This window comes from Thermobia domestica, chromosome 5 (genome assembly GCF_964235325.1).
Source record: "Thermobia domestica chromosome 5, izTheDome1.hap1.1, whole genome shotgun sequence".
Classification (NCBI taxonomy): Eukaryota; Metazoa; Arthropoda; class Insecta; order Zygentoma; family Lepismatidae; genus Thermobia; species Thermobia domestica.
This window is the reverse complement of record NC_137458.1, coordinates 160,254,318-160,514,496: the sequence shown is the minus strand read 5'-3', so window position 1 is coordinate 160,514,496 and position 260,179 is coordinate 160,254,318. Positions and strand designations below refer to the sequence as shown.

General features: G+C 35.6%; 2 protein-coding genes across 2 annotated transcripts; one reads left to right on the top strand and one right to left on the bottom strand.

Annotated features, from left to right (window-relative positions):
- Positions 1-20,157: 20,157 nt before the first annotated feature.
- Positions 20,158-154,054, bottom strand: LOC145686212 (E3 ubiquitin-protein ligase SHPRH). Its single transcript, XM_081759265.1, has 23 exons — positions 152,996-154,054; positions 145,315-145,509; positions 140,398-140,607; positions 137,338-137,570; positions 125,504-127,153; positions 115,093-115,208; positions 111,006-111,140; positions 95,819-96,006; positions 90,279-90,442; positions 86,742-86,915; positions 85,756-85,933; positions 78,528-78,643; positions 71,458-71,592; positions 66,628-66,833; positions 50,710-50,883; positions 48,661-48,824; positions 46,984-47,084; positions 44,095-44,295; positions 35,320-35,493; positions 33,806-34,093; positions 25,492-25,599; positions 22,117-22,277; positions 20,158-21,467 (listed from the first exon to the last, which is right to left on the bottom strand). The coding sequence occupies exons 1-23, from the start codon at positions 153,615-153,617 to the stop codon at positions 21,296-21,298; spliced, it is 5,865 nt and encodes a 1,954-aa protein (XP_081615391.1). The 5' UTR covers positions 153,618-154,054; the 3' UTR covers positions 20,158-21,295.
- Positions 154,055-212,997: 58,943 nt separating this feature from the next.
- Positions 212,998-256,938, top strand: akirin. Its single transcript, XM_081759264.1, has 4 exons — positions 212,998-213,410; positions 221,193-221,350; positions 237,224-237,386; positions 255,819-256,938. The coding sequence occupies exons 1-4, from the start codon at positions 213,221-213,223 to the stop codon at positions 255,827-255,829; spliced, it is 522 nt and encodes a 173-aa protein (XP_081615390.1). The 5' UTR covers positions 212,998-213,220; the 3' UTR covers positions 255,830-256,938.
- The last annotated feature ends 3,241 nt before the right edge of the window (positions 256,939-260,179 follow it).

Genomic DNA, 260,179 nt, shown 5'->3' with positions numbered 1-260,179 from the left:
ATAATTGAGTATCATTGATATAGCAAGCAGCAAGAGCAAGGAGTACTTACGGACTTTTTGTCAAGGGTGCATTTTGACTTTCCTCGCCTTCTGCTGATAGCGGCATTCTTCACCAGTGCTACTGTGGGTGTGATTCACAACTAGAGGAAAGAAACGAGCTTGAGAGCCTTGACTGTACTAACCATTCATCCTACTTTATTTTACTTCACAACAACAAATTTCCAGTAGATTTTATGAACAAAACACCACCTAGAGTACGACGTCATTACTTAATATGTTGACCCCGTTCTGCTCAAAAACACAACGCGCTTTGTCGTGTGTTATGCTATACTAAAGGACTAACTATTCCCAAAATTTCAATTTTTTTTTTTATCCAGTCCCATTAGAGATATTGGACAGCGAAATGTGCTAAATTGGCATAATTCCCCAATTTTACGATTTTTTTTTTTCTTCAGGCTTTGGGAGCAGCTACAGGTCTGTAAATTTTTGTATAATAACTTATGACCTCAGAGTACGTGCACATACAAAAAAAAAACGAACAAAACACCTAGAGTATGATGTAATTACTTGATACTTTGACCCTCTTCTGCTCAAAAACACAAAACGTGCTTTGTTGTGTGTTATGGTATACTAACGGACTAACTATTTCAAAAATTTCATTTTTTTTTATCCAGTCCCATTAGAGATATTGGACAGCGAAATGTGCTAAATTGGCATAATTCCCCAATTTTACGATTTTTTCAGGCCTTTAGGAGCAGTTATAGGTGTACATTTTTCTGTATTAACTTAAGATCCCGGACTACATGCTCACGCAAATTCAGACCTCTACGGCAGTTGTTTCCTCTTCCGAAACATGTTTTCAATGTCCAAAAAATATTTTATGAACAAAACACCTCCTAGAGTATGACGTCATTACTTAGTACTTTGATCCTCTTCTGCTCAGAAACAAAACGCGCATTGTTGTGTGTTATGGTATACTAACGGACTAACTATTCCCAAAATTTCAGTTTTTTTTTTTTTTTTATCCAGGCCCATTGGAGATATTGGGCAGTGAAATATGCCAAATTGGCCTAATTCTCCAACTTTACGATTTTTTTTTCAGACCTTTGGGAGCAGCTACAGATCTGAAAACTTTGTGAATAAACTTATGATCCCGTACTTCATACACACACAAATTTAGACCTCTATGTCAGTTGTTTCATCAACCCAAATATATCTTAAATGTCCAAAAAGGTTGCTACTGTAGGCCCTGATTTTACCCCTTTCAATTGGTTTTAGGCAAATATGTTAAGAGATCAAAGTTTTAGCTCTGCACGAGTTGGAGACGTCCAGCAATTTTCAATTTGGTAGGATAAATACATACTGAGATATTCAAAACAACGTAAACGCCTAAAATCGAAAAAAAAAAATGGCGACAGCCGTTGCGTCGCCATGAGATATTGTAAAAAATAATTAATTGTGGTTTTGAAGTACCCTGATATAGTATAAACATTCATGAAAAAATTAGATTTTTTGGAGATGGTCGAGCGGAAATTTTTCTTCTTTCTCGATCACTTTGCATGGATTGACTCTGTGGTATATCTGTAGTACCGAAAAACGACGTAAGTATCAGATTGAGGAGTGTGAAGTACACAAAACTCTGGGTTGGTGTTTTTAATGCAATTCCTGTGTGGGTTATAAATATAAGTGGTTCGAAAATATATTGTATGCTCCATCTGTCATAAATAGACATGTAGTTGTATCGCTATGATGACGTCAGTTTTGGTGTAAAACATCACAAGTACAAGTAAATTTTATTATTTTAATATTAAAATCGTAATTTAAGCAGGGAAAGCTGGATTTGTCAGAAGATTGTATTATATTATTCCTATATGCATTGAATTGAAGACATACCATCTATACGTTTCAGTATAGACTATGTTCAGAATTTAACTAGTATGTCCTTGAAATTTGTGCCGGTTTCTTTGCGTATATAATAAATAAAAAATTAATGCATATTTTATTGATATAGTACGTTCCCACGGTTACCTAAAAATAAAAATTCATTTGTGTTTTCAATTGTAGACTGATGTTCGCAGAGGTAAACATGATCCCGTGCTAGTTCTCTAAACAATTTTCCGGTAGTTCCAGTGTTAACTAATACCTATAATGTACCCTAGAATCCTAAAAAGGATTGTTACATTCGTGCTATGATTTCACCAACCAATTCTATTGCCTTCAACAGCTAGACAATAACGAAAACCTTTTGAATATTATTTTATATTGTGCTCAACTTACAAGGAGAAGGCACACTTTGATAAGTGAACTTCAGGGCCATTTTTTGCGAGGAGGTAGTGCACATTTAAAGAGTTAATATTACAAACTGGGAGAGCGCAATGGGCAAAAATGACGGAGAAAAACCGTCTTAAAGTTTTCTACTCCACGCATACAGCGTACGACGCGCAAACTTACCAACTGACGGCGTGGCAGAGTAAGAAGAATCAGCGATTCAAGTGCAAAGGGTCCCGGGGTCGATTCTCGTTCGAATCAAACCTTTTTTTTTCTTGTTTTTTGCTTCAACCAATAAAGTGGGCATTTGTAACTATAAGTAAAATACTAATTCACCATATCTTTATAATGAAAAAAACAATAGAAATTTTCAATCACTTGCAAATTTTTTGATGTTCCATGTTAACTAGGAACAAAATGTAATCTCTTCCGTAAATATTATTGTTACTGCAGTCGTTGTGTAAAAAATGTTCTTGAAGCTTCGTGTCTACATCTGTTGACAGTGTGAGAATTACAAGAGGAACGAGGGGGAAATCTGCTTTGGTTACCACACACTGTCAACAGATGTAGACACGAAGCGTCAAGAACATTTATTACACGACTGTCGTCAAGGGCGCCGATCATTGGGGTCGTTGGGCCCGTCCCCCCAAGCTCATGTGGGTCCCATGTATTTCTATGAATATGTATTTTTTATTGTTACATGTATTATTGAATGAATTTTTTATGAATGGGCCCCCCAAATTTACAGAGAAATCGGCACCGTTGACTGTCGTAACCGTAATACAACTCGTGATATCAGTATATTTACGGAATAGATTTAAATTTTCTTGCTAGTTTACATAGAACATTGATAGATTTTACAAGTGATTTTAAAATTTCTATTGTTTTATTCCTTATAAACATGTGGTGAATTAATATTTTATTTATAGTTACAAATGGTTGCTTTATTAGTTGAAGCAAAACACAAAACACAGATTGAATCGAACCCGGAACCCTTTGCATCTGAGTTGCACACTTTACTCACTCTGCCACGCCGTCACTTGATAAATTTGCGCGTCGAATAGTATATGTTGCGAGTAGAAAACTTTTGAAGACGGTTTTTCTCCCTTATTTTTGCCCATTGCGCTCTCCCAGATTGTAATATTAACTCTTTATATGTGCACTATCTCCGCAAAAAATGACCCCGAAGTTCACTTACCAAAGTCTGCCTTCTCCTTGTTAGTTCTTTTTCTACGCAAAACATTAAAATCGACAATAAGTTATTTAAACCTACAAAAAGTAACGCCGTAGTTTTGTTTTTATTTTGGTATCGCCAAGTTGTGAGTTAGTAGCAACCTCATGCATTTCAATAACTTACTGCCGAATATAGTGTTTTGTGTGGAAAATAGGACTAAGTTGCACAAAATGTAAAGATTTGTGAAGCCGAAGCTCCTCATTGCTGTGTAGCTGTTGAAAGCAACATGATTGAGTGCCAATATTATACTAAGAATTTAACAATCCTTTTAGGACTCCAAGAGTACATTATAGGTGTGTTAGTTAACACTTACCGTACTGTTTTTGAAGTCAATAGAATAGGCGACACTGTATTTCCACCTCTGACTCACTAAGTCCGGTGAGAACATAGGATTTTCGTTATTTACTTATAAGGTAGCTGGGGAGTTACTCGAAATAGATAGTTGCGAACTAGAAAATCAGTGAGTTTAAATTGAACTTACAGGAAGAACGTAAGTTAACCAGTATTTGCTGGTAATATCAGGAATTACAGTCTATACATTTGCATGAAGATTTTAAAGAAAGGAGATAGTTCATGTTTGTATTTGCTGTATTTGAAGTCTCCAAAGTGATAATTAAAAGCTGAAAAAAAATCTTACAAACTGAATCCAAATAATTTTATTGTCTGGTTATGGAACGTAGGTTTCTACGTTGATACTTGACAATCATGTTCATATGTTCGCAGTCAGGGTAGTAAAACGAAGACTTCTGATTAATAATAAATTTTCATGAGACCATAATAGGGGAGGAGGATGGAGCAAGAGGAAGAGAGAATATTAAACAGGGTGACACCTTGTAGTGCTGGGAATACGACGTCTCGAATCTACGGATGATGTGTGTACACATGTATACAGACACATCCTCAAGCCCAAATTTTCAATGTATGATGCCCTCCTGTGCAATCATTTATTTTACACTCTCTCTTCTCTCAGTTAAATTTTAGCATGACTATCGTTTACGGACTACCATCAGTAAGTTTGGAGTTATTTATTTCAGTTTTAAATTATTGAAGTATTTAAAAACTTCACTGAATACAAAATACATAAAACAAATGTGCTTGCAAATTTATGGTAAACACAGAAAATAATCATTACAGTTTAATAGCTCGTGTAAAAATATCAGAAACCCCAGGGTAATCAGACAAACTACTATGACAAATTACTACATTAAAATCACTACAGTTTAAATAAGCCCATAAAAAATTACTCGTATCTCAGAAACCTTCAATTTAGTCTGTCAAAAGTATAGTATATGGTAGAAACAGTACAATTTAATAATCATTTTGCGGAATACTTTATTCTCACTTTACCAATTGTGAATATATTTACCATGTCCTTGAAATCGAGACTGATTGACTGATGTCTGATTCCATATCGAGCTCTCCGAAACTGACTAATATTCTTTGAAACTAATATCTGGCAGAAAAATGAAAAAAAAAAATTCATCATCTTTCTTCATAGATAACAGCTTCGAAAATGGATGCATTTTCGCCAAAGCTACTCTCTATATTGGAATCGTAAGTGGCTCAGAGTTTCTCTGCAGCCTCAACTTTGGTGATATTTGAGATAAATAAAGGTATTAACTTACATTAATTGTAGAAATTTGCCCTCTTCTGTAACTCACGTTCGTATGTAAAAAATAGCATTTCTCTGCGACAGGTATGCCACACAGGGGTATGGGATAGAGGCCACAATGTCGCCTGGTCAAATGTGACGAAATTATTCTGGCCAAAACCTCGCCATAGCGACTTCTTTAGTGTAGAATGTCCAAAATATTGCTGTATGTACTAAATATAGCCATAGATTTGAAAACTTACACAGTAAAATCTCATTAGACACACGTCTATAATACTGTCTTTTTTTTTTTCTTGCTCCGGCAAAATACGGGACATACCCTATATCACGGACAATCTTCTCCCAAACATTTTACCATACCAGACCGGAACTATTCTCAATTCAACGTATTTACAACAGTAGTTTCAAAATAAAGCTGAGTATGGTAGACAGAAAATTCATTTGCGCCGTTTTTTTCCGTGATGATGATGATGGAATAGATGGCGTCGATTTGAATGTGCATACCCCCTTTCCCAATTACAAGTGAAATTCTCGAAAAGCTGGAATACGGATTGACTTAGTATTTTTAATAAGTTTGTGAGGACTAGTTTCATCATCTTAACTTCAGGATTTGTCAGATACAGACCTTTGGTGTAAATTTTGCAGCCCGTTAGGATACGAAACAATTTAATAGAATAGATTCGATAAGGGACGTCATTTGAGACCACAGGGTTCTTTGCCACCTGAATTTGGAATATATATATTTTTCAACTTCCGAGCTTTTTTTTTTTTTTTTTTTTTCATGCTCTTAATATGGTATTGTAGAATATTAAATGATGCCCCAAATAACTTCTAATTTTCAATGCACTTATAGTGTGTGAGGCAAAGGTACCTTGTACGTTTGGAACGGATAAAGGGAGTGACACCATACCTTGGATAGGGGTAATGTCGGTAGAACTGGATCTGTTACTGTATAGCACTATCATGGCGGTCATCTTGAAATCCGCCATCTTGGATTCAGATTCAAAATTTTTCACAGAAAGGGGATCATATGACATCGCTTTGGTGTAGCTCTCTACAACAAATACACAGTTGGATGAGGAGACATGTGCTGCGACTTAGTCTGCCAACTCAAAGGAAAACCCAGTGAAGAATATAAATACGTTTCTACCTTACGCGGTTTGACCTGGATGTTCATATCTTAGAAAAAAAAAGGCAAAATTAGGTCTTTGTAATCTTATTGGATAATAATTAATACATTATGTCAGTGTCGGATTGCAAAATCTTAGCAAAAAGACAAGCGAAACTTCAATACAAATTTGTAAAATATCTAAAAGAAAATCAACGAAAAGTATAATATACAAATTCTCTCAACTGCAAAGCGCAAGGACAGAAACATTGAACAGTTCCAGATATAAACAACTGTGTAAATTGTGATAAAAGTGTTATTAATGAACATTAATGATCTTCAAGGTGAAATAAATTTAAGATGACCAACGCTTTCTCACGAGGTACCATACCTTGCACAGAAGTTGTAAAGCGAAGCATTGAAGTATCACACCACCCACCCTCAGTGATAGTTTTTTCTAAGTCTACAAAAGAGAGAACCTTACAAGTTAGTAAAACTGTTGAACTAATATCTACAACAAACTAAACATCAGGAAAACAAAGGTAATAATTAAACAAAACAGTGTCCCAGAAAAAAACAGTAAGAACAAGGACAAAAGTAATGTGTATGTTGATCCGTAACCAAAATAGGGAATTACCAAATTCCAAAAATTGACATTGATTGGCCAAGAAACAGAGAAAAAGGTAGATTAGGTGCAAAATGTAAAATCCATGGAGAAGGCACAACAGTATATATATTTAGATAGCCATGGAAGAGACATAACTAGATTGCGAGAATGGATACCATTTATGGAAATTACTGGTAAAGTTAAACCTGAAGCTTTAAGCAGGGAAGTCCTAAAAAGTGTTTCGAATGTAAGTAAACGTAGCGAAATTGCGGTATTAATATGTGGTGCAAACGATGTTGCTAATAACAATGCAGCAGCAGTTATTTCTGAAATACAAAGATTATTTGAAGGCAACTCAGATTGTAAATTCATTGTGATGTCGGCACCTCATCGTTGTGACTTAATGATTAGAGTAACTATCGTGTGACTGAAGAAGTGCTAAAAACCAGTGTTAAGATTCATCAACTTTGTATGAAATTTCAAAATGTATACTTCTTGCATATAGGAAAACTAAACAGAGAGAACTGCTTTACTCATGGGTTACACCTAAATAGTAAAGGATCAACTATCGTTGTTTTCCAAATAGTTAAGCAAAAGCTATTCCTCTATCTTGGTTAGATCTGGGAAACTAGTTGAATATTCTAAATGTGACGAATTCATCGATTTGATTCAGAATATCTGCACTACAGTCATAAACAATAGATTTGTAAGAGAATTTCAAGATCGAGGTTCATTCACATAAAGAAGTGAAAATAATATGAAAATAAATTTGATTAGCAAAATGGACAATCGGAAGAACGTAACAATACAGAAAAATAGTACAAAAAGTGAATGAACACCACTAAATATCCAAGGTGTTGAACACGAAACAGTAGATCTTGCAATAATTCTTAACGAATCATCAGTTGAAATAAATATTTTGTGTGTCTGTGAACACTGGCTTTGAAGTGATGATTAATAATTTCATAAATTAGGGAAAACTTTAAACGTGGAGGTACACACAACGGTCATCCAGAAAAAAGGCCGTTTAGTTATACAAAATGAAAAACAATATTTATTGGAAAAACAATTCTGTTATATACTTGAAGCTTCCCTCACTTCTCTACATAATTAGCACCTTCATTTAAACATTTGTCGTATCATATACATGTCCCCTTGACAAGTCTTGATCGGGTTTAATATTGTTATATATATATATATATATATATATATATATATATATACAGATGGTGATCAGAAAAATGGAAACACCTGTAGTTGGCAACACGTCAGATGTATGGGTTGGCAGTGGTGTCGTGGCGCCCGCAGCGCCGGACCGCTGGTGGTGGTGTGTTAGGTCGGTCTCCATACTACGTCAGGCGCAGTGGAACAGCAGTATCCAGTGGCTACAGCAGACGGAGGTAGTGTAAAATGGGAAACCTCTCAGATTTTCAAAGAGGGCAAATTGTTGGTGCGCGGTTATGTGGAATGTGTGACGGCAGTGGCTACTGTGTTAGGTGTGTCGCGTGGAACAGTGTCGAAGGTGATGACGGCCTACACAACACACGGGAAAAACACATCGGGGAAGCGGAACAGTGGGCGGAAGAAAATCATGAGTGACAGGTCACGCCGGGTATTAAAGCGCATTGTCACGCAGAACCGTCGTGCCACTGCGGAGCAAGTGACGGAGGAACTCAATCAGCACCTCCCCCACCCTGTTTCGACAATCACAGTCCGCCGCGAATTACATGAACTTACGGGGTCGTGTTGCACGGGCCAAACCGCTCATCAGGGACCATAACGCTTTCGCACACCGCAAATGGTCCCGCGACCATGCAACTTGGACCGTTGAGGACTGGAAACGTGTGATATGGTCGGATGAGTCATCCTTCACCCTATTCCCAACCACGGGCCGTGTTTATGTGTGGAGAACGCCCAAAGAAGCTTATGATCTGCAGTGTCTCCGCCCAACTGTGAAACATGGCGGCGGCTCGGTGTTGCTGTGGACCGCCATATCATGGTTTTCATTGGGTCCTGTGGTCATACTTAGCGGACGAATCACTGCCAACGATTATGTCGCAATTTTAGGAGACCATTTGCATCCTATGGTCCAGATGTTGTTCCCAGACAATGACGCCATCTTCCAGGATGATAATGCACCCATTCACAGAGCTGGCATTGTTGCAGCGTGGTTTGAGGAACATCGGGATGAAGTTCAACACCTCCCCTGGCCCGCCCAATTCCCAGATCTCAACATAATTGCACATTTGTGGTCCGTCTTGGAAACACGACTCCGGAGACGATTTCCACCTCCATCCTCTCTCATAGAACTGGCCAATGCCCTGCACGAGGAAATGGTGTAAAATTCCACTTGCTACCATTCACGACCTCTATGCCTCCATCCCACGTCACATCAAAGCTGTTCTGAAGGCGAAAGGTGGCCCGACACCTTATTAATCTGGTAAGTTGCAATTTCGTTCAGGTGTTTCCATTTTTCTGATCACCATCTGTATATATATATATTAATAGATATACATCTTAACTCTTGGAAATTGGTGTCATAAATTTCTTAAAATTGCTGAAATGAAACTGATCAATTTTCTAATATTTGTAAAAATGATATTGAATATTATTAGTTACATAATCAAATTAATCAATTCTAAAATAGTACATCTAGATTGAAATATTTGTAATGGGCTATCTATACAGTTAAATTTTTAGAATAAAAAGATTACTGCTAAAGATTAGGGAAAATACTGGTATTATTATTATTATTATGAGTAGTCAGTCGAATTCTCTCTCCATAGCTCAGGATCCCAACGATTCCGAATCGTTTCATTCCTTTTTTGCTCTCAAATGGCTTTTTTTTTCTAGGTTCCATACACAGAGTACACAGTCACGTGAGCAACAATTACAAAGTAAAAATGAATGAAAATATCTTTGATATATCACAACGGTAAACACATGTTCAGTTGGTTGTCCGCACGTTTATACCTCACGGGGTTGGTGTCCGGAAAGACCAGTGCTGGACATCGATAATGTGCTCATAATGTGCTGGACATCTGGTACACAGCTGATATACGCAGAAAAGCTTCTTTTTTTTTTCTTTCTTTCTTTCTTCATTGTATTACGAGACGAATTATCGTACTAAATATTCATAGATCTCAATAAGAATTTGAAAAACAGAATAAAAGTAATTTCATAATAATCTTCGTCCTATTCGCTTCCTGAAAGAGAATGTAGAATTTTTAATTTTTTTTCTCCATAAATTTATGTGTAACAATAGTCCACCTGTTAAGTGAGGTACAATTAATTTAATAAAATTCAGTCTCCAAAAAGGTTAATTAAAATAGTAATTTCTAAGTAAAATGATAGCAAACTAGTAGATACAAAAACATTAGTTTGAATCTGATTCACTTGGAATTCAGAGTTTGTACTCTATTATTATTATTATTATTATTATTATTATTATTATTATTATTATTATTATTATTATTTATTTTTATTTTGTATTAGCAGCTACATAATGTATTTTTGAACTTTTTTTTCTCTTTTAATATTTTATAAACTGTTACAACTACATGGTTAATAATAATCTATTTTTGAATTTTACACTGTATACTTATCCTATATGATATACCTTTTCTATATGCATGTTAATTATTTTTTTTACTATTGTTATTTTTGTAATTTCTAGTTTGTAACAGATACTGCATGTTTTTATATTATTTTTCTGAACTAATATTTTATCCATTTCATCTATTTTTGTATAATCAGTTGTATGCTGTTAATTCTATTTGCATTCGCCCTATGCTTGTAAAAACATTTTTTTTTTTCTTAGAGGCACCTGTGGCTGTAATGCTGTTTGCTTCCAATAATCATATTTCAAACGTTATTATTATTATTATTATTATTATTATTATTATTATTATTATTATTATTATTATTATTATTATTACAAAAAATACAGCCTAACACGGAAACAAATTGTCAAAATTACTTTTATCATCTAAAATTTCCTAAAAATCAAGGTTTTCAGGTGATTATCAACAAGCGTTCTTAGAGTGATTACAAAAATCTAAATCACTAGGTAAGGCAACAAGTGTATTTAATCCCAAGGTAAGAGCTTGATTAAGTGATTCAGTAACACAGAGTGTAAGGTTAACATAAACATGATCAACCTGTTCTGTGTTTAAAGTATAACCTCTTAACTTTTCTTTTTATGAATCCACTGAAATCTATCAGAAAAATTTAAGTGAAATAACATCGGTACTGATTTTTCTCCATAAACCTAAACTCATAAATGATACTTCTGAGCCTGAATCACACAGATATTCCACTTCAGTGTCATTGACTTTTTTGTAAGTCATTGATTGTACTTTTGAATTAACAAAGTGATCGACAGAATCGGTGTCTGACTCATAACCACTGCTAGCTAATTCTTCATTTTTGCAGTTAAAAATACAATGATAAGCGATCGAAAAATATTTCTTTGAACTTACATAAAAAAATTTCTGTATTGATTGATGCTCGGTTCCCAGCACAGCTGCTTGCGGTTCCTTGAGTTTTTATAATTTGGTGATTTCTGGCCAAATGTTGATTACTATTTCTACTATGAGAATTTCAATTGTGCGAACCATTATTTTGATTTTGGTTACGTCTTCCCTGATTTCTTTGGCCTCTAAAATCCTGACAAGGAATGGATATGAACCTGTTATCCGAACATCCGAATCAAACCTAGTCCATTCGATAAACATAACAAAGATATGTTCATGCACAAAAACTTAGATGCCATGGACAACGGAGTAACTCCCTGGGGTCCCTGTTAGTATAAAGAAAATATTAGACTCGCAGTGAAATAGCTATTGCATCAACACTGTTTATTGGAAAGTCGTGGTTTATATAGTTCGTTCTCTTCAGCATGAAACAAGCTTTCCAGAGGTGCTATGTATTGTAGCCCATACCATACTTGAACCGGGAAAATTGTGAGAATGTCGGAAAAATTATCTCCAAATCCCTCCCATCAACTTTGGACCCCTCTGGAGTGACCCCGGGTAAAAGTACACAATCCAAATGTATCTTGAAAGATACTATAGGAGATAAGCAATGAGTGTACCAAGTTTTGTATTGATAGATGGAATATATATGAGGGAAAAACTTGTATACCAATACGCTTTTCCCTCATACTTATTCTGTCTATCAATACAAAACTTGAATACTCGGTGCTTATCCCCTATAGTATTTTTCAAGATACATTTGGATCGTATACTTTTACCCGGAGCTACTCCAGAGCAGTCCAAAGTTAATGGGAGGCATTTTTGGAGGGAATTTTCCCGACATTCTAACAATTTTCCCGGTTCAGGTACGTTATGGGTTCTAATACATAGCACCTCTGGAAAGCTTGTTTCATGCTGAAGAGAACGAACTATATAAACCATGACTTTCCAATGAACAGTGTTGATGCAATAGCTATTTCACTGCGAATCTACGATTTTCTCTATACTAACAGGTTAATGGGACCCAGAGACTTACTCCATTGTCCATGACATCTAAGTTTTTGTGCATGAACATATCTTTATGTTTATCGAATGGACTAGGTTTAAATCGGGTGACAGGTATATATCAGTTCTTTTTGAGAGTTATTATGATTATTATTACGTGGTGATGATCGATTGTTGGAATTCTGAGAACTTTTTTTTATTTATTTATTTTTATTTTTTATCTGTATTAGCTTGTCGTGAGATTGCGAATACGAATGCCTATTGTTACTGTTTTGTCCATAGTTATTATGATTAAATCGGTGGCCTTTAACAGTTTTGTATTTTTCCTAGCCTGTGTGTGATTCACTCTTTGATTCGGGTATTTATTCTGAGTGTTGTAATTGTAATTGTTGGAACGATAATAATTTTGGTCATTAGCGGTTATAATTATTTTGCATTGAAGTGTTTCGATTCTCACGTTCACTAGTCTGTCTCATACAAAGGGTACTAGGAATGTTTTGTAATACTGTTGTATTTATATATATATATCTATATCTATCTATCTATCTATATATATATATATATATATGTATGTATATATATATATATATATATATATATATATATATATATATATATATATATATAATAATAATAATAATAATAATAATTTCTACCACATTCAGTACATCTCCCCAATCTCCCCATCATGCAAAACCAATCGTTGAACCAGATTTTTTTAAGTTTCATTAGGGAGTAAGGCCTCAGATCATCACTCGTTGTACCAAGCTCTCAGATCATCATCACTGGAAAACTGCATCCCTTTCAGTTTCATTTTCACATACGGGAACAGTGCACATTCGCAGGAAGTAAGGTCTGGACTGTAAGGAGGGTGCTCAAGAAGTTTCATGTGGTGGTCAAATATTCGGTGCACGCTTTCGCGTGATGAGGTGAAGAATTATCATGATAGAGTAACCAAGAGTCCATTCTTGAATTTAGTCGTAGGTTCTTCATAGATTCGATGATTTTAGGCAATCACTGTTCAATTTACCACTTAGCTGTGACTGTTTTTTTGTGTGTCAAAAACGACACGTTCTACAATTCCACTCGATTTGAAAAATACAGCTATCATTTTCTTCTTTACTGATCGGGATTTTCTGACAGCTCTAGGTGTATCCTCATCATCAAAGACCCAAACCTTGTTCTGAGTGTTGGTCGGCACATCATAAGAGTACAACCAAGTCTCGTCATCTTTCACAATGTTGTTCATATATAGAGACTGTCCCTGAAATAAAGAATTTTTTGTATATCTAAGTCGAGCACACTGGTAAGATGTTCGAAGATATCAGACTGATATACTTGAAGTCAAAAATTTTCTATATAATTTTTTGTTATTGTTTTAGCACGTTAGAACTTGTAGGGACTAATGATATTGACAGAGAGACTACGTATTGAATAAAGTACTGCATTGAATTGATTGTATTTTTTTCTTTTGTGTGTGCATATATATATATATCCACTTATTTGACACCGCAAATATTCCAAAAAAGCCCAGAGATCATTGGTGTTCATAGATGGATGAGGAATACTGTGCTAAATATTCCTGAAACAAACAATAAACAGAAAGGGAAAAAAACAGCTACAATGAACTATTACTCTTTCTAAGCTTCATGGAATGCAAATGTTTTAGAAAGTAGGAAAAACTTATATATTACTTACGGAATGATGACGACAAGTTCTAGTTTGAAAATTGTTTTATTTCCAGTTTCTTCGTTTCCAACATATATATAAAATAAATTTGAAAGTAGTAGTATTCGCAGATATTTTCATTTCCAACACTTTAACAAATGTTGAATCTATTCAGAGTTTATATGACATTTTTATATTTATTTCTATTCAACTATACAACTACACAAAAATTAAAAAAACAAAGAAATCTCTTTAACAATATTCAAAATCTAAAGCTTTCTAATACTGTAGCATCCTTATTGCTTAATCAAAAAGACTACATCAAATATTGTCTTTAATGATTATAGTTCTATGATCTAGTAATGTTTGTACAGAAAATGTAACGAAATACAGTTAATAAAAAGATACCTGGGTCCTGTTTTCTAAATACAAACTTTTAATATTACTATAGAACTAACTGGTCTTTAAAAAAAATAATCACGTTTCATAACATTCAAAATATAATAAGACAAGTTACAAGCAACATCATTTATATTTACAAGTGGTTTCCATTATTTTCTGTTTCATGGATTTTACAAGTTCTAAAGAGTATTTGTGTACTTTAGTTTCACATAAAAAAACAGCCACATAAAAAAGAAAAAAAACAGAAATTTAGACTAGATTAAGTAATTGTGTAATCGATAAAAAATATTAAAGCATACTACATATCACACACACACACATAGGCTTACCGATCTGAATACAAAATAAATTCTTTTCACAAGAATATTGTATGTAGTAATAATTCACACTTTTTTGTAATACATTGTTTACTTAAGATACCAATTAGCCTTAGAAATAGACATTATATATTTATATCTTTACAACAAGATTATACTGAAATAATATTCTGCACTTAACTGAAAATGCACGAACTGCTCAGTAATTATAGTAACTTGTAGATTCTCCAGAATGTATATTTAACATAGAAAAGACTCATCTTGTATCCAGTGCTATTTTATCTCTGTTGAATAGCATGAGGTTTTAACAGAGATATAATAGCACCGAATCTAACTTGAGTCTTTTCTATACTGAATAATTACTTTCTTATTACCTTTCTTTATATTTTTCAGTTGCTTTAATTAATTTTTATAGTATTACTTTCAATGCGATACGTATGTCGTTCTTATTACCAGTTATTGATGTTTCTAAGTAATGGACTGGGGAAATACTACTATGAATTTCTCTGAGATTATCTGCCATTTCCTGAAAATCATTTCTTCATAGTTTCCATGTGCTATATTCGTTTTTACTGCTTGCTGAATACGAATATATATATATCAATTTGAACCTTAAACCTCAGTAACTCAGCCCTAATTAAGCTAGGAAGATAATTTTGGTATCAGTGTGTTCCTGAAGGACTAAGTTTTCCGCCGATATACTCTTTTTTTTTTTTTTTTTTTTTTTTTTTTCAAGATCATATGACCGTATGTCGGGCCATTCAGACGCCTGATGGTGTGAAATAGTCACATTCTGGTCGCCCCTTAATATGACTCAATTTAAACCTAAACCTCAATAGCCGCTATGGTCCGCCGTGGTACCTCCCAACATACATCAAATATCGGCCAAAAGTTTCCTCCCCCAAGAGCACATTGATACCATAATTATCTTCCTAGCTTAATTATGGGCTGAGTTATTGAGGTTTAAATTTAGTCACATTAAGGGACGACAAGAATGTGGCTATTTCACATCGTCAGGCGACTCAATGGCCGTAACTTTGTAACGATGCATTTCCCGACCTATGGTCATATGAACTTTTCTGCTTGTCTAACCATAAGGAATTCACTTCTGAAATTTCACCGTACCATTTTGTTACATCCTGTGTATATATATATATATATATATATATATATATATATATATATATATATATATATTATTTCTACCGCTTCCAATAATATAGATTATATCCTGAAATACAGTTTATTTAAATTTTACTCCAGACAAGAGGGTAGATCTACAATACTGTAACATTTGTATTCACTTACGAATTGTACAATACGATTGTATACGATGAATATACAAAATATTATTTTAGATTAAGTCATTAAATAGAATAATACAGAAAACCTTCAGAGATATTTTTGTACACATATATTTCCATAACGTAGAAAACTTCACAAGATGCCAATATCTAAATGTTAAAATGCTTTACTATATAACTACATATTCTTATTGCTTCGTTGCCTTTTATAAATAAATTTCATTTTGTTATAATGGTAACTTCTCGATTAAAAAAGAGAAACTCTGCTCATCTAAGATCTAATATGTGAGTTATGATGGTTCAATGGTACAGGTCACGTGATGTTTGTGATAGACAAACGCATGTTCGCAGTATATTCGTCTCTCGAAAAGGATTTAGAAAGTTATATTTGTTAATAAAACACACATGTAATCGAATCAGCAAGCTAGCCAGGCAAGAGCGTTCCACAGAGCCACAGTGTGTATTCCATGTACTGAACCCTATCACACCTTTGTTAAGTTACTTCTCAGAAATATTCACACAGAATATAGTAATCAGTGAGAGCTATAATATACTCTCTTTAACGTGTTGCCAGTATTTCTACTTCCAAATAACTTCTGGTTCCTATATTTCTATCCACGGCTTTTTTCTACATGTAACTACAAAAATAATTGACTACAAGTAATAAAACTCTTGATTGTATAAAACAAAACAAAAAAGTACATAAAATATTTAAAGGAAGTTCATTAATACACTCTTTTTATGATTTCCTTTTGCAGAAACCACATTCTTAATTTTTGATTTATTTCGTAATATTTTACGAAATTACTTTATTACATTCTTCAAATGTTTATATATGTAACAATTCATCATTACATATTTCAAAATAGTAATTTCTGTACGTACATTGAAGCCTACCAAAACTGACACCTTTAATACCATAGGAAATGGTGAAAATTTATTTAACTGAGTGACCTATTTACAAATAACAACACATGGCTACTATAAATACGACTATAAGTTACAGATGTAGTCAACTTAATAGGTTTTGCGGTATATAGTTATATGACATATACTCGTTTTCATATGCAAATCTTCATTTTAATTTTTGTTTCTGGAAACCAAGCGACATGCAAAAATTTCTACAAAGGAATTCGTTATGGGAGAGTTATAGATAGCAATTACCGTTAACTTCAAAGTCTCTAGATATATCTCTGATAAGCTACAAGAAATCAAACTGAACGAAAATCATTTCCTTGCTTTTACTGATAATTGGATATATATATATTTTTTAATTCTTTTCCTTAATTGAACCTGTTGGCACAGCGAAGTTTGGAATTTAATACTTTTTCCACATTAAGATTTATACGCAAAGTACATACATTTTACTTACAGATTTTCCGTTATTGACTAAAGTAAAGGCATAAAGATTTCTTCATCAAATATGCAATCAACGACCGAAACTTTTAATGAAATGCCTAATATGGGAGGCTTATGATTAGTACTTGGAATTTTCTGACGTGGGATGACAAAATACGATTGCGATTACATAGGGAAAGACGGGGTTATTTTGAAAGAATGATCATATCTGCAAAGAACTGCATTGGATATAGTGCATGAACGCCTGCCGTTCCGTAATGTAATGTTGTATGGCTTAGGTTCCGCGTTAACTCATGGACAAACAGAAGAATGTGGGCATGATAATTTCGGTATGTACAGGAAGGCAACATCATAATGGATGACAAAATATGGTTATTCCCTGAAAAGCAGGGTCGAATTCACTGGGTGGGACACATTTGTCTTCTCCTGCGGAAAAAGAAGTTTCAGACGTCACCAGAAGCTCCAAAAGTGATAGCTACAATTTCTGATTTTATGACAATCTTTCATGTTGAATTTATCCCTTTCCTCCCAGGAAACACCGTAAATGCTACCGCTATACGAGACTCTACGAAAGCTAAGACAGAACATTCGTCATAAAAAGTAATTTTAAACTGGGAGCACATCTTTTGATGACAACAAACTACTGTGGATGTTTCAAGCTAGTTATATTAGAAAATGCTGTTCCTCGCATACAGCACTGATTTAGCCCTGTCGGATTTTCACCTTTTCCCATATTTCAAGAGATATCGTTGTAACTGGATCAAAACAGACTCCTACATGCAATTATGTAAAGGGAACGAATTTTATCTATAAATCATTTTCAAATAATGTAATTAAGAATGTTTGCACATTATCTGTCTGTTTATGAACTTGCTGAAGTATAAGGTTTTAAAATATTACAATTATTGGCATCTTTACAAGCCTAAGGTACTTTTTCCTTCAAACGCTTAATACTGAGTGACTGCACTATAACATAAAATATTTCACTATTTCAACAAATGAAACACAATAGATTCTGTAAAGCATATGTCACAACCCGTAAGTATATATATATAGTACGTTTTATAATAATAACTGCGGTACTCTGCACGTCGTTGTTTGCTCTGTGTACAGAAACGTATTTACAAAATCTATGCCTCAAACCTTTGAAGCTGCATAATTAGGTGGTTTGCAATTGGGGCCATTGTTACTCAAGCGGAAGATTGATAAACAAAAGGCAAATTATCCTAAAGCTGATCATTCTGTTGTCCAACGCCAATCAAATGACAATGCAGTTCGAAACAGCAAAACACGAAATTGTTAAGAAACGTTCAGGTCGACCTGCACCAACAGCGTTAGCAAGTAAAGGATGCAAAACGAAACATGAAAGGTAATCGTCTTTCCAAAGCTACAGACGTGATAAAACATTTTTAAATGAACTCTAACACAGCTGTAAGATATTTTTACTACTAGGCTATCAGGCAAACACTGCCAGACGGAAACCACTCAGAGCTACTATTGCACAACGTAAATATTATGAAACGAAACGATAGGCCACCTTTTGGCGTCTCAAGATCATATCGCCTTTTCAGATTAAGCCGTATATACTCACTTGTTAATTATGGATCTGTCAAAATTCCCACGAAGAATTCAACAGGAACATATGCAACCAATCATAATTTAGATATTTTCCATTGTAGTATGGAGTATCATTTCGCGTAGAAAATAATCAGATCTTCAAAGGAACTTGAAGACAATGTTAATAGTAAAAAAATATATCCCCATATTGGAGAAGTACCTTCTTCGAATATTCTTAGGTGGGCTACTAGTCAAAGCAGTTCCTTTGTTCGTTTAAACAAGAAGGAAAAACTGAAATTCTTTCAGAATTATGAGAAAGACTATAATATGTATAATTTGAATTTGTATCAACAAAATGCTATGAAGTAAATAAAATGTACAAAAGTTAGAATATCTGTTTATATACCTATACTCCATGATTTCGCAGATTTGGGATTACCATTGAAGGAAATGTGATCGATCATAAATCTAATTCCACTCCACTTCAGAAAAACTGAGAAAAATGAAGTTTCATAATGAAAAAAATATATTTCTTAGAGATTTAAATAAAAAAAAAAAAAAAAAATCAGAGGGGTTTAAAAAATCAAACTGCTGACGAGTCAGTTTAATAGAAAAATCAGTTTAACTAGAAAATATATGAAAAATAAAATTTATAAATAGTATACGCAAATGAACATTAGAATATGAATGGAAAGTTCTTGTTTTATAAATGAAACGTCGAGCAAGTATGTTAGGACACTATTATTGTATAATTATTACCCAAAATGAGTATTTACGTTCTACACACTATTCTGTCAATAACTTTCGAACGAATTCACCACGCAACAGTTTTCTATATGATAGGAAATGACGTTCTCGCTATTGTCAGTAACTTCCAAAGGAATTGATCAATTGGAACAGTTCTCAGTATGATACACAGTTTCATTCCATATAAAGACCACTGAATGAAAAATGATCAATTCGTTCAGAAGTTTTTGACAAAAGAACATGTACAATATGCACATTATTTTTGTTACTAGTTGTACAGCTTTAAAAATTCTTAAAGCTGACAAATATTTCAGTTTGTTTCTTCACTTTATTTAGCTTGAGGTATAATGTGTTTGCCCTGAATTTTAATAGATACTGTGGTTTCATCGGCAATCCAACTCTGGGACACATCTACAAAATAATTCTCAAGAGTTTATATATATATATATATATATATATATATATATATATATATATATATATATATATATATAAGGATACTGATATGCATTATTCAAATAATCTTCAATTTCCATCAACTTTCTTGGTTAATTCATTTTTTATACCAAATTTGATTCCAATGCAAACCATAATGAATATCCATATAACTAAGCGTAATTTCTATTAGTTAAAAATAGTGCTGCTGGCAGTGACATCAGGCAGTATTTATTTGATATATGATACGTGATAGTTTGTTTAATAGACACTATTTTCACACACAGTATAAAACGTGACAGAATTCAAAATTTCGCGAAATGCAGATGTTGTATCTTACAATAATTATAATCTAAATTAATTTGAATAAAACTAGAAACGTTTTGATTTAATACAGACAGTATATTTTTCTCACTGTATACACAGTAGCTTTCCTTAAACGTTTTGTATGGTACAAAACTGTATTTTCTTTATACCGTTTTCAACTCTTACGGAAAACTTATTGATCTTACTTTTAAGTAAAAATTCAAGTTATGATAAATTCACTAAATTAATTTTTAAATGACTCTGTAAATGTCATTTATGTGTGCGCCCATTACATAATTTCATTACTACTACTTCATTTAAATCAGCAGATGTTTTAACACTGTTTAAGAGAAAGTTCAATCCAGCAATACAACCAATGTAATTACTGGAACTGGAGTAACAAAGAACTGAACAAACAATTACATATTCAAATTGTACTATTTGTTTCAGCTATAGATATTAGAAAGAGAATTGTAAATCAAATCTGGTAGAAGTTCTATAATATTACACCTTCAAATATTTATTGGTGCCCTTTAAAAATCCAAAGAAATTTAACGTATCTGAAACGTTCATGGAAATCGGCAGATATAAAAGTATTATTACTACACATAATGTTTCTGGTACATTTGTGTGTTTAGCACAAATTGTTTCAAAAACAAGAATTTACAAAGAAATTCATACGCTTTCTTTCCTTACTAGCGTATACCACTTCGAGTGAAAAGAAAAACATGCTAAAATACATTACATACAAAAATAACTATTGTCTCATTGTATACAGCGCAACCCACATATAAAAGTTAAAACTGTTTATGTAAGATTCTGATTGTACGTACATTCGTATTGATCAAAAATTAACTATCGTATGTCATGCATCTAGTCTCGGTCGGAGTTTCATTTAGAATCTTGATCACCTGTAAACAATTCTTTTAGATCTCTCAACGTTAGTGTATTTTCTTCAGTACTGTGGCTACTGTGCATCTGTTGTGTCTTGTGAGTTTTGAGAACCTCATGCATTCTTTCTTCGATGGTACCTCGGACGAGGAAACGGTGCACCCATGTAGATCTATTTAAAACAAAAATTTAGGGAAAAAAATATGTTGAAAACAGTTTATATTTAGAAATATTTAAATAAAGCTATATGAGTTCTTGGTAAATAATATTGATCTGATATGAAAGAGCCATTAAAGATTAACGGTACAGAAAGAAAGTACCTATTCGCTATTTGAGAGTCAAAAACCTAGTAGTAGTAGTAGTAGTAGTAGTAGTAGTAATAAATAATAATAAAATAATTCTTAAGACACGTTTTCCTTCGAGCAAATACTCTCTATTAGAAAATGCATACCCATTGATCTTTTACATTCCTTATTCAAACTCGTATATTAAAAAATCTGACAATGAAGACTATAAAAAAGTGAAAAATGTATATACGTTTAACAAATTTAAACAAATAAGAATATCAGCTTTTGATAGTGAGGTGGATACAGAGTTTTCAAGATGCATGCACAACAAATTTTTCTTCTGCAAACTAATTAGAATTTAGATTGATACTAGTAGTGTTTGAAACTCATTAATTTCAAGCTAATAATCAGTGGAAATAAAGTGCCTCTTTATCAAATGAACTAAATAGGAAGTAACGAACTTAGTATTCAAAATATTGTTAATGGCTCATTAAAGCACAATAATTGCGTGCAAAGAGACGACTAAAAGCTTACTTTATTTGACCAATCCTATGAATTCTTCCTATAGCTTGCAATTCGCTTGCTGGATTCAGTATTGGTTCGACTAGCAGCACATGTGTAGCCTCTATAAGATTTAATCCGTTAGCTCCCAAGCGTACAGGAAGTAAAAGAGCTGTCACTCCCTTATTTCTGTCCTAAATTATTAAGAGAAAGCAAATAAATAATATTCCTGAAAACTAAATACTGCACATAATTGTCTGCAAATGTATTTCAAAATAAATATACGAATGTCCTATATTTGCTTCTAGTTGCTCGTCTGCTTGAATGGATAAAAAAAAAAAAAAAAAAAAAAAAAAAAGTTGGATTTCTAAATAGCTTTGCTCATCTGGCGATTCTAAATATTTTCTCTTGTGCCTTGCTAATTGTCGTTAGAAAAGAAAGCCTAACAACATACTGTAGTCGCTTTAAGGAGATAGCACACTTATATGGAATAAGTAGCATTCTTGGCACGTAGACTTCCTTTCCTGAAAATTTCGACACGCGCTAATTGCTTTAATTATGCTTGCCAGGCATTTAAAATCGGCAAAAGCAAAACAAAACATTAAAAACAAAGCACAAGTAATGGCAAAATTAAAAACTTCTTGCATCAGCCAAGCTCACGTGCCACTTTCCATTGGAATTCAATGAACACTTTCGGTGGTAAATTATCTAAATTAGGAATTAGAAATTAGATTTCTGGGCTGTCGGCATCTAAGGTCATTTAGCCCGTCACGTTCCTCGACGAGCACACTATCCGATGAAAGGAAAGGAAGAAAGGATGCGGCCTGGGACCATTATGTTAGGTACCATCCCAGCATTTGCCTGGTGAGAATGAGGGAAACTCAGGAAAAACCTCACTCAAGATGGCTGGCCTGAAAAAGCTGTTACTCTCTTTCGACCGAGTGCCCCCACCGGGATCGAACCCGGGCCCTCTCGCACCAAAGGCGACAGCATTAGCAACTGTAAATTATCTAAAGTGGTTTGTTAAAGATCTCGAAGAACACATTGAAGCTTACCTAATATTATAGTACCACATACTTATTCCGTGCCAAAAAATGAGTAAGTAGTACATAATACTTTTGACGTATATTTCAAAGTAATACTTCTTCCCAGGATCCCTAATCACACACTCCCTCCTTTTCCTCTTACACAGTTAATCCACGATATTAGTCCTCTTGTAAACTTGATAAACTAGGCAGACTTAAAAACATCAAATTAGTTTGTACAACAGAAAGTGGAATGCTTATGCAGCCTATGATTATAGTAACAACCTAGTGTAGAAGACAATAGTTCCTAATTATATAGTACAGACATTCGCGTATTATAACTAAATAGACTCCTCCATTTATAAACTTTTCCCGTTAATTGAACTGTACTCACCTGATAAGGAAACGAAATGGTAATCAAAGAATACAGATTAATGTCTTGTTGATTGACCTTTAACCTGAATCAAAGTTGGGGAATGGAATTAATGAGTTCCGTGAAAATCCGTGTACCCACGATTTCTTGAACAAGACTGTATCTTGATAAACACAAACAAATCAAGATACTTTCTCCTAGTTTGAAAGAGAATTAGAGGCAGGCACTCCTATTCTGGCCATCTCATACCTAAGGGGATTAGATATCGAGATTTGAGAATTAGGAAGACTTGAAAAAGATCATTAGAACAGCGTTTGCAGTGCTTAAGCAGAGAGATTCTCTCTCACATTGGAACATCGAAGGTCACAGTTCTGTTCTGTTATCATTCCTTATTTGGTGTTGCCAGGTGGTTGTTACTTAAAGCACTATTGAAATGCTATTTCGCGATAGACTTACCGAAAATTTTACTGCTGAATTGTTGTTGTTATAGGAATGTTCGAAACATTGAGGTTTTCTTGCTTGCACATGTTAACCCTTTCGGCCTGACGGTAACATACGTGTACACATATTTTAAGATTAATATAATTACTCTGGAGGATTCAAAATGGCTGGGTTTTCATGTCAGTATTCTTTGAACTTGTCTAAATTACTTATCGCTATTTATTTGGTGCCAGCCATTTTGAATCCTCCAGAGTAATTATATTAATCTTAAAATATGATGTACACACATATATATTAAGTTCTGCTAGGAATAAAGACGTTGTATATAAACTGAGTATGGTTCGCACTTTGTTCGTAGGTCTTGTCCTTCATTACTTCGCTGTTACACACAGATCTACAGAACTAGCCACTTTTATCACGAGGTGTGATCAAAAAATACAGTGAATAATCTTATTAGAAACAAATGAATAAGCTTTTATGGAATTTGATTTAATCTTCTTCGAAGTACTGACGTTGGCTAGCAATGCACTTATCTCAACGTTGAATCGGTGACTGGAAGCATTCCTGGAAGGCTTCTTTTGGAAGGGCATTCAGTTGCTCTGTCGTGACCCTTTCAATATAGAAATGTCAAAACGTTTTCTTTAAGCATGGTTTTAATTTTGGTAAAAAGCCAGAAGTTGCATGGTGCTATATCCGAAGAATACTGTGGATGTGGACAAACACCAATATTTTTTATCGACCAAAAATTCCTGTTCGTCAGTCAAAAGTCGGGAAACGAATTTCGCACTCACTCTTCTCATTTGCGAATTGGAGATTAAAATGCTTTGCACGGACCAGTATGAGATGCTAAGTTCTTCGGTAAGCTCTCGAATAGTTATTCGTCTGTTTGAACGAACAATTTTTGCCACTTTTTGCACGTTTTCTTCTGTTTTTGAGGTTAATGGACGTCCCGAACATTGCTCGTCTTCTACCGACTCATTTCCGCTTTTAAAACGATCATACCACTTGTAAACAGTCTTCACAGTTACAGCATTATCGTAAAACACCAATTTCAACATTTCATGAGTTTCTTTGGCACTTGTTTGCAACTTGAAACAGAACTTAATGTTCACACGTTGTTCGAAATCCATGATGCACGACAGACACGGTAAACACAACCTTACTCTAGCCGCTCTGGAGGCTGACTGGTAAGTCAAAGCGTGTTCCAACTTGAAGCTGCCTATCTCAACATATCAGGCTATTGGACAAATTACATCGAATGGTTGTTGGTGCTTTAAAAAAAAATCGCCGTATTTTTTTATCACAACTTTATAATTTAGTGTGCTTTATCTTCTTATCACATTCTCTGTCTAAATAGTTTCATGCTCGTCTAAATTTAATTGAATTGTGTTTGACTACTAAAAAATCAAGTTTATTAATCATAATGTCATACGAAATATAATACAGTTCTTATAAATATATGTATATTTTTCTTTTTCTTTAAATCCCTCACGGAACTTTCTATTAGGAAAGAATTTTCATTTTGCAATAATTACCATTTTGAGCAAATCTTTACTTTGTAATCTTTACCTTGAATTCATTTAACCTCTCTTTAAACATTCTTCCCGCTTGCAGCTGAACACAAGAAATGTTATTATCTCCGCAAGCTTTGGCCAAAACATTCAGAACATCCTTCCACTGGAAAAACAAGAAACATATAATCAAATGAAGAAGTTGTACTGAATTCTCTTTTTAAAATTCATATCTAAAACATCTGATTTCACAAGCTGTCAGTGCAGTGTCTGATACACTACCTTGTCCGTATCACATGAACTTAATGAACAATTATGACAAAATCTAAGAGAAGTGCATTTCTGTACATCACTTAAATGAACGTACACTAACTCTACTTACTACCCATATAATAAAACTAAAAGAAAAAAAAAAGTTTCTAAGTGTTAAAAATATCTACATAATTTCTTACTAAAAAACATAAAACAAAACAAAGGATCACATAATTTCAGTAACAATTATTGGCAAGAGCCCTCTTGTGTATTAAAATATAAAGTAATAAATTTATTCAATATAATACATCATCTATCATATCACATCTATAATATACAATAAATTTTACGTACTTACGCAGCACACAAAAACAGAAATTAAACCATCTATATACATTACAAGAAAGAGTGTCTTGTCTTCTGTATTTTTGTGACATATATACCAGAAAATAATGAAAGCATTATTACACAAGACTTCAATAATAATGATAATAATAAAAGTGAAAAGGTGTAAAGTTGTACAATGGGGTAGATTTTACCTTTTTTACTCCCTCATTCTTGATGAATTTCAACCCCACAGGCTTATTTCCTAAAGTTGGAGGAAAGCACGTGTAAGTCTCTTTATAATCGGATAGATCACTTATATATGTGTTATCATGGACGAGTGTTATCATGGAATACACACGCGGGGAATGGACGAGGGGTGCGCACGTATGTTGAGTCGAAGGGCACAGACTTGTTTACGCTCACTTCAACTAGAAATGTCGTGAATTTTACATACAAGCAACTGGTGAAATTTACCTTAACCTTTTCCACGTCAAATTTTATCGCCAACGAATATAAGGAAAATTGTTTTTACGGAATTTATTATGAGACGTTTTTTGAATTTAGAGATGGACTGAGCCTTTCTTTCTGTCAACCTCCAGCAATAGGCACTATTGGATAGCCTCGAAGCACGCACAAATCATGATCTATGAAAATCGAATAATTTCTACGAGACATACTACTCTCATAACGAAAACAGATACCCAGAAAATAAGCCTGCAGTCGTTGCTACGTACCAGTGCACAGAAGGAACCATTCCTGCTGGAATTAGTACTTGGTGGAGGTTTCTGTGGCAGTACATAAAACTTCAACCGTACGTGGCATGGTATAAAGTAAGTCATCGATGACATCCTGTGACATGTTGTACCATTCGTCACAGTGTATCTCAAGCAATTACGTTTTGTTCACGGGTCTTTGCAGCCGTTTGTACAATTTTAGTTGTAGAAGATACCAACATTTTCTATAGAATTCATATCGAGAAACTGTCCAGCGCACATTAGAATCTGAACAACTTTTGCCTCTTTCAAGTCTGTCCCATGAGATGGTATCCCGCCATCCATGAATTGCCTTGCGTCCCGGACAGTTGGTCTGTTTCAAAGAAAAGTAGCAATTCATCTTGTATTACTTCAATGTATTTCGCAGTGTTGATGTGTACTCATTGGAAAAGAGTTACTAGGACCACCCTTCTCAATTACACTCCATACTGTAACACTTACGCGGACGTATTTTACCGTAGGATGATGGAATTGTGTTGAATCGATTGCTTCCACACTCACCATTGACCGTTGTCAAGAACTGCAATATTGTTCCAAAACTGTTGTGGCTTTTTGCACATAGTAGAGGGTAAAGTTTTGCCTCCTTGTCAGTTGTGGTACGGTTCATGCTTATCTGTTAACTTCGGCTGAGATGTCATTGGTTGATTTGGATAGTTAAATCCCTGTACTCCGAATGATCGCATGTTTCAGACGTGTCGTTGGTCCCGGAAGACTCGATCTCGAGTCTACGATTATCTTACTCAGTGGCCGTTTACATTCGTTCGATGAAATTGTATTGCCCTCTGGGATCTATTTAGTTATGTCAAGGTAGTATATCTAAATATATTCTTTTTCTAAGGTGGCATGAATCCACCCCTATATCCCTAATTTTATCCCCAAGTGAAAGAACCAACTAACAAGTCTTTAGGAAAGCATACGCCATATTTAACGAAAACTTTCGTTTTTTGAAGTTATCGATGAGCTTTATTATTATTATTATTTATTTATAGAAGGGCTGAATTTATTTCTTTGTTTCTGGTTAACTTTAACTCAAAGTAATATGTACACTATCATCCTATCCGCGAACCGCTCTCCTTACTTAACCGTCTACACTGACTCCATTTCTACAAACCTATTTTCATCCTTGCAATTTTATTTTATTTATTTATTTGTTTGTTTTACTTTAATTTTGCATAAATACTGTGTTATCTCTCATAATTTCATTTTTAGTTTTTATTCATAAATTTTTCTTTGTTATCAACCTGTATTTTTACTATGACTTTCCTACTAATTAACATATAAATTTATTTCCTGATGTTTTTTCTCTCATGCTATTACCATGTAACGTTCAATTTCACGTCATAGCAAAATCTTAGATTGGATACAAAAACATTCAAAGTATTTTAAAGATTCAGTAGCTTGACTAACTTAACCCAATATAAAAAAAATTTCAGAATGAAGATCAATAATGATTTCTAATTTACATGCGCAACGAGAATTTAACATTTATCACAGGTTCTTGCTGTAGCGGTGGACCCTCAATGAGATTTTAGTCGATGTGCAACCTAGCACATGTTCGACACAATCTTAAAATGTACCTTATTACTATCAAATAATCTAGATATTTAATATGAATTTCTGGAATGGAATTATAGATTCAAAATTGAGATTATCATTTATTGATTCAAAGAAAGAAGGTTAAAAGAAAGAAAAAAAATCGAATTACAATTTACAAAGGTCATTGATTCTGGAATATATTAGCTTTCAAATATCTTGACTTTGTATTGTTTCGGTTTTCACATTTTATGACTACATAGATTTCAATAACCACGTTAGTATTGTAACAAAATTTACATATTCATAGCTTTCCAGTACAAGGAAGAAAAGAACAAAAAAATAAACAGATACATGATACATTATTAATAGCGTCTTCTGGCAGGTCAAACATATCAATATAAGTTAATATTTTAGGTCAAACATATCAATATCAATTAATATCTTTTAGTGAGGCAATATTCATGCGATGTTTGGATACTACTGTTTCATAGTATTAGGCATTGATCCATTTACGACTCTGTTAACTCAGGAGAGTACAAAGGAAGAATTAGAAATAACATGATAGCATAAAATGTTCCTCGCACGTGCCCATACGTATACTACATCATCATTCCACTTTAGGAATCATTTCATAACTCAAATATGTGTAGCATATTATAATACTGGCTCCTATGCCATGGGTCACATTTTACAAACACTACATTGATTATCCCTATTAATGAATATGTACTATATACAAATGAAGATGAAATAATAAAAAAAAAAAAAAGTTTAGTACCTTCCTGATCATACTATTAGTATTTCATTTAATTATACGGATCAATTGATACATCGCATCAGTTAGAAAAAAAAAAAAAAACGACAAGTTAGTTGACCATACCGAAGCTAACCTAAACTTTCGAATTAAGTCATTGAATTAAGCCGGTAAAATTTTCGTACTGGAAGCTAATTCTATAGTTGTACTAATGCATAATAGAAATTTTGATAATAATATTAGCGGATTGGCGATAATATTACGATGAGACTAGTAGATGCGTAACCCAATACGAGACACTATTCACACATAGCTGTCATGTCACTAACACGTACGAATGAAATTTCCCAGTAAATAATGTCTTCCAATATTCCAGAGTTTAAAACGGAATTGGTACCATGTATTAGGGTAGTTCAGTTCGGAATAATTCCCACTAAAGGAAGAAGGTAAACTTTAACGTTACCTGTTATGAGTTGTGTAGCAAGTCCAGACTGTCCTAGATCCTACCTCTCCGTGCAAACACAGGGGCCGGCTCCAGAATGCCTCGGCCAACAACACAACAAACCTACCAGATCCTTCCACGTTTATGGCGAAGAGATCATGGTAATAATGACGCTTCGTCGTTCCAAATCAGGTTATCAATAATTTAGATAGGACTTCAGGAAATTTCTTTTGTCTAATTTAGCATAGGTTAGTCCAAATAAGAAATTTTATACACGTTGGTCCTAAAATGCCAATTTAGGCTTCCAAATTTCGAATTTCTCCTGAAGTTTCTACGGCGTCATTAATCTTGCTTCAACACGTTATGGCAGAGCGTCATGCATTGCTTGGCCATTACAAACCCCACGATTCTGAAATATTCCCTATCGCAGAACGTAAACACTATTATAATTACCATCTTAAATTTTGAGAATCTAATGGATTATCAACAGATACAATATATTCAATTACATTACCAATTCTTCAAAATAAAATTCAAAATATTTATACCCATTACTTACTTCTGCCTAGTTGAGCAGCCAATCATATCTTTTCAACACTCCGGAGTGAGAATACTGCCACGCGCCATATTTAGTTTTTCTACCCATAATTCAACAGCACTCGACAAAGAAGATCAAATCACCGATAATCGATTGCGGAATGTTTACGATCAATGTTATAAGTAAGTTTTAGTTACTAAAAATTTAACACATTCATTATATGTTTTTACGTAGAAAATTTAGAAATATTCCAATTACTGTTAGAAATTAATTATAGTTAATATACGTTATATACGGAGATAGTGTACAGTTATTGAATAAGTGTGCAGTTATTGTTATTGAATAACCTTGTCCCCCGAAAGTTTTTATTCATAGTGAAGAAACATTTTAACAACTAACAGTAATAACTAACCCATAAAAACAAATAAAACGTGTACTTGCATTAATGGCACGATTATACCAAATGGGGGCCACTAAACAAAACAACAGCAAAACCATAACAATGTAAAGTACCGGAAAAAGGGGTATGTTACAACCATACAACCCAGGCTATTTATTTCAAGTTCCTCCATCTGAAATACATGAATCTTGCAACAATACTATTACATGACTGCATTCCACACTAGTGCCCAATTGGCGCAAAGCTACTTTTCTTTCTCTTTCTTTCCTTCCTACTTCTGCTTCTTCTTCCTATCTGATAAGCATTCAGCTACAGGGTGTCTACTAAAATTCCCAAACGAAATTTTGTTTTTCGTGATCCTTTCTTTACCAAATCGTAAAATTTCGTAACATTCAAAAACTAACAACAATACCTATATTCTTTAGCACTTATCTTTATCTTATCTCTACTTTCAAAGGCTGTTCCCTGGAGCGATAAACACTTGGTGTCTTCTCACAGTTGAATAAACTGGTTAGATGCGTAGGTGGTTTCGGCGATGCGATACGATTCGCAATAATGCCAGCTGAAGGACAATCTCAAGGGCGAACTTGAATGCAATAAGACCGAATTTTCCTGCAAGCGGTAGAACCGTGCTTTATTTGCAATTTGGTAGCGTCTAAAGCCGAGCATAGACATTTTTGGCGGAGAATTTTGACGTCTCATAGAGCAAAATTTTTCAGTGTCTACTTATATTTGTAGATTAAAAAAAAAAAATCGTGACAAAAAGGCTAAATTTCGTGATTTTTTTCTTAACTTTCATGACCATTTTCTGATTTCGTGATTTTTAATGACTTTCGTGACCGATAGACACCCTGTAATAATGTAATTTCTTAAAGATAAGTGATATGTTTTCATTACTTTCTTGTATAATTTGCCTTCCATGATCGCTTCCGGATTCCTTTCTTCCGGAATGAAGGGAGAAACATATCCTCTAAAAATATACATGGATATTGAAAGCGAATACTAGACTAATAAGCATAATAGCATTTATGTGTGAGGGTGTTTAAATTGTGTGTTTGCAAAGCTTCCCTCACAATAATAATCTGTTTTATTTTTTGTGTATATTATCTTTCTTTCCTTTTTTAAAATTACTTATTAGCGCAGGCCAATAATTTAGTCTAGCGATGACGCCTACATGATTTCTTTCCTTTCTTTTTAAGTGAAAATATCTATTGAATGAAGAAGAAATTAAGTTTAAGCGTATGTCATTGCTTTGTCTTATGCTGCAGTGATTTATCATCATCAATAATACGGAAAATGACATATAATCAGCACAAAATATTCTATTAATCTTTTTTCTTTCTTTTCTTTTTTTTAAATCATTTTTGGGATTTGGAAATAATTAATGACATCCCATTTAATTATTTTTAAAAAAAAGTAGTTGACGCATCTTTATTACTATTTTATAAAGTGGTAAGTGGACCTACTCTGTTAATTGCGTTTTTAAGAGTTTTCCTGCACTGTTGCAGTTACTTATTCTGATAAATGAAACCACTCACATGAAGATCGAATCACTTTATGAAAGTACGTTGCTCTTCTCTTTAGATGCAAGGGTTCTAAAATTGAAAAACTGAACAACTGAACCTTTGGAAAACTTATTTTCCGCGGAAAAACTCTTGCAGAGATTTCTTGATGAAAGTACTGGAAATTTTACTAACACTTCTGTATGAACTCCGTGTGGATCTCACTTGGCCACTATTTCTTCTTTTCTTGAAGATACCATTAAGAGGTTACCTACAAAAAACTGGTTTACAACAAATACTTATCTACCTTACAGATATTTAAAAGGCACTGATGAAATCAAAACATTACCTAATAAAATTACTTTGCAAAACACCAGAGAAAGAACAGAACAAGAAGAAAATTAACATTTTGGCATTGGCGCTCTAGATTTAGAAGAAACATGGAACTATCTTTCCACCTCAGGTCTGGCTTGTACGCATCAGTTTTAATTAAGCAGATTTTACAAGAAATATGCGCAACAGAAGAAGGAAAGAAAAAGATTTAAAGCCAAGAAGTTAAACACAATAATTTGAAGTAAATACAGAAGGTTGTCCACGATAAAAAATAGTCATCCGTAAACCACTTACCTGGTTAGTAAGTCCCCTTTTTGCACCACCGATTGTGTTTGATGTGACAGCTACGGGCCCGAATGATTGCTAGGCAGCATAATTTCCACTGTAGCGAACTCATGATAGAATGGAAAAGGAAATGTCTCCCATACCACCTTGATATCTTTCTGCAGATCTTGCAAAGTATGAGGCCGGCGTCGAGCAAGTGTTTGTTTTAGAAACTTATAGTAGGTCATTGGTGAGGTGTTCGTGGACTTCACAAGGAGGGATGAGACTATTCGAATTCCCGTCTCTTCGGCCGTCTTGCCTAAAACGACTGGGATAATCGAACGGTATGGCAGAAGGCTTGTTCATGTGGATTCATTCATCTGTGGCACCGTACAGGTGGGGGAATATGTGTGTCATACAGAGGATCAATGATGTTATTTTAGTGAGCTACGTTGACTTTGCTGTTCGAACAAGTGACAACGTTCCCCGACTGCCAAGTCATTCTACGATCAGAAATCTTTTGACAATCTCTTCCTTGAACAGCAACACAAAGTGAGAACGGTTCTTGTAATCAGTTTGACAGTATAAAATGGATCGAACTCTGTTGTTCTCATCTAGGTAGAGCCACCTATTATAACCCTTGCCAGGTATGTTTCGAACAGTTCTCTGGCGTTTGTAAAACTCTCCTAAATGTGACTGTGAAGTAGTATCCGCGCCATTGGTGACGCATTTCTAATGAGAGGTTCTTCCAGATGATGTTGGAAACTGTTTCTTTCGAGACACTGTGTCGTATGGTAAACTTTTCTGCGTAAGAGGACTGTCCTGTGACACTGCACTCCCAATTGCGCATATCGTATTGAGGGTTCGACCCTTTTCTTTTCACATTTTCCAGCCAACCACATACCGCAGGAGCGTGCTGGACACATTGTCGGATGATGAGAGCCGTTTCAGCTTTGCTGATGATTAAACCCTATTCTTTGTACTGTTTCACTATTCCTAAGTGTCTATAATGAGCGACGGAAAGTCCACAAATTAACCTCTCACTTTTACCCTCATTGTTCCAAGGATCATGCTCAACTGATATTGTTATCAAGTACAGGCCTCTCTGTAGCCAGCAATGTATCGGGACGTATCAGGAGTTAATTGCGCCCTTCGTAAGGATCTGTGAAAGCGGTTATTTTTTCATGGGCAACCTTCTGTATATGAAACACCACATATTGTTTTTTTATATGGTTTATCTTAGGGTCTTACCGTTGAAAATACAAGAACTTTAGCATCTGGATCTTCATCTTTTATTATCAGAAGAGTTCTGATAACTGCCTCAACTTTTGTAGAATGGCTTCCCCGCACTGAGAATTTACTCGAATTCTCTTCACCTTCTTCACCCTTGGTATTTACGTATGAAATTTCATTGTGGAAAGTAAATTCTCGGCATATTGCACACTTTACACTGTTACGTCGGCCGCCACGACTGTACTCCACCAACAAAATTTGCATACATTCCAGGCAGAAACAATGACCACACTGGAGAACAGCCCACTGCAAAACGCACGAAGAATATCACATAACATAAAGAAATTATTCGCAATATTTAAAAAATCTGCCTAAACCTTAATCTGACAGGCGTATTATGTTAGCAAATAAGGTGAATATTTTTTGTTGAAATAATGGTAACTACAAACTTTATACAATATGGGTAAGAATCCTGGAAGCAATGAATGTTCAGATCAATAAATCTTAAGTTTGATGATGTAATCTGTTACATGACGCTTGTCAGACCAGTAAACAGCAAAGTTCTAGAATTTACACCATGGTGTGTAGCCTATTATTGTAACATCATGAAGAAAAGAAAATAACATATTGTATATACAAACAGTAAATGCAGTGACGCTGTTTCCTTTTATCGCAGAATGTTCATTTCCATTGAAAAGCTGACTGATAACTGTAATTTCAATATTCAATAAACTAGGAATGCAATGGATATACCCGATTGCAATGAAATCAGCTGAGTGAGCTTAAACTACTCTACTAACTACACTACTTAAATCATGACTTTTTCCCCATGTTAAGTCTATGCAAGCGTTTTTCGGTGATTATTCCTCGATGGTACATCGGATTTTTTATTTCGACCTATGTTCTCACTCAGCACGACATACTCTATCAGCGTGCTAAGTTTGGTTGAGATCGGCCAAACGGTCTAGGAGGAAGCGTTTTTCGGTGATTATTCCTCGATGGTACATCGGATTTTTGATTTCGACCTATGTTGTCACTCAGCACGACATACTCTATCAGCGTGCTAAGTTTTGTTGAGATCGCCCAAACGGTCTAGGAGGAGTTCGCGGACAACCAAACGGCTAACCCGAGTATAAGAGCTTCGCTTCGCTCAGCTCAATTAACTTTTTAAGCTTAACAGCATCTACGGGACTCAGTAGTACAGTGCTCACCTATAGTGGGAGGGATCGCTGGTTTGATTCCAGGCCATGTGAGTTTGTGATGAACAACACTGTTTGTCGGTTCTTTCGTTTTCTTTCACATTGTAATTCCAAACAACTCTTCACAAACATTCACTTTCATTAATCATCCGTCTTTTTTAGCCTCAAGACCAAACATAAAATGTGAATTTTGAAAAATATTTTTTTCTGAACAAATTTGGACATAAATGTAGTTTTAAATAAAAATGATCTGCATTTAAGATGAAACGAACCACTGGTTTACAAATATCAATACTTCAATGCAATAATATATCAACAAATTGTTAAATCTACCTTATCATTAAGAGTTCGCTGGCATATGGGGCATGGTTCTGGATTCTGTCCTCCACGTCTTCCACTGTCAGCCTTCTGAAGATTTTGCAGATACAATAGCTGTCCAAGTTTCTTCCGTAACTCTCCTTGAGCCAGTATCTTTTCAGACTTCAATTTTGATTCATGGGGTGGCAACTATAAAGTCATGAAACATAATATATGAAAAAGAAAGATAAACGGTATAAACTTAATATATATCATTGGTTACTTGAAAAATGTATGAAACTTTTCATTATATTTTCAACAATCACTTTCTGTTCCCTGACAACAGATATTTGTGAATAATAATCTGCTATATACTGTACAGAAGCTGTTCTGCATATATGTGACTAAACATTGCTTACCAAATAGTTACGAAAATCTATGGCGTCAGGTGCGGTAGAGCTCGATATGTTTTCTTGGATCCGGTCAATAGCAATTTCCATTGTAGAAGGCTCTGCTGGAGAACCGCGAGGAGATTTTGTTCCATCCATCTTTGACAACTTTCCAGAGACCATTCAAAATCACACGCCTCTTAACAAAGTCTTTTCAAGCAGTCCAAATCCATAAAAGCCCATTGGAGCGTCTGGAGACATCATAGGTACCTCGTTGAAAGTTAAGGCTTATATTTCAATAATCTCCGTCCATATACTGATAGAATGCGATGGACGATCTTGAGGTGTGTGATGAAGCTTTGTCGTGTTGGATGCATACCATGTTAATCACGTTTCTGCACATTATCGGTAGTTCCCGCTCGTAGATCACGCCCTGGTACTACTACGAGTTCATTTTGCAATTCTTCTTCACCCTGTGTATCTTCAATTTGCCTCGGTGACAGAATTCAGCAACCATCAGAAACCCTTTCGGGAAAATCTCTTTGGGTGCTCGGACTCACTTTGTGAAGTGTTTGGCGCCTTTGTCTCTGAACATGATGGCTTTTGGTTTATCGCAGTCGGAAAATCAGGGTGTCTACTGGAATACCAGAAAGTAAATTCGTGACCTTTTCATGACTTTTCATGACCTTTTTGTTCAAATTTTCATGACCATGGTGATAAAAAATTACCATTAGTAATAATAAACCCCTACCATCAGTGGTGCATCGGTTAAGATGAAGATCACATTATGTTCTTATTTATCTAATGTACATAATGTCGATTAGCTGACAACTAATTTTAAAATGCAAGAGCAATTTAAAAGGCAGTAAACAAATTTTTAATTGCGGTTCAAGTATGGGTTTAAGGCTTACCAGGTTCTATAGATTTAAAAAAATCTTGTGAACAGTCCCGTTACATTCAGCTAGGTTTTTTTTTATCTGCATTTTATGTACTCTGAATATTAAATTTATAATTTTCGTTTACAAGAAAAGACTAATTACGTAAATATACAATTCTTTTCCATCGTGTCATATTTGAAATTAGCGTACATAAACATACTGATAAGACCTACTGAATTTGTTCATAATGGAACCTTCATCCTGGATGGGGTCTGATGCCTTCTTTCTTCTCTTTTTTCAAGGGTACTTTTACAAATATTTTTTTCTCACAGTCTGCATACTAGTATCACATCAAAACTTAAAAAAAAAAGTGAACACAAAAATGGACATCTTGATTGAATATCACATAATTAAAGAACTTATCACATAATTGAAGACTGAACTTATCACATAATTAAAGATCATAGTGAGTTTAGTAAAAAACATTTCATAAAGCTTTATATGTAAAAAATTATAGTTTACATAGAGTCTGGATACTTTTATATACTTTTAAGCTCTTTCCAAAGTATTCATAATTTTAGGGGTCGCTGAGATAAATAGTGACATTTTAATTCAATTCAACTTCAAGGTCATACTCCACTCTCTAGGAGTAAGGTTGGGAGGGGGCGAGATTTTAAAAGTAATCAAAAACGACCGATATTAGAGTTAAATTCATAGTTTTCGAGGTCTCTGAGTTTAACGATATCAGTTTTCATGATGTTTAAGTTCATCGTCACCTCTTGGGGTGGGGGTAGGAGAAGATGACTTTTTCAGATAAGATAGCTAATTAGTAACTACTGTAATTAGAGCGAATTAAAAACATTAACATATTTTCTCGTGCTTGCACGGAACTATGCGAGTTGCTAGTCTTAAATATCGCTTATTGTGAATCTTAAAGAAAGAATCTAAAATTCTGCCGCCTTGTGCTCGAGCACAGTAGCACTTATCTAAATACGGGCCTGCTCTTACCAGTGAATCACTCTACACTGTATTTGAAGTTTTAATTCTGAGTATAATTATCCATCTAGCAGAAATTTATCTGAAATTAAGCACTCAGAGAACTGCCCAAAGACAAAACAAAGTATAAAAGAAACTCGTTTTAAAAAAATAGATCATTAAATTTAAAATCTGCAAACTCAAACGAATAATATTATTTGCATAAGTCTAAAGTCCCAAAAATACACAATTTACATTTCTTAGAAGTAAAGAAATAGCAGATCAGAAAGTTGGACAGTAAAAAGTTGTTACTGTATTACAGAGACTAGAAGATGAAATGGGGAGCAGCTAGGAAGACAGTAAAGTACCAGTTAGCCAGCACTAACTGGTGGGAGAAATTCTCACAATTACTGACCTGATACAACTGTTTCAGTACATGCAGTATGAGGTATAAAAGTATGAAGTATAAAAATATACTCTGAGATTTCAGATTTTCATGACCAGTTGGGTAAATAAAGGACTTTTTCATGGCTTTCATGACCACTAAGCAAAATATATGACTTTTTCATGACTTTCATGACTTTCATGACCAGTAGACACCCTGAAAATACACTCATGCCTCATTCAATGTAGCAACATACTGTAACGTTTGGTTTGCCAGATCCTGTTTGTACAACTTCCAAACATTACATTTACGTTCCCGTCAGTGGACATCGGTAAGTTGAAAAGATTCAGTCGTTTGTCCAATATATGTCTGTCAGTTACCAAAGACATACTTAGATGATTCACCATCTGTCTTTAAGTCAAGGTTCTCTTCCATGGCAATTCTGTGAGGTTTCTGCTGCATGCTTGTGGTGGCTTGCGTATCGGTCGTGCTCTCATCCCCTTTGTTGGAGAACCGGACACTAAGGCCACGGTATTCTTATCGATCATGTTCTTGATTCAAGTCAAGCTAATGTCACAACTCCTGCTCTTACACTACTACTTTCTGATGGATCAAACACAACTGTGTCGTAAAGGACTACAATAGCGACACAGTTTTGGCGGCAATTTCGCCCGTGGGAAAACATAAACTGTTGAGAAAGTTATACAACGCATTCCTTCTGAAATCGGCTCATTGGGGCGATATTTTTGGCCCAGCGAGAAAACACACTCTCTCACAGCCCACACACCACAATGACACACATACCTGACCAAAATCGGGCGAGTCTATTCTGTGCGCAAGAGGAAGGATTCACGTTTGGTGAAACATATGCTGAACAGCCTTCTGTGTTTCAAATATTAAACGGTCTTCTTCTAGTAGAAAAATACTGACAATGTTACATCTTCCTAAACATGCAGGTAAGTGTTAACAATATTAATATATCAATGCTAAAGTTAACTTTACTTCCCTTAGCTTCCGAACTTCCTAATTCAGGTTAAAACCACAGAATATGAAAAGCTACAAGCTACAGCTCAAAATGTAAATATTATGGGTTGATTATTAGTTGTATAAAGAGCACCGACTTCAAAAGTGAGAGAATGTATGGCTATTTTGGGAAGTGGACTGGGTAGCGCAGTGGTTAACGCATCAGCACGGTTCGCCGAAGATCCCGGATTCGAGTTCCGGTCCAGTCATCCACTTTCTCACTCTTTGTGTATCATTATGATTGATGACTATATATCTGTATGACTGTGGAACGCCTATAATCCAACTTTGATATTCTTACATTGATTTCTTTTAGTATTGAATCAATCTATAACCAATAAAAACCAATATCAAACAAAATACTCATTTAACCCATCATATTAATACTGAATAGAATTACTGTTTCTATATACCAACTTTTCTCAATAGCACGTTACTCTAGTAAATATATCAGGTAGTCAAAAAGGTAGTGAGTCTTTTGTGCAGAACATGGAGTTTAGTATCCCAAATTTCAGGGCATGAGTCGCAGCGGGTCAGACCTAACGTCATTCGACAGCTGACAATTGAAGCTAATAGACGTACAAAAAGGTGTTGGAATTCTTATAATCAGAGTAACGTATTGCACCATGGAGATGAATGAACTTTCTGCAAAACTGCGATACATTTGACAATTTTATTTCGATACAGAAGCAAATGCTGCACAGATCCGTGAAGAAATTTTGCTGTTTGTGAACAAGATACCTTACCAACAGCCAAAAGATGGTTCAGTCTGGAAATTTCGATGTTCGAGATGCTCCTCACAGTGGACGATCAACGCAGATGATACGCTGGCGAAAGTTGACTAAGACTGCAGCCATCGATATACAGGCCTAAGAGGTCCGACGTCCCGAGGCTCATACGTCATAACCGGTAGGAAAGTCTTATTAATATGCCATTCTTGCTTGTTTGATGTTTTATTGTAAATTGTGAAAATATAACACATCAATGTAAGCAAAATTACAGCAGTTGTGGCAAAAGCATTAGAAGATAACGTTAAAAATAAAAGGAAAGTCAATACACTTAGTTTAATCTATGAATATGAAATTCATAACTCCAGCAGCATCTTTGATTGATTTCATAGCTTCATCTTCAGTATAAATAGAAGGGATTAATCTTAATATCTTTCTGTCTTGCCTTTGTTGTAATTTATCGATAAGGATCGCAAAAATCATAAGTGATACAACAATTATTTACTCTTGCACCGGAAAAATAACAGAGTGAATGACATGTGTACTATAGCCTGAAAGAATGAGAGATTCATTATTATAGACTGTAAACAGCCAACATGAATCAGTTTTTAAATTGGCTTTAATTGAATATCGTACGTCAAAAAGTGTGCACAGTGAAACACTGCAAAGAATTTGTGTAGAATTTTTAATATAAGGTGCATTATGAATAGTGCATACAGCTACACCTTGCACAATACCTGTTCCATGCAATTATGTAAATGGTTTGAAATTAATCATTTTAAAATTACATGCAAGTTGTTGAAAAGTAGCCTTAATGTGGTGTATCAATTGTATCATGGTTATTTAGATTTGTGAGTGCGTATTTAGTTTATTTTTCTCATGGATGACTTGGCGGTAATCATTAAGTAACGTGCAGATATAGAACCTGGTTCCAAATTGACTAATTACTTACCCTTCCTTTTTCACCAAGAAAGACTCCTAGTACCTAAGATCGTATTTAATATGTGATGTTGCATTCCTTAATACAAATTCCTTCAGGAAGACATACACGTTATTACTTAAAAAATCGCTTTTATGCGAAAATACGCACGAACTTTACGAACGACGCAAAGTGACGAAGGTAGATAGTCACTTTGGGTAAAGTTCCGTAGCTGGTTTCCGGCATTACTTTCCATGATGAAATGGTGGCCGTGATTATTTAACGTAACAGAACCTAAGCTAATTCAACGTACTACTACCGAACTACTTATTAATACTATAGTATCACTGGAATAAATAATGATACATACAAATACATAATAATATAGTAATAATACATAGTAACCATAGAACATAGAACATAAGGGTTGTTAAATACTAATCACAGTGCAGATTGTTAATTACTAATCATTAAATTGTTTGTATAACACCACTGGCTGTAAGTACTATTTTTTGTATCTGTGGACATAGTGTGCGAATTGAACATTTTTTCCAGGAGGGGAAAATGAGTTTCATCCATATACGCACCCAATCATCACACGTAAACTATATAGAGAGAATGGGGAAAGTTATCCCTGCTAAGGATGAACATTGTCTTCTCCAGAGCGAGGATGAAGTTTTGCCAGAGAGGGGAATTCCGCTGTCAATTCGCACAGTGTGTGGAGGGGCCTGAAGAGTAAATTAAATTCTATATTGTATTAGGTTCTATATAGTACAGCAGGGAAATACGCAGGAGGTAGGACCTACAGGTAGTATTATATGCCGAAGTATTCTAGACAGATAATTTACGTACTTTGACCTTTCGAATAGCTTGCAGGCAAAAAATGGATTATTTTTATTTCATGAAGATTGTTTCCCGGTTTCCAAGCTAAAATTTTAGTACCCCCATAATGAAGTTCTAAAATGCCGTGAAGTTAATTTTTCGAGAGTTGGATGGGACTAAACTAAAACTATTTGTTGTACTCGAAGGGGTTTTACAAAATTTCATAATGAAGATGAGAGCTATTTTAACTTGAAATTTTGTCGCCTACAAATAATGCCGCTGGACTAATTTGAGGTATTTGAGTCCTAGCTAAATCGCTTTCTTGTACGCGTAAACGCATATGCACAAAATATCGTAAAGATAGTTTGTTCATTCTGAAATTAATTGAAGCCCCCAAGAAACTCCGCTAAAGTGATGCTAAAGTGATTTGTCGTAGTTGAGTTATAACTAAATCGCTTTCTTGTATGCTGCAACGCATTTGTACAAAATTTATTGAAGATCCTTTGTTGTTTTTGAAATATAAGGGGGGCACCCCAGATATGAGGCACTCGAAAACGCCGCTAAGCAAGTTTTGTCGAAAGTTGAGACTAAGCTAAATCTCTTTACTGTGCTCGAAAAATGTCGCTTCACAAAATTTTATGATGATCGTAAGAAATTTCTTAAGTTAATTTTTTCCATCTGCCAAATGAAGTTCCGAAAACTCCACTGAACTAATTTGAGGAACTTGAAACTCTGCTAAAACGCTTTCGAAAATACATTTGCGAAAAATTGCATTTACATAGTTTGTTCTTTCTGAAATATAATTGAGGTGCCCCTAAAGTGAAGCGCCCGAAAACGCCACTAAACTAATTGTAGGTAATTGATCCATACCTAAATCGTTTTCTTGTACGAGAAAAGCATTTTCACAAAATGTTGTAAACATTCTTTGTTATTTTTGTAATACAAGTGAGGCGACCCCAATTTGATGCGTCAAAAAACGCCACTGAACAAGCTTTTCGAAAGTTGAGACCAAGCTAGATCGATTTCTCGTATCAAGAAACGTTTTACCATCACATTTCATATAAATTGTTACAACCGTTTTCAATATAATGGGCTTTCAATCTTTCCTCCATTGTAACACGGAAGCCCTACCGATGATGACGTCACATTTTTGTCCACAGGCCTGTATATCGGTGGCTATGCTAAGACCGACATGAAACCAGTCATAATACCACCAAAGACCTAAACATCCATTACCAAACAGTGTTAAACCATTTGGAGAAAGCTGACTGCAAAAAAAGTTCTAAGTTTTTGATGTTACATAATCTGACTCAAAAACATTTAGTTGATCGAATTTCTATCTGCGAATGTTTACTGAAACACAACGAATTCGAGCCATTTCTGAAGCATTTGATCACCGAGTGATGAAAAGTAGATAACTGACGACAACAATGTGCGGAACAGATCGTAGTCGAAGAGAAACCTGCAGAGTTTGTGGCAGACCTCACACTGACATCCAGGAAAGTTATGCTATGCGTTTGGTGGAATTGGAAGGGCATTGTGCATGAAGAGGTATTGCTGCCGGGCAGAACGATAAGCTTGGGACATGTATTTTCGACAATTTAAGTAAATGAACCTAACAATTCACAAGAAATTGTCGGAACTGATCAACAGAAAGGATGTACTACGCTGACAACGCCTGACCGGATACGTCTTTAACGACCCGTCAGAAATCCAGAAAACTTGACTGGAAGATTTTAATATATGCACCATATAGCCCGAATCTAGCACAGTGAGACTATCATATGTTTGTCTTGTCTTTGCAGAACTTCCTGAATGGTATTAAGTTAGTTTCAAAAGAGGTCTGTGAAAACCACGTGTCACAATTTTTTGACCAGAAATCACAGAAGTTCTATAGCGACGGGATTATGGTGTTGCCGAAAAAACATGACAGAAGCTCACCGACAAAATGGTGCGTATGTGGTTTTCGTATTATTATTTCCAAATCACAATAAATAAATGTACTCTCAATTCTGACCTCTAAAGGCGTAATGCGTCTCAGGCAACCTTTTAACACCAAAATTATGAAAGATAAAATATCGGTGGTACTTATGAGAGTAAGAACCTCGACGACTTGAATCAAGCGCATTTGGAGGATGCACAGAACAGATAGATGCCATAGGTAATACCACTTCGCACAGAACAGGTCTATCCCGTCTACACTATATAATCACCAAAAAAGCTGGACTAAGGAACCATGCCACTTAGTCCAATCATCTATATTTTATCACTTTAAACTTATCCGGTACAATTATTTAGAGGTAAGGGAGTCGAAATACTATTTTTGTAGATAAACAATGTGGAACGCAAATGATTTTATCATATAGAAGGAAACTCAAGGAACAAAATACATTTTAATCTTAATAGTGTTACGTTCCATACATTATCATTACATCTATGAAAGGGATTCCTATTTTCTCTTTTCACTTTCATCATCTGTGCTTTAAAAACCCTCACCTTCTAATTTAACGTATACAACCAATAGTGATTACTATATAATCAGAGGCAAAAAACATATTTTTAACGTTTGTTGCATACCTGCTATAATTCAGTTTTTTGCACTTTTGTAATAACTGTCCATCGTGATTATTATTTCAACTAATACATCTTTTAAAAATAATTTTTCAGAAATTAATTGTATAATAGATTATACCTCATGCTCATCGATTATGTAAATAGTTTCAACTTTGCTCTCGAGGTTCGAGCTAAGATTGTTAAGAGGATTTCTCACGCTTTGTCGCTGACTGGGACGAGGCTCATCTGGAAACCTTAGTCTCAAACGGAGTTTTGCCATGTTGACTTCATCTACAGCAGAAACTTGATCATTTAACTGTCGCCAGAGGATTCTTAGATTCTGCAAATAAGAAATCACTGATAACAGGAACTGGTTTGATAAAAGAAAAATCAATTTATTTGCTTAAGGATTAATACAGTTTTAACTAAAGGACGTATCATTCTGTTATGAAAAAAATCTCTATCAATAAAATACGCTATAGATGTTTCGGGAGCTGTACTCTTTCCTTCAGTAGCAATTCTGAGAATACAGATATTGCCAATTTAATAATGCTGGCTACTTTAAGAGACATGTACTAAAAAGTAAAATATTGAAATAACAGAAACACAGAAAAACGTATTACCAAAAGAAACAGTATGTCTGGTAGTGCTTGATCTAGTCTTATAGTGTCTGACAGTCTAGTAAGAGATTTTCAATACCACACGTTAAGTGTCTAATCTCTTATACTGTGTCATTGGTTCTTATTGATTGCGACCACAGGGTACAAGTTAATTATGCATTTTCACGGAGAATAATTCAATGTTATCTTGAGAAAAACTGAAATCCAAATTATGTTAACTTGAGTTTTTTTTTTTTTTTAATACTTATGTATGGATGCGTGTAGATATCAAATACCCATTTCTTAGCGTGAAAGTTTTTTATTTTTTATTTTTATTTTTATTTTTATTATTATTATTATTATTATTATTATTTTAATGCGTTAGAAGATTGTATTATTTGGTCAAACTCTTTTAAATGTTTGGATAAACTAAAGAACCAACGTACAATGTTTCGCATCTGTATTTTGCGTCTCTTACATTTGTTATTTCAACATGTTTTTTCGCGGCACTTCTATGTAGTTATACACACATGGTTTGATACGTTCATGCAGCATCAAACATATTTGAAAGTACTTTTTCTAATTGTATAATGTTTCTACAAGTTAACATGGTGTACTACGGCTGTTCCAATACCGTATTTTCCACCTATATTCAGGTAAAGAAGGTAATCCAACCCAATATTATGCTCTTTTAGAATTTTCCTGGTTTTGATCATACTCTAATTTGTCTGTATTTTTGTAATATTGTAAAAGTTTGAACTCACTGACCGTGCTAATCCTGAGTGAAAACTTCAACTTCATTCTCTTATCTTTATTCTCTTGCAAACCTAAGTTTTCAAAATACTACCATTCATCTTATTCAAGTGTACTGATGTATACTGATTATGTATCTCAAGAATCATTCTGCAAACTTGGTCTAGAACTACTTCTTTCTTTCTATAAATGTGTACGTCAAGATAACTTACGCTGCTATACGTTTCCTCTTCTTGGTAATTATTAAACTGGAATATACTGAGAGTTCTTTCTTTTTTCTTTCTTTGCAAACGAACAAACTATCATCCACACTACTATTAGGAATTAGTTTAATGTTTTTTAATGAATGGACTGGAATGGTTTCTTTTCTAAGACTGTATCTAAACGCCTGGTTTACCTATGAATTATGGAGTATTTGGGTTGTTATTTGTACGTAAAAAATGGTAGTTTGAATTGAAGTTAGTAGTGCTCTTAATAATCGGATTGAAAGGGTTTAAATCTACGCTCATTTAAGTAATTGTTGATTGATTAATGTAACATTTAGAACATACGAATAAAGCTGACAAAGGACAGAGTTGTGAAACTGTGGACATATTAAATAAAAAGTTGCAAGTAATTGGGCTTATAGTATAAACACATTACTGATTAGCCAACAGTATAATATACAATGTTTTAGATAAACTGGAGTGGCACAGTCGGTAGGATTCCAACATATGCTCCCAAACTAAAGAACCTGGTGAATTTTGAAATGTCTGTTTCGAAAACCCAGTGATAGAAACCATATTTACGGAGATACTTTTATTTGTCAAGTGGAAAAATTGTGCGTTACAGTGAAATTTTAGTTATGTTGGTGGTAGTTCACTACAAAAACGATCATCCTTGCTGAATTGGTCATCTATGAATAGTGTTTTGGGAGAGTGCAGTAGTTCTTCCAGTAGTCAAGTTAATGGAAATCACGAAGATTGTTACAGCAACTTTGGTAGTAGTCTCATGGGTGATCAGAGTGATTTTAATAGGTAGATGAAAGCAATGGAAAGCTATCACAGCTTTGTCAATTTCTTTTATTTTTTCTATTATTATTATTTACATTATTTCTCCAACACATTTTTCATTGTGCTTTATTTCCGATTTTTCATATTTTCATATTTTCTATAAAACTTATTCTTGTTTCTGTTTACTTATTGATTTTCTAACATAAAGTTTCTTTTATCCTTTTTTCCTATATTATGCACATTTTTCTATTTTTTATTCCTTCGCTCTCCTGCATTGCTGCCCATTTTATTAGTTTTATCCTTCATTACGCCTGAACGTTCTTTTCATCTTCTTCTCTTCCCTTGTAGAGCTCGCTCGTGGCTAAGCGGTTAGCGTACGCGCCTTCGGCGTGAGAAACCCGGGTTCGAGTCCTGGCGGGAGCTCATGGGTTCGGATCCCACTTTAAATTCTAGTCCACGTCTTATATAGTCTCCTCGATCGCTAAACTAAAAATCAAATCAAACCCTTCCCTTATATCTAATAATATGTTTAGCTAAAGTGCTTCTGCGCTTATAGTGTCCTTTTTAATATTATGATTGTGTTTTTACTGATAACTACGTCATTACGTATCTGATCTAATTCTTACTTCCTTTGTTCCAACTACGTACACACATCAGTAAATTAAAAATATGGAAATAACGTACCTTAAATTCTTTCTTCATAGTATCTAATAGCTTGATATGATTATTACCGTCTTCGATCCACAAAGATTCAGCTCTCCTTCCCCTCGCAAACTGGATCAAAACTAAAACAATCGTTACAAGGAAAGTTAAGATTTATCTTAAGATTAAATATAATTATTACAACTTTATTTTTTATTATTATGATTATATTGATATAATTATTATGATTATTATTGATAAGGACTTACTTTACAAAAAGTTTAAATATATATATACGATTTACTTTTATATATATAAATCTTCTAAGATTTACTTTAAAAATAAATATAAATATTTATAAAAAGTACGAGAACAATCGAAGTCTTTTGCCTTTTTTCGAGCGTATGATACAACATAGAAATATGCGAGCGATGCTATAGGCCTTTATTGGAACAGCCCACTGTAACTTATGATTTCTTCTTACGATTGTTATTTGCCAAACATGATCGGAGTGCTCTCCGGATATCCATGCCATATGAGCAGCAAAATGTTATTCGTTTTCTATGGTGTCCGCACAGATTTTCACAGAGAAATAGAGCCAATGTATGGAAACATGTGTTTTGCAGTGCGAAGTGTGCAATGGTAATGCAAGAAGTTTGAAAATGGACGAGAAAAAGTACAGGACAATGAGCGATCGGGCTGACCTAGTTCCTCGATGGCACCGGGCAACATTACGCGTGTTGACGAAATGGTGAAAGTAGATCGACCTGCTCATCTGAAGGATTGCCAGAGCTTGACTTCTATGGTAGTATTTACGACACTGTCCACGATTCGTTGGGATACCGAAAGGTGTCACGTCGGTGAGATGTAAACTGATGCTCACAGTGTTTTGGGACAGTCGGGAAACACACCTATTGGATTTCCTGCCAAGAGATTAAACTATCAACGCAGAACGCTCCTGTCGCATATTCTTTCATCTGCGACCAGCCATTAAGAAAAATTATCAGGGCATTTGAGATGCTGACAACATAGTTTTCCTCCATGACAAAGCAAAACTGCACGTGACGAACACAACAATCGCCAAACTTCATTCTTAGGGGTAGGACATTATGGAACATCCTCCTTACACTCCAGCCCTTGCCCCCCGTGATTACTATCTTTTTTGGTCTACTGAAGAAGTTCCTCGCAGGACAGAAGTTCATAAACGACACCGAAGCGCACAACGTTGCTCGCTGGTTCCGTGATCAGCTGCCCGCCTTCTACGCAGCAAGCATCAACAAATTTGTGGTATGGTAGAACAAGTACTTCAACAGATGACGTAATTATATGGAAAAATAGACAAATGTGCGTAGCATATTGTGTATATCTTGCTTTTCATTTCTGGTTTGCAACCTGGCAATAAATCAGTACGCGCAAAGATTTTCCGATTTTCCATCGTACATAAAAAGGAAAATAATTCTGGCAAATTATGGTAATTAGTGTTAAATTATTTTACTTTGCCATCTTTTTGATTTAAAAATTAAATCATATCAAAATTTGTTTCTTTAACCTGTCAAAAACTTCAGTTAACTTCTGAAGTGCTTTCAATTAGAGTGGAATCGCCATCCTAATAACACTTTCTTTACTCATCTTTCCATTATTCATTGCATAACCAATAACGATTTAATACATTTTGGGTTTAATTTAATACATTATTATTATTAACTGTAAGCACTTTACCTTTTAGAACTCTCTCAATTTCGCTATCTGCCCAGGAGCCCCGCCGTAGCTCTCCTAGCACTTGCACATTAGTTACTATTGTATGTCTTAACTTTTTGTCCACAATTCGAAACAATTTCTCCTCATACGATTCAAGTATATCATGTACTTTACACAGTCGACATCTGAAACACATCAGAGATAGAATACTTTAACATTCTAAAACAGAAAATAATACACTAAAAATGTACATCTTATCTGATTTAAAATTGAAAGTAAATAATTTTTGCTTCCGCTTTATATTTACGAATGTCAGATTTTATAACTAAGAAACCGTTAATTAACAAAAAATTGTTTACTTATCAATATATCCTCCCGTGGGAAAATTAAATATTCTCCAGACGTATCGGAACAACAAGCTAGTCCCGTCTTCAGTGATAAGGTAACAAGGACAAAAATGAATGAGAGAAATATGGTATGGAAAAAAGAATACATACCACTAAATAAATATAATGTGAGAGATGGGTACTAAAACCGCCAGCAGAGAACAGTCAGCGAAAGAAACAAAGAGTTGACTTGAAAGAAGCGCGGTGCTTATGTTACGTCACTGTTGCTAGATTCAAAATATCAAAGGTAGTAGCCAAATATTACGCAAGTAAATACGGTATATATTGAATGTCAAATTCAAAACAAATTAAAAACATAAATGTTAAACATTTTGAGTAGCAACGAGCTTATACCAGTTAGTAATATACTTGCATTTCAAATACTATGATTGAAGACATTACTTCTTGTGTTTCTGCGTTTCTTAAATTTTTGAACATAGCAAATACTCACAAATTTCTTTTCATTTAAGAAAATGTACACCTTTGACTTTTTATTTTATTTATTACATTTTCTTAATTCACGAAAGCACTAATTCTTCCTAAGACTGATACGGACGCGAACATCTGCATATGCTTTGTACCTTCCATTTGACTTGTCGCTACTTGAAACACTATTGCGCGCTTAATATATGATAATAAATCGTATATACTCTTTCTTACTGTGCTGTATGGTTGCGAAACATGGTCGCTTACTCTGAGGGAAGAACACAGACAAAGTATTTGAGAATAAATTTCTCAGACGAATATTTGGACCCAAGAAAAACGGGAATGGAGAATGGTGGAAACTTGGTAACAAGGAAGTGCATAATTTATACTGTTTACCAAACTTGTTAGGGTCGTCAAGTCTAGGAGGCTCAGGTGGGTAGACCATGTAGCCAGAATGGAAGAAAGTAAGAACGCTTCCAAAATTTTAACTGGAAATCCAATCAAAAAACGACGACTAGGGAGACCTACGCGCACATGGGAGGACAATATTAAGATCGATCTCGCAGAAATGGGAATATAAAGTAGAAACCGGATCCAATCGGCTAAGGATGGACGTCAATGGAAAGTTTTTGTGAACGTGGCACTAAACCTCCGGGTTCCATACGCCATAGGGTTAGTTAGTTATACACTCATTCTCAGGCTACTGTTTATTCATTTGGAATTTCTCATATTAATATCTTTATTACTTTGTTTTTGCACATTTGGGTGTTTGCAAAGTGTGAGAAAACCTGTCCACTCGTTGTCTATTTATCACAAAACTCATATTGTGCACCCGTGATTTGAACAAAGCAATTTAGTGCTCAAGTGAACGGTACGCCACTGAATTTACATTTCAGTAGTAAGTAGATTCACGAAATGGAGCAGTTCAAAATACGGTGACTTCGAATGTAACGCGGGGGTAAGTATGTCTCCCAATTTATTGAAGCTTTAATAGAACTTTTTACTTTTAAAAGATGACTTAAAACAGTAAAAATCCTACTACGAGCGGTTCTGCAGTACAATTTTACCATTAGATTTAACTTTATATTACTCTATAAGATTGTGATTTATTAGTGACGAAGTTTCCAACCTTCGCCTTCATACACAGCTCCTGGCCTTCCGAAGATTTCCGAAGTTTTCATAGATAAAATTTCCAGTTAAAATCAGCCAACTAGCTGAGTATCTTAAACAGTGTACAAATAACAATAAAGTTACTCACTTCTTTTTCCTTGAGGTAGATGTACGCAGATGGCAGTCGACAGCACCATTGACCAAATTAATGGGAGCCTCAACTTCCAAGGCACGAAGCTCTTTCAACACCTTGTCCCTGTTAGTCTGTAGTTCTTCTGTCTTCAAGCATACAATATACTTCAGACCAGACACATCCCTGATTCTGATTAAGAAAAAGAAGAAAAACTTCAAATTGTATGTTCTAGTGTTATGTGTTTATGTTTCAGCATAATTGACATTGTGAGTACAAATTAATGACGATGGAATGTTTGGCAAAATGACAAGTGGGCGCAGATTGAAATATCCACCTCCCACAGAAAACATGGACATTCCGAAGATGAGTGTTTTGTCGCTACAGAAATTAACAGATATTTATGAATATCAAGGACACAGCGCGTAAGCGTTCAGCAGCCTCTACATTCAATTGTCTATATGCATACATTAGAGAAGATACCTGTACATGAGAGTTGTTCAAAAAAGGAATTTCTTTGACCCACTTCTGGTATTCGTAGGAGTAATGAATCGTACATGAAATTTAAAAAAAAAAAAAAAAAAAAAACTTATTTTTAAACGCTTTAGATATAATAAAAGATTGTAAAGAACGTATCTTCTGTGTAAGAGAAAAGGACCTGAAACCGGCTACAGTAATTAAAAAGGCACTGGTCGAAATAATCGTCCCACAAACTTAGAAAAATACGCAAAAGGCATGAATCATACATGAGCTTACATTTATCAATACATGAATAAATTTTACATATTTACATGCAGACAGTACAGGTTTTAACAATGAACCTAATAATTGTGCTTGTTTCACCGCTATGAAGGTATAGAAAGGTGTCAGTGCAATACAGAATGATTATGACGCCCTGTTCTTGAGTCATACATCATTTTTCCAGAAAATGGCCAGTTATGTAAATTATAATCCCCAACGTACAAAGTACATGTATCATAAAACACTGGTATCAGCCAATTTGACTGTAGCCGCACATCAGTAAACTGAATCTCACATATCATAAGATCATCAGATTATAGCACACAGCTACATAAAATGATAGGAAAAGTGTGTAGAAGCTCTGAAAAGGTCTGATATCAGTCGATGATAAATGTGACGCTGAAAATCTTTATTGAATCATACCCCTCTCCATTTGTACACCATTTGTAAATTATGCATACCGAAGACACAACGTTAGTTACTTATTCACGTTTGATATTTTTTCTCCTTGATTTAAAAATTTGATATATTTGAAGCTGAATTCATTGTTCAAATTATTTTTTGCAAAAAGTAAGAATTACAAATTACTTATTGAGACTCTTTAGCGTCAATTTATATTCGACTCCCTTCTTTAAATCAGATCCTTCCAGCACTCGTTTCACTTAGAACTCTTCCCGTTCCTAAAAATTTCCCTTTTTAAGTTACGACATTGCTTGTCGTAATAAATAAATAAATACATACATAAATAATTAATAAATAAAAAATAAAGCAAACTATTTTGAAAATTTCTCTGAGTTTGCATCACCGTTCATATTTCAACACAATCGCACACAATCTTTAAGATCTCTCTTGCAGAGTTGTCATTTACTTTACGGACTGCATGCCATCTATGATCAGGTTTGCTAGCTATTATCACAAGACAAAATTTTTTGAGTTTATCTACCTATCAACGCTACCAGCTTATTTATCTTCATTATTTTCCAATTTATTATTCAAATTTGACAGACCTTTAGTAGATACCATACATAATTTGTAATGTCCCGCTATCGCTGGTCATACAGTCTGTGTTATTACCTTTGGTTCTGTTGCATGCTGTTCAATTATTTCTTATAATGTTTGTATTAACCTTCCTATGTCTTGTCTATTAATATAGTGTGCGTACCAAAACTTACCTGTACTGGAATTCAATAGATCCAAAAAGTACCTGTGACTTGGATGTTCAGTCCGTACCATAATGATTTAAAATATATTTTGAAAAATGTCGAAATCAATATAGTGTGGAATTATCCTTACTGATTAACAACGAGTCTGAATATATTGATTCAATATATTAAAGTTACGTGAAATTTGAACATTTTACTGATAACTCAACTCCAAAACATAAATAACAAGTTTATATTGTAGAGTTACTGCACGTGAGTCAATACAGATTAAGAGAAAGTTCCAGCAAGGTAATTTAAATCTTTCTACAGCCTAACAGTTGTAAAATCATTGTTTACACAAGGCGCTGAAACTAATAAAATAAAATTTTAGGATAATTCTATTTCAGGGGATGATCCTCTGTAGCTGTACTTTTAACATGGGTTGCATCTACAGTATACCGAATTTTAGGCCCTGTTCGTCATACTTCGAATCTCAAACGGAACTGCCCATGTAAAATTGCTTACATCAACAAAATCTAAATTAATGCTTGGAATTACAACGAACAAATTAATTCAAACCAACTATTGCTAGCTCATACATTAATTTACCTAATATCGATAACCACAATATGGAGCCTATAACTATGCAGAATTAATCCAACCGTTATATAGTTCTTTATATACACACTGGATTCTTTAATTTCGAGTATCTACGCAAATAATATTATTCAGCTAAGCGAATCAACGACTTTAAGTAACTGAATGATTGCGTCGGTAAATGTAATATTAAGAAGTATATATCTAAAATGAATAATGCTACGAATAATTATAACGTAAACGAAGTAAATGAATAAATAAAGTAATCAAGTGAATAAAGCAAAGTAAGTAAATCATCATCATAGGTATTCTGCCATTATTGGCAGGTTACTTGCTGCAACTGACAAGCTTCCATGCTCCACGGTCTTCCGCCGATCTCTTCGTCTTCGCGAACGATTTTCCTACTTTGATATCGTCCATTAATTGTAGTCTCCTTCGCCCCTTCCCTATCTTTCTCGCCACCATACCCTCCAGCACGTCCGTATGATACAATTCCTTCTTAGCCATGTTCCAACTTGTGTTGTAAAGGTCTGGTAAAACATTGGAAATTTTGGGTTTAAAAAAAAAAAAAAAAAAAACAGTATTTTACGATTTCTTTTCCCGAGCTAAGGGAAAAAAAAAACGGAAAGTTTGGGAAAAATTAAAATTTTCGATTATTTTACTATATTATGCTTTTAAAATGAAAACTACAGGGCTCATAGTAGTCTGGTCTCTTCTGAATAGTTGAAAAGTAACCAAAAGCACATGAAAATGTGATCAAAAAGTGACCAAAATTTCATTAAAAAGTAACTTTAAACCTTCATCCCAAACTTGGGCACAAATTGAATTTTACATTTTCTTCCCAACGAAAATATCAGGCTGTATCATAGCTGAAATACGTAATGTTTTAGTATGTTAAGATTAAAAATTATTTTACTTAAGTTTGTCAGCTAATAAGAAAATTGAATTACTTGTGTTTAGAGGTTAATTATTAATTACATACTTTGCACGGTTTTATATTTCAACTTTGATCTGGATGGGGTCAAAATATTTTCATTATGTCCAATAATACAAAATCAAAGTATGTAATTAATACATACCATCTAGATTACCATTAACTGGTAATAACTTTTTTTTCTTGTACAATTGGTTTGTTACAAATTTTGTCTTGGTACCACGTAATTGATAAACATCTATTCGGCCACTGCAAAGACTTCCTGAGAAATTTTCAAGTTGAAGTAACCGCCACTCATTACTCAGTAAATCCAAGTCAATGTTGAGGGGAAGAACTTTTGCCAGATTTGTAATATACGTGACACACTCAAATGACTTTACATTTTCCGGATGAAGACAAGTATTTAATTTCTAGGGAAATTTCACGGGTTTTCACTGCGTGTTTATATACTACCACGTAGTGAGACTTTACTTTTTTTTTAAACTAAGCACATCCTTCTCCTTCCAGCTGCTTATTTGCTTCTCCACACTCCACTTCACCAACAGGTAACAGATTTTCCTCACTTTCATCCAGTTCACTCAAAGACGTAAGAACTTCTTTCTTCACAAATTGCATCAACAAAACTTGGTAACAGTTTGAAGTTTAGAGTACAGAACATGTACAAGGGGCTCCTTCTTCTGAAGCCATTCTGTGATATCTTTGAAAAGTTTTGCACTTAAGATGACAAAATTTAACTGCGCTTTCGTTGATGAGTCTTTCAAAATTTTTGAAACTGACTTGTATTTTCCAATAGCCATGAAGTTTGATTTCTTTAGAGGAAGAAACTTGAAATATTCCTGCAGAGCACTGAGGAGTTCAAGAACAATTTCACATGATTTTTCAAGTGTAAGCCACCTTGAACTCACACGTTTGATAAATCTATGTTTAGGCAGTCCTAACTTATTGGCAATCTTAGTGAAATCTTCCCAGCTTGAGGGCCAACCCTTGAAAAAATAGTACACATGACACACCGATGACAAAATCACTCATTTTAATTCCATATTCTTGGGAGTCCTTTTTGGAACGCGTTATGAACTTTGTGTGTTACATGTTCCTATATCAAGGAAACTCCTTTTTCTAAATGTTTCCATGTCCTCATTTATCTCTGTGAACCTTTTTATTAGTATTTGATCCATCACTACCTAATATCAACAGTTTCCCCTCTGGAAAAGTTTGCATTGTCTATTGCTAGATTTGTGTGTTTCACGAGTTCTTTTTCTGTGGTTCTTCCTAGGTAAAATGTCTTCACATGGCCAGTTTCAATACGAAAAAATGACTTTACCCCCAAAAAAGTAACTTTTAGTGGCAAACTTGAAAAAAGTAACCTTTAGTGACCAACTTGAAAAAAAAAAAAAAGTAGCTTTTAGTTAAAAAATTGACTCGCTATGAGCCCTGAAACTATTTTATATTTACTAGTTTAGAGTTAAGATAATTGAGTATTTATGTTTCTTATATTAGAATAGAGAAATTTTGTCGCAACAAATATATGTGCACAAGTCATAAAAACTCTTTTTAAAGTTAGCAGCGTGATAGAATGGAGTTATGGCTACAAAAGAAACTAAAATATAATCCTAGTTGGATTAATATAGATGCCCTTAAATTATCTTAAGCACTTTAGTTAATATGTTAAATCAAACATATGTATATTTTATAGAGATCATTCCTGTGTTATGTAAAATTTCCGGAAATCTTGAATCCATTAATAAAATCATCTGTTCGGAAATATTGGGAAAAACCGCAAAATATAATTTAAAAACTATTTCTTCGCCTGATGCTAGAGCTTTTATATTTCAAGTGTGCCCCTGCTGGCGCTCCTTTCGATGTGTGTTTACTGTAACCGAGATAATTCAATAGTTGGATGCGAACAGGGTTCTTTTCCCAAAGCAAAGGGAATGTTTTCTTCGTAAAAGGTGGGCGCGGGTGAGGACTTTTTTTTTTTTTTTTTTTTTTTTTTTTTTTTTTTTTTTTTTTTTTTGTTCCGAGGGAACACCTGAAATAGAAATCCTCCAATCACTTATCTGCAGCATATATATACGATGTGTTTCGCTAACAGGAAAAATACTCAAAAGCAACAAGTTTTAATTTTAGCTTTTAGTTTTCTGATTTCTGATAAAATCCCTCTTTATTATTTGTATATTTTTCAAATAACTCAAAGAGAGATATAATCTTATTTATTCATACACGCATACACCGCACAAGTGAGTAAATTTGAGCAGCGAGAAATATATTAAAGGGTTGAATATGTGAAACTTCCGTTCATTATTATTACAGACTAGCAGAATATCTATTCTTCGCACGGCGAGAATACGTTTCATTTTGGACATAAAAGACACCAAAACTGTCACCAATCAACTTATGGATCCCCAAAAGTATGAATTCAACACAAATATCTGTCATTTTCAATCATCTTTACATGTCACCATCCTCCCTTAGGAGTACTAATGGAGCTGAATTTGGACTTAAACGGTATTGGCTGTTTATCTCAGCGACTCCGAAAACTATGGATTCGACACTAATAACGGCCAATTTCGATCATTATATATATACCAGGTTATCATAAAATAAGTATCGTTGTTCAGAGAACTCTGGAGACGTTTGGCAGGAGTACATTTGGGAACATGCAAGAAGCGATTGGTGTAGAAAACAAAATTAGTTCCAATTTTCGCCACCAGAGGTAATTGTGGCGCTGTACAACACCAAGTAAGTGCAGCGTGGAAGAAAAATGACACTAGATGACACTAGTGATGCTAAATGATAAGAAAGGCTGTAATTACCCGTGCTGTGGGTCTGTGGTATTGATTACTAATGTTATTAATACCCTGTGGTCAGTGGCGGATTTACGGGGAAGGGGCCTTTTGTACTGAAGCGTCTCTTTAAACTTCTTGGATACCTTATAAGAACTAAATCAAATGTTGGTCTTTCCTGTGGTCCCTAAACTTCCTCCAAAATTCCAGGAAAAGTTTAGTGTCAAATCTCGACTCCTGGGTTTATTGTGTTTCCGTTCAGTGTTAAGTGCGGTGAGTATGGTATGGAAGACAAATGATATTGATATTCAATGAAAGAATGGCCGTAATTATGCGCCTGTGCGACGGGTGGCATTGATTTGTACTCCTATTGATAACCCCGTGGTGTAGCGGTGTGTTATGAGCGATGATGATGATGTGGAGGCCCTTGAGCAAGGAAAATGCATGGTGACTACTACCGTATGAGATGATGATGGCGTTCTAAGGACGAGATCTACAGGATAATGTTGGTTCTGACTCATGTGTGTCTTCACCGGAAATCGAACCCGGTACCCCTTGAATACAACGCAAAGAGTGTGGGAATAAAAAAAGAAGGAAACAGTCAATTCACAGTCAATTCACTTCTGGCACATAGTGGCTCTCAAACCCGTATCACTGAAACAAATGAAGGCGTGACGAAGCGCCTGGAGAGGTTAATTACAGTCTTTCTTATCATTTAGCGTCACTATTGTAGTTTTTCTTCCACGCTGCACTTACTTGTGTTGTACAGCGCCACAATTACCTCTGGTGGCGAAAATTAGAACTAAATTTGTTTTCTACACCAATCGCTTCTGCATATTCCCAAATATGCTCCTACCAAGTTTGGTTGCATTCTGTCGAGTGGTTACTTCTCCGGAGCTCTCTGAACAACGATATTTATTTTATGATAACCTGGTATATATTCAATAATTTTTGTTTGTCTCACTCTCCCCCAAAATTATGGATTCGACACTGATATATGTCATTTTCGATTTATCTCTCCCCCCCCCCCCCTCGCCTTCCGTCAAGTTGCATCTTCAAAGTGAAATGGTAAAAAAAAAAAAAAAAAAAAAATCCTGAACCTCATCTATGTTGAAAATTTTATTGAGGTCCGTCGGGTGGTTTACAAGTTATTAAGTTACAAACATAGTCACTTTCATTTTTATATATATAGATAATTTGTCGCACTAGAAAACAGGTATTTGTTTACATACAGGATTTTGTATCTAAAGTTTATATAAAAGTCTATATAGAATATTAAATAATATTAATTATACGTTTTAGTGCATGAGTATTAGTGTAATTTGCCTACTGCTCTTCAACAAAACGTCATCAGGTCGAAGGGCATATTAAGAACTCAGTTTCATTCAACAGACCTATTTGTTGCAACACAAACGTTTCATGACGGTAGGCTTGTAACAGTAAAAGTTCTGTAATTAATGGACACAGGGTTCCCACTCTCTTTCCCCCCAAAAAATCCAGGACATTTCCAGGACGTTTCCAGGACAAATCATCAATTATCCAGGATTTGGACACAGAAAGGTATAGCAGGGTTGCAACTGTAGGTACAAAACTCACAACAGTGAAATGAAAAGTACAATAGCTTATGCAGTGAATATTAATATAAGTACAGTATCAATACACAATAATTAAATACACATAAAGCGGAGCGTAATGTGCTTTTTTTTCTTTCCAATTCCCCTTATAGCCACTCGATCCACCCACATCCAGCACATGTATTTTCATTCTTTCTATATGACATTTTAATTGTGCACCGAACAAATTTACAAACAACAAAAAATATTTTTCGTACATGGCATCTTCATTGCGTGACAGTGTGACAGATATAATTAGGGGAACAAAAGGAATTATATTACAAGTTTTTAAACTGAGTATGGAGTTGTGTGATTTCCTCATCTATAGGCATAATTTCTTACTTCTTTGGCAAAGCTGCTTTACGGATAGCATTTGACTGTGTCGATAAAGTAAAGCAAGAGTTGTGCTCTGCTTCATGTGCAAGCTAGTTAGCTTCAATCTCCAAAGCTTCACTTGTTTCCATCAATTTCCTTTTCCTTCTCTGCAGCTGATGTACATTTTCACTTATCTCTTTCCTCTTGCTCTGTACTTGACTTTCTCTTTCAACAGTCCTTATTTTCTCCAGCTCTGCCATATAGTGCTGCCTTGAATGGAAGGCATGATGCAGCCTTTCTTTCGTGATGTTGATTGAAGTAAGGTCTTTAAGGGAAATGTCTGGAGGATTGATACTGGTACAAAGCATAGTTTCTGGAGGATAGTGCTAGTGAAGACAGCATCCAAAAATGGGTAGAAAGACTAGTGGATGAAAGGCGAAGAGAGAAGTTCTCCCTGTCCACCACCCTGTTGAGAGAAAGAAAGCCCACCAACCAACCACACATGCAGGATCATGACAAATTATTATTCAGCACAGAAACAGGAATAGCGAGCAAAAATAGCAATCAATTGAAATTTTCATTATAATTATGAAAAATCTGACATTCAGTATTTCTGTAAATTTCAAGGCTAGAACTGCATTTTCAAGGTCATTTCCAGGATGTTTCCAGTACAAAATTAATTCAAGGACATTTCCAGGTTTTCCAGGACGAGTGGAAACCCTGTGGACATCCACAATAAACGACTAAAAAGCACATAACGGAAATGAGTGCACACTATTAATTTTCAAGAATAATTGGAATATTCTTCGTTTTTTTTTTTTTAATATTTTTTTTAATTCTCCAACAAGCGCCATATTTTATCTGCAAACCGTATACACCTAACCATTCTACCTCCTGCTGAAATGTCGTCTTCATTTTGTGGGCTCTTTTTCAGTACTTCTTCTAGATAGATATTAAATAATGTAGAACTACCCTTCCAATTGCACTCTCCTCTGTCATTTCTTCCCTATTTTAACACTTAGTTGTTGGTTCATATATAAGTTTCTTATGAGTCTTTGATCTTTCCATTCCAACCCAACTTTCTTTAGAACTTCCAACAACAATTCCAATTTACACAGTCAAAAGCCTTTTCTAGATCAATAAATACCACATACACCTCTTTCTCTTTTTCTATAAACCTTTCACCGATCACTTCTAATAATCCAATTGCATCTCTTGTGCAAGTACCTCTCCTGAGCCCAAACCGTTCCTCCTCAGCTTTTTCATTTGTTCTTCCATATAACCTTCTGTTCAGAATTCGAAGCAAAATTTTTTATGCGTGAAATATGAGACTGACAGTTCTATAATTTTTACATCTCTTTGGGTTCGATCTCTTAGCCATCGGTACCACGATCGTCGTCAGGAAGTCTTTTAGCCACTCTCCTGTTTCATATATTTCATTGCTGAGTCGGAACAATTCTTTCTTGCCCTTAAATGCCATATTCTTAATGAATTCGATTGGTAAGTAAGTAAAAATATGATAATAATAGACGTCGATAATAGCTTAAGCTAGTAATACACTATTCTCATAGTTTAACTTACTACTGTTGGGTTAGTAAATGAAGTAGAATAATATTCAGCTACGCCATACTTTCGTCTGATAATTATCAATGTATTAACATTACTGACTGCTATCCATTTTCATGATAATTAGATTTAACAGGAACTGTTCTTATGCCTGTGGAACTCAATGTAGCAGATTGCTAGTATCATCAAATCACTCATCTGCCTCACAAGTGCCTTGTTTATTGAATCAAACCTATATTCGCTGTGTATCGTTCCTTTGCATGCATATGACGTTAATAAATGTAGTCATCAATTCTGTTACGCTGATGTATGTTCGATTTGATAATGTAATTTATACAAATTGCTACCTGATACTTCTACTGTTATGCTAATTAACCAATTGTTTATTTTATACCATTATCATACTTGTTAACTTATGTTATTTTGTGTTTATCTGTGTATGTGAAAAGTTAACACAAATTCTCTTACAGCTAATTTAAATTATTTTGTTGATAATTACGTCGTTGTTACTATAAATATTGATTTGGATTCATATCTAATATGCTTGCTCACGTCTTCTGTTTATTGCGCTTACTTCTTCTCACAGATCTGATGCGTTATCTTCCGATAAAATTTTCCGGAAGATTTCTGGTGGCGGTTATCTTTTATAAATTATTATAATTGTGCGGGTCAAAACTGCCGTCTTCACGAGGCACCAAGAGGTGACAAATTAACTGTAATAAAATTTATTCCTAGTTCAGGCATTGAACATAACAGTAACCGAGATAAAGTGTCTTTAAACACGATCCTCTGCAAGGAAAGGGGAAAAAAAAAGTTGTGTATTTTACATCTTGTTAGAATTTCTTCTTCTTTGTAATGGAAGCACTGTCTTCAACTGCTATTTTCTCGACCTTGAAAAATTACCGAAAGATATCTATTTTACAAAACTTCCAAACTTCTGCCTTATGACACAAACCCAAAAAATAAAAAATAAAAAAAGAACACAGAATAGAAAAAGCTTTCTAAAACTTTGATCTGCCTACTAAGTTGATTTTCCGCATATATTTTGTCAGAACTTTCCGTTTTTAACCTTTATCTCAGTTTATTTCTGGCTATAATTTAGATCCTTTTAATCCTATGATTCTCACAGATTCTCTTTGTGTTTATTTTCTAATACTACTTTTGTCTCCTGAATATTTCATAATAATTATTTTAGAACTTTAGATTATCGTTTCTCTCATTTTCAGTTTTCATATTCAATACGTGCTATTTAAAAATGATAGAAACAAATCTTTAAGTGATTCTAATGTATGTTTCCTGATATTCATACTGCACTTAGTAATAATCCATTTTCGTTGTATATGTTAAGAAAGAAAGAAAAAAACAATATAGTCACAGTCTTACATAATTAAGTGTTATTTTTAAACACGTATTATTTTATTTTATTTTTAATTTTAAAGAAGAGTTCCTTGGAGTTTAACATTTCCTTTCAATATCAAAAGCGCATGTCACATGAACTTATAATTTTACGTGTGATTAACCAAATCAATGTGGATTTCATAAGAGATCAGCATGCTTACGTAACTTGTACGAGGTGCTATCCAGAATTTTCGGGACTGGCCATCTGTAAAAAAGTAGTAGTAGTAGAGCTTTGCGACGATAGGTGGCAAGACTAGCATATCTGATGAGTGAGAGTGCACAGTTTCATGCAGCTGGGTTGATATGTTGAGTTTCCACAGTGCTTTTCTTGATACTCTGTGTGTGGTGTGTGGAGATTTTACGATGAATCGGAGAATAGAACAGAGCGTGTGTATCAAATTCTGTGCAAATCTCGGGAAAAGTGCTACGGAGACCTTTGCAATGATTCAACAAGTGTTTGGGGAACACAGCATGAGCCGTACGCGTGTGTTTGAGTGGCATGCTCGGTTCAGGGCAGGTCGTACAGACATCGAAGATGATGCCCACACTGGAAGGCCCGTTAGCCGCACAACGCCAGACATTGTTGCCAAACTTCAACAATTGGTTCGTGAAGGTCGACGTCGAACCATTCACGACCTTGCTGATGAAATGGGAATTGGTTACGGGACATGCCAACGAATTTTAACTGTTGAATTGGGCATGCATCGTGTCGCCGCGAAATTTGTGCCAAGGATTTTGACTGCTGATCAGAAGGCACAGCATGTGGCAGTTTGCACAGAGCTTCGTCAGACCGCATCTGATGATCCAACCTTTTTGTCACGGGTTATCACCGGCGACGAGAGCTGAAAAGCAAGTTGAAAGGCTGTCGGTTCGACACACTTGAGAGAATTCAAGAAGTATCGCTGACGGTGCTAAACAGCCTTAAAGAACAGTACTTCAAGGATACGTTTGTTGAAGTTTGGCAACAATGTCTGGCGTTGTGTGGCTAACGGGCCTTCCAGCGTGGGCATCGTCTTCGATGTCCGTACGACCAGCCCTGAACCGAGCATGCAACTCAAACACACGCGTACGGCTCATGCTGTGTTCCCCAAACACTTGTTGAATCATTGCAAAGGCTCCGTAGCGCTTTTCCCGAGATTTGCACAGAATTTGAAACACACGCGCTTTTCTATTCTCGGATCCATCGTAAAATCACCACACACAGGGTATCACGAAAAGCACTGTGAAAACAACACATCAACCCAGCTGCATGAAACTGTGCACTTTCACTCATCAGATATGCTAGTCTTGCCACCAATCGGTGCAAAGCTCTACTACTACTACTACTACTACTACTTTAAAGATGGCAGCACCAGTCCCGAAAATTCTGGATAGCACCTCGTATAATTTGTTTTGCTATACTTCATTTTTTATTCTCTATTTGTACTTCTTTATACCACCCATTCAGTGCTGCGGCGGAAAAAACTATACAGATTGCTCAAATTTTGCACCTTCTTATTTTTCTTCCAGCTGTTCATGTTTCAAGGAGATTAATCTTAACCTGTTAAAAAAAATATGAACTTCACCTTAATAACAGAAGCTCGCGTACAGTTCTTATATATATACTTTAAGATCCTTCTATGCGGTTAAGTTTTTTTTTTTTAAAAATAAACATTTCAAAATAACGAATATACTTACTAAAATGTCCGTTCTTCACACGGTTAAGTTTTTTAAAAAAATAAACATTTCAAAATAACGAACATACTTACTAAAATGTCCGTTCTTCACACGGGGAGAACAGCTTTATAGGAAATATTCGAATCCCCTTCCCCCTTAGAATATTTATTTCAATGAAAGTGTAACGATACAAATATAGATCATACTCTACCTTTGCCATAAATATTGGAACATCCTAACCTTACAGAATACGCCTTTACTAAAACTGATATAATTAGAAAACCCAGTTTTTCCAAAAGTCATTTCAAACTGATCGGCCGTTTTCCTGACCCGAAAACTAGGAATTCAACAGAAATCTCAGGTTTTTTTTTTCTTTTTTTGACATTTTCCTCCTCCCCTGTCCCTCCCGATGGTTCTGAATTTGGGCTTAAACGGCATTTTGAGCGTCAGTATTCATTTCAGCGACCAGAAAAACTATGGACTGCAGTTATAGTATGGGAAAAACTATGGGAAATATCAGTCGTTTTGTATTATTTTACATGTAACTCCTTCCAACTCCCACCCCTTGGGTGGGCTCTTACTAGCACAGTATTTTTTCTCAGATTCAGTTATATGCAGGGATGTAATGGGGAGTATACGGGAGTATACGGCGTATATCCGCCTAAAATTTTTATAGTCCAGCGTATACTCACCTTAAATTTACGAAAGAATGAGCGTATACGCCAAGTAGTCTTGCGTATACGCTATAGGTTTGAAAACGATCGAGCGTATACCTACCAAAAATTCCAGCATTACACCACTGGTTATATGACTACTAAGTTTGGCTGAAATTGCTCAAGACGTTTCAGTGTTACGCTGAAATATACATTCATGCACTACATCCAAATACATATAGATGTGCGAGCAACGCCTTCGACGTTGCCACTATACCTAGGTAAATTCCCAATCCAGTTGCAATGCCCGTTCGTGAAAAAAACTGGGATTAAGTATTATCGCGATTGTAACCTAATAGCTAAGTGAACCCGAAAACTATAGATTCACTCAGACATTTTATTCCCTCCCCCCCCCCTTTTCACCTTCCGTGCCATGGGGGCTGAACTTAAACTTTAGTTATCTGAAGTGTGACTATTAATGTCAGCGACACCGAAAATGATGGATTCAACGCTAATATCGGTAGTTTTCGACTATTTTACATGCCAACTTCTTCCCACCGTCCTAGGGGTCCTAATAGGTTTCAATGTATACTTTTAAACCTATTAGGACCCCGAATATAGGGTATCATCAATCAACTCAGCGACCCCGAAAACTATCGATTCGACACTAATTTCGTTTTCTTTTTTTTCTTTTTTTCTTTTTTTTCTTTTTTTTTTTTTTTATGTTACATTTTCCTCCCAGGAGCTTTGGGACTGTCGTTTTTCATCTCAAAGACCCCGAAAACCGTGGACTCAACACTATGTCACTCATTTTCGATCATTTTATATGTTACTCCGTCGCACTCTCCCTAAGTGTGCTAGAGAACTGTATTTGGAATTAATGGTATTGGCACTTTCACCAATCAACTTAGAGATCCCGCAAAGTACGGATTCAATACTATGCGCTGTTTAAGTTTATGAACATACTAAAACGGAAATGACGTTCAACGTGACGTCGTGTGGTGTGACGTTGCCACTAACATATGTTACTTGTACAAATAATACGATTTAAGAAATGCAAAACGGAGAAAAAAAACAAATGAACCAATGAACTAAAAGGTACTCAATAAGAATAATAATGTCAATGCAATTGAAGCTTTTTTTTTTTTTTTTTTTTTTTTTTTTTTTGGTAATATTACATGTTTTTTAATTTGCTGTATGGTATATATGCAGAGTGTTTCAAAACAACACCGATAACGTTTGGGAGGTGATTTCTGACATCAAGATAAGACAAAAAGTATAGACCAACCTGGGTGCACACATGCTTCCTTTCGGAGTTATAGGCTGCTGAAAACATGAAAAAAATGAACTTTAAAGTTGCGTAGCTCCAGAACTATGGGACCTACCGTATTCGGTTCAAGACTTTTATTTAGGAACTAATATGTGCCCTATCCATAAATCCGTTTCAGAATTTTAAGGTACTCACGCAAAAATTTTTATAGAGGGAGTTTGGCTAAGGACATATAATTTGAAGTACTCACCAATTACCTTTATAAAAATGGGTGCAAAAGTACCTTAGGATTTTGAAACATGGATATTTGGATAGGACATATACTCGTTCCTAAGTGAAGTCTTGACCCGACTACGGCAGTTCCCATATTTTCGGAGCTATGGACCTTTAAAGTTCATTTTTTTATGTTTTCGGCAGCTTATAACTCCGAAAGGAAGCATTTGTGCACCTAGGTTGGTCTATACTTTTTGTCATATCTTGGTGTCAGGAATCACCTCCCCAACGTTATCGGTGTTGTTTTGAAACACGCTGTATAATCTCACCAGGAGAAAAGTTCACACAAGATATAGAGGACTCTGTAAATAATAATAATAATAATAATAATAATAATAATAATAATAATAATAATAATAAATGTTGTAGTAGTAGTAGTAGTAGTAGTAGTCGTCGTCGTCGTCGTCGTCGTCGCCTTTGTTCTATTTGTAGACACGAATCCGGCGCAGATTTCCGCGTCCATCATCTCCTACAAAGCTGAGTAAGGCACTTCATACGGAATGGTGTAATATTCTACTTACTATCATTCACAACTTTGGACTCCATTCCACTTTACAAAACTGTCACCTCCCACCCTCAGGTAGCATAATATTTCCATGCATAAACTTCCAAGAAAGGATTTAAAGGAAAACCATAACATTTGGAGCAAGTTTACAGATGAATGCAGAGAACGTCTGACAGCGTGACACGTATTAATTTTTTTAACCTTATTGCACTTTGGTGATGGACTAATGATTATACTATTTTCGCACGATCAAAATACAGCGACCGTTTAAAATTTCTTACAAACCGCCCCTACATTTAAATAAATTAACCTAAATTTACAGTATCTTTCTTCCGCCGAAGAAGTTACAGTATTAATGAACTAAATGACTGTAAGTAACAACTGCACATTATTACTTTAGCACACATACACTTACACACACACACACCAAAAAAAAAAAAAACTCTCAAAATAATTTCTTTACTATTTTATAAAATATGCTACAACTTACCCTCTCATAATTGTTGAATGGCTTTTACCAGCACCGTCGCTGTCTGCAAGATCATCTTTTACTCTTCGAATTAGATCTTCATCAATAGTCTTTTGAACAGACCATGAAAGGATTGCCTGCCACCATGGATAAGACATTTTGAAACTGTTTTTCAATTCTTCAACCTGAACCTTTAAAGGAGCTACTGCTTCTGCGGCGTTTGTAACCTGCAAAAGAAATTAAATATAGAGAGAAATTACAACGCCGATATACTATCGCATTCATGTATAATTTTAAATATCACATTAAGATTATAATAAAAATCCTGCCCTTTAATCCCAAGAATGCTTTTCAATATGAAATGGTGGTAGGTTCTACCACACAACATTACAAAACCTATTGGGCTCTCTCTCCAGGTGCCAACATATACATATATATCAGTAGAGTTCTCAGACTTTTAACAATGACTATATATATATATCTACATCTCTCTCTTATTAAAAGTCTGACCACACTACTGATTTTTCAGATTTTTTAAAAAGACATACGTATATTCATGCAAAACTCAATTATAGACCTTGTTTTGTGAAAAAAAATCATCATTGCTCATATAAAGAAATTAAAACATATAGTCCTATTTCCCCTGAAATAAATTTATTGAATTTGTTTGCGTTCAATGAAATGTCGACCCTTAGCCTTGATATGATCATTACAAATTCTAGGCATTTGTTGCATTAATTTATCCAATTTCTGCGAAGCTATGCGACTCCAGTAGCTCTGAAGAGCCTTTCAACGTCCTTCAGTATTCGTTGGCATTTATTTACGGACTGTTCTGTCAAGTTCATGTTACAAGAGTTCGATGGGTAACCATCTGGAGACTTTTCGATTTGTTGTGCTGTAAAGGTCTTCTTTGCACTGTTGATAATTACTGCATAGCTTAGAAGAATGTTTGGGATAGTAATTTTGTTAGAAAGTTACTGTCCCAAATCGTTCCTGATCGAATTCCATGCCTCACTAAAATGTTATGACACACGTTTTTGCTCATTATTCCATTAATTCAAACTAAATTATCAACTTGGTAATCTGCAAAGCATCCCCAAACAGTGAGCTACTTTCTCCGTGCTTTCCTGTAGGTATTACACGGTTGGAATGGAAATGCTCTTCGGACGACGACGAACAAACTTCTAACACTAGAAGACGAAAAGTTGGAATGTAGATTTATCGGTTCAAAGTGCTTTCTCCCATTGTTCATTGTACCAGTCTTTATTTTATTAGACTTCCAAACTATGCTATGCGTAAGTGTCGGAATTCTTACAGAATGGCTTTGTCCGCCCGTCTGTCAACAGCTATCAGAGCAAAGACAGTAAGAGATACCGAGATACGATTTTTTCCATCGATTCAGCGTCCCAAGGATAGCTTGTATCTCCTCCGTTAGCTTTCTATTTAAACCGGATTCAAATTAGCCATTTCCGGTTTTAGCAATTATCGCCATAGAACAAAAACGGCAACAGAGGTAACGGTGAGAAGCGGTTTTCTGCAAACGATTCAGCGTCTAAAGAGAACATATCATGATTATCCACAATACTCTACCTAAATTGGAAATGGTTTAAATTTATTATTACTTCCAGTTTCAACACTTATTTCCGTAGAGCGAAAACAGTAAATGCGGTTTTTTGGAATCGATTCAGTCTCCCAAGAAAAGGTTCTACTTTTTCTGTTGAAGCTCTGTAAAAATAAAAAAAGGGATTAAAATCAGCCATTTCTGGTTCCAACGTTCATCACTATAAAACAAGTGATATCAGAAACTGAGAAGCAATTTTTTTTTTTTTTTTTTTTTTTACAAACTATTCAGCATCTCAAGTGAAAATAACAAGACTAATGACAACACTCTATCGAAATTGGAAGTGGTTCAAACTTACAATTATTTCCGGTTTCAATACTCATTTCTAAAGAGCTAAACTGTAAGAGATATCGAGTTTTTTATAATTGATTCAGTTTCAGTCTGTTCAAACCGAAAGTGGTTCAAATTAACCATATCCGGTTTCAAATGTACCACTATAGAACGGTAGTAGTAGTATATAGCGACAAAGGTTTTCTGTAATCATCGATTCAAGCCCTCGAGAACATATCAACAACCCAGAACATTCTACCCAAACCAGAAGTGATTGAAATTTACTACTATGGCCGGTTTCAATACTGATTTATATACAGCAAGAACGATAAAAGATATCATGATGCAAATTTTTACAATTGATTTAGCTTTCCAAGAATAGGTTCCATCTTTTGCATTAACCAACTGTTTAAATCGGAAGTGGTTCAAATTAACCATTTCCAGTTTCACAGTTTATCACAATAGAATAGACACTGTAATAGATAGTGACAAACGGATTTGCGATCGATACAACATCTTAATCGCATATGTCATCTCACAATCCGCAACACTAATCGAGACCAGAACAGGTTGAATTACCTTGTACTTCTGGTTTCAAATTTGCATAGAGCAAAAACTCTGAAAGATGTCGAAAAGTTTTTTTTTTTATTTTTTTTATTTATTTATTTTTTTTTTTAAATGATTCAGTGACTCGAGAATAGGTTCTATCTCCTCTTTTAACCCCCTATTCAAACTGGAAGTGGTCACATTAAAGATTTTTTGTTTCATACTTTATCGCCACAGATGAAAACACTACGAGATAGCGAGGAATGGCTTTTTCATATGGATTCATATGGATTTTATACTCTATTGTAACCAGTACTTACAGATGTATTACTTCAAGTTTGAGTATTGAATTCGCATAATTTGGAAGTCTTAGTTTCACACTGAAACGATATTCACTTGTTTTATTTTTTATTTTCTATGTATGTACTTATTTATATATTCATTTCGGCCAGGCGTATTTTTTGTAATGTTTCCTGCTTAAAGGAATGGTTTCTTTACTGCAATCCTAAGCCCAAAACCATAGATCTGAAGCGCTGGCCCACCTCCTATTTGAAACCGAATGAAAATGGCTCTTTCACAGTTTTATTGGTTCTTCCAGAGTCGTTAACGTCTATTTACTTTGCTTGCTTTTTCAGTGAATTAGTCCTTAAGAGAAGTTGTTATTTTGGGACGATCAGTGCGTTTCCGTGTAATATTTACAACCCTTCTATCTTTCACGAGTCCAACGCATAGCTCCGCCAGATCACTGAACGATTTTCACAAGGATTGACTCTTTTCTATCAAAATAAAGTGCTTCGACTCTTAGTTAACAATGTTTTTCCTCCTTTTATAGTATTTGCATGTTCTTCACACTTTTCAACTGGTTCACGCGAATGAAAACACTAAGATTTGTCACTGATGTTACACTGATTAAGAATATCACTGACTTGTATCTAATTTTGTCCTTATTACGACACGATTAAATAGCGCATACGTTAACTGATTGTTGAAGTACAGAGACAACTACTAACACGGGTTCATACACACATCACTAGGCTTCGTTGAAACGATGCATCATCAAGCGTATGCTTACTGTCAAGCAGCTTTTCTTAATAAATTTGCCTCGATATTAACAAGACTATGAATTTTCGTATCCTTATATGAACAACGTTGTTTATTTTCAAAAACTATTCCAATCATCATAGTTTTGTATTGGCAATGTCTTTTATTTGGAAAATTCTGAGAAATCAATAGTATGCTCAGACTTTTGATAATGACTATATATAAGAAGCCGCACCTAAATCCACACTATGTATTACGTACACTTCACGCGGCTTTAGAAGAGGTTCTGTTTATGATAAATATTATTTATGTTCTTCCCAATATTTTTCTTTTTCCATACATCTACTTCTTATACCTGAACTAGTCTAATGCGTTCTGAGGTGTTTTGTAGTGGAAACTTAATATGTGAATGTACAATCCGCGGCAAAAAACCTGCAACATGAGGATGTAAGTTTATTGTGAAACTACGCCTAACAGCACAGGGAATGAACATAACCTCTAAGTGGAACGAATCACGCCAGATAAACCTCGGCCTCCTCCCGTGCACACTTATTTTGGAGCAAAAGACTTCGTCATTTCACAATAAACTTATATGCTCATGTTGCAGGTTTTTTGCCGCGGATTGTACAAACTACACATTTGAATACTGAACCTGAATTTTTGATCGAGAATTTTGGAAAATTCTATTTTGAGATTTACTCATATATTATAGGCTCATGGATGGTATTCCCTTTATAAAAATGGTACTAGAAACTTATTTTCTTCAAAACTTTCATTAATAACATCCACTTTAAAATTACCGTTATAATAGAAAAAGAAGAAATAGCAGTTTTAGTTTACAGAAAAGATAACAAAGTAAGACCAAACTTTATAGAAATCAATTAGCAGGTTGTATATATATATATACAATCGAAACTCCTTTTAAAGAAAATCTGGCAAAAACTTCTTCCGAAGAGCTTTCCGTTAAGCTCTAAAAGGAAATACAAAATGAAGAGGTAAAGTATTTTCTTGAAATTGAGAAAACACATAGTTATCCTACAAAGTTACTGAAGAAAGAGCTCTAACTAAACCTCTCACTAAAAAAAGAACAAATCAAAAATTAAAAAAAAAAAAAAAAAAAAAAAAAAAAGGACTGCTTTACCAAACATCAAACTACGAACATTTACCGAACCTCAAACTTCAAACAATAAACTAACTAAACATTCAATTAGGAGGCAATGTTAGTGAACAGGATGGTGAGAGAGAAAAGTGCACCATGGAGAACACACATTTGAAAGTAATCTTCCTTGCCTATGCAGTTACATCATAAATTAAAGTTGGAATATCACGAACCTTTTAAATCTAGTTCTACATCATTCAGGTGAAACACTCACCTTACTCAAGCACTTCTTCATATATTTATCTTCCAGCTGTTTGGCTTCATCTCTCAAAGAACCATCCCTTAGCGTAGGTGCTATATCATGGCCACTTTCTAAAATTTCAGCCAGATTGTGTAGTGTATGAAGTTGCTAGAAATAAAACAAATACATTACTCGAACACACTTCAAATGAAAATCCAAAGGAATAATCTATTTCTAACGTAATTTGAAAACAGCTACTCTAGTAAAGAGTGTACATTTTACAATAGAATATATTAATCTCGACAGTTTTTTGATCAGTGATGAGTTCAAGAGATTCTCTGGGATGGGGTGGGGGGTTACTCCTCCCAGGCACCATACCTCATAATGTGCTAAATGCAGACTCTCAGTATTCGAGCAGTATTATATTTGACCCCGTAATGTACTGAAATCATCCCCCCTTCCGGGCCAAACCTTGTAACATTATCACTGTTTTCGACCCTTACAGGCATGACCAGTTATTTCATTAAATGCCAAACGCATGAAGGTTTTCACAAAAAAACACATCTTGCTTTCTGAAAAATGACGAATGTTTACAATCGAAAGCAACCACACTCTTGAACGTGACGGAGTAAAGCCTTCTTGTGGGCTTATACTGCGTGCACTGTCGATCCTGCTCTCTGGTGAATTGATTACCAATTAATTAAACAGAAAGAATGCGTGAACAAACAATAGCACCCGGGTACGTGTCAAATTATTTATTTTTCTGAAATGATTACTTTCGCTATTTTTCCTGCAATGCGGTGCAGAAAGTTAGATTAATAGCGAAACAAGAGCACAAGTATGTATTTTGAAGTTGTCGTTAAAAGGTATAGCCAAAAAACTGAAGATTTCATTGTATGTTACAACACAAATTTTAGACTGAGAAGCAAAGAATCGTGATGATCAAACAAGGTTCTGTGGATAGAGAGTCAAAGTTTCAATTGTTTGGTTTCAAACGCAGTCAATATGTCCAATGTTGGTTAGTTGAAAGGTACTTTTCCGACTGTGTTATTCCCGCGGTTAAGCATGGAGGTCATGTGATGGTTTGGGGCTGCTTTGGGGAAAACAGAGTAGGCAATCTTGTTAATATAGATGGAATAATGGTAAGAGGGTGTACTATGGGGTTCTATCAGGCATGAAATACAGTGTGGAACAAGAATTGTGCATCGTAGGTCTAAATTTCAGAACGATAACGACCCAAAATATCCGTCTTTGCGTGTAGGAACACTTGCAGAAGAAAGATAGATCTGGTACCATCAAAATCGTGGAATGGCCTTCACAGTTACCAGACTTATACAACTGAACTTCTGTAGAAAGACCTCGATACACCAGTGCGCAAACACCAAACCAACAACAAAGCAGGGATGTGGAAGACACTATACGAAGCATGGAAACACGTTTCACCTGCAACATTTGAAAAATTAGTAGCAAGAATCTGTGCGGCTATAATTAAAGCCAAGGGTAGTCATTTTAATGAAAAGTTACTTTAGCTCAGATGTAGATTCACGGGCCTAATCATTAAATATTTTGTTTCACACCAGCTCTAGTTTTTCTTTCTTTGTATTTTTGTGATAAATGAATTCCTCATGTCATGTTTTCTGAGCAGAAACAATAGTATTATCTTTTTCCTACGCTCTCAGACTTCTGTAAGGCACTATATACATATGTCATTTCAGGCTTTGATAAAAACCGTTAAAAAAAAAAAAAAGCCCAACCCACCTGGACTCATATGGGTTTTTTCGGGTTTAATTTTTTTTTCGAAATATTTCAATGTCTTTGAAGTAAAAGTGTTAAAATGTGATTTATTTTTCAAGATTATCATTGTCACAACTTGCAACAATTTTCTATTAACTGCTGTTTTAAAAAAAATGGCCGCCATTTTGAAATTTTACGCTGGATCGTCGCCAAAATATACACAGTTAATTTAGAGTGTCTCCTGCATTTACTCTGAAAATTTCAACTTAAAAGACCGAAAACTGCGCTTTGTAGCGTGGATACCCACAATTTTGAGAAAATGGTTGCCATTTTGAAATTTTACGTTGGTATGCCATTAAAATCTCTATGGGAAATTTAGTGTGTCTCGTGCTTGTACCTTGGAAATTTAAATTTAAGAGGCCGAAAGTAGTATAGTTGTATGTGTGGTACAGGCAGACGAATGAACAAATGTAGATCGAATCATCTCAGGAGCGTCAGTGATGTTCGCCAAATATGAACACCAAATATATTAGTTTAAAACAAAGATATAATTCATGCTTTATAAAATAAATGTTTCAATATGTCTTATAGGACATAAATATTTTCCAGCGTAAAATAAATGGTTTTATTGTTGAAGTTCACTTCCGATACTTTGTGCGTTCAATTACGGGAGTTTCCCGAGCACTTGTTGCAAGACAGTTCCCTGCAGAAAATTTAGAACAATTAACAAAGATATAATTCACATTTTATAAAATAAATGTTTCAAAATGTCTTAAATGAAATTAAATATATCTCAGCGTAAAATAGTTTTATTGTTGAAGTATTCAGTTCCGATGCTTTGTGCGTTCAATGGCGGGAATTTCCTGAGCACTTCCTTTGTGACTTCTTTTTCTTCTTTCTTCGAAAATGTAGCTACCTTTACTGTACATCGAAACTTCCACTTGTACGGAAGTTTGAATTCAGCACTTAAATAGTAAGCGTTACGTTAGTTTTCGGAACTCTGAGCATTAAGCTTCTTAAATTCGACAAGAAGTTTTACGCTATTGCTGGTGTTGATACTACAAAATGCTTGTTTTAAAAATAGCAACAAATAACTGAACTAAACTTTTGTTGTTGGAAAACCAAATTTTACTGAAGAATACCTGTATTACCATCAAAGGTAACAAAAAATAATACTAATAGTTTTACTAATACACTACACATTTACTGGTAGTACCGGCACCTATGGCCTTAAACCCATTAAACATATGAGGGATAACGTCCCTCGGCGTCGCCGAGTCGGCGAGCACACTATTCAAGGAAAATATTTTCTAAAATATAAAATTGTATATTTTACTTCAAATACTCTATAAGCATAATCCATACATTAATTTGTTATATAATTTTCTCAAGCTAAACTAAGTTTTTATTGTTATTATTCATTCAATGCATTTACAACTTTATAAAGGTCTTATGTTGAATATTGTTGTATACCTTAACGTGAAAGCCCAAGGAAAGTCAAGCTCAAAAACCCAAGTGTTTTTTTTCGGGCTGGGCCCACTTGGGCAAACCCTGTGTCATTTGCTCGTTTACAAATCAGCACGTTAAATTCCATGTTTTAAATTGTATTTCTTTTTAAACTTCAATATACATTTACTTTATCAAGGTTCCCACAGAATTTTGTAAACTATTTTTCGTCACTTTCTATGACAAAGACTTTACCTGTTCCTTTGACAACAGTTTGTTTAATTTTTCCATCCCATTAGTTTAGTTAGATACCTAAACTAAATGTAGGGCACTAACTTTCTACAAAATGCGTGACGATAATATACGCGATACGGAATTATACATAACATACACATGGTGTTAAGACTATCATCTGTTGAGCAGTTTCACGGTCCAACTTCAAAGACTTTTATTAGATCATGATAGCATCTATATGGAACCTGAGAAAATGTATACTTTTAGAAACTAACAAAGAATAATCAAAATCAGTACATTTGTGTTGAAGTATGCGTAAGCATGCACACAATAAAGTAGGAAAGAGAGGGTTTCAACAAGACTTGTTTCCACCGTTCATGCGACGTATCGGAGAGCACCTAACAGAATGATTAGCTCCACATTTTCGATTATCCCTGATATTTGCCCATAGCCGAGAAGATCTTCAATGGTGTTGGAAGAGATTTACTGAAGAAGCGAATGGAAAGCGATGTTATTCAGCAGAGACAATTGTTTCTATTTTGGACACAATGCCATTCTAGCAACGCCCATAGGCATGTAATCACCCTCGCCTAGAGACCTGCACGGGCCGGGCTTGGGCGGGCCGACACTGATTTCTCTTCAGGTCGGGTCGGGCTGGGGCCGATTAATTGCAATTCTTTAATAATTATTGACATTCGTTAAACTATAATTAGAATAAAGGCCCGAAGAAGTGTGCCCGTAAAAAATGTTACAAAATGAAACTTCGAAAATTTATCGGGCCCGGGCCGGGCTTGGGCCAAGAATTTTAAAAACTTATGAGGCCTGGCCGGGCTCGGGCCGAAAATCTCCAAAACTTTTCGGGCCCGGGCTGGGCCGGGCCTACGTACATTCGGGCTGGATTGGGCTCGGGCCGAAAAATTCGGCCCGTGCAGGTCTCTACCCTCGCCTCTGGTATTTATTCAGGTTAGTATGGATAGTGCATCATACATTTGTGGCATGTCCTCCGAACATAACTTCCAGCAAAATAACACGCGTTCTCATACCACTACAGAAACCCAGCGTGCTCTACATGGTATATGATGCTAAATCTTCGAACCTTAATTCTATTGAGACATGTGAGACGGCAACTGACCGCTAGCCGGGCTACGCTAAGATTTACAGCGACTGTGGAATAGTATACCGACATTCTGTATTTGTATGGCCGGCTACCTGCCCGAAGACCTGCTTGGTGGTAGGTGGTTACACATGTATTAAGGTAAATATGTTAAATGTTTTGAATACTCTGTATGAGATGTTGCGATATCCCACGCGTGTAATATTGGGATCATTACCTATCAGTACTTGTACCAATTTTGGGTCAGATCCATGAATTCCTACAAAGTGTTCTTAAATGTGTTTCCACCGATATACATATTCAAGGCATAACTAATCTCTAAAGTGATTTGTAAAGAGAATAGACATTCTCATGAATTGGGATTATGCAACTGCTAATAAACAAATAACATCATGAACAAGTAACATACAAGCTCCAAATGACATTTTGTAGCTTTAATGTTAATCAGTAATGTATTGAAAATGTTGTGCTTTCAGGATGAGTTGATCATAATGTTAGTGAGAGTAGCAATGGTAAGTACCTTATTTGCACTTAAAACATGTAACTGTTTAATGTATCTAGCATCCAGTACTAATGTACTTGCTATTAGCAACCCTTCTATCATTCTTCTGTTTTACTTTTATTACACTTTAAACTGAATTTTAGTTTTCATTGTAAAACGTTAAAGAATACGCATGGTATATTAAAATCCATTATTGTATATTATTTACATTTTATTCAGGCTGATTCCAATTTAAATTACACTTCAAAAAATCTCGTCAAAATGCCCATTTAGAGCCTGCAGACATTTAGTTCTCCTATTATAGGAAAACAGAAATAATTTGTGTTCATTTGTTTTTTTCAGAAACTGACAAATTAGAAGTGTTCCGAAACCCGGTTAACTGGTTTGGGTTCAGTTTAAGGTACGAACCGAATATGTAGGTTTATTTCAGAAACCAAACCGTAATTTGGTTCGGTTCGGTTTGAAAATAAGACACTAGATTGACATTTTTCAGAATAGTCTTACATATTTCGAAAAAGTACCGAAAGATACGTAATGATTTCTTTTTAGGTTAAGTAATTGCGGATCTTCTGTTTCACTTTTAAACGAAATTACGATTTCCCATGTTTTTCTCTTAATGTTTTGAGAAAACATGTTAATGATCGATCAATAGAAAATAGAACTGTTTTTCTATTCGGTTAACCGTTTGAAACCAGTTCATATTACAAACCGAAAATGAGGTTTACGACTCTTCGAACCGGCCAGTTCTACTGACAATGCACTTTGTGACCATAGTTAGACATTGGGAAATTCGACAAATCTTCATCATCTATTTCATCCTATATTATTATCATTATTAACATTGTTACCCACGGTACCGTAGCATGTGAAGGACCACTGTCGGACAAATGACGCACAAACAACTGAGTGGTGCGTGGTCAAGGTGCGACTTCCAATGCCATTATTTCTGATTTCTTGACTCACGACACTACTATTTTAAACATCCATTAACTTTTTTTTCCAGCCACTAATTTCTGTACTTAATGTTGACCTATTTGATATTGCCAAACACGAAGCAGCGGATGAGACAAACTTCCCTCACTTAAAAGGGCTCCAGATCTTATTGGTATCTACTGGATTAAACACATGATAACATTTTACTTAAAGCTTGAATTCCAAATCATATTAATATAGGGTGGCCCAAAAGTAGGTATACACCCCTGCATTGATTAAGTATAATATTCTAGCTTATAGGTTTATTTGCTTCGGCTGTTCCGAGCTTAAGATACAAGTAAAAACACATTAAGAACAAATAATAAAGAAACTATGGATAACAATAAGAAATTATATAAAATGCAGTGAGTTGATTAGTACGGGACTGTATACCTACTTTTGGGCCACCCTAGATAAGGTATCTATCTGTGTGTCGTTTTAACTTCTGGAGGCAATACTCCCTACATCGTGCAAAATACTAGTAAATATATCCATACATTACAAGGTAGTAATATTTAACGGGAACTTCATCTCCCTTACCAATATTTGTGAATTCCTTCAAGAGAATTCGTATTCTCTGGAACAAAGTATAAATATCCACACACCAAATTCGTTCCTGTACCTATGCTGCTTCAAATGCAACATGTAGTAATAACGAAACTTCTTTTAACCCTACTCTCTTTTTCTTAAGGGATTAAAATTTAACTAGATTCTAAAATTAGTTGCAATTTAGCCATTCCTAGTGTAGGGTTAATTGAAAACATTTGAATAAAATTTCCAAGTTCCGCAGCTCAAACGTTTCGGAGATATAGTCATGACGAGGTCAGAGGTTTATTCGTTAATATATCCCTAGGTATAAGAGATAAATTCCAAGTACAGTTTAAACAAGAACAAAGAAAAAAAAATCCTAACCAGTTCTAATTAAAATGAAAACTAAATATAAAAATTTAATAAATATTCTTACTCTCCAGTACAGTGCACATTATTTCCGTTTTATAAAATGGAACAAAAGTAGCTTAAATAAATGACACTTCTTTGGATTATACAATAACTACCCCATTTATAATAGAATAACACACATCAGGTTGTTTTTTCAAGTACCTGCAACGTATCAGTTTTGAGTTTTTCCTTGTGTTCTTCAACTGAACGCAAAACTTCCCTATATGACTCTACTGCTTCTGCCCACTCATTCTTGATAACTAAAATACCAGCCAAACCTGAAATACAATAAAAAATGGCATTGCATTAAGAAATGAAATAATTACTCAATTAAAGGAATTTGCACATGTTTAATATTCAGAAAAAAAAAGAAGAAAATCTGAAAACAAAACTTACCTCTGAATGTGTCTTATTTGCTAATCTCCGTACAATTTCAATACATCATCTTGTCTTTTTCAGCAGTCTTGGGTTGAATATTCCTGCTGCTTAACTTACATCACATTTCATGGCGGTAAAACGTTCTCTCGTATTTTTCACTGGTACGTATCACTTGATGAATGACACAAGTTAGTTCAAAGTTACAAATTATTTTCCAAACTTTCTATATGTATTGTGGATTCTTGTAAGTGATTTAAAACGAATTTTCCAACTCTTTAAAATCTTCCGTAAGTTAAGACACTCATTGGTTGTTGTTACACGCGTAACAAAATTAAATTAAGAAAAAGACTGTTAGTTATTTTTCTTTGTATGATACGTTTGCCAATAGAGCGAAATCTGAGGTAAATCTATTTTTCTAAATGAATAAACAAAAAATTAAAATGACTTCACTTTTATCTTAGATATTGACCTTCCTCAAAATCTAAAGGGTTGGTCATTTTCAAAGATATTTATTACACCATTAATCGAAAAATCCCGAAAATGTCTTGATCTTCGAATTCCCAAAATACAATTAATGATATCAAAACTCATTAACCATAGAACATAAAACAATTAATGTAAACTAACTTTACACAAAAAATCTCTCAACAAAGCAAGTTCTAATTTTAAAAAATAACTGTGTAACACTTTCGCTAACTAGCTAAACATCTTGGCTTCATCAGACACAGTACAATACAAGAGTTGATTCTTAACATAGCAAATTCCTTGAGACTGGTTGACTGATCAAAACGATCTCAGCCAATCAGCATTAGAATTGAAAAAGGAGCAACTAAAAACTATAAATCCATTTCCTCCCCTGGTCCGGTAGACACTTCTGTACCTAAACAAGTTACAAATTAGGTTTTTTCTTCAATTACTTGCCCCCACTATGTATCAAGTTTAAGGCTACATTCCAATTCATGATACAGCCTTGTTCTTTTTTAATAAATCTGTCCTCTTTCCTACTATCTTATCAACGTTCTTTGTTCTTGGTCTAACACTTCAATCTCGTACCAATTAACTGTTATACCCCGTGTCTCTCACATGCTTCTAAATGACATTTCTTTTCTTTCTGTTTGTAACCTTACATATTCATATTGTTTTACACGTTCATTCAGTTTTTTCCTTGTTTCACCAACGTAACTGTCGTCACAATACAACGATATTGTATATCTATTTTGTAAATTTCTTCTATTTTTATATCTTGGTTTTGGGCAACGGTGCTTAAAAGTACACAATTTGTTGTGTAGAAGAATAGAATTTTAGATGTTGATTCTAAAAAATATATTTAAAAAAATAAGATTTAATCTTAGTAGCTGAAAATATATGTTGATTTTATATGTATAATTGGTACTCTTAGTTACCAAAACAGCAGATAATTGTTTGTGTAAAACGTTGCTATGACAACCGAAAAAGTAAAGTATAATTAATGGAGTTTTGAGAATAAAAAGGTAATAGTGATTCTATGTGGTGTGTCTGATTTCATATCATTCAATCGTGTTGACATAATTTAAAAAATTACACGAACTTTGGGCTGCAATATAACGTGTAAAATAAGAATAATAATAAGCTATAATCGTTACATTTTAGATAGTGGTTCCTATACGTTCATTTTAGATGGTGGTTTACCGCCTAGGATTACATTTAGACTAGTTTGAAGTTAAGTAAAACAGTCTCATCATAGCGTTCAACACGGAGTATACTTTACTCAGAAGTAAGAAAAGAATTTATAGAAATATTAAAATGAGTGTTTCTGGTAATGAAAATATAAATAGGGAAGGTGGTGATATAGAGCTACCAGGTATGAGCTCATCAACTAACGTGGCTGATCTTATAAGACAGCTTGGTCAGCAAATAACGCAGCAACAACAAAAAATGGATACCAAGTTGAAGCTAATGGACACTACAATGGATACCAAGCTGGAGCACATGTCACAACGACTAGCACAACAGATGGATGATAAGTTTGAACAAATAAACCAACAAATACATTCAAAATTAGAACAAACCGATTATAAGATGGAAGAGATTTTACATCGATGTAATGACGTACAAAATTCGGTAGAAGTGGTAGAAACCTTAGTTAATGAACATACTAGTCAGATCCGCGAATTGCAGGAAGAATTGAATGCAATCAAAGAGAAATTTAGTACTGCAAATGGTGATCGAGTTTCGGATGTCAGCGTTGAACCTATACCACGTGAATCCAGATTAGTAGTGGAAGATAGTAATTCATCTGAAGGATATTCCGAAAATGACAATAGTAAAGCTAGCATAGAGAGAAATGGGAGAATAAATCACTCATCTCACCGCCAAAAACACATCTACGTAAATTCCAGACATCGTACGCATACTAGTAAAGGTAATCATTTTCAGTTTAGTGATATTAGATCCCTAACAAAATTTAGTGGAAAATCAGATGACATCCCGGCCAGCACTTTCCTAGAAAAGTCCGAGGAAGAAGTGATTTGATTGGAGTAGACAAAACTAAATTTTTGAAAATTCTACCTCATATTTTATTACCAGCATATTCCGTATGGTTCAAAGCAATCCGAAGTAATTTACGTAATTATCTAGATTCTAAAAATGCCTTACTTTCTAATTTTGAAAACGATATCATGTTGGCCAATAAAGACCCCTTAGTTCGAAATAGACATTATAGCCCAAAATTGGATAAGAGTCTCACTGATTTTGTAACATCCGTATATAATGAATTGAAATTAATTAATCCATACCAACAGGAATCAAGAGTTATAGCATCAATTCGAATCTTGTTACCTTTTAAGTTGCAACAAATGTTGATTTCTGCACAATGCGTTAATTTCAATCACCTTATTATGATAGTGTAAAATTTTGAAAGTCAATCTATGCTACAGGCTAATAGTAATCGTAATCAAGTCAATACTAATCTTAATCAAGTTAGTTATGTACCTGCTCGCAACATTAATGTCACGGAAGAAGATGATCTTAATGCTAAAAATAATAATAGATTCGATTGTAACGAGAATAGAACTGAACATAATTTTACCGGTAATAGAACTGAATCTAATTTTAGGAGAAACAGGAACAATAAACGTAATACATTTAGGAATCAAGCGAACAATAAGTTTAATTTTCCACGAAATGAATTTCATAATAGATTCATAGGTGGCAGAAATTCTCAAAATAGAAATCGGAATACCGTTGAAGTACGTAATAGGCAGGACCATACACAAGATTGTAGTGTGCAATGTAACTTAACCAAATTCTTTGGTAATATAACTTAAGCTAATGTTATGGCGTCCGAGAAAACATATTCAATTAATTTTCGTTTTATTTCACTTTAAATATCGTAATGATTTCATTTGTTATTCGTACTTTGTTTGAATTCTATACAGATCATAATTCTTTGCGTCATCTTAAGAAAGTACGGGGATACAATTAATTAAAACGTTAGTCCCTTCAGAAGTTTTATCCAAGATTAATATAGATAACATCGAGTTTTCAGATTGATTCTTGATATAATAATTTCTTTATTTGTATTAATCCTTGTTATGATATTGATTATTTTGTTTCATTTTGAATATTGTTATGATTTCTTTGTAATTCGTATTTCTTCTGAATTCTATGCAATTTCCATCTATGCATTGATATGCAATTTCCATCTATGCATTTCCATCTATTGTTTATCAGTATTGTACTTTTGTCCAAATGGAAGAAATAAGTTATATAGTATGTCAGCGTATACTGAGTTGATTCGTCAATGAGCTCCCATAATATTGAACTAAAGAATATGCCTTAGGACCTGAATAATTAAATAGGTTAATCGCGTTTTGAATAAGTCCTCTTTGTTGATAAGTTTATAGAATTAAAATGAAATTAATTGTTACATGAATATAAGAATGAGATAAAATGAAATTAATATATATGTATTATAAAATATATGAGGGCTATTCGGAAAGTAATGTAAGCATATTTATAAAAATAGGTACCGGTCCAGGATGCTTTTTTTAAAATTGTAACCAATTCAAGAAGTCATCGTCCGGGAGCCATATATACAACGATATTGTATATCTATTTTGTAAATTTCTTCTATTTTTATATCTTGGTTTTGGGCAACGGTGCTTAAAGGTACACAATCTGTTGTGTAGAAGAAGAAAAGAATTTAGATGTTGATTCTAAAAAATATTTTAAAAAATAAGATTTAATCTTAGTAGCTGAAAATATATGTTGATTTTATATGTATAATTGGTACTTTTAATTACCAAAACAGCAGATAGTTGTTTGTGTAAAACGTTGATATGACAACTGAAAAAGTAAAGTATAATTAATGGAGTTTTGAGAATAAAAAGGTAATAGTGATTCTATGTGGTGTATCTGATTTTATATTGTTCAATCGTGTTGACATAATTTAAAAATTTACACGAACTGTGGGCTGCAATATAAAGTGTAAAATAAGAATAATAAGAAGCTATAATCGTTACATTTTAGATAGTGGTTCCTATACGTTACAACAATCACTACACCTTATCCTGCTTCTCTTTCCATCACTTAGGCTTTTCTTTTTCTTGTTCTTACGTATCACATCCAGCAGTCTCTTACTTTCTTTCCTATATGTTGAAAGGTTTCCTATCTTCTTAAGTGATCTTTTTATTATCTCCCATGCTCTCTGTTCACCACCAAGACTTTCTTCCTTCCCCTCCTTCATCTTTCCTTATGTTTTTACTTTTTTGTTCTTTTCTTCTTCTTTCCATTTTAAGCTTTCTTTTTTCATATCTGTTGGTCCGCAGTTGCTTGTAAAATTCGTCTCTCTTCTGCTTTCATTTTATCACTAACCTAATTCTCTCCTCCATATTCTGTATGAAATTCCTCTTCGTTTAGCTATCAACATCACTCCTGTTATGACAGGAAGTTCCCTAATGCACATCTCTTTAGGTACCATTCAGTAACCAACCTGTCTCCTTTCCTCCTTATCCTCGTATCCAGAAACACAATTTCCCCCCTCCTTTCTACTTCTAATTCTAGTTCTATGCCTTTTTTTCTGACTCTCTATTCTTTCACAAATTTGATAAGTTGCCTGTGAGTACCTATCCATATCCCGAAGCAATCGTCGACATATCCACTATTGAATACCAGCTTATTCCCTCCTTTTCTTTTAACTTCCTTCTCCCATGTTTATCACTATTTCCGACAAACTGGCCTTATCCTTGATCCAATGCTTATCTTGGTTAATATCTCTCCTTTAATGCAGAATGAGCCTGATTATATGAGTATTCACTCGTGAGTAGGAAATTAATAGAAAAACTTACTTAACGTGACTGAAAAAAAAATAGTACAAAGAAAAACTTCTAAAATAATGAATGTGCTTTATTCCTTGTGTAGTTTTACAAATATACTACTATTTGTGGAAACTGGAATACAAAAAAGGAATAACGGGAATGTCTTCAACTTACAAGATTTGTATATGCAGATTATGGCGTACGAACGATTAAAATTTCAGTGGGATGGCGAATGCGTGAATCCAGAAGCGCCCTCAGTTTCGTCTGTGAAACAATATTCTGAGAGGCAGTTTAAACGATCGTGTTTTGCGAACGATGCTGCTTTAACCTGTTTTACAATGATGGCTGCATACGCGTTAGACGCTATCTTTCTTAACAAATCTTCCAGCAAGCACTGTCGAACATCACGGAAGATTAACGACAGTTGTGATGGTGTGGAACGTCATTGAACACATCATGCGATTTTGATTGCTCCGCATTGAGGGCGTATCATTCCCTTAGACACCACCAGAAGTCATTTTACCAGGATAATATCAGGTCATGTGTATCTCGTAATGTGCTAGCCTTCCGTGAGGAACGACGGGTACCGCTACTTCCTTGATATGCATGGTCACCTATCGAAAATGTTTCGAGATACGGATAGCTAGTACCCTGTTAGTCACGGTCCTCCAGCAGTGATGATGTCCATGGACTACCATAGACGCAATCTGGCATGCGATTCCTCAGCAAGACTCCACATCCTACGATGCCACGGCGTATAGGAATTCTCACTACGGCCATACTGATTTACCAATATAAGAGGTGTACAGCTTTGAAACTGTGATCACTTCTGTTTAGTCATGTAACAAATCTGTGATAGAAATTTTTGCACTCCACTCACACGTCTTTCTAGGTGTTGCGATTGTTATAAGCATTAGTATACGTTATAGCTACGTTGCATTCGGAATGTAAGCCACAATGTTAAAAGGGCGACAGATTTACCAACAAATGACCGAACTAATAATTTTTAAAATGACTTCTACCTCTTGATCCTTGTGAATGTGTTAAGTCAAATGATTACCTCCAACCCTTGAAATAACTGATAACAAAGTAATTTGTCATGATACACAGCGGACGCTTTATCTGAAAGATAATCACTTACCCTACTTAACTATGGCAACAATTTAAATAGTATGCATTATTTGCTAATCTGAACAGGCACTGGCCCTAATTAGTTCTAAATAACGAGGTTGCAATGAAGGATTAAAAAGCCAGCCCATAGTATATCATTGTCAAGCATTGAACGCACAGAGCAAAAGCGTATGGCGGAATATTCAACTATGATGTAAGTGAAACTCCCGATATTCTCTCCCTGCAATTGATGTTTCCATAGTGATTGGTATTTATCAACGCTCTCTGAAAAACAGTCGATATACTCAAAATGGTTACAAGAGCATGACAGTCAAGTAACGTATCTTAAGAGGAAACACGGAAACCATCATACAAGGAAATTAGCACCATACCATTCTTTCATATAACATTGTTGTAAGTCACTTGAAAAATTCAAGTATTCAGGAGCAGTATCATTCCGAAGCAGATGCAAAAACTTTTAAGTATATGTAGTTAATAAACTAGCTACGCAATTAAAAACAATAACCCAATAATTAAAAATTTTTAACACTTTAAAATTCAAGAAATGTGATTTTTTGCAAATAAAGTATTATCCTTTCACTTACCATTGAGTGCTGCCACATACTGTCGATGAGCTTCCTCACATTCTAAACTCGTTTTATTAATGAGACTCTGAAGCAATTCCTCCATTGTCAAAGTGGACTTATTAAGGGAAATAAACTGGCCACGAACGGCCTGCGGGTGACAACTTGCTTGTCGCAATTTCAACAGAGGGGCCAAAAGCTGAAACAAAAGGTTTCACAATTAAATTAATTGGATATAGTATTTTAATCTAAGAAAGCATTCTTGATTTACAAGCTTTATTTTAAAATAAGTTCTTTCAGATAAAATGTTTATCAATTGCTTCGAACCAACTTAATTTTACAATCTACTGTTTTGTTACCTCTTTTAGGTTACAGAAACCACCGCTTACATCAACTTGTTCATTTGAAAGTTATAGAAGGGCTGGATAAAAAATAATGAAAACATTGTTAAGTTAGCAACGCACGCAAAGCTATGTGACTGTGAAGCACTGGGAGAGATTCAGTAAAGCCCTCCTTTCAGTGAAAGATCTAAGTGATTGTTGATTTAAATGTAAGATAAATTTTATCTGAATATAAAAATTTTTGGAAGCAGCAGTTTAAGACAATGTTTCGAACTGAATTTCGTCATTTTCAAGCAAATGACGTAAGCTAATAGGTAAAATAAAAGTTTATCTATATAGAAACAGACTTTGAAATCCAAAATTCTATCCTTAGTGAATCTTAACCCGAAACGCTTCTTCAGTTGTTCCCCAACGAAGTACCTGAATCTAACGAATATAAGGAAATTATCATATTTCTCTTAGGCAAGAAGTGCAATATTACTTGTCTATATATAATATCCACTTAACCTATTTTATCTGTTTATCCAGTTCTTTATTGGACGAACTAGTCATGTATATGCACCAGTATCTTACTACATTTCTACAACACTGGAACGTGATTTATTTATTCTATTATAATATTGTGCTTCCTCTCAATACAATAAAATTACAGCAGCGACCACCTACCAGATTCACAGTATTTCTATCCAACGAATTTAGTTTCAGATCTAAGCAATGAAATCTTCGGATTTTACTCAGTAGTTCTCGTGAACAATCACTATGCTGTCTTCGATAGAAGTATTCTTCAACTGGAGAGAAATTCAGCCAATGAATCTTCTCATTTTGTTCTGAAATACTAATCTAAGAAAGAAATCAAAGATTGTTAAACAATTAAATTCACCAAAACTTTAAATTAATGAATTATAAATTTATTTAATTTTAAATCACATGATTCTGACCTTTAGATTAAAGATTAAGAAAAATGAATGATGGCGATGAAATGACGAGGGCAAAGACAATTGCCCTGGACGGGATTCGAACTCACGATTGAAGATCTTGCACTCAAAAGTCTCAAAAGCGCCCGATCAAAATTGCATCTGTAGTTCAAATAGAATATAACACTGATGACAAAATAAGGATTCAAGACAATCAGTTAATTGTAAATCTTGTGGAAAAAGAGAGTGAGAGACTGAAATATGTTGTATTAAAGTTAGATCGTGTCTATTTAATTTTCAAAGAATTTCCACAAAGAACTCATATAAGTCTACTGAGCAAATTGAACATGACATATAAATAGGTTGTTCTTTTAGTTACGTACATGATATGTCTACTAAATACATTTTGCCAGTAAAACCTTACATAGGACGTTAAGAGATACTACACTGCTTGACAAATGCTAAGGAATAGTGCCATTTTTCGAAATAATTCAGAACAGGCATTGAAGGAAGAAATGAAACGCAGTGCATATGCAGTAGAGACAGTGTGCAAGTATTCCAATGTAAAATGGTATACATTGCGCCACATAGAAAAAAGAAAAAGATGTTCTCTGGAGCATGTCCAAACAGCCACGCTAAATGGGTCTTCCTGCCAGGACACTGATATGAGTACCTCAGTAAGATGTGTGACCTCCGCTGCCCACTAAACTAGTGAAGAGTCCTTGGCAGATATTGTACCGCTTCTCTCGCAAGGTGCTTATCAGTTCTTGCATGGGACGGGAAGTTGGTTGAGAAACAAGTCTGACAAGAACATCCCAGGCATGTTCAATAGGATTAAGGTTCGGAGAATAAGGAGGCCATTGCACACGTATAATATCTACACGTTCAAGTTTGTCCGATACTTCAGCGACCCTGTGTGGGCGCGCACTGTCGTCCATAAACAGAAAGTCCGGACCTACTGCACCCCAAAAACGACGAATATGATTCAGAAGAATATCTCTGCAATACCGCTGCGATGTCACGCTATCTCGCTCAAAGATGTGAAGTGGGGTTCTGCCATTGTGCATAATGCCTGTCCACACCATCACGCCTTGGCCATAGCCATCACGTTCATGAACATTCTGTTGTGCATAACGTGTTCCCCGCTCTCTTCACAGTAACTAGTTGCCAGAATCATTTGTCAGTGAAACGGGATTCGGTGGAGAACGTCGCATTTCCACCTTCCAAGGCCTTTTTCAATCACAAGATGACACTTTTTGACACTCCTATTGCTGTCGCCACAGCAGTAACATTTTGGCCAGCTTCCAGCCGTCCAACTGCAAGTCCACGATCGTACCTACTCAAATGCTGTCTTGAAGCCATTTTGAACTTAATTATTGTCCAACCACACTGAGTTTTACAGAACTGAGTTTCACCATCTACGGCGCTATTTACGTCAAATACCTCACTGCATGCACTTTCGACTGAATACAGAGCTTTCGTGCACTGCCTTTTATAGTTAACAAATCCTGCTCAACTACACCCTCTGCATTGCGTTTGACTGTAATTGGGCTGCTGCTGGGAATGCTACGTGGCAGAAATCAATTGTTTCTTAGCAACTGTCAAGCAGTGTATATTGTCGTATTAAAATATCAAAATTATTTCTCTTAATATACACAGACTATTTTATATATAAGGAAATGTCTAGAGTTTATGAGGTAATATGTAAATGTTTAACAGTATAATACGTTGATATGATTAAAGGAAACACTACAAGCAAGAAATATGAATTTCACCAAGGATTTCAAAAACTACTGAACCAAACACAATAGGTTGATAGAAACATTTATTTGATAACAAACATAATACTGATTATATAAAAATACTACATACAATACAATCTGTATGGTTTAGAATTTTAGTATCCGAAAGATGTCCTAGTTTTCGATAAAAAGAAGAAAAGAATAAAGATGTTTCATGCTTGTAGTTCAGTACAGGGCATGAACTTTGATATCGAAACCACGTAAATACAAAACTATTGCTCATTGGCTGATTTAATTTGAGCTTTTTGGATCAGTTGGCGGAGTCCTGCAGTCCGTAAATTGATTGAGGAAAGGTAAAGATTAACATTTCCCATTTTATATTTCTTAGGTTAAAATTTCACTTTTTATATTTCTTAGGTTTCTTAGATTGAATAATCATGGTGTTCTTATGGGAACTTATTCTTTGCAAAGAATAGGTGTTAGGTGTTAATTCAATCTAGAAATTTTGCTCAGAGAAATACAAAAATATCTAGTATCATAGATGTGTTCATTTTCTATTGTCTTAGACTCAGTTTTTATATAAAATTTATCTATGTTGTATATTGAATCAACAAAAACATCACTAACCCCAACACTTACAATCAATCTAAACAATATAGATAATATAATTTGATATATACAGTGAAATAAAAAGCTGAAACGATAAAAGAATCCCCCACGAAACAAATGGGCCTTGAATAAGAACATACTTTCTATCCGGACTACAAATTTGTGACTCTAAGAGCCAAATCAATGCCTTTTTACTTCGACCGATAGACTCTTGACATACTAAACATTTCTGATAATAATAATAATAATAATAATAATAATAATAATAATAATAATAATAATAATAATAATAATAATAATAATAATAATAATAATAATAATAATACGAAAAAGATGAATGCCGACTTGGTTGTTGGTTGATTAGAACTTAACACTTTCAGCACCGAGGCTATAAGACGTGGACCTATAGCTTAACGTGGGATCCGAACACATGAGCTCCCGAGGGAATCGAACCCAGATCTCCCACACCGCAGACGTGTACGCTAACCATATAGCCGTGAGCTAACTCGCATACCGACTTATTCATCTAACTTCCTGTGATTTCCCAAATCTAAAGACTACGCTAAAAGGCCCAAGAATTTCTGGCAATTCTTACTTGCATCTACTATAATGTGATAAAATGAATTTATGAGTATTTTGGAGAAAAAAGAAAGTAGCAAAAAACCTATTTAGGTCTGTTTCTAAGTGGATCACCACCTGAACCAATGTATAGATGCACTACTTCAAAGGTTATAGTAGTCATTGATATCTCCACCCACTCTAACCGCACGGGTTTCACTAAGTCATTCCACGGATTAAGTTTTCACAACGCTTTTTATTTATCTTTATATTTACTTTAGAGAAATAAGTAAACAAGTTGAAAAGGAACATAATAATTTTTAAATGAATTTCTCGCCTTTATTTCATTAATTAAGTATAAAAACAACGGAAAATTTTACCTGATCCAGAACATCTTTCTTGGCTGTTCTCCATAGAATTTGTGAAATGATTTTGTGCAATGGTTCCTGTATGCCATAACAGTACGGCTCATACAAAAGAGTCTCCCACCAAGGTTGAACTGAATATGGATCAACGCCAAGGAAAAGCAGAAGCCCATATAAATCTGCGATAAGAAGGAAACACTTACTCACTGGAACATACATTTATAGGAAATAAAATATGTAAAGTAAATAGAAATAACGCAAGGAAAAATGTTTCACCTAGTGAGACGTCAATTTCTAAGGAAGGTTTGATATTATATATATACGAGAATTAGAACTTCAATAGTGACAACTAGCGAGTAATCCAAAAGTTGCGCACATCATAATAATAATAAAAATCAGACGGCATTACGTAACACTACTTAATACTATTTGGTACAGTAGTATATATTTCCACAACACATTGAATTCTTGTTAATGTATATTTTCAAAATGGCTGCCCCGTTCAGTAACGCAAGAACGAATTCTTTTTACCATGTTTGAAGGCACTTTGTGGAGCACGTGTACACTGATTTGTTAAACTCATTTGTTATGTTCATCTTTGGTTCCTCCAGTGTGTGTGGCCTGTTGTTATAGACTTTACCTTTAAGATAACCCCACAGGAAGTGATCAGGGGACAGCACATCGAGTGAGCATGGGGACCATAATCCTTTAGAGATGATACGCTACCCAAAAAAACTCGCGCAAAAAATACATGTCAGATAATATGTTACATGACGCATTGTCCTGTTGAAACCAGTAATCACGTTCATCCTCGTCAAGAAGCGCAATGAATTGTGTAATAATATTGTAATACGCAACCCTGTTCATTGTAGTTTAAAGAAATGAGATCCAGTATACGACGACGCGATATTGCACACCAAACTTCAATTTTCTGATAGTTTAAGGGGGTTTCGTATATTACATGTGAATTTTCAGTTGACCAAATTTGAGTGTTTTGACTGTTCACATAACCACTAAGGTGAAACCACGCCTCATTAGCCTCATTAGATGATGATGATGGTAGTAGTTGTAATAATAATAATAATAATAATAATAATAATAATAATAATAATAATAATAATAATAATAATAATAATAATAATAATAATGAGTTAGTTTCGTTTCACAGTGTGAAACTACGGTATACTTCCAAACTATGGGAATTCAATACTCAAACTTGAAATAGTACATCTATAACTACTGGTTGTGATAGATTAATAAGATCAAGGGAAGAACCTGTTCCTCGGACGCTGAATCTAAATCAAAAACCATTACTCGCTATGCCTTACTGTTTATGTTCTATGATGATAAACGTTGAAACCGAAAATCGTTAATTTCAATCAATTCTGGACTCAATAGAGGGTTATGGGAGAAGACAGAACCTACTCTTGGAAAGCTGAATCGATTGCTAAAAATTGTATCTCGATATCTGTTACCCTTTTTGCTCTATGAAAATCAGTATTGAAACCGGAAGTAATAGTAAATATCAACCACTTCCTATTTTTGCAGAGTGTTGTGGGCCATGATGGTATGTTCTCTTGACACCCTGAACCGACTGCCGAAAACCGCTTGTGACTACATATTACCATTTCTATTCTATAACGATAAATGTTGAAACCGAAAATCGTTAATTTGAACCACTTCCGGATTGAACAGGATGTTAAGGAAGGAGACAGAACCTATTCTTGGGAAGCTGAATCAATTGCAGAAAACCGATTTTCGTTATCTGTTACTATTTCCGGCCTATGGTGATAAACGTTGAAACCGGAAATGATTATTTTGAACCGCTTTCGGTTTGAATAGACAGGAGAGTTAACGGAGGAGATGCAATCTATTCTTGGGGGACTCTCAATCCCCTGCTAAAATTCGCATCTCAATATCTGTTCTGATACCTGTCTGTTCTATCTTTGCTCTTATACCTGTCGAAAAACAGACGGACGAACAGAGTCGTTCCATATGACTTATAACACTTATGAATACTATAGTTTGGAACAGAGTTCTTACAAAATTACTTTTATCATTTTCCCTGATTTCCAGGTGCAAGACCAACCATTTTCCCTGACCCGCGACATTCAATAAGATAATGGTGTACTGATGATGAATGCCTGTAAAAGCTAAATAAAAACTTGGGCCAGTGATTCTCAACCTGTGTGCTGCAAATGATCAACTTTCCGTTTGCAACTATACAGTAGACACAGAGCAAGACAGAAGGCTAATAATACAGTAGTAGACAAGCAAATCAGTGTAAGCTAACCAAAGAATTGCTATTTGAGCTAGTGAAGAAACTTTATAAGACATCTTCAAATAATATTAACGTTAAATTTTTTTAAAGAAAAAAAAAATCTTTTTTTCCCCAATGAGTAGCTGTAACTTAAGAATTCCTTTAAAAAAAAAATACTTCTATTGATTTCGAAGAAAATAAGACACGCTCCTAAAAATTTAATAAACAAACGAAAAACAATACTTTAATGGAATTATTCAATGTTTCTTCGAATTCAATAAAATGATATAATAAAACAATGAGAAACTTTTCAAAATAATGTGTAAATGTATATGCAGCTGTGAGAATGCAAATTGTGAATTTTTTACCCTCAGACGCAAAAATATTTGAAAGTTTAACGTAATGAAAGTTATGGGAGCAAACGTTACAGCTGACCATGCCAACCTCTATTTTCTTGTACCGATTTTTTTCAGTTATTTCAATAGATACTAATTGTTATCACAATAAAACATAAATTTATTATGTTATACATATTATACAACATATTAAAAGGTAACAAGAATTTTAGGAATGATCCAAAAAATGGATCAAAAAATTGCTATCTTGGTCAAGAATTTTAGGAATGATTCAAAACAATGCATCAAAAGATTGCGATCTTCGCCGAATTAGTTTTTGGATCAGGAGCTACAAAAGTTTTGAACGGCCCCTAAATCGAGTTTTCGTGCTTTTCACGGAATAAGCATATCATACTGAGTTAAGTGACAGTTTGGGTTGGCTACACTATATGTAGTTCTCCAGATATAAGACCTACAAGAAAATTTTTGTCTGAAATATATTTTATCTTTAGGTCGAAAAAGAACTTAAATGATATTAAATAAGTACGAACACTACTTAAAAGCTTTTAACAATAATAGCTATAATTACTTGTTTCAGTTACTTAGATTGACTGCTGTAAAATGTTGATCTCACTTTTAATTTCTTCTGATTCCAATCGTTGTTTATTCTTAAGTCATCTCTCTTTTTTCCTACTTTTTTAACTTACCCATTTTCCTCCGTTTAAGTACTGCCTGAGATCTCTCATTTTCTCTTTTCTTTCAAAGCCGAATTGTATCTTCTTCTCGCACTTTTACAGAAGTTAAGAGTTCTGGATCTGAAGCATTGAGACATCTAATTCCACCTATGTAGCCCAATCTATCAGTTGTTGTTGCGCTACTGAAGAAGTCTCTTGCAAATTTTCTACCAATAAACTTTTGTTAACAGAAATACCAGATTCTACACTTGCATTTCTATGTGAAATAATTCATATCATTTTCGCAAGACTCCACAAATGTTTGAATTCACTTTTGCTACTTACAACTGATACATAAAACTCATCAAGATTTGTTTTGCTTCCATCGGAATTAAAATACGACGCCAACACACTTTTAGACGGCTGAAGAAAAGATTCGAACTTTTTCTGAACTAGCTCTGCTTTAACATCATCGAGCCGAAACGACTGATGGAGTATTTCCAAGCACTTTATCATCCCTATCCGGGCAATTTCAGGTTTATGCAAGAAAACTTCAGGATCAAGGCATGAAATGGCACGAGTACAAGGATGAAGACATTTTTCGAGTTTTTTTTTTTTTTTTTTTTTTTTTCAGTGGTGCCAATCAAAAGTTTTTGACAATCACTGAAGAAACTGCACTTATCTACTTCCTTCACATCTTTAAGCTTACCAATACTTTTTTTTTTCAATCTTATATCTACATTCTTTGGGGCTTTCAGATTACTTTTAACTTCTAGAGCTTGCCCTCAGTCTTCTTCATTGGACATTGGCATTTAAATTTTCATATATTCTAAAAAAAAAAAATGTTTACAGTCTATTACGGTATGAAAAAGCATTGAGTAGAAGCAAATTACCCTCATTTATTTAACAGTACTTCTACACTATTATGTTCCCAACAGAAAAAAAAAAATGCCACCACATAACGTGAAGTGCAAACAAATCAAAATATCTTCATAAATTACATTCTTAATATTAAAAATAATGTTGTGTACAACTGTACATGAAGTAGTAACTACTTTACTTAACAAGTTTACATACTATAAATACAACTCCTAAAACTCAACGAAAATAATTTATTTGTAGTGCTTCTTTCAACAAATAATGACTGAATTATTGGCTTATCTTAACAAATAAGTAAGACGGACAATAGTTTCATTTCCTGAGAGAAAATCCCCAATTTTCCCTGATTTCCAGGTTAAGCACCATTTTCCCTGACTTTTCCCTGTTTTCCAAATTTGTAAGAACCCTGTTGGAAGTATAATAATAATAATAATAATAATAATAATAATAATAATAATAATAATAATAATAATAATAATAATAATAATAATAATAAGAAGAAGAAGAAGAAGAATAAGAATAAGAAGAAGAAGAAGAAGAAGAAGAAGAAGAAGAAGAGCCATAGGTAGAAGAACTATTTACTCACACTCATGGCCAGTGGCGTAAGTGAGGGGCCCACAGGGCCAGCAGTGCTGGAGAAGGGGGAGTTTGGGAGCCACCGCGAAGCAAATACCAAGAACTATAGGCTACAAAAAGTGAGCTGAATACGGAATATCCATTTTCCTGAACAACATTGTTTACTTTAGAAAAGAGAAATATGCTCTGGGTGAAAATTCATGCATTCTAGCAACACCAGCTTAAAAAATCATCTTAGCACTCGAAGGTTAAGGGAAAATAATTTTTGCCTTTTTCGGTGAGTATTAAGTTTAACTGTAATTTTGTTATATTCCATGGATTTATTAACCATGTCTTCTACAGGGACATAATATAGTGGGAAATTAATGGGCATCGGAAGCGGGGCCCAAAAGTAATCCTGCGGGGGGCCCCGACATTTTCGCGTTACGCTACTGCTTATGGCTGGTCAGCACAACAGAAATATGCCTAAATATGTTTCTATCTTTTCTCAGGAATACGCCTCAAGAGCTATTAAGACATTACCACGAAAGTTTGGTCGAAGGTGAAACTGTCAAGAGTAATGTGTTTCGGTGCAGGTGTTTGAGAATCCTGAGGACTGCATAGGAGAAGCGACGATTACTGCTTTTGAGTTTCGCCAATATAAACAATAACTTTGAGAGTAAACGCTAAGTGATAAGATTTATATGCACTTCCATTTCAAATACTTTTACACTTTTAAATATTATGCAACAATAAAAAATGATGCGAAAATAATAACGTGGATTTGTGTAAATAAAGGTATCATCTTCTTCCGTATGAATATAAAAAAGAAAAACTACTATCAGTTCTAACCATAAACTGATTTCTCAATTGGAGTTCCAGTAATACACCATCGATGAACCGCAGCCAAGCGTAGAGCCATTTGAGCAGTCTTGGTGGTTGTGGCCTCTACCATCTGAGCCTCATCTAAACATAGTCGCCACCATTCGATGCAAGGAAGAGGGGACGGAAGCGCCAAAAAACGTTTCGCTTGACGAAATCTATAAAAACGAGAGAAAACAAAACATAATATTGAATTAAGGATTCAAATCGGGAGACAATGTTACATGGGGAAATCCCTCTCCGAAGATACATTCAAATATAACAAGCATTACAGTTAGTACAAAACTATTCATATACTGTTTGTATCATACTTGAAGAGAACGATCCATTGAAGTTGTACTGTCTTGGTGATGCTACTCTGTCTGGATTCCGATTTCTTTACTGTTCTGCTGGGCATAAATAGTAGAAAACTACTCAACTGAACCTAGGATGTCACTTCTGAATAAAATCCTGAACATCAAGACACGGAAGTCATTTTTGATTGAACCTCTGTTACACCTATCGTTGGTGATGAGGAGCTCTTGATCCAGTGACCAGTAGAAGAAAATGGGAGGGCCAAACATGACCAAAATGGGAGGTATATATTAGACATCTTTCAGGGTATGATATACTTTCACCAAATGATAGTTGTCACATTTACTATTAAAAGGAAAAAATAAATCCATATAATGAGAGTAAGCCCAAATATGATCTTTTATTTAGACAAATGTTAGTTCATTGTTACAACTCCAGAACTTCTTACTTCTCGAAATATTCCTGTTAGATCCAGATAACTAATACATAACACATATTCCACTTGAAGATACTCTCAATAATATTCATCTGTGGCTGTAAATATTTCAAGGATTTCGTTTACATTTTTCTGTATATTACTTAAGTCCATGAGAAAGCGCAGCCGGCGAAACGAAAAGAGTCATTTGCAGAAGTTCGCTTTCACGTCGTAGTGAAGATGTATGTTTGTGTTAACATCGTGTGCAGTTGTTTCGATGCTCAGGGGGCACATAACCACAGGGTTTGAAAAAACCCGGGTATTTTTGAAAAAAACCAACCCACCTGGGTCCATGTGGGTTTTTTCGGGTTTAATTGGGTTTTTTCGAAATATTTCAATCTCTTTGGGGTAAAAATGTTAAGATTTGATTTACATTTTCTGAGTGTCATTGTCACAACTTGCAACAACTTTCTATTCACTGCTGTTTTGAAAAAATTGCCGCCATTTTGAAATTTTATATGGGATCGCCGAAAAAATCTATACAGCAAATTTAAAATGTCTTGTGCTTCTACCCTCAAAATATCAACTTTAAAAGTCCGAAAATTGCACCTTGTAGCATGGATACCCGCTATTTTGAAAAATGGACGCCATTTTGAAATTTTACGCCGCCAAAACATATACAGCTAATTTAGTCTCTCGTGCTTCTACTTTGAAAATTTCAACTTGAAAGGCCTAAAATTGAGCTTTGTGGCGTGGATATCAGCAGCGGCGCAAATTTGTCTTCAACATTGGGGGGACGGGTAAGACGGTATATATATATATATATATATATATATATATATATATATATATATATATATGATGTACAAAATATTTATGAAGGCGAAACACAATGCTGAGGAGGATTACCCATGTCGGTCCGGCGTCCTCCACAGGGGACATAAAATATGACGACATTATTATTGCTTTATAACTTTAAAATCCGACCGGCAACATTGAAAACTGTTTACAAGGGATGATCGAAATATGATCATTCCCTGTAAACAGTTTTCAATGTTGCCAGTCTGATTTTAAAGTTGTAAAGCAATAATAATATCGTCATATTTTATGTCCCCTGTGTGGGACTCCGGGACAACATGGGTAGGGGTGCAGAGTTGTCTTCAACATTGGGAGGCGGTCAGATTTGAGACTTATTCTGGGAGGTATCAATTTCATCTTACTTTCCTTTGTGACAGTTGGACACAAATCCTCACATTTCTTCCTAAAAGACACATTTCCAATCGGATTATTGAGGGGGGCAGTTCCAAGATTGTAGGGGATATGTCCCCATCATCTCCCCGGGATTTTCGCCAGTGGATATCAGCTATTTTTTTAAAAAAAGCGCGCCATTTTGTAATTTTACATTGGTATGCTGCCTAAATCTAAACAGAAAATTTAGTGTGTGTCTGGTTTGTATCCTGAAAATTTAAAAGATCGAAAGTTTAACACTGTGTGGTAAAGGCAGACAAACTAACAAATGTAGATCAAGTCATCCTAGGAGCCTCAGTGACGTTCGCCAAGTATGAATACCAAATAGCTATATTCATTTAAAACAAAGACATAATTCATCAAAATGTCTTAAATATTTTTCAACGTAAAGTAAATGATCTTATTGCTGAAGTTCACTTTCGATGCTTTGTGCATTCAATTACGGGAATTACCCGAGCACTTGTTGCAAGACCGTTCTTTTCCGAAAATTAATTTAAAACAATTAACAAAGATAGGCCTATAATTCATACTTTATAAAGTACATGTTTCAAAATGTCTAAAATGAAATGAAATATCCTCCAGCGTAAAATAAATAGATTTATTGTTGAAGTATTCACTTTCGATGCTTTGTGGGTTCAATTGCGGGAATTTCCAGAACACTTCTTTCACGACGGGTTTTCCCTGAAAATGCAGCTTGCTTTACTGTACATCGAAACTTCCATTAATACTGAAGTTTGAATGCAGCACTTGAAATAGTACGCGTTACGTAGTCTTCGGAGCTCCGAGAATTAAGCTTCTTAATTTTGACAAGAATTTTTACGTTATTGCTAGTGTTGATTCTACAGAATGCTTATTTGAAGGCTAGCAACAAATGACTGAACTGTTGTTGGAAAACCAAATTTTACTGAATACTTTTGTTACGATCAAAGGTAAGAAATAATACTAATAGTTTTACTAATGTATTTACATATTTACTCTTAGTACCGGCACCTATGACCTTAAACCCGTCAACGTATGAGGGATAGCGTCCCTCGGCGGCGCCGAGTCAGGAAACACACTATTCACGGAAAGTATTTTCTAAAATATACAATCGCTTACTTTACTTCAAATAGGCTATAAGCATAATCCGCACATTAATTTGTTCTACAATTATCTCAAGCTAAGGTGAGGTTTTTTATTTATTTATTTATTCAGTGCATTTAGAGCTTTATAAAGGTCTTATGTTGAATACTGTTGTCTATCTTAACATGAAAGTATATAATTCGCCTAAAGAAAGTTTAAAATCTAATAAAAATAACTTTCAATGTGATCACCTTAGTTGCACCAATAATACACTAACAAAAAAGTCAAAAACCCAGGTGGGTTTTAAGATGGTTTTTTTCAGGTGGGTCCAACCCGAAAAAACCCGGTGGGTTTTTTCGGTCTGGGCCCACTTGGGCAAACCCTGCATAACCAGCACCTCCTGTACCAACCTCATTTCTTTTCTTGCACATAACAGGGGTATGTCATGTAAATGATTTATTTCCTCATGTAATTTTTTTTAAATCTACATTTTTCGGGGCTACCTTCGAGTGGAACACACTGCATAAGCTAAATAAATCATTCAAATGCTTAATAGGGTTAGTAACTTCTGAATATACCAGATGCATCAAAAGTCCAGGTCCATAGGCCAACTCCGTTATGAGTAAAGACACGAAAAAATGGAAAGATAACAAAGTTGTTGGAAATAAGTTGTTTTCAATCTAAAATGGTGGAAATTTTCCAACTGCACCAGCCTCTTGGGATCTACACTGGTATGGCGCTATCTTAAATACAAAAAGCAACGTTGCCAGTTTTCTGATTAGATTCCCGCTATGGAAGTCATATTACTTCGAAACAAGTAATTAATGTAAAGAAAACAGATATATATATATATATATATATATATCGTATCATCATGTCTTTGATGATATATAATACAGGTCAATAAAAAAAGGATCTCAGTGAGATGAAAGAGCAAAAAAATGTAAGTTAATAGAAAAAAATTGTAGGGTTAAAATATAAGATATACTCTATAAAATAAAATGAAAAAGTAATTAAATAGGCGAAATGTATTAAGAAAAATGTAAATAAAAAACTCACATTTGATGAATATAAACACTGTTTCTTCAATCATAAGGAATATTACAAAAAGATAAATTTAAGAAGTTAAAAAGTTCTAAGATATATATATATATATATATATATATATATAGTGTAAAAGTGAAGAAGTTAGTATTAAGTTGGTTAGTTGTAAGAGATGTGTTTTAGACAATAGTGTAAATGCATTACAATGCAGCTACTATAAGATAGAGGTGAAGTGGTTACATTAATTTCTGGTATCATTAAGCTGTTGTAATATTAAATATGTTTTTCATGAATATATATGAATATAAGTATAATATAAGTATGAATATATAAGTATATGAATATAAGTATGTGAATATAATATATTAAATATGTTTTTCATGAATATAAGTCATAAAGTACTATATGCTGTGTTGTGTGATCATTAGTCTTAGTATTACTTATATATGAGTACTGAAGTATGTATTCTAGTTATGGAATATTTATATCTAAATTTCCTGTCCCAAATGAGACTATACTAGAAGTGATGTTTTCACACTACTACCGTATTTAGTGGTTCAAAGTAAAAAATAGATTAGACTTAGTTGCGTTCTAATAGTGAAAAATCTAATACATGAGTATTCAAGGGATCAAATCAGTCAATGTGTTGGACGTTAAATCTGGCCTCTGTTTTCCTCTTGGGGATCTGTGGACCAGTGTTAAAGCGCTTACCTCTGGTGCGTGGAATCCCTGAATCGACCCCCGGCCAAGTAAGTTTGTGATGGACAACATCATGTCCGTGAATTTTTCCTGGATACTCCTGTTTCCTCCCACACTCTTATTCATCAATTCTTCCATCATCATTCACTTGCCTTAAAACATTCGTCCACCCTAGCCTAAAGGGGATAATCGTGGAACGTTAAACTGAAATATTTCATTTAATTTCATTTGTTGAACAGTTACATCCAAAAATCAAAATTAAACTTTAAAAAAAAAAAAAAAAATAGTTCTAATTTTCAGAAATTATGAAAGCGCTAAAGCGGTAAAAAGTATTAATTTTCTTGTATGAAAGAATAAAAATCTTGTGCGAAAGGGTTCTGTGTTGATTCAAATTTACAATCTTTGCTGTTAACTCAATTCACGTATAACTTTCCCTTGTAACTTATTTATGAATCTTCTAAAACAATCTTTATACGTAAGTATCTAGGTTTTACTTTTCAAAGAGTAATCAAAACTTTTCTCTTCTTTAAACTCCCATTGACGGCACTGCTGTGATAAGGCTTTAAACCCGAAGAGCCCAGCTCCCAAGTAAGCTAGGAAGATAATTTTGGTATCAGTGTGTTCCTGAAGGATGAAGCTTTTCGCATTTTATATATGTAGGGGGTACAACGGCGGAATGGAGAGGGTAAAGTTAGTATTTTTTGTTTCTTTGCATGTTTTTTTTTTTTTTTTTTTTGGGGGGGGGGCATTGGAGTACATTCATAATAATTGGTGTGTGAAGCAGTGAAGAAGTCCACTACATGGTAATACTCTGTATGTGTACTTGTTGGTTATTTGGGGGCTGAGGGGGGGGGGGGGGTAAAGTTGGTCAATTTTTTGAGTTTCAGTTTTACGTACATTTATTTTCTGGGCGGTTCCATGCAAGGCTAGACATCTTTTTACTGAATTAGTCTAGAAACATAATTCTTGCTTCTGTACATACTGCATGCAGCAAGAATGAGTGCATATTACGTGGTGTTGTTGTTGGAGATGGTGGTGGGGGGGGAACGAATGTCAAATCCAATGAATTTTTCTTCTATGTATAACTTTTTTTTTTTTTTCAAATATTTCCTACACATAACGAATTCATTACGTTTTTCTTTTCAGTAAAACAGAAAAATTATATTTTCTTTGACACAACACTCAAAATAATTTCTTGTAGTAAGAAAAGAGTAACTAACATCATTTTCACCTCTACATTCTTCTCTATAAGCTAAACTAAAAATTCTATTTTTTTCTTCATATTTTTTAGGTTTCTTCTTTTTCTTCTACGAATAGGGCGGGAATTGCACACATGTTACCTTGTTCGAATATGTGTTCCATAAGCTTTCCAACAATGCATTAACCATGACTCTGTGATAATTAGGGGGTCAACAGAGCTGCCAATACGAAGGTCAGCAACAGTCCTTCGAAAATGATATACAGGACATTTTTATAGGAATTTTGTTCTGAATTTTCATCTCCGTTTGTATTGCAACAATGGGTACATTATTGTCACAAGTGTGTTACCTACACATTAGCATCGTTTTGTCAGCGTAGGGGGAATGTAAGGGTTGCCAGGACTCCCCAAATTATATATTTTTTTGTTCATATTTTTTAGGATCCTTGTTTCTTCTTCTTCTTCTTCTATGAATAGGGAGAGAATTGCACAAATGTTCCATAAGCTTTCCAACGACGTATATCAATCATAGTTCTGTGATCCTTAAATAAAGTTACGTTAGTTTCAAAAAAGGGGTTTTTAAAAACTCGTGCCATAATTTTTTTGACCAGAAATCACAGAAGTTCTATAGCGATAGGGTTATGGTGTTGTCGAAAAAATAGCAGGTCATCAAACACAATGGTGCATATGTGACTTTATAATGTTCTTTTCAAATCATAATAAATGCATTCTCAATTCTGATTTCCAATGGCTCAATACTTCTCAGACAACCTGACATGAGCTCATGTCATGCGAAACTACACAACAGTAAAGGGTTTAGGGCGTTGTTGGTGTAGTAACAAATGAGTTTTGTTTCACAACTATTGTAGGCTTCCAAACTATGCGAATTCAATGTTGAAATAGATATATAACGTCGGGCTGCAATAAAGACAGAGAGAAATGACACTTGTTAAGTAGTAAATTTCTACCACTTCTGATCTTAGTAGAGACACAGATAGAATCTTTCCTCAAGACGCTAAGTCAACTGAAAAAAATACATTGTCCTATCTCTTACCGTGATAAAGATTGAAACCGAAAATAGATTATTTCTCTTACTTTCAGTAAATATAGGAGGGTAAGTCAATAATTAACTACAATATTTATCTATTTCTTCTCAGGTGGCTCTACGGCATTGTGTGCTCACCAGATGCTAGGTGTCATCGTTGGCTTCGCTTGTGGTAGTTTGTACCGTTATCACATCAGTCCGCTTTGCACTGTTGCGAAGTAAAGATGTCCGCCACTTTGTGTGTGCACCAAAGAACAATGTTGTGTCACCCACTTTTTATGGTCTGAAGGTGTATCTGCAGCGGAAATTCATACAAGACTTTCAGCACAATACAGGAACAATGTCTTGTAAGTCTTTACCAGTGGACTGAGCAGTTCAAAAGTGTTCAAACGAGGGTGAAAGTTGAGGAAAGAGCAGGGCGTCCAGCTACAGCAACAACTGATGACATTATTGAACGAGTCCGTGCCATGATTCTGAATAACAGATGAGTGACTGTTGATAAAGTGGCAACCCATATGCAGATTAGTCACGGTTCTGCATATGACAACATGCATAACAGGCTCGCTCAAGTTTCACACAGTCTGTGCAAGATGGGTTCCGACTAGGGATGGCCAAATCCGGATTTTTTTGGATCCGGATATCCAGACACTGGATCCGGATCCGAGATTTCGGATCTTGGATCCGGTTTTTCGGATCCGGATCCAAGATCCGAAATCTCAGATGCGGCTCCAAGATCCGAAATCTCGGATCTGGATCCAGTGTCTGGATATCCGGATCCAAAAAAATCCGGATTTGGCCATCCCTAGTTCCGACAAAACTCGATGAAGAGCACAAGCGAAACCGTGTGAGAATCTATCAGCACCTACTGACCATTATGCTAACGAAGGTAAACGAGCGTTTTTTAAAGCGAATCATCACTGGAAATGAAACGTCGATACATCACTTTGAACTAGAGAGAAAACGCCAGAGTATGGAACGGAAGCACCCCAGATCTCCGTTCAATAAGAAATTCAAGATTAAACATTTTACAGGGAAAGTGATGCTCACAATGTTTTGGAACTCACAAGGGCCAATCCTGGAACATTACCTGGAAAAGAGGTCAACAATAAACAGTAAAAAGTACAGTGGCATGCTGGTAAGCAAGTTGAAGCTTGCAATTCGTAATAAACGCAGAGATTGAGTGTCGGAAGACGTTCTTGTGTTGCACGACAATGCACGTCCACATACCGCCGCCCACATCGCTCAAACTTTTCAGAAGCTGCGTTTCGAGGTGTTGGAGCATCCTGCATACAGTTCCAAACTCTCCCCGTCGGACTACCATCTGTTTAGTCCACTTAAAGATGCTCTCAGAGGCAGTCGATTCAGCCCCCATCAACAGATGAAGGATGTGATACTTTTGTGGCTTGCTGGGCAACCAAAAACTTTTTTGCAGAGGGTATCGGAAAGTCTGTGAAGCGGTGGACAAGGTGCATTGAAAAACAGGTTGACTATGTTGAAAAATGATATGAATAAAAACATTGTACTCTTGTAGTAATAAATAATCAAAATTGATTGCAGATACTTACTCTCATAGGATTAACGGAAGAGATGGAACTTATTCTTTGAATGCACAAACAACTTCAAATAACACTTGTCGCTATCTATTATCGTTTTTGTTCTATGGTAATCAACGTTGAAATTGGAAAATGTTGAATTCTCTAACTTTCGGTTTCAATAGAGAATTAACGGGAGATGTAACGTATTCTTGGACGTTCGATCAACTGTACGAAAGTTCTTCTCGATATTTCTTATCATTTTCGCTCTGATACCTGATGACAGACAGATAGATGGACGAATACAGCCGTTGTATAAGATTTCCAACACTTATTCATAGCATAGTTTGGAAGTCTAATAATAATAAAAATGAAAAAAATGAAATCTTTAGTTTTACGTCCTACGGTTATGCCGGTTAGGCTAAAGGAGACGATGATGATGAGAAATGAATGAGATGGTGGAATGAAGAAAGTGGGAGGAAACGGGATAACCCCGAGAAAACCCACGAGCACGGTGTTTGTCCACCACAAAGTCCACACGGCGCGAGCTGGGATCGAACCAGGTAATAATAATAAGAGAAATAACATCAAATATTACTTTGTTGTTGTTGAAATGAAATGAAATCTTTAAGTTTTACGTCTCACGGATATGCCGGTTGGGCTAAAGGAGACGGTGGTGATGAGAAATGAGTTAAATGGTGGAATGAAAAAAGTGGGAGGAAACGGGAGAACCCCGAGAAAACCCACGAGCACGGTGTTTGTCCTCCACAAAACTTTGTTGTTGTTGTATCAATTAAAACATGGTTAAAAATTAAAGCAAAAATACAAGAATAACAGCAACAATCAAAAATATAAGAATAACAGTAACACACAAACTCCTCCAAAAATATACTTCAAAACTTACCATAGATTGAAATTAAACTACAATGTGATCTTAATTAGTTTTTTTTAATCATGGTCTCAGTACACGCGTAGTTTCAGAATTGGCTTTATACATCTATCTATCTCTCAAAAAAAAAAAAAAAAAAAAAAAAAAAAAAAAAAAAAAAGTATCATTGAAAAATATAGGTTTAAGAATCATGCATAATGAATTCACTTCACGTTTTTCTAAATTCGAGTAACGGCATTCAATTGTAATCTGGAACATAAAAAAAAAAGCAATACGACTGCGTTCCTTTACATAGTAGTATGTAGTCCAGTATTAGTAAAAACAAACAATAAAAAGTCTTTTCTCCAACCAATCGAAAATGTTTAACTTAAAAAGGATATCTCAACACTATATTTGATAATTACAGACACACACACACGAAAACGAGTTGAAACAGAATCTTCTCTTGTGATAATTACAAATGCACGAGGTGAGGTGAGGTGATTTTAGTTTAGCGTCCCGTTCAGCAGCGAGGCTATATGAGACGTGGACCTACTGATTAACGTGGAATCCGAACCACATGAGCTCCCGCCGGGAATTGAACCCGGGTCCCCCACGCCAAAGGCGAACAAATGCACGAATCATTTTTTTTCTTTGTAATACCATAATTTGAATTAAGGACACTACAAAGGCTTCACTTAAATAAGGAAATTACTAAAGATCTACCTCCATTTACTCAACACTACACCTGGACAATTACATACACAGGGCGCAAAATTTCAAAGTCAGACGCACTCGCCAACCCAAAAATGATGGTCGCTAGTATCTCTCACATACAAATTATCAGCCCCCCCCCCCCCCCTCGGGGTCTGGTTTGACAAAGAAAGAGGCTACATCATGGCATAAAATTTCAAAACCAGACAATTAGATTCAGGATAATTAATTTTGAATTGGGCAATTCATATACACGTTAAAAAATATCTTACCTTAAGACTTCACGTTTGTGTCATACTCTCTGTCTGCATTGGAGTACCAGTTGTCGATTGTAGTTTTAGGATCAAAGCCTTTTAGTGAAGGGTCAGCAAATCATCCAGTGTGTCAGTCTTCAGTGAATTTCTGTAGGCAGTCTTAACTTCGAGACTGCTGAAGCCTCTCTCACATGAAGCAGTACTCACAGGTAAAATTGCACAAAATGTGACAATTGGAAGCAAATTGGGAATCTCGTAAGCCAGGAATCCAGGAGGAAAACAATTTCGATTGACAGTGGGAAAGAACGGGCGAATTACAACGTTGTGAAGATTTCACATTCCGTGTTTTCTCTCACTCACAAGTAAATGGTCCAAATGGGTGAATCGAGCTGCGTGATGAGACATAGTGCGCTTGATAGAGGATGGGAAAATATGTGTATGTGTAAAGTTATAGCGGCTGAGCTCCATAAGAAAAGGACGAGGAGGGGTCAAAGTTGGTGGGAGAAGGGTTATGCTATGTTATAGAAATACATCAAATAAACTGGTGAATCGTAAAAATAGTGAAAGATAGAGAAAGCAAACGGCGGTAGTTTCACATATTGGCAAAAGAAGAATGGCCAGAGTAGATTACGAACCTCCGCACCATTTTGAAATCTGAAAATATTTCTTGAAATGGAATGGTATCCATGCGGCACTGTGTTTTGATTAGGAATGCAATACTGCTGTTCATTTCGGCGTATCGCTAACCGTTGATGAATTATGGCCTGGTTTATCCCTTTGGTTACCATCACAACACATGCTTGAAATGACCTGACCACCTTGTGCAACAATGTGTGCCACACGCCTCTTCCAATCCTCATGCACAGCCAGCAATATCTTTGGACGCACAGAATCACATACATCCTCAATCCACTGCACACGATGTGGTAAATTCCGGATCTTGACGGAGTATATTATGGACTGAAGGTGGCCCCCACAGGTAGAAGTCGAGATCCGGAGAGAGTGATGACCATTCCACCGATCCCCTGTGCCCGTTCCACCTCCCAGGGAAATGTTCAACATGCGGGTATCAGTCTCCTAGATTTTCGTAAATAACTATACAGGTGATCCTAAATCTTCTAAATAAGAACAGATAATAATCACTAAAGTTCATAGTTGAGTTTTGGAGAACATACTGGCCCTAATTGATATATCACAGGACTACCTATCTATTTCAAACAATATCATAATTTCAAAATGGCTGATTTCAAGATGGGCGGAGGTTCGTGATCTACTTTGCCCATTCTTCTTTTGCCAATATATGAAACTACCACCGTTTGCATTTCTATCTTTTACTACAGGGAGTCCAATATAAAATGCAACCCGGAGTTTGGGATAGTAGAGCTTTTGAACCTGAAGTGATACATAAATAATGGTTATACCAAAATGAAGTCTTGTTCATGCATATATTTATAAACTAGAAAGCAACGATTGAAGTACACTAGGAACCATACAGTGATGCCAGATGTAACCGAAGGTGTAAATAATTTTTTTTGCAAAACATGTAAATTGACTTATAACTCATACGTATGGATGTTCTGTCGTTAATTTTCGGTTTGTTTAGTTGGAGTAGCTTGGAAACTATGGAGCAGAAAAAAAGAATTTTTCATTTCCACCGATAACTAATCGGATGAAGCCTCTGTAAGCGGGAACTAGGGAAATCGTAATTTTCATAAATTAACACTCTGAATTGGCAACTCTGCTGATGTTTCCGTGCATCAAAAGGTGTGTTAAGGATCTGTCTACATTATGCAATTCCTGAAAACAATGAAAAACAAACTTTGAAATTATAATGATACAATTTTTACTTACATGCACCCGGCAACACTGCTATTCATTTTTATGGGGCTATTTAAAGCAAGAGGTATACAAGAACGATTCTCGAACTATTCAAGACTGGAAACGAGCATTCGCAGTGCCACTGAGAACACTAACACTTCTAATCTTCGTAAAGTTGCTGCCAACCTGATGAAACGTGTGAACCAGTGTTTGAATCAAAACAGGGGACACTCCCAGCATCCGCTGTAGAGCTGGTAACTCATTTCTGATCGTAGCAGTGTTGCCGGGTGCATGTAAGTAAACGTTTTATTATGATAATTTCAAAGTTTGTTTTTTATTGTTTTCAGGAATTGCATATTGTAGACAGATCCTTAACACACCTTTTGATGCACTGAAACATCAGCAAAGTTGCCAATTCAGAGTGTTAATTTATGTAAACTACGATTTCCCTAGTTCCCTCTTACAGAGACTTCATCTGATTAGTTATCGGTGGAAATGAAATTTTTTTTTCTGCTCCATAGTTTCCAAGCTACTCCAACTAAACAAACCGAAAATTAACGATAGAACATCCATATGTATGAGTTATGAGTCAATTTACATGTTTTGCAAAAAAACACCGTCGGTTACATCTGGCAACACTGTGTGGTTCCTAGTGTACTTCAATCGTTGCTTCCTAGTTTAAAAATGTATGCATGAACAAGGCTTCATTTTGGTATAGCCATTATTCGTGTATCACTTCAGGTTCAAAAGTTCTACTATCCCAAACTCCGGATTGCATTGTATATTGGGCACCCTGTATTTTTACGATTCAACAATTTATTTGATGTACTTCTATAACATAGCATAGCCCTTCTCCCACTAACTTTGACCCCTTCCCCCCGTTTCTTATGGCGCTCAGCCGCTATAACTTTGCACATACGCATATTTTCACATCCTCTATCAGACGCACTATGTCTCATCCCGCAACTCGATTCATCCATTTGGACCCTTTACTTGTCAGTGACAATTATTTTCGTACGAAACAGAAGCTGCGCAAGCCTGTGAGTGTAAGCAGAAACCATTCCTACTGAACACTGGTCAGTAGCTCTGAATTTCTAGTCGCCAATGGCGACCTGGCGACCGGAAATTTTACACCCTGACACACATGAAAACGAAACATAGATGCATTAGAAAGGAGATCGGAGAACTCTAGAATTATTCATGCATATCTGGTGGAATATATAACATATAGTACGATTATCGAATGTTCCTTTGATTGTAAAATATACTGTAAGAAAGCAAATTGGCAACTAGAAATGAGATTTAAAAAAAAAAAGCCAATTAGTCCTTTTAGTTCTTGCATTTCTTGAAGAAAACTTTCAGTTAAGCAGCTATTGTTTCAATGCTAAATTCACCCGAGTATTATGGCCAATACGTTATTCTCTTCTGAATGAAATAAATTTTCAAATGGTACCATGCGCATGTATTTATAACGCACGAAAAAGGAAAATTTAGGATAGAGAAATTTCTCTTTTTAAAAAAATGGTGGCCCTACAGCGGTCCCGGCTACAGGTACTTGAACATAATCTACCTTGAAAAATAATGCGTAATGTGTATGTCAAGTTTTGTTGGAATATCAAGAATAGTTACGAGGGAAAAATATTTCTCAAACCTGTTTGATAATACAAATGAGATATTATCGGAGAATCAAACCCACTACCAACACTCTTATCCTTCCAATATACCACGCATTACATTCAAATTACATCACCCAATTACAATTCGCTATTAAAAATGCAACAAACCCACATAATAAAAAGCTCCAACAACACTCACTTCCCTTGGTTGGACTCCGAACTAAATTATTTAAATTTTCTAGATTAAAGAGAGAATGGGAAAAAGATATAATATTCATTTCTTTATATATGCGCATGAACTGTGGATCTAAAGTATCGATAAACAATACTGATAAACTGTTTTTTTCCATTCACTTTTGCGAAGCAAAGACAAAAATATTTTTACGCTACCTCAAAACACGTAGCTTCGTTTCAATCCAAACTTGAAGGGACGTCAACACCCTATATCGTAAAACCCAAAGAGCAGAAAATGTATTTTGTTATAACGTTATACCTTCTGGACATGTGACAAAAGAAACTTTGAATGAAGTATATAGGTTCTAGGGGATGATAACTGATTATATATGTAGATGATAATAGCGTTTGAGCTAAAAGAATTAATAAAGCCGCTTTCTTTCATATCTGACTCTTGAGTTGAGATACTACTATAGTATTTGCCTGAGATGTTTTGAGGGAAGTAAAAGACATTTTCAATCAGGACGGCTGGCCCTTGAATCTTAAGTATAATAGTGGATTTTATTCCTATTCTATATTATATAAAATTACCCACTTCTTTGTTAGTCTATAAAATTGTCTACTTCCTCCTTTCCAGAATCGAAATATAAGAGAGTGCATCGTGCATTCCAAGAAACAAGGGTGGGTCCCCTTAATGGATTCCCTTTGTGCGACAAGGGAACTCCAGCTTCATTCTAAATGTGTACAATATAGATAAATGCTTAAGAGGAATTTTAAGTATGAGTACGGCTTTAAATGTACGTACAATGTTTCATAAAACCCAAATTTCCCCATAATACATAATTTTGCCCAATAAAACCAAATAAAACCTAGAGGGTTGGCTTTTAAAAAATTGGGTTTTTCACAATCCTGGCAACAACATATAAATATTAAAATAATAAACTACAGAATAATGACTAATAAACAATGAATAATTTACAATGGTTCTTTCCATCACAAATTTTTAAAATTAAGTATGGTGTAAATTCTTAAATGAAAGTCATGTACATAAGTATGAACACTGAAATGTCCATACTTATGTACACGATTTTCATTGAAATAAAGCGATGTAGCACCACACTATAATCCAGAAATTTTCACCTCAAAAACTTGAAAAATAAAAACGTGATCTCATACCTTCTGGTTTCATCTGAATTATTGTGAGGCATATCTACGTGGTTAATTTCTCTTTTAAGAATTTCGTATGTTGTAATAACGATATCGTAACGTGCCAGATTTCGTGGTTGAATGAATCCCTCCTTTGGTACACCTCTGAAAGAAAAACAACGAAACATACAAGTAGCGGCTATAACACAGCTAGATATTCGACAAGTTACAAACTTTATGCTCTATATCTATTTAAGTACAAGCACTATAACTTGACTTACGTAACTTGCTCTTCTCTATGCTACTGATACATTAAACGATCACCAATCGTCGAATTTGTATTGCTTTCACTGGAAGCATTTCCACGATACAGATAAGAAAACGTAGTTTAGTAGAAAAAGGATGAAAGAGAATTAATTACACATGTAACAACTACCAATATATACAGTAATTCCACCTGTAAATTCCTCTTCCTGTTTAAAATTTGACTGATTATTCTGCCTTGATTTTCACCTCAATAGTTCTACTATTACTAATATAATTCTATCTTCCTTCTGACTTTTGCATAGCTATGTCTGTAATTTCCCTGCCCACTAGTACGTGATTGGTTAACTAAAAGAAATAACCCGGCATTTATTTCAGGTTTTTAAATCTCTCTTGAATCTACAATGACAATTTTTTTGATCTGCCTTTGTAATTTATTCAGAAAACTTGACAACGCCTTATTTTCTTTCGATTCCTTTTTCTTTTCATCAGGTTCTTATTTTTCGTCAAATTTCTTCCTAGGAACTTTAAAATAGCTTTACTTTTGTCTTTTATTCTTATCGAATCAACACTAGAATCACTGTCTAATTCCTCAGAGAATTCGATGATGATGACGTTCCATTAGTCTCTACTACTAGGCGAAGATAATCCTCTTTTTATGCTTTTCTGTCATACGCTTTAATTACATGTGTATGAAAGACGCAATCTTCTGATTTACCTCCATTTGTTCCTATCTTTGATTTTATACCTATTTGTTTCTAATTGATAGAGAAAATATAAACGTTTCTATATTACCATATAACTTCCCTGACACTCTATCAATGAAGTAAGTTATAAAGCCATTTGCTATGATATCTATAATTTGCTTTCCGTGAGACTAGGGCCAGTACACATATTTATGAATAGATTCATTCTTCTTTTGTACTTTGGACTGAATCTTATCGAAAATAATTATAATTTCTTCCGGTTTCTTGAAATACTTATGTTTCTTTCAATTCACTGTACGGGCTATTATGTAACCTATAAAGATGAATAAAAACTTCCAACTGATTCCTTCTTTCCCTTTACGCTGTGAACAATAAATCATTGACATGTTCCTCACTATATTGGTTAATTCTAACAGCGTCGTTGAAATCTTCAAGCAATGTAGTTATAGAATCTTTACCTAACCTAAACTTTGGTAATTTGTTTTGTTTTCCATACACATGAATTACTGTTATTTCCGTATTTGTGTTACTAAGGTTAGAATAACCTCCATTTTGAGGTGTTTTGTCTCTATTACCAGAATTCTCCTGATTTTGTGAACTTTCACCTCTATTTGATGATGCTTGTTTCTTCTCATATTTTCTAAAGTATCATTCGAATCTGAATATAATTTATAAGACGTTTCTCTCTCTCTCCTTTCCTTCTTCATTCGCCCGAATCTTTGAATTAGTTGTTTAGTTAACAAAGCATTCATGTCAAGCAATGAGTTTAATTCATTACATATAAGAATTACTTCAGCAAATTTCTAAGCTAATGAACGTTCATTTGTTCTATAGGCAGAACTACAAGCTAAGACGATATACAAGCTTATTCTCCATTAAAAGAAAGAAAATGTCTGAGCTCATCAAAAGAACATTCGTTTCCAAATGAGTCTTTGTTTCCCATATAGCTTATGAAGTTATTTTTAAAATCCTTCTCTTACATGTTGCAATTCTGGCTGAATGACAATCCTGTGAAATTCTTAAATTTACTATAACATATTTACCTTTAAATTTGGTACTAAATTGAATTGATTTTAGATCTAACCTTTATTCAAGGATTAATTTATCTGAAAAACTAACAACTCAATTTATTGTGTACTACATGCAGTATGTGAGGTTACGGGATCGCTTTGAAACGTTAGCACAGAAAAGCCTTTATCATAACGGAAAAGGACTGGCTTAAGACTCCACCATGGTGTAAGGCAGTGGTTCCCAACCGATATGTTATGACACCTTGTGTGTCGCAAAATTTTAGAACTTAAAAACCAAAACCATTTAATAATTAGTTAAAATCAATTTTGAGAAAAACTGTATCAGTCAACGCTTCCAACGGCAGCAACAATGTTCAATATTATATAGAGTCACTATTTCATACAAATTTATAGGTTTATACTATTATAATTTATATATATATATTAATAATGTGTCTTTAGTTTTTTTTTTTTTTTTTTAAAAAAAAAGCTTGGAAACGCTGGTGTAAAGCACAGTTGAATATTTCATGTTTTAGAAATATTCAACTGTTAATAATCTGAAGATAGGATGACTACACCTATCTATGCATCTATGCCATACATCATAAACATCCACAAATTTTGTGATAAAACTAATTCAGATTTAATACTAAATGAAAGACAACATATAGTTTTCCTACCAGACGATTTAAATCACATCTGCAAATATTTTGGAGGTTAATTAATACCAGCCAGGAATATCAAAGTGAGTATTTAAAGACAATGAGGTGAGAAGGTACTTACATATGAACGAAGCTTTGACTGCTATTGCGAGCTTAATAGGCAGAGGTTTTTAATTCTTTCTGTGTCGTCACGACGCCGTAACTAATATTTTATATTTTTTATAGTTTTCTATGAAGAAATCATATCTCACGTGTCTAAGATCGAGTAAGGTAATGAACAATTAATTCTTTAAGAAGTTGAACAATGATCTACCAGGTGTAGAATTTTATGTTTAAGCTGACACATTACCGCTCAAAAATTTTTGAACACTTCAGATTTCTATAAGCAACTACTGTGAACCTATAATTTTAGCACGGGAACTTTGCTACTCGTACAATGCGTCAGAGCAACCTCTGTCTAAAGCATAAAATTTGGTAACAGTTAAATCGAGATCTGAGAGATACGGCAGATGTTCTCTCTAATTATAATTCTTAACACTAGAAAAAGATCTAGATATTGTATAGTACAAACAAAAGTGTAGAAGTTGAGCCAACATATCAATTTTGTTTGGAAGGTACAGCAGAGTGGGTCAATGTAGTGTCAATAATTTGAAAGATAAGCAAATTTTACGTATTCTGTAGTTTTTTATACTTTAGTGATATGCCTTGGTGGTTTAAAAAGTCAAAAATATCATAATTTTAAGTGTTTTCGACAGACTACATAAAGCATTCTGTGTTCAATTGTTGCTCAGTGGGGATATATATGTAGTACCTGTCGTTATTCCAACGAGCAACAATTGGGCATACGAAACAATAACGAACTGATTTTTGGCAGCTACGTTGAAATGCAACTCGTGCATAATGTAGACTTTTTCTGTTTTAATGACACTTCTGGTTGTTCACACCGCGACAGATCACTCACATTAATAGTCGTTCTGAACTTTTCTACTCATCACAACGCTGGACTTGAAAGCGAATATAAGGTAACAAAATTTGTGATTTTCTGAAATTCCATAAAAGGAACTTTTGGTATTCAGTAATACTTTGTAGTATAATCTATTTGATTATTTTGCTCAATAGGAACTGCAATCCTGTTTCAGTCTGGTTCTTGAATGACTGACTACTCAGAGAGTCACTGTGCAGTGCGCGGAGCTTTACAAAGGTAAGACTAACAGCAATATTCGTTTAAAAGAACCAAAACGAAACTGTCACAATGAGAAATTTTGTTTTGATCTGTTATTAGATTAGGTGGAATGAAATGTAGTTATTGAAGCCTTTCTGATAGTTTTAAATCACCTAAACATAATTTTTCTTCGCTTATTTTCAGGGAATCTCTTCCTCGTATTTATCAATTTGAATAGACAATTTTTAAATTAATATGAGGTTTAACATGTCTTGAACACGACTTTACACTCCTCCAAAATTTTATTCTTACCCGTAAAACAACATTTTTATTCGTGTTTCCCTTATGTGCCTTTGAATCTCGCACGCCCATTGATAGCTGATGGTCCCTGGAGAGACAATTAAAGTTGCTCCTGAGCGTATTGGGGGCTACGAAAAGAGGATAGAGTACACATGAAAATCTTTCTCTCTCACTTACATACATTCACACAATTTTTCAATATACTATCCAAATGAAAATAAATATAAAATAATACTATTACAATTAACAAACGCTTAGTTTTGGTAAAAGTTATCCTAAAGGGTAAAATAAATAAATAAATAAATAAATAAATAATATATTCCAAATATATGCAATACGATGAGGGTTTTAAGTTTATATTCTAACTTTGGGTTCAAGCACACCAGTGCATAAAGGGAAAAGTATAATATGATAATCAGGGTTCCCACCTATGTGGTGAGCAAGAATTCCTTGATCTTTACAGGTTTTCCAGGTCACAATTTACAAATTTTCAGATCTTTATATAATATCTATCTATCTATTTATTTATCTATCTATCTATCTATCTATCTATCTATCTATCTATATATATATATATATCTATCTATCTATCTATCTATATATATATCTATCTATCTATATATATATATATATATATATATATATATATATATATATATATATATATATTCCCGACCATGGCTTTCTCATCTACTATCTTGTGTTATCTTTCACAATAAATAAATTTTTAACAAATCACGCTTTTTTCGCGTGATAGTAACTTTTGGTCCTTACTATGAGGATGAAATCGGTACACGTACCTTTTTACCACCTTACGATTTAATTAAATGTTTTACAGGTTTTAAAGGCCCAATCCCTAACAAAGTCGATAAATGAACTGTATTTCTCTTTGCAGTTTACACAAGACCCTACAGAAACACCACAACACTTAATAAACTGACAAAGATAAAACAACGTCCTTTCACAACTTGAAACTTACGGCTATTACAAACATATTTAGACTACAAGAGCTTTGCTACACGTAGTTCCATGGCTCATTAGATCCGTACAGAATTTCAACCCACACGATGGGTGTTCGATTCTTCGTTACGTCTCTAATGAACAAAAATGGTCATAAAAATGAGACTTAATGTCATTTAAGCCCGTAACCTGACCAATACCAACCACAGTAAGAGAATCAATGAGGTTTTGTTGACGATATTGATGCGAGTGAATATAAGAGACATAATGATAAAATGAGATCCGTTCAGATTGGCAATATTAGCATTCAATGAACTCGTCAGATCTCTGCTAAGAAAGAGAAGTTGTAAACTTGTAATCTAAGCTTTAACCCGATCAATATGACAGATTTTGCAGGCTGCTAGACTGCGACAAGAGATTGTTTAAGACAGCATAATAGTAATCTAAAGTTTGATGAGTCTCGCTTAAATTCCTTTCCGTTCCATTGGGAAAAAACCGTTGAACATGAAGTTTAACATAAGTAATTACGTTAAAGCATCATTGGTTGATAGTCGAAAATTGATGACGTTGACATACCCAAAACTGCCAACGTTGGAGAAAGATATTCTTAATTGATGCTTGATGTACGAATTGAGCATTTAATTTCCAGGAATCGTTACTGTGTGTATGAGAAACACCTGTTGGAATTCTGAGAGCACAATAAGCTACTTCATGATCTGAAAATGGAAAGGGATGAATGTCAGTTTTCATTATATTTGCCCAATGAGAAGATGTAATGTACCACTTATCAACTTTGGACATCATATGTTGATTTTAAAAACTAAATTTTGGAACATTACATTGAGTCCACCACACATTACTCAGTTTTAGCTGTTTTATGTGGCGAGAAAAACATCAGTTGTACCGACATGATTTTCAACAAGTTTAAAATCAACAGTCATAATGATAGGATCACGATTATCTGGTAAAATATGTACAATTTCATTATTATAAAAGGCGTCAAAGCATACCTGTTAGTCATTTCTGAAATACCATACACGTTGATTATATTAAAGCCATTACACACTATACATACCGCTGCCACGGAGCAGTCGTTTAATGTGTTTCACTGGAATGCCCTTGTTTATTAATATAGCAGTCCTACGATTATTTGTACCAACATTTACGATTGAATTGTACATAGACAAAAAGGTAAAAGACGAAAAGGATACTTCCTGTAGAAGCATGAGGTCGTAATTATTTCGTAAAATAAAAGTTATTAAGCTAGTTTGTTTCGTTGGATGTCGAGCTCACGACATATTAATTATACATATGCAGTGCACGTTTGACCTAGTATTAGACTGGTGTTCTGCCACAAAGACAATCAGAAAAAGAAGGAAAACAGCGTAAATAAATAACCTCAAAAGACGTATAAACGGTTGGATAATCCCAACACGACAGAGAATACGAGGTGTGTTAGAAAAGTAATGAGACTGATTTTGTACTAACTAAAGTTTTTATGTTTTTCAAACAACGTTATAACCTTCAAGGTAGTTTCCTTGGGCAGCTATACACCGGCGGCGTCGTTGTTCCCACTCTCGGTAGCAGCGTTGGAAGTCTTCAACTGGTATGGCTTTTAACTGGTCGGTCACAGTCTTTTGAATGTTCTCCAGAGTTCTAAAATGACGTCCTTTTACGATATGTTTCAATTTCGGGAAAAGGAAAAAGTTACAAGGACTCAAATCAGGTGAATAGGGAGGTTGAGGAACAACAGTAATGCGTTTTTAGGTCAAAAATTCACTGATGGAAATGGCCGTGTGACACGGGTCATTGTCATGATGAAACATCCACTTGTCTGCAATGTATGGTCTCTCATGAATCACTCTTTTCCTGAGCCTTTCAAGGATACTTTTATAAAACACTTGGTTGACAGTTTGTCCTGGTGGAACAAATTCTTTGTGCACGATATCCTTACTGTCAAGAAAACAAATCAGCATTGTATTGATCCTTGAATTGCTCATTCGACATTTCTTCGGCAGAGGAGATGACGGAGTGTGCCACTCTTCGCTTTGCCGCTTTGTTTCAGGATTGTACTCAAATATTCACGATTCATCACCTGTGATCACACAATTGAAGAATTCTTGGTCATTGGCAATCCTCTCAAGAAGATCAACGCACACGTTTTTTCGATTGTCCTTCTGTTCAGTTGTGAGGTTTTTCGGCACCATTTTGGCACAAATCTTTCGCATGTTCAAATCGACTATCAAAATTTGATGTACGGTGAAAGTGTTTAAATTTAACTGTTCACTCATCATCCGTATTGCTAAACGACGGTCTGATCTCACAAGAGCCCTCACACGTTCAACGTTTTCGTCAGTTTTTGAAGTTGAAGGTCTCCCTGAGCGAGGTTCATCTTCAACGTGTTCTCGGCCTTCCAAAAATGATTTGTGCCAGCGGAAAACTTGTGCCCTTGATAAGCAATGTTCCCCATAGGCCTGTTTCAACTTTTCAAAAGTCACACTCGCAGATTCATCAAGTTTAACACAAAACTTTATTGCACAACGTTGCTCTAAATTCCGATACTTCATTTCTGTAACACACAACTTCACTGATGGCGCTGTCAAAAATAATGTGTTAGCTGTACGGAATTGTAACTCGGACTGAGGAACTGGAAGGGATAAACAAACCGGTCTAGCACAGGCCGGTAGACAACGTTGCCAGATCGCTCGCAGTCTTGCCAGTCTCATTACTTTTCTCACAAATCTTTTACAAATGAGATATACGGCATATGTATTGAAAACGATCTGCATAAACCAATGCTTGAAAAAATAATCATCATTCGAGGAAATTTCACGTGGAAAGCCCTCTGACTGACTAATGTGGAAAATCTACACCATAAGACAACTAAGTCAGGTTAGCTGTGAACATAAAAGGCTATACGCAAGAATACTTAAGAACCAGTAGCTTTCTTTCTTCCCCCACAAGGGTCACGTGATTCGCCTAGTCAAGAGTTGGTTACAACGAATGTTTGATTTAAGGTCAGCGCCGCTGAACTAAATTTCCGATTCACTCGCACTTAGAGATGCAAAAAGGCCGGCTTTTTTGAATCGATGATTTTTTGCACATAAAAAGCCAGCTTTTGGGGTAAAAAATGAAAATTTTGGAAATTTTGGCTTTTTTTTATTTTCATGATTTTTCTGTTTGAATAGCTTTCTTATAGTATACTCTAAAGTTAAATAAGATTCCATGACCTAAATGCCATTTTTCGCTCTGAAATTCATCATCATGATGGATGGAGCACATGGTTTATGAATTAAACATAAAGTGCGTAGTATTTGAGGGCAATTTTAGAAGCTATTTAATTGTATTTTAACTTCTGAATTATCGATTTTTTTTTTTTTTTTTTTTTTTTTTTTTTTTTTTTTTTTTTTTTTTTTTTTGCTCTACGTCATTTCTTTTCAGTCATCCGTGTTTCACTTCTTAGAGCTTAGTAATCTAGCTTCTAGCACATAATTAAACTTATGTTTTTCAATATATCCATCAGAGCGTACGTTTTTCAATATATCTGTCAGAGCGTACTTCCACATTTCCGTTATACTGTAGCTGTGCAATGATTTAACAATAATCTTCCGGACACAACCTTGAAGACCATTTTATACTGATAATCAGTGGCGGATTTAAAAAAGTATTTTGGGAGGGGCTTTTCTTGTTAACGCTTAGTTTTTCTAAAAATTCCTTTTTTTTTTTTTTTTTTTTTAAGACATCTTGAAGTTTATGAGTAAAGGCAAAACTAATATTTAGTTTGTTTTAGAAATCCCGTAATTTCGGAGTAGAGGCTTCAATCCAAAAGACATCCCCACCCTAACCCTCTTCGCAAATCCATCACTGCTGGTAATTAGTAATAACAAAGATTTAAAAACGATTAGAAAGAAAGTCGGCCAGGACTCACAGTACACGCACTATCTCTACATTCACAGATGGAATTAAGAAAAAATTGTGTCAAAATGGTCGAATGCAGGGTTGAATCCCGGATTTCACGATAGAAACGCAAAAGCTAACCATTCACTCATGTTTGTTGTGCAGTTGTGCTTAACTTAAATGAATTCTCTCTCTCTCTTTCTCTATGACCACAAAAGCTCTCCATTGACTTCTGTCCTTATCCAATTCAATCCAGTTTCTACTCTGTATTCCTATTTCTGCTAGATCCATCTTAATATTGTCCTCCCATCTGGGCCTAGGTTTTCCTAATGGACGTTTCCCGATTGGATTTCCAGTTAAAACTTTGAAAGCATTCCTACTTTCTTCCATTCCAGCTACATGACCTGCTCACTTGAGCCTCCTAGACTTGATGACTCTAACGATGTTTGGTAAGCCGTATAAATTATGTAGTTCCTCCTTATGAAGTTTCCGTCATTTCCCATTCCCGTTCCTCTTGGGTCCAAATATTCATCTCAGAATTATTCTCAAATAATTTCAGTTTGTGTTCTTCCCTCAGCGTAAGCGGCAATGTTTCACAACCAGAAAGCATACCAGGCATGATTATCATTTTATATATTTTAAGCTTTAAATTCCTTGACAGAATTCGCGACGACAAAATATTTTGAACTGAATAATAACAAGAATTTCCTGATTCAGTCGACTTTTAATTTCTTTGTGGGTATGATTTTGGTCTAGTAATACTGATTCAAGATATTTGAAAGTATCCACTGTATCGAAAGTATATATTGATATTTTAACGCTTCATAATTTGCTGTATTACGATCCTTGTGAACTCCCTTGTATTTAATTTCTCTGCATTTATTCATGTCCCTGCAAGCGTTTAATAAGGTCTCTGCATTTCTTTCGATTGTTGTATCAGATTTACATCATCAATATACACCATAACCTGGTGAATACCATTCAACTCTAGGCCCTGGTTTCTATCTTTGATTTTTTTTTATTTTATTTATTTATTTATTTTTTTATTTATTATTTTTTTTTTTAATATATATAACGTACTCCGGAACAAAGCTGAATAATAACGGCGACAATGCATATCCTTGTTTCAGGCCAATCTCGACGCGGAAGCTCGCATTTTTCTACTCGGACTTTACTCTGAGATTCATTTAAACACTTAATAAATCTAGCTTTTTCGGTATTCCAAACTCCGTAAGAATGTTATACAATGTTTCCCTCCTAACCGAGTTGTAAGCCTTTCTAAAATCAATAAACAGTTGATGTACTGGGTAATATATTTCCAGTTCTTTTCGAGTATTTGTGGAATGGTAAATATCTGGTCGATTTCGACTAAATCCACACTGATAATCTCCAATAATTTCATCTGCGTATGGGGTCAATCTTATTAATACAATATTAAGAGAAATGCCTCGATAATTATTAGAATCAATTTTGTCGTCTTTTTTGTGAATTGGAACAGTGATTGATTCTTCCATTCTTTCATTCTTTTTAAATGTATTCCATAGTTTTTCTTTTTTGTAAAAAAAAAAAAAAAAAAAAAAAAAAAAAAAAATCGTAACTATATGTTGAATTTTCTTGTTAAAAATTCAGAAACCTTCAGCACTGGGTAAACCGTGATGGTGGTTATATATTCTACAGCCTAGGAAACCATACACTCAGATGAACCGTCTATTACGTATATGATCTATGAACAGTAAATTCGATACTTTCCCGATTCTGAACAAGCTTAAGGAACTTAATGCTCTGTCAGTGCATTACAGAATTTGCAGCTTTACCGATTTTGCAGATCCGAAACACCTGATAGGTGGTAACAGATTATTACGTATGCGATCAATCAGTGAAAAATTTGTTCGAAATATTCATATAATGTATATGAAAGTTAAAACTTAACTGAAAAATTTCAAGAATGTACAGAACCACCCGAAACGAAGCTCTCGATGTGCAGATTTCTCTCATGTTTTTCTTTATTTTGCTTCAAAAAGAGGGTGTGTGACATTTTGAAGTAAAAATATTACATACAATTTTGCTAGTTATTTGTGTATCTTTTTTTAAAGTACTTATTGTTTATAAGAGGTTAAAATATTATTACATATATTGGTTAATTCTTTGGAATTCATAATGTAAATATGTTAAGAATTTTAAAAAATCTTTTTGAAATTCATTATTTATTTTCGAGGTTTCATATTATTATCTGCATCAACCACTAATTAATTTTTGTTGTTGTTGTTGTTGTTGTTGTAGAGAAGCGAAACAAAGTCTGCTTTATCAGTTTAAATTTTCAAAATTTTCAAAAAAAAAAAAAAATCGCAAGCAAAAAAGCGAAGCAGAAAAAAACTAGTTTTTTTTTTTTTTTTTCAAAAAAGCCGGTTTTTTCCGAGCCCTTGCATCTCTACTCGCACTATCTGGGTTTGCTTGAGTTACGTCGTATTTTTTTTATGCGGGAGGACTTTTCACGTAAAGATCGTCGGAGAGGATTTCCATTAGCACTGTTTGAGGGTGAAAAAACCTCCAATGAATTGTCAAAAATAAGGGTTGCTGATTTCTTCGTTAAAGGCACATTGGGGTCAGACGATGTTAATACATCAAACTGCGACGCTGCCAGATATTGCGCAGGAACATGGAACATTGAGGTAGTCGAAGGTCATTTAATCGGGCCAAAGCGTAGCAGTTGGCTCAGATTCACTTACAACATCTTTACTTAATGTTGGAAATTCATTATCATCATGCACCAAGGGTGTAGGGGCTCGAAAATCATCAGAAACAAGTGTAGGTTCACTGGGGCGTAATGATGTATTCAGGCCATAGAAAATAATAAAAAGGGAAGAGATTACATGATCTGGGTGTCATTTCTCCACAGATCGCGTCCAGAGAACTTTTCGTGCAGTAAGTTCAGAGTAATTCATTCCACCCACCGAAATCAGAGTAGAAGATTTTAATGACGTTATCTTCAAAATATAACGCTACTGGCTGTTTTCCACAATAAAGAAATCATTACTACTTGTTTTTCAAGTTACCTTATTTTAAAGTTCTGACGTTCTTAATGCTATATCCTGTATCTGAATCTTGGCGTTCTTCCTGATAAAGCATACATCCGAATCTATCACGCACAACCATTAGCCGACACAGTAATTAGAATATCTTTTCATATATGGAAGTGAAAACGGAAGCTCAAATTCCAGCAATTAACAAAATGTCCTAATGGAAAATGTCATGTGAATGACGGCACACATCGTATGATTCTCGCCGGTTTCTCTCCAACAGATAGAAGGGAACCGGAAATGCTGCTGTTAACTACGTAGTTTCACCAGAAACAAGAAACCGATCTCGTTATCAGTGTGCTGTCTCAGCTCGCTAGAGAAAATAAGGGGGGGTGGGGGGAATGGGGTTCATGTGGAAAAATTCGACAAGAGGCCTGTTTAAGGTTACCAGCGAAAATGTGGAATTAAGTCAATGGAGGGACTGGAGAATCCACCATCCCCAAGTGCCATGCCCAGGAATTAAATCTGGTGCAGTTTTAATGTTACACTTATTGTACACACGTTGTGTTAATCATTGTGTTAATGTTATACTTGCACATGTACCTTCCCTGACTTTCCTGACAGTTTACGCTAAATGCATGATTTCCCTGACATTCCCTGATTTTCCAGAATGTGGGAACCCTGTAATTCCACATCAATTATAGTATGGTGGAGAGTGAGCTATGCGAACACCACATGTCTTTATTTCTGTGAAAATGGAGTGAAAATGGGTGCTCCGGTGTATCACAACAATATACTGGGGCCTTAGTGAAGGGCTCGACCACCACCCTGTTCAGAACACCCAATGGACTTTTCCAACAAAATTATGCTTCTGCTCACAAGGAGAAATTAACTCAGGAGTGGCTGGAGCACCATGTGCCTGATCTTAATCCCCTGAATTCAAACTGTGGGCAGAGCAACAGGGTATCCTTATAAGAAGAGTGACACCACAGTTGACTAGTTTGAAGCGCTCTTTACTGGCCGCGGTGGCAACATTTAAACTGGAGATGATGCATGCTGCAATAAATAAGTGGTCCGCTACGCTCCGAGGCTGAATGCGTGCTAAGGGGCGACATTTGTGTAAAGTGTAGTCCGACCATGTATGCATAACATCCTGTATGCATACTGCATTCCCTTTCACCATAATATTGATTTCCACTACATTCCCTCTCACCATATTATTGGTTTTCACTTTTCCTCTGTAACAGTATTTATGCACAGACTAGGTTATAGGTTATAGAAACCACAAAGCAGCAATAATCTAAATAAACAAATATTTTTTTAAAGAATTATTTACCGGAGTTCCTAGCTAAGAGAAATAAGGCACATTGTTTATGGATGCGGTGCCTGCATACTAAAAAAAATAACGACACAGTAAGTATTACTGTCCTTCAAAATTAGTGTCTTGTAGCGGTTCTGTTCTTCTCGCTGAAAACATTTGCGTGATTTTCTGTTTATTTAGTAAATAAACAAGTATTAAGCTTTAGTGGTGAAATGTTTATTTCTGAGCACCTTACAAAAAGTTAATTTAATTTCAACCCAGCAAAGTTATTTCAAGAGTCAAAAAGAAAGGACTGTTACATTTCGTCAACAATTTGACGAAGGGTCATATCTCAAAATCTCACTTTTTCAGACATAAAGAAAGAAATAATAATTTCGTAGATAGGAAAGCAATTGAATATGTAATAACTCGTCACCTATTTCAGATAATAATTACGTGGAATTATTGATCAATTATTGAATATTTAACTTTTTTCTCCCCTGTGGAATTATATTTCTTTTTTTTTGTCTGAAAAAGTGAGCTTTTGAGATACGACCCTTCGTCAAACTATTGACGATTGTGTTAAAGCGAGCGGCGTGTAGTCTGCTATTAGCAATTGCATATGGGTTTCCCCAGGTCCTGCATCTAACTTTACATGTATTGGAAAGTTATGAATCTGGATCTGGAAACCAAAATGTTTCGTAACCTAAGTTTCTTTACTTAATTAACACAGGTGGATGCCAGAGTTTACTGTACTCATGACATTTATCAAAAACATCTGAGCCTACCCTATTCTACGAGCTTTGAATGAGGATGGATAATATTTAAATTTTCGGATACAATTATTTTAGTGATTTATTATTATTATTATTATTATTATTATTATTATTATTATTATTATTATTATTATTATTATTATTATTTAATTTTTCAAACTTTGTTTCGTATAGTGGTTCCGGACCCCCCTTTTCTTTTCCAAATTACAGCAATTCCATACAACTTCGTGAAAATAGAAGGAAAATATTGATCTCCCAAGCTTCAATATTTATTAGTATATTATTTTCGACGAGCATATCCACGGCTAACAATAATAATTCATGCGCATTCATTTTTAGAAACAAAATTACTTTTATAATTTTGTATGTATATGTAATTAATTATCTTATATTACTGTCTAAATGTAAATTGTATTTACTTCATAAAGGAATTAATGAACTGAAAATTAGCATTAAAAATTAAGGAAACTTACTTGCTGATGCCAGCAATGTGGGCATATATAATCACCACTTTCAGGATCTTCAATGTCGTAATTAACACAGGAAGCATGCTGAGAGCTCGCACATGATGTGCATTGAACAACTAACTGACTGTTGCTATTGCCATCATTACCGCATATACACTCAAATTCTGTCCTCCTATTGATTCTAGTACAGAAGAATTCAGAGTTTCTACGGCTTCTGTCCTTATCTGAAAGAATTCTCTTGCCACTATATGAAGACAGTTCCATATTGTAGAGTACAGCACACTTTTCATGATTATTTAATTTTCTTTTTCTGTGTTTTGATGTCTTTGTCTTTACGTTTGTCTCTTCGTTCTTTTTGTTACTGCGTTTCACTCCACGAAGACTGTCTTTTTTCTTTGCTGGTCCTCTTTTCTTTTGAGTACGATTAGAGGACTTTCTTCTTGGCGGTACATAATCATCGTCTCTCGAGCTATCATCATTGCATATATAATCACTATCCTCTTCAATTTTATTCTCCAAAGATTCTTCTTCGACTGAATGTCTACCTCTCACTTTTTCGACTTTCACTTCATTTAACTTCTCTGAGATTGGTACACTGTCTTCTTCCACATCCTTTTCACTACTTTCTCCAGAATAGCCACTATCTACTACAGAGGTATTTCCCTCGGAATGCCTAACAGAGGTAAAATCGTTCATATGAGATTCTTCCCCATTAGTACACGATGCACTGATTTTAACAGCATTTTCTTCGCCAGATGTAACAACTTCCATAGAAATTAAGTTTGTACAAGAATTAATCTCACTAATATTTTCACAATTCATGTCCATACTATTTGTATTCGACACCTGAGTATCATTAAGTGGTTTTGTTACCTCCTCGGTATTAAATTCACAACCATTTCTATATTCGGTATTCTGTGGCTCTTTGAGAATTAGTTCTGATGATTTATTTGTATTTTCATGATCGCCACCGTTCATCAATTTGTTCTCCACACTTACGGCACTTTCCTCACAACTGGAATCCGTTTCCATTACAACCGTATGTTGATTTGTACTATGAGCTTTCACAGCCGAACTACGTTCATTTTGTTCATTCTCATTACTATTTCCGTTCACTCTGTGAGTGTCGGATATGTAATCTACTGAAATATAATTTGTACTGTCATTCATTAGTCTGTTTTCTTGAATTACTCCATGTATGTTATTTGCACTGATTTCAACAGCAGTTGTATTAACAGAGTCTATATCCATGTTGCACTCATTGTTACTATGAATATCACTACTTAAACTGTTTTCACTTCTTTGTACGTCCGCGCATTCACCACTAAATGTATTTACTGTATTATTCTCAACATCTTTTTCCGAAACTGTCTCACAAGCAATTTCGACTATATTACCACAATCCATATCACCATTCTCACAATTAACTACAAATCCAGTTGATTTTTCTCCAATATTACCTCTATTTGAATTATCATCCCCTTTGTCAGTTTCATCAGGTGAAAAATAGTTGTGTTCTGTTTTCACTACATTCAGTTTTACTCCGAAACTTTTGTCGGCTGAAGTGTTGTTTGAATCCATTTCACCAGAATTCTCCAATTTGATTGTAGTATGGACAGGTGCTTCATTATCTTCTGTACCTGATGCTTTAGAAGTCTGAATAAAAGAAAAAGAACAAATTTTTAAAATTTGAAATACTTCAAATGTGTACAATAAAATGCTGACAGATCATAGAGAATTCTGACATTGATAATAAGTAGCTTCTATTCAGCCAATGGTTTGACACATGTTACCAGACCAGTTTCCATTAACTTAAATAAAGAAAGAAAAACGGACCGTAAAGTTAAACAAATCCAATCTCTCTCTCTCTCTCTCTCTCTCTATATATATATATATATATATATATATATATATATATATATATATTGATAAATACAAAGAATCAGTATACGTATCTTTCTTCATTCTCATAACCTGAAGCTCATACTAAAGAGCTAAAATATTTTCAATTGCTTACTGCGAAGATCATCGGTAGCACGAGGAAATTACGAATACAACATTATGAATGTGAAAATCATGACGAGAAAAGGAAGAAGGAAAGAATAAGGAGGTAACATAAAAACAAAACATAATTCTGTTCCCTATATAATGCACGTAATAATTATTAATTTGATTCCTTAAATATATATTCGCACCGTGGTATGTAAAGGGGAGTTGCCATGATGCAGAAGACGAGTTCAAAGTTCCGTCTTAGGCCACCTCTCACAGACTTTATCAAAAAACTTCAACAGTCACATATCAATCGGCATAAACAATCGTTCTGTCCTCCTGAGGAACGATTACCACATATGTTCTCTCTCTCAATCTCTAAAAGAATGTAATCACAACTCGTCTCGCTCGATGCTGACTGCACGCTCTACTTTCATAGGAGGTTCCTCAATAGGAAGATCCAAATTCCCAACTAATATTTTATTTCGAGTTCATGTTCATCCAGTCCTTGTAACCTGTTACGTTTACTACATGTAGTGAAAACCCATTTTCTGGTCTTTGGGTAGCGCCACTACCGCACCTGAATCTGTTGCTTCTGGCTATTAAAATTACGGAAGAAGTAGAAACTAACAGCAGTATTAATTTTATTTACAGTTATATAGAAAGATAAATTTATAATCTTGTTTACAGAAACAAACTACAGATACTCAATACACATGTTATACTTGAGCATATTCAAGAAAACAAAAGCAAGAATTTGGAAAAATATATTAAAGCTGAGAAAATAAATAACCGCAAAAGTAGAAAACTGAATTTTTATTGAAAAATCTCATTGACTAACGTAACAAGCTTGCTAATCATGACAATATTAAGAGCAAATATACTTGGGTGTACCTAGGTCCGAATTCACGCACGGGCCACAGGGGCCTGAGACCACGATGACATATTAAAAATTATTGAGAATGAAGTATGGCATATGTACAAAAAAGAGGCTGTCCACAAGAGAGAAAAGGGATATATATATATATTGTAAACAATGTTGGTACCACAGCGCCAGCGAATTTTCCTGTTACGACACTGCTAGCGCTGGAAAGAGCTGTAATTGCTTATTAGCTACCAGCGTAATTGCTGCATTTGCTTCTGTACGCCCCACCCCCTTGCCAGTAGCTCAATGTAAAAACATAGCCGTATTGTTTAGATCTATACTAAATACGAACAAATGATGGGAGGGAGGGGCGCAAAATTTTCTTGGACCCAGAGTAGCGTTGCCATATTTCAAAAATGAAAATCCGGGACGCTACTAAATTACGAGAAACTTTGAAATGCTTAAAATGAAAAGAAGTGTAATATGCTAATTTACTTTCTTCCATTAGAGAGAGTTGTTCAAATATTACGTAATCACATTTTTGGTCATTTTAGTAGACCTTATCCTCCTAGTTAAGCAAACATAAGCAGATGACTTAGCTTCTCCCCTGGTAAGCATTTTTTTTTTTTTCAGGGTCTGTTACGTTTCATGGTTTCAGTCTGTTTCAGCTCATTCAAGATATGATGTTTCCTTTCACGCGTTTTGTCTTTTTTTTTATTCATTGGCAATATGTTCTTGCGGCGTTTATCTTCAAAAAACTTCTTTCGTTGAAATTTTACTTTATTTTAAATCTTTTGTACCTGGCCTAATGAAACGAATGCTTCATTCAATGTCAAAGTAGTTAAATCGTGAACTTAATTAAATCCATGTTTTCTATATTATTATTATTTTTTTTTTTTCAACTTTTCAATTGCCATACTCAGAAGTTGAAGATAATAATTATATACCTAATTCTGTGAAAAAAAGGAAACTATAATATTCCTTTCCCTTCTTCTTCGCTGAAATTTGGGACATTTAAGCCTCTCGAGAAATATTTTCGGGACGCAATCTCGATTCAGTGACGGTCCCGGAAAATCCGTCCCGGGACGAATGTCAACCCTGACCTAGAAGCATAGAATACCTAAATACGGTCTTGAATGTATCTATTTAATAGTAATGAGCTGTATAAAACATGGAGAGGCAAAGGTATCAGAGTAGTACTAATTTCACCAAGTATTACAGAAAACAATCACACATATTAGGATATTTATTTTCTAACATAATCAATTTTGCAAGAGTTATTATGCCACGTACAGTTATTCACAATCCCTGAATAAACAAATAAATAACACGTCAAAGTGACGCAAAATAAATATACACCTCTTTCCGGATTCTCAAAATACTTAAAAAACAATACAAAATTTCGTCTGCTAAGGAAATAAAATTTTCAAGAGAAAGGAGGTATTGTAATATAATTACTAGTACATGCTCTGGAATGCACATTTAAACATAGAAAAGAATTCACCCTACATTCGTCGCTATTGCATTTTTATTAAAAGTCCATAATCTATATTTTGGCCTGCACGCGAAAATTCCGAAAACAGCAAACTGGAAGGAATTAATTAGACATTTGTTGTTTCGGTCCTCAATAAAAGAAAAAGCTCCTAGTATTCAAAAAACACTAAACTAATTTAATACTTGAAGGTCTGAACTTCGTCCATTCAGGTTATTTCCGTAGAAACATTTGTCTTGATCAGAAACAAATTCACTTTTCACTAACATTTCTCACCATGTGCAACTTTGTAACTTCAGAATACTTCCATTTTGTCTATTCTTTCATGTATAAAAATCTGGTTTGTGGATAATTAAAATGATGTTCAGAAATGTCACTGTGCGAACTCCAGATGTTCAATTGTGTGCAGATCACTGCTGCCAGAAAAAGATATTAAAAGACTTTTTACATATTAAATAAAAATACTCTATTTTACATATGTATAAAATGAATACTAAATTTCGTTTTGTTTCAAGTTAGCTCATGAGCTTTATTTAGCTCATAATTATGCAATTCCATCTGTGATCTAAATTCTCGATGTCTAGATTAAGTTATGTATTCTTGGTCCTCACTGCACGAATAGGAACCAGGGTAAACTTCAGGTAACGATAGTTTATGTCTGTAACAGTTTTTATATTCCAAAGGTGAATTCTCAAAATATGTTCTCAATTTCAGTGAAGAATATAATTTTACATCGTCTGTAACAGTTTTTATATTCCAAAGGTGAATTTTCAAAATTTGTTCTCAATTTCAGTGAAGAATATAATTTTAATCACTCACAAACAAGATTTTCTTTGTATATAAAAGAAGAGGCAAAATGGATTTGCTCTTAAGTGGCAAGGATGCGTACAGTGAGAACCGTTAGTGAAAAATGAATGTTTCATAATAAGACAAATCTTCCAGCAAGGATATCCTAACTCCTTAAAAGTGAATGGACAACGTTCAAACCTTCAAGTGCTAAATCAAATTTAGTGTTTTTTTGAAACTCGAAGATTTTTCTTTTATTACAGGACCAAAACAATAATAATGTCTAATTAATTCCTTCCAGTTTGTGACAGGAGTATTCGCTAGCGCCACCACGGGCGAAATATAGAAGATTATGGAGAAAAATGCAAAGACAGCAGGTACATGGTAAGTTCTTTCAATAGGTATTGAAAACTTATAATGAAATATATAGAAACGATCTTTTTAAAAAAAAAAAATAAAATAAAAATAAATAACTGATATGTTTAACTTGCAGTTCCAATGTGTTTATCCCAACTGCCACTGCTTCTCTCACCTTCGGTCGTTCTAAATACGAAAATCAAATTCAATGAACTCGCACAATTATTTGTCAATTATTAACATTAAAATCGTAAATCATGATACGTTACCCAACTAATAATAAAACTACAGCTCGGTTGTACCGAACAAATATTTTTTAAAAAATCAAAATAAAAAATAAATAAATGAATAAAGAAACATAAAGCCTGTTGTTTATCAATTGTCAAACTATCACTTTACTGAATAAAAATCTATATAGATTTTATTACTTTGCAACCCTGTGATCACTATGATTAATGCTTCATTGTCATACTCCTGGGTTTATGCATAGTGTGAATTAATAAGTTTCAAGCTTGATGAAACTTAAATTTTTGAATGAAACCATTATAATTCAGATACAAATCCTGTCAATCAAATTCAAATTAAATCCCGTTCTTACATAACAAGATTCGAATATATTCCTTTCAATATAGGGTGCACTCTTACACATATATACACATGTTCCTTGATCCTGGTGTCAATCTTCCTTTCGAAATAAGAATGTAAGTTTCTCACATAGAAATAAAACTTCACATATTCATGCATATACAGTATTCTTAACAAAATACTGTTTGTAATTCATAAAACGTTTCTCTATATTAATGGGAGTTCATAACTTCTCTATAGGTCATAATTCTTGCAACTTTATTCTAATCGAATTATAATTTTCACCAACAAGGAACAGAAACTCATTTCTTACAATCATTATTTATAGCATTATTGGACATCTTATGGATATCAAGCTTGTTTCCTCAGTTTTGTAAACGGGGCGCGGTGGCTCAGTGGTAGAGCATTCACCTCCGGTGCTTGGGGTCCCTGGTTCGATCCCAGCTCGCGCCGTGTGGACAAACACCGTGCTCGTAGGTTTTCTGGGGTTCTCCCGTTTCCTCCCACTTTCTTCATTCCACCATTTCATTCATTTCTCATCATCACCGTCTCCTTTAGCCTAACCGGCATAACCATGGGACGTAAAATTAAAGATTTCATTTCAGTTTTCAGTTTTGTAAAGTATCCCATGAGTATTTCTTTAATTTCCCTAATTCAAAATTCATTTTAACTTCATTTTTTATTTCCTCCTTCATAGGTGCCAATCTATAAACTCTAAGAAACAAGTTCAACCATAAATTTTAGCTTTAATTTTGAACAAATGAGCTGATTTACTGTGTATCTGTAATTTGCAAGCAGAATGCTTTTTATTCCTATACAAGGTGTCCCGGGAGGAAGCATCAAGACTTTGGGAAATGGTAGTATTAATGATTCTAAGTTAAAAAAAAAAAAAAAAAAAAAAAAAAGCCCGATTTTGAATGAACATGGGCCCGATTTTGAATGATAACTGAGATATGAACAGAAATAAAATGACCTCACTAAGAACAATGCACTTCATGTTTCGGAAGTAATTTATTAAAGTAGGTAGATGCTTCGTAGTGATTAGAAGGTAAACCATGACGTTTTTTGACAATTACTGAATACTAATGCCGAGTATTTAAAATGATTGTAGATTAGGAATGTTTCATGCCGCGTTTTCAAACCTGCCAACGGTTAGCAACACACGTGACACAGTTCCTCCTCGAAGCGTCACACTTACAGTGTTGTAAGAGTGTGCACCTGGAACACGTGCACATTTGTGAGCTGCTGTTACCGGGATTATTTCTGAAGCATTTCATACACAATTACCGTAAAATAGCATCTACATACACGAATGAGCAATATGGGAGCATGATGTTTATGTAGCTTTTTGTAATGGAAGTGACCATGTGGTTGTTGAAGAATACAGGAGGTTTTTCCAGTACGTAGGACACCAATTAAGGCAGAGTTTACTAATAAGTTTCGTGCATTGAAAGAACATGGAACAGTTCCCAGTGTTAAAATGACTTACGAACTTGAAACCAAACCACCTGTGGAAGAACAGGGGTGAAAAATTTCCCTGGTGCAACGAAATCCTACCACAAGTACCAGGCGAATGTCAACACGTCTGGTTACTCCACGTTTCCGTGTGTGACGGACACTACATGCGTGCATTTTTCATCCATTTCACCATCAACCGTTGCAGCACTTATACAGGGTGTCTACTAAAATTCCAAAGTGAAATTTCGTGACTTTTTCGTGACCTTTTCTTTACCAAATCATAAAATTTCCTAACATTTTCAAGAGCGAATTTAGGTACGAAATAGGCCGAATTTTCATCCATGCGATAGAAACGTACTTTGCTTGCGATTTGGTAGCGTCTAAATCCGACTATAGACATTTTTGGTGGTGAATTTTGACGTTTTATAGAACAAAATTTTCCAATCTGTACTTACATTTGTACAATTTAAAAAAAATCGTGACCCAAAAGCTATATTTCGTGACTTTTTCGTGACTTTCATGACCGTTTCCTGATTTCGTGACTTTTTCGTGACATTCGTGACTTTCGTGACCGATAGACACCCTGTTATATCCTGCTGATTACGCTTTCAGTTTTCAATTTTATCATTCGTTACTACACAATGCAGTGCACGTGTCACATATTTTACTCACTTATTAGTCGACTTTTCACTTGTACCGCTGTGAAAAACAGCCGTAATAGGCACATTTGGGCTAGAGAAAACCCTAGACAGATTTTCCATAATGTGTAATGTGATAAGGTTGGCGACATTCTTGTTGACCCGTTATCCTTCTTAAGTGCATGAATGCACGGCGCTACCTTCATTTGTTATAAAATGATGACAGACCTGTTAGACGATGTTCCATTACACATAAAGCGGAACGTCATCTTGCGATATGACGGAGCACCGGCTCATGCCAGTCGGTTGATCATTGAGCATTTCACTGCCACCTACCCTAATCGATGGATTGGTCGTGGTAGTCTGGTTACTTAGCTACCTCGTTCTCCAGACCTCACCTCTCTTGATTTCTGTTTATGAGAGTGGATGAAACAGCAGATTTATCGGAAAAGGGTAAATATAAAGAATGAACTGCAAGTTCGCATTATGAATGATGATGCTGAGTTAATAAGCGAACATCAGCGGGAGCATCGTAGTGCAACACAAGATGTCCTTGGACGCGCTCAGAACTGCACTGATGTTGGTTCGGTATTTCTGAGAATATGCTGTAACCTGCTAAGTACCTATTTCACCTCCTTATAATTCTTCATTCAGTACTGACCAGCACGTGTTAACATCTATGTTTTTCACCATTAATCACTTGCGTATACTTTATCATGTACTAAATACTGTTATACCTCAAATTAATGCAATAACAATTAGTATCAGCATGTCCCTTCTACTATTTACTTACACAAGTACCCTTATATCTTATGCTTCGTATGTTTTACATGTTACTACTTTTGTTTCCGTTCTTTCGCTTCATTTTTATTTCCGTTCATAACCCAGTTATCGTTTATAATCGGTAACCATGTTCGTATGATTTTTTCCCCCCTAGAATCACCCATACTACCATTTCCCAACGTACTGCCACTTCCTCTAGGGACACTCTGATAACAGGAAGGTGAATATGGTGTTTTGTCGCTTTCTTGGACTTTCATCAAGAAAAAAATTCACTTTCATGTCTTCCTCAAATTCAACCGTGATTTTAATTTTAAGAGAAATAGAATTCAGTTCTTAAAACAAATTCTGCAACTATCACTTTATCAGTTTTATAAACTATCACTGTGTCATCCACATATTTGACGCGTTCTGGGTATTAAGAACAAACCCAACGAAAGTTAAGTGCAATCTGAACGCCCAGAAATTACATTTGAGGTGTTCAAGTAATAACACCAAACTACTCTGTGGCAGTCAATTCTCGTAGTAGTATAAGTGGTTCCTCTTTTCCTAAGAAAATACTGTTTCAAAATAAATAGATTATTTCAACCGTTCAGAATGTATTTTCATGAAACAAGTCTTTGCTGAGTTCGCCCTTACTATCCGAGACGCTTCATTTGTACTCAGAGTTTCTCAAAATGTTGGACTCGAAATGATTCATGACTATATTGGCCAATAACTGAGATAATGGATTACCCATGACTAGTCCATCTGTCTGTTTGCATACTTTACCTTTAAACCTAAAGTGTTTGGTATTGAGCATACTAACGGTTTCATCCAAAAATTTATTGGCACTGTAAGGTTATTCATATCATTTAGTTATTGGAAATCTGATTTTTAAAAACTTTAAGATGCTCTAAATACTGACGTATAATATGATTTAAAATAGATATATTTAAAAAGTGTAAAAATGTCGCCAATAAATAAACATCACCACTTCCATAAAGCAAGAGCAATTAGTTTTCAAGAACAAATTACGGTTGTAATGCTTTTCTTCTTAGTTGAACATTCTATGATTATGCCCCGAGGCTAAGGGAGGAAGAGGAAGTGCCAATGGTAATGAACAAAGCGGTAGAATGAAGGAAGTAAGAAGAAAGGGGAGAACCATTTGCTGTTGGTATTGTTTTGTACATAATATAGTTAATAGTTTTGTGTTTCGTTTTTGTAATCACCTTACATTGTGCATGTTTTTTACCTACCTGATACTTTGCCTTTAATTTTCTTCATGCTACCGATGATATTTGCATTTAACAAAATTAAACTAACCCTTAGAATTACAGTACCTGAAGGACTTTGTCTGACCGAATGGACTACGTTCAACTGAATAATGAGTGATCAGTGCATCAACAAACGAAAACATTTTAGCCTTAATATAAGCTTCAAATTGCTAGAATTAATGAAGGTGAATATACATATTCAATTAAAAACCAATTACTTCATAATTTTCAGACAAATTGTTCATAAGACGACAAAGTAAAAAATACCATATATCAAATTCAGCAATATATCTCAAAGCAAAATCTACTTACTGATGAACCCGCTACAATTCCAGAATATCACTTTGAGGATTTATTAATGACAATAGAAACAAATTCTCAGAATTCTTCAAATCGTTCAAAACTTGATTTTTTTTTTTTTTTTTTTTTTTTCAAAAGAAATTAATTCCAACATTTAATGTGACTTTAAAAAGAGCTGCTAAATGCGACATCCTATGAATAACAAGCAGATACTTACACGCTCAGCCAGCTCTAATGCTTAATTAGCTACGGGAAAATATACTTTGAAGCAACAAGAACATATTTTAGGAATAAAATACTGCAGTACGTATAGCAATTCGGAAATGCACTCACACACCAACCTAAGATTTTGAGTTGCTTCATTATATGTCAAATTTAATCCAAATCACAGACGAAATGTAGAATTCGGTCATACGTTGATTTTATACACAATGGGGGTCGCGGTGGCTCAGTGGTAGAGCGTTCACCTCTGGTGCATGGGGTCCCTGGTTCGATCTCAGCTCGCACCAAGTGAACCTTGTGCTGAACAAACACCGTGTGCGTGGGTTTCCTCTGGGTTCCCCGTTTCCTCCCACTTTCTTCATTCTTTATTTCTTTCATTTTTCATCATCACCATCTCCTTTAACCTAGCCGGCATATCCGTGAAACGTAAAACTCAAAGATTTCATTTCATTTCATTTTATACAGAATGGTCTTCTCTAGTAACATTTTTAGTATTTTCTTTATCTTCTATTGCGACTTACCTTTTAAAATCTAAAGCTTCGAATTTAGGTTTTTCAGTTCATATTACAGGACCTTTAGATATTAGAGCAGACTTCTCTAACAAGAAAGAATAAATAAATATTTTCTCTTAGCATTGCATTATGAAAGATGTAATCCTAAAATAAGTATATGGCTTTCCACAATATATAATTGACAAAAAATAAATAAAAAGATTAAAAAAAAAAAAAAAGGTGGTAAGACACATTCTTAATCCTTATAACAAATCAAATAAAGCTAATCGTATTTTTAAAATTCACTACTGTTTTCCTCAGTGAATTTCACGCGCAAAGAATAAATTTTGCGTTCACTAACTACCTCCTTCTGACGAAAACGAATTTCATTAACCCCAGGAGCACCACTGAGACTTCATGAAACGTTACATACTTGTTTATACTAAATAGTTTAAAACGATTCTCTGCTGATTTAGAAAAGATACCCAAGAATAATGCAATACAGCGGGCTCCCGACACTAGCCAAGAGGCCTGTGCATTACTAAGAGCTGTTGTAATTCAGATCTATGTTAAACTCCACTACACAAACAAACTACTACTACAAACTATTAATATACCCACCGTCTCATTTGTACAATCAGATTTCGAAGCTGAATCAACATTCCGAGGATTGCACAGCATACAAGCTAAAACTTCAACTGTCTTTCCTAATCCCATCTCATCAGCTAATATTCCTCCTGTTGGTAGCAAACTCTCCTTCGGCTTCTCAAAAAGAAATAGGCCCTTGTATTTGTTGTAATAAATCTTCTCACCTTCTGGAAGTACTACCTCTTCATACAGAGGATGAAGTTTGTCTAAATTTGAAGAAATTGAAAAATAATCAATAATATTACATAAAATTACACATGCTCATAAGTGTGTAATAAATAAAATTGTTTTATTACGTCATGTCAACATTTTATTTTTCCCTTAACCTATAATTTTTACTCTCACTGGCGCTGAAAGCATCTTCTTGATTATATTAGAAGTCAGTCTTGGCTGCAAACTGGCATTACTTCCTCTAGTTCTTAAACAACGGTTTATGTTCAATCTGTAGAATTTTTTAAGTATTAGAACTGAAGGGGCATATTTTTATTTGTAAGCTCTATATCACAAGAAAAAATTGTACACTATTCCCATCTTCACGTTAGTCTTCCCAGAATAATTCTACTGTATGTAATCCGAATTAACAGTTTTGATTTTCTTCTAATATAAGCGAACTCAAGAGTGCCTTTTATCAATATGAAATGTTATCATTTTATACATATATTCATATGAAAGTATTGTGTTTAACAGTTCCCGTTATTATGTTTTGGAGGTAGTAATTCACAAAAACAAGTCAAACCGCTGTATTAAGGAACATCGAAATAGGTTTTGTCTTTGAATTATGGAATTTGCATAATTTTCTATTGGAAAGTAAGATTATTCGATATTCTCTATTTTCTATTAGAAACTTTTTTTTTCAATTACATTGGAATTTAGTGGTTAAACCGCGTATAGCTTTCTCTCAATATTTTACACATCCAGATTTCACTCAAGTAGGCCCAGGGTTGGACCCACCTGAAAAAAACTTGAAAACCTACCTTTTTTTTCTTCTTTTTTTAAAGAGTATTATTGACACAACCAAGATGTATCACACTGCCTTTAAAGAGATTTTGCAATTCGTTTGGCGAAGTAAATACATACTACTAAGATATAACTACGTACAACTGTTAATAAATACTAAGGCTATTCTAAGACCATCATGAGTTTTGAATGTAATTAATGAATGAAAAAGAAATCTCACGTTAGTTTGAGATAATTAAAGAACAAATTAATGTCTGGATTATGCTTATATGCAATTTTATATTTTAAACAAATGTAAAACAGCAGCAGCCTAGAATATAGAAATTATTGATCTGGACTATTCTTGTCACAAGATTAGGCCTGAGCATATATCTTTATATACGTGGTAAATTTATTTTGGCGCGATGAACAAATGGGGATTTGCAGTGAAGAGGGCCCGAAATTGCCGTAGTTAGTGTCTTCCAAAGGTCGGAAAAGGACAGTGCAACTGGCACCAAACCACAAGGCATGGAGAGGCTACGCCTCATTAAAAATATACGAAATCGTAGACTGTCAAAATTGGTACAACAAGATAGTGCGCAAAATGCATCAGAATTAACATCAGGTTTTAACAGACTAACAGTGAACAACACACGAGTATGTCTGAATACACAGTTCATCGTTCACTGTTAGATATTGAACTCTGCAGCCGAAGTTCCACGCGAGTATCAATATTAACCGTAAGGGAAAATCGTTAATGAGTGGAACGGGCATGTATCCATTGTAATTCGACCGCAGAACAATGACATAACGCTGCATGGTCCCATGAATCATGATACTGCATTCATCAAATCGATGGCTGGGTAAGAATCCCTCGTCTTCCAGTAGAACAGCTGCTCGAGACGTGCACGGTAGAATGAAAACAGGCCGGTAGTGGCCCCATTATGATTGAACCTTCACATGGTCATAAATGGGCCCGATAGTGCGTGTGGAAGGCACTATGATGGCTTCAAGCTAAAGGCAGTTAATTGCTGTCATGTACACCCATTCATGTTGGATATATCTTTCAGCAGGTCAGCACTCCTTATCACAAGCCAATGTTGCAATGCAGTGGTTCAAGGAGCACAGTGGTGAACTTCAATTGCTCCAATAACCCCAAACTCACCTGAACTTAACCTAATTAAACACATTTAGTATATCATTGAATGTCACATCAGAAGTCATCGACTCCCTCCGCGGAATTAATACGAATTAAGTGACTTATATATATAAGTGTGTGTGTGGGGGGGGGGGATGTAATGCGTCATGTCTCCAGCTACCAACCACGGTCTCATTGCTTTTATGCCGAAACGCATTGATGCTGTTCTGCGAGCCAAAGGTAGACATACAAGATATTAGATTAGCGGTCATAATGCTCTGGTTGATCAGTGTACAAATAGATTATTACATATTTTAAATTTACATGTAAAAGGAAAACTTACAATACCACATTTATTATTCAGCACTGCAAACTAAGGACGCTGCCTGGAAAGTCTTTACAACAGTAACAGCAATGCACATCCAAAATACCTTGTGCCCAATAATATAGTCACACATGACGTACTTCAAATAAATACGAACAAATTTATAACATTTGACTTTTTTTATAAAGGGTTTTATTTCGAAAAACGATTACACCCTTGAGGCTATGAAGATGGATAATTAATTAAACTGGATTACTATGAAAGAGTTGCTGGAATGAGAATATGGAAGGAAATGTGATAATCCACGGACACTATGTTGTTCACATTACACACTCACTTGGCTCTTGTACATAGGTGAGCACTCTACCATTGAGTCACTGTGACCTTCTAGTTACGGACTTGAGTCAGCCTTTGAAAGACGATGCATATATTAATCGAAGTGTATCAAAAGGTTCCATACATTTCAAGATTTAACAACCAATAATCCACTTTCACGTCCTCACAGTGTGGAAATTTTAAAAATAAATAAATAAATGTAAAAAAAAAAAAATCTCCAAAAACTTTCCTCGATTCAGTTTTTGGGTAATTTTAGTTCTTCATTTGTTAACTTTCTTATAAATATAAGAGTTCTTACCATTTTTAAGAGCACAATCTTGGTCAGGAGGTTGTTCTCGATGCAACATCCACCGCACTGCATCCTTCTGATAAGGCCGTAACTCTGGCAAAAGATTCTCGTGTTGGACATTCACGGAAACATTCAATTCTTCCTGAATATGATATTCCTTTACAACTGTATACAGCGCATCTATATCATGAACATTGGTTTTCATTCTCGATCCATACTCTGTAAAATATTCAACACACAAATCCCTTTTAACTTTTAATTTAACTAAATTTGTTTGGACATAACATTTTATATATAGAAAGTAAAATCAGCTATATACGAATTACAATTACGCTATTTCTAATGCGAAGAATATCTTACTTGAGTGCCTTCGAAAAATGAACGCGAAGTACTACGTAAAACGGGGAAATTTAGTAATTTAAGGAAACGAAGGAGCTACCTTAATCATCTAACAAAGAAGAAATGTAGTTCTAAAGGCGTGATTCCTACACATTGTTATGTCAGTATTGACCAATTCCATTTCAAATCGTCCAGGCAAACCACAATTGGTCCCCATCATAGTCTCAGATTTCATTTATTTTTTGTATATGGGATCTACATGCAATATTATTAGACCCATATTTTTTCTTTTTGCTGAAAAAAATTTTTCCTTCGATATACAGCCTTCCAAAATGGCTGCCTTCCTCTCGGATTGCTCGAAAAACTGAAAAACATGTCAAATTAAAAGTTTTGTTATAGAGAAACTAATGTACTTAGTAACATAATCTCAATAGAAGGAAGAGTATAAAGTTGTATGTTTCGTTGGAGGGTAAAAATTCGTCTATTGGTCCAATAGGAATCGCACAATTCACTCTCAATGTTGCCAACTTTGACGAAATTTTTGCTAACTTCAAACATTTTTTTTCTGTCCTCACGAGCAATATCAACCATCTGCTTGTAGCATCGAAGTCTACTCCATAAGGTCTCTTGAAAATGTAAAGGACTTACGTTTCTGATTATTACATTCCACGTTATAGCATGATGAAAAGCTGAAAATTTCAATAAGACGCCATGTTTGGACGCCATTTTCTCAAAAATCCCACCTTTTAAAAATCTGAATTTTTTACATGTATTGGAAAAGTACCTAAGTATTTAATATCCGTTAACCGTTCATGCGGCTGAAGCCCCTAACATCCGCAATTAATTATTGAAATTTCGATTTTTGTACTGATGGGCATTTAGATCCTATACACAAGGCGATTTGAAAGGGAGTATGAAAATTTTGAGAAATGAATCCTGACATCAAATCCAGTAAAAAGGTTCCTATAAACATGAGTCGAATTCCACCTCGTTTTCGAGTTACAGGGTTTCCAACTCGGGACCAAAAATCGGCTCGCGACAATGGAAAATAAAATATAAATTTCGTGTTAAATCAGAGCTATGTGCTAAAGTTATGATGAAGTTCAGAAAGTTGATTTGAATCAATATGAAAATTTTTACGTGCGTTGCAATTCGGTTGGCAGTGTTGCCAACTTGATAGAACTTTTATTTCTATCCAAATGACACTACGTGGATTTTATTTGATATTTGGTATTCATTAATGATTGCAAACATCACATAAAGCACAATTTTCCCCACATCACCACAGTTTTCGAAAACTTACATGTATTTCATTAAAAGGTTTATCTCGTGCGTTATTGATAGTTTGCAACATTAAGTGTGAATTTCACTCGATGTTTGTCATCATTAGTAAAACCAAAATGTCGAATAAAAACTACGTCTGTGTAAGTTGTAATAATAATAAGAAGAAGAAGAAGAAAAAAATATTCTTTATTATTGCAAAACCTCTCATAACTCCACGCGTCAAGTTCAAACTTGTTCAAGAAGTTGTGCTGAAACCACGAAACAGTTTCTTACGAGGTTTGGTGTCGTGAACATCGTCCTAGTGTTCTCTGGAACCATGAAAATTGTTTTTACTGGTAACATGACATTGTAGTGCACTAGTTACAGTGTTCGTGTGAATAAGAATGAGGAAGTCCTATTACAGTAAGGACCGTATTAAATGTGTTGATGATTCTAAAAGGCATAAGATAATTGTGTACAGAAAGACTTCTTGACAAACATTTCATTTTGTGGTAAAATATAAGTATTGCGTACAGCGCGTCTGCCAAAACGTAATATTAGGAGAGGATGATTATTTGTGTAAAGAGTGCTTTGAATATTTACCGTGAACCACGTGAATGTGTGTGAGATATTGGTGACCACGAAAGAAATGTAAATATAAAATTATGCACCAGCAAGATAAAGAATTTGTTCCTCTGAATGTAGATTTTGAAACCATTAACCAGACACTTAACATGCTAAACATGAATGTGTCCCCATTAAAACGGCCGTTATCGGTGAAACCTAGACTACGGTGAAGGATTCACCTCTCAAAATTTTTCATACTGCCTTTCAAATCGCCTTATGTACAGGACACAAATAATCATCCTCCCCTAATAGTACGTTTGGGCTGACATGCTGTACGCAACCCATATATTTTACCGCAAGATAATTTTTTTGTCTAAAATTCTTTCTGTGCACAATCCTCTTACGGCTTTTAGCATAACCAATACATTTAATACGGTCCTTACTCTAATAGGACTTCCCCCATTGTTATTCACACAAACACTTAACTAGTGCACTAGAATGTCATGCTACCAGTGTAAACAATTTTCATGGTTCCAGAGAATACTAGGACGATGTTCACGACACCTAATCACACAAACTATCAATAACGCATGAGATAAACCTTTTAATGAAATACATGTAAGTTTTCGAAAACTGTGGTGATGTTGGGAAAATTGTGCTTCATGTGATGTTTGCAATCATTAATGAATACTAAATATCAAATAAAATCCATGTAGTGTCATTTGGATAGAAATAAAAGTTCTACCAAGCTGGCAACACTGCCAACCGAATTGCAACGCACGTAAAAATTTTCATATTCATACAAATCAACTTTGTGAACTTCATAACTTTAGCACACAGTTTCTGATTTAACGCGAAATATATATTTTATTTTCCATTGTCGCGAGCCGATTTTTGGTCCCGAGTTGGAAACCCTGTAACTCGAAAACGAAGCGGAATTCGACTCATGTTTATCGGAACCTTTTTACTGGATTTGATGTCAGGATTCATCTCTCAAAATTTTCATACTCCCTTTCAAATCGCCGTGTGTATAGGACCTAAATGCCCATAGGAAATATTTACATTTCCAGTACAAAAATCGAAATTTCAATAATTAATTGCGAATGTTAGGGGCTTCAGCCGCGTGAACGGTTAACGGATATTAAATACTTAGGTACTTTTCCAATACATGTAAAAAATTCAGATTTTTAAAAGGTGGGATTTTTGAGAAAATGGCGTCCAAACATGGTGTCGTAATGAAATTTTCAGCTTTTTATCATGCTATAACGTGGGATGTAATAATCAGAAACGTAAGTCCTTTACATTTTCAAGAGACCTTATGGAGTAGACTTCGATGCTACAAGCAGATGGTTGATATTGCTCGTGAGGACAGAAAAAAAAATGTTTGAAGTTAGCAAAAATTTCATCAAAGTTGGCAACATTGCGAGTGAATTGTGCGATTCCTATTGGACCAATAGACGAATTTTTACCCTCCAACGAAACATACAACTTTATACTCTTCCTGCTATTGCGATTATGTTACTAAGTACACTCGTTTCTCTACAATAAAATTTTTAATTTGACATGTTTTTCAATTTTTCGAGCAATCCGAGAGGAGAGCGGCCATTTTGGAAGGCTGTATATCGAAGAAAATTTTTTTTTCAGCAAAAAGAAAAAATATGGGTCTAATAATTTTGTATGTAGTTTCTTATTTTAAAAAATAAGTTAAATCTGAGATAGTCGTGTGGACCACCCTGGACGATTTGAAATGGAATCACTGTATTAGTGAAAAGACCAAATTTGTAGCTTTATAATCTGAATTTTAGTATAACCTAAATCCACAAATCGAGTAAGTAAAAAATCTTATAACTATTCACTCGCAAAAGTTTAACTACGTCAATGATATAGCTGAAATAACACAGACAAGGTGATAGTTGTAATTAAAGGTAAAATCGACGAAAAAGGTTGAAATTTCTTTTGTTTTCAAAGAACACCAATATGATCTGTATGGCAATGGTTATTATTATTTTTTATTATTTCTTTGGCCCTCATTTTCTTATTTTATGTACACTATAGTCGCGTATAACCCAAAATGTTTTCCATTCTGCCATAACAATTCCATAGTCTAGATCAGCGATAGGCAAACTTTTCTTTTAATACGATAGGGGGTAACCAAAGAGGAAATTATTCTTTTAAATATACTTTATTAAAAACAGCACTGGCAGCCAGTGCCTCCATGGGTCCTATTAGGAATCGTGTCGCAGGTCAGATAGAACTTTCAGAATAGACGTGTCTGGCAAACGGGTTTGTAGTTTGCCTATTATTGATCTAGGTGACGCACGCACGCCTGTTTGTGTAGGTAGGCAGGCGTGTTTATTCTAGACGTCTTTTTCGCTTGGTCCCTATAAGCCTTCACACGTGAGTAATGACAACGCCACTGCGGGCTGTCAGACATTTACTCTTGCTGGTTCCTCTATAGTAAGGAATAATGATATACTATGCATCAGTCTAGTATGTATATTTGTTATAATGTTTGCACGGTGAATCTGGTTATTTCCAATCGTACTGCACAAGTACTGTAAAACCAACAGAATAAATTGACATGGAAACTTGAGTATGTTGTAGACAGACAAACTACGCAGATGTGTCTATATCCGCTTAGTGTGTCTGTATCACTTAATAACTATGTTATCTGAAAATGTGTAAGAAGTTTCTAAAGCATTTATACAAGTAAAAAAAAAAGAAAAGAAAGTAAAAATTAACAGCCTCAAAACTTACCAGGCGTGGATATGTTAAAAAAATGAAACATCACATTCTTCACATCTTCCGAAACTCTCCACTGCACAATGTAATCACTTGGATGATTCATCTTTGGTAGTGAAGAGTCGCTGAGATATACTTTGATATCAATAGTATTGTGCGAAGAATTGTTTCTGTCGAAACTCAGTTTAAACAAATTCTTACGAGAGAAAGCTGAAAGAAAAGAAAACAACAAAATAAATAAAAGGTACACTTTCTCGCTCCAATTTCTTAAACTAGATCATGTTATGCTGCAGTTAATACTGACTCACAAGGGAACATCTTATACTGTTAGTAGCATTGCCCAATCAAACAATGCGCAATCGATAGAGGAGTGAACAAAAGTGAGAAATCAAAAGTTTTACGGGCCGACACCCAGAAACACAGGAGATACAGAGGAAAGAAGGATCTAGATTCATGTAAAGATAGCAATACAAAAGATACATTGACACAGAAAGAACTTCAATAAGATTAAAGTAATCAAAATGAAATTTACACAACAGTATAATAAGCAAACACTGTACTCAAAGACATGCTCAATAACATCATGTGTAATGTAGTGTTGCAAACTGAGCACAAAATGAAGTTTGTTAAATGGCACGGGACACAAATTATAACATCTAGCATCTCCACCCTTCTGTAAATTGTGTGTGAGGTGAAATCGCCAGCTAGCCGAAGGCTAGTATTCATATAGAAAGGAAGAAATCTCGACTGGCTGATCATCTCCTAGGTTAAACTGCTAAAGTAAGAAACTTAAAATTTGGACAGTACTTATGATCTGTGACATAAGGTACCAGTAAAGAAAGGACTTTCGGGAATTCGAAGTAGAAAGTGCGAGATATGGGGTCAATTGTTTTAATTAGATGTCCATATCTCAGAATTCCTTAAAGTTAGAGACATAAAATCTGGTATTTACAGAGGTTGTTCAGCCTACGTTTGGCCGATTTCGTTCCTTCCCCCTCACGGGCAGAATGCACTCACCCGACCTGGCTCGTGGCGTCCTGCAGTGGCTTCGTGGGAACGGAGTTGTTTTTCCGCGAGGAAGACAATAACGCACAAAACAGGACCATTGTTTTGAGTGTGTTAAATTTGTTTCCAAGTGTGTGGGTTTCCGCTCTGTGGCCAAAATGCAGCCCAAACTAAGCTGGGTTTGGGAAGGCTATGTTGCGGCTCTTTATGACGCCCACTTTAGTGTTTCCGTCATTAGAAAACAGTGCAAGAAGAATGGTTGCAACATCAATTTAAGTGGAATAAAAAATGTTATTAAAAAATAATGGAGCAACGAAGCTCCACCATTTGGATCATCAACGAAGTTACCTAGGAAGCGGGAACGCACCAAGGCCACCTCCACCATGCAGATGAAACTTCGCAAAATGGCAATGCAAGAAAATCCGCCATGGCTAATCGTCTTGACGTGTCTTTCGGGACTGTGGGCTGGACGTTACACCATCAACTCAAGCTGAAAAAAGTCATGAAAGCTAGCGGCCATCTTCTCACAGATGCCCACCAAAAGGAACGAAAGTGTAACGCCCGGAAGCTGTACGAACGGCATCTGGCAAAACAAAGGTGGATGTATGTCGTAACGCTCGATGAAGCAAGGATTTACCTTTCCGACTGGGGCAAACCGAGAGCCATCATGTACCGAGAGAAAGGCGCCAAGAACTTCAGAAGATGGGTTCGTGTCTGTAACGAATCCTTCCCAAAAGGGTTCATGGTCGTTACTGGCTACTGTTACCAAGGTAAACCGAAGATTCGTAGGGTGGCGAAGAACTGCAAAATAAATTCGCAGTATTTTCAGGAGCAGATCATGCGGCCGATCTACGAGCATGAGATTTCAACAATGTACGGAAATGATGCCAATCTGGTGCGCATTCACATGGACAAGGCCTCATCACATACCTCACGATCGTCCCTCGCATTCTACAGGGAGGAGGCAAGTGGTATACAGGTGATACATTTCAATTAGGTACCTGTTAAATCTCCAGATGCAAGTCCTATGGACTATTGTGGATTTGGATTGCTGAAGCGGGCTTTGGGAAAACGGCGTGTGACAACTGTGGAAGGACTTTGGAAAGCTGTGCAAAGAGAATGGGACAAGATTCCCCTCCCAGTTCTTCAGAGAAGCCTATTACAGTGGAAATTACGCTGTCGGGCTTTCTTAGGAACCAAAGGAAACGCATCGAGCACTTACGGACCTCGCGCCATGGATTCTAAATTTTTAAGTAATTCAAAATTGGCCAAATGTAGACTGAACAATCTCTGTAGACTTTTCATTTAAAACATTTAAATACGTGCTTCATTTTGTTATATATCCTAGAAGAGAAGAAAAGGCAGTGAGGTTGGAATAATTACAATAAGTTGTCCACATTACGGAATCCGTTAAGGTTAGAGACATGAAATCTGATAGGCATGCATTCTCTTAACCCCGCCAGCTTTACAACACGACAATACTAAGTTATGAAGAGGGTAGGATAGGTTACGTAAGGTTAGTTTAAGTCTGATTTCGTTTACTTACTTAGTAACATAGGTTTCACACGGTGGGGCTTATCGGAGCTTAATCCATTAGATATTTGGACTGGGTAAAGTTACGCGAGTAGCCCCTCAAAATTACAAAATATACGGGGAAATTAATATAATTAAACGAAATTTAAGGATAAGACAAATGAAAAAGATAAGATAACAATTAAATAGTCATCATTGTACAATGACTAATTTCGAAGGAAAATGAAGTTTATGCTTGGGCTATATGAAGGTGCGTAGTGAGGCCATAATAGGTAAAGTGGCAATAAAGCATAACATGTCAATGTTTCAAATTCAGTCTTAGTAACTACCATAGAGAGATTCCATTTCAAATCGTCCAGGGTGGTCCACACGACTGTCTCAGATTTCGTTTATTTTTTAAAATAAGAAACTACATACAAAATTATTAGACCCATATTTTTTTCTTTTTGCTGAAAAAAATTTTTTCTTCGATATACAGCCTTCCAAAATGGCTGCCCTCCTCTCGGATTGCTCCAAAAACTGAAAAACATGTCAAATTAAAAATTTTATTGTAGAAAAACGAGTGTACTTAGTAACATAATCGCAATAGCAGGAAGAGTATAAAGTTGTATGTTTCGGTGGAGGGCCAAAATTCGTCGATTGGTCCAATAGGAATTGCGCAATTCACTCGCAATGTTGCCAACTTTGGTGAAATTTTTACTAACTTCAAACATTTTTTTTCTGTCCTCACGAACAATATTAACCATCTGCTTCTAGCATCGAAATCTACTCCATACGGTCTCTTGAAAATGTAAAGGACTTACGTTTCTGATTATTACATTCCACGTTATAGCATGATGAAAAGCTGAAAATTTCATTAAGACGCCATGTTTGGACGCCATTTTCTCAAAAACCCCACCTTTTAAAAATCTGAATTTTTTACATGTATTGGAGAAGTACCTAAGTATTTAATATCCGTTAACCATTCATGCGGCTGCAGCCCCAAACATTCGCAATTAATTATTGAAATTTCGATTTTTGTACTGGAAATGTAAATATTTCCTATGGGCATTTAGATCCTATACACAAGGCGAATTGAAAGTGAGTATGAAAATTTTGAGAGATGAATCCTGACATCAAATCCAATAGAAAAGTTCCTATAAACATGAGTCGAATTCCGCTTCGTTTTCGAGTTACAGGGTTTCCAACTCGGGATCCAAAATCGGCTCGCAACAATGGAAAATAAAATATAAATTTCGCGTTAAATCAGAAACTGTGTGTTAAAGCTTTGATAAAGTTCAGAAAGTTGATTTGTATCAATATGATGATTTTTACGTGCGTTGCAATTCGGTTGGCAGTGTTGCCAACTTGGCAAAACTTTCATTTGTTTCCAAATCACACTACGTGGATTTTATTTAATATTTGGTATTCATTAATGATTGCAAACATCACATGAAGCACCATTTTCCCCACATCACCACAGTTTTCGAAAACTTACATGTATTTCATTAAAAGGTTTATCTCGCGCGTTATTGATAGTTTGCGTGATTCGGTGTCGTAAACATCGTCCTAGTGTTCTCTGGAACAATGAAAATTGTTTTGACTGGTAACTTGACATCGTAGTGCACTAATTACAGTGTTTGTATGAATAATAATGGAGAATTCCTATTACAGTAAGGACGGCATTAAATGTGTTGTTTATGCTAAAGGCCATAAGAGGATTGTGCACAGAAAGAATTCCAGACAAAAATTTTATCTTGCGGTAAAATATATGGATTGCGTACAGCGTGTCTGCCCAAACGTACTATTAGGGGAAGATGATTATTTGTGTCCTGTACACAAGGCGATTTGAACGGCAGTATGAAAAATTTTGAGAGGTGAATCATTCACCGTTGTCTAGGTTTCACCGATAACGGCTGATTTTAATGGTGACACATTCATGTTTAGCATGTTAACTGCCTGGTTAATGGTTTCCAAATCTACATTCAGAGGAACAAATTCTTTATCTTGCTGGTGCATAATTTCATATTTACACCTTCTTTCGTGGTCACCAATATCTCACACACATTCACGTGGTTCACGGTAAATATTCAAAGGACCCTTTGCACAAATAATCATCCTCTCCTAATACTACGTTTTGGCAGACGCGCTGTATGCAAAATATATATTTTACCGGAAGATAAAATTTTTGTCAAGAATTCTTTCTGTACACAATTATCTTATGTCTTTTAAAATAATCAACACATTTAATACGGTCCTTACTGTAATAGGACTTCTCCATTGTTATTCACACAAACACTGTAACTAGTGCACTACAATATTATGTTACCAATGAAAACAATGTTCATAGTTCTAGAGAACACTAGGACGAGGGTTCACGACACTGAATCACGTAATAAACTGTTTCGTGGTTGCAGCAGAACTTCTGGAACAACTGCGAACTAGATGCGCGGAGTTACGAGAGGTTTTGCAATAATAAAAGATAAATTTTCTTCTTCTTATTATTATTATTATGACAACTTACAAAGACGTAGTTTTTATTCAATATTTTGGTTTTACTAATGATAGCAAACATTAATTGAAATTCACAATTAATCATGCAAACTATCAATAACGCATGAGATAAAACCTTTTAATGAAATGCATGTAAGTTTTCGAGAACTGTGGTGATGTGGGTAAAATTGTGCTTCATGTGATGTTTACAATCATTAATGAATACCAAATATCAAATAAAAACCACGTAGTTTCATTTGGAAACAAATAAAAGTTCCACCAAGTTGGCAACACTGCCAACCGAATTGCAAAGCAAGTAAGAATTATCATATTGATACAAATCAACTTTCTGAACTTCATCATAACTTTAACATACAGTTCTGATTTAACGCGAAATTTATATTTTATTTTCCATTGTCGCGAGCCCATTTTGGATCCCGAGTTGGAAACCCTGTAACTCGAAAACGAAGCGGAATTCGACTCATGTTTATAGGAACTTTTCTATTGGATTTGATGTCAGGATTCATCTCTCAAAATTTTCATACTCACTTTCAATTCGCCTTGTGTATAGGATCTAAATGCCCATAGGAAATATTTACATTTCCAGTACAAAAATCGAAATTTCAATAATTAATTGCGAGTGTTTGGGGCTGCAGCCGCATGAATGGTTAACGGATATTAAATACTTAGGTACTTTTCCAATACATGTAAAAAATTCAGATTTTTAAAAGGTGGGGTTTTTGAGAAAATGGCGTCCAAACATGGCGTCTTAATGAAATTTTCAGCTTTTCATCATGCTATAACGTGGAATGTAATAATCAGAAACGTAAGTCCTTTACATTTTCAAGAGATCGTATGGAGTAGATTTCGATGCTAGAAGCAGATGGTTGATATTGTTCGTGAGGACAGAAAAAAAAATGTTTGAAGTTAGCAAAAATTTCACCAAAGTTGGCAACATTGCGAGTGAATTGCGCAATTCCCATTGGACCAATCGACGAATTTTGGCCCTCCACCAAAACATACAGCTTTATACTCTTCCTGCTATTGCGATTATGTTACTAAGTACACTCGTTTTTCTACAACAAAACTTTTAATTTGACATGTTTTTCAGTTTTTCGAGCAATCTGAGAGAAGGGCAGTCATTTTGGAAGGCTGTATATCGAAGAAAAATTTTTTTTTCAGCAAAAAGAAAAAATATGGGTCTAATAATATTGCATGTAGATCCCACATTAAAAAAATAAATGAAATCTGAGACTATGATGGGGACCAATTGTGGTTTGCCTGGACGATTTGAAATGGAATCGGTCCATAGCAAATGTGTGATACAATGGGGGAGAAAGTGGTCAATTAATTCTAGCAACACTCGATAATTCCCGACAACATATCGCCCTTTAGGGGCTTGGCTATCCTACTCTAGGGGGAAGGGGTTCATGAATTTGTAAAATCTACAGAATATATTAATTGATTCCACAACAGGATAGTAATATGAAATGCACAGTGTGTCGCTTACCACGTAGTACTCCAAAAAGAAAACATGATGACATGAGACACTATGTGGTGGCAGTGTACAAAGTGAGCATAGAAGTACTGAAAAGCTATGGCACACACAAGGCATGTATTATTATGCCACATAGAAGTACTGCAAAGCTATGGCACACGCAAAGCATGTGTTATTATGCCACAGATGATTTTCTACTATCCTCGTTTATGTATATAGCTACCACAACTGACTCACCTATTCCCTACGGACAAACCCTCACGCTACCACGCGGCCCTCATGCTGCGCTCCTGCTCTGACTTAATTAGATAGCATTCGTACCTTTTATTGGCCACCTAGTATAACTTAATTTGTTTTTTGACGATCGTTCGTATTTTATGCACTGTAGTTTTTATGCCATACGTCTACATGTTGTATTTATATTCCGTTATCCTAAAGTCACTTTGCAGTCAATGCAAACAAGGTGAACATCATTCACAAATTCTTAGTAGCAGTGTCGAAGCTCTTTCTCACAGTGATAAGATAAAGAAACAAGTTAATAACTCCATTGTAACATTATTTTCGTTATTTCTGAATATGACAGAGTATGCAACACAGAACAGTTGAAAGATGCTACGTCAGCGCAGTAATACAATACAAATGCATACCTCAGCGAAAAATAAACAAAGCAGGAAATTATCAAATAGCTGCGAAAATAATTACAACTAAAGTAAAGGAAATAATGAAACAGAAGTAATTATAAGGTATGTTAACATAATCGCAAGTAATAAGAAAAGTAAAGTTTAAAACAGCTTTATGAGCTCCCTCGTGGCTACTTTGTTGACGTGTGCGCTTTGGCATGGGAGATCCGGGTTCGATTTCCGGTGGGAGTTCGTGTGGTTCAGATCCTACGTTAAGCTGTAGATTCAAATATAACCTCGCTGATGAAAGGGATACTAAACTTAAAAATCAGCATCCAAACAGTTTTGTTTCTGCCATACCCATACTGGTACGAGACGTTTAATTTCGTGTGACTTTCGAGTTCAGAAACAAAAATAAGGTACTCGGTTCTGGAGACACGAAACGAGTTCGGGGAGATACTAAATGCCATCCATACATTGCCCTAATAAAATGTGAGAGCATTTGCTAGTTTAAAAGAACCGCTCTGTTTTATCAGTAATTTGAATGAAATTTAATGTCTTTACTCACCTGTATATAGCTTAACGTGTAATTTCCCTTTCACCAGAAAATATTTGACTTGCTTTTCGGTACTGTTTTCATCTGGCCATTCAAAATAAAGCATGCTTCTGCCAGGTACCTCACTTACATACAACCAACATACATCATAGTCAGGCAGCTCTTCCGATTGTGACTTTAAAATATCGATTTGAAGGCCTCCCAAGAGATAAACCTTCTCCTCATTCTTTAGTTTTAGTTCTTTTCTCATCTCAATATAGAATTGGCAGTCTTCAAGAATATCATTGAGGACAGAATCCTGTATTTCCTCACATTGTTTCTTAGAACTTCTTGTACGAGAACGTGACTTGCGTTTCGCTCTACCAGTAAAGGATACGTAAGTACAGAAAATATCATCCCCATCATCTCCGTAATCATAATCATCATCATCATCCAACACTACGAGTTCCTCGCTATCATCCACTAAAACAGCCTCATCACTATCATCGAGGACAATTTCATTTTCTTGATCAGCATTGTTACTAGCTGGATGAATGTCAGTATCATTTTCGTGAGAATCGTGTAAATTCCAACTGACACCGACTCTTTCTTGAGCCGATAATCTTTGCGGAGCAGAGGGTTTTACTCTCGGCATTTCTGCGAAAAATTAACGAAGTTAACATGCGAAGTAATAACATACAAAATATATGATTTGCAATATACCATAATGCAGCATTTTTTCTACTTAGTAAAGCAGTAATCCATCCAATAAGTTGTAGACAACTACTACTTCATATCCAATCAACATGATTAATGGGTAAAAACAATTTTTAGTTCAAAAATGATGCACGAAGTAACACATTGTATGTCTTTCTTTAACTTGAACGAGTTTCGAACAACACTAATACTCGTTTCTTTACTAAAATAAAGCAGAATTTAGTTAGCAAATTCCATTCACACTGCTTTACCTATTTAACACTTTTTTTCTTATTGAATACACAAATCATCACATTACTAACGTTTGTTTGTACACAAGTAATCGTATTTTATTTCTAGTCTTCGCGAAAACAAACCAATGCCGTACTTCTGTCACTACTGTTTAATAGCCAAATGTTGCCAGATTGTTATATTCAATTCTTTCCGATTTCAATAAATTGTCATACCGACTTAATGGGAAAATGTTCCACCGTCTGCACCTCTGAACACTTTGAACAAATAAGGTTCATGTCATATGCGATTAAGTTAAGGGAAATAAGTTGTTTTTCACTCATTATCATTACTAAAGCCTGTCTCAGACGGGATTGAAGTAAGGCTGCGATTAACGATCTAAAATTCACAACCTTACTTAACGATCGTATGAGACGTAACTTGCCCTAGTTCAGGTTGAAATTTTCTGCTGTCCTTATTTAGATCCTGACTTGGAAGAAATAGAAGCAGTTTCTGCTTTCTTCTGGACTTCCTTACAATTACCAATCAGAAAAGAGCAGCGCCTGACGACATTCAACTTTATTTCTCACTGTAATTTCAAAACAATGCTGCCTGGACAAGAGAAGCATTAATAGTATTAATAGAGTAATACGAAAAATATGATTTTTTGTAGCACGATTTATATTATTTAAAAATGCAAGAATAAAGACCTTAGAGGAGGTATGCAGTGAAGGTATCCGCCCGAACACTACAGGTGTGAACAAATGTAATTACATCTTTTAAAATAATAAAAATAGATTATTTAAGTATATTGTGCAATTTGTATCCCAAAAAATGTAACATATTAAAAAGAAAGAGTGCAGGTTTACTTTTGGCGCATCACTCGTAATAATTGTTCAAAAATTAGAATTCTTTCACTAATTACCTTCTTATTGTTTTCTAAATGATCTATATGCTGAGCGACATGAAAATATCCACATGGCACAGTTAAAATTCAAGGGGTATCATAAGCAATTGCTGAAAAATTATAATTCTTTTACGATTTGCGTATAAATACAGCGTCCGGATGCATGAATAAAAACTACAGCCAAAAAAACGCAAAACAACCTGCGCTAGGTTGTCACTAAAAAGCACGGATGCTATCTAAACGAGTCATAGCAGAGCGAAGCTGTAGGGCCCGAGAGTTAGTGAGGGGTTGCGTCTGAAGGGAACATTCGCATCAGCGAAGGTGGGTATCCGCATAAGCGAGGATAGTGAAAACGAGCGGGTTTTGACAATGATACGATTTCCAATAGCAGCGTTCCACTTGTAAACAAAATACAACTTCTGTAAACTGTGCAGAATAGTTTCTATATAGGCATCTTTCATATCAACTCACTTATTTTATCCGTCGTAAAGCACTTGTAATAATTTTATACTAGTAATCCTACACTTCTAAACATAAAATTCAGTGATGGGCCAAAAGTAAACCAGCGCCAAAAACAGAAACAATGAGAGTTAATTCTCATCAGTGTTATTTGGCTTTCGTGAAATTTTGGGGAACAGTTCTACAATGCTGGCACAATAGAAAAATTCTGGGTGTAGTGCATGAAATGGGTTCCCGGCGGGTATAAGTTTACTTTATGTATTATGTGGGCATTTTTTGTGAGTACTGAGCTGAGCGGATCAACTCAGTACCTATACTAGAAAATTGTTATTGCTTCTTTATTTTAGCTTTCCGCGCCTGATAACTGCCCTCATTTACATATTTGGACAAGTCATTTGATTTTCAGTTCTACAATCTGATGGATCCAAGGATCTACATACCATTTTTCAGCTGGTACCGACTCTCCCATGTTCGTATCACGCTGCTGAATTTTCGGAGTTACTAATTTCTATAGCGTCTGGAATTCTGAATAATCCATTCTGTAGGTTTTTTTTTTTTTTTTTTTTTTTTTTTTTTTTTTTTTTTTTTTTTACAGAACGAAGATCTGTAAGTATAAGTTAGTTCATTATTCGCCATTGAAAATACGGTGCTTTCCTGTGCATTATTGCTGCGAAGAATTCACTCCCTGGTCCACCAGTTCCTCTTTACTCTTTCTCTCTCTCTCTCTCTCTCTCGTTTTTATTTTGGGGGGAGGGCGGATTTTGTGTCAGCAACAGAACAGATATCGCTGCTATGGCTACTTCATCCTCTTTGGATGAACTCATATTGTAAAATAGAAAAACAATAATATTTACGATTACGACAGTTGATTGCCCTGTGCGTAACACGTTTTTCGTCTGTTTTAATACAGCGATTACGAGAGGCTCTGCTGGTAAATCCTACCTAGTTTTCAGGATCGTCTGAGCCCCTACATCACCTCAGGATAAAAGAAATTTCATGGAAGTTTGAGTTAACACTGTTAAGCAACACTGTTAAGTTGTAGCCTGGGTTGAGGCCTTAGTTCAGATCCATGTGAGACGGGCTTTAGTTTTTATCCGGGTGCAGTTTTACTATACGAATCTACAGGTTGTAAAATGTACGGAAAAATTTGGGGAAGTCATGAATTTGCCTATTTTATGTCGAGAACAGAACCCAACGAGCCCCTGTAGGGCTTCTAACCCATTCCTACCCCTACTGCTACTCCTACCCCTCCCTACTCCTACTACTACTACAATTTATACTATGGATCCGTATAGAAAAATTGCACGTTTATCCGCATAATTTCTGTTTTTACACCGTGTTATATTCAATCTTCATCTAAATTTCGCAAAGAAAGGTAAAACCGTAAGGGCCGTTTTCATTGTCGTTACTTTAAGTAAGTTTTAGGTTGATGCTTGACTGAGAATCATTCGCCATTAGAAAATAGTTCATGGAGGTGAAAAACTTATGCATGTACTAATAAGGTAGAAACAACATAAAAAATATTAATGTGACTGCACATAACCATCCAGAAGAAAAGAACTGTACACAATATACAGAGTGTTTCAAAACAACACAGATAACGTTTGGGAGCTGCTTCCTGACACCAAGATAAAACAAAAAGTACAGACCAATGTGGGTGCACAAATGCTTCCTTTCGGAGTTATAGGCTACCGAAAACATGAAAAAATGATCTTTAAAGATTCGTAGCTCCAAAATTATGGGACCTACCTTAGTGGGGTCAAGACTTCATTTAGGACCTAGTATGTGCTCTATCCAAATATCCATGTTTCAGAATCTTGCGGTACTTCCGCAACAATTTTGATAGAGGTAGTTGATGAGTATTTCATATTATATGCCCGTAGACAAACTCCCTCTGTTAAAATTGTTGCGTGAGTACCTTAGAATTCTGAAACATGTATTTTTGGATAGCGGACATGTTAGTTGATAATAGAAGTCTTGACCCAACTACGGTAGGTCCCATAGTTTTGGAGCCACGAACCTTTAAAGTTCATTTTTTCATGTTTTTGGCAGCCTATAACTCCGAAAGGAAGCATTTGTGCATCCAGGTTGGTCAATACTTTTTGTCTTATTTTGGTGTCAGAAATAACTTCCCAAACGTTGTCGGTGTTGTTTCAAAACATCATATACACAATGTAATTCCTTATATGCGCTTTTTGAAGCAAGCGTTAGCGAGGCTTCTGCTATTTACAACGAGATACTTTGTATCGGTTGATAATTACCTGTATCTTGGGCAGAAAGTGCTTCTACACAAGCACTATACCTGATAGAATGTTAATTAAAAATAACAAAAGAAGAATGTTTTAATATATGTAAGAAATATACATTATTGTATTTTTGGTTGCTATGTAGTTGTTTATAGATACCTAATTAACATGTATGATTGCAGGACAGTTTGTGTGAATATACGTTAAAAGAGAATCAACGAATAAATTATTTGATACTCATCATCGACTTGTAATTTCAGTAGAAAAGGTGATAATACTAGTGGATATAATTACTGAAGATATTTTAAGGTGTAAACAATTACTGCCACTAAAAATATTACTTATATTATTAGCCGAACCAGGGTTGACTACTACCTTTGGTGAGTCGTTGTAAAATTTTTGGTTTACCTCACCCGGGATTCTTGTAAATTCATATCCCGAAGTCTAAAGTAAGGGTGAATTTACCTCAGTAAGAAGGTTCATGAATACGAACTCGACCGTTCTTAGAAGTGGCAGAGTAATCCCAAGAACAATCATGATTGGTGAGGCAGTGGAGAATGAAATTGTTGACAGTGTTAACAACGAGCAAAATACAGCTCCTCTTGCACCAGGAATGTTGACATTAGAAGACAGAATCCTACTAGCCTTACAGCGACCAGAACAACGACTGGAACAAAATCTAACTCAGATGTCTAACGAATTAAAACAAACGGTCCAGCAAAAATCCGAAGAATCAAGTAGACAATATGAAGAATTAAGTAGACGATTGGAGCAAATAGATAAAAAATTAGAAGAGACGAAACAATCTGTTATCCAGGCTGTGAAAGACATCACATTACAGTTTGATGAAAAGCTAAAAAGATTATCTGAAGATTGCCAGGATAATTACAACCATGTAATCCAAGAAGTCAATTGTGTAAAAAAGGATTTGGAAGTAATAGAAACTTCTGTTCGTCAGCAAAAGATTCAGGTCACAGATAATTCTAACCAAATACGTGCAAATACTCAATTGATATCTACCTTACAAGAGGAAATTAGGACGTTACAGATTAAGGACAACGCATACCACAACAACATGGTTAATGATCGTTTGGAGTTCCCTTGTTCACAAGAGATGACCTCGCATTCACCCGCAGCAGATCAACGTGGACCTTACGTTATCTCTTCTTCAAGTAATCCATCCGATGAGGACATTATTTTGGAAAGAATTCATCCAAGGAATATAGATGGGCGGAAAAGAGATGGTGGAACCACACATCACGCAGTAGGTAGGAATTGTCACTCAACACGAACACGAAATGGTGAAAGGAAGGTAAAGTTAAGTGTAAAGATGAGCGAAATACGTGCTATGAGTAAGTTTAGTGGTAAATGTAATGAAAATGCTACTTCTTTCCTAGAAAAATTTCAGGATGAGTGCAGTATAATGTGTATAGATAAATCGCAATATATGAAACTAATCCCTCATTTATTACTCCCACCATGTTCTTTATGGTTTAAAGCAGTACGGGATCACGTCAATACATATGAGGAATTCAAAGCAGCGCTGATTGCAAATTACGAAAACGACTTTTTACTTGCAAACAGAGATGCCACGATTAGAAACCAACCTTTTAATCCTCGCTTGCACAAATCTGTTGTTGATTTTGTTGTAAATACGTATAACGAATTAATAGTCGTAAATCCACTGCAATCGGAATCTAGAGTGATTGCATCTATTCGAAATTTACTACCGTTTAAACTACAACAGATCCTGTTTTCTACGCAGTGCATGAGTTTTAATCACCTATTAATGCTTTCCAATGTTATGAAACTCAATATCAGGTACTGAATCATCAAGCGGGAGTAGGTAAAATTAAAAACAATTCAGATCACCTTATACCTGCTCGGAATCTAAATATCCGTAATGCAGACAATACGGAACATAACTTAATTCGAGCAAATTTAAACAATCAGAACGATCAAAATAGGCAAAGGTATGATAGGAATCCACCTAACCTAACCAATCGTGACAATAATTATGTCAGATCACTTAATCGAAGTAGACTCAAAAACAGTCGAAATACATGGCGAAATTCTAGAAATGCTATAAATCCTATGGATAGACATAACCGTAGTTCAAGAGATGGCACTTTGTATCAAAATCAAAATCATGACGCAATTCATGTACAAAATAATGCGGAACATAATCATGATTGTGCAGTACAATGTACTTTATTAGAATCATATGCAAGTACGAATTTAAACTGACTGCAGTTGATGAAGTCAGGGTTAAACCCATATCAGCTATAGATTCTTATGAACATTTATCTTCAAATTTATGTGTTAATATTAATAATGAAAACAACCCTTATGACTTTTAGATACTTTATCACGTTTGTTTCAACAAATGATAATTTTCAAATGATTTTAATTCTTTCTTGTTAATGTGAAGAATTATAATTCGATTCATAATTGATTAATTACAAAGGTTATTTACATAATATTGATCTGTGTTGAAACTTTGTTGTCAAAGATTATGTTAAGTATAAGGTTCATTCTATTAAGCTAATTATCCGACGACTGTCTTCATGCGCTACCTTATATGTTACTCGAATAAGATTCTTCTGTATTCTGACGCCTTATTGATACGATGTATACATTAAAAATATCATCTAACGTAGTTACTATATAATGCGCCCTGGAAAGATCAAACATTTTTTTTAACATCACCGTTTTTAATGATGATTGAAACTGTTGATCATTGTGGTTTATGTTTTAAAATGTAATTGCCTTTTACGTTTTTGACTTCGCACCCTTCGTTGATTATATTAGTAAGCGACGACGTTTTTATAATAAAAGATAAATATTAATGGAATAAAAGACTTATTATAAATGTATCTATATGAAGGAAACTTAATGAAGTTATATACGAGGGGCGATCAAAATGTAAAGGACATAATTAATGTAATATCATTATTATAAACGGACCAGTGGTTCTTAAATATAAAAGTCAAGCTCCCTTATAACTTTTATATTTAGTCCCATTATCGGGCGACATTTTATACAACGAGATACTTTGTATCGGTTGATAATTACCTGTATCTTGGGCAGAAAGTGCTTCTACACAAGCACTATACCTGATAGAATGTTAATTAAAAATAACAAAAGAAGAATGTTTTAATATATGTAAGAAATATACATTATTGTATTTTTGGTTGCTATGTAGTTGTTTATAGATACCTAATTAACATGTATGATTGCAAGACAGTTTGTGTGAATATACGTTAAAAGAGAATCAACGAATAAATTATTTGATACTCATCATCGACTTGTAATTTCAGTAGAAAAGGTGATAATACTAGTGGATATAATTACTGAAGATATTTTAAGGTGTAAACAATTACTGCCACTAAAAATTTTACTTATATTATTAGCCGAACCAGGGTTGACGACTACCTTTGGTGAGTCGTTGTATATTCGACTCCATTGACATTTGTGTGTCTGTTTCACGACAACTTTCTAAAACTTAACCAATTTTGATTAAATGTCATATATGGCTTCCTTTCACTTGCAAAAATAACCTTATTGTTTGAAGTTGCAATCCATCAAGTATGAAGAGGTGAAAAGGAATATCGACCCTATATTGTAACCTCATGAAACTTTATCGTACTTGCAACACTTCAAGTGATACTTCGATTACATTTATATTTTATTTTCGTCTTTTATGTACGAAAAGGCAACTTTTCCGCATTATCTATATTATAAAATTGAAAGAAAGTGAAACTATTCGTCATTTCACTTAGACGGTGCAACATAGGGGAGGAAAAGGAGGATATATATACCTCCTGGGATGGTTTCTATCATATCATTTTGACGGGTGCAACTTAGTATTTTTTTGATGGGATATATTTAAAAATGTTAAAATCTTTACTACCGGCTTGACTCCACACAGCATATCACTGTTTCTATCATAACATATCGCATGACTTTACGGCTGTTCTACAACACTGGAGCAACACTGCTCCAGGAGCGGATTCTATTACCTATTGCCAGCTTCTTTGCGCACCTCGAGCGTTTCTAGTACTTCTTGCTTTACTCTATACACCCATGTCATCGACAACCTATTTTCCTATCCAATGGGAACTGACTAAAATTGTGCTCTTTCTAAAACCTCGCAAAGTTCCAACTACTGTATCATCACCTAATTAGCATTACTAACGCATTACTAACTTGAGCACGTCTTAGTGAAACGGCTCCATAACTACTTACAAGCTGAGATTACGCTATCAACCACTCAAGCTGGGTTCCGCCTGTGTTACAACACTTCTAGTCAGTTTTTTAGGCTTTTTACTCTCCTTGTTAACCAACCATTTTAACAAACATCTACTCTCAGTTTATATCTCATTTGATATATAAAAAAAGCTATTGATAGAGTTTGGAATGAAACTTTAATATTCAAACTGAAGTAGCTTCTTCCACTTCCATATGTATGCCTCATTGCTAATATTCTCATTCAACGCCAGGCTTTGATTCAGACCAACCTGTCACAATCTCATTGTTATCAACTCTGTGCCGGTGTACCCCAAGGTTAAGTCCTATCTTCTTTACACCATTAATTTGGATGACATGCCTCAGTCTCAGCCTCCACTATATGCGCTAAAGTTTAGTGATGATATTACATATTTAACCTTAGGATCTTCTATTGAATGTATTAATTAACTCCTCCAACCACCATTGGAGAAACTCATAACTTGGTGTCTCAAGGGAAGTTAAAGTTCAATTTTAATAAGACGCAAATCATTCTCTTTGGCACTAAAAAAAGTAAATATTGTATCAGCCGAAATCCAGAATGTTTACGGTTATCTATTTTGGCTCTCAATCAGTGGCGAAGCGTGCGGTAAAAAACTGGGTAGACAGATAGACACACAAACACAAACACACACACACACACACACACACACATATATATATATATATATATATATATATATATATATATATATATATATATATATATATATATATATATATATAGGGTGTTTAATAAGTAATGGTCATAAATTAAACCGTAGATAGTACACGCCAAAACTAACAAAAAAGTCTTAGTAAACATGTGTCCGCAAACGCTTCGTAACGGAGATAGGGGCTGCAGAAAGTGTGGCAAAATGAAGTTTAGAGACGAATATCTCAAAAAGTATGAATCGTACAGAGGGCGGTCCAATGTATGACTATCGAAGTCAGAGCTGCGCTATGCAGAAATGCATGGTTGATAACTGCAATACGCACGCAAGGGATTCCCCAAAGAAACGGAGGGATTCCCGGAAAATTATCCAAGGAAAGGGGGCTCGAGATGAACATCGAGGGCGAGTCTATCCACCAGTAATTCATAAGTCGTGGTACCAGGTCGAAAGCTCGAAAAGATACAAAATGGCAGACAATGTTTAGGTGCTTGTGTGGTTGCATAACCAGCAGGAAATGAGAGAGGCAATCGAAGTGTGGTGATGTACGTTGTAAATGTCTCCAGGAAGAATTCCGACAACTAATGCATACGTACAAATGTGGCAGTACTTAGGTAAATCAAACGGTATGCAAGGCACTGATGACGCATTATGTGCTAAGCAGGTCTGACTTCGATAGTCATTCATTGGTCCGCCCTCTGTACGATTCATACTTTTTGAGATATTCGTCTCTAAACTTCATTTTCCCACACTTTCGACAGCCGCTATCTCCGTTATGAAGCGATTGCGGACACATGTTTACTAAGACTTTTTTGTTAGTTTCGGCGTGTACTATCTACGGTTTAATTTATGACCATTACTTATTAAACACCCTATATATATATATAAAGAGGATATGGGGAAGTAATGCATCCCATTTCTAGTAAATGTGGGTACCATTCGGGAATCCATACTTCTGAAAAATCATACTATACACCAAATTTAACTAATTATGAAATTCAGAGTAAACATGTATTGCAAAGAATATTGAAAACTCAAACATTAACACAGTACTATATTTATGAATTATCAGAGGCCATCTTATTTGATGTAGTGATTAGTGTACATCAACATCCTTTATACAATACGAAATATCAGAAATAAAAATGGAAGTAAAAAAACAAATATCTTACACCACAGTCTTGTAAATTAGCTCCATACCCTGTTCTTCGAAATTCGGCGAAAATATTAATAGTTCTTACTTTGAATTCAGGTATCCTACAAAATTTCCCCACAAGTTCTTTCTTGCAAGCGTCCGTAATTCAGAAAATCTTTTATATACCATGCTGTTCGTTAAGTACGTTTCCACTCTTTTCAGGGTTGATTGAATGTTCACAAGAACATGAAGTTGATGGAATCTCGATACCATATTTAGCAGCTTTGAAGTTAATTACTGAGAATATATTTGAAGATTCAAGAAGAGAAATGTGTTTGCTACTATCGGAATATATGTTGATAAGTTCATTCTCAAGCTGATCTGAGCAAGAAGTATTGGGAAAGGTGGATATCAAGTCATAAGGCAGATAATACGATACCATCATATCTAGAAACTACTGCACACTTGTGATAAATTGTAAAATGAGTGCGATTCCTGTAAGAGTACGCATTTTCTTTCCTTCAAGAGTACGCGCGCACTCTTCGGGACCGGTGATACGTACTCTTGGAGGACTGTGTAGATAATTGAATTTGAATATCAGAGAACGCTTTGTCAGATACTTTTCCAATTCTGACACTGCGGGTTTACTTTGAGGCAAAATAAATAGGTTTCTCTAATATAAACACTAGCGGTGTGTCTCGCTGTTGATTCTCATGGCCCGAGAAAGTAGGTAGGACTAGGTATGATGTGAATCGCCGGTGATTTACACGTCTCACTAAAGCAATACTAATGTGAATCACCAATGATTTACATTATAGCAATGTGTCATCACGCTATTCCTGAAATGAATGAAGTAGGACAAAATCTCAGAAAAGTGGGTATGATTATTTTCAGAATCTGATAATGACAAATTTGAACCTACTGCATGCGAACTAACCTTAGAAAAGAATCTTATAATTTAACTAACACACTGCAATGAATTTTTAAATGATTTTTGTTTAGCTATAGTTCCCTGTTTTTTAATTTTTCCAGGGTACTGTCCCAACGTGTCTGCCACGGATAAAGCAAACATTCAGCCCTCTGCAAGAACAGGAATTGGTTCAGCACGTAAGGGACCTTGACTCCATACTTTACGGTATCACATGCCAACAACTGATGGACCTTGCGTTTGACTATACAGAGAAAAATCCCATCAACACAACTTCAACAGAGAGAAGAAAAAAGCCGGAAAGAATTGGATATATGCATTTTGCAAAAGGAATAATAATTTAATATTGAGCTCACTGAAGAAGTGCAGCCTTGGAAGAATAATTGGCTTCAACAAAACTCAATATATGATATTTTTCAGCAACTTTCAGGCAGTGTTACAAGACAAACAATTTCTATCTCATAGAATGTTTAATATGGATGAAAATGAAATTTTAACTCTCCCAAATAAAATTCCAAAAGTACTTTCGCCAATCGGTAAAAGACATGTGGGTAAAGTTGTGTCTGGTGAGAGGGAACAGACGATTACTGTTCTCTGTTACATGTCTCCAACTGGAGTTTACGTGTCTCCAGCCATCATATTCTCCAGAAATAGAAGGAAAATAGTGTTGTATGAGGATGGACCTGCAGGAACTCTACCTCTGGTCTCAGATTCTGGATACATAACCAGCGAACTTTTTTGGATTGGTTGAAATATTTCTCTCACCTCGTGATGCCAACTCAGAATGATGAAGTGTTGCTCGTTCTTGATAACCACACCACACACTGCACTTTGGAAGCAGTGCTGTATTGTAGGGATAAATACATTACCTTTCTTTCTCTTCCTCCGCATGCAAGTCACATGCTGCAGCCCCTTGATAAGGGGTTTGGACCTCTGAAGACTGCCTTTACAGCTAAATGTGACAAATGGATGGTCAATGGATGTGATGAGCAGTACACGGAACCCATCATCGAGGATTAGGTGCAGTGTCATGCCTACAGGGAGTGGTGGCATGAGACCTGCTCAAATTATGAGGGCCTCGGGGTTTTTTAAATGTGACAGCTGCTAATGATCATAAAAATATTAGGTTTTAGATGGACAATTTCATTATAATGTTTCTATTTGTTTTATTTGCGCACATAAGTTTCTGTTTAGTTTAAAGGCAGTGTCAATTATACTTTGGTATAATTTGGCAGTTTTCAATTTTATTTTGTAATTTCACTTTCTAGGCCTAGGTTAATTGTAGGCTATCTTTTGGTTTCCCTCATTATCAAGAATTTGAATACTTTTGATGTTACATTTATATTTGTATTCATTTATATCAATTTCTCGCAAAAACAAAAAACTTTGTACCTCTTTCCGTGTTTCTGTCATAATTATCTTTGAATTGTGTAATGTCATCTTCATTTGCTGCCTTGTAATAGTATTATTCCCACATAGCAAATGTGTACTCTTGGAGGACACATTGCGTACTCTTAGAGGCATAGTCCTGCAAGAGTGCGCAAATGCATTGTTTTATAACAATGCGTCTATTGTTGTAACTATTGCGTCACTCTCTTTATATTTGCCTCCAATTTTAACCTTAAGGAATGAATAAAGATTTGTGATAGAAATTATCACTCTGGGTGATTTCCCTTTTCTTCGTTACGTGTTTAAAGACTAAGTGCGTACTCTTTGGGGAACTTCCCTTAATACAGTATTGCACCAAGGGCGCTGTAGATAAATTAATTATTCTTTTGTCGCCCTTGATTGTATAGGGGAGCCTTCGATAGAGCAAAAAGGGTTGTAATATTGCACCAAGGGCGCTGTAGATATAATTATTCCTTTTGTCGCCCCTGATTGCATAGGGGCTCCTTCGATAGGACAAAAAGGATGTAATATTGCACCAAGGGCGCTGTAGATATATTAATTATTCTTTTGTCGCCCTTGATTGTATAGGGGAGCCTTCGATAGAGCAAAAAGGGTTGTAATATTGCACCAAGGGCGCTGTAGATATAATTATTCCTTTTGTCGCCCCTGATTGCATAGGGGCTCCTTCGATAGGACAAAAAGGATGTAATATTGCATCAAGGGCGCTGTAGATATATTAATTATTTCTTTTGTCGCCCTTTATTGTATAGGGGTTCCTTCGATAGGACAAAAAGGATGTAATATTGCATCAAGGGCGCTGTAGATATATTAATTATTCCTTTTGTCGCCCCTTATTGTATAGGGGCTCCTTCGATAGGACAAAAAGGATGTAATATTGCATCAAGGGCGCTGTAGATATATTAATTATTTCTTTTGTCGCCCCTGATTTATAGGGGCGCCTTCGACAGAACAAACAAGGATGTAATACGGTATTGCACCAAGGGCGCGTGTCGCCCCTGCTTGTATAGGGGAGCCTTTGATAGAGCAAAAAAGGATGTAATACGGTACTGCACCAAGGCCGCTGTAGATATATTAATTATTCCTTTTGTTGCCCTGATTGTATAGGGACGCCTTCGATAGAACAAAATGGGATGTAATGTTGCGCAAAGGGCGCTGTAGATATATTAATTATTTCTTTTGTGGCTCTTGATTGTATAGGGCGCCTTCGATAGAACAAAAAGGGATGTAATATTGCACCAAGGGCGCTGTAGACAGCCGCGTAACAACATTTCGAATATAGGAAGGGGCAAGACTTTTTGTTGCGCCCCTCTCTCAACGGCGCCCCCGTCCATCACAGCGCGTAATTTCCACTAATCTTTACAGTATTAATGTTATGTATTTTTTTTTCTCATGTGAGTGGGAAAATAATTGTAATTTACGAAAACAGCTATACATTTGAAAAATTAAAATATTAGACTTACTTGAAGTAAAGACACCTTCTTCACCCACCCAATGTATTCATTCAACACAAGAGTCGTAGATTAGTAAAACTAGTAGACCTTATTTGATTTGCGGAGGAATAGCATGAAATATATAGTACTATTAATAGTTCACTAAATAATAGTTCACTAAATATAGTTCACTAAATAATACGACATGATTGTTCCGTATACGTTCGGCACTAAAGCCACATTCTCACTCTCCAGAACTCATAAGCTGAAGACATATCACAACAACAATTTTTTTTTTCTAAAGTGATCAACAGATTCTCACAATACATTTACACACACTTTTCTTATTTTACTTTCACACCACATTAATCTGCAAATGTTTCAGTACATAGATTGAACTGCACTTTGTATTGATATACCGGACTAGAGATGCAAAATAACCGGATTTTTGAGACGTGCTTTATATTCATTTAGAAAAACGGCTTTAGGAAAGAAAACGGAAATTTTCGCTCTTTTGATACAACTAGGATCTCATAAGTCCCACGTTGGTTGCCTAAACATGATATCAAGTTCTTGAAATTATACATCTTGAAATATGTTGTTTGGGTTCCTTAAAGGCAAACTGGCAGACAAAAAAAAAAAAAAAGTATCACCGCCGTTTCAGAAACACTATTTTTTCAGATACTCTTCAATACCTAATATTAGAGCCGAAAAGGCTTCATAATTTTGTTCATATTTCAGAAGAAAATGTTTCACTAATAGCAGCAGCATAATAAGATTTAGTTTAAGGAACTGGAGCAACAAAGCTTAGTGCGGTGGTTCTTACCTTTTATGTTTCTTCAGAATACAGTTTTTTTTTTTAAGTTAGACTATGATGGAAAAAGAAAGCTGGAACACACTGTTGTTTCTTCACTAAATATGAAATATTAAAAGAAAAAATCACAAGCCAAAAAAACATGGAAAAGATATTCGTTTAAAAAAAAAACAGTTTTTTTTAAAAAAAACATGAAAAAAATATTCGTTTTTTTTTAAAAAAAAAAAACAGTTTTTTCAACACCATTCACCACTATTCAGAATAGTTATGGTTCCCACCACTAACTTTTCACTTTTTTTTGTGTGTGTGTGTGTGTGTGTCAAACATTATTCGAAGAACTGTACAAACAATTCGTTCGAACTGGAAAACCCTATACACAGGGGTGTAGCCAGCAGGTTTGTGTAGGAGGGGCCCGTCGTTTTTGAGGGAGGGCCAGCTACAATTTACAAACCCCCAAAAAATGTGTTGCTGTTAGTGTTTTTGAGGCCTGAAAGAAAGGAAAATTTGGTTTCCTTCTGGAAAACTAAAAACACTATTTTAGCTTCTTCTTCTTCTTCTTCTTCTTCTTATTATTATTATTATTATTATTATTATTATTATTATTATTATTATTATTATTATTATTATTATTATTATTATTATTATTATTATTAATAATAATAATAATATTCTCCACTAATTATATTCAAAATAGTTTTTATTATGCTTAATCAAGAACTACTGCCTGGGACCAAATGCTATACTTTTGTGCATAACTGTAAAAGTAACCAAGAAAGTTCTGTCCCTTTTCGTGGAGGATTGTGTTCAATTGGACCTTATACCGTGAGTTGAATGCGAGTGGAGATACGTCGAAAGTCAGTTGTTGGTGTGGGTATATCCAACATACTACCTGGTTGTGGCAATTCAGATACACAGTCAACTTACATAAAGACAGAGGGAACATGGGACATCCACAGAGCGTCATAAGAGCATGTATGCTGAACGAGTTCAAATGGAGGTCAAATGTCGCTGTAGCGGGACAGAAAATATGCCAGGCCTTTGGTAAGGGTGTCGTGACGACGCGGACAGTGCAGCGATTGTTTAACAAGTTTAAGGACGATGACGAAACATCCAAAAACACCACATACCAGAAGACCAAGACATGTACAAAGAGGAACTGGGACTACAATTCAGTGTGTGGAGAAACCATTCGGCAGCACATCCATCAACTTGGGAAGCAGTACAAGTTGGGTCGATGGGTCTCACATGTTTTGATTCCGGGCCAGAAGGCAACGCGGCAGTCGCCTGTGTTTCGAAGCCATTTCTGGACAGGGCGTTGACATGTGATAAAAAGTGGGTCCTATACGAAGCTCCACGGCGCCGTCATCATTGGTTAGCATTCCATGAACCAATTTCAAAACAGCTGAAGCCAGCACTGTACCAGAAGAAGGTCCTTCTGTGTGTTTGGTGCATTGTGCATCGGGAACTGCTACCAGCTGGTCAGAGTATCAATGCAGCTGTGTAGTGTTAGCAGTTGAGCTGTGCTCAAGAAAAACTCAAAACTCTGGAGCCATCACTTCTGAATTCCAAATGTGTCCTCGTTTACGGGACAAAGCTAAGTCCCACATGGCAAGGATGACTCAGGACACCATTCTCCGCCTTCGATGGGAAACAATATTGCAACCACTATATTCCCCGGGTATTGCACCATCCGATTATCATCTGTTCCACTCTTTGGACAATCACCTTAGAGGACGCCAGTTCAAATCCCTAGTAAAAGTCCAAAATGCAGCTGATACCTTCTTCGTTTCACGGCCCACCAAGTTCTACCGCGATGGATTCCATGGCCTTCCAGAACGTTTTCAGAAGGTCGCCGATGCTAAGGGGGACTATTTTTGATCTTCCAGGTTAGGTGACATATTGATGTTCGAAAGTGGTGGGTGAAAAAACGACAGAACTTTCCTTGCTTACCTTTATATTTAAATTTAAGACCTTGTATACAGAACCTGTGTACACAAGATTGATTTTCTTTGAAATTTCACTTAATTTCTTTACGGTTTCCTGACAAAAATATTTATTTATTATTCGTGACTAAAAAAAAAAACAACAATTATTTTATTTCACTGAGTTGAAATAAAAGAGAGAGCGAATGAAATCCAAATTGAATAAAAATATTGTTTCTCACCAAATGTTCCATCCTCTTATGTCTTAAAGCACTTGTTAAAGCATATACAAGTATACTGTACTTACAAATCAGTTTAGTACCTTTGTTTTATGGCTGTATTTGTAGTACCTTGTTAAAATGTTTGTCTTCAAACTGTCAAATATAAATCACAGTAAATTGTGTAATCTGCTGTTACAAAAATGTATCCTATTTTTCGATCGGTATAAGGAAGAGATACTATACTATTTTTCGATCGGTATGGATAAACAATATTTCTCTATACTATTTTACCGTAAATTATTAATTGTTAATAAAATTTGTTACTTTTAAATGAATGAAGCGAGATAATTTTACTATGATGTTTTAAAAGCTGGTCATTTGGGGGGGCAGGAAACCATTTGGGGGGCCCGGCCCCGATGGGGCCCCCCTGGCTACACCACTGCCTATACATTAACTCTATTGAGATTTCCACTTTTTTAAAGGTAAATTTTAGACTTTCAGTCAAGCAGCTATTGCATCGAGACTATTTATCGTAGAATCATGGTTAATAATATTACAACCTTGATTACAAGTCAACCGAAGAACCGAAAATGTTTCTTTTCAAGTTGTAATAATATTACAACCAATAATGGAATCATGGTTCTCAGTAGTGCTGTTGAACTTTTGTGACATTTGCGGTTTTCGGTTTTTGAGAAAACCGGTTTTCTGAAAACCGAAAACCGCAAATGCGGTTTTCAAAACCGAAACCGCAAATGCGGTTTTCAAAACCAAAACCGCAAAAGCGGTTTTCGAAACCGAAACCGCAAAAGCGGTTTTCAAAGCATCTATCGATCGAGACAATTGTATTGATTTATGTCTGTGTTTCAACTTTTTTTTATTTGCTCCCGTTTCCCCCGCACTTTCTTACGGTTTAGAACTCCGTAAGTACTGACGTGAACTTGTGTGTTACAAATACTGACCTGGGATCATTTGCACTTTTTTTAGTTACTTCTTTGATGACACTTCCAAGGTACTTTTCGGTTGCAGGGAAGCAAACTGGACCCCACCTGATTTTTATATATTTTGTAAAGTAGAGCACGAGGAACACGAATCTTAAGGAATTTTGACATTCCCGAACTCGAGATACTAGAACTTATACAGTAGTTTTACATAGTATGTATAAAATTAACGAAGAAAGTTCTGTCGCTTTTTGACCTATCACCTTAGTGTGAAAAAAAAAATGTGTTACAGCTAGTGTTTTTGAAGCCTGAAAAAAACTGGAAAATTTTGGTTTCCTTCCGGAAAACTAAAACACTGTTTTAGGTTATTATTATTATTATTATTATTATTATTATTTAAAAAAATAATAATAATAGTAATAATAATTTCATAAATTATATTACAGATAGTTTGTATTATGTTTAACCAACAACTACTGCCCCCGACCAAACATTATACCTTTGTGCACAACTATTTCAATACACAGAACCGATCTATATAGATAAACAAGAAAGTTCTATCGCTTTCTCACCCACCACCTCCAGACATTCGTATGTCACCTAACACGTATCTGGAAGATCAAGAATAGATCGACAACCTTCTGCAAACGTTCTGGAAGGCCATTTATTCCATCGCGGTAGAGGTTGGTGTTCCGTGAAGTGAAGATGTTATCAAGTGCATTTTGCACCTCTACTTGGGATTTGAGCTGGCATCCTTTAAAGTGATTGTCCAAGGACAGATGATAATCGGACGGTGCAATGTCCAGGGAGTATGGCGGATGCAATAGTGTTTCCTATCCAAGGCGTAAAATGGTGTCCCGGGTCATCCTAGCCACGAGGGGCGGAATAAGACGAAGTTCTCGCTGGTCGTTGCTACGCGGTGGTACTTCAACACCCCGACGCGAGATATATGTTTCGACTCGACGAAACCCTGCCGCCAGTGAGGGCCAACTATCGCAGACCTACGCAAAAAGCGATTCTTTCTTGGTTACTTTTATACATAAGACTGATTTCTTTGAAATTGCACTTAATTTATTTTAAGATTTTCTAAAAAAAAAAAAATTATTTATTATTCGTGACTAAAAAGACATAATTATTTTATTAACAGTATATCTCACTTCCTGTTTTACACGAAATAGCATTTTAAAAAGCGAATGAATTCCAAACTGAAAAACTGAATAAAAACGTTGCTTTTCACCAAATTTTCCATCTGATAAAAAGTTTTCTTGAAACACTAATTACAGCATATAAATAATATAATGTACTTACGATTTAGTATAGTACCATTGTTTTATGATATACACAAAAAGTATACCATACTATTTTCGGATCGCTATAAGGAAGAAATACCATAATATTTTGTTATCGGTATGGTAAAATACTATTTTTCCATACTATTTTACCGTAAATTATTAATTATATGTAAACATTGTTATTTTAAATGACTGAAGCGAAGTAATCTCACGATGATGTTTTAACATCTGGTCATTAGGGGGGCCAGGAAATCATTTGGGGAGCCTGGCCCCGATGGCCCCCCCGTGGCTACACCCCTGCCTAAGACGTACCTGGAAGATCAAAAATAGTACCCATCAGTATCAACGACCTTCTGAAAACGTTCGGGATGGGCATGGATTCCTTCGCGGTAGAACTTGGTTTGCCGTGAAGCAAAGAAGGTATCAAGTGCATTTTGCACCTTTACTACAGATTGAATTTTAGTTCTCTAATGTGAGTGTCCAAGAAATGGTTCAGGGAGATAATAATGACTAATTAATATTAATGAGATGATAATATTAATCCTTTATTTTAAAAATTAAATGTAAATATAACACAAAAATTTAAATATCCCATATGGAAATATAGCAAAAAGTTGATATGTAAAATAGGTATATGTATGCACTGTACATACTATCCCCCTTCAGAGAAGATGCAAAGTTATTTATATAAACGTTGCAGATTATTAAAGGAGTTAATAGTTCGACATAATATTAATGCATAAAAACATAAACACTAGATATAAACAAACACTGAAAATCAAAATACACGAAAAGAAAAGCAAAAATATAGCACTACCTAACAACAATATAGATATATATGTACACAAAGATAATGATCTTGCTCTCAGTCACCTTTTCTGAGGTGCTCGCTCGAGAGGAAGAAGGAAGTTCCTTCAGGTAAACAGCTGACTTCTTCCTTCTTTTTTTTCTTTCTTACTCAGGCTGGCCTGTAGCACCCTGCTGTGCTGTACTTCCACGTTCCACATATTTTTAAGGTGGAAGGCGTTTCTCTTCATGATATACTCTTTAGTGGCCGGATCTCCCAGCGAGTATACATTCTTATCTGTCTTGGATAAGACAGAATAGGGTCCCGAGTATAAAAATAAGAGTTTCTTGGTTACACCAGAGAAAGCATCTGCCTTTGGAAAGCAGCGCACTAAATCGTCAACTTCGAAATGCACAGTTTGGTGACGTTTATCAAAGTGTTTCTTTCTCTCTTGTGCAGATTTTTTTAAGTTCCGGGCCGCTATCTCTGAATAGTATTGTAGGCTCTTGTGTTTCTCTAACTCTGGAACTTCAAATAGTTTAGCAATTTCTTTTGATGGCGACTGTCCAAAATGCACTTCATACGGACTTAGGCCAGTCAGCGGCGTAGCGAGCATTACAAGATTGGGGGGATGAAACTTGAAATTGCCAAGTCTTGATTTAAAAAATGCCAAGTCTTGGTAAATATATATATATATATATATATATATATATATATATATATATATATATATATATATATATATATATATATATATATATATATATATATATCAAGTGTTTCGAAAATATTAGTCTCACTTTTACTAACCCTGCGGAAAACTTTACAGCAACCTTATTTTCATATTCGTCCCATTCCGTGCCCCATATGAGATACGAATACGAACAGACCCTGGTTTCGAGTAAAATTTCACACCTCAACTCAGAATCATTATCATCTCCCACGATGCACAACTGTTAATTTGACAACTTATGGTTAGTTTAGGTAATCTGCGCCAGTCAATCCTCACCAGAAATACGCAGATTTTTTTTCTCCTCTACCCTCCAGTCTCCTCCCACTTCGATTTCATAATTTCGCACTCTGATGAAAATTATTAAATACCGGCAAGAAAAATACTAATATATAACCTCCCTTTTAGGCGCCCCTCCAACAACAAGCCCGGGCCACGTGCCTCGCTTGCTCCCCCATGAGCTACATAAGTAACATATAATGGTTACGTAATGCTTTGACTTATAAATATTATAAAGAAAGAAAGAATTGCAATTTTTGTTTTACTTTCCGAAAGAACCAACTACGTGATTAAAAATAAAGTAGCAAAGGCAACACATTTGTATGAAAATGAAGTGAAACACACACCGGTCTATGCTTTCACCCAGCAGACGTATTGTTTGGCTCCCCAGAATGTGACTTTTGAAATCATGCACTTAGGTTCATAGCGGAAGGACAGAACGACTCATCCATTGTAGCTTTCGTCCATCGAACATTTCCAGAAACCTACTGTGCCCCCCTGCGCCGTGCTATGGAAAATCAGCACCAGGCGAGAGTATACGACGGCGCCCTCGTGCATATGAGTTAGGGCGACAAATGATCCGCGAAGCGCCACCATGGTTGGCGCGAAGCGTAAGAAAATTTTCAAAAATAAACTGCTTTTCCTTGATTTTGAACACCTTTTATTACTTTCTTCCTTCCATTTTATATATGTGCACATATATTTTCCTAACATGAGTAACATTATAGGACCACTTCCTAAAGCAGAAAGAGGATTTAAGTACATATTAGTAATATTCCAAGTAATTTTTCCTTTCTCTCTTTTTCTTTCATTCTCTTTTTTCATTTTCTCCCCAAGTTGCGCCCTCTTTCTTCGGCGCCCGGAGCTATCGCCCCCCGTTAGCAAGGCACTGATGATACCATTCCCAAAACACACTTTTGTTCAGCTCTCCTACTCGAAAAGCCCTGTAAATAGAAAGTCTTACTGTAAAACAGAACTGAAATAAACTATTCTTGTCCTCTATATTAATATGATCACCTTTTGTTTCAAAGCGAAAGGTTTATTCACACACATAGCATACACGGTTACACAATACAAAGTATATTCACTCTGGTATCAAAATCTACTTCCCTTTGACATTTTATTATTAGAAAGAAAAACTCTTAAATTTCTCAAATTTACATACTATACATAGTAAAAATTTTATACTAATAAATCTGCCATGTTTTCTTCATGGGAATACGGGACATCTTAGATCCCCGTCCCCCCCCAAACTTTCCAACAAAGTCCAATAAACTGTACCTCTGGTTATGAATAGCAGTATAATAGGCCGCGGTGGCTCAGTGGTATAGCGTTCACTTCTGGTGCATGTGGTCCTTCGATCCCAGCTCACTTCCAGTGACCTTTATAGTGGAAAAACACCGTATGCGTGAGTTTCTCGGGGTTCTCCCGTTTCCTCCCACTTCCTTCATTCTACTATTTCATTCATTTCTCATCATCACCATCTCCTTTAGCCTAGCCGACATTATTTTTTTCAACAATTAATAGGCGGAAGTTCCCTAAACTGCAGCTACTTTTCTCTCGTCGTTCCCTGCAATTAACTTTACGGACTGAAGATGTTTACAATCCAACTACAATAAAAAATTGCCTTAAAAACATAAGATAATGTCTTATAAAAATGTTTTACAGAAAAACAATATGCAGACGGTTTAAATCAGTGATACAATCTAAATTCAATATTCTTCGCGCGTTTAGCAATATTTATTTACATAGTAGTATTTGCCAAAATTACGTTTGTCAGTTTAATCTGATGAAAAGTTAATTTTTCTCCTTGTGTCGTGTATAATTGTCAGGACCAAATGTGCATATTCCTAAGCCCTGGACCAAGCACAATTCTGAGCCCATAACCTCTCAAAAATATTATAATTCTTGTTAATTTATTTAATGTCTCTCTGAAGAAAAAGTCACTCATCTTTCCTGTGCTTGTACATGTAGAAACACTCAAAGCCATCTTACCTTTTTTTTCTTTTTTTTATGTTGGAGAGTGTCCGAGTTTCCACCAGGTACAATGGAAAAAGCAGTGTTGCAAATTTATCTCGCTATCAAGTCGAACAGGGTATTGTGATAACTTGATCAAAACTGTTACATTCTACACTTTATTGTTCATTCACATTATCCCAGCCACTTCAGTACTTTTCGAATAAGCTTATATTGATAGCAGAAATGGGATGGAATTAAAATATGGGACATTTGCCTGTCCCGACTAAATTTATTGGGACGCGGGATTCTCGGGCCCAAAATCGGGACTGTCTCGTTTTTTACGGGACGTATGGCAGGCTTAATACTAACCAGTCACTGCCTTGTTCTTGTTTTATTAATATCAATTCTTCCAGTCACTACCTGTTACCTTGTATACGCTCTTGAATCAAATGCTTTTGCGTCAATTCTCTGCTTGCCACCGAAACGCCTTTTCTGTCTGTCTTTGCATGCCAACTCTATTCTGCTTTTGTCAGTGGTACAATTCCCGATTTTCATTAAAGATTCTTCAAAATGTTTACGAATATCAAATGAACGAAAGTGAAGTGTAATCACTTGCAACAAGTAAAGGAACTTTAAACGAATATATCAATTTATTTCAAGATTGGAAACTACACAAAACTTATGCTATAGATTGGAAACTATAAGTCTATAGGAGAACTGATAATAATTTGCTGCAACTGGGTACCTAAGAAAATGTTAAACCAAATAAGTCAATTGAACAAAACGGCATTCTTCAAATTGCCAACTATGTATTTTAATTTGCCAACTTGTCAAGAGATTGGTAACTTTGGGGGGGGGAGGCTCCCCCCCTTTACCCCCCCTTAACGACGCCCCTGAGGCCAGTCGACAGATGTACAGAAGCGTTTAAGCATTTCTCTATTTTCTCTAGATGTTTTGGCCATTCACGCTGCTTGTCATGGCACAGTTTACGTAACATTCTCACTGTCGATCGTACCCCTACTTCCGCCATATTCCCTTGCGGATAATATGGTGTACTATAGATGGGTTTTAGGCCTAACTCCATGAGTTCTTTCTTCCACCTGGCACTGGTGAACTGCGTCCCATTATCCGTCAGAACTACCTCCACTGACGGGCACAGTTTAAGGAATTCCTTCAATTTTCTGATTGCAGAATTTGTGGTGGCTTTTCTGCAAGGAAACAGACCAATCAGCTTCGAGAAAGCATCCACACAGACGAGAACGTAGCTGACATTACCTACCCCGACCGGAAGTGGCCATAGCCAATCGAGACAGGTCATGTAGCTGTGTTTGTTGACTAACACAGGATTCAGTGGTCCCGGCTGATAAACATGTGGGGAGGATGCTTTCTGACACGTGCCACATGAAGCTGTAAACTTCCTGATTGCATTTCGCATCTTTGGCCATACAAAATACTCAGATAGCATTGGCACCAGTTTGCTGGCGGACAGATGTCCACGTTCGTCGTGATAATATTCCAATAATGGCTGCACAAGCACTTCCGGTATGCAAATACGTAAACCATCACGGTCACGCTTGCATAACCGTCCATTGGAGATCAAATACTGGTGGTTGCTGCTTTCGATATTTCCTGACTTGTCGTGCTCTTGTAATTTCTTCTTTATTTCCCCAAACACTGGGTCCGATGACTGCATTTCCGGTAAGATGGCTACCAGTTCCCTAAGTTTTACGGGGATCTGGGTTAGTATGGTCAGTAAGGACTCGTTTATTACGAACTTCTTGTTTTCATCGAATTTCTTCCCAGTGTTGGGCGGGTATCTCGACATGTAATCACTCAGATTTTCTTTCGATGGGACGTACTCAAATTCGAAAGAAAGTACGCTGAGTGCGAGTACCCATCTTACTAGCCTCTGTGAGGTGAGTCTGCACAGCGACAAGAAACGAAGTGATTGATGGTCTGAACGGATTTTAAAGAAGTTACCCACCAAATAATGCTTGAATTTGTTCACCCCATCAATCACCGCTGCGCACTCACGCTCAGTGATTCCGTAATGACGTTCCGCGGAGTTGAAGACTCGTGACGTCATACCAATCACACGAATGTTTCCATCTTCATCTAATTGATATAAATGCGACGAACAGCTCACATCGGATGCATCGCATTCCAATATTAGCTGCCTGTCGGGGAGTGGTTTCTTCAAAACTACTTTCTGCTGGAATACTTCCCTGATACGGTTGAATGCTTCCGCATGACACGGAAGCCATTGAAACTTCACTCCCTTCTTTAGTAGTTGGAAAAGCGGAAAGAGTATTTCTGAGTATTGCGTGCTAAATATCCTATAAAATTGGCAATAGCCAATGAAACTACGTAATTCACGTACGTTACGTGCTCTTCTGAATGACATTACTTTTTCCATTTTCTCAGGCGACTTTTCTATGCCCTCAGGCGAAATTTCATAACCTAACACACTAATTCTCTGTCTAGCGAATTGACACTTTTTCAGCCGCAGAGTTACCCCACCTGCGCGTAAATTTCCTAGCACCTTATCTAGGTGGCGCATGTGTTCCTCGTACGAAAAGCTGGCAACTATTACGTCATCGACGTAGTGGCCGCTGAACTCCTTACATTCATCTCCGAGGATCGAATCGATCGCACGAACACATGAAGCTAGACATCGCTTCGTTCCGAAAGGAAGTTTAACAAACACATATGTAATGCCTTCATGAAGAAAACCTAAGTACTTTTTGCTATCTTTATGTACTGGTACTTGCGTAAAACTTTCGACTGCGTGTATCGATGAGATATAACGTCTATCACAAAGGTCTTGAAGCGTACAAAGTGCTGGTATAGGCTGGTCGTATTGACTACGCGTGATCTCTCCCAATTTTCTCCCATCAATACATATGCGTAATTTGCCGTCCTTCTTTGGCACTACTACCAACGGGTTAGTATATGAAGTAGGAAATTTCTTCACTATATTCCACGCCACCCACCGATTTATGGTGTTGGTCACCTGGGTCTTATGCTTCAGTGCATATGGATACATCCTAGCTTTTAGGGGCCTGTCATCTGTGACCTCGATGGTGTGTTCGTAGTTCTTAATGCATCCGGGCTTTTCGTCAAATATCTCCCTATGCTTGTAGAGCACTTCGTATAACTGTCTTTTCTCATCCCCAGTCAATTCGGTATACTTTTCGACATGCTCACGAATCTCTGCTGGTGTAGCCTGGGTTCGAACTTTCTTCCACTCTTGGGGCGAGTATACTACATTCGCCAGTTCAGCGGTGGTTGGGAATCTTCCATCATCCAACCTCGTGCGCAGTGTTGTCGACTCCATCTGGCGACATTCTCCTGCATTAAGCAATTCCAGCTGAACGTTAGTGTGCGGTCCTCGACTCGACACGCACATACTACTTAGACCGGGATTATATAAATCTACCGTCTCGTCATCGAACTCCCAGGTTAATTTTCTTATTATCAATGCATCTTCTTCAATTTGAATATCTCGAAAAGAAACCTCTGTTCTGTGGGGATGGTTAAGCTGCAACATATTCTCTTCATAATTTAAAATCGCTCTACTTTCTGAAAAGAATTGTGAGCCCAAAATTAGATCTCTGTTTAGCCCTTTCACGATTATTCCAGTTGTATAATAATCTCTACCATCGATCTCTATCTCCAACATCGCTTGTCCCAGAATCGAGGCTATTGATTTACCAAAAGCTGAAGTAACCCTAATATTGGTGGACTTAATGAAAGCTGGTGGGGGCTTGCTTCTCCTTCACGCGTTCCCACAGAGACTGCGACAAAGCGCTGATGGTCGCTCCAGTGTCCAACAATGCCATTATCTTCTCCCCAAACAAAACAATTTCTACTTCCGGCAAAATAATTACATTGTTTGAGGGTAAATTCCCAGTACTATAGTCAAGGAGATCACGAAATACCGCGTTCGTCTCATCAAATTTCTTTTTATCCAAACTAATTCTTTTCCCATCTTTTAACAATAAGCACATTTCCGGTTGACGAACGTCGGTATTCTCTTCATGGGCAAAGTGTTTTTTACTAATTATTTCATCACACTTCTTACAATTATCAATCTCTACAATTTCTACATTATTTTCAACTTCCTTAACCGTTGTTTCACAGTTTTCGCTGTGTGTCACATAATATATTTCTATTACGCACTTCTTCAAAATTTACATTCGCAAGCTCAGAAGGAATATTCAGACAATACTCTTCCCTAACGCTTTTCTGAAGAGGTGCGAGGAAACCTCAGTTTCTCGCATTGTTTGGGCTGTTAGATCTCGAATGGCCACAAGACGGCTGAGATCTCGACTGCTGACCAGCCCTTTGCTCTTGTACATGCAGTTCATTGATCTCCTGCGCATAGTCACTTCTATTTCCTCTGTTGTTGTTGTTGTTCCGACCTACATTCCGGCCACGCCTCTGACCTCTACGACCACCGTTAGCTCCCCTAGACGCCCTGCTGTCTCGACGCTGCATACCGCTGCCGCGCTGTTGCCAACTTTCTCCTTCTCTCTCATTATTGTCAGCATTACGCGGTGTGCCTCTGCTACCCCTCTGTTGATAAGGCCCATTATTCCTATGTTGCCTTCTGTTTACTCTTGAGGGATTACTCGGCCTATTGTTTCTCGGAGGAGGTGGTGACTGCCTTCTCTCCCCTTCTTCAACTGCCAACATGTTAATTCCCCTCCTGCTGTTACTACACGGGGGCTGATACGTACTCTGGAGTTCACCAACGATTCCCAGTAACTCCTCAATAGTACGTGGCTTCGAGGATACAATGCAGCGGTAAATGGAAAATGGAAGCTGCCTTGGAAGGACTTTAAGTAAGACCTGTTGTGGTAAGGGTGGGTCCAATATGCTGTTCGTATGGAGCAGCTCGAGCAAATACTCGGTCGGTTTTTTGCTTCCCCGTGTCTCGAAACGAGATGTCAATATTGAAGCACGAAGGTTAGCTAGTTTCTCCTCGCTAAGGTAGGTCTCGCGAAATTGAGTAACTAGTTCTTGGTAAGTTCTGTACTTCACTGACGTCACCTGATACCATCTACGCGAGATGCCCTTGAAACATCTCGTGGTGAAGGCTAAACGTCGCTCTTCTGGTACACCAGTGAGCTCAAAATAACTGTCTAATTCTAACAGGAAGTTATGCGCCTGGACTTCGGTCTCAGAGCCATCAAACGAGGGAAGAGGCAAATCGCGATGCAGAAACCCTAAAGCTGATGCAATCTGGCACGGCTGTGGTCCTGGGTTCGTTGGGAAGGCAGTGTATTCACTCGAGCTCTCCTGTCTCGAAATTTCCGACGTCTGTCTCGCGTTACTTGGACCGGCTACAGGAGACTCGGCTCTCGTATTCGAGACAGAAGCTGAGAAATTCTCGTCACTACTTCTCTCCCTGACAGAATCACGCAACAGTTCTAACTGTTCTTCCCAGCGTAACTCGGCCCGTCTCAGCTTGGACTGCAGCTGGCCTACAGAGCTCTCCACACCATCTAGTCTGCCTGTCAAATTTCCAACATGTTCTTTTACGCCCTGCACTTGATTGTTTACTTCAGTGACGTTTTCATCTACTTTCTCTACTTCACTATTCAAATAGTTTACTTCGCGATCTACCTTCGCGAGGTCTGAACTAAGAGCTTCTGTCACTTCTTCAATTCTATTTCCCGCATTTATCTCTAACTGACGAACTCGTTCATCCGTCTCCTGAATCGAGTCCTTCAGCTCTTGACAGGACGCAGTAATTCTCGTGTCCAGGTTGCCCGCAGTAGAAGTAATCTTAGCCTCGAGTTCCTGGACATTTTGCATTAACTCTTGCCTTATACTAACTGTTATTTCCTTCTCTACGGTTTCTAATCTTTCTAATAGTTTCTGGCTAGCCTGCTCCTGCCTCTGTTCCTGTTGCTCCAATTTCCTAGCTATCTCCTCTTGTCTTCGTTCCTGATTGCCTAATTGGCCTGTAATTTCCTCATATTTTCCCGAGATCTCCTGCATAGCTCTTTCTTGTTTCTTCTCCTGACTTTCTAGCTTCTCTGAAATTCCTTTCAGCATCGTCATTAGTGACATGAGACACGGGTCGGTCGTGTTACCTGTGACTTGCGCGGAGGTACTCGGAACAGGTTCCCTTACATGCTCCGGTTCAGTGATCCTAACATCGTTCTCAGTGTGTAAAACTACTGCTTCTACTTCCTGCCCTGGAGAAGTCTGGGCAGTGCCAACGCGATCTTCAGAACGTGATTTTAAATTTTCGCCAAACTCTCCTAACTGGTTAAAGTTTTCTCCCGCGAACTCTTCCATTTTTCTAGTTTGACTTCGCGTCAATACCATTAAAACACAAACAAAGATTTCGAAACTCTAAGTGTCCTAACTGCTCTAAATAATTGAATTGGATCCCCCTTCAAAATTGTAAACAAATCATATAACTTTCTTAATTACACACACAAACAAAAAAATGCAAGAAAAACACACAACAAAATAAACACATTAAATTCTCTTGATGTCTCTGCGCGTCAAAAATGTAAATAAAATTAAACTGATCCGCGGAAGGCTTATATTGACGGCATGAACATTGTGGGTAATCCCTTTGGTTGCTTGTGGCTTCATTCAAAGCAATATCCATAGAAAGAAAAACAAAATGAAGTTACTTTTACACGCCACCAAGCTTCTTAGCAAAACAAAGATACAAAGGGGAATAAAATTTCACCTGGAGTGAACGCGCCCCACGCGCCGGGAATGCCACGTTTTGTAGAGAGCGGGTATGTGAGAATGAATATGAGGAGTAAGGGTGGAGATAATAATGACTAATTAATATTAATGAGATGACTGAAGGCCCAAATTTATATACTTCTCACATTCAAATGATTCGGTAGAGCAAAAATTAAAAGTAAACAAAAAGGATAAAGTGATTAGCCAAACAAAAACAAAAAAATAATAAGTTAAATTTTGGTGAACAGGAGACTCTAGCTTTCAGGGCTTCCTGCAGTTTTAACTCCAGGTGAATTTCCAAACAGATTACCCACACAACATGAAAGTTACTGGTTTTCATGCCTTATGGGCTTCGCATACTCCCAGCAGCTGAAAGAGAAACAGGATACATTTAACAATCTTTTGCACATACCTTACGTTCTCCTGATGAAGAAGTCCAAGAAAGACGACAGGGTTCCTTAGTGAAATCATTTAATTTCAGCACCACACGAAAATAGACACTGTACAATTGATGCACTGACACTAATAGAATTATAACGATAAGATATATCAATTTTGAACCTTTTTGAATTTTACTCTCTTTAGGCCTTTTTACGTTTTTTTTATAAGAGATTGTTCAAGTTTGTGCACATATTTCTAGAGTTCCGTGCAGTCCGCCATCATCATCCTTGGGCGTTCCTGAAGAGTAGCATCCCACGTAGACATACCTCTTCCCTTATGGTATGCTGGGTTGATTGAAGAAGTCCTCTAATTGATACTCCAATCCCTCACTGGACCTGCAGCTTCGTGTTTGGGATGGTGTCTGCGAGTCTCGAAGATTTAGAAGCCTTCGTTGTTGCCGAGTCTGGATGTCTCTAGGTTACAGTCATAAACGGCCTGGCTGTTGACCGGCTCTTGTATTGCTTCACAACACTAATACTAGTTGCACCATGATTTTGTGCGTTGATGAGTCCGCTGTTGCGCTTGATTGGACGAAAGGTTTATGCACTGCGTCTCACACACATATTACAAATCACTAAAAAGATATAACACTTCAAATTAAACGTAGATATGAATATATATAGGTATTTACACGATGGAGCGAAAGACTGTGCCCATGGTCGATCTAACGAAGACAATTCGGTTGTCTGATCGAACGCAGAAAATACTACTTCTCAGACACATCTAAGATTTCAGAAATTTTAGATTGTTTTTTTTTTCTCGTAGGCAAGTACTCGCAGACAGAGCCTAATAATTCTGAATGTTTCAATTTAAAAAAAAAACTATGTGAGAGTCATAACATTGCCTTGAATCTTAACTGTCACAACTAAGGCACTTCATGGTTATCAAAGAAACCAACACTTGAAGTTAGCACAGTAAAACAAACTGATCCGAGCAAGAGCACTACCTTCTTGCTTCGCGTCCCAATGTCAACTCTCCCTCACTCCCCCTTGGAATTGTTTTTATCCTTTGCCATTTCTAGCCCAAATTATAGGCTCGCGCTACATATAGCATGTTTTCTTATGGCGGGGAAGAGTGCAGTGAGAGGGGATCAGTCCGGTGTGTTACCTACCCCTGTGACTTATTTACTATAGCAAAATTACAATTTTGCTCCTTTTTACTTTTATTATAGTTCACTGCAATGTCTGATTAATGACCTGCTGCTATCACTAAACAGTATGAAAATGCAGCTTTCCAATGCTATGTTACACTTTGTATTTGCTGTGAGATTTAAATATAAAAACATTGTGTAAACATTAAACATTTTTAAAAAAATGCCTCTCTCACCCTGTCTTGCGTCCATCCCAGGGAGACACCTGGTGAGTGAATTCGAAAAGTTTCCACCTGTATGAGAGGGGTGAGGGAGGTTCTCCTAGCTATGTTTTTTTTTTCTTGTTGAAGTTTTGCAGCATAATACTTCTTAAAATTCAATACAAAATACATCTATATGTTACAATATACCTATGTTTTAAACACCTTGTGCTGTCATGTGATATTTAATATATTATATATGAAAGTTCCCCCTATCAATCATCCTGGTCCCCCAGCAGGAAACTTCTGCTATTAAAATGGCGGCATGGCTCTTCCTTGTATCCAATTTCCCATTCAAGTACTGTGAGAGTTGCCACCCTTTTCGATATAAGCCTTGATTTCATTGCTACTAATGCTAAACCTCGCTACGACCTAGATTAGTAAACAAAAATCATATCGAATACATCAAGAGAACTTTAAACCTATTAATAAAGAATTATGTGTGGAACATCTCTACACAAATGGGGTGAAGGCTGTTCACAGGAATAGCACCGAATCATAGTTTCTCAAGTATAGTTTGAAATTGGCGGATCACTGCGCCAGCCAGAGACGTCCATTGGTATACAGACGCTTGCATACTAATATGTGTGACTTGTAGGCGTGGTTTGCAAAAGTCACACGTCTTTGTATTCGCCGTTTCGACATGTACATGCTAGGTTCCAGCTCCTTCATGTAACAATAGATTTTTCGAGCACTCCGGCACCGAGCGGAAATGTTACTTCCTCACGTATAAAAGACTAAATATAAGAATCCATATCTTGACATATACTCCATGTGCCTAGGTACGTCTATAAACAAGAAAGTTAGATGGATACTATTCTTCACTGTTCTCTTCCAGACCACCTAGCTTCTGCGTCCACACAAAGACACTGCTTTGAAACTATTGTTTTTTTTTTTTTAACTCTACGTTCTTCCAGAACGAGATACTGAAGCTTGGATTCTCTTCAAAATACATGATACATACGATTAATATTTAAATGAACACTGAATATACATAATTATATGCTTCACCTCCCGATAAATAACATAATAATATATATAAACAAATTTAAATCTGATTAATGATTCCACACCTAATCCTTTATTTTAAAAATTAAATGTAAATATAACACAAAAATTTAAATATCCCATATGCAAATATAGCAAAAAGTTGATATGTAAAATAGGTATATGTATGCACTGTACAATACCCGGGATAAAATCCTAATAGTAACTCATATTTCACTTTCAGCAATATACTTTGTCTCAAATAGCTTCAGTACTGCATATACAATTAAACTCTATTAAATTAATTCCAGTACTATATAGTAGTTTATTTCCTTCCTTTGAATCAGAATTGTTCAATACCTCCTAACGGATAACGCAACACATAGCAGCACGAATATATTTAATAGTACCGATATTGACATTTTACAATTTCTCAGTTATTATCCAAAACATTCTGCTTTGAGTATCATTTTAAAAACAGAATATAATATTCATTATCTTAACAAATAGAGTAAATTATTACTACAATATATTTTTTCAAATTGATCAAATGCTTTATTACAGTTTCGCATCTCAGTGTTTAATTGACACTTTAAAACAGGAACTTCCTTAACCTTGTGGTGGGATCTACGGCACTCATCTTTGCTATCTGTGGTCTCGGGTTGGATTACCAAACAAGTTAGATTGAAAGTCCGATGTTTCGTATAGTTCGCGTCTCACTTTAAGTACATTCTGTTTCTTATACAATTTCATAAGGTCGTAATGTATTACATAAGCATATATCCAGTGCCGTAACATAGATGAAGCTTATTCCTGAGCTCTCAGCGGTGCATGTGATCTTTATTCGAGAAAACTAATCGTGCGTTTATTATGTTCAAATTTTATGTTGATTGAAAATTACTTGCGAAACATGGGACATACATATTATATAAGTATATAGGTAATTCGAGCTATATGTATCTATTTTCTCTGTCCCAGCAATACGAGTGATTCTTAACTTTCTAGTTTTCTTTTCTATTAATTTTCGTAGTATATATATATAAACTTTAGAGGTAGACTATGCTAAGTCAATTCTTCGTCGAAATTGATTTAACAATACTTTTTAATAGACTATGTTCTTTCTAGTGGTGTAATAATATAAGTCTAAAAGCATCCTATTACTTTGCAACTACTTAGTATAGTTTGAAAAATAGTACTATAGGTCTTACTTAAGGAACCGGTTTTTCGCTTCTCCTGTAAAATTACGAAATTATAACTTGGTTTAGTTTATCTCTGAGGTCCAGATATAATAAAATCATAACCATAATCATAATCAACCATTATCAACCCACTGCTAGATGAAGGTCTTTCCAAGTCTTCTCTACAACTATTTATCTTGAGCAATTCTTTCTCAGGTTACTCCCCAGTTGTTCTTGATTTCGTCAAACCTTCTTGTACAAGAACGTTTTCTAGGCTGTTTTTATCTCATGGTATCCTGTCTAGAATTGTTTTTGTTCATCGATCATAATTTCTTGCAATATGTCCAGCACATTTTCCAGTCCATATTAAAAATCATTTCATTAGTACCAGTCATTAGTTGCCAAATAATTCATTTCTACTGTATATATTTCTCCTACAAATAGTTCAAATTCGCTACTTTTGCAGCACAGACACGATATTTTTTGATCTTCGAATCTGAGAACACTGACTCAATGATTTAAATCAACACAATATGAGGACTCCATTTGGTCTAGTAGCTAGCACGCTTGACTTCGGTTCTCGTGGTCCCGAAATTAGATTCCCGGTGGGAGTACAGTTGAATGACCGAAGTGATATGGATTCCATTATAATCATTAGCTCCAGTCTCCTTTAGACGCCCTAGCATAATCGTGGGACATTAAACTAAAACAAAACAAACCAAAAATCAAAACAGTGTGTATTACTAACTGTAAGTCCTTGAATAACTGCATACAGCTATGGTATGGATCGAGTTTGAGGTGGTCGGTGGTCAAACTAAAACAAGTGAAACTAGGGTGTAAGTTAATTAGAACTTTTAATTAAGCATGGTTTTGTGTACACCACGATTAAGGCTTAGGGGAACAACTAGGGTTACTGAAAAGTTATCAGTTACATTTCATTTCAGTTACAATTTGCACTTACATGTATTGCTGGAACTTTGAGATTTGAGATTAACATTAACATTATAAAGACTACGAAAAACTTCGTCTTTTGAAAACATTCTTGCACCATAAAACAAATTACGAGTAATTTTAAAATATTTTGCAGTTAAATATTTGCACTATATTTAAAATAATATTTAGCAATTTATTTAAGTTGGCAACACTACTTAGAATAATGGAACTCCGACTTGTAACTAAAACCACTAAAAATATTGTTGTAATGTTATAGAAGCAAACTAAAGCAATAATCATTATAAAAAATTAACACAAATACGTTATTTTAAGTAGTACAACAATCACTATCCATGTGTTTGGTATCTCTAAAACGGTTTGAAATAACAATTGTTGTAAAGTATGTGACAAGAATAAATGACCAGAAACACCATTAGTATTAATAGCATTTTTGGTCGTTTATTCTTGTCCCGTACTTTAAATGACATTATGGTCACTTAAGTCTTTTGGAAGCATCTACATGATGAGACGTGATATGTCAGTACGTTTTAGAAGTGAAGTCTTTAGAAAAAGTTAATTTTTTCATTTCTTATAACTTTGATCCTTCATTCATTCGAAATACATTATACCATGATCATAGTATTTGACGCAAAGATACAAATGATGCGTATTGCACCTTCTATGCCATTTGAGTTATTAGAGATCTCCAAAATGTTGATGTTTGTGATACTGAATTGTCCCTTGTTAGACTGAATAATGTATGTGGCATTGTTGTTTTATTTAATATCTAAAATAGAAATAGGTAATACCTTACATAGTGCAATTTGAGAAAATACAACTTTATTTTGCATTGGCAACACTGCTTGTTTATCTAGTGGTATTGCAGAGTATCTAGAAGAATTTTTACTTTAATATTTCACACAACAATATTACAAATTTTCAGCATTTTAAATATATATATATATATATATATATATATATATATATATATATATATATATATATATATATATATATATATATATATATATATATATATTTATAGGCGTGGATCCAAGGGAACGGCTATAGGGCCCTTAACGCTCAGGTATACACTGAATAAAATAAACTTCAATCCTGCTTTACACTGGATAAAGAGGCAAACTATGGTTTAGCTCCTCTCTTAATCATATCCTGGATCCGCGCATATATATATATATATATATATATATATATATATATATATATATATATAGAGAGAGAGAGAGAGAGAGAGAGAGAGAGAGAGAGAGAGAGAGAGAGAGCGAAAATTATATACAACAGCAGTGGATTTTGTTTCGGGAGAAGCTTGAGGAACAGGTAAAAAACATTTTTGTTGTATGTGCAATGCGAAAAAATGATCACAAATTTATTTAGCGAGGGGCTTGAGCCCGACATCTACCCCCTAAATACGCCACTGTACATCAGTCAACCATTCCCATGTTATCTCACACAGCAGCGAAACAAATTTTGAGTAAAGGCAAAATAGCTGTCAATATTCGAGATGAGACCGAGACTTTCGAGACTGACCAAGGTCTCGTCCCGGTCTCGTCTCGATTTATAGAGGTCTGTCTCGATCTCGGTCTCGTCTCGGTATGTAAAAGTCCGTCTCGGTCTCGGTCTCGTCTCGGTATATAAAAGTCCGTCTCGATCTCGGTCTCGTCTCGGATTATCGAGACGAGACCGAGACGATACCGAGACTAGTCTCGGTCTCGGTACCATCCCTAGAATGTTGGATATAACCACATCAACATCTGACCTTCGCCTTTTCTCCATTCGCATTCAACTCACGGTGTAAGGATCAATTGAACACAGACCTCCACATAAAGCGACAGAACTTTCTTGGTTACCTTTATATATCTCACAGGACATAATATGTTTCGTATAGAGAATATATCTATATTAAACTTAGTTTTAATATCTCGAGCTCCGGAAGTCGGAATGTCAAAACTCCAGATTCGTGTTCCTCGTGATCTAGTTTACAAAATATATAAAAATCAGGTGGGGTCCACTTTGCTTCCCTGCAGCCTACTTTTCAATGGAAACTAAGTTTTCCAGAGTGTACATTTTGCTTCAAACTGAGTTGTGCCCTGGCTAACATACGTAAATTCGCTTCTATAAGTGTCGTTAAAGTTACACTTGAAATTGTCGTTCGGCATTCTTGTAGCTTATGAAGGCATGAATAATTCAAGTATGTTTGTCACAACATCTACAAAAGAATATTCATTCGTATAGAACCTCCAATACATTACATTAAAAACACATGAATTACACAAACAATATTGCAACCACTATATTCCCCGGGTATTGCACCATCCGATTATCATCTGTTCCACTCTTTGGACAATCACCTTAGAGGACGCCAGTTCAAATCCCTAGTAAAAGTCCAAAATGCAGCTGATACCTTCTTCGTTTCACGGCCCACCAAGTTCTACCGCGATGGATTCCATGGCCTTCCAGAACGTTTTCAGAAGGTCGCCGATGCTAAGGGGGACTATTTTTGATCTTCCAGGTTAGGTGACATATTGATGTTCGAAAGTGGTGGGTGAAAAAACGACAGAACTTTTCTTGCTTACCTTTATATTTAAATTTAAGACCTTGTATACAGAACCTGTGTACACAAGATTGATTTTCTTTGAAATTTCACTTAATTTCTTTACGGTTTCCTGACAAAAATATTTATTTATTATTCGTGACTAAAAAAAAAACAATAATTATTTTATTTCACTGAGTTGAAATAAAAGAGAGAGCGAATGAAATCCAAATTGAATAAAAATATTGTTTCTCACCAAATGTTCCATCCTCTTATGTCTTAAAGCACTTGTTAAAGCATATACAAGTATACTGTACTTACAAATCAGTTTAGTACCTTTGTTTTATGGCTGTATTTGTAGTACCTTGTTAAAATGTTTGTCTTCAAACTGTCAAATATAAATCACAGTAAATTGTGTAATCTGCTGTTACAAAAATGTATCCTATTTTTCGATCGGTATAAGGAAGAGATACTATACTATTTTTCGATCGGTATGGATAAACAATATTTCTCTATACTATTTTACCGTAAATTATTAATTGTTAATAAAATTTGTTACTTTTAAATGAATGAAGCGAGATAATTTTACTATGATGTTTTCAAAGCTGGTCATTTGCGGGGCCAGGAAACCATTTGGGGGGGCCTGGCCCCGATGGGGCCCCCCTGGCTACACCACTGCCTATACATTAACTCTATTGAGATTTCCACTTTTTTTAAGGTAAATTTTAGACTTTCAGTCAAGCAGCTATTTCATCGAGACTATTTATCGTAGAATCATGGTTAATAATATTACAACCTTGATTACAAGTCAACCGAAGAACCGAAAATGTTTCTTTTCAAGTTGTAATAATATTACAACCAATAATGGAATCATGGTTCTCAGTAGTGCTGTTGAACTTTTGTGACATTTGCGGTTTTCGGTTTTTGAGAAAACCGGTTTTCTGAAAACCGAAAACCGCAAATGCTGTTTTCAAAACCGAAACCGCAAAAGCGGTTTTCAAAACCGAAACCGCAGATGCGAAACAACTGGACCCCACCTGATTTTTATATATTTTGTAAAGTAGAGCACGAGGAACACGAATCTTAAGGAATTTTGACATTCCCGAACTCGAGATACTAGAACTTATACAGTAGTTTTACATAGTATGTATAAAATTAACGAAGAAAGTTCTGTCGCTTTTTGACCTATCACCTTAGAACATCGATATGGCACCTAAGACCAGGGGTGTAACCAGCAGGTTTCTGTAGGAGGGTCCCATCGTTTTCGAAGGGGACCAGCTACAATCTAAAAAAAAAAATGTGTTACAGCTAGTGTTTTTGAAGCCTGAAAAAAACTGGAAAATTTTGGTTTCCTTCCGGAAAACTAAAAAACTGTTTTAGGTTATTATTATTATTATTATTAATAGTAATAGTAATTTCATAAATTATATTACAGATAGTTTGTATTATGTTTAACCAACAACTACTGCCCCCGACCAAACATTATACCTTTGTGCACAACTATTTCAATACACAGAACCGATCTATATAGATAAACAAGAAAGTTCTATCGCTTTCTCACCCACCACCTCCGGACATTCGTATGTCACCTAACACGTATCTGGAAGATCAAGAATAGATCGACAACCTTCTGCAAACGTTCTGGAAGGCCATTTATTCCATCGCGGTAGAGGTTGGTGTTCCGTGAAGTGAAGAAGTTATCAAGTGCATTTTGCACCTCTACTTGGGATTTGAGCTGGCATCCTTTAAAGTGATTGTCCAAGGAAGGGAACAGATGATAATCGGACGGTGCAATGTCCAGGGAGTATGGCGGATGCAATAGTGTTTCCTATCCAAGGCGTAAAATGGTGTCCCGGGTCATCCTAGCCACGAGGGGCGGAATAAGACGAAGTTCTCGCTGGTCGTTGCTACGCGGTGGTACTTCAACACCCCGACGCGAGATATATGTTTCGACTCGACGAAACCCTGCCGCCAGTGAGGGCCAACTATCGCAGACCTACGCAAAAAGCGACAGAACTTTCTTGGTTACTTTTATACATAAGACTGATTTCTTTGAAATTGCACTTAATTTATTTTAAGATTTTCTAAAAAAAAAAAATTTATTTATTATTCGTGACTAAAAAGACATAATTATTTTATTAACAGCTATATCTCACTTCCTGTTTTACACGAAATAGCATTTTAAAAAGCGAATGAAATCCAAACTGAAAAACTGAATAAAAACGTTGCTTTTCACCAAATTTTCCATCTGATAAAAAGTTTTCTTGAAACACTAATTACAGCATATAAATAATATAATGTACTTACGATTTAGTATAGTACCATTGTTTTATGATATACACAAAAAGTATACCATACTATTTTCGGATCGCTATAAGGAAGAAATACCATAATATTTTGTGATCGGTATGGTAAAATACTATTTTTCCATACTATTTTACCGTAAATTATTAATTATATGTAAACATTGTTATTTTAAATGACTGAAGCGAAGTAATCTCACGATGATGTTTTAACATCTGGTCATTAGGGGGGCCAGGAAATCATTTGGGGAGCCTGGCCCCGATGGGCCCCCCGTGGCTACACCCCTGCCTAAGACGTACCTGGAAGATCAAAAATAGTATCCATCAGTATCAACGACCTTCTGAAAACGTTCGGGATGGGCATGGATTCCTTCGCGGTAGAACTTGGTTTGCCGTGAAGCAAAGAAGGTATCAAGTGCATTTTGCACCTTTACTACGGATTGAACTTTAGTTCTCTAATGTGAGTGTCCAAGAAATGGTTCAGGGATAATCGGACGGTGCATTGTCCAGGGAGTATGGCGGTTGCAATAGTGTTTCCCATTTAAGGCGTAGGATGGTGTCCCGGGTCACTCTAATCATGTGGGGCTTAGTGTTGTCCCGTAACGGGAGAACCCCTTAGCGATTGAGAAGTGCTGGCTCCAGGGTTTTGAGTTTCTCTTGAACACGGCTCAACTGCTGACAGTAGACAGTTGCATTAATGTTCTGCTCTGACCAGCCGGTAGCAGTTCTCGATGCACGATGTCGCGAGCAGTCCACCAAACACACAGCAGGACTTTCTGCTGCATTACTGGTTTCAGCTGTTTTGGAACCAGCTCATGGGATTTCAACCAATGATGACGACGCCATGGAGCTTCTCATCACATGTCAACATCCTGTCCAGAAATGGCTTCTTCCTCAGACGAGACAGCACAGAAACACAGGTGTCTGCACGCATAGTCTTCTGGCCCGGAGTTAATTCATGTGGGACCAATGGACTCAAATTGTAGTGTTTCCCAAGTTGATGGAGGTGCTGCCGGATGGTTTCTCCACTCACATTGAATGTTAGCCCCAGTTCCTCACAGGTCTCTCTACTGTTCGCCTCAATTGCTACCTGAAGATCTTCATTTTGTACATGTGTTGGTCTTCCGGCACGTGGTGTGTCTTTTGTGAGTGTTTTGTCACCGTCCTTAAACTTTCTAAACCACCCTTGCACTGTCTGCGTAATCACGACACCCTCACGAAAGGCGTGAGATATCTTCCGCCCCACTGCAGTGGCGTTTGATCCAAGTTTGAACTCGTACAGCATACACGCCCTTATGACGCTCTGTGGAGGTTCCATATTCACTATGTCCTTACACAAGTTCATGTTGTAACTGAACTGCCACAAGCAGGTAGAATGTTGGATATACCCACACCAACATCTGACCTTCGCCTTTTCTCCATTCGCATTCAACTCACGGTGTAAGGATCAATTGAACACAGACCTCCACATAAAGCGACAGAACTTTCTTGGTTACCTTTATATATCTCACAGAACATAATATGTTTCGTATAGAGAATATATCTATATTAAACTTAGTTTTAATATCTCGAGCTCCGGAAGTCGGAATGTCAAAACTCCAGATTCGTGTTCCTCGTGATCTAGTTTACAAAATATATAAAAATCAGGTGGGGTCCACTTTGCTTCCCTGCAGCCTACTTTTCAATGGAAACTAAGTTTTCCAGAGTGTACATTTTGCTTCAAACTGAGTTGTGCCCTGGCTAACATACGTAAATTCGCTTCTATAAGTGTCGTTAAAGTTACACTTGAAATTGTCGTTCGGCATTCTTGTAGCTTATGAAGGCATGAATAATTCAAGTATGTTTGTCACAACATCTACAAAAGAATATTCATTCGTATAGAACCTCCAATACATTACATTAAAAACACATGAATTACACAAAGAAAACTATTATGCATGAGAGCAGATCTCTTATTAGCGAATGGCCCTACACCCGCGCACTGCTCAGATAGCTCACAGCCTGAGCCTGAGCGCAAGTCCAAATTTAACTCAATCGCGATTAAGATTGTCAAAGGTGTAGCGGTTTACGTTGAATATACCAACACTTTATTCACTAAGTCGTCTTAGATTATTCTCCAATCCCAAAAAGCGGGTGGTTTTTCGTGATTAAGATATCGAGGGACGAATATAGAACCTGACAATCGGGTGGTACCTGCAAAAATCGGATAATATGACAACACTAAGCTAAATAGAGAATAAGGTATATCACTATTTAAGATCACTACACCTGCAACTCATGAAATCCAATTTGAAATCTCATCCACCTAGACTGAGATCTTTTATATTATCATTACTCTTTCACTTTGTTTCTAAATAGTACTGCCACTCTTTCTTTTGTTAACAAAAAAAAAAAAAAAAAAAAAACACCACCTCCCTTTCTTAAAAAAAAGAAAAGAAAAAAATTTAGATCGCAATACACAATTTTATTGTTGATTTGTTGCCACTCCGATAAATGTGAATGTTGTGGTTTTGCATGTGTTGACTGGTTTCTTATCGCAAGTCCCAGACACCTGCAATAGTTCATACGTGAAGGGAACACCGATCATATTTTATTCTATATCTTTTACTTCCCAATAACGATAGCCGTGCCTCTTTGTGAGAAACTGCAACTTATTTTTTTTATTCTGCCAATTGTAAAAGAATACTAAAAAAGAATTTCCCTACACGTTAAGACATTTTAAGAAAAAATATCTTCTTTCACCTCTGCAAATTTTGAGCATTTTTTCCCTACGCCGAGGGAAATTTCCCTCCATCTGGCAACTGTGAGCCGAAGATGGGAAAGATTCTTTGCTGTTTCCTCGTCGTTACTTGATATTAGTGCTCTCGAATTTTTGACTTCTGCAGTTTTCGGTTTTTGAGAAAATCGGTTTTCAAAACCGAAACCGCAAATGCGGTTTTCAAAACCGAAACCGCAAAAGCGGTTTTCAAAACCGAAACCGCAAATGCGGTTTTCAAAACCGAAACCGCAAATGCGGTTTTCAAAACCGACATTTCGGTTTTATGAAATTTCACTTTTTTCAAAAACCGGTTTTCGTTTTTTTCAAAAACCGATTTCGACAGCACTAGTTAATATCCCGTTTTATTCGCATTGAAATAATGTTTTCCTAATTTGTAAATTTCCCTAAGGCAATAAAATTCCATGTCATATGTACTCCCATGCGCAAAAAATATTGCGCGTATACTGTAACTCACGATTTTTCGCAATTATTCCATTTTACTTATGTTTATGGGTAAAATTCAGTTATTAGTATGTGGAGATAATAGAAAGCAATCCATCTAAGGAGATATTTCCAAAAAATATAATAAAATAATAAAAATATAAGCAAAAAACAAAATTATGTTCGGTTTTGTGTATACTGGCAATAATGTTTTCGAGGGATTTTTTGCAGTAGCACAGCACGATTGCAGAGGGAATAACTTTAGTTGAATCAAGGAACTGGAAAGTGGACTAATATATTGCATTTATTGGCTTAAATCTAGGGTGTAAATTGTCTACCAAATATAAATTAGCTTCTGTAACCAAGATGTTATACGGAAGTATAGAAACAAAGAGAAAAACTGTTGTCTTAAGTTTGGAAGTGACATGCTCTATAGCCATGAGCATTTATTTGTTAAGAAAAAAACAGGCAACAAAAGGTAGTCTTTGTGGTCAAGTGGGTAGAGTAGCGGACTAGTAATTCTTATATTGTTTTGACACCAGATCGAATCCCATGCGATCCCATCCAATTTTTTCTTTAAAAAACATTGTAGAAAGTGTATAATTTTTATGTTAATAAGAACCGAAACAATATAATAATGAAATAACTTTTTTGTTTTTTCTGATGACGTATTTATTTAAAATTAGTGTATGCTGTTGTATAGCTTCTTTTATCATCCTCTTTTCTTGAAAAAAATTGTCTCCAATAAAGTATGAAAAATATATATAGACAGAAACAGACATCTTAGTATCAAACGTGATTAATCGTGATGAATTAAACAAGTTTCCCGTTGTTAAAAAAGAAAACTATAGAAAATTATTGAATTTAGTCTTTAGGTTTTTAGCATGCTATATATATTCTTTATAAGACTATACTTTCTAAGGGAAGATGTGCGATCATACCCACAAATTTAGCTAGTGAGTGAAAGATGTTTTCGGCACAAATATTTTACAGGTTTAGGTGCATGAAACACCAATACGCCATGGTCTCGACCTTCGTTTATTCCACATTATTATTCGACATATCATAGCAGGTAAAAAGCAGCATCAATTGGCAAGAAGAACTGCAAGTTGTGGTCTGTTTTCGATGCTCCGGACTCGATCGCCTAGCATACGTCTATGACTAGCATGACTCATACGTCTATCATTCAGTGCAGGCACGTATCCAGCTTTTCTTTTCGGAGGGGGCCCAACACGAATTCTCGTAAGCATGTAATTCTAATGTTTCAAAAATATCAATAATAATAATAATAATAATAATAATAATAATAATAATAATAATAATAATAATAATAATAATAATAACAATGCAACAGTTCTGTATTTCTCTTTAACGTTTCTTACTTTTCATTTATGAACCGGTCAAACTGCATTGTAACACAAACGAAATCAAAAAATATTTTCTAGAGACATGTAAGGAAAACTGACTGCTACGTATATCACATAAAAAATAGCAAATGGCTATGAGTGTATCGTTCTAATACAGTAATGTTATAAACAAAACGGAAACGAAATTATAATCCCATTTAAAAGTGTGCTTTAATTCCACCTGGTTTCAATGGCATTACGGTATATTCTTACAAGTAACACTCCGATTTTGATAAAATTTGGCAGGTAGATACTACACATAAAATAAACGAATACATGTTTCTTTTTTTCTGCGGAAAAACGATTTTAGGGGGCGAAAGCCCCCACCCAAAATTTTGAAAATTGACGCCCGAAAGGCAAAAACAAGTGGACCAAAGTGAACGAAATTGTGCACAGATATGGCAGACGTAAAATGAAGGAATACGTGTTTTGTATTTTCCTGGAAAAAACGGTTAGGTGGGGCACAGACTCCTCCAAACCTTTGATCACGAAATATCAAAAGTGCTAGTAACAATATGTCAGATGTGTGTAAAGGACGAAGAATTCCAACGACACTTTGTGTATATACGATACGCAAAAACTAAACGAATACCTGTTTTTTTTTATTTTCTGGCGAAGAAATGGCTTTTGGTTGCAAAAGCCCCCATCCAAAATTTTGAATGTTGATGCCCGAAAGGCAAGAAAAAGTGAATCTAAATTAAAGAAATTGTGCCCAAATATTGTAGACGTAAAATGAGGGAATACGGGTTTTGTATTTTCCTGGAAGAAAGGAAAGAAAAACGTTTGGGTGGGACACAGACCCCTCCAAAACTTTGATCGTGAAATATCAAAAGTGTTAATAACAGTATGTCAGAAGTGCCCAAATTTACATGAAGAATTGGAACGACACATTGTGTAGGGACAATACACAAAAAACAAACGAATACGGTTTTTTTCTGCGAAAAAATGGTTTTAGAGGGAAGAATTCCCCACCCAAAATTTTGAAATTTAAGGCCAAAAAGGCAACAAGAAGTGCACCGAATTGGATGAAATCGTGCACACATATTCTAGACGTAAATTGAGGTAATTGTGTTTCGTATTTTCCTGAAAAAAAAAAAAAAAAACGGTTGAGTGGAGCACGGATCTTCTTAGTTGGTTATTACGAAATATCAAAAGTGCAAATAAGTATACGTCAGAAGTTCCTAAAAGTATGGAGAATTGCAACGAAACTTCGTATAGGGACAATTTGCAAAACAATAAATGAAATGTGTTTTAATTTGTACGGAAAAACAGTGTTGGAGCCTAGAGCCACTCCGAAAAAAAAAATATTACCGTAAAAGTGCAGGAAGGAGTGGACCGAAGCAAATGAAATTGTGTGTAGATATTGTATAGACTGTATGTAAAATAAGGACTTTCGTGTTTTTAAGATGTCCCTATCAATTTTGGCACATCAACAGCAAACAGGAAATTAATCGGCACGTGTTTTTATTTATGCGGAAAATCATTGTAAGGGTTAAAGTTGCCTCGTGAAATACTATAAAATACGCTATACTGTTTGTGATTGTTGTTGATCTGCCAAATTTGAATAAATCTGATGGAGACACTTGTGAAACAGGAGAGGCTTTATTTATCATATCCAATATCTATAGACAATTTCATTGGCTTCGGTCCACTCCTTCCGACACTCAAAACCACGGTCCACTCAACAGTATTTTTCTTTTCAGGAAAATACGAAACACGTATTCCCTCATCTTACCTCTACAACATTTGTGAACAATTTCATTCAGTTCGGTCGATTTCTCCTTCCCTTTCGGGCGTCAAATTTCAAAATTCTGGGTAGGACCTTTTGCTCCCTAAGACCGTTTTTTTTCTCACAGGAAATAAAAAAGCCGTATTTGTTTATTTTTTGCTTATTGTCCTAACACAAAGTTTTGTTCCAATTCTTCATGTAAATTTGGGCACTTCTGACATACTGTTATTAGCACTTTTGTTATTTCATGATCAAAGGTTTGGAGGAGTCTGTGCCCCACCTAACCGTTTTTTTCCAGGAAAATACGAAACCCGTATTCCCTCATTTTTCGTCTAAAATATCTATGCACAATTTCATTCACTTCGGTTCACTTTTTCTTACCTTTCAGGTGTCAACTTTCAAAATTTTGGGTGGGGGCTTTTTCCCCTAGAACCGTTTTTCCGCAGAAAATAAACAAAAACCGTATTCGTTTATTTTTTGCGTATTGTTCATACACAAAGTGTCGTTGCAATTCTTCATGTCCTTTACACACATCTGACATGTTACTAGCACTTTTGATATTTCATGATCAAAGGTTTGGAGGTGTCTGTGCCCCACCTAACCGTTTTTTCCAGGAAAATACAAAATACGTATTCCCTAATTTTACGTCTGCAATATCTGTGCACAATTTCGTTCACTTTGGTCCACTTGTTTTTGCCTTTCGGGCGTCAACTTTCAAAATTTTGGGTGAGGGCTTTTGCCCCCTAAAACCGTTTTTCCGCAAAAAAAATAAAAAAGCACTTATTTGTTTACTTTATGTGTAGTATCTACCTGCCAAATTTTATCAAAATCGGAGTGTTACACTGGGGAAGTGTTACTTGTTAGAATTATAACAACAACGCATTGCCCACAGTTTGAACACTGACTCAAAGTAATCTGATATAAAAGAACCTCAAAAGGAGAAAAGTAAGTTTATTAAAAAGTGTTTGAGGTTTGGAAAGGGACAGCTTCCAGGACCTCACGTTGGATACGTCCCTGAGTCAATGCATTATATTTGTTTCTTGCAAAACATGATTATTAGATGAGTAATATGTAAAATTATATCATAGTTTGACTTTTAATAGGTCTTTCCTTAACACACCCATATTATCCGGCATTCTGCCTGTCTGTTTTATGTCGGATAAACGAAACTCTACTGTATTTCCAAAGATAGCATATACACAGGGGCTAGCGGTCTGCACGGGCCGGAATTTTTAGAACGGACCCTGCCCGTCCCCTTTAATTTATAATCTAAGGGCATTAGCGGATTAAGGGCGGAGCCAATGGAGCCCAGGCTTCGGGACCCCAAGCTCAGAGGGCTCTTTAAAATCCCTCTGTTTAACAGTAAAATATAGTAATCAACTTATATTATAGGCTCCAGACCGATGCTAATTTTTTTCCGCTCGTTACGCTCGCGGTATCGCTAGATTTAAGTCTTTTCATCAGCAGCATTTAACTGTTAATAATGAATGCAATTATTTAATTGTTAATAATGGATTTAACTAAACTAATTATTGTAAACTTGGAGCACATTCAAATATTACAGCATAGTTCTCGGTAGTTCCATAAACCTATGAGGCTGTGGAAGGCAGCAAAGAAAATTTATGCACTGGAACTATTCTTAACATAGGGTCCCCTTAAAATAGTCGGCTCTAGGTCCCCAAAAGCCTTAATCCGCCCATGTCTATAAGCAATATTTCACGAAAAGCATGTATTTTTTAACAAATGTGTTTGTCATCAAGTTTTCATAAAGTAGTCCCTTTCTCCTTTAAGCAATTTCAGAGGCCACGGTGTTTCAGTTGTAGAGCGTTCTCCTCTTGTGCATGGAGTCCTTGGTTCGATCTATGCTCGCGCCAAGTGAACCTTGTGCTGGACACTGTGTGCGTGAGTTTTCTCGGGGTTCTCCCGTTTTATCCCACTTTCTTCATTCGACCATTTCATTCATTTCTTATCATCACTGTCTCCTTTAGCCTAGCCGGCATAACGTGGGACGTAAAACTTAAAGGTTTCATTTCAAATCATTTCAATCAAAAAACAGTTGTAGGAAGTATGTAATTTCGAATAAAACAAACTACTATATACAATTCTGAGTATATTATTCTTTTATGAAATTCTCGCGAACCTTATTTCTAAATCGAAGGGTAAGAAGACTAAATTCACTCTCTTATTGTTATAGATCCATTTCAATTGAAGCAGTTGGAATAGTTGGAAAAAATTAAAAAGCCATACCCTATATTCCAGTGTGGCACAATTGGTATAACGCGGCACACTGGTGTGTCTAGCAAAGTGAACAGTGTGACGCAAACTGTTTCCTATTATTTGCAAGAATATTTGTCGAGTTTCTGTTATTTATTATTATTATTATTATTATTATTATTATTATTATTATTATTATTATTATTATTATTATTATTATTATTATTATTATTATCATCAACGATTCTTCCATGGACAGCTGTCTGTATACGGTTAAGCAACCACAAGTATCACATTGAGGGATAATGCAAACGTCTATTTGCTTGTATATTCTATCGGGAATAACTGCATCCGTCTAGAAAGCTAGGACTAACAACAAAGGGATCCGATGTTCTGACCGCACACCGCCCCAAATCGTGAGTGCTACAAGTTCTCTTCTACACCTTAGCACAATAAGGGCTGTTGCGTTAAGGAAGAGAGAGAAACAACTTAATTCCATTGCAGTTATATGCTTATTAAATGTTAACTTATGTTTATAAATTATGTAAATGATCGTATCGTTTTCTGTTTATTATTATTATTATTATTATTATTAGTATTATTATTATTATTATTATTATTATTATTATTATTATTATTATTATACATTTCTTAATAGGTTGATTGCCACGTGTATGGAATTCCATACACACGGCTCTCCTGTGCAGCAGAACGTGATGATTTTCCATACGCAAACAATGTAGATATTCCAAGTTTGTTGTGTTCGTTTTATAGGTGTGTATGTAATTAGATACATATGGCGTAGAAATCAAAATTTAATATCCATGCCACGTATATGCAAAAACCTACACAAAGAAATTTATGAACAAAGACATTGAGTTTCAGTTTATCGTCTCGTTCAGCAACGAAGCTATATGAGACTTCGGCCTACTGATTAACGTGGACTCTAAACTACGTGAGCTCTCGCCGGGAATCGAAGCCGTGCCTTCCACGCCAAAGGCGCATGCGCTAACCGCATATCCACTAAGGAGCTCATGAACAGAGACATTTATGGGCTAAAACAAAGGCGAAAACAAAGATGTGTGATGTGATTTTGAGTTTTTTCGTCTCTTTCAGCAGCGAGGCTATATGAGACGTGGACCTACTGATTAAAGTGGAATCTGAACCACCTGAGCTCCCGCCGGCCGAAAACAAAGAATGTTCATTTCAATGCAAACCTATGTAGGCCTACGGACTTCAATATTCGCCCTCAAACGAAAGTGAAGACTATCCATGATTCGCAGTATTAAACTCTCTCTCACCTCTGTATTCTTCTAACATGTCTCCCAGCGATTACAACATTTTTTGGCGTCTCAATCACTTCTTATGTTAGTAGGATAGCTTTACCTAGAGGCCACTGATTAACCTGGCATTGTATTTTTCACTTTTTTACCTTTGGAATTGACAATCATCGTTTGGACATTTCAGTCGCACCTACCTAATATTAACAATGTTTCTACGATAATTTCGTAACATTGTACTAGCAGCGTTCACCCCGCTTCGCTGCGGTCACCCCGGAACGCAATAAACTTTGTTACTTAGATAATTTTTACTTTTTCGCTTTCAAGTGATATGATAAAAACCATAGAAGATTGCAGTAAATCTTAACATTATATCGCCTGTCATTTATGTTAACCCGCCCCGCTTCGCTGCGGTCATCCCGGTGCTGGCATATTGTAAAAGTGTCTGTAAAAATAAGCAAATCAATTAAAAAATTTTAAACAGAAGATTCAAGCTATTTTCCGCTGTATATCGCCTGTCATTTATGTTAACCCGCCGAGTGACACGGTCATGCGGGTTGCATATAAATACGTTTATTTTTACCTATGATGAACTAATAACAAAGGATTTGTACGTTATGGACACTTGAATGGTCAATTATCTCAAGACACTGGTAATTAAAAATTAAAGTGATATGATAAAAACCATCTAGGGTCCAAATCCTAATAACCCCCCAAAAATGAAAGAAATTGGTTCAGCCGTATTAGCGTGATGAGCGGACAAAATTTTGTACGTTCTCTTTTATATATATAGATTATTTCTTTGTTGATTAGCTTGGTTAGGCTTATTTAAACACTTTTTTTCTTTGCACCGACGTGTAACATCTCTTGGACGAAAATACACTAGCTCTCACTGGAAATCAAATGCAGAACCAATGCACTTGAACCATTTGACCACAACAAGGCACATTTAAAAAGAGGTTTCGATTTTGTTCGGAAAATTGTGATTAGGTGTAACATTAAAAATACATTTAAGAAAGGGTACGGAGCAAACACACTGTACTTTCTCGCTTGAATTTCTTACACTGACTCGTGTTAGGCTGCAACTATTATTGAAACATTTATTTGGGAAATTGCGAATAAAATAATATTTTGGAAAACTTTGCTAGAAGAAACTTCAGGCCCAAAAGTAAAGTACCCATTGGTCATATTTTGGTTAGAAATAACTTGATCCATATATTAGAATTATTAAGAATATAATTGTATGCGAACTATAAGCAAAAGCGTCTGAGTAATTTCTGAGAAAATCATGAAAAAAGTCACCCCAAGAATAAATTATCCTTTGTGGATCTTTTCAGGACAAACAAGCTATGCTATATTGTTAGTGTTTTCATAAAACATTTATTTATGAAATACGAACACAATCGCCTGAGTCGTTCTTGAGAAAATCGCAGGGTAAAACTTACTGTCAAAAGTATTATACCACTTCTAGATTTTCCGGATGAGGGAATTATACCATATAGCTAGGTTATTTATGTAACATGTATTTATAAAATATGAACAACAAACATCTCCTGAGTTGTTTTTAGGAAGGTCATCGTTAAAAGCTTACCCCCAAAGGTAAACTCTTCTATCTGTAATTTTGACAGTATATCGAATAATTTTTAAGCAAATCGTCGGGAAAAATTTCACTGTCAAAGTAAACTCTCTCTTTTGGATTTTTCTTTTCGGAACAAGCGAGTTATGCATATTGTAAGAGTGTTACAGACAATATTTTTACTGAAATTAGAAGAAATTTGTCTCAGTTATTACTGAGAAAATTGTCAAAAAAAAAAAAAAAAAAATCAACCCTTGAGAAAACCACTTCTTCTGTATGTTAACGGAATAAACGATTTATGCTGTATCTTAGTTTATTAATGAAACATTTCTTTACGAAATATGAACAAAATTGCCTGAGGCATTAATGGGAAAACCATCGGGGGAAAGCTCACCCTAAGAGTAAACTACTCCTTCGAACGAGTTGTCATATTGTTAGGTTATTAATAATACGTTTATTTATGAAATGTGGTTGAGAAAATTGTGGAAAAAGAACGCATACCATACAGTAAATTACACCGTATATATTTTCTCAGAAAAATATTCATATACGGTGGATATTTGTTAATAAAATATATATTTATAAAAAGTAAATAAAATCGTCACAGCTTTTTTTTAGTAAGATTATTCATGGCTTTGGATTAATTGTTTTAACAAAAGAGACACTGACCAAAGCTTAAAACTTTATTTTAAATTATAATTTGTAACTGTTTCGGATATCTAGCATATCCTTCTTCAATTTAAACTCTGTTATAACAACATTTATATATATGTCTGTATTTTCATTAATTTCGATTGTGTCTGAAGAAGGATATGCTAGATATCCGAAACAGTTACAAATTATAATTTAAAATAAAGTTTTAAGCTTTGGTCAGTGTCTCTTTTGTTAAAAGCTTTTTTTTCTTGAGAAAATTGAATTATTTTAAATTTTAATCCTTCAGTAAATTACCCTTACTTTTAGGTGTCGAAGGATATAAAATTCGAAAGATAGTATGTTATTAAAACGTTATGTCTAGAATTCGGTCCAGATACGTTGAACAGTATGGCCTCTATTTGAGTGCATGTAAAAGCGTGACGAACCGAGAGACGAATAGATGGACAGACATCGAAAAATAATCTTTTCGATATGTAGGAGCATTGTAGCTTGAATTCATTGAAATCTGGTATTCGGTTTTTATAACTATCATCACACTTTCTTCTTTCGTCGCTCGACTGTGAAAACGAATAGGCCTATACCGACACGTAAGGTGATAATTTGTAATCCCAAAAATTTAATTTGTTATGTTTAATGTGTTGTCACACTAGAAAAAAAGCTTATGCATGTTACATCATTTTATTATCAGTTTTTCACGCTACTGTATAATTCGGTATGATTATAATTAATACCCATGGCATCTTTTGGAAGCATTCGTGTTCCTCACAAATAGAGCTGTTAATTTAGTTTTGTTTAAAGAAAGCATCCTTTATTTCCTGACACAGACTTATGATTGCATTTGTTGCACTTGTGGATATGAAACAAAAGGAGAGAGAGAGAGAGAGTCAATACTCTAAAAAGAAACACACACACTGAAACACTAGAACAGTAATTTAACATCAGCTTTTTTTTCTCTTCATGACAACGAGCTATCGCTGTGACTGTGTTCGCCACGCTGTGTGTAAGGCAGCAGGTCGCGCATGTTTTGTTTTTTTTACTGTTCCTGACTCACAGACACTCGCAGTGAGTTGAAGTTACTTCTGCTGACGGAGAGGGAATGATTAAGCATATCATACCATAAACTAAAAACAATCGCTATTAGTAATAATACACTAATTCTAAATAAATACGTCATCAGAAAAAACAAAAAGTTATTTCATTATTATATTGTTTCGGTTCTTATTAACATAAGAATTATACAGTTTCTACAATGTTTTTTAAAGAAAAACTTGGATGGGATCGCATGGGATTCGATCTGGTGTCAAAACAATATCAAAATTACTAGTCCGCTACTCTACCCACTAGACCACACAGACTACCTTTCTGTGCCTGTCTTTTTCTTAACAAATAAATGCTCATGGCTATAGAGCATGTCACTTCCAAACTTAAGACAACAGTTTTTCTCTTTGTTTCTATACTTCCGTATAACATCTTGGTTACAGAAGCTAATTTATATTTGGTAGACAATTTACACCCTAGATTTAAGCCAATAAATGCAATATATTAGTCCACTTTCCAGTTCCTTGATTCAACTAAAGTTATTCCCTCTGCAATCGTGCTGTGCTACTGCAAAAAATCCCTCGAAAACATTATTGCCAGTATACACAAAACCGAACATAATTTTGTTTTTTGCTTATATTTTTATTATTTTATTATATTTTTTGGAAATATCTCCTTAGATGGATTGCTTTCTATTATCTCCACATACTAATAACTGAATTTTACCCATAAACATAAGGAAAACGGAATAATTGCGAAAAATCGTGAGTTACAGTATACGCGCAATATTTTTTGCGCATGGGAGTACCTAAGGCAATAAAATTCCTGTCCAAACTGGGAAAAAAGTTTTTTTTTTTTTTTAAAAAAAGTCCCCATTTACTGCGAATTTCTTCCCTACGGTACACAACATGGACATGCGAATGTTACCCCCCAAAAAACTTTGCTTTACTCCAAAGAAAACGAGGTATGAACCATGATACTGGGGTAAATAGTCTTGGTGCTAAAATCGATTTACTATTTTTTCCTAATATCTACTATTGTTATTCAACAAGCTCTAGTGTCAAGACTCTTTATCGTAGGATCATAGTCGTAAATCTTTGTATTTGTAATGAAGGAATGTTTCCAACTGTACCATTCAAATTTCCCCATTATGTACCAGAAGTGAAAAATCCCGCTCAAATTGGGAAAAAGATATTTTTTGTCAGGAAAAAATAAACTTTTTTTGAGAATTTTCCCCCAGATTCATGCTACCGCCACGGCAGTGGTACAGTTCGAAACGCTACTTCATTACAAACAAAATGAGGTACGAACCATGGTCCTACAATGAACACTTTTGACGCTAGACCTTATTGAATAACAATACATTAGTAACTATTATCCAACAATGGGGAGGGAAATTTAGTAAATCAGCTCCAGCACCGGTTTGGTTGGACCTTTTTGTTTGTAATAAACCAGCGTTTTAAATCGTATTACTTGCATGTCCCTATCATGTACCTGAGGGGAGAAATTCCCGCCCAAAATGTATAAAGAAAAGCGGGAAATTCAAATTTGCCAAAAATAACTTTCTCAGAAATTTATCTCCTTAGGTACATGATAGCGCAATGGCAGTTGTACCGTTGAAATGTTGCATCATTACGAACAAAATGAGACACAGACCATAATCCTACGACAAATAGGTATGACCTGTAGCTACTTTACTAAACACGTTGAATAAAAATGTGTAATAGGGGAAAAATTCAGATTTTTTTTTTTTTTTTGAAAAATCACTATATACCCTACGATCATGGTTTGTACCTCTTTTGTTTGGAATGGTGGTAGGTTTCAAACGGTACCACTCACATGTCCCTGAGGGGAGGAATTCTCGAAAAAAGAAAAAAGATCTGAAAAATCTCTTTTTTTCCACTTTGGGCGGGATATTCCCGTTTCTGGTTCACAATAGGGAAATTTGAGTGGTACAGTTGGAAACATTTCTTTATTACAAACACAACTAGGCCATGGACCATGATCCTAGGATTAATAGCGATGTGTTAGGTTTTTTTTTTTTAAAAAAAAGAGAGCTCTAAAATTTATTCCTTTCTTTCTTCCTTCATCCATGTTTGTGACGTCACTGCCCCCAGGCATCGCAAGCGTGACTGCAAAATGCCCATGAAACACATTCTTTGATGCTTCCCGCTTGAATGAATGCAAAAAACACGGTGTAAAAAGCTTAACTAGCGATTTATAAAGAAAATTCCGAAGGTCGACGCCATGGTTCAGATCTGTAGCAAAAGTCCCCAAAGGGCAGTGTTGGGTAAGTTACTTGTAAGAATGTAACGCATTACAAGTTACTTTACTTTCTCTTAAAACATAACGCATTAGTAACGCGTTACTTGACCCAAAAAAATAACTGTTACTTTTAAGTACGAAACTTTCCATTTTCCGTACTACTATTACTACCGCTATTATTATTATTATTATTATTATTATTATTATTATTATTATTATTATTATTATTATTATTATTATTATTATTATTATTATTATTATTATTATTACTACTATTATTATTGCACTTCTGAATCGCTTTATGTAAATGCAAGGACAAATTTTTACTTGTTATATGAACATTTTTATATAATGTAACATTGATAAAATGCCATACTGCGTTACTCGTAGGGATGGGCACGAGCGAGTTTTCTTTGAAACTCGATTCGACTAGAAACATACATTTTTGAGCTTGACCCGAGAACTCGGCTCGAAAAATTACCTCCAACTCGACTCGAATTGGGGTCGAGTTTCGAGTCGAGTCGAGCCAAATCCGGTGTGTAGTTTCGAGTACTCTTGTCAAGGATATTACATAGACAATATAATTATTATCAATGGCACTACTACTACTACAACTTTTATTATTATTATTATTATTATTATTATTATTATTATTATTATTATTATTATTATTATTATTTTAACAACACTGTATATAAACATGAAAGATAGGCGGTTTGTATTTGAATACTAAAAAACTAGTTGATTACCAACCTCGGTGCTGTGAAGTCTAGGAGTCAAGGTCATTGTTCACGAGATTCTGAATTTGGGTTTAGGTTGAGTATTCGAGCTCGAGCCAAACACTGTTAAAAGTTATAGAGCGCTGGCCAAATATCTTCAAAACTGCTCGGCTCGGGTTTAGAATTGTCAACGATTCGAGCAGCTCGGCTCACAGCTCATTCACTATCGACCCGAACCAAGAAGTGAGCCGAGCCAGCAGCTAACCCAACCGACTCGGCTAGAGTCCTCGGCTCAGTTGAGCCGAACCGAGCACATGGCTCATCCCAACCAAGCCAGCTCGAGTCGATGGTTCACCCCAAGCGAGCCGACTCGAGCCATCTTCTCAGTTGAGCCGAGCGGAGCTGAGCTTGTTATAATAAAATTCTTGTGGTCTTGCTATCGAGACGAGACGAGATGCGAGCAGTGTCCTCTCTCATGAGCAGCACTAAAGGTATTCCATATTATTGCTTAGCTTACATTTCTTATGGCTTTCGCTTTCCAGTGTAATCAGGCCATGATTTCAAAACGAGTTAAAACAAACGAGCCATTTATCAAACTCGACTGGACTCGAAACTCGACGCGAAAAACTGAATCGGCTCGGAACTCGACTCGAGAATATTACTTTTGACTTGACTTGAAACTTGACTTGATTTCGAGTCGAGTCGAGTTTTATCTTGACTCGTGATTATCCTTATGCGTTAGAAAAAATGGTTGCTTATTATTATTCTGCTGAACTAATTATATAATAATAACAATGTTGTTATGTAAGATTAAAAATACAGAATATAGATAAACATTACACTAAAACTAATAAAATGAGAACACATGAACTGGGAGTGGATCAAAACCTGCCAGTAACTCTAAAATCGATACATGCTTTTTAAAGCTAGTTTCAACTCTATAATCAACGGGACTCTAGGATAAGCAAACTGATCTCAAAGAACTCCAATATTACATACCATCAGTAAACTATTGCCTAGTAATAAAGTAGGCCTGCTCATCAGAACAGTTTATTCATATTAACCCCTTACTGTATATCGTTAATTATGGCACCCTAGTTGATATTTTCCGCCGGGGCACTTCAGACACTTTAAATTCTGTCCACCATCATTCTCAGTTCTTAAGAAAAAATATTCTTTCAAATGTTCGAACGGTAAAATATTTTTGTTCTCCATCTTTATAAAAAACACACCAATCAAAGTAAAATAGACTACCTAGTTCACTGACTGAATGTATTGATTTGGAGCTGTCAACATCTACGACAAAATCTTCCAGGTGCTTGCAATCAGTACACGTGATTTTCCTGAGGCTGTCCTCATCTTCCTAAAACAGCAAGTGAAGCTATGAACTTATCTGTTTTTCTGTGTTTCGGTCACTGACATACGTAGTTCATGCTCGATTGTTTCATTCTGAGAAATTCACTTACAGGAAAGAAACATTTGTTTCCGAAAAAAAAATATATACATATATTCTAGTAGTTACTCATCCGAAATGTAACGCGAATAAAGTAACGCAAACTAGGTACGTTACTTAAAAATTTGTAACACATTACCGTTAGTTACTTTGGAAAAAATGTAACGCGTTACAAGCAACGCGTTACTTGCGTTATGTTACTTCCCCCAGACTGCCAAAGGGTTAATATATTTGTCCATCTCTTTCTTATGAGTGATCCATTATCCTTGGTTATTGAACTTCTCATATTTATTTTTCTTCAGAATGCAGTAATTAAAGTCTCTTATTGTTCTTACAATGGGGAACAAAAGTGGAAAGTACTCTCTTCATTAAAGTTGAAATATTAAAAAAAAAAAAAAAAAAAAAAAATTGAATGGCATAAAAGCTATGGAAAAAACTTTTTAAAAGCCGTTTTTTGAGCTCTTGCGCACGTAACATCGAACTTTTAATATATTTAACAAGAACGGAATAATATAATTTCAATTTGATTAAATGTTCAATGAAAAAAATAATGAGCCACTGTGATCCTATAGCTCATTTCGACACAAAAACAGCACACTTCAAAGAGCAGAATTCACACTTTTTCGAAGACAGTTGCACGGTAGGAGCTATTTGTGAATTCTCTACACAGTTCCTTCACTTCCAGTGAGTCAAGCCTGTCTGGGTATGCATTAAGAACTGCAAAATGGTTCAGTCTTGCCTGGGTCATTGTGGACCCCAGATAAGATTTGAGACGCCGCAACATTGAGAAACTTCTCTCGGCAGTTGCAGATGTAGCCGGGATGACAAGCAGGAGACGGACTTTCAACACTTCAGGAAACAACTCTCTTCTTTCTTTACAGAGTTTCTTGAAGTTCTCAAGCAGGTCCCTCAGATCTTCTGAAGTGGGGATAGTGGTGAGTAACTGTTGCATCTGTAGTTGTAGTCGGTCCGGAGTGACATGCTATTCTTTTAAAATGTTACTAATGTCGTGAGAAAAGTTACCTTCCAGAATTACATCCTCTATTGCACGATACTTCTTCAGTTCAGGCTGATGGAATCGACTAAATTTTGCAAATGACATTGTCCAAACATCCATAATAGGTTGCGCGTAATTTCTTTTCTGCGGTGTTTTTGGTAATTTTTACCGGATGTTCTAGTCTTGTCGGGGTCTGTTTCCTGCGCGGTAGCTGAAGAGATCCTTGTTTATTTTATCGAAGGCCCTCCTATACAATCAGGGGCGACAAAAGGAATGATTAATACATCTACAGCGCCTTTCGTGCAATATTATATCCCTTTTTGTTCTATAGAAGGCGCCCCTATACAATCAAGGGCGACAAAAGGAATAATTAATGTATCTACAGCGCCCTTGGCGCAATATTACATCCTTTTTTGTTCTATCGAAGACGCCCCTATACAATCAGGGGCGACAAAAGGAATAATTAATTTATCTTCAGCGCCCTTGGTGCAACATTACATCTTTGTTTGTTTTATCGAAGGCGCCCCTATACAATCAGGGGCGACAAAATGATCAACTGATATATCTACAGCGCCCTTGGTGCAATATTACATCCCTTTTTGTTCTATCGAAGGCGCTCTATACAATCAAGGACAACAAAAGGAATAATTAATATATTTACAATGCTCGGTCATTGTAACATTATTTCCTTTTTTATTCTATCGAAGCATTATGTCACCCGTACATAATGAGGTACGGCAAAGGATTAGGAGAATGTCTATATCGCTGCTTGACTGTCAAATGTTTATTTCTTTATTTTATTGTAGGCTATCTGAGGTGCCCCAGACAATCAACACAAAAGGAACAGAAAAAATGTCCATTAATTATAATAATACAAAACACTACACTCTCTATTTTGTCGAAGATTTGGTAGTGCATCCAAAACACTGCTTTTGTTCACTGCAATATTCAAAATATTTATGACGTTGAAAAACAGTGCTGTGAAGGATCAGGAGAACGGAGTTGTCTTCAACATTGGTAGGCGGGCAGATTTGAGGCTTATTCTGGAGGAATATCAATTTCATCTCACTTTTCTTTGTGCCAATCGGACACAAATCATCACATTTCTCCCCAATAAACACATTTCAAATCGGATTTTTTTTGGGGGGGGACAGTTCCCCAGTTCCAAGATTGGAGGGTAGATGTCCCCCTCATCCCCCCGGGATTTGTGCCAGTGGCTGGATATATGATTGCACAATGGCACATTCGTTATTTTTCCTGTAATGTTTGTGAATCCTATCAGAACTTAAATGTCATAAAAGTTAAAAATCACTGAAGGCCCCAAAGCCTTGTAGGAGAGGGGGGGGGATGTGATGGCGCCACCATTGTGATTTCCCTTTTGTAGAACTCTGCAACTGCCAATGTATATAGGCCTAATTATAAATATAAAAATTAAAATTCTACTTTTACCTAGAGTATATTATCAGACTATACGTCATGCGTGCTATATTTGTCAGTAGAAATATGGAAATAGTTTTGTTATTGATATCAAGCTACGTTAGAGACATTGAATTGCAATCTACGCTTTTACATTATTTTTCCTTTCTTAGTTAAATCATTTCTTTCTTTGTTTCTTTTTACATTTTAAATTTGATCGTCATATCTTGTTTCATTTCGAACAGCTGAAAAAGTTTAAAAGAAAAAGAAATGAAACTTGAGACTTTAAACTTGATTCTTGTGTACAAAGCGATTTAAACGGTCGTCAGCCATATTGGTATTTTGGGTGTTGTATCTAGGGAGAAGGAATCCACTAATATCTGATTACATCGTTGTCATCTGGTTGTTTGGACATTTGGTATTCGATAATTTTGATACAGTAAATTTTCTGTTTGAGACTAGACAATATTTAGGAACTGAAAGTGCTTGCGAAGGATCGGATAATCACTGACCAAACAGAGATTGAAGATGGCTTGTGCAACTTTGAAACGGACACTTGATTTTGATCCGCTTCATAGTCCCAATGGAAGACCAGCTAAGAGAAGAAGATGTGTCCCGCTATTTATGAGTCCTACTTCGCACCGTCTACACAAGCAAGAAATAAAACCAGAAGAAAGACCTTCACCCTTCGGTGAAGTCTCTCCAAAACTTACTGCTGGTAAGCTAACAATGGGTGTAATTAAAGCACCAAGTGTAGGTCATAAGTAATTATCATTCACTATTATCATTGTTTTGATGCTCGTTTAGTAAATCCACTATGAACTTATTGGTTTCAATTAAAATTTACGTATAGACTTTCAATGATGTGCAAGTCATCTTTGTACTTAAGTACGAAGTCAATATTTTGAGTAAATGGCATATTTAACATTCCTATGCCAACAAAAATACGTATATACTTTAAACGTTTATACTGTACCTAATTGGGACGTTATTTCAGTTTCTTTAGTATATGGCAGGATTTATTTAGACAATTTGTTCTTTACAGGTATTTTTGAAGGTTATCAAGAGCAGATAAATACTTGCAAAGTAATGTATGTTTAGGTTAGTTTTGCTGATATTTAGTTTCTTCTTCAATCTTGTACATATAAGACCCACTGTTACTTCACAAAATATAGCCGAGCGATCGAAAGGATTTAGAAGCCCCGCAGAGCGCTTTGTTTTCTACCTTTATCACATTTAGACAAAAAGAAGGTACTTGGTTCTGGAGCCATGAAGCGAGTTGGGGGAGATATTAAATGCCATCCGGCTAGGTTTAATTCTGTTACAAAAGTAGAGTCGTTGTCACTGTTGAAAGACTTAAAGCAGTACTCGGCGGTACCTAAAGTAAAATATAGAGTATAGTATTTATCAAAGATTATTTGGCATTTATTCCGAAGTTGGGCGTCCGCTTTTGCCATGTTTTTTCGCTGTTATCTCCTTTGCACACTTTCTGCAATTTCTTATTAGGTTCATTAATCCGTGCTCTTCACAAACTTTTAAAGGATTTTGCTCGTTATCAACGTATTGCTTCACAAATGTTAAAACTGTTAGTTCATTGCCCTTGTACATTCGCCATGTTGATAACATAAATGCTCGTTTCTTTCCCACAATGAAACTGTTCGGTTACCTTGCGCTAAGTAGTTTCCTCCGCTCGCCATATAGTCCCATGTTTATAACCGCTTATATATAACAAATAAACAGATTTTTCGAGACTCATATATATTATGAAGCACACAAACGATCAAACTATCCATATCTTTCCTGTAAATTTTAAAAATTTTGCTGGAAACGGACGCCCAACTGTGGAACTTAACCCGATTATTTTGTATGTTGTTTAGGGTCTTAATAGGGCTGTGTACTGTGCTGTATTGCTTTTTCTTTTGCGTGTGTGGTTTATTTGGAACACGCATAGGAAAGAGTCCTGTTCGGGTCTGTTTTTCAAGTAGTTTTATTTACAGGTATTTTTTTAGTGTAATTGTCCACATGATTCTATCACTGAAATATCCCAATCTTGTGTTTTTAGGCGGAAATAGGCTAAATCATTTTTCGAAAGTTGCAGGTAGAATTAGTTTTTACTGCTGCAGTAGTTCAATATATACTAGGGATATTTAAATCAAGAATAACCGATACGAAAATAAATTAATAAGACACATTTAGGATGTACCGGTAGTTTCTTTGTGTAGTGTGTGTGTGTGTGGGGGGGGGGAGACTTGTGCAAGTTAACGAAAGCTTTACGCTTCGTATATTGGGGGTTAACTGCTCTATCGCCGGATCAGTTTTAGGAAATTTACCGGAGCAATTGGAGAATTTATTTCACTTTGTGAGGAAGAATGAGTGAAAGTCAGGTAAGGGGAATAGTAAAAGTTAAGAAAGTGGTTGTATTTGCTGATTGTTTTTGATGTAAGCGGCACTGTATGTGGAGTCGGATGGACTATTTTGCGGAGAGGTACATTTGTTTTACTATACGGATCCATAGACTGTAAAATGGACAGAAAATTTGGGCAAGTCTTTAATTTACCCATTTCATGTTCAAGAACAGAATCCAACGAACCCCTGCGTGGCTTTTAACCCGTTCCTACTACTACTACTACTACTACTACTTATACTATGGATCCGTATAGTAAAACTACACGCCTAATAACGTAACTTAATATAATCCAACAAAATATAACCGAATGCAGTGCATTTTGGTACTTTTTTTTCGATGTTCAAATTGGTCCGGCGATACTGCAGTAATGCCGTATATTGGTATCTTAAACATTTCTCACTAAAATTTTGGGTAAACTTCTTTTGTTGGCATAGCCTCTAAATCAGTCAAAACCTGAAATTGGGTATGTGAATAGCAGCAGTTATTAAATATATTTCTCAAACAAAGTCATTAAAAATAGCAGAAATGAAAACAAGAAACTAAAGGACAGTTTAAGCATGACGTATTTCCATCAGTATTTGTTCGTTTGTTTGCTCTGGGTACCAAAGTCGTGAGCTGCATATGGAGTTTTATATTGACGTATAGATAGTATAATGAAAGAGAATTTCAATTCTTTTAAGATTCTCAAAGAGGGGAAACTTATTTACTTGAAAATAGTGAAATGTAAACCGGCATATGCTTTCTGTACCTACCAGACGTATTATTTCGAACCTAAGAGGTGAGTTTTAGATCCTTGCACGTAGGTTGAGAGCGGGAGTGACGAAATTGCTTAACTTCTTGATTCTAAGTTGCGAACTTGCAACACTGAAATGATTATCTTTCTTTATATGTTTCATCGCTCTCATTCTAAAACTAACACTTTTTCAGAAGTTTGGTAATCCATTACCACACATATCCATAGTTAAAAGAATCAGATTCATAAATTAATACTGTGACAGGATGCTATATAAATGCGGAAAGAAAAACTGTTAAACAATGTAAAGATATTGTTAATATCTTAAGAGATCACAAATAAGTTCAAACAGTTGAGGGGAAATGGGTAACCCTTTTTCCAAAAGTGATCTTGTATTAAATGGCAATGACATGAATATTCTATATGGGTGATTCCACGAAAAAGGGAAATTTTCTGTCACGGGCATTTCTTCAAACTACTACTAGAAAGAATCACCTCATTTTTATTTTGTTTGGTAGTAACCGTCACAAAGTAGGTATGCCATGCATAACAGTTTGCAAATATAACACGAAACATACGTAAAAAATTAATTATTACCCAATTTCTCAACACCGTGGGCTGTCACAGACTACAGTTGACTGATTTTAATCAATAAATTACAACTGAAGTCGCAAATCAAACATCATTTAATGGTAATTAAATGGAAGAGAACACTTCAATGTTTCGGTTTTGTGGAAAGTAAATCTTTATAAGGATTATTTTGGAAAGCCTGACTATGCTTCGTTTCTGTCACCTCTATTTCGTCTCAACTCCATGGCAATAGAAAAAATTATCATTGCTCTCAACAGATAGCATGGTCGTCCACATTGGCAACACCCACAAGAAGACAAGGCAGACATGTTTGACTGAAGAACAGAAAAAGTTGTGTGCATGTGTTAAAAGCTATAGGAAAAATATTTTTGTGTGTGGAAAGCAGGTGCGTATATTAATTGATTCTCAACACCATGGTATTTATTACTGAATGTATTTGTATGGTATATACCTTCTTTCCCTTGAGAAACCTACGCCTTAACGTAGAAAATTCGTACACAATTACTCACATGTACTGGTTAAAAAGTGGGCCGGTAAAAATAAATTATATTCGATTTTCTCAACTCCATGGTTCTCAACTCCATGTCCATCTGAAAACTAAGGAATCCACGGTGTTGAGACAAGTCACGGAGTTGATAATCCTGTAGTGTTTGTTATGCTCATGCTCTTCCAAATATTTGTTCTTTCAATATATTGATAGAAATAAAGCTCGTTTATGGTCTAGTGACTGGTATGCTCGCCTTTTGTGCGTGGTTCTGGGTTTGTTTCCCGGTGGAAGCTCAAAAATTAATGGTGTTTACTTCGCACAGTAAGGCAATTAAAAAACTCATTTGAGTAGAGATGTACTGAAACCTGATCGCGCAGACCATCGCAACGGTCGTAGGAGCCGACACGCTGACCACGTGTCATTCACACTCAAAGACCGGCTGGAGGGTCCTAGCCCTTTTAAGGAGTGTTTCGCGGAAGTTCAGATTTGGGGCTGTCAGGTAGCCGGAGGTAAAACTTCAGTCAAGTCAAGATTGATGGTATCTGTTTTTAACCTATTGACGTCTGAATCTTATGATCAACTAATTGTTTTCTTTTCAGAGATTGTCGAAGAGTCTGAGGGCAATATGCGGACAGTCAATTTTATGACACGGATCGGGAGGAATTTCTCCTGGCCTACTAAACCTGACGTTTAAAAAGCGTTGGCAGTTGTCATTCTGTGTAGACTAGAACAGCCCTTCCCTGTTTCCTCAAGACATTTCCTTCATTGGAGTGGAAAATGAGGGTTACTTAACAAAGAACATCGAATTATCCAAAGAAAACAGAAATGATGAGTGCCTTACACTGTCATTTAGTGTGCATTATACAGGGCGTTTCAAACAATACCGACAACGTTTGGAAGGTGATTCCTAACACCAAGATAAGATAAAAAGTATAGACCAATCTGGGTGCACAAATGCTTCCTTTCGCAGTTATAGGCTGCCGAAAACATGAAAAAAAAAAAAATTAACTTTTAAGGTGAAGGTCCATTGCATAAAACTATGGGACCTAACGTAGTCGGGTCAGACTTCACTTAGGAATTAATATGTGCGCTATCCAAATATCCATGTTTCAGAATCTTGCGGTACTTCCACAACAACTTTTATAAAAGTAGTTGGTGAGTACTTCAGATTATACGCCCGTAACCAAACTCCCTCTATAAAAATTGCTTCGTGAGTACCTCAGGATTCTGAAACATATTTTTGGATAGTGCACATATTAGTTCCTGAGTGAAGTCGTGACCCGACTACGGCAGATCTCATAGTTTTGGAGCTATGGACCTTTAAAGTTCATTTTTTTCATGTTTTCGGCAGCCTATAACTCCGAAAGGAAGCATTTGTGCACCCAGTTGTCTATACTTTTCGTCTTATCTTGGTGTCAGAAATCAGCTCCCAAACGATGTGTGTATTGTTTTGAAACACCTTGTACATATACCAAATATATGGTACAAATACACTTACCAAATGTTGAAAAAGTATTGCACTTTCGACGTGTGGACTTGATCACACAGAGAAGACAAACGGTTTACATAAGCTCAGAAAACAAATGAAGTAGACAATAGACAGGTTTAGTGACTACTTCGTCTGTTTCGTAAGCTTATGTAAAAAGTTTGTCCTCTCCATATGATAGTCAACATATTGAAAGCGCAATAATGTTTCAATATTCGATAAGTGTATGTGTATTTCTTTTTTTCTTATTTACGTTACATACTCAATTTTGGAACCTTGATTAGATATATTTTCATATGCTTGCAGTATTTTCTGGAGTATTTTTGTATAACAAATTACGTGTCATCTAGTTTGTTAGAATTTTATTCAACATAAGGAGAATAATTCTAACTTACAAAAACTATTGGAAAATTATTTCAATTTTTATGTAATAAGCTTAATCACTTATAAACCAAAACTTATCACCCAGATGTATCACGTTTCTCAACTCCACAGCAATTTTCAACTCCGTGTTAACTAATCTCAACTCCGTGACCTATGGTCTCAACTCCGTGGGTGCTGAAAAGTTTATTATTTTTTATTTACTACACCAATAACGATTCAGCTCTGCTGAACACCTAATTAACATGTACTTAGTAGTAGTAAGTGCATGTGATATTTTTATTGAAATAGGCGACCATCAACGGAACAAAAATTTTCCAAGTGAAAATTTCCCTTTTTCGTGGAATCACCCATATACATATTTTACTCTATTCAAATTACTAAGTGGTGAGGTGTGGGATCGTGGTTTTGTAAACCGAGATTTGAGTAGAATAGATACACGTATAAAGTATTAATTTAAACTAAACTCCTTCCATTCTAAGACGAATGGGTTTCGTTATGACATGGCGATGTGTATCCATGCGAAAATAACTATTTTAACCTACATTTCTTTGAGATTAAATAGTGCTGCATGCGTGTTTTACACTCTGTTCAAATATCGTGTTACCACTGTCTAATATAAAGGATAATACTTGAAGATGAAAGGATGCCTATTGAGAACCTGAGTGCCAAGATGTCTACCGCAGAAGACTGTACCCTGCCTCCTAAGGATTTTTTCCTTTATTTACGACCTACTCTGTAAGGGACAATGACTTTAAATTGCAGCCACGCCGGACACCTTGGGCACCCTGTTCTTAACTTTTTTTACTATTGCTTTGTCTGCCTTACCCCCGTTAGTTACGAAGCAAATCTCATGCAAGTATGTGTAAGGATATTGGAAAATCGCTAGTAGAATAAGAATTTTAAGTGCATCGGGAGACCATCTTGGCGAAAATAAGACTATGGTGACTCCTCTAAAGTGAACTTACATCGAATGCGTGGATATTATCGAGTCCTTCAAATATTCTGAATTCTTATTTTTCTCGGTCGTTTATTTCCGTCTGATACACACATTGTGCACAGCATGTTTGTAGTGTTGTATCTCAAAGATGTCTTTGTTCAAGAATTAAGTTCACTCAGACTGTTTTTAATATAGTTAAAAGTTGTATACTTTAGGACCTATATATAGAGTTTTTTTTTTAAATATATATATATATATATATATATATATATATATATATATATATATATATATATATATATATATATATATTTAGGAATTGTAGAAACCATGTTCATCCTTCTAAACCTTCCCTAGTCTTCGCCACACGTGGTAGAGATATATGATCCCTTCTGGCTGAAAACCAATATTTCCTCAATTTCTTTCCTTATTTCCTAGTTGAAATGTCTTTTCATTTTTGTTGTTGTTAACTGAAAATATGAAGGAAAGAATTTTCCTTATTTCTGCGGGGCTTTCACTACAAAAGTGGATCAGAGGTACGGCAACACTGAGAGCAATGACAGCTTACATGCCCACGAAGACTGACCGAGAGGGTTGGGGGCGTGAAAAGGAGCAGTGGTTGAGGAAAAAGCCCTTTAAGCCTGTCCCGATTTATACTGAGTGGACAATTGTTGCAGACCCTCTAATATTCAGTATGTGTTAAGTGAAATCATAAAGCATTTTGACTGAATTATGGATATGTATTATACGTCCACAATACAATTGTGAAAGTATGTTCAAGCAAGACTGACACTCAACTTTCACGTAAGCACAAAGTATGACCAAAAGTATCGTTTTAAATGCATTAGATAGGATATCAAATGTGAATGGAAGTTTAATTGCCTCTACCCCCTCCACACACACGTCGAATTCTTTTGAGAGTAAATAGGGACACATCTTTGAGTAGTCCACCTGCAAACTGAAAACAAAATATATTAATGAAATGTAGAGTGTGAGCATAGAGTAGCCTATTTTGTTTGTGGGTTAGAGATTTTTTTTTTTTAAACAGATTATAGTATTATTATTTTCCCTTATTCCGGAATTGTTTAATGACCTTTCTCTTTCACTGTGCTGCCATTATGTTTTGTAAAGAGTCATGTTACTGACCTATATCAGAATATATATTTCTTAACGTTTGTTGCTATTCTGAATACTCTATGAATTACAGTAGCAGCATCAGGGAAGGATACTTTCGATTCTTATTTAATGTTTGTGATTGCTAGAGCACAAATCAGTTATGTTCTTAATGAAACAAGTTCGAAGAATGTAAAATATACCATATACCTACTTGGTGATTCACCATTCAAGTTTGAAAAGTAAAGGAATTTGCATTGCAAATACGTACAAAAAAGGATAATTTTAGATTTTATTTATTATTTTTTTCTCCATTCTTTGTGCCGTACATTTGTTTCTATGTCGATCTTTTTGAATTGCAGAGCAAATGGCAGCTAATATTAGAGATGAAATACGTCGTTTGCAGAGGCGGAAGCAACTGGGTTCTCCGAGTAGCGATGATGGTGCTATCCCTAGCACTTCCTATACTTTGTCTTCTCCGCCCGGAAAAGTAGACAAACCTCTTTTCACATTTTGTCAGGTGAGAATAGAAGGAAATATATAACTCAGCTTACAAAGAATTTGCATATATCAGATTGTTGTGTTGAGTACGGTCCGGTGAATTATATGTTTAGGCTTTTTTTTTTTTTTTTTAATATGTGTAATGTTTCGATTCTTCAGATCTTTCTGAATCTCCACAACTTAAATCGTAATTAGCGCAACAACCGAAAAGCCCATATTAAGGCCTTAAATACTATTATTTCCTACCAACCAATATTTATAATTTTAATATGGTCATTACAAATTAAATGTTGATTTCATTTGACAAGTCATCGAATATATATGTTGTTTAAGATGCTTCATTAATAAAATAGTTGGATAATTGAATTACTAGATGACGGGTGATCGAAAGATGGATTTTTAATACACTAGTGTCTAGAAGTTGAGTGCCAATGGGAATGTAACACACGAATAAATAATTACAGGAAACCGATGCCAATTTGCCGAATCGAACGCAAAGAAGAGATACCGATGGACCACACTGAAGGTCATACGATACAGGAAAAGCAAATGGCGACTGTAAGGCACCTGTTTGATATTCAGTATTGGATTTGATTATCCAAATGACTATACGAATTGGACACTGCATTTCCATACTGCGGGTGAGGTCAGCTAACATCCCATGGTAATAAATCTCACTCTTGCACTAACACCCGTCTGAGGTCGTCCTGGGTGCTGAATTTCGGGCTGCAGTCAGACGTTTCAGACGTGTTCAATCGGATTAAGAATCGGGAGGTAGTGGCCACCCCACAACCATGATATCCTTGTGTTCCAAGTATTCAATCATTTGTTCCTAGTCCGTACTATTCATTCTCAGTTTTATAGAACTAGATCGTTATGGTGGTGCTGTGTTTAGGGTCTGGGATATATTAGAGATACGTACACTCCTGCATATTTTCTCCATAATACTGTGGCGGAAGAACGTTATCTTGTAACAATATTTGCTATGCATATGGCCCTAACTTCTAATGACTGCCAGTCAGGGCGCAGGTAGTGGAAGAGTACCTAAAATACAAGGGTGTCTTGCGCGTGGAATGGCCACCATGCTCCCCAGTTCTTATTCTGATTGGACATATCTTGGGAGAATTCTGGGCGTCCGTTTGCAACTAAATTCAGCAACCAGGAATCAAGATGACTTCAGACGGGTGTTTGTGCAAGAGCGAGATTTATTATCATAGGAGCTGTTAGTTGGGCTAGTGTCATCTGCAATGTGTAGCCGTCTGGGTAATCAGACCCAATACTGAACTTCTGGCAATGTCAAAGGGACCGATGTGACCTGTGTCATATGATCTCCAGCGTAGTCTCTGTGTCTCTCTTTCACACAATCTATTCTGTCTTTATTTACGAGGATCACGCAGTGAGTCTTAACAAAATTATTCTGAGTACGTTCGTCCGTTACTCCGGACGATATTTTTGAACAGGTTGCTAATTTCTGTTCTTTGCAGTAGATAGCTAGAGCGATTAACTCTGCCAAGTACGTTAATGGAATCACTCCGGTAAAATCTTAATAATTTAAATACTTCGCATGATCCTCTACTGTATTTAGCAGAGTTCATTCGTGTGTCACATTCCCGTTGAGTCCCTTACGTTCTTAAGAGGAGCCTTCATTGGACCACCAATAATCTAATAATTTAATCATCCTACTATTTTTATTATTTAAACATTTAAAATAACTTGTGAAATAAAAGTAATTTTATTAGAAGTAACCTTATTGAAGTTATAAAAATTGGTTGGTAGGAGACCGTATTTAAGGCCATTCCACTTGTTGTGCCCATTACGACGTACGTTCAGAAAGATGTGAAGAATCGAAATACCGCACAGTTAAGAAATTTAATGAAAGGGTTTTTCCATAAGAAAAGTCCTTAGTCCAATTTAAAGTAAATCTTTCTAAATGTAGGATGTTGGACTGGGAATAGTACAAATTTCCATCTGCGGTGTGTCGTCCAATTTTTCTGTGTAATTTTATCGGTGTATTGTATCATCATATACTGGTGAGAACTCTTAAACATTTGAACATTCATCAAATGGAAAGATGTGCATTTAAAAAGTGCAAAAATAGATTGTAAATCTGGTATTCTCAGGGTGTGTAATTTTAGTTAATTTCTTTATATTACCACGTGAACGATGTTTTCTGTATAAAATCTTGATTAGGTGTTCAGTCTTAAAAGGCTTTTGCCTTATGTATGAATTTAAAAAGTTTGGTTATTGCATTGTTCTTATTTTGTACCAAGACTGTTCCGACGGATACTGCCACCTTATTTATTTAGCTTCGTTGATCGTTAGGATTGGAGTTTACTGTCCCTTTCAGCACCGAACTATATCAGACTTGGATCTACACCTTAACATTGGATCCAAACAACGTACTTTCCACCGGGAATCGAACTCGGGTCTGCAGCACCGATGGCGCACATGCTAACCATATAGCCATGAAGAAGTTCTTTCAGCAGTTAGCGAATGCTCTTGCAAATATTTTTCACATCCGGGGTTCGTATACTAGTCTTCATTTCAGTTGTAAATTATGATCCTTGTTCTGCTGAAATGTGTCAAATTACTAGCCCTGTATTGTTCAATTTGAGTGTATTTTCACTTCTGTCCAATTTATTGTAAATCAGGGTGGGAAAAAATCATGATTTAAAAAAAAAAATATTTTTGCTGATTTTTTTTTTTTTTTATTTATTTAAATCAAATCTTCTCGCGTAATACAAGTCATGAACTGAAGATAAAACATTAGGAAATAATATTAAATGTTAATTATGCCATTTAAGTGGAAGTATTGGGCGTGAATTTTGAATTGATTGCCAGTCGTTAACTTATTTCAATCCGAAATAGAGATGCAAGGGTTAGGAAAAAAAACAGTCTTTTTCTTTGGGGGGGGGGGGGGCTCGATTTTTTTCTGCTTCGCTTGGGAAATTTTTGGCCTTTTTTTTTTCAAATTCTGCTTTAAATTGATAAAGTACGTTTTGTTACACTTCTCTACAATACAAACGCTCATTTAAGTAGTAGTGGATGAAGATGATAATGATGCCTTCCATTTCAATTCAGGCAGAGCATGTACCATCACCATCTCAGATATTGTTGAAACTTTTTTTTTATAGCAACTAGGCTTTTTAAGAGACCCATATTTTTTTTTGTTTTGTCGAAAAAAAATTTCCCGCCAAGTAATGAGCCATCAAAGACGGGGAGTACAATTTATGAATTGTAGAAGACATGGAAAAGGGTCAACTTCGGAGCCCCACCATTCAGCTATGGAGAAAAGTAGTTCTCATTCTTGTTGTAGTATGTAGATAGGGATATAAATAAACTATATTTTATTATAGTTTGGTTTGCGCATGCGTATCTTTTTGTACATAACAAATGAACGTCAGTTTATCTGAAAAGTCGAAGTTTGCGAGTTCTTTTTCGAGCACTTCTGGTTCGAATTTTAAAATTCTGTTTTCACGGTTGGTAAGACCTAGTTACCCGCTGTCAGAAAAAGATTTTGTATCGCTTCTGTGTGCAACCGTTTCGTCGCAAAAAATTCGAGAAATTGTAAAATTTTCAAAAATCGCTCTTTTCTCGAAAACACCATATTTTAAAATTCTGAAATTTTGTCATATGATTCAACTTTACATGAATAATAATCATACCAAATATCATTCTCGACCAATGCTTCATGAATTAACTACAGCCTGTTGAAGTTAGCGAAGTTTCGTTAACTTTGATGTTACAGTTGGCAACACTGGAACAATACAAGTGCGACGATTTGATGATGTTTGTGGTTCACATTCATTAAATGAAGAATAAAAGGTTTTCCTGACTTATTTTTATTATTTTGATCAAAAATGCTCTCTGAAATAGTAAAACGAGCCTCCCCTATTCCTCCGTTTTCTTCAACCGAAGTAATCTTAGATGGAAATTACGATTACGAAACACACAGATTTTAAGTTTACTTGAAACGGCCATCTAATAAATTCAGATGATCTCTAAAAAGCCTCAAGTATTACCTCAGTGATGATTTGGAATGCTCCTGACAAAGTCTCAATTAAGTGCGACGTCATTACAGTGATCGAAAATGGACAAAAATTTAAAAAATCGAAACGTTTCCTTACACGTTTCATCAAAGAAATTTACAGATTTTTTTAAACAGAACAATCCCAGCATAAGAAGGGTCACTCGAAATTTTATAGTGTTCGACCAGCTGTCAGTCTGCAACCTGCGAGGGAAATTGTGTGTGTGTGTGTGTGTGTGTGTGTGTGTATTTTACAAATTTTAAGTTAGCTGCTACTGCGTTGCAACAAATCAAAGGTGCAGCCTGTATTGAAGCTGTCATGAGTAACCTGTTTTCTTTAGTAGTATGATCCGTAGACAGCTGTCTTCATGAATGTGGTAAATGTCCTGGAGTAGAAGGAATAAGTGTGGAGTCTTTAATTGTTGATCCTGTTTAAAATAATGTTACGTATGCCATATGGGAAAACAATGATCTCGTTAAAAAACTGTGCCACTTTCTGCTTTCGTATTGTACGTTTCTGGTTTAACTGTAAGAATTATAATTGATGACTAGATCAAGAAAATCCAAAGAGAATTAATTGCTACCGAAAAGCATCGTATATAATTTCAAGATACAAATTCTATTTTACTTCATGTGAAATTCATTGAAAACTGAACTGTTATTCTGCGAAGTGAAATTCAGTTATCACCGGAGAAGCGAGCAAATTTACGGCAGTTATCAACAACTGCCAGTTTTGTTGTAATAAGCGACGACAAACACACGATTCGGCTCATGTACTCGTAGCTATAGACAAGATTCTGAAAACACTCCAAGAAAAGCGAAAATACTCCGGTTATTACTCTCGTTTTGTTTCCGGAACTGAATTCGACCATTTCCGGAAATAATAAAAATGAAAGAATGGGAAAGTGTGCGACCCGTAACTGGTATTCAACGAAGTCACCTTTGACTTTCGGAAAATGGCGCAGTTTTTATCAGTAACGGGTCACCATGAACTAAGTTCATGCTTCCCCCAAAATCGAGCTTCTGCAATTCAAAGTGTAGATTTAAGAAGCTGCAAAACGGAATTTTTGTTACATACATATATGATAACTAGTGGTGGTAACGGAAATATTATGAATAAATCATGAATTACGTGAAGTTGAAGTGCTCTTTATGCTTCCACATGGACCTTCAACAGGGTACGGGTTTCCAGAAGAGCATAATAGAAGTGAAAATAAGTGTCTTGTGACTATCGACAGTGTGCTACGAGTTGAGTGCACGAACACCTATTAGAGCATCTGCACGATTACATGCTATTAGCGAAGAAGGCACCAAGCAAGCAAAAAAATATTGTGGGTTTCGTAATCGTAGTTTCCATATCAGATTACTTCGGTTGAAGAAAACGGAGGAATAGGGGAGTCTCGTTTTACTATTTCAGAGAGCATTTTTGATCAAAATAATAAAAATAAGTCAGGAAAACCTTTTATTCTTTATTTAATGAATGTGAACCACAAACATCAAATCGTCGCACTTGTATTGTTTCCAATGTTGCCAACTGTAACATCAAAGTTAATGAAACTTCGCTAACTTCAACAGGCTGTAGTTAATTCATGAAGCATTGGTCAAGAATGATATTTGTTATGTTTATTATTAATGTAAAGTTGAATCATATGACAAAATTTCAGAATTTTAAAGTATGGTGTTTTCGAGAAAAGGGCGATTTTTGAAAATTTTACAATTTCTCGAATTTTTTGCGACGAAACGGTTGCACACACAAGCGCTACAAAATTTTTTTCTGACACCGGGTAACTAGGTCTTACCAACCGTGAAAACAGAATTCAAAAATTCGAACCAGAAGTGCTCGAAAAAAATTCGCTAACTTCGACTTTTCAGATAAACTGACGTTCATTTAAGTTACGTACAAAAAGATATGCATGCGCAAACCAAACTATAATAAAATAGTTTATTTATATCCCTATCTACATACCACAACAAGAATGATAACTCTACATGTCTCCATAGCTGAATGGTTGGGCTCCGAAGTTGACCCTTTTCCATGTCTTCTACGATTCATAAATTGTACTCTCCGTCTTTGATAGCCCATTACTTGGCGGGAATTTTTTTTCGACAAAACAAAACAAAAAAAAAAAAAAAAAAAAATATGGGCCTCTTAAAAACATGTCTAGTTCCTATAAAAAGAAAGTTTCAACAATATCTAAGATGGTGATGGTACAATTTTACTTTTTTTTTTTGTTTTGTTTTGTTTTGTTTGCCTGAGTTGAAATGGATGGCACCTAATACAAAACCTCGAAAATAAACATGAATTTCGAAAACATATTTCAAACAATTTTAATTTTTAACACATTTTTATTATGAATCCCAAAAAATTAATCCATGTATATAATAAGTTGCAGTTAAGTTTTAACTTTCATATGCATTATGAGCAATATTTTTTATTGCGAATTAAAAATACAAAAACAAGGAAAAACTCATGACATACAGGATTTATTGTACTATGTGTGTGGGTTCAAACAAATAATACATCGGGAAGATAAGAATATATTTGCTGAACAAATGCACAAAACAAATTTAAGTTTCGACGCCATTGCCTTCTCAAAAATAACATGTTCTTCTCTTTGTTCATTACGTATATCAAGTGGCTCAAGTGGAACAACGTTGGCTTCGCATTCGGGAGGTCATGGGTTCGATTCCCGCTGCCAGCCATCCTGACGGGTTTTCCAGTGTTTCCTTCAGTCCTACCAGGCAAATACCAGGATGGTACCTACTAAAACGGGCCCTATACCTTCCCGAATCCTTTCCATGTTGATGTTAGATATCCATTATAAAATAACCTTTGAGCTGCATCTGGTGATTGTTAAATAAATAAATATCATTCCCTCGTCAATCTGTGTTATAGCCTATAAGTTTATGTCTGACTTCCGAGGCTTTCATAAACATTCGTACTAGAGTAACAATAAAAAATAATCATTGTTTTGTTACAATTCAACGTATTACTTTAAAAGACTGAAAAAATGCGATCTTTGTATGGGACGCTCAAAAATCACCTAATTTGTTAATGCACCTCTTGTTTCCGCCTGTGCTACCCCTACAGAAACTTCTTTGAAATGGAAACAGAAATGTTGAAAATGTATTTTCTATTCATTTCTTACGTACGTAATAATCTATTACCACCTATCAGGTGCTTCGGACCTGCAAAATCGGTAAAGTCCCAAATTCTGTAATGTACAAACTTTTCCTTAAGCTTGTTTAGAGTCAGGAAAGTACTGAATTTTCTGTTCATGGATCATATGCGTAATACCGTTCATATGAGCGTTTGGTTTTCAAGGCTCTGGAATATATAACCACCATCACGTTTTATCCAGTGTTGATGGTTTCTGAATTTTTAACAAGAATTCAACATGTCATTGCGGAATATATATATAAAATATTATATAATATAAAACCTACGAAATACATTTAAGTCCAGCACAACAAACATGAGTGAGTGGTTAGCTTTTCCGTTTCTATTGGGAAAGCCGGGATTCAGTCCCGCATTCGACCATTCCGACAGAAGTTCTTAATTCAGTCTGTGAATGTAGAGATAGTGCGTGTACAGTGATTCCTGGTTGATTTCATTTCTTATGTTTTAAATTGTTGTTATTACTAATTACCAGCAATGACGGATTTGTGAAGGGGGTTAGGGTGGGGGTGTCTTTCGAACTGAATGTCTCCGAAATTACGGAATTTCTAAAACAAACGAAATTTTAGTTTTGTGATTACTCATGAACTTCAAGCTCCCCTCAAATGAAAATCACGCATTAAAAAAAAAAAAAAAAACTCCCAAAATTTTCTTACTCCGTACTGATTATTTGTATAAAATGGTATTCAAGGTTGCATCCGAAACATTGCTACATCATTACACAGCTACCGTATAACAGATATGTGGAAGTATTCTCTGACGGATATATTGAAAAACATAAGCTAGAGACTAGAGTACTAAGCTCTAAGAAGTGAAACACGAATAACTAAAAGTGAAATGATCTAATGATCTAAAGAAGAAAAAATGTCGATAACTCAGAAATTAACATAAAGGTATATAGCCTCTAAAATTGCTCTCAAATACTACGTACTTAATATTTAATTCATAACACATGTGCTCCATCCATCATGATGGTGAATTCTAGGGGGAAATATGGCATTTAGGTCATGAAATCTTGTTTAACTATAGAGTATATAATATAAGAAAGCTATTTAGATAGAAAAATCATGAAAATAAAAAAAGCCAAAATTTCAGTTTTTTTCTGAAAAGCCGGCTTTTTATGTAAAAAAAAAAAAATCAACTCAAAAAAGTCGCTTATTTTGCATCTCTAATCCCAAACAATGTTTCTTAAGCATTAAGGAAAAAGTACGGCGACGTTTATCAACATGATTCTTTTTTTTCACAAAAGTTACTCATATTTGGCAGGGCATACCTTAAAAAAAGAAAGAAAAAAAAAGGAACTAGCTTGCTTCACGAAATACATATAAAATACGCAAATTTCGCCTAAAGTTATAAAATCTAAAAAAGATATAAGTTTTGGAGAGGGAATCGGACTCCTTTATAAATACGCCTCTATTATCTGGGAACAAACAAACAGACGCGCACACAAAAGGATTTTCGTCTTAAATGTCAATGGCGATTCATTTTCTCGTTGGAATAGTTAACAATTTAAAAACCTTATGTTACGAAGATAAGAAAGCAGAATTCCTCCGTTACCCGTTCAAAACGAGATTTTCCCTAATCATTCTCTGCATGAAACACTCGTTTTCATACTTTGCTGTACATACATTTGCATCTTATTGTATTATGATTATTTTCAAATAATTAAAATAACACACCAGAGGCTGGATAAATAAATAAATTTATTTGGGAATTTGATTTAAATCAACGATTTTTATTTTTAAAAAATCAATGATTTAAATCACTGATTTAAATCAATTCACCCTGTTGTAAATGCTTCGTTTTTAAGATGCACTTCAAAATTTAGTAAAAATAATGTAATATTTACAGAATGAACACAGATTCATGATACACTAATTCGAAGTCTTCCGATGGTTATTTTATAAATAGTGTAGACCTAATTTTTACGTATTGATGTTTTAGTGCTTTTTTTTTATATATTTAGTGCAACAAATTATCATTTACATCCTTATGAGAAGAGAGAGATTTATAATAAGTGAATTGGAAGGGAAACAATTTCACACATTTCAGCATGATAATGACCAAAATTTGTAAGTGAAATAAAGATTCTGAAATATTTTCATGAGGATTCGCTAACTGATATAGATGGAGTAGTATCCAAATGAACTGTTTTCGCACATAATAAGAACAACGATGCAGTAGGTTTTTTAGTTTTTCTTCATTTAATATCATGCGTCAGTTGTGCGTTTTCTGAGTTGTATATTTATAGTATAAATATTTATTGAATAAGCTAGTAGGGATTATTCGCAATGAAAACCTTGCTGATAACTAGAGACCGGATGCTTAGGCATTAAAAACCTGGAAAATAGGCATTTAAAATTTAAAAAAAAAATAAATTCAAGTTGTAGGTAATCTTCAAAGAATATAGAAACATGCCTATTTGTTAATCTTTTACTGTACATAAAAATGAAGCTTGACATGCATTCCATGTATATTTGGTAAATACGTTCTATACGGCACTTTATCACTATACATAAAGAGTCCAAATTTTATATACATTTTATCAGTACACACAGCAGTTCAAAGTTTTACAGCATTGTATCAGTATACAGCAGTTCAGCATGAACACTATGCTTAAATGAAGACTTAAAGAACGTTAATTCTTTTGTGCATCAGTGGAATGCAATACTGTTGCAAACAAGAGGAAGTGGGAGAGGAAGATGTGGATCATACTGTGTCATTGCTTTCGACGACTTTCTTTTATTGTACCTGGATGAAGCTTGACTTTGACCTCCCATAAGTTAGTTTCTCTTAACCTTATATTTCTCGGAAAAGGCAGTATCCTTTCTTGAAATACGAAATTATATATTTTTCCCAATGAAGTCTTATTCTGAAGAAAATGCATAGAATAGGCAATATTAGGCACTAAAGCAATTATTTAGTCAGCAAGGGGTGAAATAGGCAAAATAAGATTATTTTAAATTGAAACTATAACCCTCCATATAAACTTCAAAATTTATTTTTGATCATATCTTTAATATTAAAGAATAGGCATTTTGCCCAACATCCGCTCTCTACTAATAACTAAAGGCTGAGTACTGACCACTCCGTATCTTATGTATGAATTTGTTTCTTGACCCGGGTTTACGAACCCTTTCGTTTGCGAACAATTCAATTTACGACCAAAAAGTTACGTGAACAATTTTTACTTTGGCGTACAAACAGTATTTCGGGGTATGAACGAACTCGCACGCCTGTACCGGCAGTTCCACACATCTAGTAATACTTTTGCACGTTTGGGTTAAGTCAGGAGTTGAGTTAAGGAGTCAGGGCTTAAGTTTTATCAGTCAAGAGTTTTGTGATCAAAGACTATCTTTTGTCCCTCATAATGTTCTGTTTAATTTAGTGTTAACTTATTTGTCTTTAAAAACAGGTTATCTGTTGATACTTGAAATAGTGGAAATTACTAGAAATTTGTATGGATACTGAAAATTATTGTGTAATACTGAAAAAATGTAAAAATACCCTTTGAGACCTTTCAAGATTGTAACCCCATCACCTGAGTGTAGATGGTAATAGGGCTGACTAGTCAACTACTAAAAAACTAGTAGTTCTAAAAAGAAAAAAAGGATTGTTTTTATAATGTAAGACCTGTTTATACTATAGCAATGTCTTATTGAAAACTTGGAGAGAGTTTAGTTTCCCAACGGGTCGTGTATAATGCTGTTTCTGCCCGTGGAGGCATTCCATTGTAAATATTTCCAAAAGAATGATTTAGGCTGTAAGAAACTCATCAGGAATAACAACTAGTGTTCTGCTTAACAATGTTTTCTGTACCAAATCTAATAAGAATCTTTAAAAATAATAAAATAAAATAAAGTAAATGTAATACGATGAACCAGGTGAAGCAAGGATGGACTGTGAGAGATGAGTGAAGGCCAACACACACAATTGTAATGGAAAGAAAAAGTGTAAATTATGACAGGCTTTCTAGAAGAAATGATATCCAGAAAACAAGTCTTCTTGTCCTTTGATTTTAATCCACTAGTTTCTGTACATTCTTTCTACTAGAATATTGAAGGAATCTACCCTTTCAACATATTTTACAAGCTGTTAAATATCACAGCGTACAGTGGTATGTGGAACTGTTTCAGATTGTAGTATCTGGAAAGTTTTCTGGTTGGGCACTGGAAATATCCAAGTCAATTCAGTATGTATTTATTGTATTTACATTAATTTCAAGGGGGAAAATAATTTCAATTTACGTACAGTGTTGCGATACAGATTAAGTTCGTAATCTAAATTCTCATTATGTTTCTTATCATTTTGTAGTTTTGAAATGTAAAAGTGAAAAATTGATATATTGTTGGGATAAAAAACATGAGTAAATATCCTTAACATGTGTTGAAAATCGAATATTATTGATCCACCATATGCTACTTTAATTAACACCATCATCATGTCCCCGTTTTATAAATTTTGTTAACTTTCTACGTACTTGCAGAGACTTTCATCAAATTTTCCCACCATTTGTTCCATTGACCTAATGTTGAGATTCATGTAGGTTTTTCAGTTGTGATGTACCCTGCTTCGTTTATCGCTCAGATTATTTTACTTATTTGACTTGTGAATGTCATACATATTCTGTCAAGAGCTTGGCAAGTCTGGCAGTGGGGTTCTCATTTCTGTCCTTGATGTGCTCTTTTACTTAACATTGTTACAGGGGGCGCGGTGGCTCAGTGGTAGAGCGTTCACCTCTGGTGCTTGGGGTCCCGGGTTCGATCCCAGCTCCCGAAAAGTGAACTTTGTGTTGGAAAAACACCGTGCTCGTGGATTTTCTCGGGGTTCTCCCGTTTCCTCTCACTTTCTTCATTCCGCCATTTCACTCATTTCTCATCATCACCGTCTCCTTTAGCCTAACCAGCATAATCGTGGACGTAAAACTCAGATTTCATTTCTTCTCATTTCATTTTAACATTGTTATCCTTTGTATTGTCCATGTCATTTTTCACTCGTATTTGTGATTTCATAAATTGTATTTCAGGTGTCGTAGTTTGAGTAACTTTTGTAGATTGTTAATTATTTTTAAATATTTCTTCGCCGTTTAAGGTTGGCATATAGCAGTAGTTTTTCCCACTGAATGTACTGCGACGCCGGTAACATCGATAAAAGACATTCAAACAAGAACCTCCTCTCCTTTTCTATTTCTGCTTTTCACAGATTGTAAAACATCTTCCTACGTCATTCATAGGCAAGTTAGAAATTATAATTTCTCTTGACGAATGATTCAGCCTGCTCGATTCGGTCTTCGGTGTGTACCTCTATGTACACTTTTTTTCTTACCATGCCATCCAGAAATTTCGAAGTTGTTCCCGTACAAGCTAGAATGTATGATTTTCTTCAGAAGATAGTTCGATATTTTGACTTACTTAAAAGGTATGAGCAGACGATGCTGGAGGTTTTGGAATTTGGAATAGATGTTTGTGATAAACCTATTGTTTCCAATACAAACAGAGAGGAACGGAAATTGATATAGTCCGTATTTCATTTCATTTCCATTTTTATCATTGGAATCATTTTTTTTTTCTCCATTTCGAATGAACCACCTCGATGTAGCTTGAAACTTTAATGTGGTGACTATTTTCCTTGATACCAAATCATTTGACCGGAGTCCCTGAAGCCAAAACTAATCATAAGGCTTATTTTCTTTCTCCAGGCGACTACGAGAAAAAATGGAAAGATTAATGCAAATTTTAGGACAAAATTCGAAGCTTACAAATAAGATTAGGGCAGTAAATTGTGCTACTAGAACCCACATAAATCGATCCCTGTCTGCGTTTTTTTTTTTTTCTTTTTTTTTAAATCACAAAATAGTCTGCAAACGGCAATTGGAAGTGGAAGATATCGCTCTGGTTGATCAGTAATTTTAATGCCTTGCACGAGCATATGCATTATGAATCGTACATTGAAATTGCGCTTCTACTATACATTGATATCAATAGTAATATTCGTAATATATTTCGACAGGAACACTTTTATCATTGAATAAAACAGTACGTCACCCATGTATAAATATGTCTATCTGGATTCTTGGGGAAAGAATGTTATGCAGCGTTAGGATACTTCAAAATTCATTAAAACTTCGTTAAGTTCGTTTACCGGAATGGTGTGTTGTGATGTTTGAAAAGATGCGATATTTCGTTGTCCGTATTCCTGTCAACATTGACGTACGTGTTGTGTTACTTGAGGATTATTTTTTTTTGTAGTGCTGTTTATTCCATGTTCACCTTTCTTCTGGTGTGCAGGGAAAATATTTTTTATCATTGAACCTTTAGGTGGTTGAATAACTGTAGGAAATCACTTCAGGTAAAGCCGAGTTGAGTATTATTTATAACTACGCTGACACATTTAAAACGACAGTCTTAAGTTTTGCACAATATAGGTGTACAATATGCATATATCTACATATAATTCTCTGGTCCAATATTGGTAGCTTGTTTTGCATGTCTCGGACGATTAGTATCAGATCTACTTCAATTTGAATATACCTCTGTATTTTTCCTCAAAATCTGTCCGTCAGCAAGGCGTTTACATTGAAATTTGGTCACGTCAGTTTGAGTGAGTGAAAATAGCGTTGTAAGCCTGTTCGCCATCTTTATCAAAATAACGATGTTTCCGTATCCATTGACATTGAACAAGATTGAGGTTGTGAGACGTTCAACAATTTGGCACAATCTTGGAAAGTATGGAATTTTCTTGTATTATAATTTATGAGGTAGTCCCATTTCTTGTCCAGACTACCTTCATCCAGATTCTCTTGCAAGTACCAAGCCCGTATCTACTACGTGTGGTACTAGGGTAGGATTTTCCCGTTATTTATTTATTTTTTTTTTTCTGAAGCGATTGCTAGACTATATCTGTTGAATTCAACATTTTAAAGTAAATTAATAACAGAATCCCTTAAAGTAATTTTACTTTACATATATCGTTAATTGCTACTTATGACATTAAGCACGAGCATGTGTTATTTCAATCTGGCCTTCGACTTTATTTTCGTGGTATGTACAGTGTTCATTTATTATGTACCCAAAATCCACTGGTGAAATCTTTACACCTTAATATATATATATATATATAATATAAATCCATATGAAGATAAGGCAAAAACGCCGAGAAAACTAACTTTCAGGCTGCCCAGCTCGAAAACTAGGAGAGATACCAAATGTGGTTAAAGAACTGTTAGAAGAACTAGTATACTCTCTATCTAAATATCTATGTTTCAGAGTTTGATTCTATAGATGCACATAATTTTAGAGAGAGCTGGAAGAGTGGAACCTCTACCATAACTCCCTCTATAAAATTCGTTGCGCCGATATGTCTCAACTCTGAAACATAGTTACTTAGATAGACAGTGTACTAGTTCATCTAATATTTCTTTAACCGCCTTCGATATCTCTCATAGTTTTCGAGCTAGGCAGCCTCAAAGTTACAATTTTTCTCAATTGTATATTATAGTTTACAATAAACAAGGAAATCATATTTTCCAATACTGCAACAAAATTTCTGTAAGTGTCGAATTAGCGCCTCACAGGTTTTATGTAGACCTATATTAATGGATATGCAGGACTGTCATTTTGATAAACAAGATTGGTAACCGCCGTATGTTAAGTGTATAGTATGTAGTTACAGTATTATCCCTGTTAACCGCGCACTACGGGACCGGCCACTGTCTGATAGCGAAAAAGTTGGTTCAAGCGAAAAATCACCAGTTCATAGCTTCTAAGTGTAAAGCATCTTCATAATGATTAAAAGCGGCTTACAGTACAGTATAGTATTATATATATATATATATATATATATATATATATATATATATATATATATATTAGATAATAATTCAACAAATTAAGCTTCCAAAATCAACCGCAAACTGCTCCTGTGACACTTAATTGAAAGCAAACTATATATTAGATATCACACAAACTACACACGTATTTACGTTGTCGAAACTATCAAGACAGAAAGCATATACGCGTAACGATTAGCTAGCGAATTTGTTTATTTTTATGGTTTTATTTCGTGGAAGATTGGATAAAGCCGACGGATCGTCAGAGGGCGGTTAAAAGCCCCAATGTACTCCATTTCAGGAGCGAGTGAGTTTACAAAGCTATTAATTTTGACTTTAATTAAAGATGATTTTAGTTTCTTCGCACCAAAAGAAAATAAATATCGAGTAAGTAGCAGTTAAGAAAAAATCCCCAGAGTAAGCATGCTCATCAATTTTTACAAGAATAAAGTCAACGTAGTATCGCGTCTTTTCAAACGCCACGACGGACCACTTGAGTAAACGAACTTTGACTTTTATAGTAATAAATCAAAATAGAGCGTTGTAATGCGTACCTTAATATTGCAGTAATTTATTCGAAACTTAGAGTACATCCATTTTACCATACTCTCTTCAGAGAGTACCACGCAGTAGATGTTTGACGGAAACCATAAACTTTCGTACCCACCAGTGAATATGTTACCAAGCATTGCGGCGTCAAGAAGCAGAAAATGGCACAAATGAATATCAGGCAACAACAATTTCACTCAAACTCAATTTTTAATTTTATCCACATAAAAAATCAGCACAACAGTGAGTTTATTAAGATTCGGAATGGTGTTTTTATTCTTTAGATAATGATTTATTTCTTGTTTCAAAGGTTGGTTTGATATGTGAGCGAATGCTGAAGGAGCGGGAAAGTCAGATTCGTGAGGAATACGACAAAGTTCTGAATGACAAGCTTGCTGAACAGTATGATGCCTTTGTTAAATTTACCTACGATCAGATTCAGAAGCGCTTTGATACTAATGCATTACCAAGCTGTAAGTATGATTATCATAATTTTTGATTGTAAAGTAAAGTATGTTACTTATTCAATTTAATTCTGCTGCCATTTCTAAAAACACGTGTATCACACCCGGTCTTGGGTGAGTTGACCGCCTTGAATAATATCTCTACTAACCTAAAAATAAGTTTTCAGAATAGGTATAATGGAACAAATTTATGAATTGAAGATCGCAAGATTGTCTGTTTACATCGAAAAAATGACTTTCAATTAATTCAAGTTTTTACACAACGTTTTAAAGCATATTATGCCACTGGTTGTTGCCAGACATGATACTAAAGATAAAATGCAAACTAAAATCGTACATTTTGTATAAGCCCATAAATTTGAATTAATTATCTTCTTTGGTGAACCGCGTCAAAATTTCCTTATTGTGCATCTGGATTCTTTTCTGAACCAGGCTACGAAATTTTGACTGCTGCATACGAACACAGGATGTTCTATATAAATTCAAAACTGCATTCCAGCTCTCCGAGTCCCAAGTTTAATTTCTAATTTGGGACATTTAGTGTTAAAGGAAAAAATATTTTTTCATTTAGTATTATTAATTTTTACTTCAGTAATTGCGCTATCATAGCTATTTCTGGGGACTTGCTCTATGTTAGTAGTAACATATGTTTTGTATGTAATATGAATACTGCAGTGTATTTATAACAGTTGAAATGCAAAATGATTCATGTGTATGGTTATGATAGGAATATGCAATGTTCTATTGTTACATTGTTTCATTTTATTTGTTTTATCTTTCTTAAGATCTCAACAGTAATGTGTATTTTCTGTTCCTATTACAGTTAGGTATAAGATACTGTAATGATAAAGCTGACAAATGATGATCATATCCTCTGCACCAGAGATTGAACTTGTACATGCACTAACCATTCTGATACGTATAGTTTTAGAAAATACTACTGCGAGTTTCAGGTGTAAAGCATCACGGGCAATAGCCAATGATGCGCGGTGTTGCCGGATTGCGGATTCCCCTTTCACTTCTCGCTCTTCCTCCACCACAGATTATGACACATACATTGGCATCGTTATTCACAATGTAAAATATATTATTCCAGCAAAATCTAGAATTCTGACTGTGCATCTTAGAAGTATATATAGCAACTAAATTACTTACTGCTAACTTATTCCAGTGCAACTGCTAAAGGCTCGTCTTCCCCACTACTTTCACTATCGTCTGTGTCCGTTATTGTTTGAATCTGAGTCTTGTAAATTTATTATGAATTCCAAAAATTGTAAAAACAAGAAAAATTCTTCGTGCTTGACTTTGTATTACTTCTATTTTAGAAAACTCCGCACTTGTACTCGGTTTGCTTAAAGACATTGTCAACTATAATTTTGGAGAACAAACGAACTACGACGAAAGAAGCAACCCAGACACTGATGAATTCTGTTTATGATAGAAGAGAAGTTACGTCCCTACACAACTAGGACCTTTGTTTTCTTATCAGTCATAATAAGTAATATTCTCGGGCTTGGTGTAGGTCTCTCAAAAACAATCCGTCTGATTCCTAAGCAACTCGATATGATCGAGTTTGTTTTGGTTACGATAATTTATGACACCATTCAGACGCTTGGTGAATGAATCCCTTCTAGAGAAAAGAGGGAATAAGGGTCGCCCATAATAAGGTAGTGCAACGTGAAAGAAAAGAAAGGAGGAGGAGAAAAAGAAAACACTGCGTTTCTTCTGTCGAATAAAGTAGAATGCCTTGAAGTGAATTTCAAAACAATATTACGAACTTTCCATACTTTCTGTTACGATGCTAGTCATATATATACAGGGGTTAGACAAAATAATCTATAACGTTTGCAAAAGTGTGAAAATCATACCTAGTATTGTGCTGGGGCTCCTTTTGCGTCCAGAACAGCTTGGATCCGACGTGGAATGGATGTATATAGCTCCTGAATCGTAGTGTGTGGAATTTTGTACCATTGCTCTTCCAAAACATGCTCCAGTTCCTTAAGGGATGCTGGTGGAGGGTGAGACCAAACACTCCTTTCTAACTCAGACCACAATAGCTCAATGATGTTCAGATCTAGTGATTGTGGGACTCAGGGGAGGTGTAATAGCTCCTGTTCATGCTCCTCAAACCATGATTTCACTGTTTTTGCAGCGTGACAGGGTGCCAAATCATCTTGGTAGATGCCATCACCATCAGGGAACAATATTTGGGCCATGAATAGAACCTGGTCTCCCAAAATGACCTCATATGCCTTAGCATCCATCATTCCATGCAGGGCTATGATGGGACCTACGGAAAATCACGATATCACTCCCCATACTGTAACATAACCATCCCCATGCTTTACAGTTGGAACAGACAGTCCCCAATAGGCCTGCGACGGTGTTCTCCATACGTAAACAGACCGGTTGTTGGAAACAAGGTGAAGGTCGATTCATCGGACCACATTACGTGTTTCCACTGCTCATGAGTCCACGCCTTATGATCCTTGCACCACTGGATACGCCTGTTCGCATTTACTGCTGTGACCAGTGGTTTGGTGATGTCGGCCCTGACATGAATTTTCATTTATGAAGTTCCCGTCGCACTCTTTTCGATGAAACCGGGTTCTGTAGGCCGGAATTGAGTTCAGACGTAATTTTCATTGCAGTGGTCTTATTTTTAGCTGCTACAATTCGTATTAATGCCCTCCGGTCCCTATCTGACAGGATTGTCTTTCGACCACTGTTGTGCTTTGCAGACGTCGTTTGCCCATGAATTGTGTATGCCCTCGTGACATTGGACACAGTGCCCTTCGATACCTCCACAATATTCGCCACTGTTGCCACTGAAGCTCCAACCAGATGCCTCTTTGGAAGTCTGTCAGGTCACCCATTTTACCGCACCACTTTCACGCCACTACACTCACAGATGAACGCGTTACTGCTGACGGAAGAGTAAGGTCCACCTGACACATTGAAAACAAAAAAACGATCGGCAGCCGCAACACGCATTGTACAGTGGAGGGCCAAACTTACTTGTTCTGTATGAAGTATTTTTAGATTTTTTTTCTACCCACTATATATATATATATATATATATATAATCAGATTGCAAAGGGAGCCGCGGTAGCTCAGTGGTAGAGCGTTCACTTCTGGTGCATGGGGTTCTGGGTTCGATCCCAGCCCGCACCAAGTGAATTTTGTGGTGGACAAACATCGTGTGCGTGGATTTTCTCGGGGTTCTATCGTTTCCTCCCACTTTCTTCATTCCACTATTTCATTCATTTCTCATCACCGTCTCCTTTTGCCTCACTGGCGTAAACGTGGAACGTAAAATTTAAAGGTTTCATTTTCAGATTGCAAAGCGTTGTAACCGCGGGGGTAGCCACCACGGTTGTAACCTCTACCTTTCCAAACTGTTTTCAGCCACGAAATGAGGTTCGTCTGGGTATATGTTTAATAAATTTATTTAATAGTTAATGTGAATGAGGGACGTTTATAATAATATATGAAAATTTAAAAAAATCAAACATAATCAATACAGTTTCTGTATCTAATTAAAGCAACTAAAACTAATCATATTCTTTGTTCTCATTTCCCTAATTGGACGCACACCGTGTGAACTCACGACTATATTATTGCATAATAATATCTGAGTTATATTTTTTTCGAGTTTTTTCCCTTTACTATTTTTAACCCACATTTTTTCGAGTTTTTTCACTTTACTATTTTTAACCCACATAAAAACAGTCAGATAAACAGACTGCTATAAACAGCATTTGTTTTCTTATGAATAGCTTATTGATTCATCTGTTACAATCTAGTTTTCAACTTCAGTACTTTCCAGATCCGTCTTTTGATAAGGCAGTATCGTGAAAGTATAATATGTGTACAGTATGTATTTATGTATGGTGAGTTAAAATGCTTTCATATTCTGAAAGAGGTCGTTTGTTTTGCTTTTAATGTGTGAAAAGCTTGCCTCCGTCTGAAAGTAATGTTCTCCTAGAACAACCTGTTGGCTAAACCTCTGATTATCCTGTAAAAAAGTTCTATTTCCAAACTGAAACAAAATCCACTGGAAATTAGACGCGGAACTCACTGCTCGTATTACTACCTGTTTTATATGGAAACTTTTAAAATCGTGTATCATGACAACCAGTTGACATAAAAAGTTAGTTTTCACGTATGTGTTTGTGATTCTTTTCTCTATTTCCTAAAGTGAGCAATTAATGTGCTAATACAATATTTCTAAGTAGTGCCTCAGGTATTGTCAAGATTCGCAGTAGCGCGAGAAATCAGCGTACATAACTGCTTGTTGCAAATTGTCAACACAGCTTAAAGCCAATTGGACGCCGTGTTAAACCAACTCAAGGTCATGCCGCTTGTCATCTGAAACATACAGTAAAAAGAGAAATTGTGCAAGGGGTATATGAATTCCTGTGGCTAGCTGTCTATATTGAATAAATAGGGACTGAATTCAAAATTTCAGCTGATCTATACGTTTCATGACCAAAATTGCGATTTCAACTGATGCACGCATTTCGTGGTCACGATGTACCGCATAGATGTCACAGCATTCAACACATCGAGACGGTTTTTAAACTCCGTTTTGAAACAAACTATCATTGCCAGAATATTTTTATCAAAGATGGCCAATATCTTTCCATTCATTGAAGCGAGGTTATACCATTTGATTCAACCGGTATTTGATAATCTTAACTATTCACAAAAGTTCACGTAAAACACCCGATTTCAATGAAACTTTCCATGTGTCTTTCACCAACCTTCTGAAATAAGCCAAGGATGGCACGGTGGCTTAATGGTAGAGCACTTATCTCTGGTGCGTGGGATCCCTGGTTCGATCCCCGCCCAATTAAGTTTGTGGTGGCTAACATCTTATCTGTGGGTTTTCTTGGGGTTCTGCCAATTCTTCTCACAATCTCATTCCACCAATTTGTCTCCCTTAGCTTAAAGGGCATAATCGTGGGACGTTACAGTGAAAGATTTCATTTTCCGAAATAAGCCTATTGTATGGGGTTGCAATTCATTAGCAGTAAGGGGTAAAAATCCACCCAATATTGCAAAGTTTGTACGTAATGGTGCGATATTCTACTACAAGGTCTGTCCAAAAATAATACTCACGAAAGAAGAAAAATGTTGCAGATATATGTTCAGTGGATTAAAATTCTGCAAATAAACTCCTTTCACGTCATTACATTGTTGCCACGCTTGCCTCCCCCCTTCCCTCTGGAAGTCAGCAACGGAAATCTTCAGACACTTGTGTCGAAGTTGCTTTCACTATTTCCACCGTCCAATAATGGTGTGGCTTAGTTTCATCTGAATAAAGGGCGAGAAGTTGACTGAGCCAGTCTGAACTGTAAGGAGATTGAGGCAGCGTTGCTATGTCACACTTCACCAGGAACTCCTCACCGGTCATCACATTGTTCAAAAAGTCAGATGCAAGCTCCACACGCTCTCTCAGTTCGTGAGAAATCGACAGACGACTTCCAACTGTTGTCCGGACAAAACATTCGAAATTACTTTCGAACAAACGTTACTCATGTAGAAATCCTCTGATACTGGTTTCTGACGATAATACAGAAACAACTGCTCACTCCAAGCACGATCGCCATACTGTAGAGACAACTGAGCTGGATCGAGTCGTATACCAGACATCTCCTACTAACGTCCCTGTCTTGGAGACCACCCCTTTCTCTTCGCTAGGAAACAGACACCATGCATTTTGTGCTGACCTTTTATGACTTAGTTCTAAAAAAAATATTTCACTAAAACATATGTATATTGTCTGTAATGTATATCAATCATCTCATAGGTTCCAATTGAAGTCTATCAGTGATAAAAAGGATAAGTTCACTTGAACTTCAAAGTATTCGTATTTAAATAATACAATAAAATAAATGTTCTCGATAATTTTCACCAAACATATTCGATATATACATCCTCCATTCCAAAAGAAACCGAACGTTTTAAAAAAACAAAAAAGCAATGTACATTTTGGAACAAATCATTTTTATTAATCAATGTATTCCCCTTCTGCATCGATACACATATTTGCACCCTCCAACAAGTTGTCAAACGACTTCTCAATGTCCTTTATTGGAATGGTCTTTAGGACGGCGGTCGTCGCCTTCTCAATGGCATCAATCGATGCGTGCCACTTTCCTTTCATCGCCAAATGCAGTTTCGGGAACAGAAATCGCACGGAGCGAGATCTGGTGAATAGGGCGGATGATGCAACCGAATAATGTGATTTTTGACCAAAAATTCAGTTACAAGTCGCGAACGATGTGATGGTGCATTATCGTCCAAAAGAGTCCAACTGCCGATTTCGCGATATTCGGGCCGAATACGACGAATTCTTGCCAGCAAACGCTTCATGACGCCCAAGTAAAACTCTCCAGTGACTGTCTGGCCGGGCTGAACAAATTCTTTGTGGATAATTCCTTTTGAATCGTAAAAACAAATCAGCATCACCTTAACTTTTGACTTCACCAAGCGACTTTTTTTGGGTGTTCCTTCATCCGGCGCTCTCCATTCAGCACTTTGCCGCTTTGTTTCGGGCTCATATTCAAAACACCACGTCTCGTCACCAGTTACAATCGATTTCAAGAAGTTTCGATCCTGCCGAGCACTTTTAACGATGTCTTTGCAATGCGCAATTCGATCAACCTTTTGGTCTTCGGTGAGTTTGTGTGGTACAAACCGCGAATTAACCTTCTTAAGGCCCAAAACTTCGGTCAAAATGCGGTATGCGGTTGTTTGAGGAATGCCTAATTCCATTTCAATAACTTTCACCGACGATTTTTTGTTATGTTTGATGAATTCACGCACTTTTTCGATGTTTTCTTCTGATAATCCGGTTCTGGGACGGCCTGATCTTTCGTCATCATCCAGCGTCTCTCTACCCGATTTGAATCGCCTGAACCACTCGTAAACTTGCGTACGGGATAGACACTCATCACCATATGCATTTTGTAGCATTTGGTGCGTTTCACTAAAAGTTTTACCCAGTTTAACACAAAACTCAATTGCAGCTCGTTGTTTGAAACTCATTTTCCGACCGATGTACACAACACACTGACAGTTGAAACGCAATAACTTTGTTGCCGTGCATCCAAATGTCATGACGTTTATACCAGTTGTCAGTGAGGAACTACGCCATCTACCGGTAAAATATTACAACAGATGGCACTAGTGGTACTATTTGTTTTCAAAAATTCGGTTTATTTTGGAATGGAGGGTGTATATATATTTTAAGGCGTCTCAGTCATCTTCATTGCATGGAATTAGCCAGTAAAGAATTTGAGGTATCTTCCACACCATGAAACATTCTCGTAAATAATAATAATAATAATAATGGTTTTCGATACAATATGTTGCATATGTTTTCTTGAGACTTTCCCACAAGCTCCGCTGCATGGAAATTGTATCAGATAAGAATGATTGACATCCGTCTCTCCATGCATACAGGCACACAAAAACTAGTTTTAATGTACACTTATCAGTTTAATGGAAACACCTGGAAATGAAATGAAATAAAATCTTTGAGTTTTACGTCCCACGATTATGCCGGTTAGACTAAAGGAAACTGTGATTATGAGAAATGAATGAAAATGGTGGAATGAAGAAAGTAGGAGGAAACGGGACAACCCCGAGAAAACCCACGTGCACGGTATTTGTTCACTACAAAGTTCACTTGGCGCGAGCTGAGATCGAACTAGAGACTCCATGCACCAGAGGTGAACGCTCTACAACTGAGCCACCGCGGTCCCAGGAAACACCTGGAGTTGCAAACATGTCAGATGTCTGTGTTGGCAACGGTCAGGTGGTTACAGCGGCATCGGGCTATTGGTGGCGGTGTTGGGAGAAATTCCTTACTACGTGAGGAGCAGCAGAACGGCAGTGTATAGTGAACTGAGTAGACGGTGGTAATGTAAAATAGGCGACCTTTTGATTAAAAGAAAAAATTGTCAGCACTTGGTTAGATGGTGTGAGCGTGACGAAGGTGCAAGTCTTTTGTGTGTCGCGAGGGAGGTACAGTATCCAACGTGATGACGGCCTACAAGACTCACGGCAAAACTACATCGGTTTAGAGGAACAATAGTCGGAAAAAATCCCACAGTGATAGATTCCGCTGAGCATTGAAATGTATTGACACTCAGAACCGTCACGCCACTGTGTTACAAGTGACAGCCTGTGTCGACAATTACAGTCCGAAGTGAGTTACATGGCCGTATGGGACCTGGTCACACGGATAAAACCGCTGAACAGAATGATTTAGCACGACATCAATGGTAACGCAAACAGCTGCATGGAGAACTGGAATCGTGTGATATGGTCGGATGAGTCATCATTCAGCTCATTTCAAATCACGGGCCGCAGGGGCGTCCGCAGGTTTTTTCGCGGGGGGGGGGGGCAAACTTCATAGTTACAGTACAGAATTTTTAACTTTTTAAAATTTGATTGCCTGTCCCTCTACGACGACTCACCTTGAGATAGGGGAGGGGCAAGAATCTCGAGAGGAGTCACCCAGGGCAAAATTTGTGTGATATGATCACGATATTCGTATGATGTGACCAGTGACGTAGCCAGGGGTGGGTCCGGACCTCCCCCTAATTTCTGAAAGTTATTAAAATAAAACCTAAAATCGGTATTGAGGCAAAAATTTTCCACCATCGGACCCTTTCCGAAATGAAATCCTGGTTACACCATTGGATGTGACTGAGAGAAAGAACTATTTAGAATGACTGGTCAGCTGGTCTGAGCTCACTACTTCCCGAATGTAAAATGAAATTAAATCCTCAGGTTTTACGTCTCATGGTCATGCCGGGTAGGCTAAAGGTGACAGTGGTGATGAAAAATAATGAAATAGTGGAATTAAGAAAATTGGGTGAAACAGTAGAACCCTGAGCAAACCCACACACGTGGTGTTTGTCCATTACAAAACGAGCTGCGATTGAACCAGGGACCCCACGCACCAGACCCAAACGCTCTACCATTATAACATATGAACAGAGTGGCATTTATCTCCATTAAATGTTCTAAAAGGTATAAAACTAAACATTAGAAAAGACACGGCGATATATATATATAAACAAGTACTTCAAAACATACAATTACAATAAAATTCGAATTACTGTGAAATGGTTTGATGTTTCTTAGCTTGGTCTCGAAAGAGAAACTGAAGTCTTCTTGGAGCCTCTCTATCAAAAGCAGTTATTACGCTTGAGAGAAAAGTTTCGTTGTCTGCTGCGATCTTGTTTCGATGAACACTCATCATTCAGAAACCATCGAGTCTGTCGTAGCACATCGTAGAGTGCAACCAAGTTTTCACCCGACGTAGTGTACTAAATGTTCATTCTATTGTACAGGTTGTAGCTGGCAACGACAAAGCAATGTTTGCGGCTCTTGAAACAGCAGAGAAAAAAAGCTTAGTGTGTTCCAAAATGTCTATGAAACCCATTTCATTTTGAGTACTTTCTTGGTCTTGGTCGTGCTTATTTCGCCAATAATCGTACCAACAATTTGCTTCACTTACAAAGTTTTCTAACCCATAAAATTCCTGGATTTTCGTGATGATTTTTTCGAATTCAAGGCTAGATAAACGTTTCATGCTTTGCGGGTGTAGCTGCAGAAGGTTATAACTTACGTCATTCTTATCTGAAAATCGTGTGTGTAGAGATGATGGAATCCAAATAAGGAATAGAAATTGCTAACCGGTAATAATCTTCTAAAGATGATACTTGGTAATTTGGTCTGTGTGCTTACCGAACAGCCTGCAGTGGAATAATTACATCAACAATGACGCTGGCAGCGACCAGGTTCACTCGTTTCATTATATTTTCAAACTGCTGCTCTGCCTCCCATCTGTGCTTCAGAAAAACTTCAATGACAGGGTGTCTACTGACCTGGAAAACCTTGAAAACCTGGAATTAGCCTGGAATTTACTTTTGGACCTGGAAAACCTGGAAATAGCCTGGAATTGGACGAGAAACCTGGAAGTTTTAAAATTGTTTTTAAAATATTGTTTTTGGGATTGGTATGGAATAAGTATATTTTTGTAAAATGCAAGAAAGTTATATACTACAGCATAAGTTAAAAGCCAATAATAACTTATTCAGTGGAGACGTTGAAAAAGACAGACAGACGTGAGCAGAGTGCAGGCGGTGAATGTTTTTGGAAAGTATGTTGAGGGTACAAGAAGAGACTGAATAAGATTTTATTTGTTTGGCATGGTTGTTGTGAATAACAGTCACTACAAAAAGAACTAAATTCGTTCCCGATGATGAGAGTAAGGTAATTGAAAAAGTTAAATTTCATGATCTATTAAGTTTGTGTCTTACACTGAGAGGATATTGGCATACAATCCAGAAGCTATCTCTGTAGTTGCTGCTTATTTGCATAGTATGAATCAAGCTTATTTGCTGCTTTGTGAAGACATTGGCTTACATGTTTCTGTAGCAAGAGTAGTAGACAGGTCTGGAACACATTCCGCTTATACTCCTATGCCGAAGCTTTTTAACAGGAGTCCAAGCCCGCGGATGTCGCAGTGAACACCATTCCCGGTGGCCGAAAGGTGTATCACCAGAAAAAGTAAAGGAGCTGCAAATTGCTTGTCTCCAAAAACTATGACCAACGAAATCCTTCGTGAATCACGTATCACACTCGTCCTGGGGACATTTGTCGAGAAGGAGCAAATAACACCTGTAAATGCTGATATGGTGAAACGGGAATATTTAAAATTTTGTTCAGACCAAGACACAGCACGTAAACTATCAAATTTCAGTTACAAAAATGACAGATTAGACGTTTTTCTCCATGATCTGTTAAGTAAAGAAGGTGTCTCCAATGCCTTTAAAACATTCATGCATAAGATATGTGTACTTTTCCATAGCAACACAGCAGTGGAAAGGAGTTTCTCCATTAGCAAAGAGTGCATTGTTGAAAATCTCCAAGAGAAGTGCTTGATTGCCCAGAGAGGTGTGTTGGATGTTGTGCGTGTTGCTGGTGGCATACGTAATATGAATATCACAAAGAGTATGATCCAGTGTGTGAGGAATGCATCAAGCAGAAGAAATGAATATCTGAAAGACCGTGGTGAAAAAGAAGACAGAGCAGCTCTAGAATAAAAAGATATTAAGAAGAAAATAAAAGAGTTGGAATTAAAGAAGAAAAGAATACTAACTGACGCCGAAGCAGAAGTAGATGCGTTGGAAGAACAGGCGTAAAAGTAAAAAGGGATGTTGAACTCTAGAAGTTAAATGTCAAAAACTGTTCACTGTGAAAGTTATTTTCTAAATTTGTTCATATAATGTGCGTGGTTCCATAACATTTTTAGTTTTTTAAACTTTCATGTTACAATACATTTTTAAATAAAATATAACTGATGGCTAGTCTCCATCCAAGAAGAAAGTGCAGTAACGTTTAACAATATGTTAAGAATTTGTATTATATATGATCATTTTCTTTTTACTTCTGAACTAATACTAATTTGACAAAAATGGCGGGAAATAGCTTACTCATCGCTAAGTCCTACCAGTACTTAGCATAAAATACCACAAGAGTACTTTAAAGGGGAGTGCTTGTAGTAAAATACTGTTGTGGTATTTTATTCCATAACTTAGCGGTGAGTAAGCTATTTTCTCGCAATTTTTGTCATTGTTCATCAACACTCACGTGCTACTACTATAATATTAGGTTATTTGAAGTAATGTTTTTGACGGAAATTTACTATTATACAGGGTGAACCTTAACTAAACCGATAAACTTCGGGAGGTGATTCCCGAGCCCGAAACAAGAAAAAAAAATCCTCTAACTTTTCTCTACGGTACATAGTTTTGGAGCTGCAAGGTGCCGAAAGTATGGAAAAATGAACTTCCGAGGCCTATATTTCCAAACCTGTCCAACGTAGAGAGTGCCGCTTAATATCTCTTTAAGGAAGTCTTATCTGTTCTGAACATATGATTTCCTTTTTGAGATTTTAATCAGCACTCTCTACTTTGGATAATTTTGGAAATATAGGCGTCGGAAGTTCATTTTTCCACACTTTTGGCACCTTTTAGCTCGGAAACTATGCACCCTGGAGAAGAGTTAAAGAGCATTTTTCTTTCTTGTTTGGGTGCCGAGAATCATTTCCCGAAATTTGTCGGTTGAATTAAGGTTCACCCCTGTATAGTATCCCTACATTAGGATATTTAAAGCTACTGCACATTTTCTCAACCGGCCTTCTGGTAGGGGATATTTTAATTAAACATGTTCTTGTGTAAAATGTTTTGAAAACCTACAATTCAATCAGTTTTTTTTTTCTTTTTCATCTTGTCATTTAAAAAAAACTATCACTTGCCATATGCACTCTCTAATTATAATCAGTTTTTGTTAAGAACTATATAAAATTGCATTAACTTATACATGTTGCAATAAATGTCACTTAAATGTCTACTGAATAGACCTGGAAAAAAAGGAAAAATAAACCTTGAAAACCTTGATAAAACCTGGAATTTGAAAATGAACATTTAGTAGACACCCTGAATGAGCTCTCTCATATGATTCCTCACCGCATTGATATCAATGAAGACACTTTGAAGGATATTTGCGACCGGCTCCAGAATACCACTGTACATTGCTACAATCTACAATGCAACAATGAAAGCAGGTGTCGTTGCAGCATTCAATAAATGATTTGCTCTACTCCGTGTTTTGCAGTTCCCAGTTGCACTTAATTGTTCAAGAGCCTCAATAATTACAACATAGTTTTCAGCAGAAAGACTAATTATTTTGCTGACCACCTAGTATCACATAACATAGGTACATTTGGAACCAAATTGCATCGTAAGGTACTTTCACGGAAGAAATTGATTCCTTTTATAGTTCCGCATGCATTTTTTATTTCAATCACATCATTAAGATCATTAACTACAAGATTAAGTCTATGAGAAGCACAGTGAAAATACAATGCTCAAGGATACTGCTGTTGAATAATCTTGTTTATGCCATTTATTTTTCCCGTCATAACAACAGCTATCGAAACCTAAACCTACACACTTGGACATATCTACACCCCACTTAGATAAATAAGATAGAATGACCTTCGCTACAGCCTCCGCATGAAGTTCACTTAGGAGCACGAAACCAATAAACTCTTAACAAACTTTCATATTCGTGAGGTCCACAAATCTAATGCCACGAGACAACTGCTGCGTTCCAGAAATGTCCACTGTTTCGTCGGCTAAGAGAGAGAAGGCGCAAGAATCACGAACGTCTCTGAGTAGTAGATCTCTTAGTACCTCGCCTCCAACCCGTATAATTTCATTTCGCCTACGCACGGAAGTATATTTTGCGTTTGCATTTCCTGTTCGCAAATGGTCGCTAAGAACATCACCACACTCGACTGGAAAATCTAGTTAAATCATGAAAAACACTAGAGAAAGAATAATTCCGTGGAAAAGTTGGTGGTGAGTTGCACAAAACACAATTGAAGAGACAATTGGGAACAATTTCTGTCTGTTGGCTGTAATTTGTTCATGAAGGGCAGAATCAATTTGTTCAATAACACTATTCTGTCTACCTTCCATTGTACGCTTGAAATTCTTCGAGCGTTCTATTGCTTCTTTATGCCACCCAGACGAAACATGATTCTTGCATGCTTTATGCATATCTTTATATTTAATAAATGGTCTTACAATGAAAGCACCTTGCGTATCTCTCTGAACATTCGGTTTAAACAGAACAGTGTTGACACAAAGCTCCTTTGACTTTTGCTAAATACACCAGCCAGGAACTATATTGCTCGAGCCACTTAAAAAAGGACGCTTTTGTCCCGCTGATAAATCACCGCGAAAATCATACGATGAACTTAGTTGCCACAGTTCGTCTATCATTTTCAACTTGTCGTTGTCACTTAACACACTAATAGATATTTGCAAATATTGGCCTATTCGTAAACATTACAACATATAGGGAAGCCACTTTGGTCTGCGGAAACTGAAGCAGATCCTTCGTTCATCCCAGTGTGCTTATTCACATCTTCACTATGTCTCTTAATAATACTTGTTTCTTTCTCATTATTGCTTTCATTATTACGTTCTAGTGAATCACTGGCTGTTCTTTGACGTTTCATGTATTTTCTAATATCCATGTTGAAATTAGCAACTACACGGAATTCAGAACACACACTTCCCGCACAACACAGTAACTATAAGATTGTGACGAGAAAACTCAAAACAGAGGGTAGACGGGATAAACAGTAGTGGAAAGGTCTAATCTATTTGCAGAATTTGGGGATGGAAAATGGTTTATGATCGGTCTTTCCGTTTGGGAGGGATGAGGTGGATGGGCGTCAACCCTCAATCTGTTTTGAAAACATGTTCATAACCCAATGTCTGGCCCGAATGAACTGTTATTCCCTCAGTGAAATCGACAGCAGGGACACATGTGATACAACTGTATCACATATTTTCTCGAGATGACCGGAATGCACCTCTGTTTCAAGCTAGAATGAAAGAAGGAAAAGTAAAATTATAACAAGATCCTAAGTGCCCCCGAAACAAAATCCTAAGTGCGCCACTGTCGGTTATTATAAAAACTCTCTACGAACCAAAGAACATTCTATGATTTTTCTCTGTTAAATTTCGCACTTCGCGAAACAAAACAAAAACAAAAAAAAAAAAAAAAAAAAGAGAGAGAGAGAGAGAGAGAGAGAAAATTATAGTTTAAGAATTAAATTTAGGAAATGAATAGAGGGAAGGAAAACGAAATGTCACTTTTTGGTCGAAATTGATATTAATGTGTAGGCCTTGAGATGCAGAATCTATTGAACTACTGTAAAAGAAAATAAACCACATTCTATCATTACATTTTTTTCCTGCTGTACATTAAGTAGCAGTTTCAAAGTGTAAGTCAATTTGCTCAGATGAAAAAAAAAATCTCCTTTCTTTCCTGTAGCCTCAAATCTTATTACTCGGACCATAAAACTTCATACGCCAAATTCCAGGGGGAAGAGGGGCACGGCCCCCTTGCCCCCCTGCGGACGTCCATGATGGGCCGTGTTTGTATATGGCGAACGCCCACGGAAAGAGTATAATCCACAGTCATTCTTCTCAATCATGAGACGTTGTGACGGCTCTTGATGCTGTGTGACGCAATAGTCTACAGTGGATCGTATTATAACGCTTAGTTTTAACATCACGGGGAAAACGTGCCTTTTGTCTTTCTCCTTGCTACCCAGCGGGCAAGAGAAAAAAAGGTGGCGATTTTGCACATCCCATACGATGAGAGTGAGTATTGAAGGAAAGACCTGCTAGTCACGGGAGAAAGAATGACCCATTCTTTTCAAAGGCGACATAGTTTCGCAGTAGGTTTTCGACGTACCATTATTCTTTCTTTACAATGCTCACGTATAAATTATAATGAAAAATACTTTTTAATGCATTTTAGGGTTTCGGAATTTATTTTATTTTATTTTTTATTTTATTTATTTTTTTTTGCAAGCATTTAGAGAACGAATGAATATTTGGAAATACATTAAATTAATTTACTACTGAAATATTATTATGAAAGCAAGCATGCGATGTTACAGACAAATATGTAGGTCTTAAACTTGTAATTTAAATTTTAAAAAAAATATAAAATACCAGCCAATAAGTAGAAGATATCCAAGCATTAAACCATGTATGGTAGGTTTGAGATTGAGATCCCTTATGGGAGAGTAGTGTTTCAGTAAATTCGGTCCCCGGAGACTTGAGTAATTTCTCATACGTTTTGGAGCTTTCTCGTGGATATATAATTAGCAAACACATCTTCCGCATGGGATACCAGGGTTCAATTTCCGGTAGGAGCATGTGTGATTCAGATTGAACATTAAACAGTAGGACCCAGTCTCGGTGCTGAAAATAAATGGTTGATTATATAGGTTAATTTCAATGTATCAAGTTATCGTGTCCCTGCTTTACAAACTTAGAAGTATAAATATACGAAAAATGAGGATGTTAATTTTTCTTTATTATGTAGTTTGTTAGTTTTTTGTATTAGTTTCAAATTTCAAATTCCCTGTTATTAATTATGTATATTAATGGGTGTGTAACTAAATTTTTACAGAATCAATTGAGAAATTCAGTTTGAACAAATAATTTGAGCATTGTTGACAACACCAATTATTTGCCATTTCTGAAATACTTTAAATTCTTCGTGCTGAGGAAAGTATTTAAAATTAAGTTGAATAATTATGTAACACACACATTCGATATGTGCTTATGCTTTTTGTAATCAATGTACTTCTTATAAGAATTTGAAGAATGCTTTTAAAAAGTAAGAAGTCACTAGAGGCCCGGAAAGTGGGGATTGATTTTGCAGGAGAGACACACAAAGCCGGGTTCGTCGCCATTGTTGATTTGACTTCCTTCTTGTAGAAGTTTCGAGCCACCACTGTAGTTACCTAAGCAGTTTTTGAAATAATTAATTTTGAAAAAGTCAGATTTTCGATCCCTTGCATGCATACTCTAAATACACGCGTTATCATGTTCGTAATATTCAGCACTCAGGTACTTTGGATGTACAGTGCTCCGTTGGTCTCAGTTAAATTAATGCTATTATAGAGGGTTCCAAAATTTGATGGAGTATGGCATATGTTTTTATGAGGTGTTCCAGTCATTCCGACTGTTTGATTTTTAATCAGTCAAGAATGAGGGATTAAATTTACTGTAACTCGCCCTCTTAATTTCGAGATTTAGAAGATACGGACTACGGTAGCTGTTCTAAAATATATTCGATATTGATACACTTGAAGAGACTGCTTGGAGTTAAAATCAGTTAATAACAAAGATTTGAATTTACATTTCCCTCACCCCAATAAAATAAGTAAAAAAATAAATAAATAAATAAATAAATAAATGGAATGCATGAATAATCCGGAAACTGCTACTTCCTCATCCTTAGTCCCTAATATGTTTTTCTGTTCTAGTTTCTATATTTCTTTTTTGTCATATATATGTATGTATGATAGTTGGCAGTGACAAATTGCTTCGCAAATTCCCGAATATACTTTTTCATCCACAAAATTAGTTCTAAAATCGGTTAAGTAGTTTTCTATATTTTTAGATTTAAGAGATACTCGAAAACTGACTACGATTTCTATAGTGTGTGAGAGATAGAGAAAGTCTAGGCTACAGCATAGAGAGATCCAGTTTTAGACGTTTGAGTATTGGCATTGTTTGATTGATTTGTCTTATCTTTTTCGTATATTTGAAGTGCTTTTTCATTCCTTTTATCCGACATCTCTTGAATAGCCATTTTGAAAACATGTTTCTAATTGCCTATGTGTTCCTGTCGTGATGCAATTTTGTATATCCTAAGAAAAAAGTAATCATACCTTTGACATAACTCTTAAATGGATGAATCACTTCTTTATATGAAAACTATATGCATTGGGTTTCTATAAATTGCGGTATGAAATTTATTACCTGCCTGATAATGGTGATGTAAAATACGAATCTTTTATATTTTTTAGACAACTCTGTCGTGAACTTGTATATAACATAGCGTACTTCTATTATAAAAGTATACTTAAATCTTTTCCAAGCTTATATGCCAATAAGGAACTTCAGTGCTAAGAGAAGTAACACTAGTGTTTTCAGTTACGTTGATAACTGCTCTTGCTGGCAAAATATATTCACAAATCATAAAACTAAATTACATACAGAATGGTCAGTTTTTTCTTTCCTTTCTTTTTATTTCTACAATCCTAAATCCAACAGTGGTCAAGTGTTATGTTCTTAATAGTGCAATGCAGAAAACATCTGTATGTTTCGTATCCTCAGTTGCCCAGACGATTGAATCAATAAGATCCCGAAATATACAGAGTGATATAATTTTTTGACACTTTGGATCATACGAAGTACCTGGCATTTTAAAAATGTCTTGCCTGCGTTCTATCATGACTGATCAAAGTAATTTAAATATTGATACAACGTTATATCTGTAGATAACCATAACAAGAAATTTAACATATAATGTAAGTTTTTTTTTTTTTTTTTTTTTTCACAAATAGTTGGTGTTTGTCTATTTCCTTGTTTGTTTTAATTTATCACGAATACCGAGTGCAACAACTCCCCACCATTCGCGACAAATTTTAATTTCTTGGCACTTTAACATCCGAAAATTCAGTTGAACAATATTAACTTTGTAAATAGGTATGAAGAAAGTTAGCTTAACACTCAGTGCCTGGCGCAACCTGATTAACTGGTTTGTGGGTACTTTAGCAAATGTTCGCTGTATACAAGAGATGGTACGCTAGGCCACACTTCCCAGAAAACCTATTTTATAATCTCACAACTATTAATCTCAAAATCTTTTTTGTTTAAAGACACATCAATAGTACCTTGGGATTTTTTGTAGTAATTAACTATCTTTACTCTAGATAATAAGAATTTTTTCTTTTCTTTTCAGACTTATCCTAAATAAATTATTGTGCAGCAGCTCCAGCATGAAAATAATTCCATGAATTTGTAGTTAATTACGTGCCTAAATTGCGATGAGTATGCTGAAGCCTCAGTGGATTTAGAAAGAAAAGAGAGGACTACAAATCATTTATAGCTAGATGTAGTTTGCAGTATTGGTATAAAAGAGAACCTCAAGGTGCAAATCAAGTGCTCCCTCAGAAAAAAAGTTAACTGTATTTATATATATATATTATACATATGTATGTATCTGACAACCAAATTTCATTTAGAAGACAGTTAACCTGTATATAGTGGCTACAATACTCCGACAAAATGCCTCAATAAGCAGTGTGGAAATCGCGTGTGTTACAATGAATGACAGTGTATGGTTTAAATACTTTTGTGACTTTGGGGAAGAAAAAAGTAATGGCGGTTCAGTGCATCTCTTTTGTTTTTCGTAGTGTTTTATTTTTCATTCAATACGTGATTTGCTTTGGATGATAAGAATGGTAAAGAAGGCTGAAATGAGCGGCATACGAGTTTTCCTATGTATTTTTTTGGTCCTCTGTTTTCGTGTTCCGATATGACATTAGGTGATAAAGAATGTTTTTACTTTCAAGGACCTAAATCACCTGTATATTATGCTTGTGATTCTAGCTTCATCACTTTTTTGTGTTTAGTGACTCAGTGTTAATAACGCCATTGTAGATAAGTGTACCGTGTATTTCGTAGGTGTTAGAAGTACTACAGTAAGTAACTATCAACACTGATGATTTTATATATAAATATACATATACATATATATAAATATATATATATAGCCATACGTATATATACCCAATGTATGGATTTCTTCCTATTTTTCTTAGTTTACGGATTATGGGGTGAAAGAAAGAAAGAGCTTTGAAGCAATTACAGTGACTTCATTGCTCGCATGTAGCCCACCTACATATATCTATATATATATTTATATATATAAATAAAAAATATTAAGTCTGGTATTTCTAAGTTTAGTTACTAATTAAAAGGATAATAGTTTTCAGCTCCTATGCTTTGAAAGGTGTAAGCTAATTTCTGGTTATTTCTTATAAAAAAATAAAGTTTCTTTTTAACTATAAAGTAAAGAATGTATTGTTGTTGTCCTTTGCTAACATTTGATTTTATGACATCACCAAATTGAAGTGAAAGTGATCTATGAAGCATCACTTGAGTTTTGCAGCGGAGAGCAGAGCAGGCTCGTATTTATGTATTGTGCGCGCTCTGAATAATTTGCCGTCCCCGGAAAACGATATTAAGAGTTGAATTCACAGTTTTTGGATAGTGACAGTTCTAATCCAATTCAACTTCAAGGTCATACTCTGCTTCCCAGGGAGGGGGGCTAGATTGTAAAAGTAATTGAAAACGACAGATATTAGTGTTGAATTCGAGGTTGCTAAGTTTTACGGTATCAATTTTCATGATCGAGCTCATCCTCACCCTTGGGATGGGAGAGGATGATTGTTTAAAAATAATCAAATAAGCTAGCTAATTAGTAACTACTGAATTAGAGCGAATTAAACACATGAACATTTTCTCGCGCTTGCGCGGGACTATGCGGATTGCTAGTTTAAAATATTACTTTATTGTGAATCTTTAAAAAAATCCAAAATTTTGCCGCCCTGTGCTTGAGCACAGAATAGCACTTACCTAAATACGGACCTGGAGCAGAGTAACAAGATAAGTTATTATCATTATACGTCTTCACAAGTAGAGTATTGAGAGAGAATTTTCATAGCCAATGCTACCAGCTATAAGTTGCAATAGTGATTGCTTCTCTAATTATTCTGGATAACTTTGAAACAAGAATCGTGAAAAAATTAATAGTTATCCATTCATCTTTGGCGAGAATATTATTATTGTAATAATTGTAACGAACTTTGTGCCGTCGATTGTTTGACACCTTTCTTAATGTAAATTAAATGAAATAAATACTAATTAAGATTAGCCAAACTATCATGTGACACTGTTCTAGTTTCTGGCAAAATAATTGCGTGGAAAATTCCCCCAAATATGTAGGCTTCAAATCTCCCAAACTATGACTCGCAAATTTTCCAAGATCAGAATTAATCGTAAATATAACAATTACAAGATACAATTTGAAATAAAAGAAAATATTCAATCTGATCTTTATTACAAACAATTAAATATTTTTAAAAAAAGTAACAAACAAACAACAATAATTTTGAACTCAACGAATGATTTGATTAATATAAGACCTTGAACGGTGCTTAAATGTAATTGAACTAAGTTTATACAGTTTGAAAATAGAAGTTAAATGCACTAAATTACAGTTTTAACTAATTCAATATAAGGACAATCTGATCACTCGTAACAATTTCAAAGGTTGCCTAATATCAACCGGAATAGAAAGTCTCAAAAAAATATCCAGATGTGACCACGACTTTACCTACAATTCTAAATTTAGCGAAAATTCTAATACTAATAAATACGTGAAAATAAGAACAAGTAATATAATTCGACGCCGAAGTACTAATTTTTAAAGAGAATTCTCAAAAATAGAAAAAGTAATTGACTATATGGGACGCTAAATATAACTTTTTATTTCCGAGAAAATTTATAAAAAATTAAGTATCTGAAAGCAACGTTGTTCGAATTACTACTTGGGTTAATAGGAAAAATTATTAGCTGAATTAATAAACCAGGGATTCCAGGAATTAAGGTTCTAGTATCTACTACTAGGTTTATACTCACCAGTTTATAAACTGCTCCATTCCGCCCTTGGTATAGTCTGTCGTATATCTCCTCTACTTGATTCAACCCTTCCAATTTAGTGTGGTTAATAATACGACACTTGGTTGAAAATCGGATATTACTAGTATACATAAAACTAAATTCAAAATATAATGCAAAACGGTTGCTTTTAATTTCTTCCAATTATTCCGTTCTAATACGATACAAACGAAAAGAAATATTCAAACTCGAAATCTTTCCAATCCTCAATACTTCAGTTAACAGACGATCAGATGTAACCAGAAGGGTATTCGACACAGCAACTGCCAGGCCATCGGCTCCCGCGAGCAAGCGAGGCAGCTGCCCACGCGCAAACACACAACGTCATACGACACAACCTTGAAATTGTTACATTACAAACCTGCTTCTCAAGCATTCGCTCTTCTTTTCTTTCATTATTTTTATCATTAGTCCATATTTCGTTTCAACGTCCAGAAACCAGCATATACAGGGTGATCCAAAGTAACCCATCGAAAAATCGGCAGCTCCAACTCCATGTAGCATAGCATGCTACATAATACACCTGAATTTGATGTGCGGTTGGAATGGGATATTAGCCGGACATTATGCCATAGTTTATAGTTTTGTATTAGACCTTGAACTAATACTCTTCTACAAGTAATAATCTGATTGTATCTTTGTTGTTCATTGTAGGATTTTTATCAGACTACCATGCGCTCTCCCCTAATAGATTTTTACCTAAAATTAATACCTAGTTAATTGAAGAAATATATGTAGTCCCCATATGTGCTATAATACAGTGCGTTCAATTTAAAAGCGGTATGGAGCACAAATATACAATATCCTTTTTCCCTTCCGCTGCAGTAAACTTTTCCTATAACAGTGGACATAACTACAACAAAAATATACCTTATAAAATAGACTCAAGTATACCTTACGTACCTCATTTAAATTGAACGCAGTGTATTTATAGGGTCAGTCAGTTCTCTTTGTTGAAGCATGGAGAATCTTCTGCATAAACAGTAATTTCATAAAAGTAAAATCAACAGTGCTTCATTAAGATGTAGATCAAGGATAGCCGTCGGATCGAAAAGTTCGTTCGCTTGTTCGACCGCTTTTGAACTTGTAAATTCGCTAGTAAGCACTTTGCTGTGGTAAAACATTGCCCTCGTATTATGCTAAAGGTCTTCCCTGTGGATTTCAGCTTCAGACCACAAAAGAATGAACTACGGAACGCTGTTGGTCTGTGGTGCAAACGGACAATGGCGCTGTCATGTTTACTTCGCAATAGCACAACCAGAACTGAAGTGATTACGCTGCAGGTAACCATAAACGTAGACAGTGGTGCCAGCTATCGGCTTGCGAGCGCAGAAGCATATAGCCGATCTATAGACGGTTAACAAAAATGCACAAACTTATTGATTTACCTTTGTGTGAGTGAGGGCTCATACTACAAGATTTGAACTTAATACCTAGTCATGTCGAATTTTGTTACAAAGTTCAGGCAGGGATGGGAACACTAGTTATAAAGTAAAGTAAGCCCGCAATGTGTAACCTAACAACAACCAGTATCATTGTGAATTTGGCTGTAGTAGCGGAAAGGTGAATTGCACTGCG

Coding starts and splice junctions, on each gene's coding strand:
- LOC145686212 (XM_081759265.1), bottom strand. CDS start 153,617: ATGCCGAGAGTAAAACCCTCTGCTCCGCAAAGATTATCGGCTCAAGAA. Junction 137,571..140,397: donor AGATTGTGCTCTTAAAAATG/GTAAGAACTCTT, acceptor CTTCAAATTTAG/ACAAACTTCATCCTCTGTAT. Junction 115,209..125,503: donor CACATTGCTGGCATCAGCAA/GTAAGTTTCCTT, acceptor CTCTTTTCGTAG/CCCCCAATACGCTCAGGAGC.
- akirin (XM_081759264.1), top strand. CDS start 213,221: ATGGCTTGTGCAACTTTGAAACGGACACTTGATTTTGATCCGCTTCAT. Junction 213,411..221,192: donor CTCTCCAAAACTTACTGCTG/GTAAGCTAACAA, acceptor TTTGAATTGCAG/AGCAAATGGCAGCTAATATT. Junction 221,351..237,223: donor CTCTTTTCACATTTTGTCAG/GTGAGAATAGAA, acceptor CTTGTTTCAAAG/GTTGGTTTGATATGTGAGCG.